The 267,215-nt window shown below is 53.0% G+C and overlaps 4 protein-coding genes and 2 long non-coding RNA genes across 9 annotated transcripts; 4 read left to right on the top strand and 2 right to left on the bottom strand.

Moving 5' to 3' along the window:
* The first annotated feature begins 9,105 nt into the window (after positions 1 to 9,105).
* Positions 9,106 to 30,446, top strand: PNPLA3 (patatin like phospholipase domain containing 3). The gene is made up of 9 exons (XM_070453479.1): positions 9,106 to 9,339; positions 12,519 to 12,751; positions 14,133 to 14,198; positions 15,078 to 15,287; positions 16,840 to 16,900; positions 19,794 to 20,012; positions 21,904 to 22,036; positions 24,233 to 24,337; positions 25,833 to 30,446. The coding sequence occupies exons 1-9, from the start codon at positions 9,153 to 9,155 to the stop codon at positions 25,936 to 25,938; spliced, it is 1,320 nt and encodes a 439-aa protein (XP_070309580.1). The 5' UTR covers positions 9,106 to 9,152; the 3' UTR covers positions 25,939 to 30,446.
* Positions 20,274 to 24,240, bottom strand: LOC139030569 (uncharacterized). Its single transcript, XR_011482950.1, has 2 exons — positions 24,114 to 24,240; positions 20,274 to 20,769 (listed from the first exon to the last, which is right to left on the bottom strand). It is a non-coding gene; the product is annotated as an uncharacterized lncRNA (long non-coding RNA).
* A 5,625-nt stretch (positions 30,447 to 36,071) lies between the features above and the next one.
* On the top strand, positions 36,072 to 67,988 carry SAMM50 (SAMM50 sorting and assembly machinery component). The gene is made up of 15 exons (XM_070453478.1): positions 36,072 to 36,241; positions 41,558 to 41,668; positions 42,919 to 43,020; positions 43,752 to 43,839; positions 46,009 to 46,115; positions 47,384 to 47,514; positions 47,756 to 47,843; positions 49,000 to 49,128; positions 49,620 to 49,691; positions 50,611 to 50,697; positions 54,763 to 54,833; positions 56,053 to 56,120; positions 60,857 to 61,003; positions 62,021 to 62,162; positions 67,783 to 67,988. Exons 1-15 carry the CDS (start codon positions 36,221 to 36,223, stop codon positions 67,826 to 67,828), a joined length of 1,410 nt encoding a protein of 469 aa, XP_070309579.1. The 5' UTR covers positions 36,072 to 36,220; the 3' UTR covers positions 67,829 to 67,988.
* Positions 67,989 to 94,601: 26,613 nt separating this feature from the next.
* PARVB (parvin beta) lies at positions 94,602 to 209,915 on the top strand. 3 transcript variants are annotated; one of them, XM_070453480.1, is made up of 13 exons: positions 94,602 to 94,666; positions 153,374 to 153,463; positions 156,964 to 157,034; positions 170,750 to 170,852; positions 177,127 to 177,267; positions 178,946 to 179,061; positions 182,076 to 182,134; positions 185,288 to 185,307; positions 192,972 to 193,033; positions 196,022 to 196,090; positions 199,455 to 199,556; positions 205,577 to 205,649; positions 206,866 to 209,915. In XM_070453480.1, the coding sequence occupies exons 2-13, from the start codon at positions 153,418 to 153,420 to the stop codon at positions 206,940 to 206,942; spliced, it is 939 nt and encodes a 312-aa protein (XP_070309581.1). In that variant the 5' UTR covers positions 94,602 to 94,666; positions 153,374 to 153,417; the 3' UTR covers positions 206,943 to 209,915. The 3 variants fall into 3 exon arrangements, with proteins under 3 accessions (XP_070309581.1, XP_070309583.1, XP_070309582.1); XM_070453482.1 differs by lacking the exon at positions 94,602 to 94,666 and adding an exon at positions 94,899 to 95,154; XM_070453481.1 differs by lacking the exon at positions 94,602 to 94,666 and adding an exon at positions 150,795 to 150,815.
* Positions 201,142 to 204,661, bottom strand: LOC139030570 (uncharacterized). Its single transcript, XR_011482951.1, has 3 exons — positions 203,894 to 204,661; positions 203,382 to 203,611; positions 201,142 to 203,198 (listed from the first exon to the last, which is right to left on the bottom strand). It is a non-coding gene; the product is annotated as an uncharacterized lncRNA (long non-coding RNA).
* A 7,882-nt stretch (positions 209,916 to 217,797) lies between the features above and the next one.
* PARVG (parvin gamma) lies at positions 217,798 to 245,105 on the top strand. Of its 2 annotated transcripts, XM_020898530.2 has the most exons (13): positions 217,798 to 217,997; positions 219,765 to 219,859; positions 221,419 to 221,483; positions 222,779 to 222,881; positions 223,380 to 223,520; positions 225,761 to 225,876; positions 227,554 to 227,609; positions 230,209 to 230,231; positions 232,612 to 232,670; positions 232,907 to 232,975; positions 235,813 to 235,914; positions 243,017 to 243,089; positions 243,545 to 245,105. In XM_020898530.2, the coding sequence occupies exons 2-13, from the start codon at positions 219,781 to 219,783 to the stop codon at positions 243,652 to 243,654; spliced, it is 996 nt and encodes a 331-aa protein (XP_020754189.2). In that variant the 5' UTR covers positions 217,798 to 217,997; positions 219,765 to 219,780; the 3' UTR covers positions 243,655 to 245,105. The 2 variants fall into 2 exon arrangements, with proteins under 2 accessions (XP_020754189.2, XP_020754188.2); XM_020898529.2 differs by lacking the exons at positions 217,798 to 217,997; positions 219,765 to 219,859 and having other exon boundaries at positions 219,866 to 221,483.
* The last annotated feature ends 22,110 nt before the right edge of the window (positions 245,106 to 267,215 follow it).

Raw genomic sequence — 267,215 nt, forward strand, 5'->3', positions numbered from 1 at the left:
TGCAGGAGACACAAAAGATGTGAGTTCGATTCCTGGGTTGGGAAGATTTTCTGGAGGAGGAAATGGCAACCCATTCCAGTATTTTGTCTGGACAATCCCATGGACAGAGGGCTCCGGAGGGCTACAGTCCATGGGGTCACAAAGAATCAGCATGGACACACCTTAATCTGGGATCTAGGGACAATGTCCACATGTGTGCAGAAGACATCACCCTTACGGCAGGAAGTGAAGAGGAACTGAAGAGCCTCTTGATGAAGGTGAAAGGGGAGAGTAGAAAACCTGGCTTAAAACTCAACATTAAAAAAACTGAGATCATGGCATCTGGTCCCCTCACTTCTGCCAAATAGGTGAGGAAACAATGGAAAGGGTAAGGGACTTTTTATTTTCTTGGGCTCCCAAATCACTGCAGATGGTGACTGCAGCCATAAAATTAAAAGATGCTTTTTCTTTGGAAGAAAAGCTATGACCAGCCTAGACAGCATATTAAAAAGCAGAGACATTATTTTGCCAACAAAGGTCTGTCTTGTCAAAGCTCTGGTTTTTCCAGTAGTCATGTATGGATGTGACAGTTGGACTATAAAGAAAGCTGAGCACGGAAGAATTGATGCTTTTGAACTGTGGTGTTGGAGAAGACTCTTGAGAGTCCCTTGGACTGCAAGGAGATCCAACCAGTCCATCCTAAAGGAAATCAGTCCTAAATATTCATTGGAAGGACTGATGCTGAAGCTGAAGCTCCAATACTTTGGCCATCTGATTCGAAGAACTGACTCATCGTAAAAGACCCTGATGCTGGGAAAGATCGAAGGCAGGAGGAGAAGGGGACGACAGAAGATGAGATGGTTGGATGGCATCACCGATCAATGCACATGAGTTTGAGCAAGCTCTGGGAGTTGGTAGATGGACAGGGAAACCTGGCGTGCTGAAGTCCATGGGGTCGCAAAGAGTTGGACATGACTGAATGACTAAGCACATGCTCATTAAAAAGATAAACTGAAGCATACCAAAAATGTTGAGTTTTTTGAGCAAAAATCAATTTGACCTGGGCAGTGCCAAATGGGAAGTGGTTAGGAGCACGCCACCCGCAGGAGAGAGGGAGGCAAAGCGTCTCCAACAGGAGAGCCCGGGGTGGGCTGCGTCCTGGGTGAGCCTTATGTGGGGAGCCCGGGGTGGGCTGCGTCCTGGGTGAGCCTTATGTGGGGAGCCCGGGGTGGGCTGCGTCCTGGGTGAGCCTTATGTGGGGAGCCCGGGGTGGGCTGCGTCCTGGGTGAGCCTTATGTGGGGAGCCCAGGGTGGGCTGCGTCCTGGGTGAGCCTTATGTGGGGAGCCCAGGGTGGGCTGCGTCCTGGGTGAGCCTTATGTGGGGAGCCCAGGGTGGGCTGCGTCCTGGGTGAGCCTTATGTGGGGAGCCCGGGGGTGGGCTGCTTCCTGGGTGGGCCTTATGTGGGGAGCCCCGGGGTGGGCTGCGTCCTGGGTGGGCCTTATGTGGGGAGCCCCGGGGTGGGCTGTGTCCTGGGTGAGCCTTATGTGGGGAGCCTGGGGTGGGCTGCGTCCTGGGTGAGCCTTATGTGGGGAGCCCCGGGGTGGGCTGCGTCCTGGGTGAGCCTTATGTGGGGAGCCCCGGGTGGGCTGCGTCCCGGGTGAGCCTTATGTGGAGAGTCTGGGGTGGGCTGCGTCCTGGGTGAGCCTTATGTGGGGAGCCCCGGGGTGGGCTGCGTCCCGGGTGAGCCTTATGTGGAGAGTCTGGGGTGGGCTGCGTCCTGGGTGAGCCTTATGTGGGGAGCCCCGGGGTGGGCTGCGTCCCGGGTGAGCCTTATGTGGGGAGCCCCGGGTGGCCTGCGTCCCGCGTGAGCCTTATGTGGGGAGCCCTGGTGTGCTGTGGGGTTGGCTGTCCTCAGACTGCCGTCTCTTCACCTAGAGGTCTTTCCGGCTTAGGTCTGCGTTTAGATGCAGCTGCTAAATCTAATCTAAGTGAACCTGCCGGCTCCCTTTCAACGAGGAGGCGTGGGTCTCCGTGGCTCAGCACGGCCAGACAGAACCTCCACCCCGTGTCTCTCCTCTGCTCTCAGTCCCTGCAACCCACCCCCCTCCTCCTCACACTCATCGGTGACCTGGCTCTTGTCGCTTCCCATGCTGACAACACTCACGCCTGTCCCCACGGTGCCCAACCCCAACACAGAGGTTGAGGGCTTCTCGGCAACTGCCCATTTCAAAGGCAACCGCTCCCTTGGGACCTTCCACCTCCTACCGGGTCCTCTTCTGTAAGCCCTGGCTCCAGCCTCCTGGCAGCTTCTGCGACACCCTCACCTCTCTGCTTGAGCTCCTTGCAGGCAACTCCCTCCCCTACCCACTGCTCTATCTTCCAGTCTGGGGAGATTTGTGCGGACTTGAATTTGCCAGGCTTTCTGATGCAGCTGGACTTCGTCTCCCTCTGGCTCCTTCCCTCCCATTCTATCAAGGCTCATCCTTCTTATCAGACATGTTGTTAACGCACTGATGTTCCAAGAAGTTTCCCCTGGTTACCCCACGACTTCTCCTGATAACGTGTAGTTTATTTATTGTAAGGACAGCTTCTTTTCTGTTTAACTTATTTGATGGAAGTATAGTTGATATACCATGTTGTTTTAATTTCCGCTGTACAGCCAAGTGACTCAGTTATCCATATGTACACACTCCCTTTCATATTCTTTTCCAACTGTGGTTTGTCACAGGACACTGACTCTAGTTCCCCGTGCTATACAGTAGAACCTTGAGGTTTATCTGTTTTATGATAGTTAATATAAGTTTATATAGTTGGAGAAGGAAATGGCAACCCATTTCAGTATTCTAGTCTGGGAAAGCCTATGGACAGAGGAGCCTGGCAGGCTATAATTGATGGGGTCATAAAGAGTCAGACACAACTTAGTGACTGAACAACAAGAATCCCAAACTCTTAATCTAGCCCCTTCACACCCTCTTTCCCCTTTGGAAAATTTGTCTTCTAGGTCTGTGAGTCTGTTTCTGTCTTGTACATAAGTTCATTCATGTGTATCATATTTTAGATTCCATGTATAAGTGACATCGTACAGGTCTCCTTTGTCTTGCTTCACTTAGTATCGTAATCTCTAGGTCCATCAATGTTGCTGCAAATGGCATTGTTTCATTCTTTTTTAATGGCTGAGTAATATTCCATTGCATATATATACACCACATCTGTATCCATTCTTCTGTTGATGGACATTTAGGTTGGTTCCATGTCTTGCATAAGCAAAGTTTCTGTCTGCCTTCCCCCACTAGAGACTAACTATAGGAACATACAATAGCCAGACCATGTATAAAAAGAGAATTCTGACACAGAATCTGTAGGAACTGTTGGCCCAGGAAACCAACCCACCATCTGGACACCCGCCACAAGGTGAGTCAGACTTGTAGGCAGTCAGATCACTGTCTCTAACAACCGGTTCAGAAACCAAACAATAATCCTCACAAGACCAGGATCTGATTGCAGGCAGATTCTTTGCCATCTGTGCCACCAGGGAAGCCCTAATCACTGACAGCTTCTCCAATTTTTGTCTTGTTTCCAATTAGTACCAGAGAAAGTCAAATACACTCAGTTCAATTCAGTTCAGTCGCTCAGTCGCGTCTGACTCTTTATGACCCCATGGACTGACTGCGGCACGCCACGCCTCCCTGTCCATCACCAACTCCCGGAGTTTACTCAAACTCATGTCCATTGAGTCGGTGATGTCATCCAACCATCTCATTCTCTGTTGTCCCCTTCTCCTCCCGCTTTTGATCTTTCCCAGCTTCAGGGTCTTTTCCAATGAGTCAGTTTTTCGAATCAGGGGGCCAAATTATTGGAACTTCAGCTTCAGCATCAGTCCTTCCAATGAATATTCAGGACTGATTTCCTTTAGGATTGACTGGATCTTAAAACTGGTTGAAATAGGAAATTTTACATTCTGCGTATTTTACCATGATTGAAAGAAAAAAAGAAGGACTTCCCTGATAGTCCAGTGGCTAAGACTCTGCCCTCCCAATGCAGGGCGCTGAGGTTCAGGGAACTAGATCCCACAGGCTATAAATACAACTTAGAGTTCAAGTGCCACAGCTCAGGATCCCTCATGCTATGACAAAGACTGAAGATCTCACGTGCTGGAGTGAAGACCCAGCACAGCCAAATAAATAAGTTGGGGAAAAAAAAAATAGAGTGATTTACAGCCAGGCCCGGGAAGCTGGGGGAAGGATGGAGTTGAGGGATGAAGTTGGGGGAGGGACACTGGGTGGTCAGGGTGTTTGAGAAACCTCAGGCCAGGTGGGGGGATGGAAGGGCCACCAAGGGCAGGATGGTGATGGGACCACTGCCTCCAGCAGGCTGACTCCCACAGGCCCACCTTCAGGCTCTGGGATCTGGTGACGGGCGGAGGGAGGCCTGCCTTCAGCCTGCCCAGCGCTGCAGGGAGGGCTGATTGGAGCCAGCAGCCAGAGCCAGCGGGGGTGGGCAGGGCTCTGCGTGTTCAGACCCATGGGGGACGCCAACCCCAGGCTTCGCCACACCTCCCAGGTCCCCTCCCTCATTGCATCAGTTACCTTCAGGAAGTTTGCCAGTTAGTTAGTGAATTCCGAATCGCTGCTCCCAGAGGAAATGCAAGGTGGGGTTTCTGCGAGCCTCTGGTCACAACACGCTCATCAACCTTGGGATTCCCTGGTGGTCCAGTGGCTGGGACTCCAGGCTCCCAACGCGGGGGACCTGGGTCTAATCCCTGGTTGGGGAACTAGATGCCACATGCCTCAACTAAGCGTCCACACACTGCAGCTAACGATCCTTTTGATGCTGCATTGAAGACCAGGTGCTACAAAATGAATAAATAAATATTTAGGAAAAAAACGCAACCGTGTGTGATGGGTGCTTCTGTTTAAAGACACCTTGTGTTATGCACATATGATTCATTAATCTGGAACTGTCACTGGTGCCATTCCTAAGCTCACCTGACACATCCATTGTCTCCATAAGGCCGTCACAGCCTTCTAGAGCTTGGCTGCACCAGATGGCCCTCAGCTCTTCGCTTGGGGACCATATTAAGCTGCAAAATCGCCACCAAAAGGAACCAAAATGTGAAACAAATAAGTAAACTGATGACAGAAAGGACCCTTGTTTACAGCAGGGACTGAGACAAGAAGGCACAGCTGTCCAACCACAGCTGGGAACGGCAGGTGTGGGGCGACGTGAACATTTTGGCTGCTCTGCAGATATCCATGAAAGGCCAAAAAAAGAGCTGTGAGCATTAATCTGGATTTATAAATATGCTCTAGTGAGTTCTAGGTGAGTTCGTGAATACAGAACCATAAACAATGAGGATGGTTGAGTGTTTCTTTCCTTTCTGAGCTGGTCTCTCATTGTCTGTGACTTTCTCACTTGTCTCCCAACCAGTGGTTTGGCTGTTTCCTGCCCAATAAGATGAACAATCCTAGGACTGTTCCTACTGAAGATTTATAGGTCAAGCAGACCTACCTCTGACATTTGCAAGTGGCATGGGTTTGACCCACTATCCCAGTTTGTCTGGGACCGAAAGTTTTCCCAGGATGTAGGACTTCCAAGTGCCTAAACCAGGGAAGTCCCTGGCAAGCTGAGCTGAGTTGGACACTACATAAATATGTGAAAAAAATCTAAAGTTTTTAAATCTAAATTATTTAATGTGGCTGAAAGTTGAAACCTTATTCAATACTTTTATCAAGATAAATCTGTTTGCAACACTACCGTCCCACTCTCAACTAGCTGCCAAGTAAAGAGTAATAGGTTTCATGCCTTACAGTCAGGCCAGTGAACTAACCAGCTTAGTAGCAACAGGAGTTTCTTAATACCACAAACTGTTCCTCAGCCTTTGGGTACAGCTACTGCCAAAAGAGCCCACATTTTATCATGATAGCATGACGTTTAGAACACGAAGTTCAGCAGGGAATGGACACTTGCTATGTCTGGGTAACGCCACTGTGCGCCATGTACCTTAATTGGCCCCAGACTACCAGACAGAGCTCTGACCTGGTCATTCCTAAATGCTTTGGCTGGCAGTCAAATTCTTGTTCTGTGAGTTCTTCTAGCAAGTCCTCGGGAGGGTGGTGGGACCCCGGGGACCCGCTGTGCCACTGGCGTCTGTTGTGGGGCCAGTCTTGTGGACTGAGCCCGTCAGCCATGGGGACCGTGTTAACTCTGGGTAAGCAGGGTCAGAACTGAGCGGAATGTTGGCCACCCAGCTGGTGCTTCTGAGAGTTGTTGAAGTGGTGTTGGAAAAGGTTCAACATGCTTGATGTCAGAAGCTTGGTGGGAAAAACAGCATGAAAGCGTTATTCACTTAGTCGTGTCTGACTCTTTGCAACCCCGTGGAATGTAACCCACCAGGCTCCTCTGACCATGGCATTCTCCAGGCAAGAACACTGGAGTGGGTAGCCATTCCCTTCTCCAGGGGATCTTCCTGATCCAGGGATCAAACGCAGGTTTCCTGCCTCGGCAGGCAGGTTCCTTACGTTCTGAGCCACCAGGAAGGCCATAAAAACAGCCTAACCTCAGGACTTCCCAGAGAGTGTTAACACAGGTTATCCACGCCTCCACTGCAGGGTGCCCGGGTTCAATCCCTGGTTGAGGAACTAATATTTGTCACACCTTGCAGTGTGGCCAAAAAACCCCCAAAACCAAAACTGCCTACTCTCACATGCTTAAGGAAACTAAGCTAAGAGGTAAAAGATGCCTGTACAAATCTACCTCTTCTGAGGAGTGCCGAAGCCTGCTTCTGGCCCGAGTCATCCCTGCTGGCTCAAATGGTAAAGAGTCCGCCTGCAGTGCGGGAGACCTGGGTTCGATCCCTGGGTTGGGAAGATCACCTGGAGAAGGAAATGGCAACCCACTTCAGTATTCTTGCTGGAAATTTCCACGGACGGAGGAGCCGAGCATGCTAGAGTCCATGGGGCCGCAAAGAGTCGGACACGGCTGAAGCGACTAACCCAACAGCACTGATCCCATATCAAAGCTCACAGCCTGCCCTGCAGGAGCACTGGGCAAGGGGCTGAGAGAGCTGGGACCGGGGCCCCTGCTCAGACCTTTCTTCTCTTTGTTTGGGCACAAGGGTGTCCGCTTGCTGTCCATGTGACAAAGAGGTCACTCTCAGCCCTGCTCCTTTCCCACCTTCATCCGGGTCACGCTAGGGAGCACAGATGTCCCTGGCAGCTGCCATGAATGTGCATCCATGCATTGGAAGAGAATGCAAAGGCCAGTGGCTGTTGGCAGGGCCTCTCATCTGGAACCTGCATTCACAGCCTCGAATTTTAGTCCTAAGAGCAGCTACGCAACACAGCAGGGCTGGCGGGGGCAGGAGTGCCCGGTAAGGGGCAGGAGTCGTCGAGAGATTGTGGACCCAGCAGACCCTGCCAACAGCCTCAGTTTTCCCACCCAGAAATTTCATTTCTGTCCCAGCCCTGAGTGTAGGGCAGGTTTGGAGGGAAGTCAGTCGAGGCAGGCCTGTGGGTTCTGCCCCACCCTCACCCTAGCCAAGGCAGCATGGTCCAGGACAGACAGAGAGGCCACCCCTTTCCTCGCGTTGGACCTCCATCAGTGAAGTGTCTGTGTGAGGTCGCTGTTGGTCCAAGTGGTCACTCGGGTCTGCAGCTCCCACATCCCAGGGTCTGGTCCATAGAGGCGAGACAGAATGGCTCACCCTGGGGGTGTGCAGTCCCTGAAGCAGCCCAGCCTCAGCCTCTGCCCAGATCCTGGCACGGCCCTGCCCCATCCCTCCAGGCACAGGCTCTGCTGGACCAGGGGATGTCTCAGACTTGGGAAACTCTGTGGGTGGGGGTCATGCATAACCAATGTGGTCAGGCCACAGGTGACATTTGGAATCCTGGCAGCATCTCCACCAGTGGTTTTACAGATGAGGATTACAGAGAGGGGGAGGCCGATCCCAAGGCCCACACTCTGCACCCCACGTGGGCTTGGTGGAGCAGGGAGCGGCGTTTCTGTCCACAAAACAGGGGGTGGGATGGCCCAGTGACCGGGTTGCTGGCTGTGCAACTCTGGGCAAGAGCCTAACCTGCCTTTGCAGGCTGCTATGGAAATTCTCTGTGCAGTGCCGTCCCAGAGTCCATGGGGATCCCAGGCACTTCCTAAGGGCCCGAGCCTCCGGAACCGCAAACCCTGCACCGCCCACGCTACCCAACCCCAAGAACCTGTTATGTACAATTTTGACTTAGAAGTGAAGTTTTGAAAGGGACCTTCGTGTCATCATCATTCAATGAAAAATCTCCACCATTTGCCATGGAGCAAAGACATCATGCAAAAACTTGCAGGAAGTCAAAGACATGAAATTCTATTTAGATGTTAGTGCCTACTGCAAGCTTGCTTCCTCCTGTAAAAAGGTAAATGAATACTCTGTCAGAAGGATATTAAGAACCTAAGTGGCGGACTCCCTTGGTGGCTCAGTGGATAAGAAACTGCCCCCTAACACAGGCCACAGGAGTTCTATCCCTGGTCCAGGAAGATTCCACCGGCTGCGGAGAAACTAAGCCCCTGGACCCCAACTACTGAAGCCCACGTCCTAAAAGTCCACTCGCTGCAACTCCTGAGCCTAAGTGTGGCAACTGCTGAAGCCGGTGTGCCTGGGGCCTGCGCTCGGCAACAAGAGAAGGCACTGCAAGAAGAACCCATGCACTGCAGGGAAGAGGAGGTCCCCTGGGGCAGCAAAGCAGACACAGGGCTACCGAAAATTATAAAATAAAAAAAAATAAAAATTTAAACAAAGAACGTTAAGTAGGCAGCCGTAAAGTTCTAACTGGTTTAAGGGATGAAAAGGAACCGGCAAAGGACCGCTCCATCTCCACTGTCTAGGCAGCTGCGGGAACCTCCCTCTCCACCCTCACCTGGCTCAGGTCTTCAGCTCTCCTCTCCTCCGCCGGGTCCAGACCCCTCCCAGCCTTCCGCCTCCGTGGAGGGCGGGGTGGCCGCGCTGCCCGCATTGGGCCGCCCGGAGGCTCACTCGCCTGGTCCGAGCGGGGCGGGGCCGGGGCCGGTGACGTCGCGCCGGGAATAACCCGGGCTGCTGCGCCCAGACCCGGCGGAGAGCCAGGGTGGGCGCCAGACGTAGCCTGGGCGCGCTCGGACCCCGGCCCCGCCGCCCCAACCCGTCGCCGCTATGTACGACCCCGAGCGCGGCTGGAGCCTGTCCTTCGCCGGCTGCGGCTTCCTGGCCTTCTACTACGTCGGGGTGACCAGCTGCCTGAGCGAGCGCGCCCCGCACCTCCTTCGCCACGCGCGCAAGTTCTTTGGCGCCTCGGGGGGCGCGCTGTACTGCGCCCTCTACCTCGCCGGGATCCCGCTGGGTAGGTCCCGGGCTCCGCGCCGGGATGGGGCGTGCGCTGGGAGCCGGGGCTGGAAGCGGGCCCTGCGCGTGTAAACGCGGGGTCTCCCCCCAAACAGTTGCGTCCTCCAGTGCATCTTTTTCGCCCAGCGCCTGGGAGCCTTGGAAGCGGGGCCTGGAAACCCGGAGCACATCCTCGCCTCACCACCCTTTTGGTGCACAGTCTTGGAGCTAGTCCCCCACCCCACTCTAGAGCCAGGTGGTCTAAGCGACGGGGAGGAGGGGGCATGAGGGATCCCGGGAGCGGAATTCCCATTTGCCCTAAGTGCGGCCAGGAGGGAGGTTTGGGGCTGTGTCCCAGGCAGGGGTGGGTACCTTCTTCCCTCTGGGGACTCCAGGGGCTTAGACACCCCCTTCCCCACCGCCCCCTGGGGGCCTTTGAACTCCGCCCAACCCTGGGGCTAAGGCGGGCACCTGGGTGCCTCTCAGGTAGAAGGCAGCTAGCTGGTTTGGGGTGAAAGGGTGTTGAGGAGAGATGTTTTGGGGAGAGGAGAGGAATTAGGAAAGTTGTCTCCTCTCCTTTCCTGGTGTTTGAGACCCTTTGGGGGACTGGACATTCCCATCCCATCTTCCCCACCACGTCCCTGCACAATGCCCTGGAAACAGGTCCTGGGTGTTTCAGTCTTGTCCTAGTGAAGGTCTCCGTCCACGTGGAAACCGGAGGGAGGGGAGGACCGAGGCTGGTGGCCAGTGGGCCTGAATTACTAGGGTCTGGCATCCTTGGCCTGCTGTTTTGGCCAGGGAGCAGAGCCTGGAGCGAGTGCGGCTGTTGGCGCCCACACAGGGCGATAGAGCTTCTTTTCACTGGCCCACTGGCCCCTGTTTTTCTGGGCTTCCTCAACCGTTCACTCTTTGCTCTACCCGGGGACGGCTGTGTTGGGCACTGCCAGCAGGGAATGACTGTTCCTGGAGGCCAGGAATCCCTTGCCAATACTCGCAGCCCTGCCATTGGATAGGATCAGTGAGCAGACCCTGGGCTGATTGCGAGGTGGGGATTGGGAGAGGCCATGCTGGCAACCGTCTCCATCGAGAGGGAGAGGGGCAAAGAGCAGGAAATGTGACCTCGGGGGCAACTAGAGTGGACACGCGGGCAGTCCGCACAGCTTGGACTTGAGCTGTGATAAAAGCCAACCCTTGTGTCTCGGCTTGTGACCTGGAGACCTCCAGACGGTCACATGTTTCATTGATTGAAATGCACAGACCCCAGCATAGGAAGTCAGCCGACTCCAGCCTCGAGGGGCTCACAGGTAGAGGACAGGTGCAGCAGGGGGCTGGGCTTGCAGGGGGAGGCTCGGGACCACCAAGTCCCCCGAAAGGGTCTGGAGGTTTTGGCAAGAACTGCTCCCCAGAGTCTAAGAGCCCCGGTTTCCTGCTTTAACTGCCCGTCTGACTTTGGGGAGCTCCGGGGAGCATTCCCAGGGCCTGTGGCTTGGGCAGGGTTCCTGAGCGCACCTCTCAACCAGGGCTGACCTGGAAGGAGAGCCTGGCAGAACCAAGCAGCTCTGTGCAATCATGCGCCTTCTGTCTGGGCTCAAAGGGGCCACATGTGCAGGGAGAGCCCAGTGGAGTCAGAAGTGGGTCAGGGCCTGCTGGCGTGTCCGGGCCCTCTGCATCCCCACATCTGTGGACGACCAGGGCTCGGGCTGGGCCAGGGGTAGCCCTGCCTGCCAGGGTAGTGCAGACCTCCAGAGGGGACCAGGCCAGTGAGTGAGGTCAAAAGGAGCGTGAATGGGCCCTGTGTCCACTAGACGGTTTGGCAATTGTAGCATTAGAGGTTAAAAGTGTCCTTGGTGGCTCAGTAAAGAATCTGCCTGCACTGCAGGACACCCAGGTTCGATCCCTGGGTGGGGAAGATCCCCTGGAGGAGGGCATGACAACCCACTCCAGTATTCTTGCCTGGAGAATCCCCATGGACAGAGGAGCCTGGCGGGCTACGGTCCACAGGACTGAGTGATTCTTTCCCATTCCAGAGGTTAAAAGTTAAGCCTAGGGACTTCCTTGGTGGTCCGGTAGCTAAGACTCCATGCTCCCAATGCAGGGGACCCGGGTTCCATCCCTGGTTGGGGAACTAGATCCCACATGTCACAACAAAGGGTTCTCATGCTGCAACTGGGAATTTGATGCTGCAATGGAAGCGCTAGCCTGCCACAATGAAGATCAAAGATCCTGTGTGCCGCAACTAAGACCTGGTGCAGACAAATAAACAAGAAAACATGTTTTTATGTTATTCTTAAATAAATAAGAAAATATGAGGTGCTTCCTCTGGGTTGACTGGGTACAGATTTTAGTGTACCTAACCTTTTCTTTCTCCAAAATGTAGGTGAGTGTTGTCCCATGTTAAAAACATACTGTCTGAGGCTCAGAAGCAGTGATGTAACGTGTTTAAGTTGCTCACCTAGTAAGTACAGTAGAGACAGGATTGAAACTCAGGTCCCAGCCTGCACTTGCTGTCTGCTCCCTGCAGGATTAGATCCATCCATGCTCAAGCTCTGATGCTGTGGGTTCCTGGCATCTGGCCTTGAGGCAGGGATGAAGACGAAGAGAGGGCTCCCTGGGCCTCTGGAGGCCCGTTCCTCTGGCCTGGGAGGGTCAAGAACGGCTCTGACCAACAGGAATATGTAAATCTTATATTTCCTAGTTGTTGTGGTTCGGTCGCTAAATTGTGTCTGACTCTTTGCGACCCCATGGACTGCAGCAAACCAGGCTTCCCTGTCCTTCAGTATCTCCCAGAATTTTCTCAAATTCATGTCCATTTAATCACATGGAAGAAGTAAAAGACATCAGTGAAATGTGTTTTATTTATCCCGGTATAGCCAAAATATTACCATTTTCACATCTACTCAATACAAAACATCATCTGTGAGAGAGTCAACGTTTTTGTTGTTATTGTCGTTCTAAGCCCTTGCGATCCGGTGTGTCTTTTGCCCATCAGTGTGGACTAACCACATCTCAGGCTCAGGAACCACCGGCTGGATCAGGCAGCCCAGGCTTAGACAAAGGGGAGGGTCCCCAGCTTCCTTGCCATCAGCTTCCTGGTCCCACCACAAAGCAATTCCCACCTCCAGGGTGGTACATTCCTTTGCATATTTCTCTCTCCACCCCCATGCCTCCCTTCTCCCCCGCCTCACCCCGCACCCAGAGCAGAGATTGCGGATCCTCAGGTGGACCTCGTCCGGAGTGCCAGGAGCCGGAACTTCGGGATCCTCCACCCAGCCTTCAGCTTGAGCAAGTACATCCGAGACTGTCTCCACAGACACCTCCCCGACAACATCCACCAGCTTCTCTCTGGAAAGATGGTCATCTCACTTACCAGAGTGTCCGACGGAGAAAACGTGCTGGTGTCGGAGTTTCATTCCAAAGATGAAGTCGTGGACGTAAGCAGTTTGTTTATCTGGGTACTGTCTAGGAAGGGCCATGTCGTTTTGGAAGCAACACAGGGAGGGGCTGTTGTAGACCAATCGGCCCCATTGTTTACTTAAGATGCAAGAGAACCTGGTTGCCCGTGATGCTGGCTGGCGTCACTGTACCAGACTGATGTAAACTGTGTGCCTCTAGCAGTCCGGTCCAGAGCATGTGCAAGCCTGGGGTGTCCCAGAAGGTGTCAGGTTCGGACAGTGTCTTCCCCTCCTTCCCGACTTGGATCATAAGCTCCTGCTCCAGGGACCTTAGGTGTGTGGCCCTCCTCCCAGCGATGCCTGTTCCTTAATCAGGACCTGTCCACTGTAGCCCCACAAGGGTGGGAGCATGTCTTGGTTACCTCTGTCCTCTGGTTCTAGCCCAGAGAAGATCATTGGTGATATCAAAACACCATTTGGTTGGGCTGATGTGTTTTGTGAGAATGCCTTGGGTGTCATTTCACTTAACACGGGTCCGTACGAGCAAGCTGCCTGGCGTATATAACCAGCTGCTGCTCAGCAGCCAGTGTCGTCTTCCGCTTAACCTTGTTTCCAGGAGCATTTTCTAGGCACCCAGCACCTGTGCATTCCCACAGGAGCTCTTTTCTCTCATTGCACCACTGTTACATCATGCTTAATGCATGATGAGACGCAGAGCGTGGTCCCTGGGCGACCAGCGGCAGCAGTGTCTCCTGGGGGGCGTTTCAGAACTGCAGGCTCTCAGGCCCCGCCTCCAACTTGCCTCATCAGAATCTTGGCGGGGGGGGGGGGCCCGAGTCTGTGGTTGGCCAACCTTTCCAGGCGATTCTGATGAATGTCAGTAATTGCAAAGCCCTGGTCTAATCTCCTTCCCAGGCGATCAGCTAGTCAGCAACTACTTGGTCCAGTCTGTGATGGCCCAATGGGACCCTCGTGGGCAGCAGAGAGGAAGTGCAAGTCTGAAGTTACACTTGGACCTTGGGCTTCCCGGGTGGTGCAGTGGTAAAAAAACCTGCCTGTGGTGCAGATAGATGCAGGAGATGCAGGCTCCATCCCTGGGTCAGGAAGATCCCCTGGAGGAGGAAATGGCACCCTGGTCCAGTATTCTTGCCTGGAAAACCCCATAGACAGAGGACCCTGGCGGGCTCCAGTCCACCAGGGTCACAGAGAGTCAGAGGCGACTGGGCAGGCAGGCATGCGGAAATAGTAAGTGTGTGGCCGGGCTCATTTTCATTCAACCATTTAGTAAAGCAGCGACTCTGCCAACAGCGCTTTCAGGCTTATTGCTCTCCTTGCTTGTAGAAGGCTTGTAAAGGCCCAGGGAATAAAAGGCTGCCTGCTCTGGGCTGTGCTGTGGTTTCACTCTCTTTTGTCTTCTCAGGCCTTGTATTGTTCCTCCTACATCCCTGTCGTCTTTGGCTTGATCCCGCCTTCCTTCAGAGGCGTGGTAAGTCCTTTTAAACTGTGTTCCTGGGAATCCCCTAGTGGTCCAGTGGTCAGGACTCTGCACGTTCACTGCCAGGGGCCTGGGTCCATCCCTGGTCCAGGAAATAAGATCCCATAAACATCTTTGAAAAAAAAAAAGGAAGACAAGGCAGTGGGTTCCGGCACCCTGGGCCCCTGAGACCTGTCCCTAAATGAAGAAAGCCTTTTGCCTCTGCAGTCCATGGGGTCGTAAAGAGTTGGACACAACAGAGTGACTGAGCGCTTACCGTGGAATGTAGGAAAATGGATTCTCACAGTTCTTACCCCAAGTGCACCTTACCTGTGGGATAAGATGCCATGTTTTAAGAGCTCAGGTCCCAGGTTCACCACGTCAGTGCTGGCCCTCATTGCCCATGTGTGGACAGAGTCAGCACCACAGGTTAAGTGTCTTGTCCGAGATTGCTCCAGCAGCTGGGGGCCCCTGGAATTGAACCCATGACATCTGTCTCCCTTTCAGCCCGATCTACATCACACTCTGCCCTGAGTGCACACAGCGCCCCTAGTGGATGCAAGTTACATGGACTCGCCTGGGGGCGCTCATGGCTGGGCCCAGCAACGTGGGCCAGATGCCGGCCTCCTGTGCCTCTGGACCTGGCACTGTTCTGGTGCAGTGCGCACACCACACAACAGCATGTGGCAGTCCTGAGTGCCAGCCTGCAGCCTGGCCTGGCACAGAAATGCTCACTAGGGATTTGCTGCGAGTTCTTCCAAACTCCCTGTTCTCTCACTAGGGCTGCCTGCGGCTCTGAGAAGTCTCTGTCCCTAATCTGAAACACACAGAAAACTCCAGCCCAGAGCTTCTGACAGTGTGTGTTTTTTTTTTTTCCTTCTCCCTGAAAAGCGATATGTGGATGGAGGAATAAGTGATAACTTACCCTTCATTGATTCCAAAACAACCATCACTGTGTCCCCCTTCTATGGGGAGAGCGACATCTGCCCCAGAGTCAAGTCCACGTTCTTACTTCACGAAGGCTTCACCAGGCTCAACATGCACTTTTGCACAGAGAACCTCTACCTGATGTTCCAGTCGCTCTTCCCCCCGGACGTCAAGGTGAGGGGGGCTCTGAGTTCTGGGGTGCTGCTCCCCTCTGCATCCCTCTTTGCCAGGGGACCCAGCAGCTCTTCAGGCGTCCCTGCTGGCTTACTGGGTAAAAAATCTGCCTGCAATGCAGCAGACGCGGGAGATGTGGCTTCAGTCCCTGAGTCGGGGGAAGGAAATGGCAAGCCACTCCAGTATTCTTGCCTGAAACATCCCAGGGACAGAGGAGCCTGGCGGGCTCCAGCCCAAAGGATCACAAAGAGTCGGACCGACTGAGCAGAGCAGCAAATGTTCTCCACACAACTAACTAAGTAACTAACTAGTTCTCCACGACTAACTAACCAGTGGCAACAAACCCCGTCCTGGAAAAGGGACTCAGCTCAGTGCTGCCACCTGCCGGTCACCAGAATCCCTCGGGGCCACTGAAACGGAGGGCTGGGGGTCGCCACTGAGATCCCACTTCCTGGGGCTGTGGCTTAAGTATCCACAGCCTGAATCCATCTGCCAGTGCACGAGATGCAAGAGACTCAGGTTGGGTCGCTGGGTTGGGACGATCCCCTGGAGGAGGAAATGGCAACCCACTCCAGTGTTCTTGCCTGGGAAATCCCATGGACAGAAGAGGCTGCGGGCTACAGCTCCATGGGGTGCGCAAAGAGTTGGACACGCCTGGTCACAGCACATCACAGCCTGGGCCGTAGGGTGTCTTTTTTTAAATTATCCCAATGATTCTCTTTTTAAATTAATTAATTAATTAGGCTACACTGGGTCTTAGTTGTGGCACAAGCTCTAGTTCCCTGACCAGAGATTGAAACCCCCTGCCTTGGGAGTGCAGAGCCTGAGCCAGCGGACCGCCAGGTAAGTCCCCCAATGATGATTGGCAGCCACGGTCAAGAATTACACTGCATTTGGTGGCTTAATCTTTTTTCCCCCCCAGCTGTGCCTTGAGACTTGTAGCATCTTAAGGGATTGAACTTGGGTTCTTGGCAGTGAAAGCGTGGAGTCTTAACTGCTGGACCACATGGGAAATTCCCCGTTTAATCTTTTCTTGGTTGTCGCTATAGTGTGGTGGACCTTCCCACCCTCAGAGAGTAAGAAAGTTGGTAGAATCTGCACAGTGACAGCTCTCTGGGGAGAAAGAAGGCCATGCCATACGGCGTACGTGGCGGCGAGCGCTCATGGGTGGAGAGAAGGCTGGGCCACAGCATCGGGTGCCCGTGTGGTTTGAGTGCAGAGGAGGCAGGCCAATGTCCCACGACAAGCAGATCAGGCCCCGCTATTTGTGAGGATGGAGGCTTGTCCAGGGACCAAAGGAGACCAGAGGAACCAGCTCCAGTCATGCTGGGGCGCCAGCCTGGGCTGTGCACGGAGCGGGTGTCGTTCGAGCTGAGTCCTGCCAGGAAGCGGGGCTGCCTTCTCCCGGGAGCGTGGAGCCCTGTCCACACATGGCATCGACTCGGAGCTCAGAGGATTCCCGGCTCTGTGCCTGCCGTCTTCAGGTGATGTAAGGAAAGGAATGGCGCGTGATGACTCCGCCTGCGGTTAACTTCACGTGGTTTGTTCACAGGTGCTTGGAGAGCTGTGCCTTCAAGGATATTTAGACGCGCTCAGGTTCTTGGAGAAGAATGGTGCGTATGGTGGGGGTGACAGCCGTGCCCTTTGAGCCAGCTTTCTATTCACGGTCTTGGTCACGAGGGAAGCCGTGCTGGCTCCACCACCCAACTCTCAGCGCATTCACCTGCCATCTGGCTCGGCCCTGAGAGATAGGAAATCGTTGCCCCCATTTTGCAGATGGGGAGATGGAGGCAGCCATGGCCCGCATTCCGGGGAGCAGAGCTGGGATCAGCCCTGCTGACTCTTGCAGAGGTCACAGCCCCAGGATTCCTCTCCCTCTGAAGTGTCCCTGTCTGCAACTGAAGGCAGCTCCTTTCTTTCTCATTACTGCTTGAACAATTGTGAACCTTTAGTTTGATGAGGAAGGGAGAGAAACGGTTTCTGGGTCCCAGGTGAAGACATCAGGAGAGCTGCCTCCAGCCAGGTGTGGGCCGCGTCCACCGGCCCAGCTGTGTTCTGGGGAAAGGTCCTGGCTAGTCTGGGCTGGGGAACTTGGGTTCTTCAAGTGTTAGTCTGGAACCAACTATTAGTTATGTTTTAAGCTATTTTTCCCCAGTATTAACGGTTGGTACAGTCGTTGATCCTCTGAATTAGTCTCTGTCCTAGACCAAGGAGCTGGTGTGGTTCATGGAATGCACATGTATTTATCTATTCAGAAAGCGCTTCCTGCATACCTTCTGGGTGCTAAGCAATTGACTGTGCGCTTGGGACTCCGCAGCGGATAGACAGATGAGGCCTCTGCCTTCCTGTAGCTCAGTCTTGAGACTGGGGAGGAGGGCAGGTACGTAAACAGAAGGCTGACGGAGAGCTCAGTGCCCTGGCAGGCACGTACAGGCTGCTGTAGATTCAGATGCGGGGTTCAGGTGGGGGGCGGGGGGGTGTTCTGCAAGGAAGGGGAAAGCAGGGCTCCTGGGAGGATGCAAATCTGCAGTGATGCTTTGAGGGTGAACAGGAATGTTTTAGGAATGGGAGTATGTGAGCATGAGGCCTGCAGACAGTCTTGCAGGTGGATACAAGGTGTGTGTCACTGGAGTGCTGGGGGTGGCGGACAGAGGAACAGATTGGGGGAGGCAGGAATGGGGGTGAATGGAAAGAGGGGCAAGGCTGGGCCTTGAGGAGGTGGTGAGGGGCTTGGATCTCACAGCCATGGGGAGCCATGGCGGGCTGCTGACACTGGAGTGGGGGCAGGCAAAGGGAGATTTGCCAGGGCCCCTGGCCACACTACAGAGAGGGAGGGCAACATCCCCAGTCAAGGTGGCCACCATGGGCTCAGCCGGGGTCCCGGCAGAAAGGGAGGCGGAAGGGGCCGAAGGGGACAGGACTGGGAGACAACCAACCAGAGGTTCCCGAGGAGGAGGACTCGGGGATGAAGTTCTGCCCTTGGCTTCTGTGGTCAGGACTGGAGCAGAGGGCGGTGCTCACAGTTTGGGCCCTTGTGAGGGCACGGGTCCTGCAGGAAAGCTTGAGAGCCCCATGTGTGGTGCCCTGGGACAGATTTGGGTGACTGGGCAGGAGGCATTGGGCCTTCCCAGGTGGCGCTCGTGGTGAAGAACCCACTTGCCAATGCGAGAGTTGTGGGAGATGCAGCTTCATTCCCTGGGTCGGGAAGACCCCCTGGAGGAGGGCCTGGCAACCCACTCCAGTATTCTTGCCTGGAGAATCTCCATGGACAGGAGCCTGGCGGGCTACAGTCCATGGGGTCTCAGAGTCGGACACGACTGAAGCAACTTAGCATGCATGCACGCAGGAGGCATAGTGATGTCAGAATTCGAGGTTCTAGACAGCAGGCCTGGACTGGGATTGAAATTTGGGAGCCACCTGGGAATAAAAGACAATGAGGGACCCTGTAGAAGTTGCTAGGTGACTCTGGGCAAGCCACTCCTCTCTCTGGGCCTCGGTTTCCACATCTGTAGCAGAAGGACTTTGGAGTAAATGACGCCAGCTGATGCTTAGTAATTCTGAATCCTGGCGTGGGGCTGGGCACTAGCAGCATTGGTGCTGGGTCTGGGTTTAAGGATCCAAGCAAGGTTCTGCCTCGGTCAGCCTGGCTTCCTTGGGGTTCCCTAGAGGATGCGTGGGGGCAGGGCCGGTGTTCCCTGGAAACAGATTCTCTGAAACATTCCTAAGAGAGAATACGCCTCCAGAGGCTGAGCTGTGTGTCTGTAAGAGGCTGGAAAGATCCAAGGGAGTCGAAGTGGGAGGTGTAGCTTGGGAGTGAGGCGGGGGGCATGCAGGGACAGCCCCTGGCTTTTAACCCCGAGGTTGGAAGCGAGAGGTGAGCCAGGGGAGGCATGGGCCTCCAAGTCTACCCGTCCCACCGTCCCCACCCAGCGTGAGAGCAGGAACCACCCACTGGGATCGGCCCCTGAGCGCTGGCATCCAGGGCAGGGCCAGCACAGTCTCCCCGACCTGTGGCTTCTTTCCGAGGTCGTGTGATGGAAGGGTGCCATCGTTGACGTCAGGCCTGGGTTCGAATCTCGCTCTGACGCGTGTCGGCTGTGTGACTTTAGGCAAATCGCTTCACCTCTCTGGGCTTCTGATTCCTCAGCACTCAGCTGGGAGCAGTTGCGTGGCTGCTGCAGGGTCTGGAACACTGGGCTTCACCAGTGGTTCGGTTGTTATAAATCAGTTATCATCCTTCCCTCTGAACCCACAGGCTGGTGAGTGACCGAGCCAGCTGCCCGCCTCATCCGTCCAGCTTCAGAGGCCCACACTGCGCTTTCCGCGTTAGGAAAAGGGCGGTGGAGCAGGGTGGATCCCAGGCGGATTATTCCCTGGTGGATCCCCGCCTTGGACTAACAACAGGCCTGTTAGCTTCCCTCTAACTGGGTGGGCGGGTTGGCTGGGCGAGTAGTGACCCCGCTGCCCGAAATCGCCTGATGGGTTTAGTTTCCGTGCCCTTCGCAGGCATCCGTGACGGGCCCCATCTGTGCCTGAGCGCATCCCCAGCAGAGTTGGAGCCAGAGGCGGAGCCAGAGGCGGAGCCAGAGAGCCTGGAGCCTTTTCTGGGCGTGGCCTCCTGGGAGGCGTGGCCTGAGCAAGAGGAGCTGCTGGAACGCTTGCGCCTCGGCGCGCTCTCCTGGGACAAGAGCCTCCTGGAGACCCTGTCGCCCAAGCTCACCATGGGTACTGGCTCTGGGGGTGGGGGTGGGGGGCAGCGCAAAGGAGGCGGTGGTCGGAGACCCTTTCAGAGCAGGAAGGGCGGCTTCCCCGTGAGCTGCGGCAGAAGGGCGAAGAAACAGGTGCTTGGGAAGAAACAGGTCAGAGTGGCCAGAGCAGGTTGGCCGGGACCCCCGGCTCCCCGCATGGACCTCCCATCCGCCTGAGTCCTTGCTCTGTCTCCCTTCCCATGCGGTCATGGCCAGAGGAAAACAAGCTCCAGCTGAGTTTGTATTTGACATATTTATTTAACACCAAAAACATTTTATACTGGGGTAGAACCGATTAACAGTGTCGGGAGAGTTTCAGGTGAGCAGTGAAGGAACTCAGCCATACAGGTATCCATTCTCCCCCAAACCCTCCTCCCATCCAGGCTGGCACATAACACTGCAGCTGGGTTGGTTGGTTGGTTTGTTTGTTTAAATTTATTTTCGGTTGCACTGGGTCTTCGTTCCACCTGGTCAAAGCTGTGGGTTTTCCAGCAGTCACGTATGGATGTGAGAGTTGGACTATAAAGAAAGCTGAGCACCGAAGCATTGATGCTTTTGAACTGTGGTGCTGGAGAAGACTCTAGAGAGTCCCTTGGACTGCAAGGAGATCCAACCAGTCCATCCTGAAGGAGATCAGTCCTGAATATTCACTGGAAGGACTGATGCTGAAGCTGAAACTCCAATACTTTGGCCACCTCTTGCGAAGAGCTGACTCATTGGAAAAGACCCTGATCCTGGGAAAGATTGAGGGCAGGAGGAGAAGGGGGCAACAGAGGATGAGATGGTTGGATGGCATCACCGACTCGATGGACATGGGTTTGAGCAACCTCTAGGAGATACTGAATGACAGGGGGGCCTGGCATGCTACTGTCTTCAGACAAGACTGAGCTGCTGAACAGCAGCAAAGATGAAAGGGATGCTGTTTCTTGCCTCAGGCACTAATTCCCTAGGAGTTGCAGTACCCAACAGCTGCTCCCGTTATTGTGATCTGAGGCATCGTGAGGTCATCACAAAGGGAAAATAGAAGGCTAGGGGTTCCGGGTGGAAGAGTGGAATCCAACTGCAGATGCAAAGAAAAGGTCATGAAGCCTGGGCTTGGGGGATTTCAGATGTTTGTGTCTGCCTCCAAAAGTAATTTAAAGTGAAGTGGGATTTCCATTCTGGAAGACTCAATGCAGTGACTAAGACTCAATTCAGGGGGCCCAGTTTGGATCCCTGGCCCAGGAACTGGATACCACATGCCACGACTAAGACTCAGCACAGCCAAGTAAATTTAATAAGTAAATTTAAAAATAAAGTAGTAATGAAAGCTGCTCAGTTGTGTCCAGCTCTTTGCCACACCATGGATTGTAGCCCAGGAGACTCCTCTGTCCATGAAATTCTCCAGGTGAGAGTACTGGAGTGGGCTGCCATTCCCTTCTCCAGGGAGTCAGTTAAAAAGAAACTCTTTAAAAGGGACCCTGTGTCCTGCTGGCGATCCAAGGGCTGTGTAGGCATATCCCACATCTGATCTCATTTGTGATAGCTTCTGATTCCTTCCCTGGTGACTCAGATGGCAAAGGACCCACCTGCGATGTGGGAGACCTGGGTTCGATCCCTGGGTTGGGAAGATCCCCTGGAGAAGGGAACAGCTACCCATTCCAGTATTCCAGCCTGGAGAATCCCATGAACAGAGGAGCCTGGCAGGCTATAGTCCATGGGGTCACAAAGAGTGGGACATGACTGAGAAACTTTCACTTTCACGTTTTCACTTTCTGATGCGTAGCTGCCAGGATTGGTAGGATTTATAGACATTCCAGGCACCAGCGGGGGAAGGTGGTTTGGTTTTTACGCTGGTGGGAAACAGACCTCCGACTTGTGTTTTTCAGCACTGAGGAAGGCAATCAGAAACCGAGATGGGTACATAAACAAGATTTTCAACTTCTTACCAATTAAGATCATGTCCTATGTGATGCTGCCCTGCACGCTGCCCGTGGAGTCTGCCATCGCTGTGGTCCAGAGGTGAATGCTTCCTGTGGCTTTGTGGCTTCCTCTCGGGGCTAGGGGGTAGGGTGAGGATTCAGCCCAGAGCCTGGCTCCTTACCCATCTGGGTGGAGATAACAGTCTGCGTGGAACACCCTGGAAAGGCGCCTGGTTGGCGAGCCCCTGGCCAACCCGCCGCCTAGGTTTGTCACTTCTTGCAGGTCTACGTTTTTGGGAGGGAAGGGGATTTACTCTTGGTGTGTTGGAAGGATCCCGAGGCCTACTCTGTGTGGCTGCTAGGTTCCTGGGCATTTGTTTTCCCTCCGTTTTCTTCACGTTTTCTTTAGTGTTTATTTACTTTTTAGCGAATTAGTCAGCATGTCTTTCAATCTGTCTTTTTAAAAGTCCCAAAGTGAAAGTGATGGTCGCTCAGTCATGCCCGACTCTTTGCGACCCCATGGACTATACAGTCCATGGAATTCCCCAGGCCAAGAATATTGGATTGGGTAGCCTTTGCCTTCTCCAGGGGATCTTCCCAATCTAGGGATCGAACCAGGGTGTCCTGCATTGCAGGCGGATTCTTAACCAGCTGAACCACAGGGGAAGCCCAGGAATCCTGGACTCGTAGCCTGTCTCTTCTCCAGCAGACCTTCCCGACCCAGGAATAGAAGCAGAGTCTCCTGCGTTGCTAACAGGTTATCTCCCAGCTGAGCTATGAGAGAAGCCCTTCAAAGTCCCAGCCGTCCTTAAATGGCAAGCTCGGGGTTTTCTGGCTCTGCTAGACCTCCCAGGCCACGCCCCAGCCCTACCAGTCAGCCACCCGCCTCGCCCTCCTTCCTTTTGTTTAAAAAAGATAGTTTGATAACTTCTCTTATTTATTCATTGTGGCTGTGCTTGGTTTTCAGGCCAAGAAGCGCTCGGGCTTCTCTGGTTGTGGCAAGGGGCTTAGTTGCCCTGTGGCATGTGTGATCTCAGTCCCCTGACCAGGGATCAAACCCTCGGCCCCTGTAATGGGGGGCAGGTTCTTTACCACTGGACCACCAGGGGAGTCCCTTGACATTTCCTTTTTGTATTTTGTATTTTTTTAATTTTTTTTTAACACCAAAAACATTTTGCATTGCGCTATAGTCAATGAACAATGTTGTGAAGTTTCAGGCGAACATTGAAGGAACTCAGCCATACGAATACACGTATCCATTCTCCCCCAAACCCCCGTCCCCACCAGGCTGGCACATAACATTGAGTGTCGCTCCATGTGCTATATAGTAGGTCTTTCTTTCTTCTTTTTAAGTGCAAGAGACCCAGATTTGATCCCTGGTTAGGGGAGATCCCCTGCAGAAGGGAATGGCAACCCACTCCAGTATTCTTGCTTGGAGAACCCCAGGGACAGAGGTTCCAGTCCACGGGGTTGCAAAGAGTCGGACATGACTGAGCAGCTAACACTTTCACAAAATGTTTGTTTATTTCTGGCTGTGCTGAGTCTTCATTGCCGCATGGGCTCTTCTCTAGTTGTGTTGAGTGAGGGCCGCTCTCTAGTTGCAATGCATGGCTTCTCTTTGCAGTGACTTCCCTCCCTGCTGAGCACTGGCTCCAGGCACGTGGCCTTCAGCAGTTGTGGCTCCCGGCCTCCAGAGCACAGGCTCAGCAGCTGCGGTGCGCGGGCTTAGCTGCTCCACGGGCTGTGGGATCTTCCTGGAGCAGGCTCGAACTCACGCCTCCTGCACTGGCAGGCGGGCTCCACCACTGAGCCGCCAGGGCAGTCCTCTGCTGACATTTCTTAAAGCCCGAGACACGGGGTCCTTTTGTGTCTGGGGTGTTGGAGGCCTGGAGGGCAGAGTCAGGCCTCCTTGGCAGCTTCCTCTGTGGGCGCCCATGTGCCTGAGCACCTTCCATGTGGGTGCAGGGGGTGGTGTTTCAACAAGGAGATGCTGTGTGTGTCAGGGTCCACGCTGACCCAGAGGAGCGGGGTCTTGGAAGACCCAGGCCTTTTATCTCCATGTAAGTCCCTTGAGCTTTCCTGAATGCAAAGTGGCCTCATTTTGCTTTAGGGCTTTTAGGTGGGCTTGCCTTGCGGAATTTATCAGCGTGGGGTTAGAAGTGACCCCGGCCGTTTACCTGGATGATGGCACTGTCGTCAGACGTCTGCCTTCGGGTGGGGTTTCTTCTTGTCCTTTCTGTTGTGGCTTGTCTTCACCCGCAGACAAGGCGTGTGTCTCTGCGTTTCCTTCCTGCAGACTGGCGGCGTGGCTTCCAGACATGCCCAGTGACATCCAGTGGCTGTGGCAGGCCACCTCCCACGTGTGGTCTCAGGCCGCGGTGCATCTGCTCCCCGCTTCCAGGTGGGTGATGTGGTTGTGGGCCTGGGGGTCCACCAGGCACCCTCCCATCTGCTCAGGCCTCACGCGCCATCCTAGGAACGTCATCGGGCCCTGGAGAGGTGGCAGGGGTATGTCCCCTGGTGCCAGAGGACCTTACGGGAGGCAGCTGAGCCCATCTGGGGGGCCCAGTGCCCCTGCTGGGAGCTAGTGACCAAGACTCAGCTGCAGAGGGTGTGCTGACGCCTGGGGGGGTGTTTCCGCGGAGCATCATTTTTTAAAAGTGATTTATTTAGCTGGGCCAGATCCTAGTTTCAGCACGTGGGATCTTGAGTTGTGGCATGTGGGGTCTAGTTCCTTGGCCAGGGATCAAAGTCTGGCCCCCTGCACTGGGATCACGGAGTCTTAGCTACTGGACCGCCAGGGAAGTCCCCCACTGAGGCCATCCTGATGGCAGAGAGGAGAGAGCTGGCTGATGGAGCAGGGGCGCGGCCAATGGACAGGTAGCATTGATTTGCCTAAAGGGAGTGGCTCTGGGTACCTGTAGCACTTCGAAGGGGGTGGGGCAGGCAGAATGGGGGGGGGGCAGGGCCCCTCCGTGTGTGTGTGTGTGTGTGTGTGTGTGTGTGTGTTGTCGTTGGGGGCGGGGCAGGGGGGGCTGCTCCCTCTTAATGCAGGTTCCCCTCTGACCTCAGACTCCCTGAATCCCGGCCTCTTGGGTTAGAACCTGACCATCCGCATTGTTAACATGGCCCAGGTACTAATGCTTCCTGAATTCTGAAAACTAATGAGCAAGAAGGGCCTGGTTCCAGTAATGACTCTGGGATTTTGTCCGAAAGTCGTGGACCTTGGCTTTCTCCCCTGTTCCCTGGGGTGATCTTCTTCTCATTAGGTGTCTGTGAGGCTTTGGGGAGCCCCCAGCTCAGTCCTGAAACATGGCAGGTGCTCGGGAGAGAGCCCTCCAGTGTTTCTATTAACAGACATGGAAGGTTTGAAGTAGGGATGGAGGGGTCTGGCTTGTGCTGGGAAAATGACAGCAGTGGCCTTGCGGAGGCCGGATCCCCAGAGACGGCAGCAGAACTCGCCCAGCGAGGGGAAGGGCTTGCTCTCCAGTGAAACTGGAAGCCTGAGCGATGTTCCTAGGCTCCAGGCCAGAAGGAAGATAGCAGTTTTGAGGCCTTGCTGAGCTCCAGGCTGGTCGACAGGCAGGAGCAGGGGGCGGGGTGATGGCAGTGTGGCTGCAGGGAGCCACCCTGGTGGGTGAGCTGGTGTGTGCGTGGGTGACTGATGGGCTCCTCCGGGCCTGTGCATGTCCAGTGGGGGAGGGCCACAGGTTTGGAGGCCTGGGATGGTGTGATGTCAGCGCAGCACAGGTGGGGGGACGCGAAGCGGTGGACTCGGGCTGGGCCACCCTGCAGACCCCAGACCATGTGACAGCGTCCCCCTCCCGCATCCCCAGTGACACCGCACACCAGAGTGGCAGGTCGGTGGCTGAGTCAGAATTCTTCGTTTGTTTCAGATCCCAAATCCCAGCAAGCGGCCAACAGCCTTCCTCCACAAACCGCAACACCATGGGCGCCACCAGGCTCCCTGCTCCTCCGAGGACGCACAGAGGCCAGAGCTGACATCTGTGATGTACGCAGAATGACCTCCGTGCTGAGTTTGTAGTGTCCTGAAACCAAAGGCAATCTTTCTGTCTTACAAAAAGCTAGGAGGCGACTCTTGGTGTGTGCAGTGGGTGAAGAGCTCAAGGATACCCAGGATATGAGTCTCTAAGTATTGTCGGCTTGGTCGGGAAACCGCACAAGGGAGACAGGCGTGGGGGTGTCAGTGGCTGACTTGTCACCCACACAGCTGTCCCACGGAAGGTTCCTAGGACGGCTGGTGTTTGGATCGGGGAACCTTGCGGCGGGGGGCTGGGCTGCCCTTTGTGCAGTCTCGGGGGTTGCGGGGGAGGACGGTGGTCCCATCTCTCCATACAGGAAGCAGTAAGTGGGGGGCGAGGCAGGCTGCCATCCTCCCAAGGACACCCCTGGTTAGGGGGGACATTATGAGGTGGTAACTTACTTGCGCTCTGATACATCTTTCTGACCTATTCTAAATATTTGGTGGAGTTATATTAAACATAACTCTCGGTAGGCACTGAGAGAGGGCATCAGAGGGCAGACACGCTAAAACCATAATCACAGAAAACTAGCCAATCTGATCACAGGACCACAGCCTTGTCTAACTCAATGAAACTAAGCCATGCCGTGTGGGGCCACCCAAGACGGACGGGTCATGGTGGAGGGGTCTGACGGAATGTGGTCAGACCACCTGGAGTAACAGGCAAATTTGGCCTTGGAGTACAGAATGAAGCAGGGCAAAAGCTAAAAGAGTTCTGCCAAGAGAACGCACTGGTCATGCCAATCACCATCTTCAAACGACACAAGACAATACTCTACACATGGACATCACCAGATGGTCGACACCGAAATCAGACTAATCATATTCTTTGCAGCCAAAGATGGAGACGCTGTATACAGTCGGCAAAAACAAGACTGGGAGCTGACTGTGGCCCAGAACATGAACTCCTTATTGCCAAATTCAGACTGAAATTGAAGAAAGTGAAGAAAACCACGAGACCATTCAGGTATGACCTAAATCAAATCCCTTATGACTATACAGTGGAAGTGAGAAATAGATTTAAGGGACTAAATCTGATAGAGTGCCTGATGAACTATGGACGGAGGTTCGTGACATTGTACAGGAGACAGGAATCAAGACCATCCCCAAAAAAAGAAATGTGAAGAAGCAAAATGGCTGTCTGAGGAGGCCTTACAAATAGCTGTGGAAAGAAGAGAAGTGAAAAGCAAAGGAGAAAAGGAAAGATATTTCCATTTGAATGCAGAGTTCCAAAGAATAGCAAGGAGAGATAAGAAAGCCTTCCTCAGTGATCAATGCAAAGAAATAGAGGAAAACAATAGAATGGGAAAGACTAGAGATTTCTTCAAGAAAATTAGAGATACCAAGGGAAGATTTTATGCGAAGATGGGCTCAATAAAGGACAGAAATGGTACGGACCAAACAGAAGCAGAAGGTATTAAGAAGAGGTGGCAAGAATACACAGAAGAACTGTACCACAAAAAGGTCTTCACAGCCCAGATAATCACAATGGTCTGATCACTCCCTTAGAGCCAGACATCCTGGAATGTGAAGTCAAGTGGGCCTCAGAAAGCATCGCTACGAACAAAGCTAGTGGATGTGATGGAATTCCAGTTGAGCTGTTTCAAATCCTGAAAGATGATGCTGTGAAAGTGCTGCACCCAATATGCCAGCAAATTTGGAAGACTCAGCAGTGGCCACAGGACTGGAAAAGGTCAGTTTTCATTCCAATCCCAAAGAAACGCAATGCCAAAGAATGCTCAATCTATCACACAATTGCACTCATATCACACGATAGTAAAGTAATGCTCAAAATTCTCCAAGCCAGGCTTCAGCAATACGTGAACCATGAACTTCCAGATGTTCAAGCTGGTTTTAGAAAAGGCAGAGGAAGCAGAGATCAAATTGCCAACATCCGCTGGATCATCAAAAAGCAAGAGAGTTCCAGAAAAACATCTATTTCTGCTTTATTGACTATACCAAAGCCTTTGACTGTGTGGATCAGAATAAACTGTGGAAAGTTCTGAAAGAGGTGGGGATACCAGACCATCTGACCTGCCTCTTGAGAAACCTGTATGCAGGTCAGGAAGCAACAGTTAGAACTGGACATGGAATAACAGACTGGTTCCAAATAGGAAAAGGAATACGTCAAGGCTGTATATTGTCACCCTACTTATTTAACTTATATGCAGAATACATCATGAGAAATGCTGGGCCGGAGGAAGAACAAGCTGGAATCAAGATTACTGGGAGAAATATCAATAACCTCAGGTATGCAGATGACACCACCCTTATGGCAGAAAGTGAAGAAGAACTAAAAAACCTCTTAATGAAAGTGAAAGAGGAGAGTGAAAAAGTTGGCTTAAAGCTCAACATTCAGAAAACTAAGATCATGGCATCCGGCCCCATCACTTCATGGGAAATAGATGGGGAAACAGTGAAAATAGTGGCTGACTTTATTTTTCTGGGCTCTACAATCACTGCAGATGGTGATTGCAGCCATGAAATTAAAAGATGCTTACTCCTTGGAAGGAAAGTTATAACCAACCTAGACAGCATATTAAAAAGCAGAGACATTACTTTGTCAATAAAGGTCTGTCTTGTCAAGGCTACGGTTTTTCCAGTGGTCATGTAAGGATGTGAAAGTTGGATTATAAAGAAAGCTGAGAATCACAGAATTGATGCTTTTGAACTGTGGTGTTGGAGAAGACTCTTGAGAGTCCCTTGGACTGCAAGGAGATCCAACCAGTCCATCCTAAAGGAGATCAGTCCTGGATGTTCATTGGAAGGACTGATGCTGAACCTGTAATTCCAATACTTTGGCCACGTGGTGTGAAGAGCTGACTCATTGGAAAAGACCCTGATGCTGGGAAAGATTGATGGCAGGAGGAGAAGGGGACGACAGAGGATGAGATAACTGGATGGCATCACTGACTCGATGGCCATGGGTTTGGGTGGACTCTGGGAGTTGATGATGGACAGAGAGGCCAGGTGTGCTGTGGTTCATGGGGTCACAGAGTCGGACACGACTGAGCGATTAAACTGAGCTGAACTGATATTAAATATAAAGGAATCTTAATATCTGTTGAATTATCTATTATGAGAATCAGTAAAATATTCAGAGAAGAAGCCTTGAAAATAAAAATCGAGTGCATAAGACAGTCACCCTGGCATGCCCCCGCCCCCCATAGCCCCGAGGCCGAATGGAGAATACCTGGAGGCAGGTACCCACTGTCTCTCCAGGGTGGCAATCTGTTGGCAGGCACAGATTACATGGGCCCGCTGCCCCATATAATGTGACCCAGGGTGCATGTGTGCGTGTGTTTTCCTTATTTATGCACTTGAGGATACCAAAAAGGAAAGGAACAATAAGCTCAGATCCTACTTGTGGGCATGAAAAGCCGCAGCTCTCACCCACATCGTGTAGGGGTCCTGGAGCCGAAGAACCAGCAGGGCCACACACAGCAGTGCACCCTGAGGGTAGCAGGCAGGGGCTGCCTGAGAAAACAGGGTCGGTTCGCAGTGCGGGAAGGGCCCCGTGGGGGTCCTGGCCAGCCCCTCTCGGGTCCGGGGCCTCCTCTGCTGGTAGCCTTCACGTCCCGAGTGAGGCAGGGCTGAGTGGAGGGCTCTCTGGCCAGCTGGGCCCCGGGACCAACACTGTCCCCTGGCTGAGCTGACCTGGACTCCTGGTGGCGCCCTCTCACACCTTCCCCGAGCCCCGTACTCTGGGTCCCGGTGGCCTTCTCTGCCAGATCCATGGCGCGGGTCTAAGCACATGCAACCCCACCTTGGCAGGATTGTGCAATAACCACGATACTTCCATTTAGGCCAGATTCTCTACACTGGTTCTGCCGTCACTGTAAGGAAAGAGATGTGTTAAGATAGGATGACATGGGACTGACTTTCTATTTGTGATTATTCCACCTTCTTACGATGAACACATGTTTTATTAACTTTTTTCAAATGTGCACTAAGATGAGGAAGTGTATTACTTTTTCTTAGGAATATCCAGGGTTCCACCTCACTGGTGCCTTACATGCGACCCTGTCTCCTCCTCATTGGCTGACCCCAGCTCACCCCCCGACATCCTCACTGCCCCGCCAGGCCCTCACCTCTCCAGCACTGCGGGTTTCTCATCAGAATGTAAAACACCCTCTAGTTTCTCCCACCCTGTCAAATGTTGATGACCCCTTGATATGCTGGGATGCTCCCGCATCAGGAATCAGCAGTGTGCAGCCTGTTCCATGCCAGGGAGCCACCGTCTGTTTGGTAAACAGATAGCAGAACCTGCTGAAAAGTATGAGCTCAGTCTTGCTAAGGAAACAATATGTGTGTGTGTGTACGCCTGTGTGTAAAGTGGAGACTGAAAGGCTGTTTGCCCGGTTACCGAGGGTGGTTACCATGATGCCATTCCCCATAATTACATTTTATATTGAATTTCTGCGTTCATCAGGAAATAATTCATAATACATGTGATTGTTCAACTGCTTCCCCTTGTCTCTGCATCCTTCACGCCGTGCTGCTTTTCTTGCCTCACGGCCAAGCTCCTTTAAACTCCTGCCAACCCCACCCCCATCCCTAAGCGGGTTCACGGGCTCGCTGCCCTAGATGGGCTCGGCCAGGCCAGGTGGCCTCCACGTGCTCTGTCCTGCACTGAGGACCAGACCCTCCTTCCTGGACCCCACCTCCTTCCTCTGGGACTCGAGTTCCCTATTTCATCCTGGGTATCCGGCTCTTCCCCAGGGCCTGGACGTGCCGCTCTGCAGAGAGCATCCGGCCACCCCTGGGGAGGCCTTGCTCACTCTGAGGACTCCCCAGTCTCTGGTCCAGGGGAGGGCCCACCTAACCTCCCTCAACCAGCCCCTGCTTGCCTCCCTCACACCCTCCCCCAGGGCAGAGCTCAGCTCTATCATCGGAGCCAGGACCCGGCAGCGCCTTGAGTCCCCGCCGCCTTCTGCCCCAGCCAGTCCCTGTCCTGCCCGTCCACTTCCATTTCCATTTCAGGCCCCTGGAAGCCAGTCCCTCTTGGCAGCCCGCCCCTGCCCTGGGCTGTGGCAACAACTTCCAGGAAGGGGTTGGTGGCCTGAACTTTGTCTCAGGCCATTCTTGGGCCCAGAATCGGTCAAGTCACCTCCCACCCCGACCTGAGGAAGCTGCCTTCCCTGCCAGGCCCCCCGCCCCGGGCATCCCGCCAGGTCCTCCGCCTCCTGCTGGCACCTGTGTCCTTTCCTCTCAGCCGCTCACCTTCACTCCTCCGGTGGCAGGAGCTGGGGAGACGGGAGGGAGGCAAGGCCCTCACCTCAGGGCACCCCAAACTAAGAGGAGGGGTCACCTCTGCGGGGATCTGTTAAGACCCAGCGTGCCTTCCTCATGGCCTCTGAAACTCGGGGTTTGACTTTCTCAAGGGAACCAGTGTGGTCACCAACTTGTATTTAGGTCAGCCCTTCGTAAACCAAGTTTTCCAGAACGCTGCTGTGCTTGCAGATGGGACTAGGGACTTTTATCAGTTAAGATAAATGGGGTTATGCTCCCAAGTTTCACTTCTCAGGGTGCATGCCCTTTGGCGCCAGGTGGCCCCGTCTGAACCTTTCCCTGCCTCTGGACCCAGGGTCGGGATGGGCGGTGGGGAGGAACACGACGTGTAAAGGTGTCCATCCGGGTGTCACCTTCCCTTCTGCCCACCACTTGTTGACCACAGCAAACCACATGGACAGGGGCATGGAAACGCAAGTCTACCTTTAGCTCCGAAGAGGAAGAGCAGAAATTCTGGTGAACAGGGCCACTGAAAACCTCAAAACCCCCCAGTCTTTATGGCAGAGTAAATAACCCAGGAAATACTGGGTTAAAGAAATCCAAATAGGTGTATGCACTACAGGATGTCTCAGAGTCTTTCAAATGTTAATACCCGGGGAATTCCCTGGCAGTCCAGTGGTTATGATTCCAGGCTTCTACTTCAGGGGCCATAGCAGGGGGCAAGGACTTGATCCCTGGAATAGGAACTAAGGTCCTGCATGCCACATGGCGTGACCAAAAGAAAAAAAAAGTGTACCTCGTGATCGTCAGAGAGGGCAGAGCTGTGACTTTGTGTTCAACATGTCCTCAGCCATCCTGGCCCTTGTACACAATAGGCTCTCAGATTATTTGGCTCAGGACTTGTATTGCAATCTGCAGGTCAAAGTCATGGCTTATCTTTGAGAGGAGGCTTCCGTAAGAGAAGAACAAGGAAATGTAGGAAGAAAGCTTAGTTTATTCAGCGTTCACAGTGAGCCAGGCCCCATGCTCTCCTTAAATCCTCACTGCACCATTATGCTTTAGGAACTGCTATCTTCATTTTGTCCTGGAGAAAACTGAGGTTCAGGCAGCAGGAGGATGAATTTTAAATAAGTGTCCAGCTTGCGTGACTGGTGCTTAAAATTTGCTCCTTCTCCTAGATTATCTTTGGAAATCTGTGTCGAAGTTTTCACACATCACAATCTTCTGTGACTGAGCTGGGGAGCAGTAAGACCCTCAAAGCCTCATTTGGTGGCCAGAGGCAGGTGTCCGGAGCCCCAGGGGTCGGGCCTGTGGGCACTGAGCCTGAGGGCCCTCAAGGTCTTGCCCGGGAACAACCCAGCACAGCCTGTTATATGTGCTCCCCCCAGTTCTTTTATGGGTCAGGAGGCTTCTGAGTCATCTACTTCACCCCTGTCCCGAGACCCTAGGACCTGCGGGCATCATTCAGAGGCGGCGAAGAGCCAGTGGCGGGGCCATGTCATGCTGGGTCCAGCTTGGATATAATGTAAGTTGCTTACTTTTTCTGGGTCTGTTTCATCCTTATAAAAGCTCCCCTTAGGTGACGGTTAACTGTGTGTGTGTGCGGTCACATGCTCTCTCTCTAGGCCTGGTTTCAGGCTGTGTGTGTGTGTGTGTGTGTGCGCGTGTGTGCACGTGCTCTCTCTTAGGCCTGGTTGCAGTCTCTGTGTATGTGTGTGTGCGCATGCATGTGCGCACATGCGCTCTTTCTCTAGGCCTGGTTTCAGGCTGTGTGTGTGCGCGCATGCATGTGCGCACATGCGCTCTTTCTCTAGGCCTGGTTTCAGGCTGTGTGTATGTGCGCGTGTGCACGTGCTCTCTCTTAGGGCCGGTTGCAGTCTCTGTGTATGTGTGTGTGCGGGTGCACGGGCGCACATGCGCTCTTTCTCGAGGCCTGGTTGCAGGGATGTGCTCTCTCTCTAAGCCTGTGTGTTGCAGGCTGTGTGTGTGTGCATGTGCATGTGCTCTCTCTCTAGGCCAGGCACACCTTTACATCTCTTAACTAACCTTATGAGGTGGCTACCATCACCACCCTCACTTCACCAAAGGGGGAACTGACCCAGAGAGGTACAGGCCCTGCCTAAGTCCATACAGCTTAGCAGTGACAGAATCATGGCTGAAACCCAAGCAGCGGGTCTGCCCATAAAGCCAGCTCTCGCAAACATTAAAGGGGAGCTAATCTGGTTGTGATCTCCTGCCAAGGGGTGATCCAAAATGGCCTAAAAAGGTGCAAAAGCCCAGGACCCATTACTTCCCCATGTGAAATATAAAACAATTAAAACAAAATCTTCTGTTTTTGGTCCTTAGCAATCTCATCTCTCTTTTAGAGTGGAGAAAAGTAACCCTTCAAGAGGGTGTGACTTGCCAGGGGGCAACAGCTAACTTATAGCCCAGTTCTTATAGCTCGCCCTCTCTTGAATGCATGCCCAGACCCAGAAGTCTCCGTGCCAGACCTGGCCCTGCACGCCCTTCCCCTTTCCACGGGAGGCCGTCTTGCCTGCCTGTGTCCCGGCCCCGCACCCTCGTCCCGCACCTCTTGCAGATGCTCTGTTGCTGCCACTGCCTGTTTCCTCTCCCCCTTGCTGAGCACCTCTTCCACCCAATTCTGGCCAAGTTCCTGATAAGCAGGTGAGTAGCCCAAGTCTTCAGAGACTTTAGAAATAAGTGATAAAGTCAGACACAGACATAAAGCTTTTTAGAATGTTCCTGTTTAATCACTAAGTCGTGTCCGACTCTTACAACCCCATGGTCTTGCCTGGAGAATCCCAGGGACGGGAGAGCCTGGTGGGCTGCCATCTAAGGGGTCCCACAGAGTCGGACACGACTAAAGTGACTTAGCAGCAGCACCAGCAGCAGGGACTGTAGGCCGCCAGGCTCCTCTGTCCATGGGATTTCCCAAACAAGAACACTGCAGTGGGTTGCCATTTCCTTCTTCAGGGGTCTTCCCCACCCAGGGACTGAACGCGCACTGCAGGCAGATTCTTTACTGTGGGGTTCTTAAACATAATGGGTAAAAGAATTATGTAGCCCACTTTAAAAACTTCAGATCTCCAGGTTCTACTTGGCGGAGGCTGGTTCAGTAGATCAGGGCTGAGGCCCCAGGAATGTGCATTTTTAATAGAAGCAGTGTCTTTCTGTCTGCTGTAGCCTACGGTGGGAGAGCAGTAATTTGGGAAATATTAACTGAGTCCATGCACCACGCCAGACACCATGCAGCCTCTGGCCTCATGGAGCGAAGGACTGGGTCCTGCCTCCAGGCACCAGGCCAGCTCAGGAAACAGATGACTAGGTCAACTGGCAAGGAATGCAGTGCGGGAAGGGGGGCCTGGGAGGGGCAAAAAGGGGAATATGGACTTACTGTTTACCCCAGGAAGGCAACAGAACTAAGGTGCTGCTACTTAAATGGGAAACGGTGTCAGGGTCTCTGGGAAGGGGTGGAAACGTGAGACCACAGGATACTGAAAATCCTTCTCTTGTTCTGGCTTGTTTCTCTCACTGCATTTATCACCATGTGCGATTACTTATTATATGCTGTCATTTGAGACAGGAAGCTGTTTCCACCACCAAAATGAAGCCCCCTGTTGCAGGGTGAAGTCAATTCTGACTCCACCTTGAAACTGTTCCACTTGCTTTCTGCTGCTTTTGTTATTACAATCATACCTAATAGCCTGTCGCAGAGAATTCTGCCCTTCTGCCTGTTAAGCTAAAGTGCCTTTGTGCATAACCCTGTCCACCTGGAGATGGCAGAAAGGAGTTAACCCATTTCCCTGAGACTTGCCATTCTAGAAGATATTTCCAAGATTAACGGCCTTTATTTTACTTTGTCTCCTCACCTTGGATCATCTCGTATTCATAAAAGAACCTGGCATTCAGAACCCTACAAGATGGGTTACTTTGAGACATCAGTCTGCCCTCTTCTCAGTCAGCCAGCTTTCCGAATAAAGTCAGACTCCTGGCCTCATTTCCTCCTCTCCCCAGATTCACTGTCTATCATCCTACCAGGATCAGACTGAGCTTAAGATTCAAAAACACCAGAGCTGTCTTGTTTTCCAATGTGAATAGTCCCCACGTCAGCCCCTGGATAACACTCTTGACATTCACTGCAATTGAAAGAATAGGGGCCATTGACTCGCTGCTCACTCAGCGCCCTGCCCTGTGCCTGGTGGTTTTATACACTGGTGTAAAAGCCTTGTAACCCATCCCTGCCAAGCAGGTAAGACGTCACCTTCACTCTGTCAACGAGGAGCCTGCCTGGGATCTTCAATGACCTGAAGGGTCCCTGTGGCCAGAGGGAGAGATGCAGAGCGCCAATCCGGTTTGTGAGGCTCCGCAGGCAGGTGCGGGGGAGGCCACAGCCGCAGCCAGGCGTGGAGAGCCGCGGCGCATCGCCAGAGTGCGGGGACAAGCGCGGCACCGCGGAGCCAAGGACAGGGACACGTATTTGAGCAAACTCCGAGAAGGTGGCGATGGACAGGGAGGCCTGGCGTGGGGCAGTCCATGGCGTCGCAAAGAGTCTGACACGACTGAGCGGCTTAACTGAACTAAACACGAGGTTTAAGGGAAATACATGAGGTCCCACTCGCTCACCAGCTGGTGTACTGTCTCCCAGGGGCAACTCCGGGGCGCCCACCCCCATAGACCCTCACGGAGACCCGCCATCCACGCGCCGCCAGCTCCTCTGAGCGCTACCAAAAGCGCGGCGAGGGGGCGGTCTCCAGGTCGCAGGGCTTCCGGGAGTCCGCTTGTACATCCGGGTCACGGACGCCTATGAGCCAATGAGCGGAAGCACCGTAAGCCAAGGGGCGGGGCGGGGGCGGGACATCATGGCCGCCCCCAGTCCGCCGCTTCTAGGGGCTTGTGGGTGTTACCCCAACCCGGAGCTCGGTCACCGGAGCCCCGCCCTCTGTCCTCACCCGCCGAGCCTTCGACCGGTCGGGGCTGCTCTGGGAGGCGGCGACCAGAGAGGGAGCCATGGGGACGGTGCACGCCCGGGTAAGAGGCCCAGCGACCCGTGCGGGCTGCGTGACCTCGGGGCGGGCGACGCGGGGAGACGCTCTCGCGGCTGCCCGGGTACAAAGAGGGCGGCGGCGGGGCGCGAAGGCCAGCGGGGAACGGTGCTGGGGTGGGGGTGGGGGGAGCCCCAGCGCTGCGCCGCCGCGGGCCGGGTGGAGGAGGCCGTAAAGATGTCTCCACCGGCTACGCGGCTTCCGAGCTGAAAAACTGATACCCAGAGGAGAGACCTGACTTGACCAAGGTCACTTAGCAGTGGGGCCGGGACAGGGCCAGCGGGCTTTCCGCGATGTCTTGCAGCGGAGGAATAAATTCTTTCTGCCCTCAGCGGCGTCTGAGTTCCTTCAGTTCAGTCGCTCAGTCGTGTCCCCGACTCTTTGCCACTCCATGGACTGCAGCACGCCAAGCCTCCCTGTCCATCACCAACTCCCAAAGTTTGCTCAAGCCCATGTCGATCGAGTCGGTGATGCAGTCCAACCATCTCATCCTCTGTCGTCCCCTTCTCCTCCTGCCTTCAGCCTTTCCCAGCATCGGGATCTTTTCCAATGAGTCGGTTTCTTCTCATCAGGTGGCCAAAGTATTGGAGTTTCAGCTTCAGCATCAGTCCTTCCAATGAATAGTCAGGATTGATGTCCTTTAGGATGGACTGGTTGGATCTCCTCGCAGTCCAAGGGACTCAAGAGTCTTCTCGAAACACCACAGTTCAAAAGTATCAATTCTTCGGTGCTCAGCTTTCTTTATAGTCCAACTCTCATATCCATCTATGACCACTGGAAAAACCAGAGCTTTGACTAGATGGATCTTTGTTGGCAAAGTAACGTCTGTGCTTTTTTGCTTTTTTCCAGTCTCTCTGGCTCAGCTGCTGCTGGGGTCTTGCTAGGCTTTCCTAGAGCAGGAAGCATCTTCTGAAGTCTTCCAACTCAGGCTCAGGAGTCCTCATGTCTCCTGGTTACTGGTCAAAGAGGGAACCAGGCTGAATGGAGGTGGTAATAGTGTCCACTCACTGGGCTGTTGGGAGAATTGAAACACGGTGCATGTAAATGCACTTGCTTGGGCACGGTGTGGTAGGCAGACTGCCTGGCTGCTCTCCTTTATTGCAATCTTAACTGAGGCCCAGAGAAAGAATATCTGTCCAAGGCCTTACCATTCAAGCCTCAGAATGTTCTGAAACAGAATGTTCAGAACCATCTGCATGTTCCTGAGTCCCAGCCCACAGCACAACTTTTTCTGCAGCGTAGATTGTTTCAGTTGTGCTGCTCAGAAGTTTTCGGGAGTTTTCCTGAAAGAATTTAGCACAGATGTCCCAGCATGGTGTCCGGAATTGACCTTAACTTCCCTTTGCCAGATATTTCTTTCAAATAAAACACTATTTGGACTGTGCTGTTGGGCACAGCTTGCCTCTTTCATCACTCGCAATAGCTGACAAAACGGGCCAGTCTTTTAGAAGTGAAGTGAAGGTTCCTCATTCGTGTCTGACTCTTTGTGACCCCATGGACTATACAGTCCATGGAATTCTCTAGGCCAGAATACTAGAGTGGGTAGCCTTTCCCTTCTCCAGGGGATCTTCCTAACCCAGGGATCGAACCCTGGTCGCCTGCATTGCAGGTGGATTCTTTACCAGCTGAGCCACAAAGGAAGCCCATGATTTTTTTAGAACTCAGTTCAAATCATTTTCTACACAAACCTTGTCTCCCCTCTGTTCCTTATTTTGGATGTGCTACCAACCTCCTTGATTGACATTTCTATTCTGGTGCCCTGTTTTAGCTCTGCATTTTTCACTTAACCTTTTAGATTCTTAGTTTCTAGATGACAATAGCAACCACATCTTATTTGCCTTGGATCCCTTGTAGCATCTTGACAAAGTAAGCATTTGTTCGTTTATTCAGCTCATGTTTACTGATGGTCAGCTATGTGCTTCCTGGCACTGTTCTAGGTGCTCGGAGTATAGGAACAAAAAGACTTGGTTTTTATCGAGCTCCTTTGACACTGAAACTGCCACTCCTTGTTGAATACATTGACAAAAAATAATTGCAGTTCTTTAATTTCACTAGCCAGTGTTTGAATTTTTTGGTTAGAATTCACAGTAAGAAAACTTCCTATATTTGCTATCTAGTGAAGTGAAGTGAAGTCACTCAGTCATGTCCGACTCTTTGTGACCCCGTGGACTGGACTGTAGCCTACCAGGCTCCTCTGTCCATGGGATCCTCCAGGCAAAAATACTGGAGTGTGTCGCCATTTCCTTCTCCAGGGGGCCTTCCCTACCCAGGGATCGAACCCGGGTCTCCTGCATTGCGGGCAGATGCTTTAACCTCTGAGCCAATACCCTCATGCATATGTGAAACAAAAGTTTTCTGAATCAGGATTTCCCTGGCAGTCCAGTGGTTGGGACGCTGTTTCCACTGTTGGCGGGGGGAGCTGTGTGTGCAGGAAAAGTTCAGTCCCTGGTTAGGGAGCTAGGATCCCACACATTTCATGGCAAGACAAAAAAACTTAAAAAAAAAAAATTAGAATAAAAAGGTTTTCTGAAACAGTATTTATCCTTGATATCTATTATTTTTTCTGGTATTTTCTGTCTCATTCGAGTCTATATCACTTTAAAGATGGTGTTCATAACTCATTAAATTTATTTCATGTCCTATTTCTTCCGTTAGCACTGCCTCGCCCAGTGCTTGGCATATGGTGTTCAGTAAAGTTTGTCGACTCACAGTAGACATCTGCTTAAAGGTTAGAGGCTAGATCCAAATATTTATTTTAATTCATTTCACTGAACACTTAGCCAGACACTGCAATGTAAATTCTGTGAAGGTGAGACTCTTGCAAGTGCTTGTCACATAGTGGGTGGATGTTGGGTGAATGAATGAATCTCTATTAGTGAAACAGTTAATTTAGGACATCAAGCTTTGGTGCAGTTGGTGAGACTGTAAAGACGCCATCTGTTGAACTTAAAGTCTAAATTTCGGATTTAAGACTACAAATGGGTGTGGCAAGTCTTTGGTGAAGTATGTTCTATGCTTCGAGATTTTAGGAACCATAAGGGAATATTTTTTAGCACAATAGCACATGAACTTAATGTCCAGACAAAGTCTGTTTTTCAAGCATCAGATTAAGAACAATGAATATGTGTGTATGTTCCTAACCATAGTATATACTCTGCATGTAGGATTTGCTGATCTGTAATACACTTTTTAGCACTGTGTAAACTTAAATACAGAAGCATGTTCATGAAAGTTTGAATTACTATTTTAGGGACTCCCCTGGCAGTCCAGTGGTTAAGACTTTTCCTTCCAATGCAGGGGATGCTTGTCTGATCCCTCCCTGGTCAGAGAGCTAAGATCCCGCATGCCTTGTGGCCAAAAAACCAACAAACATAAAACAGAAGCAATATTGTAACAGACTCAGTAAAGACTTTAAAAATGGTCCATGTTAAAAAAAGTTAAAAAGTTAGTATTTTGATTGGTTCACATTTTTGAGAAATACAGTAATGGTCTCCTGTTTTAAATATTACACAACAAAAATGAAAGGATAATTATGTGAAATAAATTCTATTTCTTTGCCCAACATCATCTTCCGTTTGTACTCATGTAAATAATCTACATCAGTCCCTGAGGGAACGACCGAGTCTGTCTTATTCACGGCTGCCTTCCATACTCTTAAGCAGACAGTAGGCACTCAGATATTTATTAAACGTGAGAACAAAAGAAAATCATTCACTCACCCATTCCATAAATGGGTATTTCTGATATACCCGGGCAGGTAGAAATAAAAAGGAGTACCTGTTGAGGTCATAAACTTCCTCCAAGGGGTATCCCTGTGAAGAAGGGACGGATTCTCGCTGAAGAACCAGGGACAGCTCGCAGAGGAGATGACTGCGAGGGCGGTTCTTTTCTGCTCATCCCTGGGGAGGAGGCTGGTTATCCTGGGCGGAGAGGACCAGCTGCGCCCAGACAGGAGCGCGAGGGTTGCATGTGGTCGGGGTCGAGTCTGGAGTAGCAGAAGGGGGCTGCATGGTGGAGCTCCTCGGCGCCCCGCTGAGGAGTCCGGCTGCACTCTGTCCCTGGGGGCGCTTTTATGGACCCGTCCTTGAGGGCCAGGATGGGAAAGCGGCCATGCTCCTGTCAGGTCAGTACCTTTCCAGAGGACCAGTGCCGTGATGGAGGATGTGCCTTCAAGAGGCCGCTGAACATTGCAGGGAAAAGGCGAGAACGGCCCAGAGTGCCCCCTGCTGCACGTCCTGCAGCGGCGGACAGGCCTGCGCATTTCAGAAGTGCTTCTCTATGGAGAGCGGGTGGAGGAAGGGCGCAGCGGGTGACCAGTGCCATAGTCCTCCCCAGAGCTGCCCGTGTGTTCAGCCACCTGGTGCCACTCGAGTCTCTGGGAATCCCCGTGGTTACGCAGTCACTTTGTTCAGTCGCTCAGTCGTGTCTGACTCTTTGTGACCCCATGAAGTGAAGTGAAGTCGCTCAGTCGTGTCCGACTCCGCAACCGCATGGACTGTAGCCCACCAGGCTCCTCCATCCATGGGCTTTTCCAGGCAAGAGTACTGGAGTGGGTTGCCATTCCTTCTCCAGATCTTCCCTACCCAGGGATTGAACCAGGGTCTCCCGCATTGTATTGGCTCCCACTTTACCATGTGACCCTGTGGACTGAAGCAATTATGTTATGTAATAAATACACAATATTATATGCACATTGTTTTGCATACTATTGTATTATCCTGTCTCCATAATTTTTACTGTAGAGTCCTTCCTCAGAAGATGCTTGAACGCTTTTGAGGCAATGTCACTTCAGACTGAAGGACCACTTTCTGGCATATGCTACTCCCCTTAGTGTGTGAGTGAGACTTTCTGAACCAAAACAAATCTATCAGAGCCCAGAGAAGTATCTTCTAGTAATTGGGTTTGTTAATGTAACTATCCTAGATTGTATCTAGTTTTGGTTTTAAAATTAGGATACTTTCTGTAACAGGAAAGCAATTTTTTTTGTCTTCAGTGAGTCTTAGGTGTACAGAACTAAGTTCATGGAACAGTCATTGTAGTTTGTGCCTGACCTTTTGTTGACCAATTTTCACCTTTGTTTTCTGTAATAACAATACTCTGGACCCCAAAGGGTCACTGTCAGTCAAAGGCTTGTAAGTCTACAGCCGCTTCCACTCGCTGGGCTCCCCACCCCATTGCCGCCAGCACTAGAACGAGCTGTGGGCCTCGGTTTCCTGGAGCATCCCCTAAAGACAAAAACGAAAAGATTCTGGCTTTTTAATCTGAGTTCATTTATCTGCGCTTCCCCCCCACTCCCTTTCAGAGTTTGGAGCCTCTTCCTGCCAGTGGACCTGATTTCGGAGCATTAGGAGAAGAAGCTGAATTTGTTGAAGTTGAACCTGAAGCTAAGCAGGAAATTCTTGAGAACAAGGATGTGCGTATCCCATGGAGGGCAAGGGCTCCATACCATTGTTGCCAGAAGCGCTGGCTTCCACAAGCCACTGGGGAAACAGGGATTAACCTTGTTGACACCTTTATCAAAGAGGAGTTTGCAGTCAGCTACATTTTAGAAAGACTGGACACTTAGAGAAGTAGCTTCTGGTTTTAGAGGAATAGTTTTTCCTTGGTGATTCTTTACAGGGGAAGAAACACAAACACATTTTTGTATTTATGTTACAAAAAAAACCCAAAAGTATTTCAAAGAGAAACTCAAGTGGTGCTAAAGTTTAACCTTTGTTCCCTCCTCCCAGAAAAAAAAAAGACTTTGGGTCTTGAATGAAACTTTTTCGCCTTTGAAATTAAATAGGGAAATGTAAGCACATTTTCATTAGTCCTTTTTTCTATTTTAAATTTACTTAGTTTTAATCGGAGGATAATTGCTTTATCCTGTTGTGTTGGTTTCTGCCCATACATCAACCTGAATCAGTCACAGGTGTGCATATGTCGCTTCCCTCTTGAACATCCCTCCCACCTTCCTCCCTTTCATTAGTTCTTTGATTATGATTGTAGTATAGTGTTCTGATCACCTGTAAGTCACACAGGCCCTAACACTCCCCGTTACGCCTGCTTGATTTTTCTGTTACTACCATCTACTGTACTATGCACATTGCTTGTTTCTCACCCCTTTAGAATATAACCTCCATTTTTAAGCTTTACTTGCTGATGTATTCTGTGTTCAGTGTGATACTTGGTTCATAGGTAATCAGTGCACTTTTATGGAATGAATGAATGAAGTAAGTATAGACAGGGTGAGACTCTGAGCTAGTGTTTTATTTTTTTTTTTTGAGCTAGTGTTTATCCTGCTACATTGAAATCCACACAGGATCTCCGGCAGAATACTCAGTTATTAAACCAGGTCACAGTCGGCATCTTCCAGAGGCTGGTGCCCCAGGGAGTATGTGGGGAAGGAGGTCCAGAGGATCTCTGCACCCTGCCTGGCTTTAGGACTGACCTGGCCCTTGGTCATCAGGCTGCAGAGACCTTGTAAGTCTCCTTCGCAGGAAGTACAGACCCAGTCAATTCAAGGGGCCAGTTTTTTGAAAAGGCATGGAATTAAGAAACGTGGATCATTACATTAAAAAAAAAAAGTCTTCGAAGCTAGTTTTAGGTTTGCACTTTTGGCCTGAGGCCTGACCTTTTGCCCCATCTTGTTCTCAACAGTCTGTGTCCCCTTGTCACCTTCAGGTGGTGGTTCAACACGTTCATTTTGATGGCCTTGGAAGGACTAAGGATGACATCATCATGTGTGAAATTAGAGATGTTTTTAAGGCGAAAAACCTTATCGAGGCAAGTGTCCCCCTGTGCGTGGCCTTCCCATCCCCTTCCAAAGACCCCATGGCCCTCTGCCCGTACCACTGGGTACCCTGCCCCCACTGATGAGCTCGCCTCCTACCGGGAAAGGGTCTGAACCCCCTCCGTTAACTGACATGCTTTCATGTCCACCCTGACCCCAGAGAAGAGGTGTTCCCCCATCTTGCCCAGGGCCGCCCCTCCCCCTGTTCCTCATGGCTGTCCTGGCTTTGCCGCAAAGCTGCTGGTGGGGGGTCTTGACCCTCCCTGCACCCCCCCCCCCCCCCCCCAGCCCCCCGTGCTCATCGCACTTTCCCTTCAGGGCCCTGCATGACCCTGGGGGGGTAGGCTGTTCACTGCCACCCACCCCTGACGACTCCTCAGGTCCTTACTTGTTTACGCACCTGCGTCTTTCCTGGGTTGCACCGTCCTCTCCTCTATAGCTTCCTTGTGTCCGTCTGCTCGCGGAACCACACTTAGGTACCTGGCAGAGTCGCCAGCAACTTCCTCGTGACCGCGTCTAACTGCCTCCAGTCCCCGTTTTATGTGATCTCTTAAGCAGTGTTCAGCCATTGCCACTTTAAAAAATATAGTTTTTTCTTTTAAAGATTAATATTCTCAGGGAATCATCAACTTCGCACGAGTGCTAAGCGTCCAGCCTGGTCTCAACGCCACCATGTATGTCTCTGTATCTTGGAGGAATACCGTCTCTGTTTTTCTCTCTACAGGTCATGAGGAAGTCTCATGAAGCCCGTGAAAAGTTGCTGCGTCTAGGAATATTTAGACAAGTGGATGTTTTGATCGATACGTGTCAGGGTACGTATCCTGGTTGCAGTTTCTCTGTGATTCACCTTTTCGTCCGTCCCCCTAGCTCAGACACTATTTACGTGTCCAGGCAGAGAGCACGTGCGTTCTCGAGGAGTTCACGGGCCTTCACGTCAGGCCGAGGGAGCTCAGGCGACTTTGAAGATGCTGCTTGCTGAGCCCTGGGTGGGACCAGGGTTCTGAGAAGGACAGAGCCGGGCTTTTTCAGGATAACCCACCCCAGCAGGGGTCTGAATGAGCTCTTGGCAGATTCCACCTAAATGTGTGTTGAGAAGAGGAGGCAAGTGGGAGTCAGATTTCACTTTTGAGTGTCTGTTCACTTGCTCGATTGCTATGATATTGGGCAAAGTGTCTTACCTTGGTGTTTATTCTTTGGTTAAAGAGTCCCTGCCTTGGGAAGAGAACATGGCAGACGAGACATGATGTCTTTCCGAAGGAGCTTCTGGTCAAGTGGAACAGGGTTGGGGACAGACAGAGAAGTGAGGACAGTTCAGCAGATAGGTTGTGCTGTATGCGGGCGGGGCGCTGCAGGAGGAGACAGTCTCTCAGTCAGCAGAGGCAAAGTGGATCAGAGAAGACTTCCTGGAAGAGGTAACGCAGATGCTGGGACCTAAAAGATGTGAGTGTGTTTGGGCAGCAGGACTGATGAGGAGTGTTCTAGGGAGAGAGAATAGGCCCAGTGGCCAGAGAGAAAGGGTCATTGGGTGGACGCCAGGGTGCCAGAGCCAGAAGGCAATTGTGGGGAATGAGTGATGCAAGATGAGGCAGAAGAAGGATCAGGAGACCAAATCGTGAAGGACTCCGTATGTGGTGGTTCACTCCATTCCGAAGTCCCCTGAAAAATACATATTTGGAATGAATCAGAGAACAAGTGAGCTCTTCAGGACTGAGTGAAAGATAATTTTGAGAAGATGAAAATGAAACAGTATATGAAAGTGCTTGCAAAAATATAAATGCTATGTAAAGAAAAGACATTTCTATTACCTGGAATACAGGTTCATCTGTGACTAACAGAGACCCCCCTGGTCTCTCGCCCCCAGTAGGACAGGTGTCTGACAGTGGCCCTTGCAGTTGCTCTGGAGTGCTTGTTGGTGGCGAGTCCTGCTGGTGACGTTTAGATTTTAGCACTCTCCTGTCTTTTGTGAATGTGATGTGTACGTGGTCAGCTGGTTCACTTCTGTCCGTGGTTCTCCACCCTGACTGCCTTTAGAACTACCCAGGAGCTTTTACGAAAGAATGTGGACATCATGCATTTGTCAGATGTCTAGAATGTGCAGTGCCAACAGTGCTCCTTAGTGCAGGCAACCCTCGAGTTAACAGGAACGTCTCTGTTGGTGCATCAGTTGCAGCAGACATAGCCCACCAGTGCAGTGTGTGAGTGGGGGGGGAGTGTAGCGGGGGCTCCTGGGAACTCTGTGCTTTCTGCTCAGTTTTTCTATAAACCTAAAACTGCTCCTCGAAGCAGTAAAGTCTGTTAATTAAAAAAATGGTGCCAAGACTCCACCCTGGACCAGCTGAATCTGAGAGTTCGGGAGCCCCCGCCCAGGTGTCTGTGGGTCTGACCGCTCCCAGAGGCTGTGGGTGTCCAGCCAGGGTCCCAGGCTCAACCTCGGCCTTTCTGGCGCTCAGGCCCCTGCCCCCCCGGGGCGCTCGGTGGGTGAGGGGCAGCTGCACTGAACTCAGGCCCCACACCACCAGCGTGGGAAGGACAGAGCCATCCACGTCCTACACCCAGGTCGAGCTGTTGCTCCTCCATCAGAGTTACTCGAGCCCCTCTGTCACTCGAATTCCACGCTTTAACGTCCATTGAAATGAGCCACCTGCCACCGCCCCCCCCACCCCGGCATTTTCAAGGAGCTCACTTGTGGGAGAGCAAGCACCGTCAGCAAATAATGCAAATGACGTGTGTTTACGTAATGCTGCTGCCCCTTTCAGCGAAGCCTAACCTCGCTGTCTTCCACCACAGAAACCAAACCCATGTGTCGGGATGTGATGGGGTTTTCATGCACGTTCTTGAGCTTTAAACCAGAGCGTGTGTATTCCAAAGGAGGTTGTAAAATCAGCGGAGGCTTCACTTTGCATGCTGTCACTTATCGCAGTGGGATAGAAAATAAAGCTGCACTCTCAAGCTGTCTTAATTGTTTCATCTTTCTCACTTAGGTGATGATGCACTTCCCAACGGGTTAGACGTTACCTTTGAAGTAACAGAATTAAGGAGGTTAACGGGCAGTTACAACACCATGGTTGGGAACAACGAAGGCAGCATGGTGAGACACGGGCTTTCCCTTCCTCGGCGTGGAGCTTTCTATCGTGAAGTTTTTTGATATTTGTGTATTTGCCTGCTCTGGGTCTTGGCTGTGGTGTGAGGGATCTTTAGTTGCAGCATGTGGGGTCTACTTCCCTGACCAGGGATGGAACCCAGACCCCCTTCAGGGCAAGTGTGGAGTCTCGATCACCAGGGAAGTCCCCAGTTGTGAACTATGCTCTGAAATCTGATGGTGATTCCAAAACTTTTCCATGACCTTTAATCTTTATTTGTAAGCTGTCCTGTGGTTCTCACTAATCTTCTAGACGTGATTATAACACACTTTGTTACAAAGATGCATTGTTTGAGAGTGAGGTGGTGATAACCCATGTTCATATTAATAGTTTCTTGTTCAAATTCTCCTGAACTCCAAGCCCACGGAGTTAGTTTCTCTGAGCTTCACAGTCAGCAGGTTTAGCCTATCCCTCAACTTCATCATGCGTGTGCCCTCAGTAGAGGCAGGCTTTAAAGAAGAAAAGCAATTACAGATGAAAGGCAGACCCTAGTGTACATCTTTATTCTGTTTCTGTGAGAGTCCCTCAGCTCATATAGTCTTTCCTAAGAGTTACCATTCTTTACATCTAAACCCCTGTAATTATTTTTTGTATGATTCTATTTTTTTTTTAATTTGCATTGGGGTGTAGCTGTTAAACAATGTTGTGATAGTTTCAGGTGGATAGCAAAGGGACTTAGCCATAGGTATACACGTATCCATTCTCCAGGTATCCACGTATCCATTCTCCAGGTATCCATGTATCCATTCTCCAGGTATCCATGTATCCATTCTCCAGGTATCCATGTATCCATTCTCCAGGTATACATGTTTCTATTCTCCCCCAAACTCTCCTCCCATCCAGGCTGCTGCAACACATTGAACAGAGTTCCCTGTGCAGGTCCTTGTTGGTTATCCATTTTAAATACAGCCGTGTGTATGTGTCCATCCCAAACTCGCTCACCATCTCTTCCCCCCTCCCTTGCCTGCTAGTAACCATAAGTTCATCCTGTAAGTCCATGAGAGGTACGTGTATATAATAGAATATTCCTCAGCCATTAGAAAGAGTGAAATAATGCCATTTGCAGCAACATGAATGGACCTAGAGATTGGCATGCCGAGTGCATAAAGTCAGAGAAGGGGAATATCATGCAACACCTCTTGTGAGTGGACTCTAAACAGAAATGACATGGATGAACTTACTTATAAAACCTCTGCTGTTTTCCTTTGCCTCCCAGGTTCTTGGCCTTAAACTCCCTAATCTTCTAGGCCGGGCAGAAAAGGTGACTTTCCAGTTTTCCTATGGAACAAAAGAAACTTCATATGGCCTGTCCTTCTTCAAACCACAGCCTGGAAACTTCGAAAGAAAGTAGGAAGCCCAGCAGATTGTTGCGTTCAGTGGCCTGGTTTAGGGGCTAAGATAGGTGGCGTAGTGGAAGTTTCTGAAAAGAAACTTTGCAGAATCGGCCGACACTTCTGTTTCATCATCACATGCGTAGATTTCCCCGTGAAGATGAGCCCCGAAGCGTATTTGTGAATCTGTTGATGTAGGTGTGTACCAGGTATAATCGCCGTCCCAGCATTTAAAGCTCTGTCCCCTTGTCTCCTAGTTTCTCCGTAAACATATACAAAGTCACGGGACAGTTCCCTTGGAGCTCGCTTCGGGAGACGGACCGAGGCGTATCAGTGGAGTACAGCGTGAGTGGCTTTCCTGTCCTTCCCTTTGTGCGCCTAAGTGGGGTCCAAGCGCCTGTCCATTGGTCCCCAGACGCGCCGAGGGGGTGGGGCCAGGTGCGCGGCCACGCCTGGGCTGAAGCATGGAGCCGGGGGGCCCCGTCACTGGGGTCACCCTCTGCTCCCTGTCCTGCTGCCAGCCGCCCCCCAGCCAGGCACCTCCCCGCTCGCCAAGTGCCTGATGCCGGGGCCAGAGAGGGTGGCCAACCTCCGCGGCCGCAGATACTGTGACCCGGTCACATCTCTTCCCTGCCCCGGCTTCCTGGGACACCGTCTGTTTGTCCTTCCTCGTGTACACTCAGATCGATCGCTCCTGACAGCGCAGGTCACGTCAGGTTACCGGACGCTTTCATCATGGGTTTATGGCACCTTTCCTTCTGGCTGGATGCATCGCCTGGAATTACTGTCATTTGACCATTTTCCGGGTTTACGATGAGCCCTGCTCTTTACCTTCCTTTCTAGCTTGTTCCCCTTCCTCCCCTCCTGGTGTAGGCTTTAGTTTAATGAGGAAAGACTTGAGGCACATGCCGTGTAAAAGTAGTTCCCCACGCAGTCTTCAGAGCAGCCGCTTCTGCCTCTCCTGCACTTTCACGGCCCTGCGTGCCCTGCTGGGTGAGCGTCTCCAGAGAGGGACCCAGGAAGCTATTGCGGCAGGCCCCCCCACCCAGCACCTCCACTCATCACTCACTTGTGACCCCGTCTCCCTGCTCTTCTCTGGGAGCTGATGCGGCTCATGTGGGTCACCCTGCCTGGCTTCAGACAGCCAGGTGGGGTCTGTGTCTCGTGGCCTTTCAGGTGGAAAAGAAACCAGGTGGTTATAAAGTTCTCTGCAGCGTCAGACCAGCGACCCCCGTCCCCTGGCTCAGAGGACAGCCCCGCCACTCAAGCAGTTTTCCCCTTTATGGCGACCCTGGCTTTCTTGCCCAGCCCACCCCCGCCTGCCTCCATTCCCTCCTTCCCCAGCTTGCCTTGTCTTCCTCTCTTCCCATCCCACCGTTTCACAGAGTGTCTTAGTTTTTAATCGGTTAATGATCTACTGATGCCTCATCCCACGACCCGGGCTGGGACGACTCCGCGTCCATGCGGCACGAAGGCTGACGGTTTCCGTGTTTGCTCGCAGTTTCCCACCTGGAAGACGAGCCACACAGTCAAGTGGGAGGGCGTCTGGCGGGAGCTGGGCTGCCTCTCCAGGGTCGCGTCCTTCGCCGTCCGGAAAGAGAGCGGGCACTCGCTGAAGTCGTCTCTCTCGGTGAGGGCTTTGCTTCTGCCACCGGCGTGTACCTGCCCTGGTGCAGCCAGGCCGTGTGCATTGGGAGAACGGCCTTTACCTGCATCGGAGGGAACGAGAGGCGTCACTGTTGGGGCGGCTAGAACCGGTCCCTGTGAATATCTGGACGCAGCCTCACATCCTTTTTTCCTAAGTAACATCGGAGGTGATGGAAACGGAGGGAATAAGGGCCCACTGTGGTGTCTTAGCTGGAAGCTGGCTGAGCTGACGTCCGTCGGGGCATCAAGCTCCCAGAGAGAACAGGGCTGGGGATGGGGTCGGAGTCGCCCAGCCGGCGGATGTGACCTGCCTCCCTGACTCTGTCGGGTCCTCACACAGATGTGAGGTTTTCATGAAGGTGAAGCCCCCTAAGGGAACGCTCGGCACAGTGCCTGGCGAGCAGCCAGTGTGCAGGGAGCGCCTGGTGTCCTTCCACACTGAAGCACAGACACCCCTGTCCTCACCTCTTCCAGCACTCGATGGTCATCGACTCGCGGAGCTCCTCCATCTTGCCGAAAAGAGGTGCTTTGCTGAAGGTGAACCAGGTAAGCGCCCCCTCCCCTGTGTCCTGCAGGCTCCTGGGGGACTGGGGCGTCCCTTGGGGCGGTCACGATGTTAATACTTAGAGCTTCTTTTGGCTGTAAAGGTCATTCTGGAATGGCTTGCAAGGGCATCTGTCCCTCTCAGGGTTCCTAGCCCTGGATTTGCTCCCTGCAGCTCAGACTCTGCCTTCATAGAGCTCAAAGTCAGGGTGAGGTTCCGGCCTCTGATGGGTCACTTCACAGGCCAGGAGGCAAGTCGTGACGTGGTAGGACTGGCTTCCTTGGTGGTCCTTGATGAGCACCCAAGCCCGGGGTTGTAACCCTGACAACGGCGGGGCCCAGCCGGTGACCTCGGGGCGAAGGTGGCTGGGGAACGGGGCTCCGGCCCTCTGTCTGCCTGAACCCCGTGTCAGAGGAGCCGCTGGAAATCCAATTTTCATATGCTGCTGCTGCTGCTAAGTCACTTCAGTCGTGTCCGACTCTGTGTGACCCCATAGACGGCAGTCCACCAGGCTCCTCTGTCCCTGGGATTCTCCAGGCAAGAACACTGGAGTGGGTTACCGTTTCCTACTCCAAGGGATTTTCCCGACCCAGGGATTGACCCCACGTCTCCTGCATCGGCAGGTGGGTTCTCTATGACTGAGCCGCCATACTGCCCTTAGCAAGCTCTGTCCTGAACGTCAATGTTGCGAGTGTTTTCCCGGCACACGTAAGGAGCGACCTCCTCTGCGGTTCCTCAGCGTGTCTGGTGACTCTATCTCTGCCAGGCCCCTGGTACCGTCCCGAATGACCAGGAGGCAGCCTCTGGGACACAGAAGCGATCTGTGGCCTTCCTAAAAATACAGAGCAGCAGCCTGTAGTACTGACTGCAGTGACGCTGTGGTCTGTGGGCTCCGTCCCACCTGAGGATCCTCCCCGACAGGAGCTGGCCGGCTACACTGGAGGGGATGTGAGCTTCTTAAAAGAAGATTTTGAGCTTCAGTTGAATAAACAACTCATCCTTGACACAGTGAGTATCTCACCAGGAGCTTGTCACCTGTGTTTTTGGAATCTGATTAGATCCCAGTTCCCGAATATCTAAAGCACGGAAGAGGAAATGAGAACAGTCATGCTTGAAGCTCAAGCGCTTCATCCCTTAAATGTGGCCAGAATTGAGGATGCTCTGGGGAGAAGCGATGATTACGTCCTTTAAAACTCACCTGTCAGTCATTTCACGCGGAAGAGCCCCTTCCCCACTTATCATCATCTCAGGGCCATCAAGAAACATGTCTGGAGGACAAGTGTGCTGCCGTCTTTGCCTCCTGATGTTACGTCCCTAGAAATTCTGCGTCTTCACCTTACTTTGCTAGGTCTTTAGGGGGCTGGGTGTCTGCAGGAGTCTGTGGTAAATGTTTTTAACCCAGTTTGGTTTAGTTCCTCCTGATTCCCTCAGGACCTGAGGAGCGAGTGACCAGGTTCTGCCTGACGCAGTGGAACCCCAGGCCAGGAGACGCTGTGCCTGTTGCCCACCCTTCCTGGTGCCCGGGTGGCTGGGGACAGCTCTCCGCACCCCACTGCTGCCTTAGGCCCCGGGGGCGAGGCGCGGGCTCTGATGGAATGGTACACACGTGACTGCGTGAGCGTGTATCGCTGCTTCCGATCGGTCCTGGACACAGTGCCCAGGGGTTCAGTCCCTGCCTGTGTTTCTCCTCCCCTCCTCCAGAGGCTGCCAGGGGCCGGTTTCTCGTGCAGTTCAGCGAGCTCTTTCCAGTCCCCTCCCGAGCCCACTCCATGGAACTCCATCACGGTCACCTTCTCCTTCCGCCCCTCGTGTCTCCTCCTCAGCCTCCTTCCCCTCCGTCCAGCCCCTGCCTCTCCATCGAGCCATCCTTCTACCTGCCCATCTCCTTCCCCTCCGTCCAGCCCCTGCCTCTCTATCCAGCCTCCGTCTACCTGCCCATCTCCTTCCCCTCCGTCCAGCCCCTGCCTCTCTATCCAGCCTCCGTCTACCTGCCCATCTCCTTCCCCTCCGTCCAGCCCCTGCCTCTCCATCCAGCCATCCGTCTACCTGCCCATCTCCTTCCCCTCCGTCCAGCCCCTGCCTCTCTATCCAGCCTCCGTCTACCTGCCCATCTCCTTCCCCTCCGTCCAGCCCCTGCCTCTCCATCCAGCCATCCGTCTACCTGCCCATCTCCTTCCCCTCCGTCCAGCCCCTGCCTCTCTATCCAGCCTCCGTCTACCTGCCCATCTCCTTCCCCTCCGTCCAGCCCCTGCCTCTCCATCCAGCCTCCGTCTACCTGCCCATCTCCTTTCCCTCCGTCCAGCCCCTGCCTCTCTATCCAGCCTCCGTCTACCTGCCCATCTCCTTCCCCTCCGTCCAGCCCCTGCCTCTCTATCCAGCCTCCGTCTACCTGCCCATCTCCTTCCCCTCCGTCCAGCCCCTGCCTCTCCATCCAGCCTCCGTCTACCTGCCCATCTCCTTCTCCTCCGTCCAGCCCCTGCCTCTCCATCCAGCCTCCGTCTACCTGCCCATCTCCTTCCCTCCGTCCAGCCCCTGCCTCTCCATCCAGCCTCCGTCTACCTGCCCATCTCCTTCCCCTCCGTCCAGCCCCTGCCTCTCTATCCAGCCTCCGTCTACCTGCCCATCTCCTTCCCCTCCGTCCAGCCCCTGCCTCTCTATCCAGCCCTCCGTCTACCTGCCCATCTCCTTCCCCTCCGTCCAGCCCCTGCCTCTCCATCCAGCCTCCGTCTACCTGCCCATCTCCTTCTCCTCCGTCCAGCCCCTGCCTCTCCATCCAGCCTCCGTCTACCTGCCCATCTCCTTCCCCTCCGTCCAGCCCCTGCCTCTCCATCCAGCCTCCGTCTACCTGCCCATCTCCTTCCCCTCCGTCCAGCCCCTGCCTCTCCATCCAGCCTCCGTCTACCTGCCCATCTCCTTCCCCTCCGTCCAGCCCCTGCCTCTCCATCCAGCCTCCGTCTACCTGCCCATCTCCTTCCCCTCCGTCCAGCCCCTGCCTCTCCATCCAGCCTCCGTCTACCTGCCCATCTCCTTCCCCTCCGTCCAGCCCCTGCCTCTCTATCCAGCCCTCCGTCTACCTGCCCATCTCCTTCCCCTCCGTCCAGCCCCTGCCTCTCCATCCAGCCTCCGTCTACCTGCCCATCTCCTTCTCCTCCGTCCAGCCCCTGCCTCTCTATCCAGCCCTCCGTCTACCTGCCCATCTCCTTCCCCTCCGTCCAGCCCCTGCCTCTCCATCCAGCCTCCGTCTACCTGCCCATCTCCTTCTCCTCCGTCCAGCCCCTGCCTCTCCATCCAGCCTCCGTCTACCTGCCCATCTCCTTCCCCTCCGTCCAGCCCCTGCCTCTCCATCCAGCCTCCGTCTACCTGCCCATCTCCTTCCCCTCCGTCCAGCCCCTGCTTCTCCATCCAGCCTCCGTCTACCTGCCCATCTGTCCTCCCACCTGTCCGTCCATCCCTCCCTTCCTTCTCACACAGACCGGCTGGCTGCCAGGCACTGTCTGGACTCCAGGAACACCCCAGTAAATAAAGCAGTTCATCCTCTTACATGCTAGTGAAGGGGGAGTCCCACAAGCAATGCGATGGATGTATAATCCGGCAGGGGGTGATAAGAGACGTGAAGAACAGGACAGCAGAGTGAAGGGGTAGAAGGTGTCCACGGGGCTGTTGCCTCATCGTCGTTGGTCGGGGGGCATCTTTGATGAGCCCTCCACCCTCGGTGGCGTCTGCCCGCCCCACCTGGGGATGGCCACGTGAGGTGCATAAAGCAGCTTGTTTTTAGTAATGGGCCGTGGGATTTCAGGGGGGTGAGCAGGGAGTGGGGTTGGGATGGGATCATGACCACCGGGGGACGGGGGCGGGGAGGACAGTCTACCCGAGCACCTTGTCCAAGGGGCGGCCGCCCCACTGTGCGCTGGGCTCCTGCCCCTCACCCTGCCCTGCAGCAGTCTGTCCCGTTGTTGAGCAGAGACGGATTTTTCAGAATAGAATGTGCGCTTGGCCTGCTCTACCCACTCTGCCCCAGTTTTCGTCTATGATCCTTCCTACAGAAGCTTCTAAAAATGAGTTCTCTGGGCAGCTTTGAAGGATGTGGACTTTGCACATCCAAGAGGACAAGTTGGGCAGAAGCCTGTGGGGGGCGCTCAGGAGATGCAGGGATGCGTGATGATGGCTGAGGTTCAGGAGCCCAGAGGGCCCACTGTGGTCTCAGGCATCACCGGGGCAGTTCTGGGTGGGGATGATGTGGCGTGAAGATCAGATCCCCACATCAGATCATTCACCGCTCCGACCCTGACCTGTCAGACGGAGGCGCTGTCCCCAAGGGCTGGGTTAGACGTGTGTGTCTGCAGTTCTTTTCGTTTATTTGTTCATTATTTATTTTTGGCCGTGCTGGGCCTTCATTGCTCTGCAGGCTTTTCTCCAGTCGGGGTTGCAGAGCACGGGCTGGCTCTAGGGCCTCCGTCATTGCGGCTCCCGGGCCCTAGAGCGCAGACTCAGTAGTTGGGGAGCATGGGCTTAGTTGCTCTGTGGCACCTGGGGTCTTCCCAGATCAGGGATCAAACCTGTGTCTCCGGCATCGGCAGGCGGATTCGTTACCACGGAGCCACCAGGGAAGCCCTGCGTTTCTTACTTGCGGCAGTGCCGTACCTGCTCCCTCCCTCTCCTGAGATGCCAGCCACTCAGAGGCCTGGTGGACGCCGACTCCCTTGTCCGGGGCCTGGTCCCCTCCCCACTCTGGCTGTGGCATGGCCCGCTGGGCTTGGCTTCTCGGAAGGGAGGGGGCTGCCCGGGGTCGGAGCCAGGCCCTGCTGAGGGTTTAGGCTTGTTTTTTTGCTTGTATGTCTTGTGTGTCTTGAGGTTTGAAGTTGCGTGTTCCACAGACATCCTCAGAACGCTTCGAGCTGTGGTTCTTACCCTGCCCGAGCCGAGTGTTCCCTTCTGCAGCCTCCATGCCCCAACCCGAGCTCTGCGCTGGACTCGCGGGCCGCGACCAGACCTCAGTGCTTTTTCTGTCTGCTGATACTCGTTGGAAGGACAGAAATGCTGGAAGAAAACGGTTGTTTGTTTGTATTTCAATAGGTTTTTTCAGCATCTCTCTGGGGTGGAATGTTGGTTCCCATGGGTGATAAACCATCAAGCATTGCTGATAGGTAAGTAATAACAAATTAACGGGTGGCTTGCAAGTGGTTTCCTTTGGATCTTCCTGGTTGGTTTCTTACAAAAGAGGTTTAGCTATTTAAGAGAACACTTATTTCACATTTTAATTTCGTTTTTATGTTTAAGCTACTTTCAAAATAACCGTATACCTTTATGCTAATTTTTAAAAAGCAAGAAGGATGCAGAAATTATGCAAAATACAGTATATCACAAATTTAATACAGTTGTGTACATAAATTTGTATGTATACACTGTCACACAAATACACATACCCAAAAAATCGACTAACAGGAAGTACCTTTGACCCTGAACAAACGTGAGTTTGATCATGGGGGTCCCCCTATAGGTGGGTATTCTTTAGCAGTGAATACTGCAGCACTGCACGGCGTGGCTGTGGAGGAAGCTTGGGCACAGAGGGCTGACTGCAGGTTATATTTGGATTAACCTCTGGGTTGTTCAAGTGAAAGAAAGTGAAAGTCACTCAGTGGTATCTGACTCTCTACAACCCCATGGACTGTAGCCCACCAGCCTCCTCTGTCCATGGGATTTCCCAGGCAAGAGTACTGGAGTGGGTTGCCATTTCCTTCTCCAGGGGATCTTCCCAACCCAGAGACTGAACCTGGGACTCCTGCATTGCAGGAAGATTCTCTACTGTCAGAGCCACCAGGAAGCCCACGGGTGGTTCACGGATTCACTGTAATCCCAGATGTTAACCCTGCTTGTCAATGATGGGATTGTTCTGTTACTTTTTTAAATGTTTCTCTGTGTTTCTGTAACATATATGGGGCTTCCCTGGTGGCTCCGTGGTAAAGAATCTGCCTGCCAATGCAGGAGACGCAGGTTCGATCCCTGGATCGGGATGATCCACTTGAGAAGGAAATGGCAACCCGCTCCAGTCTTCTTGCCTGGGAAATCCGTGGACAGAGGAGCCTGGTGGGCTACAGTCCATGGGGGTCGCAAAGAGTTGGACAGGACTGAGCGACTAAACGATAACCCGTATGAGCTTTTTTCTTTCCTACTCAAACCGAATATACACTTTTTACTATAAAGAAGTGTCTCCCCACCCCCAGAGCTTGGATTTTAAAGGCGTTCTCCACCCTCTCGCGCATCTCCCGGGTCCTGAAGCGTGCCGCGCGCGGCGACGCGGGCCCCCGCCCTCTGCACTTGCAGTGTGTGCCGGCGGCGGCCTCTGACAGCTCTTTCCTCTCCCAGGTTCTACCTCGGCGGACCCACGAGCGTGCGGGGCTTCAGCATGCACAGCGTCGGGCCACAGAGCGAAGGTCTGTCCTTCCCCAAAATGCACCACGTTGAAAAAAATCGAAGCTACATTTAGATCTCATTTTTGAACATGTTTTTGTTTGTTAAATTACCAAGATGATAGATACTCATGTTTCACCAGCAGAACTGACACCTAACATCCATCACCCAGCAGGCTCGGAAAGGTATTTATTTGTTGAGGAAATGATAGAAAATGAAAAAGTATAGCTAAGCGGAAGGTACACAGGAGTGACCTGTGATCCCTTCGCCTCAAGCTCTGAGCATCGTGTGGTTTAAACTCACATGTCCACGTACACGTGTTGTTTTGTTTGCATACTTGTGTTCTCACCTGTTGCTCCTCCCACCCCCTCAATAACAGTATATGAAAAGATGTTCAGAGGAATAAGTACTTTATCATTTTTTTATGGCTGCTTATTTTATCTCATTGACAGACTACAAATTTTTAAAGTAGTGTACTTTATTTAAAATTTTAAAAATGCATATAGTAAAAGTAAACAATAAACATGCGTTTTTATAAAAAGACTTAGAGAAAATATAGCTAAACATTAGTTATGGTTTTATCTGGGTGATGGAACTGATGAATGATACTTTAGTAAGTTTTTTAAAGTGTGTTTCTGCACTTTCCAAAGTTTTCACACGTTTACATTAAGCTTATTTGTTTACTGAGATATAGTCAGTACAATATTACATACATTTCAGTTGTGCAGCATAGTGATTCATAAAATACCGACTCTATACCCTGTGTAATGGACTTTATTTTTGAGAGTAGTTTTAGGTTTAACAGGAAACTTAGGCAGCAGGGGCAGAGCTCACTGTACGTGCCCGTAGGATCCTTTATCGCCAGCATCCTGTGTTGGTGTGGGACGGTTGTCACGGCTGATGAGCCAGCAGTGAGATGCTGCTGCTGCTAAATGGCTCAGCTGGGTCCCGCTCTGTGCGACCCCGTGGCCTGTAGCCCACCAGGCTCCTCTCTCCATGGGATTCTCCAGGCAAGAAGGCTGGAGCGGGTTGCCATTTCCTTCTGCAGGTATGACATGTCACTTCCAACTGAGCCCCGTGGTTCACGCAGGCGTCCCCTGTCTGTGCTGTGAGGTGTCCGGGTCTTGACAGACGGCTGACGGCATGCTTCTGCTGTTAGGGTATCTCACAGCCTGGTCTCACCCCCGAACGCCCCCTGTCCCCCACCTGTTCGTTCCTCCCTCCCTGCCCCCCCTCGGTCCCTGACGACACTCACCTTTGCTCCCTCCCTGCCCCCCCTCGGTTCCTGAGGGCCGTTGACCTGTACTGCCTCCGTGGTTTTGCCTTTTCCACAGTGTCATATAGATGCAGTCATGCAGTATATGTGCTTTTCATACCGACTATTTTGATGAAGCGATACGCATTTCAGGTTCCTCCGTATTTTTTTTTTCTTTTGGTCAATGTATTTATAAGATTTTTGTTTACGTGTGTGTGTGTGTGTGTGTGTGTGTGTACATACATATATATATGTATATATATTAATTGGAGTATAGTTGATTTATAATATTATATTAGTTTCAGATGTCCAATATAGTGATTCAGTCCTCTGTGTCTTTTCATAGCTTAGATTGCTCATACCTTTTTATCACCAAATAATACTCCCCCCACCGCGTGGCTATTCCACAGGGTGTTTTATCCATTTACCTGTTGAAGGACATCTTGCTTGCAGGACATCCAGTTTTTCACAATTACGAGTAAAGCTGATAGAGATATCTGTGTGTAGTTTTTCTGGATGTGAGATTTTTCAGCTCATTTGGGTAGAAACCAAGGAGTGCAGTTGCTGGCTTGTATGGTAAAATTATGTTTAGCTTTGTAAGAAGATGCCAGACTGTCCTCCAAAATAGCGATACCACTTTGCATTCCCAGCTGCAGTGATTCAGAAAGATAAAAGCCTGATCGTTGTTAAGGCTGCATATTTCACCATCTTGCTACACTGCGACCTTTCTAGACCAAATGCCAAGTGTTAGACGTTTAGACTGTTTTCTTTTTTCTTATTTTAAATAACTATGTGTCAGTGAATAACCTAACTCAATCTTTGTGCTTATCTATAAGCTTTACTATATAACAAAATGTTCTAGGTTGGAATTGCTAGATCAGTGGATTTTGAGTATCCCCAAAGGTTTATATTGTGCTCAAGGAAGCTTGTCTGAATCATAGTCTATCTAGCAGAGTGTGAGCATTCCTGTTTCCGGAACTCTCTCCAGTCCTTGACATTTTATTAGAGAATCGCCATGTGTCATGAAAACCATCATTTAGGTAGGACACGTGTTATTACATTACAAAATAGTCTGTCCTGATTTTCCTAACTTTTTTTAAACATCTTTGTTCCTATTTTATATTACTAAAAATAATGATCATCTATGGAATAAATTTTTGTACAAAATATAATTTATTTCTTTTCATTTGCTTTTAGGATGCTGTTATTAGTCTGTCCTTTTCTTTTGGAAAAGTAACAGTTTCTTTTTTCACTTTAGCGAGTGTTATTTAGTGACTAGATAAAAGTTTTGGAGTCTTCCATTTGCCTGGAAATTAGAACACAGTGATGTTTTATTTAATTACCTATTAAAAGGCCATTGATAAGATTCTGTGAGCAAGGGTGTAAATCGCCATAACTTTTCATGAAAGCAGTTTGACAATATTTATCAAGAGCCTAAGACATATACATACAAGAACTAGAAAGGAATGGCAACTCACTGCAGTATTGATCCCATGGACAGAGGATCCCGGCCGGCTACAGTCTGTAGGGCTCACAAAGAGTTGGACATGACTGAGTGACTTACACACATGGATAAGAGTGCCAAACTGAAAACTGGAAACCCAAATGCCCGCCAGCCGTAGGATAGGCAACTAAATAGTGTGTCTCCACACTGTGGTTTATTACATAGCAACGAGGACGAGCAAGTTCGAGCCACTGATGAGGCGGCCTGAACAAACTTAAGAAACATAAGCCTCCCCCACAAAAAAAGCCAGCCCCAGCAGCTGCATGCTCTGTGATTCCATCTGCGAAGTGTGGCGGCCGGGCAGAGAGCTCTGTACTGTCGGGCGACAGGTGATGGTTGCCCTTGGCGTGGGTGGTGGTGAGAAGGGAGAGCGGGGCCTCCCCAGGGCGCTGCATGCATCTGTTTGTGGTCTGGGTGCTCACTGTATCGTGTGTGTTCTGGGCCTGGAAATTCACTGCATTGTACGCTTAGGGTGTGTGTGTTTTTTGTGTGTATATTATACTTCAAGATGGTTTAAAAACGTGTGTGTGCAGGAAAGCCCTTCACAGGTTAACATCCACTCAAGAAATTCAGCTCCAATCGGACAGTAGTCAGGGGGAGGTCATTGCACTGGGCTCCCCTGGTGGCTCAGTCGGTAAAGAACCAGCCTCCGGTGCAGGAGACTGCCTGCAGGAGACCAGTCAGGTTCAAGCTCTGGCCCAGAAGATCCCCTGGAGAAGGAGATGGCAATCCACTCCATTATTCTTGCTTGGGAAATCTCATGGACAAAGGAGCCTGGTGGGCTACAGACTATGGGGTCAAAGACTCAGACATGACTTAGTGACTGAACCACAGGTCATTGCTTTATGGTCCATATCTGTGATTATTCAGGCATCAAAATCACATTTTCAAAGAATAAGAAATATTAGAGGAAAGTGCTGATAGTACAGTAAATAAAAAAAAAATCAGGACTGAAAGATATTTATATATATACTTAGATTTTATTTTCTTATTTAATGTTTGTTTGTAATTCACTAAAAGGAAGGACACCAGGATGTTAGCTGGTTTTCTCTTAATGGTAGAAATCAAAGGAGAATTTCCTTTTTTATTCTCCCATGATGAGAATAAAATAGGTTATTTAAGGAAAGAGAGGAACACTTGCTGGGAAATGAAAAGCAGGCCTGGCTGACCTCCTGCTGTCCGTCCACTGTTTCCTGTAGAACTTCAGTATTGACAGGGCGAGGAGACGCTAGAGTCTCTTAAGTGAACGAGCAGTTCATCCCTCGAGGTTAATCTTGGAGACAACCTGTAGTTTTCTTTGTCATGGTTGGGTCATTTTGTGTTTAAGGAGACAGGCACTTTATGAATAGTATTTGGTAACAAATTCAGAAGGTTTTGTTGTTGTTTTAGTGTTGTGGCTATTTGTAGTTGAAATAGTTGGGACATGTGTAGAAGTAATCTGTATTATTATGCATTATGTAAACAAAGAAAACCCCAAGTGGTCGTGAACCTTTCAGAACATGCCTCTTCTATGAAGACGTTGAGCTGGGACAGCGTCCTGGTATGGGGAGAGCAGGCCGCCTGTACCTTTGGTTTAACAGTGGATCTGACCATTTCCAGAAACTGCAGAGACATTTTCTACATTTTGTCTCTCTGTAGTGCAGTCTCGAAATTTCTGCAGAATAATGCATTTCATTTGCCAGGCAACAATGATCTAGTCATCTGCAGTTGCGGAGAAAGCAATTTCCATTAGTTCACTTGTTTCATTCTAAGCATTTCACAGATATGATCAATTACTGGTTTCATTGTTTCCTAAGTGATGTATTAGCTTTTTTTTTTCCCAGTTAAAGCAAGTTATAAAACAAACAGAGAGAAAAGGAAAGATTATTTAAAAGGAGGTGTGGCCTTGGGCACGGAGTGTGTCCTGATCGCAGCACACCCCTCGCTCTTGTTCATGGTGGGCCTTCGAGGTGGTCTTGAACCTGTGACCTCGTTTTGACCTGTGCTCCTTCCTTGCCTAGGTGACTACCTGGGCGGGGAAGCCTACTGGGCCGGCGGGCTGCACCTCTACACCCCGTTACCCTTCCGGCCCGGCCAGGGCGGCTTTGGCGAGCTCTTCAGGACACACTTCTTCCTCAACGCAGGGAACCTCTGCAACCTTAACTACGGTAAGACGCGGACTCTCTAGCGGCCGGTCGGCACACCTGACCTTACATTTAAAAGCACAGGACTTGAGTAGGTGTCCGTCTCCTTTAGACCGTGGTGCTCAGTTGCCTCTGACTGTTTGGACTGTAGCCCGCCAGGCTCCTCTGTCCAGGGGATTTTCCAGGCAAGAATACTGGAGTGGGTTGCCCCTTCCCTCTCCAGGGGATCTGCCCGACTCAGGGGTCGGTCGAACCCTCGTCCCTTGTGTCTGCTGCACTGGCAGGCGGATTCTTTACTACTGAGCCACCTGGGCAGCCCCTGGTTTAGACTATGTCATCTTTAAATGTACAAGCCGTGTCTTGAAGGAGAAGACGGTAACCCACTCTAGTATTCTTGCCGGGACAGTCCACAGACTGAGGAGCCCGGCTACAGTCCATAGGGTCACAAAGAGCCGGACGCGGCTGAGCATGCACGCACATGCTCGCCTCGGATGCCTACAACATCTGATACAATGCCGAGTAAAGCTATCAGTCAAATGACTGAAACATGGGTGACAAATCATCTGGTGCTCTCTTGCCAAAAAAAAATGTATTTATTCAGCAAACATTTCTCGAGCAGCGACTCTGTGCCAGCTGTTGAGGCTGCAGAGCCGGTCTCTTCCTCTCGGAGCTCAGGGCTGGGCGAGGGGCACAGACGTATCCAGCAGCAGGGGCGTGGGAGGTGTCTGGGAACCAAGGCTTGGAGTCGGGCTTCCTGGGTGCCCAGGGGATAGGGGAAATGCCATCCTGGGCAAGGGGACCAGAACGCGCCAGGCCCAGAACGTCAAGAGGGCCTGCGTCCTCCTGGGGCGGCGAGGCGGGCGGTCCCCAGCCCTGTCTTGGGTGTGGACCTAGTGTCACTTTCCTTCATTCTCCTCGAAGAGAGCGACCTGGCTCTCAAGATGACTGGAGGCCACGTGGAGAGGGAGAGCCGGGGCTGTCCGCAGACAGCGTGTGGGGGGCCACGTGCGGTTGGTCACGCCCCATCCCCTCTCTTTTCAGGCGAGGGCCCCAAAGCCCACATTCGGAAGCTGGCTGAGTGCATCCGCTGGTCCTACGGGGCGGGCATCGTCCTCAGGCTGGGCAACATCGCACGGCTTGAGCTCAACTACTGCGTCCCTATGGGCGTGCAGCGTGGGGACAGGTAGGTGTGGGGGGCCTGTCAACAGGCACGTGGCACTCTCCCGTCACCGTACTCTGCTTTGGACCTGCTTCATCACTGGCGTCACTGAGTCAGTGGACAGGAGTTTGAGCAGACTCGGGGAGGTCATGAAGGACAGGGAAGCCTGGCGTGCTGTAGTCCATGGGGTCGCAGAGTCAGACACGACTCAGCAACGGCAGTCACTTCACCAACAGCCTTTAAGATTCAAGACTTTAGGAGAAATGGAGTAGTTGGCAAAGGAGTAAAAATACAGGGATTTTTCTCCGCGGGTTTTTTCTTTCCATTCGGTTTGGAGGACAGGCTGTGGTGTGTCCTCGTCCCCCCCACCCCCCACGCTGTTTGCACTTGTTGCCAAATAGTGGGAGCTCCCCGCCCAGGCGGCCTGGCTGGAGGCAGCGGCCGGCGCTGCTGGTCCGTGCTGAGGGGTGTGAGGACCTTGCAGGCCGGGAGCCTGAAAGGCTGGGGTGGGTGCAGCTCTGCTCCCGTCACAGAAGACGCATCCTCCAGAGTCTTCTCTGGGCAGCAGGGGAACCGACTGTCTGGCCTTTTCTCCAGCCGTCATTGATTTGTGCTGAAGAGGAAATTGACCCCGTTTCTTAAAGTGTTTGGTGTGCGTTTTAGAAAGTTCAAGAAGCCCAGAGGTATTGTCATGATAGTTTGTAATACCACGGACTGGCAGCTTAGGGAGCAGACGTGGATTCCTCACCGTCTGGGGGCTGGGAAGTCTGGGGTCATGATGCTGGCAGGTTGGGTTCATGGCCCAGGGTGCCCTTCCTTGGCGGCTGGCACCTTCTCACTGTGTCCTCACTGTGGACAGAGCAAGCTGTCTGGTGTCTCTTCTCACAGGGACGCTGAGCCCACCAAGGACCCCGTCTCAGCTAAGCTCCCTCGTCTGTGGTGACTGGATCACCTCCCCAGACCCCATCACGTGGGCCTTGGGTTCGGGCCCTAGCTTGTGTGGGTGGGGAGGCCACGTGTTTCTGTTAACCTCTGAGTATCTTCACACGCACGCTTTTCAGGAGTCTTGACGGCTGTGTGTGTTTCTCCTCGTCACTCTGCCTGTGCTCCGCCGTGATGCTGAGTCATCATCGCCCAGGCATCCAGCGCCGAGCTGTGGTCCGCGATGGTGGAGGGGGCCCCGTGCCGCCTCGGCTCCCTCTGTCTTTTCACGCTGAGTGCTGGGTGACGGTGTTCTGGGAGGAGCCGCGTCAGGGACCTTTTCACAAGGCTGTGCTCATAGCTGCGGGCCCGCATCCATCTCCCGAGTCCCCTGTGGCCGTCGGCCCAGTGCAGTTTGCCCTGCTTGTCTCGCCGGAAGGCTGAGTCGTGCCAGGGCCGCCCGTGCTGTCAAACCCTTCCTCCGCGCGCCCTTGTGGGTCTGCGGCTCTGACCATGGTCAACGCCCCTCCACGCCTTGCCTGTTCTCGGCACGGAGCAGAGCCGAGGAGGGTCTGGGTGTTCGGGCTGGGTGTGCTCTGAGGCCCAGCAGCCCAGGCTCGGAGCTCAGCTCAGCCACTGTGTGGCCCGGGGTGAGTGGCGTAACCGTTCGGGTCTGTTTTCACAGCTAGAGGATGGGCGCTAGTGGTAGTGATCGCCCTGCCGGTTTGGGGGCCGGGTGAGTGAACGCCCGTGCATGTGCAGAGCTGTGTCTGGTGTGTTGTCAGCAGGGCTGGTTGTTGCTCATGCTGCTGTCACTGGTGCACTCGCCTGGCCTGCTGCTCCCGTGGGAAGCTCACCAGGTGCCCCCCGCTCCCTCCCTGTCTGCAGTGTGCCCAGGCCTGCCGCCTGGCTCACTGTGATGGAGACACATAACAGAGATGGGTGATGTGTCCTGATTTCAGGGAGAGTGCAGCGTGGGGGTCAGGCAGTTTGCCTAGAGCCGGGCTTGTGCGCTAGGTGATGTCTTAGCTGCCTGCCACAGACGTGTGGACCCGGGGCTCCCTGGCGTAACACCCAGGTGCTCATTGAATCCTTGCAGGGAAGGGCCAAGGTGCGGTGCTGACCCTGCGCCCGCCCTGGGATGGAGTCACAGAGAACCATCCAAGCCGGCGCTTCTCAAGCCGTATTTGCCTGTGTGGGCAGGACGATGGTGTGTATGTCCGTCAGGGGTGCCAGGGAGCGCCAGCCCACTGAGGCCAGAGTGCGTGCCGTTCCCTGTGCCCCCGATCCCAGCGGAGGAGGCCAGCACCCAGCCACCCGCTCAGAGACCCCTGCGGTGAGGCTGGGCTGCCCCCACACCGCGAGCAGAAAGTGGGCAGAGATGAGAATCCTGTGTCTCTCGCACGTCTCCTCGTTCACAGTTTCATTCGCTACCAGCTTCTCTGCCTCAGAGAGTACCCAGGCTGTTTCCATGATGATTGTTTGCTGGAGATTGACCGTGTTTAATATTAGTCCTGATCACACAAGTGAATAGGTTATAAATGTTTCTTGTTGCAGGGGAGCCTGGACACGCGGGTAGGGTTTTTGCTGTAGCTCTACGGTCTGTTTCACCGTGACTATCAGCCGCGGCGGAGTGGCCGAGGCCCCTCGACTGGCTGCGCTGCGGGTGGGCTGCTGGACCAGTCCCTGCCTGTCCCCTGGACGTGTGACCTGGGCCCGCCCTGCTGGCTCTGGGGAGGCCTCTGGTCCTTCCGACCAAAAGTGTGGTTGCAGTGTCCTCGGGAGCCACTGGGTGTCGCTGTGCTCCCAGAATCCGAGGCTCTGGGGGAGCCCTGCTGGGTCCACTCTCCTTGCAGACTCTGCAAGGAGCGGGCGTGTTCCCCTCTCCCCTCTGCTTGCTCTCTTCAGGTGAAATTTGAAAAATGTAGTTCAGATATTAACGTCAGATGTGCGTTCCCAAAGGAGGGAGCAGGCCACGCACTGGATGTTTAGAGACCAGGATGCAAGGACGCGCTTCACCCCCCGGGCCGCGGCCGGTCCATTTTGGGGTCTCAGTGGTTGCAGCGCTTGCTGTCGTGCATGGCATCCCTGTGCAGGGGGGCTCTCACCAGTGAGCGTGTGGCTCCGTCTGAAGTCTTGTCGTCTGAACTGGAAGTTGTTCGATCTTCGTTTCTAAAATCAGGCAGCTGGCAGGACGGGGAATTGTGTGTGTGCAGATCATCCAGAGAAACCACCCCCCACCCCCGAGTTAATGCAGTCACTCTGTAGTTAGGATCTCAGACCTTTACAGAAATGGAAATGGTTGTGAAACGTTTGGTGCGTTTTGTACCAGAGGTGACGTAGGGCGCCGTTGTCTCTGCGCTCTGATGTGACCACTCCGTGTCCTGCTGATGGTGGTCCCTGGAGACCCGCTAGGGACTAAGGTGTCTCTGCCTGGCGGGGGGCAGCGTGTGGTCAGTAACGGAGGAGGACAGGAGAGGGGTCACGGTGGCTGCTGAGGGCGTGAGAGACTTCTGGAAAGACAGCTGGAGCCAAGGGGTGGATGCAGGAGATGCCTGCGGGTGCCAGCTCACACCCCTTCTGCAGGGGCAGAAGCGAGGCATGGTGCGGCCCTTGATGCTGGGCAGGGCCTGAGTTCGGGCACTCTCGTCCCCTCTCATCTCCTCGGGTCTTTTCCCCTCGGGCACGCTCCAGGGTCTCTGAGTTCTGGCCCTCCTCAGCCTGCCTCCTGCTGACTTGCCCATGCAGATCCAGGCCCGGGGCCTGCAGGAGGAGGATGAGAGCCTGATGCTGGGGGACCCTGCTGGGCCTGAGACCCAGCAGGAGGGGCGACTGAAGACACGGGGGACTTTTCTGAGGCGCCTCCTGAGTTACAAGCTTACAAGTTACAGGGGACACAGAACAGGATAACAGGCGTTTGGTGAGGCCGTCTCCACGCCCCTGGCATCAGAGACACTGTTCTGGCTGTGTGTAGCGGGTATCTTTCCTGAGACACGTTTATACGGTCTCTGAACATGAATGTGCGCTTGTAAAGTTGTGTAATCTGTTTATATAGTGCAAGTAAACGAGCCTTTATTGGAATGCCTGCTTGTTTCTGAGCCGTATAAACCTAGGACTTGACTTATTTTTATCCTGTAGCCTATTTTCAGACCTTTTCCTAAATAGTGAATGTAGGCATTGGGCCCCCTTTTATGGACCCGAAAATATAAAAGGTAAAAAGACACACTGTTCAGATCTCAGCAGAGTTAAGCTGTGCAGACAGTCCCGGCCCTGATTGTGGCTCTTTGCCACTTGAGCACGGCGGTGAGGGTTACTCAGGGTCACGTGGGGGCTAGGCTGTGGCTGTCCCTTCCGGTCAGGTGACCTCTGCTGATGCCGTCGGTCAGTGAGCACCCTGACCCTGCAGGCGGTCAGTGGCAACAGCAGCGGTTCTCTGTCTCGAGTCTCTTAATTCATCAGGTTATTTTGTCCTCCCACTCACGGTCAGGCTGAAAACCACTTTCTGTCAGCTTTCCTGCATCTTAAGTTCTAAGGGCGGGGAAGGAGGAGGGCACAGGTGTTGTGACAGTGAAACATCGGCCTTCCTCTGAATGAGGGAGCTGTTCTCGTCCAGCTTTTCTGGGAACTGTCAGAACTTGCAAAAACACACCGTGTTCCACAAACACATTGTCATCAGCTGCTGGTTGGGGTTCGGAACTCCGCTTTCACTGGAAGCTCCTGCTTCCTGAGGTTGTGACCCCAGGACCGTACATCCCTGGCCCTGCCCCTGAGCCCGGCCAGCAGGTGGGCCATGCGGGAGACCACCCTCCATCCTGGGGGGCAGTTCGTGGCCTGGTGGGCACTGCCATCACTGGGGGGGTCCCAGGAACACACCTCAGCCGGTGATCCTCAGCCTGCGTACTGCGTGCGGCCGGGCAGGGGCCCAGCTGTCATGGACACGGCCACGCCCTCGGGCATGCGTGCGTCTGGGCGTGGAGCTCGACTCCCAGGACCCTGCCATGACCACAGCCACCTCCCCGCTGCTCAGCCCCCTTGCTCATCTGAACTCGGGCCCGGGGGCCTGTCAGCTGGTGATCAACAGCGCACAGAAGGGAACCTGCGGAATTTCAGCGGGTGGCAGATGCTGCAACCCATGTGACCTCCCGCGTCCTTCCTTTCCTGAGAGAGGAGCCGGCTACAACGAGGTGGTCCGGGCAAACCCTGCGGGGCTGTGGATTCTGCTGTTGCCACAGGCCCCTGGGACTCTTCTGGGTTCTGCCCTCCTCCCGGCTCCCTCCCCGACCTCCCTGTGTTGCCCTGATAGCCTTAGAAATAAACAAAGCTTCCCCCACAGCCCGCGCCTCCACCGCCCCCATCAGAGTTTTGTTGTTGGTGACTATTTCTTTCCTAGGTCCTTCTGTTGTCTCCACTTGGGTCAGGACTGGGGAAACAGGAGTAGAGGAGGAAGCAGGGCGTGGGGATTTGAGTCTCCCGTTTCGTTCCCTCGTCCATCCTCCAAAGGCTGGCCCTTAAAACGAGCCGAGGCGGGAGCGGCCAGGGCCAGCGGGCGAGGCTGGGCAGCCAGGAGGAGGAGAGAGGCGAGCAGGAGGGCCCGGGCCTCCTGAGAGGCAGGGCTGCCGGGCCTCGTGTTTGAGACCTGCGCGTCTGCAGCCGATGTGCGGGGCGAGCAGGGCAGACCCGAGCGCTGACTTCCTGCCTTAAGAGAAAGCACTTTGTTTTCCAGGATCTGTGACGGCGTCCAGTTCGGAGCTGGGATCAGGTTCCTGTAGCGGATGCAGAGCGTCCTCCGGCCCCCCCAGCAGCAGCTCCAGGACGCGGGCAGCAGTGAGGTTCTCGGGGCCACATTCTCTCTCTCCAGATAAACATGTTTCATGGATCCTTCGACTGCAGTCCTTGTTGAAACCATGTCAATAAATTTTCAAAGATAAATCCTTGGCCGTGTCGTGGATGAGATTTCCTTTCCGAGGCTCCACGTGCTGCTCCACACCTGAGGGCCAGGTCAGGTGGCCTTGTGTGCGCTCCTTCATGCGGGCCACACGGGTGGGAGGGCCTGGCAGACGTCTCCCGATTCCCCTTTCCTCCCGGACTCTTCGGGTCTCGGTGCTCAGTTCCCACAGGTCAGGTGACATCAGCAGTGGCATGGCTGTTTGCAGACTGTAAAGCGGCATTAGAAAGCGTTATCATCATCATCACCGTGCTTCCCTGCTGGCTCCGTGGTAAAGGATCTGCCTCCAGTGCAGGAGATGCGGTTCCACCCCTGGGTCGGGAAGATCCCCTGGAGGAGGAAATGGCACCCCCTCCAGTATTCTTGCCTGGAGAATCCCATGGACAGAGGAGCCTGGCGGGCTACAGTCCATGGGGTCGCAAAGAGTCAGACAGGACTGAGTGGCTGACAGCTCTCATTTTTATCATTATTTTTTGGCGGATGGACTGGAGTGGTCCATTTGGGCTGTTTATCCCTCAGACTCTCCCGGCGGCGATGGGCCTTCTCCATGAAGCCATCTGCAGAGCTGGCCGCTGGGGGGCGTGCGTGCTCTGACTCGATGCCGGCTAAGAAGGCACCGTGTTGGCAGGGCTGCAGGCTCAGGGTCATCTCAGCCAGCATCAGCGCCCTGCGAGGAAGAACCAGCCTGACAGGGAGGCAGGGAGGGAGGGCGTGTTCTCGGGAGGGAGGCGCGGCCGCCTCGTTAATGCTGACGCGTGAATCCGCTTCCCGCGCTGCTCTAACAAAGCACTGCAGACCTAGAGGCTCAGCGCGGCACAGAGCCGTCCCCCTGCAGTCCGGACGCCGGGAGTCCAAAATGGGTCTCGCTGGCCTGAAACCAGGGTGTCCGCAGGGCCACGTGCCCTGGAGGATCCAGGGGAGGGCCAGTTTCTTGACCTTTCCCAGGTTCCCGAGGCGCCCACGATCCCTGGCTGATGGCCCCTTCCTGTGTCTTCAAAGCCGCGGCTCAGTCTTGCGTCTCCCTCTGACTCTTTGCCTCGTCTCTGGGCCCCTGTGAGTCCTGGGCCCACCTGGACACTCCAGGCTGGTCTGATGTTACCATCAGGTGGTCAGCAGCCCCGGTTCTTCCGCAATCTAATAATGCCCCCGGCCACACTGAGTCAGATCCCTACAGGTTCCAGGAGTTAGAACATGGGCATCTTTGGGGGACCGTTATCCTGCCTAACACACCTCGTGTCTATCTCTCAAAGTAATATTTTAGAGCAGATTTAATTAGCTACATGAGAAGAAAGTTTTAACAATTTAAACCTCCTCTGATTTCTTCTAAAAATGGTGCCCTGTAAAAATGTCCAGGGGTGCAGGTGATGCCCCAGAGGGCCTTAGCCAGAGAGCTTTCCTATTGGAATCCCTCCCCACCCGCACCCCCGGCTGGGGCTCAGTGCCCTTCAGCTTCATCCTCCCGTTACCGGGTTTATATCCCTGCCAAGGGCACCCGAGTCCAGGGACCCACCTGCGCTCAGGCCTCTGAGGCCTGTCTCACCCTCACTGCCCACGTGAACTATGGAGATTTTGCAGAGGATAAGTAAGGAGAAAATTTTACCTCTCTTAATAGTTGGGGACTTGGGAGAATATGCTTCCCCCCCCTCCCCCCGCGTTGCTTTATTGTTTCCAGTTTCACATTGATACATTTGGCAAAATAAACCCACAGTACAGCACTGTTGTGTTCCAGGCTGCAAATTAGGAACAGTAAAAATCCAGGGAACCCAGACTCTCAGACTCCGTGACCTTTGTGAATTCCTCTCCTACTCAGGTGGCGAATCCAAAAAGAAGTCACTTTTGAAACTGTGCCTCTTTAATCACGCAGGGCGGGGTCACCTCAGGTCGCCAGCCCGGTGCTTAGTGAAAGCGCGGCAGGTCAGCTGTCTGCCCGGTCAAGAGCCGGGTTTCAGCGGCAAACACCCTTCTCAGGCTGCTGCATCACGGGGTGGAATGGAAACGGTGGAGACACAGGGTAAGATCAGAATTCTGTCCCTTCGCGGTGGGGTTCAGTGGGCAGACCGGAGTAGGAAGCCAGGAGCCCTTCACAAAGTGCTGTCCGTGGAAGACCAGAGCCCAGGCTGGTTCACCGTGGGCTTAGTGTCATAGCTACTGTTTAGAGCGAAAGGTGTCATAAAAATGAGCGTGGAGAGCACCACCTTGCCTCCTCTGCGAGGCTCTGTGGCTACGCCTCCCACCTTGTGGGATCTTAGTTCCCCGACCAGGGATCGAACCCGCGCCCCCTGCTCGGCAGTGAAAGCACCGAGTTCTAGCCACTGGACCACAAGGGGATTCCCTTTCCATCTTGATTTGACTTCATTTTCCTCTAAATACCTGAGTGTTTGGGATTATACCAGGGTTCAATATTTGTTCAATCAGGCTTTCACGTCACTCTGCAAAGGACTGGGCCAAGACGCGAAGCCTTCCGTGTCTTCATTCTGAAGGGGAACGCTGATGTCCCCCTTGCTGGAAACCTGCTGGGCCAGTCACCTTGGCATGTGTGACAAGCTAGCCTCAGCAAAGATAGTTGTTGCAAAGCCTACACAAGAAAACCTGTCCGTGATGCGTCCTGTCGCCCGTTACCATGACCTTGTGGCGGTCTCTGCCCTCACACTCTGACCTTTTACACAAGTCTCATCAGCCACGTGCTCCCCGAGCTGAGCCACCAGCCTCTCATGTCCTGTCCCCCTCCCCGCCCCCCGTCTGTTTTCCGCAAGGCTTTTACTATCCGAGGAGGAAACAGGCTGAGCTACCAAGGGTCTCAGCCACTGGAGCAAAGGCCAGTCAAGCAGGCCCTGCTGACGAAGATCAGGCCACACTTCCCCTTGGTTTGATTCCAGCGTAGACCCTGCACTTTTGACATCTTCCTCATACCCGCACAGCTCCCGAAGCTAAGAATTCTCTTTAGCTTGTGAATTTGCTTCTTTAAGACCAGATAAACCTACCACCTTTGGGATAATTAGATGTGCTCAAATGCACTGTGTGGTTTAGTCGCTCAGTTGTGTCCAACTCTTTGTGACCCCATGAGCCGCAGCACACCAGGCCTCCCTGTCCATCACCAACTCCCAGAGCTTACTCAAACTTGTGTCCATTGAGTCAGTGATGCCCATCCATCCATATCCTCTGTCGTCCCCTCCTCCTCCTGCCTTCAATCTTTCCCAGCCTCAGGGTCTTTTCCAAGGAGTCAGTTCTTCGCATCAGGTGGCCAAAGTGCTGGAGCTTCAGCTTCAGCATTAGGTTAAAGGTCACCAAAGAGGAGTGGATGCCTTAGTCTAGAACAAAAAGCAGAGAGCTGCATTTGAAGGAAAATGAAATGTTTAAAATCAGGTGCCTGGGGACCTGCTGAGGTGGTGCAGTGGCGAAGACTCTGTGTTCCCAATGCAGGGGGCTGGGGTTTGATTCCTGATCGGGGAACTAGATCCCACGTGGTGCAATTAAGAGCTCACATGTCACAGCTAAAGATCCCACAAGCCACAACAAAGCTTGACCATCCCACATGCTGCAACTGAGACCCGGCACAGCCAAAAATAAAAATAAATTAGGTGGCTGTACCCAAGATTTCCATTTCTAGCTTCTCTAAAGGAGTGGTTCTGGCGACAAGAAGTCTTCCTTGCTGTGAGCAGCAGAGGGCAGGGGCTGGGAGTGGTTCTCCCTCCGCGCCTGGATTGTCTCCACCCCTGGGGGCCTGGGGGCCCCGTGTGGCTGTGTTAGCGCCTATGTGGTTCCTGCTGTGGGCCCATCAGAAGTGGGAGCACCTGAGCATGTCCGGGGAGGAGGCACGGAAGGTGGATAACCACGGGCCCCACGGCATGATGCTGCTCTGGTCCTTCGGGCTCTTCAGCAGACCCACCCCCTGCTTCCCTCTGGCTGCAGCCCTCTCTGTCAAAGGACAGGATTTGGGATTGGTCCCTTCCGGTGCTGGATGCCGGGTCCCAGGGATGCTGCCTGTGGGTTTTCTAGTTCTTTGTGCCCCTGTGTAACTGACAGCTGACGTGTAACACCATCGACTGCTTTGCCTGTGTGTGAACGTTAGATTCAGGGAGAAAGCAGTGGGTACTTTGTGATTCAGACTGGACTCGAACTCCAGCCCTGCCCCCAGCCAGAATCAGCATTTTCTAAACCAAATGATGCTTACCCAGAAATTCTCTCCCAAGCCATCAGTACCGCTTCATGAAATACTTACATAGTCAATGAACTCCACGAACAACCACTTATTGGACTGGTTTTAAAAGCTTGTTTACAGTACCACCATTTAATCTCAGGGACAATAAGTAAATATTGCCTCTGTTATCTTTTTACTGGTCTCTTCTGATGATTGTATACAACAGCATTTCTCAAATTTTTTGGCCCTTGGACTCCTTAGCCCAGCCAAAAATTATGGAGGACCCTCCAAAGAGCTTTTGTTTATGTAGGTGGATATGAATACTTACTGAACTGGAAATTAAAACAAAATTTTGAAAAATATAATTCATTTAAAAATAACAAACCCATTGCTTGCTAACGTACATAACATTTTATGGGGGAAAAAGACTATTTCAAAAAAAATAGAGTGAAAAGAGTGGCATTGTTTTGCAGTTTTGCAAATCTCTTTATTAGGTGTCTTCAAAAACACTTGGATTCTTATATCTGCTTCTGCATCAATCTCTTGCACTTGAAGTGGTTTAAGTATGTAAGAAACTCTAACCTCGTATAGATAGGTATTTGGAAAAGAGGAGAGTATCTTTTTAAAATCTTCATTGTGGGGCATGGACTTAATTGCTTCTCAAGCATGTGGAATCTTCATGCTCCTGCTGGGATCAAACCCCCGTCCCCTGCATTGGAAAGCAGATTCTTAACCTCTGGACCACCAAGGAAGTCCTTAGAGGTGGTTATTTTAATAGTCTTTTCAGATGACTTGACTGAATGTTCTTTGATAATTCACCAAAGCTCAACAAGTGATGGTTTTTCAAAGGTTCATTGCCAGTTGGAATCTGAAATCACATCAGTGACTTCTGACACTGTTACATCAAATCCATGGGTCCATCTGGTGCTGTGACGGGGTCTGCTACCCAGGCACGATTTTGTAGCATCAAACATTGGTCATTTGGGAAATACTGGCCCACAAAGTTGTGCAAATCTTCCAAATACCGACACATGGCATGATTATGCAAAATTAAAAGATCACGTTCATTCATGTCACCACCGAGCTCATCAGAAAAATCTTGTAAGTATTGCGAAGCTGCCAAGCTCACGGTGGTAGATACAAGTTTCACCCAAGTTCCAATTTTCACATGAAAGCTCCCATGCTCTCCGTGGCAGCAAATTCTGTTAATTGCTTCCCTTGAAGCCTACTTCATTCATTTTCAAGGAAACATCTGCCAAGTAACCCGGCTGAATAACCCCAGGTCGTCAGTCATTCCTTAAGTAACAATGATTGACACCCCGTGGGAAGAGTGACTGGATTCCCCCAGCCCAGCCACTTAGCTCTTCCCTGAGACAGATTTGCCTCTGTGCCCCGTGTCAGCACACAGAATGTTAAAGGGATGGAATTTAATGAAATCCAGTGTTTCTGCCACACCAAGGATGTTCTCCAGTGAACCTGGCATTTTTGCTTCAGTCCCCAGGGTGTAAGATACAGTGACCTCGAGTGCGGGCTGGGGCTCAGCCTTCCCCCGGGTCCAGACCCCAGCGCTTGTACCCACTGTCATGCTTGCCTGAGTGCAGATGTCACCCCAGTGAACTGAATCACCAAGTAACAGCTTTCTTGTTGTTCAGTCACTAAGTCGTGTCTGACTCTTTACAACCCCATGAACTGAAGGCACGCAGGGCTTCCCTGTCCTTCACTGTCTCCCAGAGGTTCCTCAAACTCATGTCCATGGAGTCGGTGATGCCATCCAACCATCTCATCCTCTGTTGCCCTCTTCTCCTCTTGCCCTCAATGTTTCCCAGCATCAGGGTCCTTTCCAATTAAGTGGGCTCTTCACATCAGGTGGCCAAAGTATTGGAGCTCCAACTTCAGCATCAGTCCTTCCAGTGAATATTCAAGGTTGATTTCCTTTAGGATTGACTGGTTTGATCTCCTTGCAGTCCAAGGGACTCTCAAGAGTCTTCTCCAACAGTACATTTCAAAGCATCAATTCTTTGGCACTCAGCCTTCTTTATGGTCCAATTCTCATATCTATACACGACTACTGGAAAAACCATACCTTTGACTATATGAATCTTTGTTGACATCTTAGTGGGCTTCCCTTGTGGCTCAGCTGGTAAAGAATCCTCCTGCAATGTGAGAGACCTGGTTTTGATCCTTGGCTTGGGAAGATCCCCTGGAGAAGGGAAAGGCTCCCCACTCCAGTATTCTGGCCTGGAGAATTCCATGGACTGTACAGTCTGGGGTCGTATAGTCCATGGGGTCACATAGTCGGACACGACTGAGCGACTCTCACTCACTCACTATTGTTATTATAAAAATTGCTTTGACCTTGCAAACCCTCTGAAAGTCTCAGGGGCCCCCAGGGTCCCATGGACCACATTGAAAACCCCTTATCTATCATCATCCAAAGCAAGTTATTTCAGGGACTTCCCTGGCGGTTCAGTGGTCAGGACTTCAGGCTTCCACTGCAGGGCAGGGAGCACAGGTTCCAACCCTGGTTAAGGAGCTAAGATCCTGCCAGCCATGAGTTGCGGCCCCCCAGACAAACAAACAAACAAAAACGTCATCTCAGCCGGCAGAGAGCCTCCCCAGAAAGTGATCCATATTTGCACTGGAGCAGTTGTGAAACGACCAGAGTAATTTCTAGAGTACTTGTGAGGGCTCCGTGTGGATCTGAGTAAGAAGGGACTCTGTCTTTGCTGAGGGACAAGCTGGGAATTAAAAACCCTCCCTTTATTACCAGATATGAACCATGTTCCCCTCCGTGCACTCACAATTCTGTGAAATGGGGCTGATGGAACCTCTGTGTTGCAGGAAGTGTATGTGGAGGGCCTGGCACACAGTAGGGGCTGAGACCCGTGATCCCCATTGGGGTGGGTGGGAGTAGGAATGAGGATGGAGTGGGTGGGCTTTAGCTTGGATTGCAAATACCATCCAGAGCGTGCTGTGAGCAGGGGAGAAATTTTGAGTCTTTCCTGAATTATCACCTGGGCATACCGTGAAGAGAAAAGATTGGTTTAAATTTGGAGTAAAATGTAGGCATGTTTTACGTTTACACTCACACATGTGGGTCTGAGAAGTGAACCGTGGGAAGCCATCTCGACTCTGCTTTCCTGGGGTCAAACCAGCCACCGTGAAGCACAGAAGATGCTCTGCCAGAGGGCCTGATGGTCACCTTGATGTCCCCAAGTCTGGTTGTGATTCTACATGGCGTTTTCCTGATGAGTAAATTACTGGATTCCTTTGCCAAATCATTAGATAACTTTAAAGAACAAAGACTGTTAGTGCAAAAGAGGACTCAGCATTATCCTGCTGGGGAAATAAACAGTAATCATTTTTGAGACGAACGTACATTCTATGAATCTGGATCAACTATGAAAATTGCAGCCTCTCTACCCAGTTTTTCCTCCTTTTCCATCAATCCGTTTCTAACAAGGGAAGCATTTTCTACTCTGTCACTAGATAGATGGGCTTGGTCAATTAAAATATTCCGACTTCGTCTGGCTGAGATAATAGCCAGCCTGGCTTCATCCATCATGTGAAATAGAAGGTGACCTCCCTAGACTGAGTCAGCGACCCAAGTACAACGGCTTCAATCTTATTATCATACCCAGAAATTACCGCTCATCTAAACGTGATTTCCCTGAAACACTAAGCAGGCAGAGCCATGGCTGGAAGTATTAGAACACAAAATCAGGAGACCGTGGCGTGAGTTGACATTGAACATGTAGGGGTAAAAGTGGACATGCTGTCCTTAATGGGGGGACGTGCTGAGACCCGACGGGGTGAGACTCCCAGCTGCTGCTCTAGGAAAGATGAGGTCGCATTCGTCCTCAAGCTTGCATGCACAGCCCTCACCTGAGCACCGGCACGAACCAGCTGCAGTGGCCAGGCCAGGACCGAGCCACCTGGACTCTGACCCTTCCCATCCCTGCGGCCTCAGCTCTGCGCTCGGCCTCGCCTCCTGTCTGTCTGAAAACAGCCTCCTCTGGCCCTTCCGGGTGTGGGGAACAGGAAAAGCTCACGCTCAGGAGCCAGGAGCCAGAGGCTTTGAATCCTCACTTCCTCTGTTCTTTGCTCATTCACTCAACACAGTGCTTGGAGCTGGGCTCCGCGTAGGAGTGCAAGGGGCCTCCCCCCAACTGCAACCTGTAATCCATCCACCCGGCCTCCTTATTTATCCCCAAAGACCCCTGGGCCTCTTGTGTCTGCTTATCCCTCATCCCCATCCCAGGTGCCCACTCCCCCCAGTCATTTCCAGTGACCTTTAGCTGCCAGCCGCCGGTCCTCCTTTCTGCAGGGCCTGCCCCTCGCCCTCTCTGAGACTCAGCTCCCCCTCAGTCTTGTGGTCCCACCGACCCCCTGCCCCCACCACCTGGGGGAAGCCCGGGCTGACTCTCCAGTGGGTCTCAGAGATCCAGAAAGGTGCTGGAGGAGTGTGTTGATCCTCTTCTGCGGGGTCTGAAGAGGCTTCTCTGAAGACTGGACATGTCAGCTGAGATGTGAGGAAGGAGAAGTAAGCAGGCGGGGGGGATGTGAAGGGAAGAGCAAGCAGGAAGAGGAACAGCCTATACAAAGGCCTCGGGGAGAGGAGCTGGGGTCTCCAGGAGGTAAACGGGCGCTGGAGAAGGAGCTTGAGAGGTCCTTGGACTGCCAGGACATCAAACCAGTCCGTCCTAAAGGAAATCAACCCTGAATACTCATTGGAAGGACTGATCCTGAAGCTGAAGCTCCAATACTTTGGCCACCTGATGTGAAGAGCTGACTCATTGGAAAAGACCTTGATGCTGGGAAAGATGGAAGGCGGGAGGAGAAGGGGACGACAGAGGATGAGATGGTTGAATGGCATCACTGATTCAGTGGACATGAACTTGAGCAAACTCTGGAAGTTGGTGATGGACAGGGAGGCCTGGCATGCTGCAGTCCCTGGGGTTGCAAAGAGTTGAACATGACTTATTGACTGAACAGACAGGATTCTCCAGAAAAACAGAATCTGTAGGATATATATACATATAAAAAGAGATTTAATACAGGGAATTGGCTCACTCCATTACAGTGGCTGAGAAGTCCCTATCTGCTGTCCACCAGCTAGAGACTCGGGAAGCCTGGTAGCAGAATTCAGTCCAAATCCCGGGGCCTGAGAACCAGCGGAGTCGGGGGTGTAAATCCAGCTGAGGGGCAGGAGAGGAGGAGAGGAGATGTCCCAGTTCAACAGAGAGGCAGGAAACACAGGGCAACTTCCTTCTTCCTCCGACTGCTGTTTTATTCGGATCCTTACTGGGCTCCCTGACGCCCACACTGGGTCTGACTCTGTCTCTCTCTGTTTCCATGGGAGAAGACTACATCTGTCTGCCTGTCTATCCCTCCTGAGACACAGGCATTGATATGTCATCTTCAATTGGTCTGCTTCTCCGGACACTCCCACTGACACACGGTCCTCCCCAGTCATTGGTGTCTGAGACTCTGGAGCTGGAAAAGAGCTAATTTCTCTGCATGTCATTCTCTTGTCAGAGAACATAAGGGAACAAGTCCCACCTCTTCTGGGCTTGAGTAACTTAAAAACAATAAAATGGAACTAAGTGATTGCTGAGGGTAGACATGGGTCACGGAGTGGCTGAGCCAAAGGCAGAGGAAGGGCAAATGCCTTTCGAGACCCGAACGCCGCCTGCCGGCAGCAGGTGCTGGGACAGGTGAGCAGGCCTCAGGTGGGCCGTTGATGTCTTTTCGGAGGGGACCCCGTCTGCGCACCCTGGGTCCCCGCAACTTCCCCTTGGTTCGCTTGCAACCGCTCCTGTCTGCTGACGAAGCTCAGGAGGGTTAACACCTGAAGTCCATTTAAGGGAAATTAAGAACCACGGGTCCAAAAGGATCCTAAAAATATCTAATTGATTTGCAACGGTTTTGGGTGGGGACCGAGGGCGGAGAAGCCTGCTGCCTGCTCATAACAGATTCCCCAGCTGACTTCCTTATGAGCTTTGAAAACTTGGAAAACAGAAACCTTTCCTTTGCAATGACAGTGAAAAGAGTAACCCAGCTCTTTAAAACTCGATGATGATCTTTTTAAAACTGAGCCTTCCGCTTTACAGTTCTATATTTACAGATACATTTTGAAAACGGGGCAGAGTTTCCATACTGCCCTCACCCAGTTTTCCTACCTTAATGAGCCCATTAATCACGTTCATGTTCATTATTAATGAGCAATTTTTGCAATTATTAATGAGCAATTAATTACATTCATCACATTAGTCTGGGTCCGTTTGTTAAAACTAATGAACCCACATGAACACGTTACTATTAACTTGTCTAGTCTCAGATTTTCTTAGTTTTTACCCAATGTACTTTTCTGGTCCAGATCTCACATGACCCCCAGTTGTCCTGTCTCCTTAGCTTCTCTGGTGGTGAGGATCTCTCAGACTTCCCTTTTTTTTGATGACCTTGACAGCTTGGCGGAGGCCTGGGCCAGTTGTGCAGAAGCAACTGGAGTTAGCCTGCTGTTTTGCTCCTGATTAGACTGGAGTTGTGGTCTTGAGGGAGATGACCACAGGAGCAAATTGTCATTTTCATCCCATCACATCAGGGCACACGCTGTCACCGTGGCTGACGGTGGTGACATCGGCCTTGATCACTTGGCTGAAGGTGTTTGTCAGGCAGGTTCTATAAAAAGAAAATATTGCTTTAAAAGAAAAGCTCAGATGAGATAGGTGAGTGTGTGTTATTTAGCGATTTAAGTCGGATCCAATCTTGATGTTTATCCTAAGACGTATACATGAAAACCTATAGCTTGCCTTCTTCAGGAATGAGATGGAAATGCCAAGACAGCCTGGAAAACAAGTGGAATCGATTTGAACTGCACACAGAGCTCAGGAGATTGGAAAAGGCCGGGAAGGAAAGCGGCGCTTTCATCAAGCCTGACTCCACATCTGACAGCTCCCCGCAAGGCTGCGGTGCCTGTCGGGGTCCGGATGGTTCAGGGAGACGCGGTGACGGGAGCCGAAGTTAGTGATTCTCTTGCAAGTTCCTGGCTGCTCCGCGGAGAAATGAATAATAGATCTCTGAAATTAATAAGACTCCACTAGACCCACAGACAAAAGGCTTCCGGATAAAGAATGTCCAAGGTCTATACAAGTTTCAAAGCCAGCAATGAACATAAACCTCGAACAGCACCCACAGTCTCTAAGGCCCCTTGCTCTGGAGTGTCAACGGTGAGGGTTAGTCACTCAGTCGTGTCTGACTCTGTGACCCCAGGCTCCTCTGTCCAAGGGATTCTCCAGGCAAGAATACTGGAGTGGGTTGCCATGCCCTTCTCCCGGGGCTCTTCCTGACCCAGGGATCCAGATCAAGTTTCCTGCATTGTAAGCGGATTCTTTACTGTCTGAACTCCCAGGGAAGTAGTAAACTTCTATTTAAAACACAGTTCTCTCAAATATTCTGGGTTAATATTTCCAAATAATTGGTAGCAGAATTAAAGAAAAATCAAGCATTTAAAAGATGTGTTCATGGGACTTCCTTGGAGGTCCAGTGGTTGACTCTACACTTCCAATGCAAGGGGAGAAGTTTCGCTCCCTGGTTTGGGAACTAAGATCTCGCTTGCTGCATGGTGAAGCCAAAAAAAAAAAAAAAAAAAAAAGAAAGAGAGAGATGTGTTCATTTCTCCAAGGAGCGTGATCATTGTTATACTAAAATCTGCAATAGTGGCAAAGAACCTAATTGTTAAAAGAAAAAAAAAATAAGAAAAAGAGCAAAAAGTTGCCAGGAAACATTCTTTTATTGATACATTTTCACTATCTAAAAACCACCCTTAGCTCTTGGATCTTACAAAACAGGCACAGGCTGGATAGCTGGGCTGGTCGTTCGCTAACCCCTGAGGTTCGTGGATCTGGAGCCCAGGGGCTATAGGACCAAAGAGGGAAGTGTGGGAATTGTTAATGTCAACGTGGTGTTTAAACCCACATAATTTTTTGTTTTGGCCACGTAGCTTGTGGGACCTTATCAAACCTACACCCCAGGCAGGGAAAGCTCAGAGTACTAACCACCGGACCACCAGGGGATTCCCATAAACCCGCATACCTGCCTTTCACTTATGACAACCTTCCATTCAAACTCTGTGTGTGTGTGTGAGCTTTTGTCTCCTAGAATGGAAGCTCTACATGATACCAGCAGGCACTTGATACGTTTGTTGAATGAATGAACGAGCAAATGAATGAATAAGTAAATGTGACAAACACCCATGTCACCCAGTGTGATGACTCAACCAGAAGGGCCTCCAGGGAATGGAGAGACACCAAAAAGGAGGTGAGCAGCTGGGCTTGGAAGGGAGTCAAGTCAGAGAAGCGAGGTGGGGAGAGAGCACACTGCGTGTGTAAATCCTGGGGAGGGGAGAAGGCCTTGTTCAGGGCAGCTGTGTGTCAGACGAAAGGATGGAGAGTCGGGAGGTGGCAAGACCATGGAACACCAAGGAAGGACTGGGGGTCTTGGGAAGACTTTGAAAAATGAAGCCAGGGAGCGCTGTGATCAGATTTGGGATTTCCTGGCTGGGAGACCCTTATCTTGATCCAGGTGAGTGATGCAAAATTATGAGCTCAGGCTTGTGGAGAGGGGGGCTGATAGGAGATTGAAGACAAGAGACCGACAGGTCCAGGAGAAGGAGGAGTCCCCAACGACCACATATCCCAGACGGGGGATGCTGATGTCTCTAAAGCTCAGTCGCTCAGTCATAGCCGGCTCTCCGTGACCCTGGGGACTGTAGCCCGCCAGGCTCCCCTGTCCATGGGATTCTCCAGGCAAGAAAACTGGAGTGGGTTGCCATGCCCTCCTCCAGGGGATCTTCCCAACCCAGGGACTGAACCTGGGTCTCCTGCATAGCAGGCAGATTTTTTTTTTTTAACCATCTGAGCCACGGGGAAGCCAGACTACCCTCCAAATACTTACGGTTCCTTGATTCCATATGCACGTGGTAATCACTCTGCTCCCCTGGGGCTGACTGTGGATGGCAAGTCTGAAATCAAGGTCCAAATCCACAAGGCCTCTCTGAAGCCTCTGGGAGGACCTTCCCACGCCTTCCTCTAGCTTCTGGTGTCCCAGGGGACCCTTGGCGTGTCTTGGCTTGTGAGCTGCCTCCAGCTTCCCGTGTGCTCCGCTGGTCTATGGACGAAGGCCCACCCTAACGACTCATCTTAACTCCATCACATCTGCAAAGACCCTACTTCCAGGCAAGGTCCCAGTCCCAGGATTGGGCTTCAGCACGCTTTGGGGAAACAATTCAACCTGTAATTAGATTGTGGGAAGGACAGTTGGGGATGAAGGCATGAAGGGGGCGGCAGAGAACAGAACGCTCTTTCAGCAGGAGCATCAGGAAGGGAGAGGAGGTGGAAGGTGAGGAAGGGGGTCAGGATAGGAGAGACGCCCCCCAACCCGGCCTGGCCTTTGGAGCCTGTTCTGGTGACAATGGTTCCTTTACTAAAAAGGGGAATCTGGGTTTCAAAGGGAGACCTTCATACTTTGGTGGGGGGACGACTGACCAGAATCACAATGGCCTTTCTGTGCCCTTCCCTTGAGCAGATGGCCCAGACGCCTCCTCTCTGGCAGGGGTCTGCCCCTCCCATCCCTCGGCCCGGCTCCCATCAGATCTCCCTTTCATGAAAAGGGAGAGGACAGGAGAGCTGCATGCATGCAATTTTTTTTAATTTAAATTTTTATTTTGGACTTTTTTTTTCAATTTGTATTTATTTATTTACTTATGGCTGCCCTGGGTCTTTTTGGCTGCACACAGGCTTTCTCGAGTTGCGATGTATGGGCTTCTCATAGCTGTGGCTTCTCTTACTTCAGAGCATGGACTGTTCAGTAGTTGTGGCTCATGGGCTTAGTTGTCCCACGGCATGTCGGGTCTTCCTGGACCAGGGATTGAACCCGTGTCCCCTGCATTGGCTTCTTAACCACCGGACCACCAGGGAAGTCCAACTGGCATGCATTTTTAAAAAGTAATTATTTGAGTAGTTGGAGAATTTAAGAAATACATTGAGAATGCCAGAAACCTCCCAGGCGCAGGCTCGGTCACTGGAGTTCCCACTGTGTACTGTAGGATCAGTGCTGCGCATCATTTTAATACAGTGAACGTGTTAAAGGGGAGTCTTTTAGCATCATACACTTGGAAGTTTCTGAGAAAACAAGTGATATTCCTAGAGGGGGGAGTGATTTTCTTATCCCAGAAGCCCATGGCGAGCCTTTAATACAAGTGTAGTGTATAGCCTTGCCGCTCAGAGGGTGACACGGGAGCCAAAAGGCCAGGGGTGTGAGCTTCACTTGGGGTTGCGTCAGCAACGCAGAGTCTCAGGCCCGGTCCAGCGCTCCTCCTCCAGGTCCTCCGGTTTCCCACGGCCCCAGGCAGCCAGCTGGTGTGAATTAACTGAGAAGCGCCTGGGAGGTTTGGGGTTGACGTGGTTTGATCCTTTCCAGTCCTTCTTTGAACATTAGACCCCACTTTCCCCCAGCACAGGCTTTGTCAGCCCTCCTTTCCTTCCTGAAGAGGCAGCCGGAACGCAAGCGCCAGTAAAGCTTTGCTTCCTAATGTTTCCTTATGTTTCCATGTCACGCCTTCTTCTCTCATTTCCTCATCCCCACATCTGTCACTGGGGCTGAGTGTACGAAGAAGCCGTAAATAATTTGTGTCCATCGATAAAAGCTTTTCTGGGTGGATGCAAACATCACAATTATCCCAAGTGGCAGGAGTAATCTCTTGCATAATTACCACCAGCCTCCTGTCATCCATCATTTGCCCTTCATCCATCCATCCATCCATCCATCCATCCTTCCAACCATCCAGCGAACACTGATTGAGCTCTGAGTGTGGGCAAGGCTCTGTGTGGGGTCCAGAAGCAGAGGGGACACTGCCTGACTGTGGGGGAAGGGCCATGGTGGGGTCAGCGGGGAGCTCTGGAAAGCTGGAGGCTGGAAGCCCAGGATGGGGGGGAGGGAGGGAAGGGCAGGGACCATCTACAGCCCCTTCTTCCGAGAAGCTGGTTACTCTCTCCTGCGCTCGCTCTGCAGTTCAGTGGGGGCCTTCTCACCAGGCCGTGCGCCCCACTCTGCACCAGGATTTATGTGTGATTCTCTGCATCCCCATCATCCCCTCGGGGTTGGGGGTGTAGCAATCCTTCATTCTCTCCTTCTGCAGGGCTGGCCCTCCAGTTAACCCTCTTCTGTCTCTAGGGGACCATCCATTCTCTGTTCTTCCATCTTCAACTGCTTGGTTTATTCATTCATCTCTCTTTCCTGTTACTTCGCCTCCCTGGGAAGGTCTTAGCATTTCCCACGCAGTACTTTTCCATTTGTTACATTACCTTTATTGTTGGGGCCTGATTTATTTGGGGCCTTAGACATGGGCTTAAAAAATGGTGGTAAAATCACTAGCAATTTGCTCTTGTCATTATTTATTACCTTTGAACCTAAGGGTTCTTGCCTATGCCTCTGCAGGTGGGAGTCAGTCCCCTTTGCATGAAAAGGTTTAGATTAAACAGGTTAGTTATTAGAAGACTAAAATACCAGTTGAATATCCATATTTTGGAAATCTATTCACACTGGAGATCTACAGAAATGCCACAGATTATTACCTGAAATCAGAAATTCTAGGAATTGAAGATTCTGAGATAAGATACTGAAGTGTTAATAGCGATGGTGTGCTTGCTTCTCTTTCAGTCAGGCTTTTGGGTTCAGATACGACAGGCTCGGGTTTAAAATAAAGTTTGAACCATTACTGGTGTCAAACCATATTCCGTTAACCTTGCAAGTCAAATACATTCGATTCTTTAATATAAAACAAAAAAGGATAAAATAGAGGGTAGAAGAAAAGGTATTTGTAGAAAGAAGATACAGATGGAATGATGTGGATGTTTAGAGAATAGCCATTTCAATAAAATATACATACACTAAAAAAAAAAAAATGGTGGTAAAAATATACTTAAGATAAAAGCCACCACTTCAACCTTTTAAAATAAACAGCTCAGTGGTATTAAGTTCACTGTTGGACACCGTCACCGCCCTTCACCTCCACACTCGTTTTATCTTGCAAAGCTGGAGCTCTGTCCCTATTAAACCAGCCCCCCACGACCCCCGTTCTACTTTCTGTCTCTGGGAACTTGACTCATCTAGGTGCCCCTTGTGAGGGAGATCGTACGGTATTTGTTCGTTTGTGTCTGGCTTATTTCACTGAGTATCACGTCCCCAGGGTGACCCCCGCTCTTGCGTGGGTAGGCATCGCACACGTTCTGTTTATCCATTCATCTGTGATGGACAGTAGGTTGTTTCCACCTCTAGGGGCAGGCTTTTCTGATTCATGAAATATTTACTGAATATTTCCTGCATGGAAGGTATGATGCATCTAGAAGGAAAAAAAAAGACTCATTTTGCCTTTTTCTTTCAGATAACAAGAAAACTGCAGCATTTCATTGTAGAAAAGTGTTTTTAGTTGCAGTCTGTGGGGCTGACTTTTATAACACTTTGTAGGTTATATTACAGGTAGCTTCATGGTCAGCCACCTGGACGGCAAGGGCCCAGGCTACTGCTGCCAGAGTGTTTCTGGGAAAAGAAAAATCAGTTCCATGTTTTAGTAGCTTTTCATGATAAATTTTTTAAAACATTTAAATTTATATTGGAGTATAGCCAATTAACAATGTTGTGATAGCTTAAGGGACTCAGCCATACATTTACATGTATCCATTCTCCCCCAAACGGCCCTCCCATCCAGGCTGCCACGTAACATTGAGCAGAGTTCCATGTGCTATACAATAGGTCCTTGTTGGTGATCCATTTTAAATATAGCTGTGTGTGCATGTCCATCCCAAACTCCCTAACTGTCCCTCTCCTCCACCCTTGCCCACTGGTAGCCATAATTTCATTCTCAAAGTCTGTGAGTCTCTTTCTGTTGTGTAAGTAATAAATATTTAAATAGCACTGACGATTGAATAGCCTTTTCAAGCCTTGCATTTTCTGATTTCCTTGTGAATTTGAAATTTTGACAGTCTGAGATAATTTATCACACAGAGCTGAGCTTCACGGTTTAATACTCTCCCGATTCCAAAGCATCATTTGCTCACAGCTGCTCAGCCTTCAGATCTCAGTTAGTGATGAACTGCTGTAGGTGTGATAGGTGGATAATCATGGAACATACTTTAAAACATACTTTAATACAGGAGTCGTGACCCTGAACAAATGAAAATTGGTCTCCCTAATGCACGAGATGGTGCGTTTCCCTGGTGATCACGTGCTTTCTGAGTATCCACTTTCTCAATCAAAATGTATTCTGATTAGTCCTGAAATCAGTTCTATTTGCTCTGCATAAATTTTCATTTGTTATTGTTAGTACTGCCAGATAGAAAGGCAGAGTTCAAAATCAACCGTTTCCCATTGACAAAGTGGTTGAGGATTAAAATGTGGATTTCCGTAAAGGTTCACATATGTGTACAATGTACTTATGGATGGTGATTGCAGCCATGAAATTAAAAGACGCTTGCTCCTTGGAAGGAAAGGTATGACCAACCTAGACAACATGTTAAAAAGCAGAGACATTACTTTGCCAACAAAGATCCGTCTAGTCAAGGCTATGGTTTTTCCAGTAGTCATGTATGGATGTGAGAGTTGGACTATAAAGAAAGCTGAGCGCCAAAGAATTGATGCTTTTGAACTGTGGTGTTAGAGAAGTCTCTTGAGAGTCCCTTGGACTGCAAGGAGATCCAACCAGTCCATCCTAAAGGAGATCAGTCCTGAGTGTTCATGGGAAGGACTGAAGTTGAAGCTGAAACACCAATACTTTGGCCACCTGATGTGAAGAGCTGACTCATTGGAAAAGACCCTGATGCTGGGAAAGATTGAGGGCAGGAGGAGAAGGGGACGACAGAGGATGAGATGGCTGGATGGCATCATCGACTCGAAGGACATGGGTTTGGGTGAACTCCGGGAGTTGGTGATGGACAGGGAGGCCTGGCATGCTTTGGTTCATGGGGTCTCAGAGAGTTGGACACGATTGAGCGACTGAACTGAACTGATAACACATATATGTACTTGGGTTATTTTTTTGAAAACTTCCTTTAAAATTTTTTATTTGAAATATAGTTGATGTACAATGTGGTGTTAGTCTTAGATGTTACAGCCAAGTGATTCAGTTATACATCTCTGTATATTCTTTTTTAGATTCTTCCCCACTTTAGGCTACTACAAGATGCTGAGCATAGTCCCCTGTGCTATACAGTAGATCCTTGCTGGTTATAGATTTTATATATGATGGTGCATATATGTCAGTCCCAAACTCCTAGTTTCTCCTTTTCCCTTTGATAGCCATAAGTTTGTTTTTTATGTCTGTGAGTCTATTTCTGTTTTATAAATAAGTATATTTCATCATTTTTTTTAGATTCCACATATAAGCAATATCATGATATCTGTCTTTCTCTTGTACATAGGTTTTCAAAGTCACTAACTTTATTCCTCTGCCATGAGAATGTCAGCTCTGCCAGGCAGGCCTTCTTGCGTTTGTGCATGGTATGTCCCAAGGCCTGGAGTCATGCCCAGCACCTACCTTGACACCCAGGGTGTGTGACGTCAATGTGTGTGAAATCCACATAAGTGTGGAAAGTGGAAGCACAACTATTTTCTATTTAACCCCACCTCGTGGATGGCGTCACACATGTCGGACAGCCCTGCCCTGCTGCGTCGTATGGTGTCCCGGACTCTGCTTCAACTTATGTGTTCAGTGATGTGTGTTGAAGTGGTTCCTGTTTTCCAGAAAGACAATCCATCCCAGCAGTAATGCACCCGTTTGTTAATGCAGGAGATGAGGGTTTGACTCCTGGGTGGGGAAGATCCCCTGGAGGAGGAAATGGCAACCCATTCCAGTATTCTTGCCTGGGAAATCCTGTGGATAGAGGAGCCTGGTAGGCTACAGTCCATGGGGTCGAAAAAGAGCTGATACGCCTTAGAGAATAAACAACAACAACTGCAACGGGCTCCTACCTCTGTATAACGGTGTGGAGAGTCTTCTAGAATAAACGTCTCATAGAGTAAGTAAGACATAAGAAGCACAATTGTTGCTGACTCGCTTTGGAAAAGGTATGCTAACAATGAATTTCCAATGCACGGGAAGCTTTTGTGTACTGCTTTGGAGTTAAAAACAACAGACTCTGAGTCACTGGCACCTCTAGGCATTGATTTTTAGTGGCACCATCATTATTACCACTATTAGGGCTTTCTGGCAAAAACATGCAGATAAGAAGTAAAAAAAGAAATTAAAAAAAAAATGCAGTTAGATGAAATGCAGTTTGGGTACAATCTACTTCCAAATCCAGCCTGTTTTTTGTATCACCTGTGAGCTAAGAATGGGTTCATGTTTTAACTGTGTTGATAAAAACATCAAAAGAATGTTTTGTGACACATGAAAATAATACGAACTCCAAAGTTCTGAGTGCAGAATGACCTTGTATTGGAACAGAGCCACGCATTTGCTTATGTATTGTCTATGACTGTTTTCAGATTATGAGAGCGAAACTGAGGAGCTGCAAAGGCTGTCTGGCCCAAAAAGTGGAAAATATTTCCTGTCTGACTCCTTATAGATCCCTGCCCTGGCCCCTGTCTTCCCCAGCCCCAGTGATGTTCTCATGATGCGCTAGATAGCTAATTCCCCTGCTCCATCTGGCAGCAAGCTCATTGCCCTAGAGTACCCTTACCATTCACCATTTTCCCCTCCATACAAAGCACAGCTCTCAGGACTTACCTGGTGGTCCAGTGGTTAAGAATCTGCCTTCCAATGCAGGGGACATGGGTTTGATTGCTGGTCTGGGAACTAAGATCCCATATGCTGTGGGACAATTAACCCTGCAGGTCACAACTACTGAGCTAAGTCAGTTAGTTACTGTTAAGTCACTTCAGTCGTGTCCGACTCTGTGCGACCCCATAGATGGCAGCCCACCAGGCTCCCCTGTCCCTGGGATTCTCCAGGCAAGAACACTGGAGTGGGTTGCCATTTCCTTCTCCAATGCCTTTGTGCTACGTCTACTGCAATTAAGACCTGATACAGCCAAATAAGTTAAAAAAAAAACAAACAGAAAAAGCACAGCTTTTATTCCCTTACTGTGCCCAGTGAGACAGGAGGAGGAAAGTAAAGCCTTTTATTTTCTAGGCACGTGATAATACATTATGATAAATGAATAGTGAAAGAAATTTAGACTAAAGTGTGACTGTCTAATAGACTGGGTCTTTGTTCTCCCACCTGCACAAGAGGTATTGGCATTTTTCAAGGAACTTGCTCTCTGAAAGCTAGGGGTCAGTCTTTTTTGAAGGGGCCATAATCTTTTAGGGGACTTTCCCAATCTCTCCCCCATACAAGATGAGAAATTAATAACTTGGTGCCGATCTCTCATGCATTCCTCATCTCTAAAATATTTACAGGAACAAAGCGTGTGTGTAGTTTAATCTGCCTACTAGGCAAAAAGAAGACTCAGAGGAGTTGCCAATAAATGAAAATCCAACTTCCCTTGTCTCAAAGTGTGCTGATGTTTCCAAAATCGCTTGAGTGAAAAGCTGTTGATCACTGCAGTCAGGGATTTGTGTTTCTCTCACACATGGTTTGGGAAAAAGTGTTACCACCACAGTTTTAAGATTCCAGGCAAGTGTGGTCATCTTTTTATGCTTCTAGCATTTAAAGCGAAAATCACAGGTTCCTCCCTTGCCAGATCACTAAATTAGCAAACTGATTAAATCACGCCGTTCAGAAGACTGCTTTGGATGTAATGATTACAGTATGCTTGAAAATACGGCTCCAAAGGGCAGGAAGACTGCACTGGAGTGTAACCTGGGGGAAATAAGGCATTTTCTCCATCACTGAATCAATTAAGTATTTCCATTACTTGCCTACACACTTCTAAGTCTCCTGAAATTGCTAGGCTTGAAAATGAACAGCACGAGGGAATATTTCACAGTCTCATTCCTCCTTCGAACGAGCTCTTTCCTCTCCCCAAGAGCTAAAGGCTGTTTTTTGTGTTTTGAAAGATATCTCTTCTGTTCCGGAAGGGAAATGTGAGAAGGCGTGCAGCTTTTAAAGCTCCCTTTAAGGGCTTCCTGAGCTGCCGTATTATCACAGGAGATGTGTTGAGAAGGAATGAAACCCAAACGCAGGTAAGGAAGAGAACTAAAATTATCTTGCCTTGGTGTGTCATTCATTTGTTTCCTCTCCCCCAGGCCTCAGTGGAGGTGTAACTGATACATAGTGAAATGCATGATTCTCCAGTGTATGTGTGATGGATTTGTACTTAGGAAACAATCTGTGTGAGCCCCAGCCCCTCATCCCGCCCCAGCCAGCCCAAGATATGGCCCGTGTGCATCACTCAGAACTCTGACCACTCTCAGAAGAGGAAAGAGGCCGAACTTCAAATAAGTGGATCCCCCAGTGTGGGCCTCTGCGCTGGCTTTTGCTGCTGAATGCATTTTTTCTCTTTTTCTAACTTGGCTACACCCCATGGCCTGTGGGATACTAGTTCCCCGACCTCGGGTCGAACACGCTCCTCCTGCACTGGGAGCTCGGGGTCTTAACCTCTGGACCACCAGGGACGGCCCTGAACATGTTTTTGAGATACGTTGACTGCTGCTCTTCTGATTGCTTGCTAGAATTCCACTATATGAATATACCCATAGGTGTATCCATTCTCTTGTCTGGTTACTTTCAAGGCGGCTTGTTTGGTTTGCTGCAACTGAAGTGTTATGACAAATGACATCCCCCTGTATCGCCCAGAGCCTGTCCATCTGCAAGGAAGACGGACAGAACGGCCGGAGAACCTGGAGGTTGCCTGAGAGCACATGGTGTGGGGCCTCCCCCAGTGCCTGGATCTGGCCTGTGCTCCGGGAATGTTTGTCTCTTATTCTTATATCCATCCATCATGTGCTCAGTCGTGTCTGACTCTTTGCGACCCCATGGACCATAGCCCACCAGGCTCCTCTGTCCATGGGATTCTCCAGGCAAGAATACTGGATTGGGTTGCCATTTCCTCCTCCAGGGGATCTTCCTGACCCAGGGATCGGGCCCATGTCTCCTGCAATGGCAGGAGGATTCTTTACCACTGAACCATTTGGATAAAGAGGTGGAACCCTTGGAAGCCACAGTTCAAAAGCAAATCAAGGGGTTTCCCTGGTGGTCCAGTGGTTAAGAATCTGCCTTGCAATACAAGGGACACGGGTTCAATCACTCATCCGGGAAGATCCCATATGCCAAGAAGCAAGTAAGCCCATGCACCACAACTAAGGGGCCTGAGCTCTGGAGCCCTTGCGCTGCAGCTACCGAAGCTACAAGAGAAGCCACCACAATGAGAAGCCTGGAGCGTCACAACTAGAGAGTAGGTCCCACTCGCTACAACTGGAGAAAGCCTGCACACAGCAACAGAGACCCAGCACAGCCAAAATAAATTAATAAATCTTTTTTTTTAAAGCAGATCAAATGGTTTTCTATCATGGGAGTGGCTGCATGTAACCTGATTTTCATAATGATTTCCCAAATGTAAAATGCATGCTGAGCTGTGGCACGGGGATACGCATGTGGCATGCTCAGAAGTGGAGCAAAGCTATGAACAAAGCTAGTGGAGGTGATGGAATTCCAGTTGAACTCTTTCAAATCCTAAAAGATGATGCTGTGAAAGTGCTGCACTCAATAGGTCAGCAAATTTGGAAAACTCAGCAGTGGCCACAGGACTGGAAAAGGTCAGTTTTCATTCCAGTCCCAAAGAAAGGCAATGCCAAAGAATGCTCAAACTCCCACACAATTGTACTCATCTCACATGCTAGCAAAGTAATGCTCAAAATCCTCCAAGCCAGGCTTCAACAGTATGTGAACCATGAACTTCCAGATGTTCAAGCTGGATTTAGAAAAGGCAGAGGAACCAGAGATAAATTGCCAACATCTGCTGGATCATAGAAAATGCAAGAGAGTTCCAGAAAAACATCTAATTCTGCTTTATTGACTACACCAAAGCCTTTGACTGTGTGGATCACAACAAACTGGAAAATTCTTAGAGATGGGAATACCAGACCACCTGATCTGTCTCCTGAGAAATCTGTATGCAGGTCAAGAAGCAACAGTTAGAACTGGACATGGAACAACAGACTGGTTCCAAATTGAGAAAGGAGTACATCAAGGCTGTATATTGTCACCCTGCTTATTTAACTTATATGCAGAGTACATCATGAGAAACGCTGGGCTGGATGAAGCACAGGCTGGAATCAAGATTTCAGGGAGAAATATCAATAACCTCAGATATGCAGATGACACCACCCTTATGGCAGAAACTGAAGAACCAAAGAGCCTCCTGATGAAAGTGAAAGAGGAGAGTGAAAAAGTTGGCTTAAAACTCAACATTCAGAAAACTAAGATCATGCCATCCAATCCCATCACTTCATGGCGAATAGATGGGGAAACAATGGAAACAGTGATAGACTGTATTTCTTTTGGCTCCAAAATCACTGCAGATGGTGACTGCAGCCATGAAATTAAAAGACATTTGCTCCTTGGGAGAAAAAATATGACCAACCTAGACAGCATATTAAAAAGCAGAGACATTACTTTGCCAACAAAGGTCCATCTAGTCAAGACTATGGTTTTTCCAGTAGTCATGTACGGATGTGACAGTTGGACTATAAAGAAAGCTGAGCACTGAAGAATTGATGCTTTTGAACTGTGGTGTTGGAGAAGACTCTTGAGAGTCTCTTGGACTGCAAGGAGATCCAACCAGTCCATCCTAAAGGAAATGAATCCTGAATATTCATTGGAAGGACTGATGCTAAAGCTGAAGCTCTAAAACTTTGGCTACCTGATGCAAAGAACCAACTCCTTGGAAAAGACCCTGAGGCTGGGAAAGATTGAAGGTGGGAGGAGAAGGGGACAACAGAGGATGAGATGGTTTTATGGCATCACCAACTCAATGGACACGAGTTTGAGTAAACTCCAGGAGTTGGTGATAGATAGGGAAGCCTGGCGTGCTCCAGTCCATGGGGTCACAGAGTCGGACACGACTGAGTGACTCAACTGAACTGAACTGAAGAAGTGGAAGGTCGAGTAGGTGGGGACAGGAACTAAGACCATTTCGCAAGCTCTCCTCCTGGGTTCTGTGACTATGCCGAGGGTGGTGGGAGGGTGGGCTGACTGTGGGCGTCCGTAGACAGTGTGCAGCATCTTGTGTGTGTGTTTCCTTAGAGCAGACATCTGTACCTCGCACCAGATTCTCAAAGGGGCCAGAAACCCCTGCCCCAGACTGCAGTCTCCCTCAGCATTCAGAGCAATCTAGCCTTGACTGTGCCATGATGCCATCGGGATTTCAATAACCACATTCACCATCTTTGTGTGTTTTCCCCAGCGTGGTTAGTGACATCCCAAATCAGGCCATGCAGGTAAAAAGCCTCAGAGCCCCCTGACCCTTCCCTGCCCCTAAACCAATCATCCAAGGATTCCCCACGGGTTGTGGTTTGCAGCCTTGAAAGTTTATTCTTATCTGTCCCTTCCCCCGCCACTACCACGGGCAACTCTGGCCTCGCTCCTTACAGTAGCTTCTGAATTGGTCTCTGGCTTGGGTTTGGCTTCAACCCATCCTCAGGGTTTCTAGTGCGGGATCACTGACCTCCTTACCTCATCCGCTCACTCAGTCACACCGGGCAGCCTGCATCCCTGGCTCACCTCCCCTCTCCCAGGTACCTGGGTCTTCCCTCGAGTTCTCGCCATCCTGCCTGCCTCTAATGAGCGGATGAGGACATCCACATCCCTTCTCTTCTTCCTGAGACAGGCCTGGGACCCGGACGCTTTGCCGCAATGCCTGCACCTGGACACACTTCTCCTTCAGCAACAAAATACCAAGAAACAATAAAGGATTAAAAATAACTGCATGCATGGGCAGTTAGGGCAAAAGACACAGAGAGACCAAAAAGACCCCACTGCCACTTTTGAAGAACCAGGAGCAAAAGCAAGGCACTGCCCCTGTCCCGTGTACTCAACATAACCTCAGTTCAGTTCAGTTAAGTCGCTATTGTGTCCGACTCTGTGACCCCATGGACTGCAGCATGCCAGGCTTCCCTGTCCATCACCAACTCCCGAAGTTTGCTCAAACTCATGTCCATCGAGTTGGTGATGCCATCCAACCATCTCATCCTCTGTCGTCCCCTTCTCCTCCTGCCTTCAATCTTTCCCAGCATCAGGGTCTTTTCCCGTGAGTCAGTTCTTCACATCAGGTGGTCACAGTATTGGAGTTTCAGCTTCTGCATCAGTCCTTCCAGTGAATATTCAGGACTGATTTCCTTTAGGATGGACTGGCCGGATCTCCTTGCAGATCAACTAAGGGTGACAAACCACCTAAGCCACCCCTCCCACCCGACCCTGGACACGCCCCCTACTCACCCCATACAAAGAACCAGCTTGCCCACCCCCCAGGAAGTGAGGAAGGGGGCCTGTGGTTCATTCTCGCCCCCCCTGGCTGCATCAGGGCCCCCAGTACAGCCCTGCCTGGGAGCCTTGTCTGGCCTCTGATCAGTTTCTGGTGATTACGCAGGGCAAGCCCCCTGGTCCATAACACTCCGGCTGCCCTCCCCCGGCTGGGTTCCTAACTGCGGGGCGTGCGTGTCCCCCTAGATCACCAGCTCTGGGAGGGCGAGGCTCTGCCCCTGTGTCAGCGCAATCTCCGTGGGAGGGCAGGGCCTGGCACCAATTGGCAGGCTAAAAGAAACCTCCGCTCCCGGATCCGCAGGAGGTAGAGCGTGCTGTGGAGCACTGGGCCAGCCCTCAGGGAGACGAAAAACAATGTTGCCCACACCAGGACCTGGCCGGCCCCTGCTCCTCCCCAGTCGGGCCTCCTCTGATAGTCTCTATCTGCTGGGGAAGGCCCCCGCCCGCTGGCCTGGGCCCAGCAGGAAACAGGCTTAACCCTTCCCACCCCTTCCAGCCTGGGGCGCCTTCCACCTTTGAGCTTCTCCATAAACCTGTTCACGGCTCTCCTGAGTCACCGAGGCCTGGGACCTGGGCCCCGGGCTCACTCGTTCCCCACGTGCCTGTCACACCTCACCCACAGTCAACTCTGCAGGACCCAAGTCCTGCACTTCACCTCCACCATAAACCTCTTCCTCGTCTTATTCTCTCCTCCTGGGAGCCCTTACTCTGTCCCCTCTGGTTCTCCTGCCCCGCCCTCCTCCTGAACACCCACCCCTGATTCCACACTAGGGCTCATTCCTCTGTCGGAATCACCGGAGTTCCCCTGGGACAGGGCGAGGTGTGCAGGAGGGTACTCATGTAGCCGCACTGCCCATCATGCCAAGCTTCTAGAGGGCGGGCACAGGTCACAAGGGCTCCCCCTGGCCCCTGGCCTGGTTGTGGGAAAACCTCAGCAAATGAAACGACCCATTTGTGTTCTTATATGATGTGCCACGGCTGTGCAAAGGTGGTGGCCCTGGCTGCCTCGCTGCCCGCACCCCTCCACCCCCAACCCCGGCGCCCAGGTAAGGACACCAGAGTCCAGGGCTCAAACGTGCAGAACAAAAGGGGGCAGAGGGCCCGCGGTCTGTCCCATTGGCGGCATTTAGGAGCGGAACCACCTCTGCGCTTGGAGAGTGAGTGTGACGCGGCGCGTGGGAACTGCCGACGGCTCTCGCGGGCTGGACGTGGTGACCCAGAGCCAGACCTCGGGCGGCGGATGCCGCTGGGGCCAGGGGCGGGCGGGGGGCGGGGGCCGGCGCCGGGGCCGCGCCCTCACGGCCACTCCCCGGGGCGAGCGGGTGGCGGCGGCGGCGGCGGCGGCGGCGGCGGCGGCGACCAGGGCGGCTCCCAGACGCGCTGCTCCCGGCCCGGCCACCAGGGTCCCCGCGCGCCCCCATGTCCTCCGCGCCGCTGCGCTCGCCCGCCCTGCGGCCCCACAGAATGAAGAAGGACGAGTCGTTCCTGGGCAAGCTGGGCGGCACTCTGGCGAGGAAGAAGAAGGCCAAGGACGGTGAGTGCGCCCGCCGCCGGCCTCCAGCCGCGCCCGCGCCGCGCTCCGCCCCGCGGGACCCAGGCGGGCGGCCGACCCGCCCCGCGCGCCCGCGCGCGCGCAGCGCCGAGCCCTGCCTGGACCCAGTGGAGCGCAGCGGGCACCACGCGGCCCGAGTCCCCGCCGGACCCGATTGAGCGGCTGCGGGCACCACGCTGCCTCTCCTCTCCGGGCCCCGCGCGCACGGTTCCCTAAGCCCGCCCGGCCCGCGCAGCGCGCCGCCGTGACCTTCAGGACAGCCCTTGACCCCCTTTAAACGCCGCCGGGCCGGGAACCAGCCGCCAGCCTGGCGGCGCCCCCTCTCCCGGCGGCTCATGGAGCCCCCTTTGGGCTCCTGGCGTCATCGAAACGCGCATCGCTGGCTCCTGCTGAGGACAGGACGCTGAGCAGCCGTGGGGACGAGCCCCCCCCCCGGCCCGCTGGAGACTGCCCTGCGCCCACCGCGGCCCGGGTCACCAGCCGTTTCTTTAGCCTCCTCTCCCGCCCGCGGGCTCTCGCGTTCAGCCCTGCCTGGAGGCCGCTCGAGGAGCATTTATTGGGCACCACTCTGGGGCGACCCTACTGCTGGGGGCCCGCTGGTTTTCGGGGTGCGGTGCACTGCCCGGATTGCGCCCCCAGCGTGGGCGAGAGGGGAGGAGGAAAGGGGTGCCCGAGGCCGCGAGGCCCGCCCGCACGGAGTGCAGAGGCTCCCCAGTGTTTGCCTCCACGTGTCCCCGAAAATTATCCTAAAAAACTTCCTGCCACCTCTTACAAGTTTTTTTTTAAGAGTTGTGGGGGATGTGACTTCAGGCCTCTTGTTGGTGTTCTTTAAACACGGCTGTTCCCAGGGCCTCTCCCAGGACTGCATTCCTGATTTTTCCCTTTGTTCTGGCCAGGGGAGTCTTGCCCCTGGCCCAGATTCCCTGTGGGTGAGGGTGGGTTACGCTGGGGTGGCTGTGAGCCAGGCTGCTGGGAGCTGCCGGTAGTCTGGACCTTGGGAGAGAGAGAATCCCCAGTCAGGGGTGTGCAGTGAGTTCCTAAACCACCCGGATCCTGACTGTGCTTTAGAAAGTCTTCTCGTACCTGCCAGGCGAGTGTACCCCCAAGGATGTGTGTACCCCAAGGACAGGCTTGCAGGCTCACGTGGCCCCATGTTAATTTCTCTTTGACGTGTGTATTCCTGGGGATGTCTGTGACCTTTTACCTTGGGGGCTGAGCAGATGTACAGACAGTGACCCACCTTCCGCCCAGGGGTGTGTGTGTGTGTGTGTGTCCGTGTGTGTGTGTGTCCGTGTGTGTCCGTGTGTGTGAGCAGATGTACAGACAGTGACCCGCCTTCCGCCCAGGGGTGTGTGTGTGTGTGTGTGTGTGTGTGTGTGTCCGTGTGTGTGTCCGTGTGTGTGTCCTTGTGTGTCCATGCATTTCCCACCAGGGACAGTTTTACCACATTAGATGGTTCCCCCTGAGGGCAGGGCCTTTCACCTTTACTTTATCAATGAAAAAAGTGTCGCCTGCCATATCAGTAAGGGAAAGGATGTGGCATTGCGCCCGGAGGAGGAGATTCAGGATGGAGACAAATCCTGCTGAGCAGCCCCTCCCCCCATGATTCACCCCAGGAAGCAAAGGGACGCTGGCTCCAGGAGCTGAGGGGCGAATCCCAGGGGTGATCGCAGCGATCCTAGACCTGGGCCGCTTCCCGTGCACTGTTGTCGTTAGTCGCTCAGTCGTGTCTGACTCTCTGTGACCCCATGGACAGCAGCATGCTAGGCTTCCCTGTCCATCGTCAACTCCTGCAGTTTGCTCAAGCTCATGTCCATCGAGTCGGTGATGCCATCCAACTATCTCATCCTCTGTTGTCCCCTTCTCTTCCCGCCTTCAATCTTTCCCAGCATCAGGGTCTTTTTCAATGAGTCCGCCAAAGCATTGGCTCTTCAGCTTTAGCATCAGTCCTTCCAACGAATATTCAGGGTTGATTTCCTTTATGATTGACTGGTTTGATCTCCTTGCTGTCCAAGGAACTCTCAAGAGTCTTCTCCAGCACCACAGTTCATAAGCATCAATTCTTCGGTGCTCAACCTTCTTCATGGCCCAGCTCTCACATCCGTACATAGAAAAGTACTAAATGTTTTAACTTGAAATATCTGGTTTTCTTTAATTAACAGTGATCTTTTGATGTTCAGACTCCCCAGTCTTTGTTGCAAAAACTGCTGCATATCCTGGCTCCTCCCTTGCATCTTCTGGAGCCCTCTCTCAGAGCTAGCCGTGTCCCAGGCTTATGTCCTCAGTTTTGTCCACCGAGTAAAACATAACTCTCAACTTTGAGGCTGTGCTTTTTATTCAGTTGACACGTTGTACCAAGCAGATGAGTCACTCCTTTCCTAAGCCTGACATTTAGGATCCAGACTGTCTTTCGTTACTTGTATCAAGTCACACCTCCTAAAAGAGATGATAAATGGCCTTCTCCCACCCTAGATCATTCCCGCTACATCTCTGATCTGCACTTCAGAAGGGCAGTGGGAATGATCTGTCATGCTCAACAAAATCATTTCAGGGATTATGCCTCCTTATGCCTTGCAGCAATTATAAACACAAATGTCATACACTCTCCAATTCACTCATTGCCTGCCATGGGACCCTAGGAAGAAAAGATGGACAAGTCTCTTCTTTTGTGGACCAGGGACTCAGTCATAATAAATAAAACAGATCTATAATAATATCTGCTAGGAAGAAGGTGTAAAAGTGCAATCAGACAGGTGCCTGGGGAAGGCCTCAGAGCAGGTGATGTTTGGGTTGAGACCCGAAGGAACCAGGAAAGCTATCTCTCACAGAATAGTGAGTCAGTGGAATGTTGTGGACAATGACAGCTTTTGATAGGTGACATTTACTCCCTTGGAATATGAAGAGCAAATGCCTGAACTCATGGACTAGCCCCAAGTTCCAAAGCAAAGTGTTTGTCTTTGCCTTTGTGAACTAGCATGCGTCTAGAAAATCAAGGGCGAATCAGGTTTAATTTGAATATACCAAGAGTAGTCGGCATCATCCAGTGATGAACAAAATAGTCATGAAACAGCAGAAGGAAAGAGATATTTCTGTAGTATAGCTGTTTTTGTTTTTTTTTCTATTTGTTTTGTTTTGGCCACACCACATGGTTTGTGGGATCTTAGTTCCCTGACCAGGGATTGAACCCAGGCCTTTGACAGTGAAAACGCTGAGTCCTAACCACTGGGCCGCCAGGGAACTCCAGCTGCTTTTGCTTTGCTGTGTGAGTTAGCTGGGTCCCCTGCCTCATTTCTCAAGATTGGGGTGCCTGGCAACGCCCCCCCCCCATGCAAACAGAAGGTCACAAACGCTAATCAAGCTTGGATGTAGGAATTCCAAGAGGACTGACCTTGGAAGGGCGCAGTGGCTTCTGTCTGTCTTGTGGGAAGAGCGGAAGGAGTGGGGAGTGGGAGGGAGGCCGAGGTGCGAAGGTTGGAGAATGAGGTCCTGAATGATTGATGGAGAGTTGCTGGTCTCCCTCTAGGCCTGTTGCCTTGGCAACCTGCCTTGGCAACCTGCCCTCCCTGCCACTCATGTGATTCACTTGTAGCAGGTCCTGGCCCCTCCCAGGCTCCCCATGGGAAGGTGTTCATTTGCCTGCCAGGGACTGGCGGGAAGACAGTGATTCGAGGTGTGCTGGGCGCTGCCAGATGCGCGGTGGGTTTCATTTCCTTTTTGTTAGAAAGTCCACAATGAGTTCAGGAGCGTGGGTGGAGGTGAGGGGGAGGACGCTGGGACAAGGACCGGGCTGCTGGGAAGTTAGAGATTCCGTGGGGCATTTGAGACTGCAGAGCTTGGGGCTGTGACAAGCACTGAAGCACGTATTGGGGGTGAGCATCTTGTCACTTTGCCAGGGGAGGTCATGTTCAGAAATGTGTTCTGAGGTTTGCAGGAAGTGCCCTGGGTGAATTCATAGCATGATTAAGGCTGTGATAGTCTATGGGAGGGAAGCAAGTCGCATCATGTGGTGGCCTGGCTTAGAAAACGGAACTGTGATGAACAGTGGGGCGTTGGGAAAAGTGGAAAGGAACACTTAAAAAACCCCAAAACTCCCCGTAGAAAGCCCAGGGACTGTGAAGGGCCACTCGCTAAAGTGGTTCGGTTTAACGAGCTGAATGGAGCAGGCACAGAGGAAGACTCCCCGCGAGGGGTCCCCTGGTGACCACGGGTGACACCCAGAAGGCCCGCAGGCCAGGACGGGGTGAGGGGGCGCCCCTGGACAGATGCCCTTGCAGCTGTGTAAAGTCCTTAGAGGCAGGGGTCCAGCTCTGGGGCGGGGAGACCCTGGATGGAAGGTGGGGACGGGCTCCCCTTCACCCATTTACCTGAGAGGTTCCCACCTGCCTTGACCTCCGCCCTCTGCCCAGACCCCAGGACCAGCGCCAGGCTGTGAGAGCCGAACCCACCATGGCTGAGCCGGAGGCTCTGTCCCTTCTGCTTTTCCGGGGAAAGCAAGTGTTTAGGAAGTTGCTGTTCCCTGACTGCTTTTCTTTTTGTAATTATATTTTTTAGAGAAGTTTTAGGTTCTCATTGTCTAATGACATGATGTGGCGCTTCTCTTTCTAGGCGCGTGTGTCATCTGTACATCTTTGGCAAAGTGTCTGCTCAGATCTTTGGCCCATTTTTTTTTTTTAATGTATCCTTTATTTTATTTTTTTTTGGCCATGCCTTGTGGCCTGTGGGATCTTAGTTCCCTGACCAGGGATCGAACCCATGCCCCTGCCTTAGCAACTCAGAGTCTTAACCACTGGACCTGCCTGGGAAGTCCCGTATTCTTTAAATCAAGTGGTTTGATTTCTTGTAGTTGAGTTTTAGGACTTCTTGGTGTATTTTAGATACACACCCTTTATCAGATGCGTCTTTGGTGAACACTTTCTCTGGCCCTGTGACTTGTTTTCTGACTTTCTTCAACCTGGTCGTCTTCTGAGCCCTTGATGCACACATAGAGATAAGTGAGCAGGATATTGACTGAAACCTCAGGAACTAGATCTAAAGAGACACCAGGTGGCTGCGACTTTGCCCTGAGGGTTGAAAGTATTGAGTTGCTTTTCTGGGTTTTAAATAACTTCCAGGAGAGACCGTCGGTCGAAACCAGCCCTGCTGACCGCAATGTGTCTCCTTCGGTACACCCTGTTCTTTACTGAGTGACCAGCGGCGTGGACTCTGTGCTGTCCCCAAACACCGTCCCACCTCAACCCTCCTCTGTAAGAAGAGCACCTGGACAGAGGTGCTGTGTAATTTAGCCTGGCAAGGGTAGGACTTTTCACCTGCCCACAAGTTACTTGCAAGACGGGACTTCTGCCCTCACTTTATGGTTGAGGAAACACAACCTTACCTGGCAGCTGCAGTTTAAACCAGTGGTTCTCGTCTTGGGCTTCCCTGGAGGCTCAGATGGTAAAGAGTCTGCCTGCCATCTGGGAGACCCGGGTTTGATCCCTGGATGGGGAAGATCTCCTGGAGAAGGAAATGGCAACCTGCTCCAGTATCCTTGCCTGGAAAATCCCATGGACGGAGGAGCCTAGTGGGCTACAGTCCATGGGGTCGCAAAGAGTGGGACACGCCTGCGCGACTTCTCTTTCTTTCAGACTCTCAGCTAGGGGAGGCCCTGCCCCGGGGGCCATGGGCACAGTGTCACAGCTGGAGTGGCATCCCCAAATGCACTCACAGCCCCGTGCAATGTCGGCTGACAGCGCTGAGCTGGGGAACCTGGTGTTTCTTTCCTGAGGTGTCTGCGGAACCCAGAGCAGGTTGACTAGCCCCAGGGGTGGCGCAGCTCCTCGGCGGCCCTCAACCAGCCGCCAGGGCCTGGAACTGCCCCGCGGGGACCCCACCCTCCACCCAACCCCCCGGGGCTCGCAGCTCAGTTTCCTAAGGGGGAGAATCCGGACCGCCCTCGGGGGCTGGCTACCCATGCTGGGCCAGCTGGTTCCAAGCAGGTGTGGCCCAAACACAGAGTCACCTGGGGTTCTGGAGATAGATGGGGTGTCCCTGGCAGACCCCCTCCTCTCTGGACGGAGAGTGAGGAGACACGGAAGACTTCCGTGAAGGTTCAGTGGAAATTGCAATTGAGTCCTCCATAATTGCTGTGGCTGGGAGATGGATGGGAGGTGGGGGTGGGGAGGTGAAGGCCCGCTCGCGGGAAGGAGGCTCCTGGAGCTCGCAGGACCCGAGGACACAGGGGAGAGGATCTTGAGCTGGAAGCTGGGAGCTGGTGGCCTGCGGGGACCTGACCCAGGCCTGTCCTCAGGAGTCTGGGCACTGTGGGGCCGGGGGCAGGTGTGGTGATGGATACCTGGGGGGACACCCAGTCTGAATCGGAGGGGCCGTGAAGGAGGCCCCCGCTAATCCTGCTGGGGAAGTGCAGGCCGTTCAGAGCGGCCAGACTGTGGTGTGGTGTGTGGGCTGTGGTCAGCCTCAGGGCAGGCTGGAGTGGTTACCGGACCCTGTCATCTTTGGTGAATAGTGGGTGCCAGTGTCTAATCTGTATCCCTGCTACTTTGGAGAGTCTGGTGTGGAGTGAACTGGATTGGGGTACTGGTAAGGAAACACCTGGAGTGTAGGTGCAGGCAGGGTGGGCTTCCTGGAGGCAGTGTGCGGGGCTGGGAGCAGCAGGATTCCTGAGACGTGAGGAAACCACAGCTGCAGGGCTTGAGGTAGAGGCAGCTACCCAGCGGCTGCTCTGAGATGGAAGGAACTTTGCATAGAAACAGATTAGACGAGGCCCGCGGTTCTCCAGGGCCCCTGACCCTGCTTCCAGTTACTCCCCGGGCTGAGGCACCTGGGGAGGTGTGGAGTTCACAGCTTTTCGGGGTGTTTGCATAAAGAGCTTACTGGGGGCAGATGGCGACTTCGAAGTGATTTCCACATCCTCTTTTAGGCAGATCTCAGCACACTGTCCCACGTACCTTTGAAAATAAAAATGGAATAGTGTCTTTCTTTGCCGCAAGACGAAGGGAAGGGATTTATACTGAGTGTGGCCTCCTTTGTGCAGGGAGGTGGGAGGTACCTGGGGCTTTTTACTGACATGATGACCTTGATGAGGTGCAAGATGCTTAGGAAGAGATCACTACAGATCACAGGGAAGGTGGATTGGACCTCCTGACATACAAGGAAGGAAAGAGGGTGGCTGGTAAGAAGGGGAGGGAGGTGAGTGGTTGAGGGACTGGGGCCATGTGCCCAGTGGGCCCTAGAATGTTCGGTGGGAAGAGAAGTCAGTGTAGGTCCTGTTTGAATCCCGTGGGCTGTGAGCTTTTCAACAGACCCCGCCGTGCTTCTTGCTCCAAACCCTCTCGCGTCCTCTCTGAGCAGGGCTGCCTCTGCCCATGGGAGCTGCTCTTGGTCTGAGAGGAGTCAGTCTGTCGGCCCCTGCAGTGTACACACTCCTTGGGGAGTCACTGGAAATCACTCTTCTGTTTTCCTCTCTCTCTGTGGCTGAGAGGAAGTGGCTTTCGGTGGGGCTTGCTATGGCTTTGTCAGGTTTCCTTTGCTTATTATTCTGTTTATAATCTTCAGATCCAACATTTCTCTTTGTTTGTTCCACCGTTGTCCAGATGCACCCGGGGCATTTCAGAGAGAAGCACGTAGGCACGTCAGCATGTCCCACGCTGGGCTTTTTTTTTTTTCCTGGCCATCTGCTGAAATCTCTCGGAAACTTTGCTTCGGTAGAGATGCTGGGCCCGGAGTGATGACTTTGTGTTCATTACCTTTCAGCTCACTCTCGGTGGTCCTCCTCGCATCTTGGTTATACCTGAGTGGTCCCTGGAGAGTCAGGTCGCCTTGGCAACCCCACACTCATCAGAGGAGCTCAGCTTTGAATTCCTGTCCCCAGTCTGTGGAATTAATATTTATCGTATATCCCGAAGTTGCTTACCCTCGCGTTCCCTGTCCAGTCGTCAGAATAATTAAAGGATGGTTAGCGGATGTAAGTGGGTAAGTGCCAGCTGTGAGCGGATTTTAAGTGCTCTGTGTGATGGATTTCGCCCCTGCTGTGGTCAGCAGAGGGCAGGTACTTTTACCCAGCTATTTTCTTGTTTTCAAATGTGCGGTTCCATCACAGCAAAGATGTACCTGAAGAAAGCATGTTTTCTCCTTGTATTAGCCATATGCTTGACCTTTTCGGTTTCAGATGAAAAATGGCTTTACTTTCTAAGGAGTATATTTATTATTTACCATATTATGTGGTGACTGAAGAGACATTTAGTAAGTCTGTACAGTGCTTAGTTGCTTAGCCGTGTCTGACTCTTTGCGACCCCATGGACTGTAGCCCACCAGGCTCCTCTGTCTATGGGGATTCTCCAGGCAAGAATACTGGCGTGGGTTGCCATGCCCTCCTGCAGGGGATCTTCCCAACCCAGGATAGAATCCAGGTTTCCTGCATTGCAGGTGGCTTCTTTACTAGCTGAGCTACCAGGGAAGCTGATGAATACTGGAGTGGGTAGCCTATCCCTTCTCCAGGGGATCTTCCTGATCTGGGGATCTTCCTGTCCCAGGAATCGAACCAGGGTCTCCTGCATTGCAGGTGGATTCTTTACCAACTGAGCTACCAGGGAAGCCCTATTAGTAAGTCTAGGAGTGCCTTATAGACATTTATTGATGCAGTGGTGTTAATCTGCTGGCCTGAACTCAGTGCTATTGGGGTGAGAGAATATAAATGTGAACTGCAGTCAATTCTAGGAGCTTTTGGTGGCTTCTGACTCATTGAAATGTTGCTTTGTTTTTTTAAAGTATAGTTGATTGATGATGTCGTCTTAGTTTTTGGTGTATAGCAAAGTGATTCAGTTGTACATACACAAGAGAAGAAGGGGATGACAGAGGATGAGATGGTTGGATGGCATCATTGACTCAATGGGCATGAGTTTGAGCAACCTCCGGGAAATAGTGAAGGACAGGGAAGCCTGGCTTGCTGCAGTCCCTGGGGTCGCAAGGAGTTGGACATGATTGAGTGACTGAACAACAACATATATGTATGCCTGTGTGTGTGCTAAGTCACTTCAGTCATGTCCAACTCTTTTTGACCCTGGAGACTATAGTCTGCCAGGCTCCTCTGTCCATGGGATTCTCCAGGCAAGAATACTGGAATGGGTTGCCATTCCCTTCTCCAGGGGATCTTCCCGACCCAGGGATCGAACCCGGGTTTCCTACATTGCAGGCAGATTCTGTACTGTCTGAGGCACCAGGGAAGCAGGTGTTACTTACTGATAATGTTGACAGGTACAATATTGACACAGAGCTGGTTCTTGGTAGGGCCAGGCTGGCAGGCTGTTTCCTCCTGACAGTTCAAGTGGTAATGACTGTCTGCCTGTGTGTTATGAAGGATTCTGAGGCTGCATCTGGGCTGGGGAAAGGATGCTGGGACTAAATTAGTGAAGTGTGTATATTGTGTGTGTATGGGCGGGTTCACTGCTGAGTGAGTGTCCTCCCTGGAATAGGAGCCTCTTCTCACTGTGGTCCTGCATCGAGTCAGCAGCTCTGGGCTGCTTGCCTCACGGCGTGTCCCATGAAGGTGCTAGTGGGCGGTTGGTGTCAGAGAGACACAGATGCTTTAAGTCGTTTGCCTTTTGGGGAGTGTTGGAGTCCTACCCCTTGTCCTGCCCAAGTGTGACCCAGAAGCAGCATGCATCTTGAGGTGTGTGCTGCCAAGAAATGGAAATCCCCATGTCTGCACGGCAGCAGGTGTTTCTGAGCTGGGGTTCAGTGGTCCCGGGGGTGAGACCAGCTCAGCAGCCATCCTCGTCCACCCTGGCCCCTGATGGTGCTTCCTTGCCAGCAGCCTAAGAAAGCAATACGTTAGGTGAATCTGAGTAGATTCTTATGTTTGCAGGTTAGTAGTTGGAATGCTTGCTTGTCAAGCATTGTCCTTGGTCTGGGTCTTTGAAGCTTTACTTGCTCGTCAAGCAGAGTGGGTTAGGGATGTTGGTTTCCCCAAATAACACCATCTTAATAGTTGATGCCTGTTGTTTTCATAAGTTAGTTATTTTCATACTTTCATCTGAAAAGTTACAGTTCCAAAGAATCTAGCTTTTAGTTTGAAAAGTGAAGAAAGTGTTAGTCGCGCAGTCGTGTCTGACTCTGTGACCTCATGGACTGTAGTCTGCCAGGCTCCTCTGTCCATGGGATTTTTCAGGCAAGAATACTGGAGTGGATTGCTATTTCCTACTGCAGGGGATCTTCTCAACTAAAGCTTAAACTAAGCTTTTAGCTTAATATTGAGTTACTAACAAGGTGAAGACGGATTGAAGGTCTCCTGAGTCTCAGGGCTTGCTTGAATCCAGCAGTCCCGGAAGCAGGTCTGGTTTGATGGTGCCAAGGCCACTCTTGGTGTTTGCTGCTTCTCCTATCACCATGGAGTCTGCTCGAAGCATCCAGGTGCTGCTTTAAGTATGTGGGCAGAGTGTCCTTTGAGCAGGCTGGGGAAGAGGACCCCAGGCTTGTGGTGGTCAGAATTCATTGTTGGTATAAATAGACTTGGAAGGACAGCTTTCCCAAAGCCTCGAAGTGTCTTCATCCTCTGTTTTTGTTTTAAAAATGAATATTATCTTTCAAAGTAAGACCTGAGTGAAGTTAAGTCTTAACTTTGAAAGACATACCGTACTTTCAGAGTAAGACCTTGATATATACAAGCTTAAAGGGCATTCATCTGAGAAGTGAGAGAAAGATTAAAAAATAAAACAAAAACCCAGAACAGAGCCGACTCAGGTCGGGGCTCACAGCTGAGGCTTGTTGGCACCTGGGGCATTCTAGGCACCGTGCTAGCCACTGCACGCATGACTCAGCTAATCCTCACGCGCAGCCGGCGAGCGGGTGCTTCTTAGTGATTCCCATTTTCCAGATGAGCAAACGGGGGCCCAGAGAAGTGAAGTCCTCTGCAGGAGGTTACGCTGCTGGGCCCGTGCGATTAAAACCTTGGCGGCCTTGGCTCTTAATCTCCACCAACCTTGTCAACTGGAAGAGCCTTTCAGATGCCAGCTACCTTTCCAGCTGGTCTGCAGCAAAGTCCTTGTCATTCCTGGCGTGAGGTCCACTCAGCCCCGCTGGTAGAAAGATGCTCTGGAGGAGACAAAAGAGATCCACTGTGTGCTGAGTGGACTTGCTGGCATTTGCAGAAAGCAGACAGAACCCCAGCGGCTTCGGGCTGCTCCAGGACCCAGGCCAGGCCCCTGCCGCCCCCCGCTGCCTCCTGGCGCTCGGCCCGTCTCCCCATCCTCCTTGGCTCAGGACCCTCACGTGTGCTCTTTCTTCTGCCCCATTGGCTTGCAGGTGGAGCCCCGTGCTGCCCACTTGCCCACCATGTCCCGTGCCTTCCTCCCAGAGGCTATGGACTCTGTGGCCAGCTACCGGCTAACCTGGGTCCCCCGGCCTGGCGTGTCACCATCCCCTCTCCAGAGATGCTAAGAAATGCTGTCCGCCACTTACCATGGTCTTTGTGTATTTGTTGCATGAGCAAGAGGCAGTCTGCGTAGTGGTTAAGGCCGCTGACCTAGGGACTTACCTTTGAGGCCTGCGACTCGTCCTGCTGCTCTCGGGGGCCCGGACCTGGGCAAGGTGCTTCCCTACCCTGGGCCTCAGTTTCCTCTTCTATAAAGAGTCCTTAACTCAAAGGATGTTTGGGGGAATTGGGTTATTCATTGAAATGATGTGAGTTCAACTCGGTCTGATCAAGTGATCGCGTGGAAGGAAATATTCCTACGACTTGGGTACCAATTCCACTTCTGAGCCCCAGCTGTGATTTTGACGCCCATTCCAATGTGTGTGGGTTTTTATTATCCACATCAAGCAATTCTCCAGTGCTTGGCGGTTGCCCAACAATTCAATCCAATCCTCTCTGTATAAAGTACATAACAAACAAGGACCTACAGTATAGCACGGGGAACTCTACTCACTATTTTGTAATAACTTATAAGGAAAAAGAATCTGAACAAAACAGATATGTGTGTTCGTATAACTGAATTACTTTGCTGTATGAAGTGAAGTGAGTGTTAGTTGCTTCATTCATCTCCGACTCTTTCCGACCCCGTGGACTGTAATCCACCAGGCTTCTCTGTCCATGGAATTCTCCAGGCAGGAATACTAGAGTGGGTTGCCGTCCCTTCTCCAGGGGATCTTCCTGATCCAGGGATCGAACCCAGGTCTCCTGCACTGCAGGCAGATTCTTTACCATCTGAGACATCAGGGAAGCCCTACTTTGTCGAATGCTTGAAAAGTAACGTAACATTGTAAATCCCTCAAGTGAAAAAAAATTCAGTTCAGACACTATCCAGAGATGGCGTCAGATTCCACAAGTTAAGGGCTCGGTCCCACGAGACTGCCTCCGACTTTGGTTACCGATCACAAGTTCAAGTCGTTACCTGTGCTTCTGACCGACTAGGTATAAACCTGAGGTTTCCACACCCCCCTCCTTGGGTTTGATCACTTTGCTAGAGTGGCTCACTGACGGCAGAGGAACATTTTACTCAGTAGGTTGCTGCTTTGTCATAAAATTATGTAACTCGGGGACAGTCAGATGGAAGAGATGCACAGGGTGAGGTATGTGGGAAGGGGTGCCCCCCCCAGTACCTACTTTGTTCACAGCCTGGGGCCTCTCTGGACCCAGTCCTTCTGGGCTTTTATAAAGGCTCCATTACGTAGGCACGGGTGATTAACTCCCTGACCATTGGAGACTGGGCAGGTCCATCCCTAGCCCTTCTCTCCTCCCCGGAAATTTGGCGGAGTGCCTGCAAGTACCAACTCTTTGATCACATGGTTGGTTCCCCTGGCCTCCACCCCCCATCCTTAGAGTACCTAGGGGCTTTGCACAAATTGCCGCATTCACGTAAGCGGCCTTTATTGCTCTCATCGCTTAGGAAATTCCTAGGGTTTAGGATCTAGGGCCAGGAATTTGGATGAAGATCAGATATATGTATTTCTTATTACAAATCACCATGATCACAATTTCCAAAACACATGTCTGATAAAGGACTGGTGTCCAGGATATGGAAAGAACTCCTTCAACTGATAATAGAAAGACAACCCAGTAAAAGATAAAGGTTTGAACAGATGCTGCATCCCGAGACGATGTGCAGATGACCAGCATGCGTCTGGAAAAGACCTCAGCTCAGCATCGTTAGCCACCCGGGAAACGAACCACAGATTAGAAGCAGAGAGACACATGCCACACCTGCCCGCACGGCTGCAATGATCCCACCGCAGTTCAGGCAGAAAGTGGGGCAGACAGAAGGCTCATACACGCTGGAGGTGGGGTTTACAGTGGAGCCGAGGCTTAGGGCTTCAGTTTGGTAGTTTCTTGAAAAACTAAACCTCTCTCCTCCCTGTGACCCAGCCGTTCCGAGATGAGATGCTCAAAGACATAGAAATCTGTGTCCTTAAGAAGCCTTGTAGCAGAATGTTTGTAACAGCTTTATTCACGATAACCTAACCATGGAGACAGCTTGGCCACCCGTCAACAGGAAGATGGAGAGGTGGACCAGGCTCCCGGGAGTGAGGGGGAACAGGTGACCAGTGTGCACAGCCCCGTGACTCTCAAAACTGCTGTGCTGAGCAGAAGAAGCCAGGCCAAGGAGTGCTCACCGTGACCTCGTTTCTCAGGAGGAGGAGGTCTAAATGGACACAGCTAATCTCTGCTGGTTGCCTCGGGGGTGGGTTGGAACCTGGCTCGGGAGGGGCAGATGGCATCCTCTGTTACTGTGAGGATGTCCTCTATCTTGATGGGGATGTCCTCTATCTTGATGTGCATTTCAATGTATGCACATTTCAACTCGGAAAAAAAAGAATTATAAATAAATACAGTGCCCTAGATAGAGATGTGTAAGTTTAGGGGCAGAGTATCTCTGTCTGCAGTTTACTCTGAAATGATGGTGTGGCAGGCTGATCACAGAGATGTCCCCAGAGATGTCCACTTCCCGTTACGCAGAGTCTTAACTCCATCACCTGACATGGTCAAAAGGACTTAGGAGATGTGATTGAGTTGAGGGGCTTGGGTGGGTGATGATCCTGGATTATCAGGGCGGGCACAGGGTCCTTATAGGAGGAAGGCAGGAGGTCTGTGTAAGGGAAAGAGATGTGTCAGTGGAAACAAGTTGGAGTGATGCAGGACCACAAGCCAGGGAACGTGGGCACCTGTAGAAGCTGGAAAAACCAAGAAACAGTTTCTCCTACACCTGCCAGAGGGAACACAGCCCTCTTGACACCACGGTGTTAGCCTGTGAAATTTAGGTCCTTGTTGGTTATGTATTTTATACAGAGAGAGCCAAATTTTGTTAGGCAGCAGGCCAGCACTCGAGAATTGCTTGATGTGGACAAAAACCCCATACACATTGGAATTGGTGTTAGAATCACAGCTGGTGCTCAGAAGTGGAATTGGTACCCAAGTCAATTGGACTTCTGACCCTCTAGAACTCTAAGATAATAAATACATATTGTTTTAAGCCACTGCATTTGTTGTAATTTGTTAAGGCAGCCACAGGCAACTAATACAGATAGATTGCTAGATAGTTAGAGTGATGGATCAATGGATACATAGTGAAATAACTACAGAAAAATGTTAGACTCCAGGCAGTGGTGTACAGATGTTCATGATCAAGTTCTATATATGTTTCTGCACACTTGAAAATTATAATCGTGAAAATTGAGGAGAACGCCTGGGCTCGCACATCATGAGCTCTACCTAGATGTCAACCATCGGTCTCATCAAATTTACCGTTGTGGCCACTCCCCACTGTATCCATCAAATACAGAACAGGTGCAGAAAGTGAAGGCTGCAGGCGGCAGTAACTGAACAGAAAGAATAAAATATAAGGAGACTGTCATGGCCTATTAATATTTGGATAGTTCCTTGCATTTATTTAAGAAAACTTGAGAGAAGAACTCAAGTGAAGGGACTTCCCTGGTGGTCCAGTGGCTGAGACTCCTCGCTTCTGATACAGGGCGCCCGGGTTCCATCCCCGGTCAGGAACTAGATCCTGCAACTAGGGATCCCTCATGCCGCAAGGAAGGTCAAAGATGCTGTGTGCCGAAACTAAGACCCGGTGCAGCCAAATAAATAAAATAAATACTTAAAAAGAACCTAAGTGAAGGGAGGAGAGCTCAGAAGGTAGAGCACAGTTGATGTGTTGGGTTAGCCAAAAAGTTCATTCAGATTTTTCCATTATATCTCATGGAAAAACCTCAGTGAACATTTTGGCCAGCACAGTAACGTCTGCCAGTCGTCCGATCGGGTCCAGGCAGCAAATCTGCCTGGAAGTGCAGAGATGGGCCAGGAGACCAGGTGTCCCGGGGGGTTGCACTTCCTCCTCAAACTCCCCGCGCTGCGACTGTTTCTGGGAACGTCTCCACTTTGTTAGGGGAAGAGGGTGTTTTAGTTAAGTCGATCTAGAAAACATATTATTAGTATAATGAGATTTTAATGATTTGAAATTTTGTTGGAGACGCACACAGCATTTCAATCTTATTGTGTGCAGCTGGGCTTGGTTGTATTTTATTTTTCGCTCGGGCCCCGTCACTAGGACACATTTCTACAATTATTATTTAGATTTTCTTTCTGAGAGCCCCGCTTGTAGGCTGCTCTTAATTTTCTTGTTTAGAAAAATCCCTTGGAAGAAAAGAATATCCTTTCTGTAAACACTTAGCTGGCTTGATCAGAGGCAGAGTGTGAGTGCTGTCACTGAAGAGATTGATGTTTGTTTAAGGGTTGTGCCAGGTCTTTGCTCCTTGTTCGAGATTGCCTCGAAGTGGAGACAGCCCAGACGTCCATCACCAGCTGAATGGAAACACAGTGTGGCCTCTCCGTATGGCGGAATGTGGTGATGGTTTTTTAGTCACTGAGCTGTGTCTGATCCTATGAATTGTAGCCTGCCAGGCTCCTCTGTCCCTGGGATTCTCCAGGCAAGTGGGTTGCCATGTCTTCCTCCAGGGGATCTTCCTGACCCCGGGATCAAACCCCAATCTCATGCATCGCAAGCCCGTTCTTTACCGCTGAGCCACCAGGAAGCCCCATATGGTGGATCCTATTTGTCAGTAAAAAGGAGCAATGTGCTGACACAGGCTGCACTGTGGATCAGCCTTGAAATCCTGATGCTCAGTGAAAGAAGCCAGACGCAAAAGGCCACATGTTGTACAATTCCTTTTGAATGGCGTGTCCAGAATAGGCAAATCCGCAGAGACAGGAACTAGGCTAGTGATTGACAGGGGCCGTGGGCAGGAGAGACAGGAGTGACTGCTGTCAGGGCCCAGGGCTTCTCCATGGGGTAACGGGAATGTTATTAAACTGATTGCGGTGGTGTTTCTAAAATTCTGTGCATATACCCCAAATCATTGAATTCACCCCAAAGGGTGAATTGCATGGAATGTGAATTCTATCTCAATCAAGCTGTCAAAAAAAAAAAAAAGTGTGGGCTGAGAGCAGAATCTCAGAACTTGTCCCGCTTCCTCCCACGGAGATCAGCGCCCCTGCCTGTTTCTGAGGCGGGATCCTTAGCCCGGAGGGGAGGACGGGATCCTCCATGAAGCATGTGGACTTTTCCTATATGATTCTGCTTCATGTCATTGGAGAAATGTGCCGATCATAAGCTTACAGAACTGATTTGATGACCCCCGGGGTCAAGACGATGATTTTGAAATGATGCTCTGAGAGATTCAGGGAGGGGGAATGAGCCCATATGTGTTAGGGGCCTGAGTACTTCTGAGGGGTCTTATTGTTGGCACAGGTGTCTCGTGGGGCTTCCCAGGCTGCTGAGGAGCCTGCCTGCCCATAGAGGAGATATAAGAGATGCGGGTTCCATCCCTGGGTGGGGAAGATCCCCTGGAGGAGGGCATGGCAACCCCCTCCAGTATTCTTGCCTGGAGAATCCCCATGGACAGAGGAGCCTGGCGGGCTGCTTTCCATGGGGTTGCAGAGAGTCAGACAGGACTGAACGACTAACAATTTCAGTTTCACTGGTGTCCAGTGCCCGTCTTCTCATCTCTTGTTTGTTCATTGCGATTCGTTAATCTTTGAGCCTTCCAGGCACACTGTCATTCATCAGCGCATTCACTTAGCTCCCTCGAGACCAGCTACCACGGTGGGATGGGTGACCAGTGGAGTGACCTTGAGCTCTTGTGGTGTTGATTCTCCCTTCGCTCTTACTGTCCACTTTTTGAAAAAGGGAAAGTGAAAGCCGCTCAGTCGTGTCCAACTCTTTGAGACCCCCTGGACTGTAGCCCACCAGGCTCCTCTGTCCTTGGAATTCTCCAGGCAAGAATACTGGAGTATTGTGGCCTGCATACTGGCCATTTCCTTCTTCAGGGGATCTTCCTGACCCAGGGATTGTACCTGGGTCTCCCATGTTGCAACCAGATGCCTTACCGTCTCAGTCACCAGGGAAGCCCACTCTTTCCTCCCCATTGAGTGAACACTAGTTCACTGTTGGCTGAGGGTGTATTTTGGGATCTGTGTGTCTAGGCTGTGTGCCAGCATCACACTGTATGTAGCTTCGTAGTAAATTTCCTCCACTTTGTTCTTGCTTTTTCAAGACTGTTTTGGCTCTTCAGGGTCCTTTGAGAGTCTGTATGAATTTTAGGGTGGATGTTGTATTTCTGTAAGAATTGCTGTTGGGATTTTGGTAGGGATTGCGTTGAATTTCACAATTGGGTAGGATTGTCATCCTAACAATACTAAGTCTTCCAGTCCAGGAACACAGGATGTCTTTCTGTTTATTTAGGTCTTTCTTCCTTAGTGTCCTTCTGCAGGGATATGTAGTTCTCAGCGTGCAAGTTTGCCTCCTTGGTTAGATTTGTCCCCGGTGGTCCGTCTCTGGGTGCTGTTGTAAGTGGAACTGTTTTGTGTGCCGGGTGTTGACTGGTTCCTGTGCTTCAGGGCCCCCCTCTCTTGCTCACTTGACTGGTTCTTACCATTTGCTGAAGTCTTGCTCTTGAGAGTCCCTTGGACTGCAAGGAGATCCAACCAGTCCATTCTAAAGGAGATCAGTCCTGGGTGTTCACTGGAAGGACTGATGCTGAAGCTGAAACTCCAGTACTTTGGCCACCTGATGTGAAGAGCTGACTCATTGGAAACGACCCTGATGCTGGGAGGGATTGGGGGCAGGAAGAGAAGGGGACGACAGAGGATGAGATGGCTGGATGGCATCGTCGACTCGATGGGCATGAGCTTGAGTAAACTCCGGGAGTTGGTGATGGACAGGGAGGCCTGGCGTGCTGCGGTTCATGGGGTCGCAGAGAGTCAGACATGACTGAGAGACTGAACTGAACTGAACTGCCTTTGTGGATGGATATCCCTGACAACCAGGGGAGGTTGTTCAGCTGGCAGGGCTTGGCTAATGGGGGTTGGGGGCCCGGCAGGGAGCTGACTGCAGGAGGGGATAAGCCCATCGCCCTGGAGGTGGACCAAGTCAGCTCTCAAGTGGCCACCTGGCAAGTCTGATAGAGGCTGGGGTCGGGGCACAGAGGATGGTGCAGCTGACAGTCATAAAGCCAAGGCAGGCTGTCTCGGTGATACCTTATCTCCTTGTGCAGCCCCTGGATGCACCTGATTAAAAGAGGGGCACTTACTGCCCTGGCAACATCAGCCAGACTGGGTGCTAGCCAAGGATTTTTGTTGTTCCGTCGTTAAGATGCATCCAACTCTTTGCCACCCCATGGGCTGCAGCACGCCTGGCTTCCCTGCCCCTCACCATCTCCTGCAGTTTGCTCAAACTCATATCCATGGAGTCAGTGGTGCCATCCAACCATCTCACCCTCTGCTGCCCCTTTTCCTCCTGCCCTCAGTCTTTCCCAGCATCAGGGTGTTTTTTTTCCAGTGAGTCAGCTCTTCACATCAGGTGGCCAAAGTACTGAAGCTTCAGCTTCAGCATCAGTCCTTCCAATGAATATTCAGGGTTGATTTCCTTCAAGATTGACTTGTTTGATATCCTTGCAGTCCAAGGGACTCTCAACAAACAGTCTTCTCCAGCACCACAGTTCGAAAGCATCAATTCTTTGGTGCTCAGCCTTCTTTATGGTCCAACTCACACCTGTACGCGACTACCGGAAAAACCATAGCTTTGACTATTGGGACCTTTATCGGCAAAGTGATGTCTCTGCTTTTAATATGCTGTCTAGGTTTGTCATAGCTTTTCTTCCGAGGAGCAAGTGTCTCATTTCATGTCTGCAGTCATCATCCGCTGTGATTTTGGAGCCCAAGATCCCAGTAGGGTCAGCCAGAGTGGGAGCTAGACAAGGATGGTTCTGCAGAATCCCGGGTGAGACCGCAGGGTGCTCTCATGGGCTCATTTCCTCCACTGGTTCAGGACAGAGTAGAGGGCGCGGCTGGGGACTTGGAGGCTGAGGCTGAGGCTCCTGGGCACAGAAGCCTTTTTGCGCACCGCCCCCCTCCCCCGCCCATTTCTTGTAGGCAAGACTGGAGGCTCCATGACCTTCCCTGAGTTCCAAAGGGCAGATTCTAACAGCTGCTAATCAAGGGAGGAGCTGCCAAGAAACCACCTGAGGCAGGATGGAAAGGGCCAGCAGGGTTTCCGTGCTGAGTCTGCTGACCGAGCCTCAGGGCCCTCGCTGATGGTGACGCCGGGGGAGCGGCAGCCTCGTCTCCGCTGGCCTGGAGGATAAGCGAGGTCCTGCACGCAAGGATGGCGGGAGCTGTGGTTTGCCTTCCTTCTCGTTTTTGATGCCTCCTCCGAGCCAGCACCCTTCCCAGCCCTGCGCACTATCTGCTCCTCTGTCCTCGCAGCAGCCCCAGGGCATGTTATGATCCCATTTCACAGATGGGGGGCGAGGGCGGAGAGGAGCGGCCCCAGGGCTCGTGGGAGAGGAGCTGGGCTGCACGGGGAACCTCTGCCCACTCCTCGGTCTGGACCACACCCAGGAAGCTCAGTGACCACATCCCGGTCATTCCAGGGCGTGGTTTTAGTGACATTTGGGAGAGTGGCTGCGAGAGGATGGGGCAGACTTGTGGTTCCTCTTGTTCATTTGCTCAGTCGTGTCTGACTCTTTGTGACCCCATGGACCTCAGACTCCCTGTCTTTCACTGTCTCCTGGAGTTTGCTCCTACTCATGTACATTGAGTCGATGGTGCCATCCAACCATCTCATCCTCTGTTGCCCCCATCTCCTCCTGCCTTCAATCCTTCCCGGCATCAGAGGCTTTTCCAGCAAGTCGGCTCTTTGCATCGGGTGGCCAAAGTACTGGACCTTCAGCTTCAGCATCAGTCCTTGCAATCAATATTCAAGGTTGATTTCTTTTAGGATTGTTTGGTTTGATGTCTTTGCAGTCCAAGGGACTCTCAAGAGTCTTCTCTGACACCACAGTTCAAAAGCATCAGTTCTTTGGTGCTCAGCCTTTACTGTCAACTTTCACATTGATCCATGACCGCTGGAAAAACCATAGCTTTGACTATAGGGACCTTTGTTGGCAAAGGCTCCTTTGCTGCCTTCTTTAGGGAAAATGCAGTGAGGCACTGGCTTGTTCATTCACACCTTCGATGAGCAGCCTTGGGAACAGAGTCTATACAGTGCTGGCACAGTCCCTCCCATGGTGTCCAGAACAGACAGAGCAGACCCTGACGCTTCCCAGGGACCAGGGGGCCTTAGCACATGTGTTGGTCCAGCCCTGGCCTGGGTCAGGGAGGCCGGCACTCCTGCAGAGGTATACTTGAGCTCTGAGCTGGGGAATGTGTTGGATCTAGCAGGAAGTGAGGACACCTGAAGGGAATAGCACGTGGGAGGGCCAAGAGACGGGGGTGGGGGTGGCGGATGGGCAGGGAGAAAGAAGGTCGTGAGTTGTAGCCTTCCCAGTTCGGGTGTTAAAGTCCTAACCCCTGGTCCCTTGGTGTGACCTTGCTTGGAGGGAGGGTTTTTACAGAGGTAATTAAGTCAGCGTTAGGGTGGACCGTGGGCTCTCATCCAATGTGAATTGGGTCCTTGTTTTAGGGGAACTCAGGGCACAGGGCTTCCCCGGTGGTGCTAGTGGTAAAGGTGCTAATGCAGGAGACGTAAGAAAAGCAGCTTCAATCCCTGGGTGGGGAAGATCCCCTGGAGGAGGAAATGGCAGCCCACTCCAGTATCCTTGCCTGGAGAATCCCATGGACAGATGAGTCTGGCGGGCTGGAGTCCCCCGGGTCACAAAGAGGTGGACACGACTGAAGCGACTTGAGCACGCACAGGACAGACTCACAAAGGGAAGCAGTGAAGGTGCGGGGAGCAGGCGGCCGTCCTCAAGTCCAGCAGGGAGCCCTCAGGAGAAACTGCCCTGGATGGCGGACCTCAGCCTCCAGCACTGCGAGACCGGGCCCTTCTGTGGTTTAAGCTGGCCCGGCCTGTGTGCTTCCTCGGGGCAGCCCCTGGACGGGAAGACAGTGTCTGGTTGGCTCACGGAGTGGGGCGGGGAGTGTGACCGGTGATGCATGAACCGCACAGAGGACCACGAGGAGGCCGGTTTCTGGCCTTGACCATCGTTGGCAGAAGCAGCACTGTCCACTCAGATTGAGGACCAGCGCCAAGCCAGTCACACGCCGTGGGGAGGCCTGCCCCTTCCTGGGCCGCCTCCTTCAAGGTGTGTTTATTTTTAGAGAAGAGCACTGGCAAAGATGCTGCGTCATGGAGCGTTGCTGCAGCGGTACCGGAGGGAGGCCGGGCTGTGAACCTGGGGGTGTGAGCTTAGACCCTGCATGCAGGCCCTGAGCATGGTCACCCGTCTCCCCACGGCTCCAGTGCCGGAGACCCGGGTTCGATCCCTTGGTTGGGAAGAGCCCCTGGAGAAGGAAGTGGTAACCCACTCCGGGACTCTTGCCTGGACAATCCCATGGACGGAGGATCCTGGTGGGCTGCATACAGTCCACGGGGTCACAAACAGTCGGACACGACTGAGTGACTTCACCTTCACTTTTAACAGAGAGAAACAAAAACCACCCCAGCCCAAGATAAGCTGGATTGAGGGCCTTGCCTTTGAATGGGGTGAGACTTAAATCCTTTTTGCTTCCTTATGGATCGAGAGTCAGCTTTGAGCCAGAGAGGCGCTGGTCAAGATCCTTTAGGTGGTAAGCGACGGTGATGCAGCTGTAATTGTTTCAAGCAGAAAGGTTTGGCTTAGATAAACGAGCCTGAGAAGAGACCGAAGGGGCTGGTCTGGGGAGGACCTGCCCAGAGGTTGGGGGCTGGTGCTGAAAGGGAACAGGACCTATGGTCCCTGTCCCCATGTCCTCTTCCTGCCTTTTGTCTGCGGAAAAACTTTAGCCAAAGAAGAGCTTTTATCACAGATGTGAGAAGACGCAAAAACAAAGGGAAGCAGTCAAAGGAAACCAAATAATAATAGTTTAGTCATTAAGCATGGACCTTTAGTTCCTTCTCAAGGGCTGTAGATAGCATTCTGAGCCATATCCTGTGAGCTGTCTTGCAGATTCTGAAGCCCTCACCGGGTGGTGAAGGACCACCTAAGGACCAGACTCTCGCCATGACGTAAGTGGCTGCAGTTCTGAGAGCTGGCCTCACGGAAAAGGGAACAAACTGACCCTGGTACGGAAGATTAACTGCACTTAAAACAATCAAGATAAGGCCGGTCAGACCACTGATGACCAATTTCAGGATGACTGTAGGAGCTGACTGCTATTTCTGCATAAAGCCTCCTCCCTCCGCCAATAAAAACTCTAGCTCACTGAGGTGACTGTGCTTGGGGAGTCTGCCTTTGGACAGGCGTCCAACCCCTATCCCCACCCCCTGGTTGTGCAGGCCGAGCGTGCAAGCTCAGTTGTGTCCGACTCTGTGCAACCCCATGGACTGTAGCCCACCAGACTTCTCTGTCCATGGGATTCTCCAGGCAAGAATACTGGAGTGGGTTGCCATTTTCTCCTCCAGGGGATCCTCCCGACCCAGAGATTGAACCCGCGTCTCCAGTGTCTCCTGCATTGGCAGGCAGATTCTTTACCCCTGAGCCACCTGGGAAGCCCCCAGTTGCCAACATCTGAAATAAAGCAAACTTTCCTTTCCACCAACCTTGCCTCTATTGGCTTTTGAGGGATGAGAGCAGCCAGATCCCACTTTCAGCTTCAGTGAGACCCTGCCCTGCCTGCATATATGGGTCACCTCCCCGCCTGCATCACTTGCCCTGCCTCCCCTCCCCGTCCCTCCAGTCAGGTCACCTGAGCATCCTCAGCCCATCCTGTCCTGGATCCTGTGTGTCCCATCCTGTCTCTGCGGTGGCCGGTGGGCTCTGCTTCAGATTGTCTGACTCTAGCCCCGAGGTCTCGGGCTGCAAGCTCTGCTCTTTGGCTCCAAGGTGAGCCTCCTTCCAAAAGACATCAAGTGAGCATTGAGTCTCATGTGCAGATGAGGCAGCTGAGGCCCCAGGATGGGGTAGGGATCCAGGGCTCTGGTTGGGTTATCTTCTCCCTGTAGGTCCTACATGATCTCAGAGTTCGCGAGTGTCATCAGGAAGGGCACCGACCATGATTGTGATTGGCGAGCGGCATCAAAGGGACTCCTTTTCTCCCTGCCTTGTCCTCTTTTCGGGCCCTGCCTGAGATTGGAAGGTCCATTTCTCCAGGTTAGCCTGATCTGATTCAATTTGGATGTTGTTCCACACTTTGAACCGGCTTAAAAATATCCACCTGGTGAAAATGTGAGCAGAGGCTGATTCGATTTCTCCAGCGGTAAAAGGCCCTGTGAGGCTGCGTCCCCACGGCTGGGGTGGCTCTGCTGATGACTTTTATTGTTCTCAGTGTTGGAGTGATCCAATTTGGAGCACGATTTCTGAGCGCATTGTAAGGAACTTTAGGGACTGCGGTAGCCCTGGAGGTTCAGGCTGGAAATCAAACTCAAACTGATGCTTCATTCCTATTAAAGGCAGCCGATTTCCGCCCAGAGCACGGGCTCAGCCATCTGGAACACAGAGCCAGTGGAGTTTAGTGGCTAGGCAGTTGGTGCCTGACTCAGCCCTAGCTTGTCTCCGTCGGGGATTGGGTCTGGATGCTCCCACGGTGAACGAGCCTGGCACAGAGCTTCACGTTTGCTGTCCTGGGCGCACAAGGTCCTGGGTGTGCGCCTGGGGCTGGACTTGCCCAAATTTCTTCCTCTGTCCCCCAGCCATTATCTACAGAAGGGTCTGCAAACCATTACTGTAAAGGGCCAGACAGCAAATGTTTCAGTCTTGTGGCAGTTACTCTACTCTGCCCTTATAGCCAGCAAGCGGCCATAGAAAATACGCAATCGACGCGCCTATGTTCCAATAAAGGTTGTTTACTGAATTCAGCCAGGGACCAAAACTGGGCCCCAGGCCATCGTTGACTGACTCCTGCGGTGTGTGTGCCCTGTCGCTTCAGTCATGTCCAGCTCTTTGCGATCCTGTGGACTGTAGCCCACCAGGTTCTTCTGCCTGTGGAGTCCTCCAGGCAAGAATACTGGAGTGGGTTGCCATGCCCTCCTCCAAGGGGTCTTTCTGACCCAGGGATGGAACCCGTGTCTCCTACATCTCCTGCGTCGCAAGTGGATTCTTAACCCTGTGAGCCACCTGGTAAGCCCGACTCCTGGTCTATGGCGTAGATTCTACTCTCTGGGTTTGGAGTGTGTTTTGAGTCCTTTCTGACTTCTTAAATTTATGTAAAGAGAAATCTCCTACCCACCCCTTCTCCCCTACAGTGATGTTCAGCACCCTTTAAGACTCCGTGTGCAGATCAGTGGTGAGTGGGAGACAAGACCTGGGTCACTGGTCCCCTCTGAGCTCGGTGACCCTGAGCAGGGCTCAGCCCTGTGCCCTCTCTGAACAGGGATGGCAGTGTCTCCCTCATCCATCTCCAGGATTGCTTTAAGAGTCGCACTCGATAAGCTGCGAGGAGGCCCTTGTGAACCGTCGCGGGTCATCTGAGCGTGCACACACGTGTCACTAAGTGCTCGTGGAGCAGTGCTTTGGGCAGAAGAGTGAAGCCAGAAGCTGAGACCAGGGAAGGGGGATTTGTTTCTGCCTGCGCCACGCTCGCGCCCCTGGTGTCCGGCTTTGGCTGTCTGATCTGCGGGATCGAATCCCCGGCGGCCTGGGGCTGTTCCTGGAGCAGCTGGCTTCCAGGCTCCATCTGGGCTGAGGAGCAGCTACGAAGGGAGAGGCATAGATCTCCTGTGACACTTCAAGCCATAAAAGTTCTCCTGCCGGTGAGTGGAAAAGGTCTCCTTTGACAGGTGCTGTGTAATCAAAGACATGGGCTCTGTAGCCGCAAATTCTCTGCTGCAAAGTAGACATAATTCTTCTGAAGCGAGAGAGAGGGCCCGGAAGAGCTGGTCCACCACTTGGGCTGTTTATAGGCACCGGGGGGCAGGTTATGACAAAGAGGATAGTGTTCTGCTGGCCTGGCTGGAGCCGGATATAGCCTGTGACTCTGTCCCTGGGCGTATGGCCACGGGCTTGCCCTGTGCCGGGCTCATGACAAGTGGGGGTGGCCCCAGCGGGGAAGGGGGACAGGCGGCTACCCGTGACCCCTCTCCCCTCTCAGTGGCAGGAGTCTGTGGATAATTGACTCTGCACTTAACACATTATTGACCGGAGATGTCTTAACATGTTTTTAGAGGATGATACAGTTAATATCTCTGGGCGAAGTTGTCAGAGCTTAAAATTTATCAAGGGCTCATTAGACAACCTATGATTGCCGTTATCAGTCACATTTTTGCTTCATTAGGTTTTTGTTTCAACCTTGTGAATGTTATAAAGGTAAAACTTTCGAAAATGACATATTGCAAAATTTTGATCGAAGAAGAATTTTTTTGGTGAATTTTATGCAGCTCCTGTATCTGATTGTCCGAGTGATTTATATTCCAGTGTCTCAGAAGATGGTAATTCTTCAGCATATAGTTCTATTTTAGATGATGTGAGTATTAAGACCAAGAAAAAGACAAAAACCCTAGTGATTGATTCTGATACAGAGAGTGAAAATGAAACTCATGGTGCTGGAGAATATGCCTCTGCTTCTTTCTACGGAAGAGTGGATTGAAGATAACATTTCCCGAAAATTAGGAGGCTTTACGGGTGTGTCAGGTGTAACTATTGAATGTAATAACCCGCAAAGTGTTAGTGAAATAACAGAGATAATTTTTGGCTGGCCAAAATAAAAATCACTGGTCGCAGGTGTTAGTTGCTGCAAAAATCCCCTGGTCAGTAATTAGAAAATGACGCTCAGGGCAGAAATGCTTTGCTTCTGTGAATGTCATCGGCAGACCAGAAGAGACTGGAGAGGAGCAAGGGTGATGATCTCTGTTTTGGGGTGGGACTGTGTCCTCTGAAGAGCTGTTCAAATCCTCGTCCCAGGACCTGTGACTGTGGCCGTTCAGGGTGACAGGGTCTTTGCAGATGTGACTAAGATGTACGTAAAGGGGATCCCCTGGTGGTCCAATGGCTAGGACTCTGTGCTGTTGCTGCAGAGGGTGTAGGTTCAGTCCCGACTCCGGGAACTGAGATCCTAGCAGCTGTACACGTGGCCTGCCCCTCCCCCCAAAGATGTGAGTGAGGATGAGGTCGTGCTGGGGTGGGATGGGCTCTATCCGTGTGACTGGGGCCCTCAGATGAGGAGGGGGAGAAAGACAGTCATGCGAGGGGAGGAGGCTGTGTGAGTTCAGAGCAGGGGACGAGGGATGCGGCCGCAAGCCCAGGACTGAGGGCCACCGGCGGACACTAGGAGGAGGCAGGAAGGGTCCTCTCGGGGCCTCTGGGTGTGTGTGGGGGTTACCGTCCGGCCTACACCCTGGTCCCCAGACTTCTGGCCTCTAGACTGTGAGTGAGTGAATGTCTGTTGCTTTCAGCCACCCAGTCTGTGGGCGTTGGTCGCAGCCACCCTAGGACACGCATACGGCCTCAGCTGGCCTCTGACCTGCTGCTTGCCTGGTTCTCCAGCCAGTTGAGGTCGTGAGTGAAATCTGAAGGCCGCAGGGAGAAGTCAGGTTAAACTGGAGGCCTTGGCCGAGAGGTGGTGTGGACGGGGACAGACAGGCAGGTCGTGCTGGACTTGCTGAGATGCTGCTGGCTAGACCTGGGGCAGGGGGAGGTCTTCAGCCTCCTCTCCTCCCCTGGTTCTAAGAACTGAAGAAAGAATTCCCATTCCTACCGTCACCCCAGCCCTAGCTCCTCCACGCCATGGCAGTATTAAAAGATGGTGTGATTTCTGTTAATCATTGAAAAGCCGGCAATCTTCGTCTGTAAAGGTCCAAAGAACAAGCGCTTGAGACTTTGTGAGCTCAAAGCTCCGCCCTTGATAGTGTGAAAGCCGCCATAGATGACACATAAACATACAGGTGTGGGCGCGTGCCTTCCCTGGTGGCGGGGACTTCCCTGGTGGTCCGGTGGACGAGAGTCTGCCTGCCAGTGCAGGGGACATGGGTTCAATCCCTGGTCCGGGAGGATGCCACATGCCTCAGAGCAGCTAAGCCTGGGAGCCACAACTACTAAGTCCACATGCTGCAAGTACTGAAGCCCGAGTGCCTCGAGCCGGGCCTCGCCAACAAGAGAGGCCGCCACAGTGGCGATCCCTGCACTGCAGTGAAGAGCAGTCCCCACTTGCTGCAACTGGAGAAGGCCTGTGCGAGGCATCAAAGACCAGCACAGCCAAAAATAAATGCATTAAAAAAAATACAATAAAAGAACTGCATTAGAGAAAAAAGTGGGCAGTGGGCTGGATTTGGCCCACTGACTGCACTTTGCCAATCCCTGGTTTAAACCAATGATGAAAAAAGCCCCGTTTGCACAACCTGTTCTACTTTCTGGAATGTTTTCAGATGACCCTTTAAGGTATTGCATTATTGCTACCTCTGCCTTTTCCTGGAGCATCTGAGTGGCTATCAGAGCACTCTGTGGGCACCGTGGGCCAGCAACCCCGGTTCCTTTCCGTGTGAGAGGACGCAGGGCCTGTGACCAGGAAGGACTTGGTGTGTCTTTCCCCAAACCCTCTCCTTCTTGGGAAGCTGGCCGTTAAAAAATAGATCATGACACAAACTTGACTAGCAACAGCCCCAAAGTGAAAATAGCTCGTGAGTCCACGGATGGAAGAAATTAAGCAGATGTGGCTTATCCATACAAGGGAATATGACTCAGCCTTAAAAAAGGAAACCCTGACACCAGGCTGCAACACTGATGAACCTCGAGGATGTTATGCTCAGTGAAACGAGCCAGTCACAAAAGGACACATACTGCGTGACTCCACTCACACGAGGCCCCGAGGAGAGTCAAGTTCACGGTGACCGACAGTAGCGTGGTGGTTGCCAGAGGCTGGGGAGGGGGCGGGGGACACTGTTGTTTAACGGGGACGGAGCTGGGAAGAGGCAGCGTTCTGCGGGTGACGATGGCCGGACAGCAGTGTAAATACACTTGCTGCCACTCAGCTGTCCCCTTAGAAATGCTGAAACTGGTAAATGTCATGTTACTTATATTTTACCACAGTTTTTAAATTTAATTTTGTTTTGGTTTGAAATTTTTGGCTGCTGCCCGTGGCATGTGGGATCTTAGTTCCCTGACCGGGGAATCACACTTGTGCCTCCTGCGCTGGAAGGCAGGGTCTTGACCACTGGACCGCTGCCGAAGTCCCTACTTTATTTTTTAGATTTTGTTTTTATTTATTTATTTTCTTGACCGTGCAGGATCTTAGCTCCCTGACCAGCGAGTGGACCCATGCCCCCTACAGTGGACGTGCTGAGTCCTAACCATTGGACCTCCTGGGAAGTCCCTACCACAATTTTCTTAAAAAGTGAAAAACTATTATGAGATGTATTGCACTTGTGCACGTGGGTACAGTGTAAGGAATAATAGAGAAATCCCCACTGTCCTGCCACTGGGCTTAGGCTACGCTGTCTGCACCCCTCCCTCTTGGGGCCTCCCTTCCAGCGGATGGGACCCACCGCCCCTTGAACGTGGCGTGCCCTTAGCATGTTTTGTTTCCCTGTGGTGTGGCCACACACACACACACACACACGCGCGCTCTTCTATGTCCATGGGCTTTGCCTGACTTTGAACTTGATGTGTCTGTGCGTCCCCGTGACTCTCGAGGTCACCCAGGGCTCTGCCCAGCCCCTCCCGCTGGGCAGCCAGGCCGCCCACCTTGGCCCCTGGTGCCACATTGCTCGCCAGGCCCACTGTCACTCTGGAGCTCAGGAGAGGGTGACGTGGCTGCCTGTGGGTTTCCTGTGGACCAGTTCTCATCCGAGGCAGGAGGGAAGCTGGGGACAGGAGCTGACCCTGAGATCCGAGGCAGGAAGGAAGCTGGGGACAGAAGCTGACCCTGATGCTGGCTCTCCTCCTGGGAGCTACTCCGCCTCTCTGTGCATCACCAGCTTTCCAAAGCAGGTGATAAGACAGCCTAAGGGTGTGAGGGTGACCACCTAAGATGCCCAGAGGGCAGCAGGGTGAATGCAAGGGGCAGAATTCTTGTTGGATGGGCCTTGATGCCGGCAGCTTCTCCTTTTTTCTGTCACTCCACAAGGCATGCAGAACCGTACTTCACCGACCAGGGATTGAACCCACGCCCCTGCAGTGGAAGTGCCGAGTCTTAACCTTTGGACCTCCAGGGAAGTCCCCTCTTCTCACTTTTTTGCTTCTTATCTCAACCTGGCAAAAATGCTTGACTTGTAATCTCCTCGTTCCATTTGTGGGAAAATTAAACACATTTAAGAGCAAATTTAATTAGGGGATTTGTGATCGTTAGCTAAGTTAATTATTTTTGGAAAAATGTAATGTACCAAGCCCAATATAGCACACGGTGGCATGCTCAATAAATATTTGTTGGAACGAAGGGTAATTTTACAAGCCAATCAAGTCATATATAATGGGGTTATTTGGCTCTAAAATTAATGAAGTGACAGGGGAGCAGTAATGGCTGCTAAAAATAATCTGTGTGCTTGTAGGACATCCAGAGAGCCGTCAAGAGGCTTGTGCTGGGTCTCAGCCTGGAGCCAGGCACAGAGCGAGCTGGCGCGCCGTGTCCTGGGAGGTGTGCAGGGGGCATCTATGACCAGAGTCCAAAGCCTGAGCTTTTCAGCACTCTGAGCAGGCCTGCCTGGGGGCCGCACCTGCCTTAGCCACGCTCAGGAGCCAGTGGACACAGCCAGGGAGCCCACTTGGTGGTTAATGTGTGTCTCAAGTTCAGCTGGGGTCCTGGGGGTGGGGTGCCGGGGATGGGGACCCCTCCTTGCCTTTTCCTACTTCCTGGTGGCTCTGGAGGTTGTCCGTGTCCTTGGCTTGTAGGCACATCGCTCCAATCTCTGCCTCTGTCATCACTACGCCTTCTTCCCTCTGTGTGTGTTCAGATTTCCCACTTGTAAGCACACCACCAATCCCGCTTGTAGGGCCCACCCCAATCCTGCAGGCCCCATCTGGCTTTGATTTACCTCGGCAGAGGCCTCGTCTCCAGATAAGGTCACATTCACGGGTTCGAGGTGGCCACGAAACTTTGGGGGACCCTATTCCACCTATTCTGGGCTTCCCAAGTGGCTTAGAGGTAAAGAATCCGCCTGCCAAGCAGGGGACATGGGTTGGATCCCTGGGTCGGGAAGATCCCCCAGGGGAGGAAATGCAACCTGCTCCAGTATGCTTGCCTGGGTAATCCCATGGATAGAGGAGCCTGGCAGGCTACAGTCCATGGCGTGGCAAAGCGTCAGACACGACTTAGCGACTCAAGAACAACGAACGAGTTCTACCCACAGGCCCTGCACTTCGCGTCTAACACCTGGTTGTCATTGTTACTACTATTGTTTTCTTAGAAGAGAGAGCCGTGGGGATAATTTGTACACACACAGTGGGTCGTGTTTCATCCTGACTCTGCCCACTCCGAGGTTCTTCTGGAAAAGTGTGCTTGGTTTAGAAAGAGCAGAAGGATTCGTCTCTCTGTTTTCCTTTGAAAAAGACTGTGTGAGGCTTGCGTTTTCGCAGTGCCCACAGCTTACAAACTGACAAGTGCTTTTAGATTAACTTCGCCTTTATTATTTCATTCTGTATACTTTTCCAGCCATCAGACCAACAGCCATTTTCTCGGACATACACTCCACCCACGGACACCTCGGGACCTTCCGTGATCGGACATCGTGTCCCATCCCTGTTCTTAGGGGAGGGGAGACGGCCACCGTCACACTATGTGGGTGTTGGGCATAAACCCAGGGTATCCTGCCCTTGGTGTGGGTTGTGTTGGCTGAAGAGGAGATGCTGTAGGTCTCTTCCTTTTAAGACTCTTGCTTCGCTTGTTTGACAGGTAAGGAGGACGCACTATTCGGCAGACGCTCAGGCAGCTGTCATTTGGATTTAAATAGCACTTGTCACTCTCCTTGGGGCGCGTGGCTGAGCACAATGGCAGGAGATGAGGATGCTGTCCCAGGCTGCATTGTCCCACCGTGATGCCTTCTCTACTTGGCATGGGCGGAGACCTTCTTGCTTATGTTCTGAGAAGGTGGAAAGGACATTCAGAAATGGCAGGTGGCTTTTCGCGTGAGAATTCTGTGGCTGGTTGTTGCGGGAGCATCTTTAGCTGCAGTGTCTGGGACCAGAGGAACTGCCTTTAGTAAGGAACTTGTAAACATTTGGAGCAGGAGAAGCTTGGGCTGAGCCAGAGGTGAAAGAGACCAGTGGGGAGAAAGGTGGGAAAGGTGGAGAAAGGCAGGAGTTTCAGCGTCCATTCTTGGGGTTTTGGGTGTGACCTTGAGTTACATCCAGTGGGACTTCTGAATGAATGTCATCTGGTGACACAGCTATATTGGACATCCGTGTGTGTGTGCGCACGCGCTTAGTCGCTCAACTGTGTCCCATTCTTTGAGACCCCATGGACTCTAGCCCACCAGGCTCCTCTGTCCATGGGATTCTCCAGGCAAGAATACTGGAGTGGGTAGCCATTCCCTTCTCCAGGGGATCTCCCCAACCCAGGGACTGAATCCAGATCTCCTGCATTGCAGGCGGATTCTTTACCATCTGAGACACCCGGAAAGCCCCTGAATAGGTAGCCTATCCCTTCTGCAGCGGATCTTCCTGACCCAGGAATTGACTGGAGTCTCCTGCATTGCAGGTGGATTGTTTACCAGCTGAGCTACCAGGGCATCCCCAATTGAAATTGATGTAACCGGCCTGTAAACAGGAGGAAACAGTTAACCTGTGTTGAAAATAAACTTATGGTTACCAGGGCTAAGGGGTGGGGGTAAGCTGGGAGATTAGGATTGACACATAGACACACTAATAGGTAAATAATAAGGACCTACTCAGTGCTGTGCAATGACCAATATGGGAAAATAACTTAAAGAGTGGCTGTATGTATTTGTATAATTGATTCATTTTGCTGTACACCTTCCCTGGTAGCTCAGCTGGTAAAGAATCCACCTGCAATGCAGGAGACCCTGGTTTGATTCCTGGGTCGGGAAGATCCCCTGCAGAAGGGATTGGCTACCTATTCATGGACTTTCCTGGTGGCTCAGCTGGTAAGGAATTTGCCTACAAGGCGGGAGACCGTGGTTTCATTCTTGGGTTGGGAAGATCCCCTGGAGAAAGGAACGGCTACCCACTCCAGTCTTCGGGCCTGGAGAATTCCACAGACTGTATAGTCCATGGGGTCGCAAAAATCGGACACAACTGAGCGACTTTCACTTTTTACTTTGAAACTAACACAATGTTATAATTAATGACACCCTAATTAAAAAACAAAAAACAAAACCCAAACAGTTAGCCTGCAGTTGGTTTAGTGTGAGTTATCTTAGTAAGGTGTGGCTTCCACCCCCTTGCCTGTCTCCGTCGCACGGTGCCTCCTCTGAAATACCGTATTTGCTTGTTGATTGACTTTCTCCCAAGTTGAAGCCGAGGCCCTTGTCCTGTCACTGCTGTGCTGAGGCTTCAGGGACACCGGCGCACAGTAGGTGCGCAACGCACTCGAGCAGCCCGGAGCACCACCCCCTGCCTCAGTTTTGTGATCCGTTAAGTGGGGATGGTGATGAGAACTCTTTCTGGCTGCCTTAGGGAGCGTAATGAGGGTCCAATGAAAGAATGGATATAGCCCCTATTTTATTCTAAAGTTGGCACATGAGGAGCGGGCTTCACCGGCCTGGCCCAGCGTCAGGGACCCCCAGCGCCTGGCAGGCAGGAGGCCCTGGAAGCACAGACGGTGAACAAATGAAAGGCGAGCTGCCCTTCGATTTGAATTGTCTAAATCTGACCCTTTGAGATGACACCGTGGGGCCCCTGAGTCTTCTGTAATTTTTCAAGCGCACAGCTGTTTGCTGTTAAAACCTGGGCCGTTCTCCTTCCGTGACTGGTGCTCTGCTATTCTTGCCCTCCAAGAGCTGAGCACCAGCTCCTGGCATCTGCATGGCAGAGCTGGCAGACCCGGAGGTGCTGAGACGCGCCCCCTCCTGCCCTGGCGTCCTTTGGGTGCAGGCCTCCAGGGGGCGCTGGCGCCCTCGGCCGTGGCCCTTCCGTTCTCCGGCGGACCAGGGCCTTCCTTTCTGAGCGCCCGCGGGAGGCCTGGGTCCTGCTCCAGCTGGAGAGGTGTGCCCTCGGGCACCCACAGCAGAGGGCCGCCGCCTGGGCAGCTCCATCTGCAGATGCCTGTCGGCTCACAGCTCTGGTGGCGGCTGTGCCGGCAGGACCGCTTTCTCTCCTTGGCTTCAGGCTGGTGTCCACCCTTATCCTCACGTGCTCAGCCTGTGTGTGCCTGTGTCCCCATCGCCTCTCCTTCCCAGGCCACCAGTTGCAGGGCTTTAGGGCCCAACCACATGACCCCGTGTAACCTCGAGCTCTTCTTTAAAGGCCCTTTCTCCAAATTCGGTCGTCTTCTGAGGTCCTGCGGGTTAGGACTCCGGCAAATGGGTTTTGGGGGAAACGCAATTCACCCCTGACAGGCTCCTTCATCAGGGACCCCAAATAGAAGAACCGTTAGACCATGACCAGCTGTGTGACTGTATCAGCCTTGGGTTCCTCGCTGTCTGGGGACCCAGGTCTTGACTCTGGATGACCCTTGGTTTGCACCAAGTCTGGGGGATCCTCTGCTGCTGCTGGCTCAGCCTGGGCTGGGGTGGGTCCCCCAGGCGGCCCTGTCCTGTGATTGCCACCACCCCAAAGCCCCTGCCGGCAGAGTGCCCACCCCAGGCACCAGTGTCCCTGTTGGGCTTACACACTCCCCGCTTGAGCAAACCTGGGAATTGGGGGGTCAGTCAGGCCGCCTGTAATAGCAAGCCTGCGTTTCCTTTCGGAGTTGGGGGATTACTTTCTTGTCCAGTTGCTCAGTCATGTCCGACTCTTATGTGACCTCATGGACTGCAGCACGCCCTTCCCTGTCCATCACCAACTCCCAGAGTTTACTCAAACTCATGTCCATTGAGTTGGTGATGCTGTTTAACCATCTCACCCTCTCTCGCCCCCTTCTCTTCCTGCCTTCAATCTTACCCAGCATCAGAGTCTTTTCCAGTGAGTCAGCTCTTCCCATCAGGTGGCCAAAGTATTGGAGCATCAGCTTCAGTATCAGTCCTTCCAATGAATATTCAGGGTTGATTTCCTTTAAGACTGACTGGTTTGATCTCCTTGCCGTCCAAGGGACTCTCAAGAGTCTTCTCCAACATCATGGTTCGAAAGCCTCAATTCTTCAGCATTCAGCCTTCTTCACAGTCCAACTCTCACATCCATACATGACCACTGGAAAAACCATAGCTTTGACTAGACAGACCTTTGTCGGCAAAGTAGTGTCTTTGCTTTTTAATACGCTGTCTAGGTTTGTCATAGCTGTTCTTCCAAGGAGCAAGTGTCTTTTAATTTCATGGCTGCAGTCACCATCTGCAGTGATTTTGGAGCCCAAGGAAATAAAATCTGTCACTGTTTCCTCATCTGTTTGACATGAAGTAATTCAACTGGATGCCATGATCTTAGTTCTTTGAATGTTGAGTTTTAAGCCCTCTTTTTCACTCTCCTCTTTCACCCTAATCAAGAGGCTCTTTAGTTCCTCTTCACTTTCTGCCATTAGAGTTGTATCATCTGCATATCTGAGGTTGTTGGTATTTCTCCCAGCAATCTTGATTCCAGTTTTGACTTATCCAGTCTGGCATTTGGCATGATGTACTCTGCATAGAAGTTAAATAAGCATAGTGACAATATACAGCCTTGATGTACTTCATGTACTTGATGAATGGCGGGATTTCCCTGGTGGTTCAGTGGTTGAGACTCTGCACTTCCAATGTAGCGGATGTGGGTTAGATCCCTGGTTGGGGAACTAAGATCCCACATCTTGTGCAACCAAAAAAATTTTTTTTCTAAATAGAATAAATAAAAAAGAGTGAGTAGCACTTCCTACCAGAAACTATATAAATTTATTTATTCTGCCACAACCCTGTGTGGTTGGTCATTGTTATCAGTCCCATTTTATGGATGAAGGAACCAGGCGCAGACAGGTGACCCGCCATGGTCACCCAGCTGGTAGGTGACTGGTCCAGGTTTGAGGCTGGGCGGTGTGTCCCGTGGCTAAATCGAGGAGGAGTTTGGGGCAAAGGCAGGCGTGGTTCTGCTTCTGCACACCATCCCCCGCCAACGCTAGCACCTTCCTCAGTCCCCCACCCTGAGAAGCCCATGCCACAGGAAGCAATCTGCCAGTTTGAGCGGCCTCAGCTCCTGCTCCAGCTTTGTTTCTGGTATTTGATTTCTGTTGTCGTGGAAACAGGGTGACAAGTGTTCTCATTAGCGCCGGCCCTCCTGAGGCAGTCAGCGTCCAGGAGAGGCGCCCTGGGGCCCGTGGGCCTGTGTTCTGCGTTCTGCTTGGCGTTGGGACAGGCACCCGGGCTGAGCCCCCTCGTGGACCCTCCCGTCCACCTGCCCAGCAGCCAGGCCGAGATCGAAGGCGTATCGGAGGCCAGAGTCTATTGTTGAGCTTTTTGCTGAGCCAAACACGTCTTAAGTCACACACAGGAATGGATACTCCCTTCCTTCCTTCTTCTTGTGGGTTTTTTTTTCCCCCCCTGGGGAGTAGTTTGCCTGCCCATGAAGCCGTTGGCAGCAGAGATAGAAATAAGACTTTGTGGTTAGCAGAGTCCTATCGTGTGAAAACGACTCCATCCACCCGGCAGCTTGGTCGCCCGGGCTTTCCTCAAAGTCGCCCAAAAAGGGCCTTTCCCTGGAGTTGCAAGTCATGTCAGCATCCTTGTTGGGGCCCCGGAGTGACCGCACTGTGTGTCTTGCCTGTCTCCCCGCCGAGTCCCCGCCAGCCTCACGCTCACCCGCACCTCTCACCCCTCCTCCGATCGCGCCTGCTCTGCCAGTGAGTGCTCCCTGTTTCCCTTTTTTCCCTTTAAATACTTTTTATTCACTTATTTGGCTGCACCAGGTCTTCATTCGTGCACGGGGGATCTTTGACCTTCCTTGTGGCATGTGGGATCTAGTTTCCCGAGCAGGGATCGAACCCGGGCCCCCTGCATTGGGAGCATGGAGTCTTAGCCACTGGACCCCTAGGGAAGTCCTGCTTTCTGTTTTCTTTCTCATCATTTTCAGCAGAAGCTATGCCCAGGCCAGCCTTCATTCCTTCTCTGCTTTATGGTGGAGGGTCATTTATCCCAGAGTGGACCCTGGGCTGGTTCTTCGACTTTCCCCAGGAAGGTGGTAAGGATGTGGTGTGAGGTTGGTGGGAACAGGGGCCTCCCGTATCCCCCTTAGCCCAGATGGGCCAGTGCCTGATTTGCGGAATGAAACCTGTTAGGAAGTTTTCATAGCTCCAGTGGGCCGTGTGGGTCTTTGGGTCTTGATAGGAGGGGTGGTGTTGGGAGCGTTGTCGGGGACAAGTTGCAGTTAAGAATTTTTAGGGCTCTTGAAGGTGATGGAGTTCTCTTTAATGATATGATGGATTTTCTCTTTCTCTTTTGATTCTGTCTTCTCTTTAAACTGGCGGTTTTGGGCCAGTATCTGGCTTCTTTTGTCACCACTGGATGAGAGGTTCGGTCTGCCTTTTCTTCAGAGGCAGCATCAGTGGAAGGGGCAGTCTGGGGGTGAGTCCAGCTCTGGCCTGATTAGCACTGATCGCTGCAGTTGAAATGGGGGACATCGGTATAGCTGATGTGTGCCGAGATCTTTGGGGCCCGGGAGCTATCCCTGTCTCTTAATGTGCTTCATCTCGTGCAGTCTGCAGAGCAGTTTCATTTTACAGCATAACTGAAGCCCAGAAAGGCTGACTAACCCACGCAAGGTCACACAGCAAATGGGAACAGGAGTCGGAAGTTTGGTTGGAGCTCTTAACCTTAGCTCGAGGCTTGAAGGCCGTCTCCCCGGGACCTTTTAGGGGACAGAGCGAGATGACGGTTATTCACATACTCCTGGGCCACAGACACCAAGACGGTTCCCGCACGTGCTCCCTCCCTGCTGATGGAATAAAGAACTCATGTCTTCCCTGGCCTCTGCCTGGAGGGTTCTTAAAGAAGTCATTGATGTGCAGCTCTGCAGGTGACCAAGATACCCCTTCCCTCAAGGAGGTTGCAGATCAGTTTTAACATTCAATCAATTTATTTTTGGCTCTACTGGGTCTTCATTGCTGCGTGCGGGCTTTCTCTGGTTGCAGCGCGTGGGGCCTGCTCTCTAGTTCCAGGGTGCGGGCTTCTCATCGCAGTGGCTTCTCTTGCTATGGGGCACGGGCCGGGAGTTCTAGAGCTCAGGCTCAGCAGCTGTGGTCTGTGGGTTTGGTTGCCCCACAGCATGTAGGACCTTCTCAGATCAGGGATCCAACCTGTGTCCTTTGTGTTGACAGCTGTCTTGGGGTCAGAGGCCCAGGAGCATTTGAATAACTACCTTCTCACTGGACCACGAGAGAAGCCTGCAGACCGATTTTTGCCTCGACCATTCACATAGGTGTGTTAGGATGATTCTAGGGGGGAGACCAGCCTTTGAGGGAGGGGTTTAAGGAAGCTGAATGGAGGGAGGGTCCTGGTTCACTCTCTGAAGCCGTTCTTCCAGGACAATAGTGAAAGTCACTCAGTCGTGTCTGACTCTTTGCAACCCCATGGACTATACAGTCCATGGAATTCTCCAGGCCAGAATACTGGAGTGGGTAGCCATTCCCTTCTCCAGGGGATCTTCCCGACCCCAGGATCAAACCAAGGTCTCCCACATTGCAGGCAGATTCCTTAACAGCTAAGCCATCAGGGAAGTCCAGGAATACTGGAGTCGGTAGCCTGTCCCTTCTGCCCAACCCAGGCGTTGAACCGGCGTCTCCCGCATTGCAGGCGGATTCTTCAGCAGCTGAGCCACCAGAAGAGCTCTCACTTTACTTGGACTTGATAATAAAAGGCAGAGCGTGACTGAGCCAGGCCAGGCGGCCCTTCCCAGGTGGGGCTGGGAGGGGACGGTTGTGAGGGGAGCAGACCCTGTCCGCCCTCCCGGGGCTGTGATGGACTTTGTGTTTCTTGCCTTTTCTTCCTGCGGGGGTGGATTACTGAGTTCTGCACCCTCCCTCCAGGGGAATCACAAGGTACACAGGCACAGTCAAGGCTCTGAGAAGTCCTGCAGAAAAAAAAAAAGACTCCTGTTTAGCTCTGCTTCACCCAGTATTTCCTCCTCTTCCTTGACCCTAAATTCATACAAGACCTGTGAGCGTCCTTGTCTGTGGAACTCACCTGGGGAAATAATGATGGGGATCAGATAAACAGCGATCTTGCTTAGTAAATGCTGTTGGTTTCCAGTTTTTCTCAGGTTCTGTTGGACTTCAAAAAGCTGAAAGTGGTGCTGGAAATTTCTGTCTGTCTGAAAAAGTAACAATGGCTGATGCAAGGAGGAGGAGGTGGTCTGTTAAGTTTTCTGTTGGAAAAGGGGTCCCCAGGCTCTGAAAGCTCAGGGACCTGGGCCGAGAGCCCCCCTTGGTTGTGGCTCTGTGTCCCCACAGCCTGCTGATCAGCAGCCCCGCTCGGTCTTTGCACTCGGAGGATTTTTATGGAATAGCTCTCATCGCCGGTGTGTTGTCCTCTCCTTTCTGCTGATGAGGCTGACTACAAGGACACAGAGGTTATGCTGGCTCAAGTCAGCGAATGTGTATCTGTTCTGGCTGCTCAGCCGGTGGGACTGGCGGCCCAGATCCCAGCTCTGTTTCCTACTACCCGTAGGACCTCGGCTTTATCTTCCCCGTCGGCAAAGTGACAGTGACCGAGGCAGCCCACTTGCTCCGTCGAGGAGCCCTGCGGCCACTCCGCCTGCCCAGAGCAAGACCCGGGGGAGCCAGGCAGCTGCTGGCTCTTCTGTATCACTGCCGACCTCTGCTTGGCCTCCTGCCTCTCCTCCCAGCTAAGTGCCTGCCTGCGGGATCCAAGATTGTTACGACCTTCCTAAGATGTGTCTGCCACTTCCCGATGGCTGTTCCTTTGTGCTGAGGATGTTGTAACTCCTCCTTGGCTGGGTCACCTGCTTGCTGGGCTTCCGTTCTCTGGTCTGTAGTGGCCCCCCACCCCCCGGGCTGACTGTCCCCCTGGAAGCCTGCGTGAGCTCATATATGAGGGTGTGGGGCAGACAGGCCCTCCTCGATAGAGTCAGACTTCCTTCCTCCTGGGTGCGGGCCATAGTCTCCATCCCCACCCTGCAGGCCTTTCTGGGCTGGGGGGACTTCAAGGTAGGCATGGGATAGGACAAGAGAAGGGAACTCGAGGGTGAAGAGCTGGCAGTTTGCTGAGCGGGATGTCAGAAGCATTGCCTTTCTTCCTGGCTTGTTAGCCAGCCTCCTGCTATAGGATGACCCAGAGCTAAAGAACACACTTCCCCTGCCTCCTGGGAACTTGGGGATGGAGACTGGCACCCTCTCTCTCTGCCCCATGGGCTGGGCTTCTTTAAGATTAGACTCCAAAGGCTGCCTCCTCCAGGAAGCCTGCCTGGACTGCCCTTGTTCCCTCCTGGGTCCCCAGCATCTTCACAGACCTCCATTATTTATGTCTTGGACGCTGAGACCCTCTGCCTCTGGGCAGGTCCTCTGTCTGAGTCCTTGCCCAGCCCTCCTGGTGCCAGGCCTTCAGGGCACGTCCATGAAGTGGTTGTCGGATGAGTGAATGAGCAGGTGCATACAGAGCCCAATTCCATCGTGGTTACACTGGCAAATGTGCATAAAAATCCAGACTTCTTTCATTAAGGGGAGGAAATCTGCATTTAAAGGCAAGTTAATATTGTTGTTGCTATCATCGATTATTTTCCATTACCTGTTTTAGAACTCCTTTTTAATGGAATCAAGCAGTACAAGAAAAGTGAATTCATCTAGCCACCCCTGCTTTCCCCAGCCCCTGACTATCTGAGGTCCCAGACACCAACGACACATAAAGGGGAACAAGAGATGAAGTGTGTCCCTCCCAGTAGAAGTTGGTGTGCAGCTGGGGAAGTGGGACACGCCTTTAAACTCGGGGTACACTTGGGAACAGAAGCGTTCATCCCCCTCGAAGGCCTGGGAGTGGAGGGAACACCCCTCTGAGAGGGAGGAAGCAGGTAGACCCCAGCAAGCTGTGCCCTGGGACAGGCTCAGGGCCCACTTCCCTTTCCTTCAGCCGTGCCCATGACTGTCCTGCATGTACTAGGTCATCAAAACTCTCACAGCGTACTTTTTTTAAAAGTTTACCATCGTAACCATTTTTATTTATTGATTTATTTTCGGCTCTTTGTTGGGTGTGCATGGGTTTTCTCTGTTTGTGGTGAGCAGGGGCTATTCTTTGCTGGGAAGTGCAGTCTCTAGGGCTCATGGGCCCAGTCGTTGCGGCTCGCAGACTCTGGAGGGCAGGCTCAACAGACGTGACCCACGGGCTTGGTTGCCCCACGACACGTTCTTCTCGGACCGTGGGTCGAACCCATGACTCCTGCACTGGCAGGCGGGTTCTTAACCACTGAGCCACCCGGGAAGTCCCCTCACCACGCACCAGCTGACCGTCAGCTGAGCGTTTTACACGTTTCCTCAAGAGTCCGCAACCCTGAGAGAGAGGAGGCGTGGTTAGGACACGTGTTTTACTCAGGATCCAGAGGGCTTCTGTTGAAGGCCTCCTGTGTGCCAGACCCCGAGCTGGGCTTCCAGAGTACAGGCAGACGACCCCGGACTCGGGGACTGTCTGTTCAAACTGGAGAGAGACAATTTGTTCTTTATGTTTAAAAATTTATTTCATCGAAGTTGTTGATAGTTGATTGACGACGTGTTAATGTCTGCCGGGCAGCAAAGAGATTCAGCTATACATACACATAAAAGTTTGCGTCTACCCTGCAAAAGTCATGGTCCACCCTCCCCAACCTCCCCTCCTCCTTGACAGCCACAATCTGTTCCCTATGTCTCTGAGCCTGTTTCTGTTTTGTAGACAGGTTCGCTTGTGTTGTGCTTTAGACTCCACGCATGCGTGACGTCATGTGGTATTTGTCTGTCTCTGTCTGACTTACTTCACTTGGTAGGATACTCTCTGGGTCCATCCGTGTTGCTGCAGATGGCATTGTTTCATTCATTTCCATGGCTGAGTAGTATTCTGTCGTACGCATGTGCCAAACCTTTATCTGCTCATCTGTGGATGGACAGTCAGGGTGTTCCCGTGTCTTGGCTCCTGTGAACTTTGGGGTGTGTGTGTCCTTTTGAATTACAGTTTTGTCTGGATATATTTGCCCAGGAGACTGGATCATGGGGAAACTCTGTTTCTGGTTTTTTGAGGAATCTCCACACTGTTCTTCATAGTGGCCTTCATAGTGGCTCCGATTTACATTCCCACCAGCCGTGTAGGAGGGATCCTGAGGCAGACCGTTTACTGAAACATTAACAACAGTGTGATGGCTTCGAGTCAGGACTGAAGTGGGCTGCAGTGCCAGTCACTCCGGGGGCTCTGGAGTGGGCGTCCAGGGAGGGCTTCCAGAAGTCTAAGAAGGGGCCGGTCATCTAGAGCTGGGGCCAGGCTTCCGGCAGATGAGCTGAAGGAAGCCTGGCCGCCTTAGGACAGGCTCTAGTTTGGAGCTCCACGGTCCGTTCTGTGGACCTGGCGGAGCCAGACCGGCAGAAGAAGGTCCCTTAGCGCTGTGACTCTGGGCTCCGGCCAGCGGAGCCTCTGGGCATCAGCTGTCCAGGCCGTTCAGGATGTTGGCTCACACTTGGCCAGTCCGCCTGTCCTTGCCTGCCCCCAGCTGTCCAGAGCGCTCACCCTGCCAGAGCCCGTGGCTTCCTTGGGGAGGGAGGGTGCCCGGTTGCCAGGGCAACCAGAGTTGGGAGGCCAGGGCCTCGGGCAAGTAGCCGGCTGAGCTGCCTGCAGCCCCAGGGAGCAAGGAGCAGGGCAGGCAGATCCTGGCCTATGGCGCAGAGCGGTGAGGACCCCGCTAGCTCCTTGCCCCTTAGCAAGGAAGGGGGTGTGGGATGGGGGAGCATCCCTCACTGCCCGGTCCCCCTGCCTCCCAGCTGCCCACTCTGACCCCCGGCCGGGCTACTAAGGGTGTTTGGGGGCTCCCTGGGGGCTGGAGGGTCTGGGGTCCGGGACCCTGCCCAGCCTTGGTCCTGAGGCTGAAGGATGCCTACGCTTGTCCTTAGATGCTGACTCCCTGTGGGTGCCGCGCGGCCGTGCAGTGCCCGGCCCCCTGGCCTGTCCAGCCTCTGTGTTCCCGAGTCAGCTTCAGCAGGGTTTCCCTGCTTCAGCACCCCGCACGTTTTGCCCTGGATGACCCCTCATGGGGATGGGGGTGTCCCGGGCACGGCCAGTGTCCAGTAGTATCCTTGGCCCCTAAGCACCAGATGCCAGCATGACCTCCTGTCTCCACGTGTCACAGCCTCAAGTGTGTCCAGGCAGGGTGCCTGAAAGCCGGGGGCCATCGTGCAGAGAGCCGCATGGCGGGAGCACTGGATTGGAGTCCCAGGCTCCGACTCTGGGTCCCGGCCCCACGCCCTACAAGCCTTGTTTGCATCCTCACTTCAGGGGTGACACTGTGTCAAAGAAACTTGGCCGGGGGTCTCTCCCTCCTTCCAGAGAAACCCTCACTTAAAGTCGTGTCCCCATTTCCCCGGATGGGAAAACTGACACCTTGGAGAAGTTAACTTGCTCAAGGTCACACACCCAGATGGGTAGTTCGCCCGGATCCTCACACCTGATTGAGTCCTTGGCCTCTTCCTCCCTACCCATCCCCACCTGCTGCCTCTTTCTCTGGCCTGTTCTCATGCTGGGAGAAGCAAGGGAGGTACCCGGATGCAGCAGAGGGCAGTTGACTTCCTGCAACGAGCATCCTTTTCTCCATTGGCTTGCGAATGTGCTCTGGATGCAGGTGTACCGAAGATGGTTCAGGAGACATAAGAGACTCGGGTTTGATCCCTGGGTTGGGAAGATCCTCTGGGCCTGGGTCCAGAGGCCTGGCGATGACTCTGACATCTGGGCTGCTGTTTGCTCTTTTCAGTGATGTGAAAGATGACCTGAAGAAAGAGCTAGCGCACTCTGCCAGTGTCTGAAAATGGCCTGAGGGCCTGGTGGACCCGATTCCTGGAAGGATGGAGGCAGGAGGGAGAAGCCGGGTGCTCTGGGAGGACAGAGAAGATACACAAAGGTCTGGAACCGGGAGGGGTTCTGGGGCACAGCTGAGGCCGAAAAGTTCGAGCAATTAGCACATCCCTGGCTGCTCCAGGCAGGAGGAGGAGAGCGGTGGGCGGTCTGACCCGCCCCCCTCCCACCACCGCTCGGCCTTTGCCCAAGGCTGCCGGGCTGAGAAGGCTCTGGTGGGGAAGCGACTTCGGATCTTGCTGGTGGTGAGTCACTCCTGCTCTTCTTGCACCTGAGTGAGTACGCACTAGTGCGTTCGCCATCAAGCAGCCAGCCTCCTCCGCCTCACTGTCACGTGAGCCACACGTGGGGGACAGCTGTGGTTTCGTCCGCAGCGTTGACCAGATGCCGTCTTTGTGCTTCTGTTTGTTCTGTTCCGGTGGCCGGGGTTGTGACCCATTAAAGTAACTGTTGTGTCTTTGGAGCTTGGCCAGGTGCCTCTCACAGAGCAGATGCTCAGTAAGGCAGGTGCAGCCGGAGGGTGTCCTGGGCCCTTTTGCAGTGACTTGGAGTGGCTGGATCTCCTCAGGTCTGTATGAGTGTCCCATGGTTGCTGTGATGAATCGCCACAGATCGGGTGGCTTAAGGCAGCACAGACTTAATATCTGAGAGCTCTGGGGGTCGTAAGTCCTAAGGTCAGGGTGCCTGCTGGGCTGAATCCCTTCTGGAGGCTCCAGGGGAGAATCCTTTTCCAGCTTCCAGAGGCGCTCATGGTCCTTGGCTCATGGCCCCTTCCTCCATCTCCAAAGCCAGCAGCCCTGCATCTTCCAGTCTCTCTCTGCGTTGTCACATTGCCTTTTTCTCGCTCGGCTCCACCTCTGTTTCTCTTATAAGGACCTTTGTGATGACATTGAGCTCACCCAGATAATCTGGGATCATCTCCCACCGCAAGATCTTTCACTTGATAACACAGACAAAGTCACTTTTGTTGGTAAGGTCGCCGTTTCCAGGGATTAGGACATGGACCTCTTTGAGGGGGAAGGAGACCTTATTCATCCTACCATGCTTGTTGATGTTCAGTCTCTAGGTCGTGTCCGGCTCCTTGCAACCCCATGGATTGCAGCACGCCAGGCTTCCTTGTCCTTCCCTGTCTCCCAGGGTTTGCTCAAACTCCTGTGACATTGACTGAGTGATGCTGTCCAACCATCTCATCCACTGTTGCCCCCTTCTCCTGCCCTCAGTCTTGCGCAGAAAATAGCTCCTATGAGTTCCAAAAAGAAACCGGAAAAGGAGGCTGGAGTCCTGAAACCTTCGTTCATTCATGAATTCACCATTCACTCACCAAGTGTAACTGATGCTTCCTCTGGGCTGGGCCCCGTGCAGGGAGCTGGGAGACCCACAGACCTTCCGTCTGCCCTGAAGGACACGGACCCAGTAGCACAGACGCACGTGTGCTTTGAGTGTGTTAACACTGGAAAGGAAAGGAAGGGAACAGATCAGGGTGGTGGGGTCGGGGTTAGGGACCTGGCTTGGTCCGGGCTGGTAGGGTGGGCATCTCCACATGCCTGTAGCGCCCTGCTTTGCTCCTCTGGGGCTTTCCCTCCGAAGGCCTGACCTGGGAACCCCAGTGGGTCCTCAAGGCCCTTGTATTTTGTCACCTTCAGAGTGGCATCCATTCCAGGTGGGGCCGCTAGCCGCAGAGGTGCGTGGCTTTGAGCACCCCCAGAGCTGGCCACCTTTGGAAGGCGTGCCTCTGCCCAGCGGCGGGTTCTCAGCGGGGCCGGGCTGCAGGCTGCAGGCGGACGCGAGCCGCCAGAGGGCGCCGTGCTCCCTGTGTTTGCCGCCCGCGGGTCCCAAGCTCGCTTCTCCCAGGAGCGTTGGCTCCAGCTGCAGGTGCGCAGAGTCCGTTCTTTTTCTTAAAATGACTTAATGGTTTAATCTTATTTTCTCAGCAGAGCACACTTTAGTCTTGCCTGGGTACAATGGGACATTAACGATCTGACTAATTAATATGAGTTCCGAGGCTCAGGGACCAGCCCAACTTGCTTCACCAGTTTTATTTTCCCCGCCATCTCTCTTTTTCTCTTACGAAGCACATTTCTCTCTGAGTGTGTTAACCTCATCGGGCTGGTCCCACTGAGGTTTCATGGCATCTCCGAGTGGGTGGGACACATCTCCAAGGGGCCGAGACTGTGGCCAATAAACGCAAGGGGAGATGGCTGTGAGACATTTTTTCTTTTTTTAATTGAAATATAGTTGATTTGGGCTTCCCAGGTGGCGTTAGTAGTAAAGAACCTGCCTGCCAATGCCAGAGACATAAGAGACTTGGGTTTGATCCCTGGGTTGGGAAAATCCCCTGGAGGAGGGCATGGCAACACACTCCAGTATTCTTGCCTGGAGAATCCCGTGAACAGAGGAGCCTGGCGGGCTACGGTTCACGGGGTCTCAAAGAGTCAGACACGACTGAAGCGACTCAACATGCATGCACATAGTTGATTCACAATATGATGTTACTTTCAGGCCATTTGCACCAACATGGACGGACTAGAGATTATCATACTAAGTGAAGCAAGTCAGAGACAAATATCATAGGATATCACTTCTATGTGAAGTCTGAAACAATGAGACAAATGAGCTTATCTACAAAACAGACTCACAGACATGGAAAACAAACTCATGGTTACCAAAGCGGGTGGGAAGGGATAAACTGGGAGTTTGGGATTAGCAGATGCATACCACTACATATAAAACATGTGCCTTTTTTGGGTAACTGAGTTTTTCTGGGGTTTCACCCCTTTACTTCCTCCTTCTGCTTCTTCTAGACTCTCTCTCCTTTATCGTTAATTAATGACAGATTTTCATGACTGGTGATTGATAATCACTTTCCACTACTCACTTAGAACCAGCGCAGCTGATTGGTGGAAAGGTGACAGATGGGCCGTCCCCAGATTAAGAGAACAGAGCGTGCATTTGCCGGGATTTGCCATCAGGTTAAGACGAACGTGACCAGGATGCCGTGACTGTCAGGGACTTGAGCCAAGGGGGCTGAGAAAACAGGAGGCAAAGAGGGATGGCCCCCTTGGCGGTCGGGGCAGGCTGGCTTCAGGAGTGTGGTCCAGGTGTTTGTCAGAGGGCTGGGGCGATGCACACGATTCCCCGGGGGCTCCAGGAGAGCCTGCTACCTGATGGTCGCCCTCGGGGTTCGCGGGGAGACTGGCGCCCTCTGCATCCCCAGACAGGCATGTCACCTGACCAGGCCCGCTCGGTCCCCCCGCCTCTGGCACACGACTGCGTTTTTATGTTACTCCCAGTCAGATAAGCAATACTTTCGAGCCTCCTGGGGGCTCTGAGCGTCCTGCTCTGTGTCACGTGTTGATCACTGGTCACGGGTCCTCTGGGTGGCGTCTGGCCCCGGCTCTGTGCTGGCTGACTTCGGGAGGCTCTTCACATTTCGCACTTTTCAGAACTGGCGTGGGGGGCTCGGGTCAGGCTGAAGTGGCTGGCCCCGTCCAGCTGCCACCCTGATGTTTTCTGTAGAGTTGCAGTTTTGTTCTAATTTAGTCTAATTAGTGTCTGCTTGAAATGCTCAGCGACCTGAGAGACGGTGGTGGTGATGCCTGAGCGGGGTGTGCAGGATCTTCGAGGTGAGACGTGCCTGGCATGTGGTGAGGGGGATGGGTCGACGTCTGGGTTCTTTAAGAGCTGGTGACCCGTGGGTATGTGGCCCCTTGTCATCCTGAATGCTAATTAAAGAGACTGTTTCACACCTCAACGCTGGCAGATAACTCGGGCTTTACGAGGTCTGCTTTGATTCTGCTCCTTTGGGGGTCTCCTCTGTGTGTGGGCCCCCCTCTGGGGGCACAGGGATGGTTGGACTTGACCCTGACTTCTGGGAGCTCATAATTGAACGGTGGGACATCGGCATGTCCACTCGATTGGTAAACTTGGGAGCTCGGGGCTGCGTGACCTTGAGCTGGTGTGTGCCTGGTGCACCCTCAGACTTGTTGAGCAGGTGACTCTGTAGGATGCTCAGCGCTCCTGGCTACCTAGCACAGGTGCAGGTAAGGGGACGAGGATGGGAAAGACCCAGCATTTACCATGTGGCTGCTGCTGGATGCACCGCCTCGTTAAATTAGTGGTCATGACAGTAGGTCTGGTTCTAACCCCTCTGCAGAGGAGAGACGGTGAAAGGCGGAAGGACTTAAACCCAAGGTCATGGGATGTTGTGTGATGTTTCTCCAAATTCTCCCCTTTCTGCTATTCTGTCTGCACCAGCACGACTCCCTGGGCTAGGGTTTGGAGGAGGAATGGGTGCCTCTGAGCAGGGCCATGGAAGAAGGGGTGTTTGCAGTGGGCTTTGCAGCCGGGCTCAGCCACTGGACACAGTGCTCCTGTGGGGGGGGGCGGGGTGCTGCCTGGCAAAGGCTGGGAGGGGTGACCACACCTGACCCTGAGCTCTGCAGGGGTAGGGGGGGGTGCCGTGGCCAGGGGTTTGGGTTTTGTGTTGGGAGCGGTGGAGGACCAGGGCAGTCTGTGGGCAGAGGAGTGACTCCGTGGGCCTGCATCTGAGGCCGACATCTGGAGGCACGGGCGGGGGTGGTGGGTGGACTGGAGCAGGGAGAGACCAGGAGCAGACATCCGCAGACTCGTCCCCTGGCCGGCCGGCCGCGGGGACGGCAGACCAAGCCCATCTCAGGTTCCTGGGGGATTCTACAGTAAATTGATACTTTCGGAGAGGTGCCTTGAATCAGTTGACCCACTTGCTTTCGGTCTGAAAAACAATCAATCATCACTGGTCCCTAAAGGATCAGCCATCCTTTTATGAGCAGGAAGCCCGGGTCTCCGCCCGTGTCCTGGTTTCTGCTCGCCGGGTGGTTAATACGGTGAACCTTATGTTGAAGGCTCACCTAGAAGTCTTTCTTCCTGTTCTCCTCACAGACAATTCATTTTTTTCTGTGGTTTTCACAGTTTTTTGATCACGCAGGGCTCAGGGGAGGAAAAGGACTGCTTTTGGGCGGAGGGAGTCATCTGTGAGAGCTCCAGCCTTTTCTGTGTTTGTACCTGAGCAGCCTTTGGTGTTGAGAAAACCTGAGGTCTCGGAACTGGGGGGAGCGCTTCCTTCCTGGTGGCCCCGCTTGGGATGTGAAAGCAGGTGGCCAGTGGGAGTGCGCTTTAGCGGCTGAGGTCTGGGAGTGTTGCCCCAGAGGCGGCCTGTCCAAGTCAGTCCCTAATTGCAGAGCAAATTCCTTCCTCTTGGTCCTCACCCTCCACACGGCCGCATCACAGTAATTGGGTTCTTGGTGACCCACGACTGCCGGGCTAATGTAAGCCTTAATGGAAATGCTCTTTTTCCACCCAATTAAGTGGCTGAAGGTGGAATGCTTCGCAAGAACAGCCAGTTCCCAGTTCTTCTGACTTTGTGTCTCTTACCTACATTCTCTATCTGGCTCCATTTTGCCTGTGTAAATGCATTTATAGTCATTATTTATTCTGTGAATGTTTATCAGATGCTTGTCATGTGCTGGCTTTTGAACAGTGCCTGGCCAGTCCTCTGTGGGGCAGGGTGATGGACATGCCACGATTTCCTGTCAGGGGTAAGGCTTGGAAGCTGTTACGTGCGCTGAGAGCTGAGGCAACCCAGAGGAGGCACCCTAACTCTGCCCACGGGGTGTGGGGTATGGAGAATGCCTCCCTGAAGAATCTGGGGGCCCAGGTGGAGTTGGCTGGGCATTTCGGGTGTTGAGACAGCTGGGGCAAAGGAATGACCTCATTGGGAGGTGAAGAAACATGGGAACTGCATCTGCCCGTCGACGGGGGTTGGGGTTCATTCATCAGGAGTCTTTGGGTACCACTCTCAGGGGTTTGGGTTTTACATGGAGCTGTTGGGAGCTCTGGGCTGCCCTTCATCAGGGGGTGACAGCCAGACAGTCTACAAACGACAGAGAACTCAACTCAAAGCGGATTAAGAATAAATGGAACTCACTTGTGCTTTTGATAGAAAGGGCTTGAGGTCGCCAGCCTCAGGTAAGCCCTGATCCAGCAGACAGATGGCATGGCTCAACTCTGGTCCCTTAGCTCTGCGGGCCCAGTGCCTTCATTGCCAGTTTCTGAGTGGTGGTAAGATGAGGGGGGCAGCTTCCACCTACATCCTCTCTAGGTCAAGGCCAAGGTGAAAGAGTGCCCATTACTCTGCATTCCTAGGGAAGCCTCCTTGCAGCTGTTGGCTCTCACTGGGCCAGTCCCCTCCCTGACTGTGCTCTGGGGAGTGTAGCCTGCCCCCGGGCTGAGGTCTAGAATGCCCAAGTCCTGTTCGACCAGAAGACAGGTGCATGGATGCTGGAGAGAAGAAAAAGTGGAGTGCGGACGGTCACCTGCAGAACGGGAGAGGCTGCCCTGGGGCGGGAAGAGGCCAGGAGACGGTCTGTGGGAGGCTGACCGGCCATCCTGGTGAGGGGTCCCCGGTTGCCCCAAAGGCAGGACCCGAGATGCTGCCTGCTGCAGAGGCTGGTTCTGGGTCCACGCCTTGGCCGCCGCTTCTTTCTTCTTTGCTCTCGCCCACACGCTGGGGCCTTTCGCGTGCAGTCTTGGTCCTAGAATCAGCTCCACGGGCAGCCTCACCTCCTCTGGTAGGCCTCTGGTCTCCTTCTCTGTAGAACTTCTGTCACCTCCTTTGAGTCCCTGCTATAGAGCATCTGTTTGCTGTCCCTTCTTTTAGCTTTAATTTTGGCAAGTACCACGTGAACCCCATCATGGCAGAGCCTCTCTAGCCTCCTCTTGTCCTTCTGTCACGGCGCTCTCGTCGGGGATGCTGTTCTTGTCATGTTGGTGCACACCCTTTCGTTCCTTTTTCTATGAATTAATTGTGTACAATAGAAATATATAGCTTTGAGTTTTCTTTTTGACAAAAGAATTTTGGGGGTTTTTTTCTTTTTTTCCTTTTTTTAGCTGTGCCGTGGAGCATGCAGGATCTTGGTTTCCCCAACCAAGGATGGAACCTGTGTCCCCTGCAGTGGAAGCCCGGAGTCCTAACCACTGGACCGCCAGGGAATTCTGTTTTGAGTTTTCTGATTCTGTATTTTGCATAAATATCACACTGTCGTATTTTGGAACCTGCTTTTTAAAAGTCAGCATCATCACAGTACTTCCCTCGTGGTTCAGCAGTTAAGACTTCACATTCCACTGCAGGAGGCAGGGGGCATGGGTTCAATCCCTGATCGGGGAGCGAAGATCCCACATGCCTTGTGGCCAAAAAAACAAAACATAAAACAGAAGCAGTATTACAGCAAATTTAATGAAGACTTTAAAAAATGGTCCACATTAAAAAAAATAAAAGCCAAACTCAACACCATCATATGCATTGCACTTAATCGTCCATTTGTTCCTCGAGAGTCTTCTCTGTGCCAGCGGCTGAGCCAGGCTGTCGGGCGGAAGCGGCCAGGACACACCCTCCCACGTGTTTGCGCCCGCACCAGCCTCCCCCCAGGACCAGGGCCGGCCCCGTTGGCCCCGAGCGGTCGTTAGCTCGGCCACTGTAAAACCAGAGGCTGGCTGAACAGGACCACTCTTCAGCTGCGGGCTCCTGCTGTGGGATCAGCTATGCCTGTTGACCTCCTCTGGGCTTTGCCTTATTGAAACGCTCACATATTTCTTTTCGCCTCTCAACTTATTTCATCTCGAGAAATGACATGGAATCTTGTACCGCAGCAGAGAAAACCCCATCGATCAGACTGTTCAGGCTGAGTAATCCTCACGGTTCGGGCAGCAGTCACGGCGCTTTCTTCTTCCCATGGTCTTGTCAGACGCTCATCCTGCGCTGAGGAATTATGGCGGGTTAAACGTACATAAATACTCCGAGCTCATTACGTCGGGCTGGCATCGCCGAGACGGGGGCCAGCATGTCTTCCTCAGTAAAAACAAACCAGATCTGCCACTTGAAAGGTTAAGAGGCTCTTCCTTTTACGTTTGGCTGTGTGGATGGCTGAAAGCCTCTTTCCCTATGTCTGGGTTGGGAAAGGCAGCGGCTGTCCCTGGGGCTGTTAGCGCTCCCCACCTTTTACCCTGGACAGCATGCAGGCATCCATCTGTTGCAATCCCGAGAAGCCTGGAGCTGGAGTCTGGAGTCTTGACTTCCTGGGAAGGGTGGGGCCTCCCAAATCAAGGCCTTAACGAGGATGCTACACCGGAAGTAGCTCATCCACTTGAATTATGACCATCCGGCCGTTTGATCACCTTGTCTTTGGCGATCAGGCAGGGCTGTTGAGTTTCTGTTCCCCTGCCAGCAGTCGAGTCTGTGGGCGTCATCATGCTTGTTGAGGTCTTATTTGGGCCCTGTGGTCTCTCCACTGAGCTGTGAGCTCTTCACGTGAAATACAACTTCATTTATTTTTAGAAGAGCTACTCTGTTAGGAAGACCTTCATGGCTGATGAATTTAGTTATTCTGATAAATTGTATAACTTCTGTGAAGAAGCGGCCCCTCTGAGCGCAGAGAGGTGGTGGAGTCATAGAAAGCTCTCGCTTGCCTGGGGAAGCATGTGTGGGTGCTAAGTCACACACATCAGTCATGCCTGACTCTTTTGCGACCCTGTGGACAGAGAGCTTTATTTAACAGAGATTTTATTGGGTCCTTCTAACACATACAGAGTTAACCCTGACTCTCCCTCCCAGCCTAGTGGGGTGGTGTGGGAGGACAGGGGTCTGGGTGGGGTGGGGTGGCAAGGGCAGGGGTCTGGGGGGGGGTGGAGGGGTCTGGGGTGGGGTGGGGTGGGAGGGACAGGGGTCTGGGGGGTGGAGTGGCAGGAGCAGAGATCTGGGGTCCATGGACTCACGTGGGAACATTCCCTCCTTTATCCTTCTTTGTCTTTCCTGGCAACTCTGAGGACTACTCCGTTTCCTCGAGTAGGATCCATCGTAACTGCAAGTGGCACGTCTTGAAATGGGCTGGTTAAGTGCCCCAAATTGAGACAGCTTTCCTACCATTTCCAAGTTCTCCTTTTAGCTGGAGGTGGGCACGCGGCTGCTTTGGTTGGAGTTTTCTCTTTGATCTTGGTTCAGACGGCCCGCTGGAAACTCTCCGTCTGTCCTTTTGTTCTCCGGGAAAACCAGGACATGGGTATATATGGTGTAAAAGCCCTCACCGGTGGCAGACGTGTCTGCTGTGTTGAAATGACGCACTTAGAGAAACGTTCCAGAGTAGAGTTGTCATCACTTCAGTCTCGGGCTGCGGCTCACCCACCGTGGGGTCTTTGCATCTTCACTGAACCCCCAGCAGGTCAGCCCCCGGGGAGAGTCCTGCACCCTGTCTTTACAGGGGGTGAGTCGTGCTCCCCACTCCCTCCCCAGTGCCCCTCATGGAGCAAGAAGCCTTTTTGTCTTCAGATCTGTGTTTTCCCTTGAGGGTAACCTTGCTCTTTAAAAGCAGCCTGCTTTCAAACTTGTGTTTTCTTAATATTGTCAAAAGGGGAAAGGAAAAAAAAAAACCTGCCTAAAAGCCTTTTTTGGAGGGGAAAGAGCCTGGGCATAAATAAATATATAAGTGGAAACCCGTAGGAAGAAAATTTAAAAAAAAATCAAGGATGGAACCTTTGCACTCAGCCTGGGATGTAAGTGGCAGGCCCTTTGTGAGACGTTTGAGGTTTTAGTTTTTGATTCTCTTTCCTCCTTTTCATGCATTTGTCATTCCAATCAGGAGAGGTGGTGTGTTTCTTAAACCTTGCCTGGTCTCTGGGTAGAGTGATCGAAGGAGAACAGGGTTTGGAAACACGTGTGCCTCCCTCTCTTTGGCAGAAGCTGGAAGCTAGCGCTTACTGAGCGCTTGCCGCGCGACATTGTTCTGCGTGGTCATCATCTTCTCCATCTCTCTTTGGGGGTGTATCAGGCCCCTTTTCACAGATGGAAACTGAGGCATGGAGCAGTTACGCAGCTTCTTAGTGGCTGAGCTGGGATCTGAAAGAACAGACTGGCTCCCAGGTTCTAAGACCCTCATTGCGCAGCTTCTCAAATATAAAGACCTACTATGTGCAGGAGCTGCGCTATCACTGGTGTGGGCAGACGGTCCAGGAAACAGGTGGCTACAGGGCTGGTTATGGGATGCGAGCTGGGCAGAGGGGAGCCTGGAATGGGCAAGGAACACCCAGGAGGGCTTCCTGGAAGAGGCAGCCAGCAAGCTGAGGCCTGAAGGTGGATAGGACGTAGCTGGGCAGAGTGAGTGAAGACCAGGTAGAAATGAGTTCAGTCCTGCCTGCAGGGCTCATGGTTGGTGTATATCAGATGCCTTCATATCTGACAGACACTGGCCCAGTGAGGACCAAGCCAGGGCCAGCCACTCCCTCACAGACATATTAGGAGATTAGATGAGTGGAAGGCATGGAAGGTGCCCGGTACACAGTAGGTGCTCAGAAAATGCTGGTGGCCCTCCCCCATTGACAGGCAGGAGTGTGGGCTGGACATTTACTGCGAACTGGGATTGCAAATCGGTGGCCCCTATCTGGGCCACCGAGTTTGAATTACTTGCTTGCATTTATAAATTGGGAGATTCTACCCCAAACCCTCAATTTCCAGCTTTATTTTGAAAGCTCCTGGGTTTTGGCGACGGTGGTCTGCGTAGCCCGCTCTGCACCCCCGGGCTGGGGGAGGTGTGGCTGTCCCCACAGGGGCACCGGAGCGATCAGGGCCGCTCCCAGCCTCCGGCCCTCCTGGCTCTTCCCCAGCCCTCTGTCGCCCGTGGTGAACCTTGGCGAATTGGGAATGCGCTGCCTGTTGGGTTTAGGGTGGATAAGAGCAGACCCTTAGCACAACAGTGAGTCTGGCCCTGGGACTTTGGACCCCAGGCCCTTTGAACGCCCACACCCTACGTGCACACCACAGGCCAGCGGATCTATCTCCGTGACGCAAGATCACGCAAGATTCCCAGTCTTTGAAGTGTTTGACATTCTGGCAAATGGACCAGTGCTTTCAAAGCCAACACATTCCTGAGATTAGCGGAAAGCCACTGACCTGGCATTGATGCTTTTAAACTGTGGTGTTGGAGAAGACTCTTGAGAGTCCCTTGGACTTCAAGGAGACCTAAACAGTCCATCCTAAAGGAGATCAGTCCTGAATATTCATTGGAAGGACTGACACCGAAGCTGAAACTCCCATACTTTGGCCACCTGATGCAAAGAACTGACTCCTTGGAAAAGATCCTGATGCTGGGAAAGATTGAAGGCAGGAGGAGAAGGGGACGACAGAGGATGAAATGGTTGGATGGCACCACTGACTCAATGGACATGAATCTGAGTAAATTCCGAGAGTTGGTGATGGACAGGGAGGCCTGGCGTGCTGCAGTCCATGGGGTCGCAAAGAGTCAGACACGACTGAGTGACTGAACTGAATTGAACTGGACTGACCTCGCAGAGTGGGGCCCTTGGGGAAAAGCCGTGGTTCAAGGGGCTCCTCCCCTCTTTCCAGACACCAGACTGACCCTCAGAAGACAGTCATCAGATTTGGACTGAAGCTTTCTCGGTGAAGGGGCTGTATCCCCCAGGGTTCCCGGGCCATGAACACTAGCAGAGTCCCGAAGAACCCTACTGTGTTTCAGCATGGATGTGGCCTCCACATAGGGCTTCCAGAATCCCTTCTCTGATCTGTCTTCCATGGGCTTTGCATGGAGTACCAAAGTCCCCTTTGGAGGTTCTTGCCATCTTTCAAGGCCACGTTCAGATACTGCTTCCTCCAGGAAGCCTTCCCTGGTTCTCCTTGGGATGAACTCTTTCCTCAGAAGTCCCTGTGAGGTAGATACCTCTGCCACCCCGTGTTCCAGACGGGGAAACCGAGGCTGGGCAAGGTGAAGGGGCTTGTTGGCGGCCACACGCCCTCAGAGGGCACGGTGAGATCTGACCCAGGGCTCCGTGGTCACAGGCCGTACTTGCGTTCCTCGGGGCTTTATGCTTCACAGGCCTGTGGAATGTGCTGTTGGCCCTGAGTTCTGGGCGGGTCTGTGTGAGCATTTCTCATCCATTAAAGCCGCCAGATCCCGAGCCCTGTTTAGTGTTATCTTTGATGTTCAAGGGCGGTGTGAAAATTTCTGTTTTCATGTGACCCAGTTTCTCTGCTTTGAAAATGCCATTCCCGCGCCCTCCCCCCTCCACGCCTCCTTGTTTCTGAGATCAGGCAGCAGGACTTCTGCAAGCATCTCTTTATCTCTGCACCCCCCTACCCCCACCGCCCACCGGTTGCTCTGGCCCAGGTCCAGCGTCCAGGTGAGTGGATGACCTGAGAGGCAGCTCTGGGCTTCTGGGAAGAGCTGCGGGCTCATTGTAAGGACTCAGCTGCGTGGCTCACCTGTGACTTGAAGCCCACCTGTGCAGCCCTCTGCTCGCATGACACCACTGTCTTCTGTTCTTCCTCCTCGGAGAACAGAACCATCGCAGACGGACTTGACCGGGCGGGACCTCTCTGGCCTCTCTGTTCTCTTTGGTGACGTCGGCCCAGGAGACAGGAGTACGGGGCCCCGGCCACTGCCCACGTGCCCTTGCCCACCTCTTGTGTATGCGAGGACTTTTGTGAAAAACCTCCTTTTCCACCTTCCCTTTTCTGCCTTGGAAAGCTCTTTGCTGGTTCGAAAACTCTGTAATTTGTTCTGCAGGGAACGTAACTGCTGAAACTTGGTCTGTTTTCTCAGCGGGTCTGAGTGACCAGTTGGGGATCTTTGGAGTGGGGAGCCGGGCGGGCGTGTGTGTGTCTCAAAACTCGTGTTTTGCTTGTGAAGGTGTTTCCCATGTGTCTGCTTCTCGCACAGAGTTCGGCCGAGGATGCGGGGATAAAAAGATGGCTGTCGGCTCCTAGGATGTGGGGCGGGGGCAGAGGAGAGACTGTGATGCCTCCAGCTGCAGGGCGTTGGCCTTCCGGATTAGACTGTTGTTGGGAGGGGCCCACTTTTTCTTCTCTCTCCTTTTAAATTGTGGTAACTTACACATAACATGCAATTTACCCTTTTAACCCTTTTTAAGCGTAGAGTTCAATGGGATTGGGAACGTCCGCATTGCTGTGTAGCTGTCACCGCATCCACCTCCAGGCCTCTTCTATCTGCGCAAAGTGAAGCCTTGTCCCCCTAGCCCCCTGACTGCCCATAACTGCCCTCTGTCCCAGCCCTGGATGCCCAGCATTCTACTCCCCGTCACTCTGGATCTGTCTCTCAGGACCTCGTGTCTGTGCAATCATACAGGACTTGCCATCTCGTGTCTGGATTATTTTACCTGGTACAATGTCTTCATGGTTCCGTGGTAGCGTATGCCTGAATTCCTTTCCTTTTTGTGGGTGGATAATGTGCGTTTGTGTGTTTGGACCACATTGGTGTGTCTGTTCATCTGTCGGTGGACACGTGGGCTGTCTCCACCTTTTGGCTGTGAACCGCTGTGTAAACCGTTCCTGCTGTAGACTGTGGGTGTGCGGGAGAGCCTCCCCCCGCCCCGTGGCTTTTCAGTTTTGTATCAGGGTCTTCCTGACACTGCAAGCCGGCGTCCTGGGCCCCACTGCCATCGTCCTCCTGCGGGGCAGAGGCGGCTTTGTCCCCAGACCTGGGTCTGTGGCTGAGTCCCGGGAGCCCACTGCGTGTCGGCTCTGCCCTCAGGATCTGACGTTCATCATTGCATTCAGTCCTCGCGGGGGTCCTGACGTTTGAGAAGACAGGCAGAGAGGTTCCCAGACATGCCTGCCTCACCCGAGGCCATCATGCCTGTCGCCTGGCTTCTCTGTCCCCCTGCCCCTTCAGGTCCCAGAATTGGAGATGTTCAGGGTGACCTCAATATTGAACAAGGAAGTAGGTTTCCACCTCTAAGGCCGTTTCATTACAGAGGAAAAGGCCTTGAAACTAATGCAATATTGTATATCAGTGACTATTAAAAAGAAATACATAAAACAGAGGAGAAAGCCTGGGCCCTTGTCCTTGGAGATCACCGAGGGAGAGGCTGGTTGTGTGCTCCATGGTCGGGGACTGTTGCCCAGCGGTTCTCAGCCAAGGGCTGGAAAGGGGGCAGATCCCAGGCCCCCTGCACCCACTGAATCGGGCCTGAGGGCTGGAGCCTGGCGTCGGACACAGTTGGGGCCGGTGGAAGAAATGCAGTGTTGAAGGGTGAGGCTGTGAGCCTCCTGGTGTTGGGGCGGCAAGGGATCTTCTCTGCTCTGTGGATGGAGGCCGCCCCACTCACTGCGTAGCCAGCCCTGTGGTTCCTGCGAAGGTTCGGGAGACGCCAGGCCTCTGGATCCAGTTCGTTAGACTCTGCCGCGTGTTCCACTGCTCCTGACCCTGGGTATCGCCGGGCATCAGGCTGGCAGGATTCTGTCCCGTGAACTTGGCCACGGACAGCAGGCACCGCCTCTGACTCTGGGCTTGCCTGTGTACCTGCCGGGAGGGTCTTCACACCCGGAGTCCATGACTGTCCGAGTCGGGGGAGGGACCCTGCCTTCTCAGACCCTGTCACTGCGATCCAAACTGTGTCCACCCCAGCAGGCTTGGGCAAGATCTAGAAGCATCCAGAAGCTTCCGTGACTTAGTCATGTGTTCCGAAGAGTGGTGAGAACAGCCTGGCAGGGCTTGGCCGGGAACTGGGCACTCTCTGGCGTTGGCGAGGAGTTGTAGAATGTATTCTTGGTTCGGGGCATTTTTCCTCGGACTCTTTCTGGGCAACCAGCCATTTAGGAATGTTTGTTAAATGCCTTAAAAACACGAGTTGATTTCTCTTTGTTTTCACTGCCAATGTGTGAGACCACGTAGTCCGTCCATACTCACCGATTTTGCCCTTTCTCTTTCTCTTGACAGTGAGTGACCTCCAGGAAGAAGGGAAGAATGCCATCAACTTGCCCATGTGCCCCGCCCCAGTGGAGGTCCACCCCGAAGACTCCCTGCTCGGTACTGTTGCTTCCTCCAGCTCCTTGTCCTGGGCGAGCTGAACGTCCCTGAGGGTGCGGTCGGTCTGGGAGGGGCCAAAGAGGAGCCTCGTGATCAGACCTCACAGCGGGCTCTCAGCTCAAGGTCGTGTTTAGAAAAAAGTCTGCAGGAACAAAGCGAGCTTTCCCTTGTAGATTTTGGCCTCTCTGGTTGCAAATGTCAGCCTTATTAGTATTTAAGTATGATGGGGCCAAGAGATCGGGGAGCCGACTCTCCTTGAAAAGACGGTTTGTGGCACTCACGGTTCCCCAGGTGCCGGGGGAGCAGCAGTGTCAGGGCAGGAGTGAGCAGACGCCTTTATGGTGGTTTTCTCAGGACGGAGTGGGCGAGGCAGGGTTCATGAACAGGTTTGATCAGCTGGTTCGGGTAGTTTCAGGGGCTTCTGGGACACAGAAACTGCCCTGAGGCGTCTGTACTTGGTCTCAGGAGACCAGGGCAGGGGCTGTTGGCTGGGTGTGCAGCAGCCACGTGGGAGCTGAGTTAGAGAGCTGGCTGGGGCGGGGGGTGGGCTTTGGGTTGGTTGTCTGCATTGAAAGGCATTCACAGGGGACACGTTTGCTGTCTTGGGCGTCAGCTAGCTCTGAGCAGGGAGTCCCCGTAAGTCCCTAAGGCCCCAGCATGTCGAAGAATCTGAAAATACAGAAAAGGGACTTCCCTGGTGGTTCAGTGGATAAGAATCCACTGGCCAATGCAGGGGACGCAGGTTCGATCTCTGGTCCGGGAGGATTCCACTTGCTGTGGAGCAGCTAAGCCCGAGAACTGCAACTCCTGAGACTTGATGCTGCGACTGCTGCAGCCTGCACGCCCTGGAGCCTGTAACAAGGGCGTTAGGAGGGAACACGAGGAGCGAGAGAAGCCGTCGCAGTGAGAGGCCCGTGCACCACAACTTGAGAGAAGCCCACATGCGGGAATAAAGACTCCGTGCAGCCAAAAAGAAAGAGAAAGAAAGCAGTGCATGCATGTCAAAAAAACCTTACAGTTTAAGAAAGAAAAATACAGAGAATCAGAAAAACTATTAATACCTGCCCTGTCTCTACGCAAGCTGGAGGGGCCTCCCGACGCCAGGGGCTTGCTGGGTGGGACCTGCTGAGTGGTGCCGGCCCTGCGCCCACCTCCCTGGGACCGCGTCCCCGCCGACACTGATGAGGTGACGGCCTGGACATGTTTTTCCTTAGAGCGTGCTTTGGGGTCTGATGGATCTGGAAGGCTGGCTTGGAACATTCCGCTTCTTTCCAATCCCTGGTCCAAAGGGAAGTCCCGGTGGATGCCTCTGTTGTGGTTCCCAGCACAAGGCCAGGCCCGCGGGAGCTGGTGGGAAAGAAAGGCCAAGGCCGTCCAGACAGCCGACCTGTGGCCAAGGGCTGGGCGGGCTCGGAGACGCTGGGTCCCCGGGGCGTCTCCTCGCCTCTCAGAAGACCTCTTGTGCTGCAGCCTCAGTCTGGCTGTAGCCGCTGCCCAGGCAGGTGACTCTCCCCCGGGGGAACCGACGAGCGCTGTCTGGAAATCACCCAGATTCAGAGCAAGGTTTCTCTCCCCTCCCCTGGCCCCCAGTACTATGGACATTTGGCCCAGAATAATTCTTTAATGTCGGGGAGACTCCCCAGGTGGCTCAGTGGTAAAGAATCCACCTGCCAATGCCGAAGATGCGGGCTCGATCCCTGGGTTGGGAAGATGAAGGAAAAGGCAACCCACTCCAGTTTTCTTGCCTGGGGAATCCCTTGGACAGAGGAGCCTGGTGGGCTACAGTCTGTGGGGCCGCAAAGAGTCGGACATGACTCAGCGGCTGAGCACACAGCTCTTTGATGGGGGGCTGTCCTGTGTGTCGCAGGGTTTTGTTCAGCATCCCTGGTCTCCACCCACTAGATTCCTGTAGCTTATACCCCACCCCACCACGCCACACCACCGTTGAAGACAACCAAACCTGTCTCCAGACGTTGCTGCAGTCCCTTGGGGGCCTCAGGGACACAGTTGCTCCTGGCTGAGAACCCGCTTTAGGCCAGCAGGAGCGCTTAGAAAACAGATTTACTGTAAACGAGGGCAGGTTACTGTTTGTCACGATGCCTTGAACCTGCGTTGTCCTAACTCTCCTGTCTTACCGTTTTCCTAAACCGCTGCTCCTGGGCTGGGAGTCAGCGTTCTTCAGTTCACTCTGTTAAGGTCCTGCTGGCCCTTGAAGCTCTTGTGACTTTGATAAGAACCAGCCTAGTCAGCACTAGAAGCTGAGAGCTGGGCGATCGGGGGGGTGAATTTGGGGAGAGAGGGTGTTGGACACAAAGTAGGATGTGCCAAGGCCCTGTGGTCGGTGGTAGCGAGAGGCTTGCTGAAGGGCAAGCAAAGTCTGGAGGGATTGGGTGGGAGGGTGCCGGGGAGAGCTGGGGATAGAGGCTACAGAGGGCCTGGAGGACTGCATGGAGGATGCTGGCCTTGACCCCGGGAGTGGTGGGAGGCTGCTAGGGCCTCATCGGGGACCCCCCGTGTGCCCCGCTGCAGCTTACTTGGAGCATCCCTCTCAAGCATCAAGTCTGCGCGACTCCAAGAATAGTGCTTCCACTTTGTCAGGTTTTAAACTTTGCTGTTGTGACGCCTCTGTCACTCAAAGCCATTCATTCCCACCAACATGGACAGGGTCCCAGCTGTGGGGGCCTGTATGGGCCCAGGGACCCTGGTCGTCTTACCTGCACGTCCCAGGGGCAGAGGCCATGCCTCTTGTCTTCCCTTTTAATGCTCAGGGCCAGTGTTGTTCTCTGTAGTGTCTGGTGTCTGCCGCCCACTTACTAGGCCCCCCTGCTGGCTCAGTGGTGAAGACTCAACCTGCGACGCAGAAGATGCAAGTTCGATCCCTGGGTCGGAGAGATCCCCTGGAGGAGGGCGTGGCCGCCCGCTCCAGTATCCTTGCCTGGGAAATCCCATGGACAGAGGAGCCTGCTGAGCTACAGTCCATGGGGTTGCAAAGAGTCGGACAGGACTGAGCGACTGAGCGCGCACACGTGTCCGCTTATTACCACGTGTCCCTCTCTGTCCAAGCTCGCGGCTGCCCACGGTCCATGGTCAAGGCCAAACACGGAGGGAAAAACAAAACAGAAACAGAATATGGATAAACACGCTTTGCTGTGAAATGTCCTTTTTTTTTTAGCGCTCCCCCCAAATGTTTTTGTCCATACCATCGTATGTAGAAGCAAGCTTTCTTGGTGAAGGACAACTCTTTCTCAGGTTTATTTATAGTGACTTTTCTCCAGATCTGAATCAGCGCCCCACCACCACCCCATTGCTTCTCCTGAAATACCAGAGTAGGTGCCTCGTGGCTTTCCAGAAGGCAGGCCCGCCTGCCTGGGCCATGTGCCTGGCTGCAGGGCTGCTCCGTAAGAAGACCTTGGGGGTCTCTGCTCTCGATCCCCCCCGTCTGTGTGAGGGAAGCCAGCTGCCCCCACCAATGCTAACCCGCCTGTCCTTTGTCCCCACAGAGGAGAACGAGGAACGCACGGTGATCGACCCCACCTCCAGGGACGACCCCAGATTCAAGGAGCTGGTCAAGGTGAGGATGAGCCTCCTGGCTGGGGTGTCCAGTGAGGGCAAGACTTTGGGTTCAGGCTCTTCTGGGTCAAGGGAGCAAACCCGGGGGGCTGACCAAGGGGCCTCGATGCTGCGTTCGGTGGAACGTGGGGAGACTGGATGGCTTGAGCGTCTCCCCGGGGGGGCCGGCCCCAGGGGCTCTCAGACGGCCCGCTTACCCTGCTGTGCCGTACCCAGGTACACGGGGACCCTTTTCTTAAGATTTGGAACGAGCAGCTGCAGTGAATGCTTGCAGCACTTTGCAGACGAGATCAAGGCATTCAGACTCTGTCTGGAGCAAGAGGGGAGCTCAGACGAGGCTCTGAAAAGTGGGCCCGTGGGTCTTTCTGGACACTTTTGCAGGTCCTCATCGGATGGTGTCGCCCCTGCTCCGGGCGGTGGGCAGATTCAGCCGCGTCTGGATGCTCGGAGACAGGCGAGGCCAGAGGACAGCCACCTGGTTCCTGAAAGTCAGGGAAGCAAGGGTGGGGGGACGGGCGCTGGCTCTGGGCTCCCTTGGGGCCGCTGCAGCCACGCGTCTCTCCCCAGGGCTCTCTCGAGCCCAGCCTCGCGGTGAGGGTTCATTGGTGGTGTTAGTCCGGCTCCAAGCGCAGATTGAACTTTGACTGCCCTGATCTCAACCCCAGCAGGGCTTCAGAGGTAATCCCCCGGCTGGCAAGGGCTCTGTCAGCATCCTCACCCTGTGAGCCCCGACCCAGCAGACTCGGGCTGGGCAGACACCAGTCAGGATAGTGCCACACGCACATCCCATGAAAGGGGGCTTTTCAAAAGTTTCTCCTCCTTAGCCACTGCGGTTGGGGCACAACTGCCTTTTCACGAGGGCTTCTTCAGGATAAACAGAAGCCTTGCAAGTTGTAGCCGTTTAAAACATCGACATGGAGAATGTTCCAGTGCGTGCGTGTGTGTTCAGTTGCTAAGTCATGTCCCACTCTTTGCGACCCCGTGGACCGTGGCCCACAAGGCTCCTCGGTCCATGGGGTTTTTCTAGGCAAGAACACTGGAGTGGGTTGCCGTTTCCTTCTCTAGTCTGTTTTAGGGCCCATCCCAACATGTTGATGCTGAACAACTTAAATTGCCTAGTTTAGATTCCTCCCCCCGCCAAATACCACTTTGTTTTTTTTCTGAACTGAAGAATGTTGGTGAGGAAAAATGACCCTGCATTTCAGCCACCACGGTGTCCTCCACGGGCGATGTGTATAAAATGTTAGTTCTTTGTTTATCTGGCTCTGTCGGATCTCAGTTAGAACCCGTGGGCTTCTCTGGTTGCAGCACGCGGGCTCAGCAGTTGGGATGTGCGAGTTTAGTGGCCTCACGGCACGTGGGATTTCAGTTCCTCAGCCGGGGATGGAGCCCCGTCTCCTGCACGGGAAGGCGGATTCTCAACCACTGGACCAGCGTGGGTGGCATTTAAGTAGGAGAAGGGGATGTTCTGTGCTTGTTAGGTTCCCCAGAGGAACCGAACCCGTGGGAGGTGGCCCAGCCTCTCTACCTCTCCCTGTCTCCATTTACCTGTCTTATCTCTCTGTCTGCCTGTGTTTCTATCTATATCTCTGTCTCTCTATAGAGATTTATTGTAAGGAACGTGATGCTGGAGACTGAGAAGGCCCTTGGTATGCCCTCTGCCAACAGGGGCCCAGGAAAACGAATCCAAGGGTCTGAGAGGTCAGGCCGTGGATGCCCCAGGCACACAGAGGGCAGAGCTCAACCTCCCATCACCTCTTTGTCCAGTTCAGGCCCTCCCTGGATTGCGTGCCACCCTCGCATGCTGGGGAGGGTCCCTCTGCTTTACTCAGGCCACCGAGTCAAACGCTGATCTCTTCCCAGAGACCCCAGCACAGACACACCCAGAACAAATGTTTCATCAGCTGCCTTGGCATCCATCCCAGCCAAGCTGATACTTAAAATGAACCATCACATGCCCGCTCTGATTTTTTCCTTCCTCGACATTTGAGCAGCCCGTGAGCATCAACTCCTTGAAACAAGTCCCAGGGAGCCTGGTGCCACCCTTACATCCACACAGGGACTCAGAGAGAAGTAACTCGCTGCCCATGCCCCAGGTGATCCTGTGAACCGATGTGAAGCGTCCTATCTTGAATGAGGCTATCCGTTTGAGGCCTCATTTCCTGAGCCCTGGCTGGGAGTCAGGAGTTGTGCTGAACCCCAGGGATGCAAGACAAACAAACCACCTCCCTGCTCTACGCGATCCAGAGCCGCTTCCTGCTCCTTCCGGGTTCACTCAGCCCCACCCACCTCTGCTTTGCCTCCTAAGACTGCAGGCAGTTTGGGCCTCTTTGGGGTGAGCTCTGGGCAGCTCCACGTCCTTGCTCAGCCCACACGGAGTGACCACAGCATCTCTGCATCCAGGGCCAGCCTGATGGGGTCCCGAGGAGGCTCCGGCAGCTCCATGTCCCCCAGATTCCCAGTTCGGGTGCAGGCCCACGTCTGGGGTGTAGAGTGTGCTGACTGAAGAGGGTGGGAGTGTGGGGCGCTGATACCTTGGGGGACAAAGGCTGACTAAGGACCGGAGGGAGTGGGGAATGTCCTCTTCTCCCTCTCTTACCTGGTGGGCAGTTCTGAGAGCCCACTCTTCCCAGACACTGGTCCTCTCCTGCACGCCAAGGTCCCCATGTAAACCAGGATGCTTTGTCAGGCAGGACATTCCAGGAGTTTGGAGGTGACCTCCCAGGGCCCAAGGCAGAGCCTGGCGGCTCTCAGGGCCCCGCAGCGTGCCTGGCCTCTGCACCCGCAGCCCCTTGCCTGGACCGCTGTTTTTCAGCCTTCGGTTTTCTCTTGAATTTCCCTCCGCAGGGATGGGTTCTCTGGCTCCCTCTCTGCCTGTGCTGTCCCACCCTTCACGTTCTTGCCCTCATCCCCTCAAGTTTCTGCTGCCTGGAACCCTTGCCTGTTTATTTGTTTGGTTTTGATCTTTCTCCTCCCTCTAGAACGTGACCCCCGGCCATCAGGGACTGTCCGTGTTTTGCTTCCCGCTGAATCCCGGTGCCCTGAGGTCACCGCGCACCGTGGTGCTGACTGGGGAGCTGGGCTGGTGGCAGTGTTGTGAGGATCTGCATCAGGACCACCCTGGGGAGGGTCTGCGTCAGGACCACCCTGGGGAGGGTCTGCATCAGGACCACCCTGGGGAGGGTCTGCGTCAGGACCACCCTGGGGAGGGTCTGCGTCAGGACCACCCTGGGGAGGGTCTGCGTCAGGGGAGGGTCTGCATCAGGACCACCCTGGGGAGGGTCTGCGTCAGGATCGCGGGGGTGGGGGGTGGGGGGTCTGCGTCAGGACCACCCGGGGGAGGGTCTGCGTCAGGACCCAGCCCATGGGCAGGACAGGCCTTTTGCCTCGGTCCAGACCTCCAGGATCCGAATCTTGAGAAGGCAAGCTCTGGGATGAGGGGGCAAGGCAAGGCTGGGGGGACCTATGGATACTGATGCAGGTGGTTCGCCAGACGCCCTGGGGAGCCGGAGGTGAGGGGGCGGATGGCCAGGCCTTGTGGTTCAGACAGACCTCCGTCCACTTTGCCTGTGTGATCCTTACTGCTTTTCAGAATGCCCGTCTCGCATTGTGTGTGCACGCTAAGTTGCTTCAGTTGCGTCTGAAGACCCCATGGACTGTAGCCCGCCAGGCCCCTCTGTCCATGGGATGCTCCAGGCAAGAACACTGGAGTGGGTTGCCATGCCTCCTCCAGGGGATCTTCCTGACCCAGGGATCGAACCCACCTCTCTTACGTCTCCTGCATTGGCAGGGGGGTTCTTTACCACTAACGCCACCTGGGAAGCCCTAGACTCTGATTATTCAGGCTTCCGGTTGATGAAATCTCAGTAGGTCCCAGCACAGGCTGCCTCCTAGGGACCTCTGTTGAGGTTCGGCCCAGAAGCGTTGTTTTCGGTGCAGGGCTTGGACCACGTGCAGGCCCGAGCAGGTCAGGGTGAGATCTGGCTGACCTCCTGACAGCTGGCCACATCCCAGTCTTGGGACCAGCGGGACCTTTCAGAGGAAGCACAGTCTCCTTGCTTTTTCTCCGTTCTCCACCACCTGCACTTTTTAGCCTCTTATCTTGGCCCCTGTCCTGTCTCTCTCTGTAGACTTAGCCTCACTGAACCCCCCTCCTCTGTCACTGTTTAAACATAGTGAGCTGCTCTCTGCTTTCAGTAAAACAAACCAACCAACAAGCACAGCTGCTCTGGCTAAGCCGGGCGTCAAGAGTGAGGCGGTTCACTGAAGCACTGTCTGAGCATCTACTGTGTGTGACGCAGTGTGAAGGGGTGGGCATGGTGGGCTCTGGAGCCGGCTTCCTGGATTCAAATCCCAGTTCGGATTGGAGTAGGAGAACCGTTGTGCCCGTCCACACGCATGCGGGTGACTTCAGATGCTATGTGCTTGCTGTCTGGCGGGTGCTGTGTTGGGCGCTGGCACGTGGGTGTGAACAGGGCCGAGCAGGGAGGGAGGCATGCGGGCGCGTCTGTGGTTCACATTTAGAAGTGAGTGTCCTGTGGGTTCAGGAAAGACTTCTGTCTCCTCTCTGCAGGGGTTTCGTCCTGCGGTCCTGGGAGCTGGCATCCTCCAGGAGCGCCCTGACTCTCTTACAGGGTGAAGAGCTGGTGCTGCCTGAGGAGGAAAGCAATTTCCAGATGAGATCCTTTGTATTTTTAATGATCCTTGAAAGAAGCAATGGCAGTTCTCATGCTTTCCAGAGTAAATCGCCAGAGAGGGGCCTCCACCCTGCTGGCTGCATTGGTCCAAGGCTGGCAGGCTGTGTTGTCCCTGGGGTTGGCATTTCTCCCCAGGAGCAGATCTCCCGTCTCATCTCCTAGTCTATTGGACAAGACTCTTCTGGGTTATTAAGTTCTGTTTGCTCCCTCCTTTCATCCCTAAGAAGAAAGTCAGAAAGACAAGGATGGTCTTCTGGGCAGAAGATGATGCCATCCTCGCTGGGCAGAGATGCCTGGTGATGTGTCTGCAGGTTGCAATAAGCCTGCATCCTCAGTGTGTTAAGCCATGACAAGCGTATTTGCAAGTGATTAAAACGTAACTGTCATAGCTTTGGGGGAGATAGGCTGTAGGTCCTGATTATCATTCAGATGGAACTCAGGGAAGTCATTTTTTATTCTAGTTTAAGCAAGCTTGTGGAAGGTCCATGCAAAGAGCCCTGTGCCAAGGGCATCATTAATATCACGTCCTAGACACGCGCCTGTGGGAGTTGGGGTTTGCAAATAAGCACGTCTCGAAACGTAAGGATGGCTGCCGTCTTTAAAAAGTCTTTTGTGAAACAGAGGATTGAGATGGGTGACCTGGATGGTACATGGATAGAGGGGTTGGTGGCGGCCGGGTCACTGCACCTCTGAGGGGGCTGCAGGGAAGTTGGGGCAGCTGGTTGCTTTTGCTTCTCAGACCTGACCTCTGTGGCTTGTTGGCTGAAATCTGACTTTCATCCCTCTTCTGTGTCATTTTCGTATTTGACTTGGACCAGGTCAGAGATCCAGGTGGGGATTTTTGAAGTTTTAGTCTCTTCATAGCAGAGATATCTCTTGTGTGTTTTCCAACAGGTCGTGTCCTGGGTGAGGCAAAGGTCTGCATGCCTGAGAGACCTTTCTAGGTCTGGAGGCAGCTCTGCAGTTGGTTTGAGCACCTTCCGAGGTTCTGTTCCTAGTCTTGCCCCTGGGGCGATGGCTTAGAACAGGCTGGCAGTCCAGCTGGAGAGACGGACGTGTTGGGGGATGAATGAATGTGTGACCTGGTGGTGTGAACACTTGGGAGGAAACTGAAGCAAGAAGCGGGGTGGTTTCCTCTCCCTTCTGTTTTCTTCCTCCCTTCTGTTTTCGGTGGGGTGGTTGAGGGTGGTCATTTGAGCGGGAGACCTGCTTCTTGGTACCTAGGGTGGCAGCAAGCACAGAGACCCCACTGGAAGCACGTGATGGCAGATATGAGGCCGAACGAGGGAGGCAGCGTGGCTGGAGCTTCAATAGCAAGGACGAGGGTGGTCAGAGGTGGGATCAGAGAGGTGGCAGAAGGTGAATCAGGGTCTCTCAGTGGGTGGGGGTGTGGTGGGGCAGGAACCAGCTCCCTCTAGTGGCTGTGAGAGGACCAGCGAGCATCTGCAATCCACGTGAGACAGAGACTAGGTCACGTTCCTTTGTAGCTCCAACACCTAGGATGGTGTCTACATGGACTAGGTGCTGCTGGCTATGCTGAGTATATCAGAAAGGGGCTTCTGACATGCAGAGTTCCAGGGCGGTGACAGTAACACTGGTGGAATCACTGAGGTTTATGACCCTGCAGAGGTAGATGCTAACACCTGCTTTCTAGAGATTAGCTTCTTAATAAGAGGTGTATTGAGATAGAATTCCCATACTGCACAATTCACTGGTGTTAAGTGTACTCCCAGAGTTGTTCGACCATCACCTCTATCAATCAAGGACTTTTCATCACCCCCAGAAAGAATCCCCACATCCATCAGCACTCAGTCCTGAATCCCCCTTCTTGGCCAACGGCAACCACTTTGTCGCTATAGAATTCTTCCATCTCTGTAATTTTCATATTCTGGGTATTTCATTTAAGGGGAATCATACAATATGTGGCTTTTGTGTCTGGCCTTTTTGATCCGGCGTGGTGTTTTTTAAGATGTATCCGTTGCATGAGACAAGTGCTCGGGCCTGGTGCACTGGGAAGACCCAGAGGGAGCGGGTAGAGAGGGAGGTGGGAGGGGGGATTGGGATGGGGAATACATGTAAATCCATGGCTGATTCATGTCAATGTATGACAAAAACCACTACAATATTGTAAAGTAATTAGCCTCCAACTAATATAAATAAATGAAAAAAAATTTCAATTCACAATAAAAAAAAAGAGGCGTCTGTGTTGTAGCTTGTGTCCAAACTCCATTCCTTTTTCGTGGCTGAATAATATTCCATTGTATGGATGTATCATGGGCTTCCCTGGTGGCTCAGATGGTAAAGAATCTGCCTGCAATGCAGGAGACCTGGTTTCAGTCCCTTTGTAGGGAAGATCCCCTGGAGAAGGGCATGGCAACCCACTCCAGTATTCTTGCCTGGAGAATCCCATGGACAGAGGAGCCTGGTGGGCTATGGTCCATAGAGTCGCAAAGAGTTGGACATCCATTTTGAGTTGATTTCTGCATGTGGTATAAAGGAAGGGTGCAGTTTCATTCTTTCACATGTGGATATCCTGTTGTCCCGGCACCATCTGTTAAAAAGACCGTTCTCTCCCCATTGAATTGTCTTAGCCCCCTCATGGATATCAGTTGACTGTAATGTGAAGTTTATTTCTGGCTCCCATTTCTGTTTCACTGACCTCTGTGTCACGTTTTGGTATTCTAGCTTTGTAGGAAGATTTGAAATCAGGAAGTGTGAGTTCTCCAATTTTGTTCTTCTTTCTGAAGATTGTTTTGGCTTTTTGGGGTCTCTTGACTTTCCATTTGCATTTTAGGATTTGCTTGTCAGTTTCGGCACAGAAGCCATCTGGATAGTGATTAATTTTTATAAATGGCATCTATTATTATTCTTTCTAATTACCGAATAATATATACTGCTGAAAACCTGGGAGATGTAAAAATCAAACAGAAGGCAGTGGCAATTGTTTAATTTGCATCCCTCCAGGCTTTTTTCTCTTGTGGATTTGGCTTTTTCTGCACAAAATTTGGAATCGCTTCTGAGCTAGAAAATGTCTAGGAGCACGTTTGGACTGGCGCCTTGGGAGAAACTTCTGGAAAGGAAATTGCTGGGTCACATGGCACACATGGGGATAGGAACTGATTTGTCTTCTTTTTAATGAAGACTCTGGGGACCCAGAGAGGTTAAGAGACTGGCTCCAGGTCACACAGCAAAAATCCTAGTGGGAGCTGGGTCTCAAGTGCAGACCCCAGATGTCAGCAGTGCACTGTTTTTATAGGGTCTACTGTTGTTGGTATATGAGGCTCGTGCTTGGATTCGCGATAGTGGAATGCAGTTTGTATTAGTTTTCTATTGCTGGGTAAATTAACTTTTACCAGTTCAGTGCCCTAAAGCAACATTTATTGAGTTAGCTCATAGTTCTGGGGCCCGGGGGTTAGTGTGGTTGGCCCGGGCCCTCTGCTCAGAGTCTCCTGAGGCTGAAATCAGGCTATCAGCTGCACTGAGCGCCTTACTGGAGGCTCTGGGGCGGCGGAAATCGGCTCTGCTCCTGGAGACACCCAGCTCACTCTCTACTGTTATGGCCGCGGGCCCCTTCCTGGATCCCCCTGTGGCTTCTGGATCTCTGACCTTTGGATTCAAAGTCAGAGGGCTCCCCTGATGAGGTCAGGCCCTTGGACAATCTCTGTTTCTTGAGGTCAGCTGTCCTGTAACAGCCTGATCACAGGGTACAGGCCCATCATTGCACTGTCCAAGGGATCCTATGGGCCTGACCACTGAGGTCTTAGGGGGCATTTAAAAATTCTGCCTACAAAACCATTTAAATTGTTAGCCAAAGGTGATCAACCACCTTGGGAGCCTCGTTACCTGTCCCTGCTTACCTGGGCTTCCCAGGTGGCACAGTGGTAAAGAATCCACCTGCTCTTACAGGAGACCCAAGAGATGTGGGTTCGATCCCTGGGTTGGGAAGATCCCCTGGAGGAGGAAATGGCAACCCACTCCAGTATTCCTCTGCCTGGAAAATCCCATGGACTGTAGCCTGGTTGGCCACAGTCCACGGGGTCGCAAAAGAGTCAGACACAACTGAGTGACTGAGCAGGCACACACACACAGCTGGTATTTATAGCATCTGTCGGGCTTTGCTGGGTGCTGTGGGGGGCAGGGGTGTGAGACAGCAGATGGGGGTCCCTGGCCCCAGGGGGCTCCCAGTCTCTCTGAGGGTCAAGGGCCAGCCCCTCGTGGCAGCTGTAAGGGCCCCAGGAAGGGCAGGGTGGTCAGGAGGAAGGGACAGCTGCTCAAGCAGAGGGTTGGCAGGTGGGAAGGTGGGAGAGCTGAGGGAGCTGGGGGAACCTCTGGGGGGAGTCCTGACCGGAGTGAAGCCGGAAGGGGGGCTTCGAAGACCAAAACGGGGGTTAGGATCCCTAGGCCTGCACTTACTTTTATGCCTTAAATTTAAATCATATACTTTGCAAAGAAAATTACAAACCAATGAAATCTCATTAAGTGGCCAGAAAAGGCCCCGTGGATGCATAGACGTAACAGTCTTGGGTCCGTGGTGGGGGGAGTCGGGTTTGGGGGTCTGGACGCTGGGTATTCAGCCTCTGAGAGCCACTGCCAGTGACCTGCCAGGTCTCGGGGTCTTGGGGTGAAAAGCGTGGTGTTTGGAATTGTGCCCCTGGTCCGCGGCAGCGTGGCCAAGCTGTGGTTGTCTGGGACTCCGGCCCAGCGTGGAGGATGTTTGGCGGCCTCTCCGAGGGCTCCAGCCCCTCCTGACTTCCCTGCTGGGTCCACGCTGCGACAGAGGATTGCTCCTCTGTGGCTGGGATCTCGCCACCCCCCATACCAGGCCTGCCTGCTCCTGCCCCCCACCCCGGGTGCCCACTTTCTGTGCAGCCATCTCCTATCCCGCCCGTGAATGCTGCTGCCTCCGATCCTGGGGCCCTGTGACCCCTCAGGTCAGACTTCTTCATGATGCCCACTCTTCGTCTCTCTCTGTCCCCCGGCTGGACCTGCACTCCCGGAGCGAGGAGGGGGCAAGTTGAGCCTCCCTTGCCCCCACGGCCTGGCACAGAAAGGTCCTCAGTGTCGGCCCTTGAGCTTGTCTAATGTGACTGCTTGGCTCTGATGCTGCTCTTGTTCAGCCGCAGAGTCGTGTCCGACTCTCTGCGACCGCATGGACTGCCGCACGCCCGGCTCCCTGTCCTTCGTCTCTCGGTGTTTGCTCACACTCACGTCCACTGAGTCGGCGATGCCACTGTCTGCCCTCTCTAGCCCCAAACTCTGCCTGATTTTTTCAACAGACAAATTTTTAGAACCGCTTTCAATTTATAGAAAAATAGCAAAGATGGTGCAAGAGTCCCCGTATTTCCACACCCAGTTTACCCCCGTTATTAACATCTTACATCAACATGGTACATTTGTTATATTAATGAACCAGCATGAATACATTAGTAACTAATGCCCACCGTTTATTCCAGTTTCCTTAGGGTTTAGCAGATGTACTTTTTCTGGTCCTATCTAGGATCCCACATGCCGTTAGTCATTCTGTCTCCTTAGCTCCTCTGGGAGTGACAGTTTCTTAGACTTGCGTTGTTTTGGATGACCGTGTTGGTTTTGAGGAGGGCTGGGCAGGGGTTTTGGAGGGTGTCTTCCTATTAGGTTTAGTCTGATGTTTTTCTCAGAGTCATGGGTTTGGGGCGGGAGACCACAGAGGTGAAGTTCCCTCATCTCATCCCACCAGGACATGTGTGACAACATGACTGATCCTGTAATGTTGAGCTTGGTCACCTGGCCGAGCTGTGCCTGTTAGGCTTCTCCACTGTATCCTGACTTGTGTGTGTGCGTACCTCCAACCCTTCGCAAGCCCATGGGCTGTAGCCTTGCCAGCTCCTCTGTCCATGGAATTCTCTAGGCAAGAGTATTGGGGTGGGTTGCCATTTCCTGACCCAGGAATCGAACGTGTCTCGAGTCTCCTACGTTGGCAGGTAGACTCTTTACCTCTGTGCCACCCATGCTTCCCTGGTGGGTTAGAGGGTAAAGAATCTGCCCCCAGTGTGGGAGATCTGGGTTCGATCCCTGGGTCGGGAAGATCCCCTGGAGAAGGAAATAGCAACCCACTCCAGTATTTTTGCCTGGAGAAGTTCATGGACAGAGGAGCCGGGCAGGCTACAGTCTGTGGGGTCGCAAAGACTCACTCACAACTGAATGACTAGCACACTGTTCTGACTTAATTTTCTCCATAGCATCAATCATAACTCGACATGTGCATTTGTTTGTCTTTTAATGTCTGATTGGAAGGTAAGATCCTCAAGGATAAAGTCCTCACCTTATTCACTCCCAGAGCCCGGCACACCGTAGGTGCTCAGTAAGTTAACCAGTGAACTCAATGCCAGGTGGTGAGCTCTGGGTGCTGGAGGCAGAGCCACACACGAGAGGTCACAGTTTCTGCCCTCACGGAGCTTCAAGTCCAGCAGGCAGGTAGTCACAAATGAAGTTGTGTTCTCACTGCAGACGTGAACAGGTTTGGGGAAAGGCCCTTGAGTGCAGCGAGAGCCTTGTTGGGGAATGTGGCCTGGGTGGGGTGTGGGGGGAAGCTCAGAGGATGATAACGGAGCTTGAGACCTGATGGATGAGTGAGAGTGGCCAGACAGTGATGGAGGCGGGAGGAGGTGTGTTCAGGCTGCCAGGATTAGCACGTGCAAAAGCCCGGGGCAGAGAGGAGCTTGGGGGTCTGAAGAGCACCAGCGAGGAGGCAGCGTGCTTGGCCGGCGGGGCTGTGGCAATGGCCCGGGGAGGTGGTTTGATGAGGGCAGTGGAAGAGGAGATGATGGGAAGTGGATGCAGTCAGGAAGTGGGATGAAGGGATGAAAGGGTGGAATCCAGGCTCCTGAAGCTGGAGGACGGTATCCTGTTTGCTTCTCAGATAAGGAGGAGATTTGGGAGTCGGTGGGGATGGGCAGCACGTTCAGACAGAGATGCTTATGAAACACGCTAGCAGGAGGATGGGGCAGAGATGGGGCTGGACCGTTAGGGGGTTACTGGGACCAGGAGAGAGGCATTGGACTTCACGGAATGGCATGAACCGGCCTCGGAGGAGAGTGGAGAGGAGATGTCCAGGGCGATTTCCTTTGAAGGTGTCATGGGGACCCCCCCAAACACACACACACACACACATATACGCAAGGACACTGAGAAGGTGGTCAAAGAGGAGGTGGGAGCTGCCTGATGGGAGAAGGATGCTGGAGGCTGGGAGAGAAGGCCGCTGGGCGGGGATGTCCAGCTCCCAGGCTGATGCTCCCTCCCTGAAGAAGACGGACAGAGGAGGGCTGCAGCGTGGGGCCACCTGCCTCCCACCCACCCTGCTGGGGTGGCTTCGGCAGAACCAGGATGCCGCGGGCCTGCTCACCTCTTTCTTCCTCCAGTCCTCCCTTTAATTTACACTTACTTCTATTCATGGGATTGTGTGTCTGATTTAATATTTCCGAGTTAGAGGGAAAATAGAACATACTCCACAGAAATTTGCTTTGTGGCCGGTTTTGCAGGTGGCATGGTATCAGAGGGTGACAGAGGACAGTCTAGGCTGGATTTGTGTCCTTTTCGTTTATCTCCGAGAGGACCAATCAGTGCCCATCTCCAGGAGGTCATTGGGACCAATTAGACAGTTTTATTGGTTTTGCTCCACAGGGAAGCTGCGGTTTACATACATTTTTGATCAAATCTGTTCAGGGCATTGCTTTCATTTTGAGAAGCGCCTTAAGCAGCGTCGGCCAAATGAGATTCTGTTCAGTGAGAATCCTGTGTCTCCATAGATATCTTCACAATTGAAACTGTCTTCTTTTATGATATATTAAACTTGCTGAATTGAAGGCAAACTTGTTGAGAAAAGGCTGGTCTAGAGAAATGAACACGTGTGTCCACGTAAAGCTTGCACGCCCGTGTTCATTGTAGCTCAGCTGACACCAGGCCCAAAGGGGCAACAACCCGAATCTCCATCACCTGGTGAATGAATCCGGAAAGTGTGTCTCTCTGTGCAACGGACTGTGACTCAGCCGTAAGAAGGAGCGAGCGCCTGGCATGTGCCACAACGCGGGTGAACCTTGAAAACATCGTGCTAAGGGAAAGAAGGAAATGGCAACCCACTCCAGTGTTCTTGCCTGGAGAAGCCCAGGGACGGAGGAGCCTGGTGGGCTGCTGTCCATGGGGTCGTACAGAGTCAGACACGACTGAAGCGACTTAGCAGCAGCAACAGCGAGGGAGAGAAGCCCGACATGAAAGATCACATGTGATGCGGTTCCCATTCACATGAAGCATCCAGAACAGGCAAAACCCTTGAGAGAACAGTTTTGTGGTTGGCAGGAGCAGGTCGGGGTGTGCAGAATGAGGAATGAGTGCTGATGGTACGAGGTTTCCTTTGGATGAAACTGTCCTTCTGAGGGTGATGTGACCGTTGTACAACTTTGTGAGTCTCCTGACAACCGCCGAATCGCACGTTTAGAAGGGTGCGTTGTGTGGAGCATGGATTCCATCTCCGTAAAGCCTTAGAAAAGTAGTGTGGCCCTGGGAGCCAGTTCTCAGAGCCGTAAGTAGCGGCCACTCGGGATCCCCTTCTCTGTGTAGCTTTAGGTTCTCGTTTGATGCGGATGTTAAGGGCAGAACGGGTGTGGACATTTTACTGCTCACTGTCCTGCCTTGTGCCATGGCGGGGGGTGGAGGGGGCTGTGTTACTGATGTTTCCTCATTTGCTCCCCTCGCCTCCCATGTTGTGGTGAACACCATCATCTCCTCTGGCTGAGTTTTCGCACGCACTGAAGTCCCCCTCCAGGAGGCAGGCAGTTTCCCCCGGGTGCCCCGCTCCGCCCGGCCCCTGTGAATCCCACAAGACCCCCGGCAGTCCGGGGGGCGGAGGTGCAGAGAGCAGCTTGCCTCTCCCCTGGGACTCGCCCGGCCCCTGCCCTGGGGGCGTCGCCCCCTCTGCACGCGCTCTGGTCACCGCCTGGTTCTCCAGGCACCGGCGAGCGAGGCCGTAATGCCTGTTCTCCCACAGGTCCTCATCGACTGGATCAACGACGTGCTGGTGGAGGAGAGGATCATCGTGAAGCAGCTGGAGGAGGACCTGTACGACGGGCAGGTGCTGCAGAAGCTGCTGGGTGAGTCCCCAGGGGGGGCGGCCCCGGAGCTGGGCCATGCCACGCTCTATGTGGCGACATCGGGGCCTGAGCCCTCGGCTCCCAGTGGCGAACCCCTGGGCCTCAGCTTCGATTGGGCTCCAGGTCCCCTCTCTCGGGTCCCCGTGAGGGTGGCCTGGAGGACTCCGTGTCCCCTTGCCCGTTGGGGTAACTCGTCTCCTGGCGGCCCCTCCCGGCCCTGGAGGGTGCAGACCTGCTCACACTCTGCTCACACTCCTTGCCCTTTAGTGACCCACAGACACGTGCCGTCCTGCGCAGGGGTCTCCCCGCAGACCCGCTGAAGGGGCCCTCTTTCCAGGGGGGCCAGCACTGGGGTGGGGGTCGCGTTTTGCTCCGCAGGCATGTGCTGGGGGCGGGGGTGGGGTCTGAGTCCAGCACCTGGGATTTAGGGGGTGCCTTTGGTGGGAGAGATGCGGAGGGACAGCAGACCGATGGGGAGGGGCTGACCCCGGACCCGCAGGACGCAGCCTCTGCAGCTGCCCCGGTTGTGGGCTCGGCTCAGCCTCTGCGTCCTTCCTCGAGCCCGGTCCCCGCGGGCTGGTTTGCGCACTCGGCACGGCAGTACTTACAGACGGTGTGATCTCGGGGGGAGCCCGGGAGGGGGAGGGACTGTGTCACGTCCCCGGCTCTGAGGATGTGACGTTGTCCTTGTTCGGTTAGTCCTTGGGAAGCACGTGAGGAAGGAGAAGCTGTGTTTTTTCTGGTCGTTCCTTCGTTTGCTGAATGAACACCCTTTCACCCACAGGGTGGCGGGTGTGGAGACTCAGTGGTGATGAGAGAGGAAGGTCCCCATGCCCCACCACCGATGCCCGTTCTGCCAGAGGGAAGAGAGAGAACTGTTGTGAGGTGGTTCAACCTAAAACACAAATTCTCTAGGAGGACGCCTGGGACGTCCCTGGAAGTTCACTCATTAGGGCTCCGTGTTTCCGATGCAGGGCGTGTGGGTCCCATCCCTGGTCTGGGAACTAAGATCCCGGGCCGCACAGTGTGGCCACAGCAGAGAGAGAGGGGGAGAGAGAGAGAGAGAGAGAGCCCAGTGCTGTGGAGAGAATTGGGGAGTTTTACAGGGGGCAGAGCTGGCTGGGCTGGAGGGACTGGGCGGTCAGGGGCAGCCCCCAGGGGGGCTGACATCCCAGCCGACTTCTGCACCAGTTGGCAAGGAAAGAAACTTCCAGGCCGCGACTCTGAAGAGAGGAGGAGTTTGTAGTGTTTAAAGAGCAGCGGAAGGAGGCTGCAGGAGGCGGCAGTGGACAGACCACGTGCCCTGGGGAACAGAGGCTTTTATCACACATGGCAGGAAGCCGCCGGAGGATGTGAGCAGGGCCGTGATGAGATCGGAGTTTGTGCTTTAAAAGGTCGCTTGGGCTTCTGGGTGCAGAACAGCAGGGAGCAGGGTCAGGAGGGGGAGATGGGGGGCGTCAGTCGGAGCGCCGTCACAGCTCCCTGGGCATTGGATGGGGTGGCTCGGTGTGGGATGAAAGCGGAGGATATTTTGGAGGTTAAAGCTGCCAGAGGCAAGAAGCTGATGGCCAGGATTGTGGCCTGAGCAACCAGTGAATGAGAAGGGCCTCCGGAGTAGTGAAGGGAGCGGGGATAGGGAGGCCAGTGTGCCCTCTGCCCTGGCTGAGATGCCCATCCTGCCCAGGCCAGCTGTGGGGAGAGGCTGGAGGTGGGCAGGGCAGAGATGGTTGATATTGTGGGACCGGGTGGCCCCACCCACAGGGAGTGTCCAAATTCAGTGTTTGGCTGAACACCCCGCACCAAGAATTTAACCTCTGTTTGGCTAAGCAGAGAGCCTACATCTTAGAATGAACTTCTTTGGTGTAAGAGCACATCTGAAATGTTGTCAAGATTGTTTAGTCAGTGTCACACTTTGATTATTAGAAATGTTGGTTGGAGCTTTGTTGTTTCATATTGTATCGTCGGTACAGCGGTTCTCGGGGCTGTCGGGTTCTAGATTGCTCTCCAGGCTGTTGAAATGGACACTTGTGATGATAGACGGTTACTTTCAGCAGAGAAGGACGGAGGAGGGCGTGGGTCTTGGGCTGACTGCACAAGGATCGTACTGGTGGTGAAGCTGCCCGGGGTCATCAGCTTCCTTCTTCCCTTCTCTATGTAAAGCCCTAGCTTCCCCCCGACTCCTGGACTTGAAGACTTGGCTGCTGCTTTATTGGTGGAAGACTTGGTGATGCTGCTGCTTTATTGAAATAGTTCTTTGAACCGCTGCTTTATTCACTGCCAAAAGGAGATACTTTCTAATCTTTTCAGAAGCAAACATAAAAGTGTGGTGCTTACTCACTCTTTTATTTCTGATTCTTTTTGCATGCAGCCATGGCTTCACTCACCCAGCCACTTGAAAAAATTGTGTCCCTAAGCCTTAGATCTAGTGATGTGATCCTGGGAGTCTGGCTCTCAAGGTGCCTCTGCATCTCAGCCGTAGATGCCGGTAAAGGATGCCAGCACCCTCCCTGGAGTAGGGCCACAGCTGCATCTGAGAGCAGGTAACCTGTAAGAAGTCCTCATCTGCTCAAGGCACACCCCTTGGGTCCCCTCTGCAGTTGGTCTCAGCAAATGCAGGACTTGCTCCAAAGTGGCTGTGGTTGTCCGTGAGTCCTGCTACGTCCATTTTGTCATCTGTAATGTATGACAAGAGGTCGGCATTGGCTCCGGCAGCCTTTTTATTCCGAAGTAGCTGCAGTTCCATCCTGTCTGACTGTCTTGCATAAGTACTCCTTGATAAGGTAGTTCTAAAATCTCTTATGTGTCAAGTGGTTTGACATCCCACTTTGTTTGAAGAAGAGAACAATGGAGGAGACTATCCAGATACTAACGGAACTTCACAAGGTCTTGCCGGGTCGTGTTAATGATGCTGTCGCACTGATGAGGTTCTGTAGTAACCAACGAGCTCACATGACCCTGGGGCCCCGGGCTGCCAGCAGCGACACTGATGGAGGTACTGAGCTCCTTGCTTTCCAAAGACAGAAAGCTGAAACTTGACATGGGCTGAATGTCAAGGCCAAAACCTGATTTCTGGGCTTGGTAAAGAAGCCGCCTGCAATGTGAGAGACCTGGGTTCGATCCCTGGCTTGGGAAGATCCCCTGGAGAAGGGAAAGGCTACCCACTCCTGTATTCTGACCTGGAGAATTCCATGGACTGTATAACCCATGGGGTCACAAAGAGTGGGAGACGATTGAGCGACTTTCACTCACTCTGTAGAGAGAAGAGGTCTGGGGACAGGGCCTCGGTGGGGCATGGTCAGGGGTCAGAGGAGGGCCCAGGACAGGATTCTGAAGGCTCCAGCCAGGAGGGAGGAGGAACCAGGGGGAGGGATAGAGGAGGAGGAGGGGGCTGAGGACAGAGAGCAGACCGTGGGTTTGACCAGCTGCGGTCACCACTCGGCCCGACGCGTCCCTCTCCCCAAGAGTGGATCCCGGGAGCAGCTGCCAGACCGTCTGCCAGGGCAGGTTCCCGGGGTGTGGCATTCCTGATGGGCAGTGTTGTCCGGGGACCACCTGTGGGCAGGGAGGGGGGCCCCCGGGCTGGCTGCCGTCCTGCTCGGACTCAGGCTCTCCCTTCTCCTGGAGAAAAGGCAGGCGCCTCCTCCTGTAATAAGTATTCAGAGCCACATATTCACCATGTTTTCCTGCCCCCTGGAGGGTCCGCCCCGTCTTCCTCTGCCTCTTCCCAGGCTCGGGAGAGAGGGGTCCTGGCTGTGCCAAAGCCTGAGCCTCTCCTGCAAGCCCCATCAGTGGGCAGATGGATGCGGGTGATATGGGCAGCCACGGACCTCTTCTCTCCCACCTGGGGGCGTTTCCTGAGACATGGCTGCAGGCAGCATCAGGCTCGACTGATCGCCTTGTTTTCTGTTATCGACTGAGCTGTGTCCCCCGTGAAGTCATAAGACCTCAGAATGGGACTGTATTTGGAGACAGCATCTTTGTAGTTAAAATGAGGTCACTGGGGTGGGCCCTAAACCCTTCAGACTGGTGTCCTTTTAAGAAGAGGAGATGAGGATGCAGACACGCACAGAGGGAAGGCCACGTGAGGATGTCGGCAAGCCGAGATCCTTGAGAAGCCTCAGAGGAGTCTGACTCTGCTGACACCTCGATCTTGGACTTCTAGCCTCCGGGACGGCGTGGAAGTAATTTCCATGTTTAAGACACTCATCCCGCAGTGCCTTGTGACGGCAGCTCTAGCAGGCTCCTGCCCTTCCCTCCCCTTGTCCTTCAATGGCCTCTCCTCCCCCGGGACGTTCCTTCTGCAGGTTTGGCTGGAAGGGACCTCAGGGACGTGCCTGGCTCCCCGTCTCTCCCCAGTGGGCGAGGGTCTCTGACCACCTGGCTCTCTACAGCCCTGCTTCCTTCCCCAGGGGCCTCTGTTCCGTCCTGTCCCTGGCTGTTGAGCACCTGGGGACATTCTTTGTATTTTCAGCGGGGCTGGGGGGCTCATATGAACAGCTTGGAGGAGGAAACGGCAACCCACTCCAGTATTCTTGCTGGGAAAATCCCGTGGACAGAAGACCCTGGCGGGCTACAGCCTGGCGGAGTCCATGGGGGTCACAGAGAGTCGGACACGACAGAGCAAGTGAGCACGCATGTGGACAGACAGCTGTGGGTTATTCAGCTCAGACCTATTAGATAGAGATGGGGGGGGGAAGAAAACGCGTAAACGGGAATCACCTCCGTCCTCTGTTGAGCTGCCTTGTTTTGCCTCTGTCACAGCCTACCCTACACGAGCCGATGCCCTTCAGGTGTGGCTGACCGCCCCGTGACCCGCCCCCCCCCCCCCCCCATTAGAGTCCTCTCTGGTCTGTGCTGCCTCCGGCCCTAGGACGGCGCCTGGACGTCAGTTACGGTGCTCAGTAACTGTTCTATAAGTGAATGAATGAATGAAGGTGTGTCCTTCATTCCTGCAGGTATTGCTGTGTCATCATAGGGTCCCCCCTAAAAGGGGGCTTTTAAACTGCTTCTTCTTGTGCTGGTTGAGAGAGGGGAGGATGTGGGGAGACCGTGTTGAAGTAGCAGGGGCCTCTGGAGAAGACGCCTTAAACGATCCTTGCTGGGGACCGCTCGCCAAACAGAAGGCCTGCCTGTGCCTGGCCTGGACGCGACGGCCTTTGCACCTCCCTCCCATCAGGGCCACCGCCTCCGGCACCTCCGTGCCTGAGGCTCGCAGCACGTCCGGCTCTCTGCCCAGCACTTTCTCATCACTGTCCGCGTTCCTGATCTCATTATGTCCTGTGACGTCCTGTCTGTTGCTTTGCAGAGGAGACCTATCGGGGAACCCCCGAGTCTGGGAATGAGTGAACAGGCAGGAAGCCTGGGGAGCCCTCCTAGCCTGCCCCTCAACAAGAGTGCAATGAGGGGTCCCTCTGGCCCTGCCTGGGAAGGGAATGAAGGCTCGAAGGCTGAGGCTTAGTGAAAGTGAAAGTCGCTCAGTCGTGTCCGACTCTTTGTGACCCCATGGACTATACATTCCATGGAATTCTCCAGGCCAGAATACTGGAGTGGGGAGCCTTTCCCTTCTCCAGGGGATCTTCCCAACGCAGGCATCGAACCCAGGTCTCCTGCATTGCGGGCAGATTCTTAACCAGCTGAGCCACCGGGGAAGCCCAAGGCTTAGTCTCCGTAAATGAGTCTGGAGCAGACGTGACCAGGCTGGCCGGCTCCTCCTGATGCTTCCTGCTCCCTCTTGGTGAGAAAAGAGTCTCAGGGAACTGAATGTCACATAACCCTTCTCGCCGTGGGGTCCAAGCGCTAGAGAAAGAAGAAGGGGGGTGTGCAAGGTGCAAGGAGGCAGGGGCCACATCTGAGGCCTTCCTGTTTTCTCATCTAAGTCCTCCTCCCCCTGGGAGCCCGCTGGCCCAGCCTCCTCACCTCCAGTCCCGTCCCCTCCTCACCTCCCCAGCCGCACCCTGAATCATCCTGTCAATTCTCTGGGCGTAAAATGTTCCCAGGTGGGACACCCACACTTGAATCCTTGACCTCCGCACCCCTCCTTTTCCTGCTGGTGTGGTTTTCTAAGGAACAGGGGTGACTTGCAAGTTCAGAGTTCCACGGCACAGCAAGTTCCATGCTGTTCCACGGCACAGCATCCTGGCGGGCCCCAAGGCTGGGGGTGATCCGATCCACTCGACCATGCCGGGGGTGGGGAGACCTCATCGCAGCCGGTTGACCAGGTGGCCCTGAGTCCCTCCAGCTTTTCCTGACACTGTCCTCATCCTTCTCGTTGCAGAAAAGCTGGCAGACTGCAAGCTGAACGTGGCCGAGGTGACGCAGTCGGAGGTCGGACAGAAGCAGAAGCTGCAGACAGTGCTAGAGGCGGTGCAGGAGCTGCTGCGGCCCCACAGCCGGCCGCCCCAGTGGAGTGTGGACTGTAAGCGGCTGGCGGGTCCAGGGGGGAGCTGGGGGCCTGGCCGTCGAGCTGCCTGCCTAGTCATTCATCTGCGGGTCTGGCCGGGTCACCGTACGGGTCTGAGAGAGGCGGCCAGGAGTGGAGCAAGGCGATGGTCCCGGGGGCCCATCGGTAAGGGGTGAAGTCACACCTGCTGATGTCCCCGGGCTTTAGAGTGGAGAGGGGTTGTTTCTGGTTGGTCAAGGGAGACTTCCAGAGCCAGGGCGGGGGTTTGGGTTATAAGACAGAAGAAGCTCTGAGAGGTTCTTCCACCCCACATACTGGGGGCGCCAACACCCAGTGAGCTGTGTTACTGGTGACTCGCCGGGGCAAGACCTCGAGATGGGGTTCAGTCTGGTCCCCAGAGTATGTCACTGAGCGTGTTGGCTTTAAGAATACATACATCATAGTATTTCGGGCTGGAACATAAACCCGGAGAAATGGAGCATTGACCATGAGAGGCTGGAAAGGGCTCGACCCAGCTGCCCACTGCCCAGCCTCACCCCCAGGGTGGGGTGGCCAGGGCGCCCTGGGGTCCCTGCGCTTGGGTGAGACCAAGACTGCCGTCCGATTCCCCTGGCTTCTTGGCATGGAGACCCAGGACAGACCCGCCTCCTGGGTTGTGAGGCTGGGGAGAGGGAATCAGAGAAGCCTGGCACAGGGCAGGTGATAACCATGCCTTGGCCCACATCCTGCACAAGAGCTGGTGGGGCTGGGTTGGCAGCCAGGGCCCCAGGCAGGGCGGGAGTCAACGTCCGACACCCCCAAGCTACGTTTGCGGTGCTTGGTGTTCCCTGTTGGAGACGCTCGGTGGCATAGAGGAAGGACCGTTAAGTGCCCAGATAAGAATGCGCGTGGCTGTGGGTGGGTCAGCGGCCAGGTGACCTGCTTTTCCGGAACCTCTCCCGTCTCCTGTGCCCGCTGTAAGTTCCTGCTCATGCGCTCTCCTTCCCCACCACCGGTTCGCTCCTTCTACGAACAGCACGCCTTTGAACGCAGTTGTGTAAGTCACCTGAGGCCAACAGGGAAGAAAAAATGAGAAGCCAGAACTGCACGGACCAAATTCACACAGGATGCTTCTCAGCTCTCTCCATGTTTCCGTGGCCTGTGGTTCCGCCCGTGGTTTTCCTGAGCTCTCATTTGCATTCAGCATCTTCATTGCCTTCTCTCCCCTTTTCCTTTTTAAAAATTGAAGTATAGTTGATTTCCAGTGTTGCGTTAGTTTCAGGTGTTCGGCAGAGTGATTCAGTTACACGTACACGTTTTTTCAGATTCGTTTTTCTTATTGGGCTCAGATACTTTAGTCGTGTGCGACTCTTTGCCTCCCCGTGAACTGTAGCCCCCTCTCCAGGCCCCTCTGTCCATGGGATTCTCCAGGCAAGAATAGTGGAGTGGGTTGCCATACCGCCCTCCAGGGGATCTTCCCGACCCAGGAATCGGACTCTCGTCCCTTGAGTCTCCTGCTTTGCAAGCGGATTCTTTACCCACTGAGCCATCTGGGAAGCCTCCTTTTTTCCTTAGAGGTTATTGCAAAATATTGAGTATAGTTCCCTGTGCTTTGCAGCAGGCCCTTCGGGGTTGGTTTCACTGCCTTTGGGACGTGGGCTTGGGGTTCCTGTCTTACGATCTAAAACAGTTCACTTCTTGCCTCCCCGGCCAGCGATCCACGGGAAGAATCTAGTGGCTATCCTCCACCTCCTCGTGGCCTTGGCCATGCACTTCCGGGCCCCGATTCACCTCCCGGAACATGTCTCCGTGCAAGTGGTGGTCGTGCGGGTGAGTATTGTCAGCCTGGCAGTCCGCTTGCCCGCAGCTCCTTCTCGGAGGCTCCGAGACTCACTCCTTCTCATTCCTCTCTGGTTTGCCTGCTTTTTGTTCTTTTTCCCTTAAGAGGCTACCTTCTATTTTTTTTTCCCTCTTGACAAAATGCATGGCTTGCCCTGGCTTCAAGGTAAATGATGGAGCAGGAACAATGGCATTGATTTCAAGAGAGGCTGATTCAAAGGCTTGAGTGCGTGGAGGTTTAATTTCCACATTTTTGAAAAGAGCATTCATTTCTGTGCAAAGCCAAGTAGCTGGAATTCAGGCCTCTTGAATGAGCTTATTACTCAGTGGAGAGGGCTGAGACCAGAGGAATGAAATAGATACTCTGGTACCCCAATCAAAGCCTCTTGCGTTCGCTGCCAATTACATCCATCATCCCCCGTCTTCTCTTTTTGAGGGTCATTTCGCTTGCTTCATTTGAAAAAATGTAACAGGGCGCCAGGGTGCGCCTGATTGGAGTTGGACCTTCCATGTCGGTTTCCTCTGAATTCAAGGGCATAGACCCTGCCTTGGCTTTGCGTGTGCAGTCTCGTCCAGCAAACATGTATTAAGCACATGTGTCCTGGGCCGTCGCCCTGATGTGGGGGACACTGGAGGAGGAGAGCAGGCTAGGGTCGACAAGGGTCGGCTGCTTCTGCCAGCGCACTGAGGTTACGCTTGGGACCTGATGTCTCTCATGGAGATGTCCAGCGCCACACTCCCTTCTGGTTTTTAAAACCTATCAGTCCCACGGTCTTTGCGGTCTGCGAGGCTCTGGCTGATCCTATGTTTTTCGAAGCCATCTGACCCCTCCACCACCCCCACAGCCCGGCCCAGACCTGATGGGCAAGCATGCCCCCTGGGGCCCCAGGCGGGGCTTACCTGCTGTTCTGCCGCATCTGCTTCCAAAGGGGAACGTTTGCGGCCAGAGGTGGTGATGGACAGGGACTGTGCCTGTTCCCCTCATCCTGGATGCTCTCCTGGGGCGGTCAGCTGGGAAAGGCTTCCCAAGGACACATGAGAACGTCGTTCCCAAGCCCATGTACGTCAGACTCCGGGCTCCATGAACTCTCTGCAGCTCAGTAACCAGGATATTTCCTTTCAGGCCCACGCTTCGGTCCAAGAAAATCTTTGGGGTTTGCAGAATGTTTTACTGGCCCAGGCAGGCACTCACTGGCACTTTCTTCCTTGACCAAGGTCACAGGAGGATTCTCTGGGCCACGGCCAGAGAGAAATGAAGCAGGAGGGGAGGCCCTGGGGACTGGCCAGCCTCAGGCCTTAGAGCTGCCCCTGGCCTGTTCCCTGCGTGTCCGATTATCCAGTCCATATGGGGAGATGCGAGAAGCGTGGCAGTTCATGGCGGGAAGGAGTGAGGGAAGGCTGTGTTTGCACCTGGCAACGTGGCCTTGGAAGGTCACTTGGTTTTCCTGAGCTGCAGCGCTTTCCCCATAAAATTGAGATTCTACTGTGTTGTTATTGTTTAGTTGCTGAGTCCTGTCCAACTCTTCCCAACCCCATAGACTGCAGCACGCCATGCTTCCCTTCACTATATCCTGGAGGTTGCTCGAACTTTCATCCATCGAGTCGGTGATGCCATCCAATCTTCTCATCCTCTGTTGTCCCCTTCTCCCGCCTTCAGTCTTTTCCAGCATCAGACTCTTTTCCAATGAGTCAGCTCTTCGCATCAGGTGGCCAAAGTATTGGAGCTTCAGCTTCAGCACCAGTCCATCAGAATAGTCAGGACTGATTTCCTTTAGGATTGACTGGTTGGATCTCCTTGTAGTCCAAGGGATTCTCAAGAGTCTTTACCATAGACTTCAAAACATTCAGTCTGTCTGACTTATACCCAGCTCTGGGTCCAGAGTCTGATGGGAGCCTGATGCACCTTTGATGTGTGAGTAAGTGGATAACATGTCTCTGAGTCACACACCCCCACCCCCAGCCCCCATGGGCGCTCCTGAGAATCAGCCAGGGTGAAGCCTTGGGAAAGCTGACAGCTGTCCAATGCTGGTTACTCTCCATTCACTAGATCCAGTGGTGAGAGTTCCCTGGAGGCTGAGCTCAGGAAAGCCCGTGGAGCTTGGATCTCGAGAAGTGTCTAGCAGGAGGCGAGCTCCCTGTCCATGGAGGGGTTCAAGTAGGGCCTCACTGTGGGGTTGGGTTAGACTTCTGAGCTCTCCCCTAAGGAGGGGATGCACAGGCTCCCCCTCCACCACCATCGTCGCCTCTCTGCACCTGCCAGGCTCCAGGACAGGTGTATCACACACCATGCTCTTGTCTTGGGGCTGCTGGCACAAAATCCCTCCAAGCAGTGGCTGAAAAAAGCAGACATTTGTTCTCTCACATAACAGAGTCCCGAAGTCCAGATCGGGGCGTCGACTGGGTCCCTCTGAAGGAGGGTCCCTTCCTTCCCTTTTCCAGCACCTGCCGGCGCCCTTGGCTTTCCTTGGGGTGTGGACATGCACCTCCGGTCTCTGCCTCTGCCTCACGTGGCCCCTTCCCCCTGTGTCTCTCTCTTCTCTTCTCATAAGGACTCCAGTCTTCAGCCAGGACTCACCCTAGTCCGTCATGGTCTCATCTTAACTCATTACATCTGCGGAGACCCTGTTTCCAAATGAGGGGACGCTTGGAGGCTCTGAATGGACACGGCTCCTGGGCGACCCTGTTCAGCCCAGTGCACGTCTGTTATTTAATCTGGTGCCTCCCTCATGTCATGCATATTCCTTCATGCTGCCTGTCTCCCCAGCTGCAGGGCGTCCTTTGGGAGCTGGGGTGACTCTCCTGAGACCCCCCCGCAGCTGCGTTAAGAACAGTGTGGAGAGCAGAGGGTTTGGGGAGGGTAATGGGGAGCAGGTTCCAGCCACCAAAGGGCCACCCCTGTGGCCGCCTGCGGTCCACCCCCAGGCGTGGCTGCCCCGCAGGTGATGTCCTCCTGCTCTGCCTGCCTGCCCGCGTGTTGATCTGCTTGTCCATTTTGGGGTTTTCAGAAACGGGAAGGCCTGCTGCACTCCAGCCACGTCACTGAGGAGCTGACGACGACCACCGAGTAAGTGGACCCCGCCCCCAGGCCCTGCTCCAGCTGGGGACCCTCAGACATGTAGGGGCCATTTTCCTCTATGTGACCCTTGACCCTGGGATGGACTTTTCTCCAAGTGTCCACCCTAGCTTTCCATCTTCCATGCACTTTCTTCGATGTTTTTGGTTTTGATTTTTGTTGTTTTCTTTTTTGTTTGTTTGTTTGTCTTGCTGAAGAAGGGCGACACAGCAGTTTGGCTTGGTGTTTAAATGAGAAATCCCATATCTTTTGTTTTCTCCCTAAATAGAAAAATGAGTCAATACCTGTGGCATATGAATTAAAACTTCTTTACACTGCTGGAAATCTTTTCTGGAATGAGACAGGGAATAATAAAGAAAAACATAATTGATCACATTCAAAATCTCTTGTAAAAATGAGGGGAAATTTATAACAGTGAACTTCCTTGCAGTTAGGCATGCTAATGACATCCAAATTTTTAATGTTTTGAAGTAAGTTATTCTCCAAAGATGTGGACTGTTACTCCTTATTTTGGAGGGTGAACTTTAAGAATGTTGAGAGAGGGAATGGGGCAGAGGTGTTTAGACTGGTCCAGGGACCCGTGGTCCTAATTGATTCATCCATCTGTCTTAGCTCCATTGGAGGGAGGGAGTCACGCATCTAAACTAGAACTTCCTTTGAGAAAGTCTTGAGCCATCTCTGGCCTTTTCGAGAAGGCTGGAGGGCAGTTTTTAAGAAGTCTGAAAAGCTTCAAATCTATTGAAAATAGCAAATCAAATGGATCTATTTTGCGTGTGGTTTGTAAGAGGCCTTAGGACACCCTCCGAAGATCCTTTAAAATGCACTGCCTCTGTGCCTCCCTACTAAAGCTGTTTCCGATGAAACAGGACATTAAAAATTGATCGTCTCAGCTCACCCACCTGCTCAGTTCAGGGAGTGATTAATTACTGTGTCATGAATTCATGGATGGTCTTTCAGAAATCAGGCCGACACAGGAAGCCACTCCCGGCGTGGGAGCCGTCAGGTGGACGGGAGAGACGGGTGTTTCCTGACGTGTGTGCACAGCTGTTCATGGCCCCCGGGAGGGGAGGGGGGACGGGGACGCGGTGCTGAGCCTGGCCTGGGGAGGGGTGTCACGCAGCCAGCTTGGCCCCTTCGGGAGCAGAAGAAGGGCAGCTTGGGGGTGGGTAGTCAGGAGCCGGCTAGCGTCTTGGTTATCCATCATTGTGTAAATAACCTCCCCAAACCTCGGGGCTTAAATCAACTGTCACTTTGTTTGCTGACAGTTTGGTGGTTGGCGCTGGCCGGTGGAGTCCTCTGTCCCTCCCCGTGTCTTTCACTTTCATGGAGCTGGCTTCCTCCCGGGTGTCCTCAGGGTCCCCGGGGCATGACAGAGCAACTGCAGGCCTCTGGCCCCCTGCATGCTGTGTCCCTGTCTTCTGTGGGTCACAGCGAGTCCCGGGTCCCCCTGGATGGGAGGGCAGGAGGCAGATGGCCCATTGAAGGGGCCGGGAGCAGCCAGGCCTATTGATGGCGGGGGGCGCCCTCCCTCTGACGGAGCTAAGATAGATGGATGAATCAGTGAGGACCACAGGTGCTCCCGATCAGTCTAAACACATCTCCCCCATTTCCTCTTTCAAAATCCTTAACTTTTACTTGCCTGCAGTGATGGGAAGACGCTGTGTCCGTCTTCCCTGGTCTCGAAGCGGGCGAGGGATCCCTGAAAGGGCAGCAGGGGGCAGTGGGAGCTTTGTCTCCAGAGCCGGCCCCTGGGGGAGTGGCCCCAACGATTGACACCGGTCACCAGCACCCACAGGGCCTGCGGTGGTGCCCAGAGGCTAAGGGGATGCGCTTTCCCTCCTCCATGGGTGGCGGTCTAGCTGGCAAGAAAGATCGTGTCTGTAGAAATGTGAAATCCAGCCCAGGGGCCTTGTGGGAAGTACAGTGTGGCCCTCAGGGAATTTCAGGCAGTGTGGTGGGGGGGGAGGGGTGCCCCGAAGTCAAGGTAGAGAGAGGCTTCCAGCAGAGGCTGCCCAGCCTCCTGCCTGGTCTCCCAGACTCCAGGTTTTCTCTGTCCTGTGGGTTGCCTCCTCCAGGAAGCCCTCCCTGTTTGCCAAGCAGGAGTGGCTAGCTTCCTTTTGCTTCCCGTAGCATCTCCTGTATGTCTCATTTCTGGTGTGTGTGGGCTGTGTAGAAATGTGGGCTTAGGAGTCTCTCTCACCATCAGGGGTCCTGCGGCAGGGCCACGGGGTGTTTATTTCCATATCTCTATGGCCTGTGCATAGTAGGTGCTCTAGAGACTACTTGTTAAATAAGGTGGAAAGGACTTGAGTCTAGAGGGGTTTGGGGGTGAAGCCGAGGTCTCGCTGCCTCTCAGGAAGCTGGTGCACAGAAAGCACCTGTGCGTTTGTGCTCTCAGATCCTCCTGGAGGACCCAGCCACCCGTCCTTCATGGCTTCAGCTCTCACCCTGAGTCAGGGCCCAGCCTGTGTTTCTCCAGGACCCTTTAGTTTCCTGCTTCCCCGGAAATGTGTTGTCCTCACTCCCCAGAATGTGACCTCAGGGTAGTCTGCACCCTTGTGTTTTAAAGATTAAACTCAAGGCTTCCCTGATGGTTCAAGTGGTAAATAATCTGCCTGCAGTGCAGGAGACGTGGGTTTGATCCCACGGTCGGGAAGAGCCCCTGGAGAAGGAAATGGCAACCCACTCCAGCACTCTTGCCTGGAGAATCCCAGGGACGGAGGAGCCTGGTGGGCTGCCGGCCACGGGGTCACAGAGTCGGACACGACCAAGCACCTGATGGACTGTAATCGTTTTATTTTAAAGTTTAAGCTCAAGGTGCCAGAAGACCCGTTTTCTGTTGAATTGTTCTCCGTGTTAACTACTCCCTCGATTAAATGCCCGTTCCCCACCACCCGCCCAAATGGCATTAAAAGGATGGCTTAGAGATGTCTATTTGCTGCCCGTCCTGTGCAAACATTTAGAATCCACATAAGCACCTCCTGTTTGTAATTAGAGCGGGAGAGAACTTATCCAAGTGGGACTTACATTTTTATAACTCCGACTGGCCAGCTGGGGGCCTGCGGGGCACCCGCGCCACCTTCCGCCACGCTGCTCACTCAACTCTGAGGACCCTCTGACGCGTCTCTCTGCTCTTGTTTGCAGGATGATGATGGGCCGCTTTGGTAAGTAACTTGGGGGGGAGCGGTTGGGGAGGGCATGGGGCGTCTGAGGTCGCCGGGCACTGTGGGGCCACCCCGGGAACCCCCAGGGTTCACATGGTCTCTCAGAGGCCGCAGGGCCCAGGGTGGGTTTTGGCGTGTGGTTTGCTTCTCAGCTGGTTGGGCGGGGGATTAGAGAAGTGTGGTGGGTGGGGGTGAACCAGGAGAAGGGGGAGGGCGGATGTCCCTGTGAATACAGAGCATCATTAGCTAGCCAGAGGTTCAGAGGTTCCTTATGGGATGTACGTTTTACCGAATGGATCATTTATTTAATTTATTGGGCTGCACCGGATCTCAGTTGCGGCCCGCGGAATCTTTAGTTGCGGCATTTGAGCTCTTAGTTGCAGCATGTAGGACCTAGGTCTCTGACCAGGGATGGAATCGGAGACCCCTGTGTTGGGAGCGCAGAGTCTTAGCCACTGGACCACCAGGGAAGTCCTGGGATGTACTTTCATACATAGCTTTCCACCTTAAAATCTCCGGCTTAGCAGACCTTAGAGTCAGGCAGCCTTGACTCTGGTCCCGTGACCTTTGGCCTCCTCCTTCACCTCGCTGCTCCCCATCTGTGAAATGGGTCCTCGGGATTGCTGGTGGATTTTGTGAGATAACAGACGTTCACTCTGCTTGGCCCAGGGCTCTTTCTCTGTTGATTTTCAGTGGCTGTTGCCACAGAGCTGTCCTCTGCCCCCTGAGAGCCCCACCATCCCGTCTTCATCTCGGGGAAGGGTGGCAGGTGCAAGGGCAGCTCATGGCAGCATTTCGGCCCTCCAGGAGGGGAAGCCCCCAGCTCTTAGTCACAGCCAGAGGCATCTGGAGCCAGGCTCCCCGCTTTGGTGATATTTCAAATCAAGAAATCCTCAGCACTCCCCAAATGCCGTGTTCTCCAGAGAGCAGAGAGGGGAGCGTAGATGTTAGGAGGAAAATAGAGACCAAACAGAAGTTTCCCGCATGCCTTGTGAGCTGGCCACCGGAGCTGGTCCCTAGCCGCGGGTGGGGGCCTCAGGGTGAGGGGTGCACCTTGGGGGCACCCCGAGCTTGGCCTCTGTGGCCTCACGGTGATTATGGGGACCAGAGTCACCCCTGCCACTCGGGCACAGAGAGGACGAGCGGCTCTTCAGTTCCCAGAGGTCTTGAACCAGAGAAAATGCAGCGATTGTATGTCCTTAAGTGTCCTTAAGTGGTCCCGGAGCTGTGCTGGGGAAATGCAGTCTTCACTTTTTTTTAAGTAGCAGTGGAGTTCTTTTTAATGTCTTTATTATTAAAAAACATTAAATAAAAAGGGAGTGAAAAGGAATCCTCCTGTGCTCAGTTGCTGAGGCTGCAGAATAGGCTGGGACGTGCAGCTCCAGAGCCGGTGTGGGGGCGCCTGGCCCTGCCCCGGGAGTGCAGAGAGGTGGGCGCAGGGCACCCTGCTGTCCCCTCCCTGTCCCTTCGGCAGGAGGGGATCAGAGCCGGTGGGCTTGTCGAGGACAGAGGTGACCCAGGTGGGGCCCTCCGAGCATCTTTAAGCATTGCCTTGGCTTCCTGTGTGTTTTCACCTCTGTGTGGGGACAGGACTAGTGGGACTGGACTAGCTGGGGGGCTTCAGGGGGAATCAGTTCCGCTGGGGTCTGTGTGCAGCCTCCCACGCTAGAAGGGGCTAGACGCTCAGCCAGAAAGGCCCTGGCAGCCCTGATGAGGGGCGCTTGGGGGTCTGGTGGACTGGATGGCGGCTGAGAGTCCCCGCGGATGGCTGAGCGTGGTGGGGGGTGGGCACCCAAGAGGCTGAAGAGCCTGGAGTCATCGCCCTCGTTACGTCTGGGGCCGCCCATGCTCCTGAAATACAAACAGGCCATTAGTGGGTGACAGGCGACTCGCCCGCCCCCAGCTCTGCTCCTGCTGACGCAGGTCCCTGGGTCTCCTGGTTACCCTGACGCGTGGCAGCTTCTGCCAGCCTGTCTCCTGCGGGAGCCCTCGGACCCCGTGGCCCCAAGACCCCATCACCTCCCCCCACTGGCCCCTCGAGTTGGCTCCTCTGGACGCCTTAACCCCTCCCTCTGCTCACCCCCAGCTTGCCAAAAGCTAAAGCCTTGCAGGGGCTTCCCAGGCCCCATTGGATCCCCCTTTGGACACCCCCTCTTCTCCGCTCTGGCCTCCTGGCCCCCCTGTGCACCTTCAGTAGCCCCCCACCCCACACTCCCCTTCCAGCTCTTATACGCACAGTACCCTCGGCCTGAAATGCTCCCCCTCTAGATTACCCGGTGGCTCACCTCCTCCAGGGAGGCCCTCCTTGACACCCCTGCCCAAATCACCGCCTGTTCTCTGGCCCCCTCGCCCCTCCATTATCTCTTTACTCATCTCTTTGCTGGGAACACTTTGCTCCGTGCCTGACAGGCATGGGGGGAACCTGGACAGTCAGGGACCCCCGCTTGGCCCTGCCCTCTTGCCTTTGGCACATGGCTCCTTGAGTCATGGACTTCCTGGTTGGCCCAGTGGTAAAGGATCCGCCTGCTGATGTTGGAGATGCAGGTTCGATCCCTGGGTCAGGAGGCTCCCCTGGGAGAGGAAATGGCAACCCACTCCAGGATTCTGGCCTGGAGAATCGCATGGACAGAGGAGCCTGGCAGGCTCCGGTCCATGGGGGTCACACACCCCCATGAGTGTGTGTGAGCACACACACGTGCCTTGCGCTGTAAGCCTCCTGTGGGCTGGGGCGTGTGTCCCCCACGTGCATCCCCAGCCCTGGACCACATGCGTTCCAGGAGCACCGCAACACCAGGCAGACCCTCCTTGGCTCATGTCTGCCCTGGGGCGGGGCGCGGGGGTGGTGCAGGCTTCACAGGGAGCCCAGTTCTCAGCCTCAGTTTCTCACCTTGGCACTCTGAGTGAGGTGGGGGGTGGGAGGGCGCTCTGCACCTCCCCTGGGACCACCCCCCCACCCGCCTCCTTCGGGCTCTGCTGTCCTGCCTGGGGTGGATGGGAGGCCCTTCTCTCCCCGGGGGAGCTGGGGAGCTGCAGCCTGATCTCCATGGTAACGGGCTTGCTGGCTGCCTCTCCTCCGCAGGCGCCCCGCCCCCTCCCAGGCTTCAGGAAGTTGGAGAGAAGGATGGAGAAGCTGTCTTCCTTTTCTTCCAGGTCTCCTTGCAGGCCCTGGTCTCTCCCCTTCACATCTCCCTTTGCTCCCGATGCTGCAGCTGGATCACACCATTCCTGGTCTCCACCCTCCACCACTCCTTTCACCCCCAAGGGACCCAGCCCTCTTAGCCTCCCCACCCCCACCCAGGCCACACCATCTGGAACCCACTCTTGGCTTTCTGTTCCCTCTGCCCAGAACACCCTCCTCTTCTTGTCCCAGTGAGCCCTGGCTCAAACATCGGGGCTCCTCTGACCCCAGGCCTGTGTCCACATCCCCAAGCTGGGGGTCCCCAGGGACCAGGCGGGTCACACGAAAGAGGGAAGTGTCGAGAATACTGAATGATGAAGGGCTGCCTCCGCCCCAGTGCTGGTGAGTGCTGGTGCCTGGGGGCGAACGGGGGAGTCTGTGCCCCCACTTCCATGGGCGCCTTGTCGATGCTGGGAGTCGGAGAGGGCGAATGGAGGTTCACTGTTTCCTTGGCTCCTGCTTCTTCAAGAGAAGCCAGAAATTCTGGACTTTTGGACAGACCTTCCGATTTCAAAAATGCAGACTTAGAGCCTACTTCGTCTGGAGTAAGCTGAGCATCTTCAGAAGTTGAACCTGGGTGGACACTGGGGCCCTGGCTGATGCGGCCGCTTCCTGCATCTTTCTGGCTTTATTGGTACCCATTCTTGGACTGCCTGTGCCCTTCCCGGGGGCGGGGCTGCCCCCTGTTCATTCATCCCTGTGACTGTCCCCAGAGCCTAGAGGGAGGCCAGGGTGGGGTCAGGACGAGAGGACACATCAGGGACACATTTGCTTCTCCCTTTATAACCTGCGCGTGAAAGTGAAAGTGAAGTAGCTCAGTCGTGTCCGACTCTTTGCGACCCCAAGGACCGTAGACTACCAGGCTCCTCCATCCGTGGGATCTTCCAGGCAAGAATCCTGGAGTGGGTTGCCATTTCCTTCTCCAGGAGATCTTCCCTACCCAGGGACTGAACCCGGGTCTCCCGCACTGTGGGCAGACGCTTTACCGTCTGAGCCACCAGGGGAGTACGTTTCCCTGCGTGTGCTGGGTGCTAAGTCGCTGCAGTCATGTCCGTCTCTGTGACTCTATGCACTATAGCCCCCGCCAGGGTCCTCAGTCCATGGGGTTCTCCAAGCGAGAACACTGGAGTGGGCTGCCTTGCCCTCCTCCAGGGGCTCTTCCCAACCCAGGGATCGAACCTGTGTCTCTAATGTCTCATATGCACATGCATTCGCGTACTTTACCATTAGTGCCACTTGGGAAGCCCTTGATTCTTTACCTCGCTTAATCCTTCACACTGGTGGTGAGCTGGGGTCTGTTTTCACCCCCACCTTATGGAGGGAGACGCTTTGCCTAAGTCATGGGCCCCAGGCTCTCGGCCAGATTAGTTGTCATTCCCCAGGCCTCGGCCGTGATGCCATCCGCACCCCCACCCCCAGGTGCAGGTGAGTGGGCGTGGGGGCTCCAACCTTCAGGCCCCGCGATGGCCCCCCTGCCGTCCTGCCTCTGCCGGCCCAGCGGTGGCTCGGCTAAATATACCCGGCTGACGTCAAGGCTGTTCTGCTCCTGGGGGTTTTCTTAAAAGCTGCATTTAAAGTTTGTGTTTTGCTTTGTGAAGATTTAGCTTTTTTTTTTCCCTCCCTCTTAGCAGACTGCCTTGTTGAGTATAATCGGACTTAGATGATTATAAAAATAATTTACAGCTGCTGCGGTAGAAAAGCTGGGGGGAGGGAAACCTGCGGGGTCGGGCCTTTGGGTTGCTGTTGGCCTTTAGGTGAATAAAGCGGGGTGCCCCTCTGCAGACACACGCCCCACCCCTGTGCACACGTGTGTGTACGCACCACACACACACACACTGTGCATACACACCTTCCTCTTTGCCTCTCACCTTCCTTCCTGCCGCCTGCCCCCAAGGCCAGTGGGGAGGCTACCTGGGCTGGGCCAGCTGCCTTCAGGGGCCCTGGCTGGTGGGTGCTGAGCGCCTGCCTTTGGGGGGCCGCCCCGGGGGAGTAGCTGGGACGCTTCCCCCAGGAGAGGCGCAGGCTCTGGCTCCTCGGTCATGACCTGCCTTCTTCTCGTTTCTCCCCTCTCTGTTGTTGCGGTCCTGGAGCAGGCGCTGGGTCATCTCTAGCTCTGGATCCCAGTCCCCTCCAGACAGGCGGAGGGGCTCTTCCTACCCCAGCCCTCCCCCAGACTCCACGCCGGGGGTTTGAGTTCCAGCCCCAGCTTGGATAGAGACCCAGAAACAGGGCCTCTCTGCTGGTTGAGGTTCTCTGAGCACTGACCACCCCCAGGCACCTTGCGGGGCTGGGGATCCTTGAGGACAGAAGGGGGGCCCCATGGCCTCCAGATGCCCTCCTCCCCACCTGCTCCATCCTGGCAGCGACTCCCCCACAGCCCTGGGTCCCACCCTGAGACCTCCGCCCCCCAGCCTGGGCTCCAGGCGGCCCAGGGGCTCTGCCTGGCCCTGTGTGACCCGCCACGGCAGCCTCAGGCTAGAAGCAGGCCCCGGCCCCAGACAGCCCTGCTCCTGTCTGGTCCACTGATGGCCACATCGCCCTGGCCTCTGGTGGCCTCGCAACTGAAAAAGAAGGGGCTGATTCTGTGTTAATTTGGAAGGCATGGCTGGGCCCACGAGTGGCAGGCAGGTAGAGTGGGCTGGGGTCCCTGGGACGTGGCGGGACGGGCCCCTTCTGGCCCTGTGGGTCTTCCCACAGAGGCGGACACCCCGGGGAAGAGCCGCTCGCGAGGCGTTCTGAGCAGGATTTCCTGGCTCTTTCCTTTGTTCTGAGCACCGGCTGCGGGCCCTTCACGGTTCTGGAGCCAGTGATGGTGCAGCGAAGAAGTGAGCCAGCAGTCCTGGGCTGCAAGGAGCGGACAGCCCAGTGGAGAAGTGAAAACAACGTGCTTGCAGAGAGATGGTGGTGGGTTGGTCGCTCAGCTGTGTCCGAGTCTTGCGACCCCGTGGACTATATAGCCCGCCAGGCTCCTCTGTCCATGGGATTCTGCAGGCAAGAATACTGGAGTGGGTTGCCATCTCCTCCTCCAGGGGATCTTCCCGACCCAGGGATCGCACCTGGGTCTCTTGCCTTGCAGGCAGATTCTTTACTGACAGCCGTGAGTAATTGCTATGAAAGTTGCACCAGGGTAAGGGGACAGAGAGCGGAAGTGGGGTGCTCTTTTAGAGACAGGTGATCATAGAAGGCCCCCCAGACGACCTCAAGGAGGTGAGGCTGATGAGGAACAGGTGCAGAGGCCCAGTGGTGGGCGTGTGACGGAGGGAGGTGCTGGTGGGTGGATGAGGTTTCCGGGGGGCGTGTTGAGAGGTGATGCTGAACTCGTGGACCCTATGGGCCCATGGGAGAGAGGGATTTTATTCTAAGAGTGATGAGAGAGTGATGGGGGGTTTTAGTCCCCGCAGGTGTGGGGTTCAGTTCAGTTCAGTTGCTCAGTTGTGTCTGGCTCTTTGTGACCCCATGGACTGCAGCACGCCATCCATCTCTGTCCATCACCAACTCCTGGAGTTTACTCAAACTCATGTCCATTGAGTTGGTGATGCCATCCAACTATCTCATCCTCTGTCATCCTCTTCTCCTTCTGCCTTCAATCTTTCCCAGCATCGGTCTTTTCAAATGAGTCAACTCTTTGCATCAGGTGGGCAAAGTATTGGAGCTTCAGCTTCAGCATCAGTCCTTCCAATGAACACCCAGGACTGATCTCTTTTAGGATGGACTGGTTGGATCTCCTTGCAGTCCAAGGGGACTGTCAAGAGTCTTCTCCAACACCACAGTTCAAAAATGTAAATCCATGGCTAATTCATTTCAATGTATGACAAAAACCAAAAAAAAAAACCAAAAAACAAAAGCATCAATTCTTTGGCACTCCTCTTTCTTTATAGAAAGAAAGCAGGGGTGGGGAGGGGGGAGAAATGATCCAGTTTACACTTTAAAGTGGGAAGCCTGGCGTGCTGCAGCCCATGGAGTCCTAAAGAGTTGGACACAGCTTAGCGATTGAACAGCAAAACGTTAAAGGACTCACTGGGCCTTCGAGGGAGAATGGATCGGAGGGGTTGGGAGTGCAGGAGTGGGATCCATTCAACAGGAAGTTGTTGCCACCATCCCCAGGTGAGGGCTTGTTTGAGGGGGCAGCCACGACTAGCGGAGCAGGTGGTCAGGTTTATCCATCAGATGTATCGAACAAGATAAGGCATGTGGGGAAAATAGAGAGAGATTAGAATGTGATGGATGGGCGCTAGGATGTGATGTCTGAGTGCTTCCCCTGTATTCTGTGCTAAGAGGCAGAAACTCAGTTAAAGGGACCCTTCAAAGCATCTTTCCCTTGATTTTGCTCCTCGTCAGCACCTGCCTCTCGGCTCTGGCAGGAATGCAAAGGATCCCAGGCAGGTGGAACATGCCGGGGGATTAGACGCTGCTTGGTTCCGGGGATGTGCAGGGATGATCAGAGCAGCAGCCGAGTCTCCTTAAACCCTTCTCCGTGTCTCTGCAGAGCGGGACGCCTTCGACACGCTCTTCGACCACGCCCCCGACAAGCTCAGTGTCGTGAAGAAGGTGAGTTCTCGGTCATGGTGTTTCCCTCCATCTCTGGGTGTTTTTTTTTTTTTTTACAGCATGAACTCCGTGCTGGGAAAGAGGTGGGAAAATGTTTGAAATCTCTGAAATGTTTGCCACATGGATTGAAGTGTAATTATAGTCAAAAGAGTAACTGCGGTGCATAAAATTAGCACCTTTTTAACTCAGCATCTCTGCTCCTGGGTATCTTCCTGGCCACCCGCCCCGCCACTGCTGTGGAGTGAATTACCCCGCCAGCGTTGGGGGGCGGTTCATTCCGAATCAAGGCTTTTTTTCAATGTGGAAATGTTTTTCAGCGTGTAAGCCTGCTGGCTCGTGCTGGCCTCGTTACCGCAATGCTGCATCCACGATGTGCCTGGTAAACAAGCAGGCACTGTTGGCAGAGTTGTTCTGAGCTCCATTTGGCCTGTCTCCCCAGCTGGGAGCACAAAGGGGAGACAGCCTGCTGGTCGGTCTTCGATGGAAGAAGCCGCGTGAACAAGGCTCTGGAGTCGGGGGCTGGGGAATGGCCAGCTTCCAGGCTGATGGCTTTCTCTTCCCCAAGAGGAATCAAGACTCAGTACACATCAAGTTATTTGAGTGCCTACAGAATGCTCAGGAAGGCAGCGGTGGGATGGATCTCAGCTTGTAAAGTCTGAGCCCTCGACCCTGCGGAGACAGCTCTCGATCTTGGATAGTTTTCTCATACAGGTTGCTTCATGTAGGACTTCTCAGAGTCTGTAATGTGCTGACATTCTCCAAGAGGGGGCTTGGGCTTCCCTGTGGCTCAGCTGGGAAGAATCTGCCTGCAATGCAGGAGACCTGGGTTTGATCCCTGGGTTGGGAAGATCTCCTGGAGAATGGAAAGGCTACCCACTCCAGTATTCTGGCCTGGAGAATTCCATGAACTGGATAGTTCATGGGGTCTCAAAGAGTTGGACATGACTGAGCGACGTTCACTTCACTAAGAGTGGGGCTTGGTGGGGTGCATTTTTCCAAGCTTGTTTGTCTGTAGTGAGATCTGTTGATTTAAGTATACTGGGATAGAACACATTAAATTCCCATGGAACTCACATTTGGAAAATGTTGGTCCAGGCTGGGATGATGAGATTGTTGGTTCTTGAAGTGCTTTGCAGAAGTGGGCCTTCTGGGGCCGAGCCTACTTAATGTCCTTGGATAATAAGCCACACACTCTGGGCCTCAGAGCAGTACTGCCGACCCAACCCCGGCCACATCCGGCCCCTGGAACCCGTTCCCAAGAATGGATTCACAACCCATTCACATCCATGCACAAGTTGTCGTTCCACTAGTTCAGTCATGTCTGACTCTTTGCGACCCCGTGGCCTGCAGCAGGCCGTGGGGTTTTCCTGTCCATGAGATTTTCCAGGCAAGAATACTGGAGTGGGTTACCATTTCCTTCTCCAGGGGATCTTCCCGACCCAGGGATCAAACCACCCTCTCCTGCCCTGGCGGGTGGATTCTTGACCGCTGAGCCACCACGGAAGCCCTGACTTGCAGTAGATCTGATTCATTCTTCGAGAAGGCGTGTTGCGGGGATCCCAGCAATGACCAAGAAAGAATCCTTTGGTTTCCCTGACACCTTCCTGCTTCCAGCCTGGCCCTTCCCCTCCCCCACACTGGGAGTTGGGTTAGTGTCTCCTGAATCCCAGAAAAAAAGCAGGCGGGCCCTGTCCAGCTCTCCAGGTCCCTCCGAGGTCACGCCCGACTCCCCTCTCCCATCCCACCCACCTCCAGCCCCCGCTGGAAGGTGCTGGAGGGCTCCCACAGGTGGACACGGCCTGGGTGGCTGCTCCGCCCACTCCACCCACTCCTACCCCCAGCCCAGGTCCTCCCCTGCCCCCTCGTCTTCCAGGGATCCACGTGCTTCTCATTGACACCCTCCCACCCGGCTGTGACATTTACATTTCATCAGCTTTGCTGTATCTCTGGATTCCCTGTTGCCTCCACTGGGTGTGTGTATGGAAAATCGTGTCCCAGACATCAGGGTAGGGCTCTGTCTTACTTACTGTCTTGCGTCCCCAGCACCGAGCAGAGTGCTGGGCACACAGTATAGTTGGGTTAGATGAATAGGAAATGACATCATGTCCGGGGTAGGGAGAGATGGGGTTGATACTGAGATTCCATTAAAGTGGGGCTTGATTACTGAGAAAAGTTGCAAGTGACAAATTTTAAACTTTTGCCAGAGAGGAGAAGCCAGTGACCCTGTGTAGGTATATACCAGGACTCAGCAAATCTCGGCGGAGAAGGCAATGGCAACCCACTCCAGTACTCTTGGTTGGAAAATCCCATGGACGGAGGAGCCTGGTGGGCTGCAGTCCATGGGGTCGCGAAGAGTCAGGACACAACTGAGTGACTTTACTTTCACTTTTCACTTTCATGCACTGGAGAAGGAAATGGCAACCCACTCCAGTGTCCTTGCCTGGAGAATCCCAGGGACGGGGGAGCCTGGTGGGCTGCCATCTATGGGGTCGCACAGAGTCAGACATGACTGAAGCGACTTAGCAGCAGCAGCAAATCTCTGAGGTCTCTTCATTTACTGAAACTCTGACGGAGGTGGCCCCAGGCAGCCTGTCTGTCTCAGTCTTTTGTAGTTCAAGGCTACATCTAGCCTACGTTAAAGCATTTAATTATCTCCCCCTGAGTGGGAGTCGTCACATCCATCTTGAGGGCGCAGATGACTCTCCTGCAGGGATGTTAAATATGGTACGTGTGCACACCACACGTTCACATGGGCTGGTGGACACAGTTGTGTGTTTCTTTACCTGCTGGGATAGATTTAGGTTTTATCTCATCAAAACCAAAGGGGATTGTAAGAACATTTCGTTTTCGACTCGGGCCTTTCATTCCAGCTAACAGGGGAGATCACGGAAGCATCTCACGAAGCCAGAGATGGCACCTGTCGCGCCCGTCCCGTGATGTGGGAGCCGAATCTCGCGCTCACGTTTCCCGTGTCTCTTTGCCTTGCAGTCTCTCATCACGTTTGTGAACAAGCACCTGAACAAGCTGAATCTGGAGGTGACGGAACTAGAGACCCAGGTGAGCCGTGTTCTGGGCTGAAGGATCCTTTGTCTCGTGTGGTTTTCAGCCAGCTCTGTGACCCTCAGTGGGCCTTGTGAACAAAGCAGATAGCATTGTGTTCGTCAAACAGAGAATGTCCATCATGCAGTCGAAATAGTCCCAGCCCCAGCCCCCTGGACCTTCTCCCACACCCTCTATCTTAATTCCTGGGGCTCCTGGAACAAAACCCCTTAACTAACACATATAACCTAATAGTTCTGGAAGCCAGAAATCCCAGATCAGGGTGTCTGCTGGGCTGTTCCTTCTGAGCCTCTGGGGGTGGGGTGGGGAGGGGGGCAGGGAGGTGGTCAGGGCCAGGCCCCTCCCCCAGCTTCTGGTGGCTTGCTGGTAACTTTGGGCATTTCTTGAGTCATCAGATGTATCATCTCCATCTTGGCTTTCACATGGACCTGTATCAAATTTCCCCCCATTTTTGGTAAAAACACAGTCGTGTGGGATTAAGGCCCACCCTAATGACCTTACTTCTGCCAAGACCCTATTTCCAAGTAAGTTTACACACAGGTTCTAGTGGGGGGAGGTCAGGATTCCAACACATCTTTTCTGGTCATTGTTGTTCCGTTGCTCTGTCGTGTCCGACTCTCTGCGACCCCATGGCCTGTAGCGCGCCAGGCTTCCCTGTCCATCACCAGCTCCTGGCGCTTGCTCAAACACGTGTCCATTGAGTCGGTGATGCCCTCCAACCATCTCATCCTCTGCTGCCCGCTTCACCTCCTGCCCTCCATCTTTCCCAGCATCAGGGACTTCTTTGGGGCAGGGATGCAATTCAACACAGCACCCTCCAAGGTGCCGGCACCCCCACCGAAGAGCTTCTGCGTGTGTGGGTCCCTCAGGCTAGGAAGTGTAGCTGCCTCTGCTTATGCTTCTTTTTTTTTTTTAATTTTAAAAATTTTTGGCTGCGCAGCATGTGGAATCTATTTCCCCGACCAGGGATCGAACTCGAGCCCCCTGCAGTGGGAGTGAGGAGTCTTACTTAACCTCTGGACCACCAGGACGTCCCTGGCGCCCTCTGCTTCTGCTGTCCGTGGCCGTCTACCCTGAGTGCTTAGCCAGCAAATGCTGGCTGGCGTCCCTCTAGTGAATACACACCACATATTTCTCCTGCCGCAAGTGTAGAAAGTATACCTCCCCACCCCCACTCAGAGAGAAAGCTGCAGCGTGAAAATATGTTTTGAGCACTCGACAAGCATTAAAGGCAAAATATAATTTCCCCAGGATTAGCTGGGTGCTTGTTTGACGTCTTTCCCGTTCTCAGTGCCCGTCTCTCTAATGTGCAACTGATCCTTCTTAAACCCCTGGGTGATTGTGTTCATTCCTTCCTCTTTCTTTAACTTTTCTCATTTGCTTTTCTAATTAAAAAAGTAATTCAGGTTCATTGTAGAAATGTCTGAAAATGCAGATAACCAAAACAAATAAAAATCACCCGTAATCCCCTCACCCGGAGATAACGGCGCTAGGGGTTTACTACAGATCGTTTCTCTACACGGATGGCTCCAAGCGGGCAGCTCGCTCTATGTTTGAAAGCTGAATGGTCCATTTTTTAACGTATATATTTATTTGTGTTTTGTTTGCAAGAACACTTTTTTTTTTAGCATTTACTAATATTGCACATTTAGCCTCTGATTATTTGCGGCTTGATGTGTTAACAGTCCAGAAGTGTACTCATTTGAAGAGGAACCATCCTTTTAGTCTGCCCCTGCCCCAACTCCCTCACCATTCTCTCCAGAGGTAACCAACTGCAGTTAACGGTTGGGTGTGCATTTTTCTAGATGGTTTGTATGCATGAGTGTGTTTTTTGAAATGGCTGTGGGTCATTTTTTTTTTTTTTTGTAAAACAGCTGTTTTGCAAAGTGTTACTTAATAGTGTGGGCATCTTTTTGTGTGACTGAGTGGGTTTCTGTCGCATCCCTTTTGTGTTGTCTGGCCTGTCTGTGTTCTTCACTTTAGTAGCTGCCTCCTATTCTGCGTGTCATTAAATCCAGTCCTTGTGATGGGACGTTTCCTGATCTGGTAAAAAGCGGTACAACCAGTATCTTTGCACACAGCCGTTTATGCCTTTATCTGCTTCCTCAGGATAAACTCCTACAAACGGGGTTGTTAGAGCAAAGGTTGGGAGTTACACGGAGGGCCCGGAAGCTTGGCCCACCTGAAACTCTCATTGGCGGGGGTGAGAACCCACATCCTCGCCAGCTGTCCGTAATGGTCACTGCCCAGCTGGCCCTGCCTGCCGCTAGCAACAGCCACACATCTGAGGCTGAATCCTGAACTTAAATTTGCATTGATGTCTGTTTGCTCTGTATGACATCATTTGTTCCTGTCACTGCACGGTGTGAAGTCACGGGGCTTCCAAAGCAGCGCTAGTGGTAAAGAACGCTCCTGCCAGGGTAGGAGACGTACGAGAGCCAGGTTCGATCCCTGGGTCAGGAAGATCCCCTGGAAGAGGGCATGGCAACCCACTCCAGTAAGTCTTGCCTGGAGAATCCCATGGACAGAGAAGCCTGGTGGGCTACAGTCTTAAGGGGTCGCAAAGAGTCAGACACAACTGAAGCGACTTGACAAACACACATGAAGTAATATCCTAAAAATAGTTTGAGCCAGTGATCCACCAAAAGAGATACCCAGCCCTCGAAATGCAGATCTTTCTTTTTGTTGTTGCAAAGGACTGTATTTTCATAAGTATGTTCGTTGTTAAACTTCTGATGTCCTGCAAGTCAATGAGAACTGGGCTCCAGTTCTTGCCCTGGGTGTGTGTTTGTGTGTGTTTTCTCCTTTTTAAAAGCACTTTCAGATTGTGGGGCAGCTTCTGAGCTTCTGTGACACTGAGCCAGTTCCTCAACCTCTCTGAGCTTCTCCCCACTTGTTTAAACTGGAAATAAGTCAGTCTCATTTAAAAGCCTGTGACGAATGTCAGCAGGCACGTGTAGCCAGTGGAAACTGTATTGGACCACACGGTTTTAGAATCTGGAGGCTGGGTTTGTCACAAGTCCTTGATCTGCAGTAGATGTCCTCTGGGAAGGCTGGTGGGCAGGTCCTGCCTCCCCTCTCCGCACCCAGGGTCCCCACGGCCACCCTGAGAGATGGGACCAGCGTTATCCCCTAGGTCAGTGGTCTGGTCCTCCCCACTCAGCCGCACTTCATGTCATCATGTACAGTCTCAAGTGCCCACTTTGCACCCTGGTCCTTCACCTGACTGCAGGCTCAAGTTCCTCAACAAGAGGTGGATTCTTTTTTTTCAACTCTAAAACACTTTTCCTCCGTTTGAGTGGCGGCAGAGCCTTTGCTGACTCCGTGTACGGCCCAGAACATCACGCGTGTTCCTCTGTAGTTTGCAGACGGCGTGTACCTGGTGCTGCTCATGGGGCTCCTGGAAGATTACTTCGTACCTCTGCACAACTTCTACCTGACCCCTGACAGCTTTGACCAGAAGGTATGTGTGTGCACGGTCTCCATCCTGGGAGTGGCCCGGGACACGCCCATCCAAGTGAGCAGCGTAGAATCCCCAGGCTGCTCTTTATGAAGTCCAGCCTGCCAAGAAAATGGTGTGGTGATGACATGTGACCCTCGGGAAAGGAAGGAGCCCCGTGGGCAGTGCCTAATGCATCCAGGGGTTGTGTGCCACGTTCTCATTGGACTCTTTCCCTGGGACGATGCTGGTCTTAATAATTGTGGCCGAATGTCAGTAGAGTTGCAAATCCTTCCCCTGGTTGTGCCACGTAGTCTGCCTTCAGCTTCATGAGCTTCCTAGACACCATCTTCAGTGTCTGCACAAAGTCCATGGAGAGGCTGTGATGCCAGTCTCCCTGTTTTCCACTTTGGGGCGATCCGTTTGTTTCTTTTTGGCTATTAAAACAATAAGGTATCATGTGAATATATTGTTGTTCAGTAGCTAAGTCGTGTCCGAATCTTTGACCCCCATGGACTACAGCATGCCAGGCTTCCCTGTCCTGCACTAACTCCCAGAGCTTGCCGAAGCTCACATTCATTGAGTCGGTGATGCCATCCAACCCTCTCATCCTCCGTCACCCCCTTCTCCTCCTGCCTTCACTCTTTCCCAGCATCAGGGTCTTTTCCAATGAGTCGGCTCTTCGAATCAGGTGGCCAAAGTATTGGAGCTTCAGCTTCAGCATCAGCATTAGTCCTTCCAATGAATAGTCAGGGTTGATTTCCTTTAGGATTGACTGGTTTGATCTTGCTGTCCAAGGGACTCTCAAGAGTTTTCTCCAACACCTCAGTTCAAAAGCATCAATTCTTTGGCACTCAGCTTTCCTTGGAGAAGGAAATGGCAACCCACTCCAGTATTCTTTTTTTTTTTTTTTTTTTGATATTTTTCTAAGAATTTTTTATTTCAAATTTATAGGCAGCAGCAGAAAAAGTTGAGACAGAGAAATCCAACATTCTTTAAAATCTTGATAAGAATAGTCAATGAAAACTGTTCAGTAAATTAAAGGATTAAAAGAAACATGTAAATATGATAAATTGTCTTTCAGAAACCTATTTAGAAGATTTATTATCTAGGGATTTGTCTTTCATTAGGCAAATTAATCTAGAAGAAAAGAATAACTAAAAGATTGATAATTTTTAAGTGAATGTTATCCAGTTATATAAAGATATAATGGGGACAAGCCCTGAGCTGTGTAACCAACATTTTGATTTTTAGTTTTCTGTTTTTGGTTTTTCCTATGAAAGCACCTCTAGGAATTGAAACTATCAATTGCAATATTAATAGTAAGAATGATTCCATGATGGAATGGCATAATTTCCCTCCTCAGTTCCATCAATTCTGGCATTTTTAAATCAATGTCACCTAAAATCAATGCCAACACCCCACCAAGCAGCTGCTGCCAAGTCACTTCAGTCGTGTCCAGCTCCGTGCGACCCCATGGACAACAGCCCACCAGGCTCCTCTGTCCACGGGATTCTCCAGGCAAGAATACTGGAGCCCACTCCAGTGTTCTTGCCTGGAGAATCCCAGGGACGGAGGAGCCTGGTGGGCTGCCGTCTGTGGGGTCGCACAGAGTCGGACACGACTGAAGTGACTTAGCAGCAGCAGCAGCGGTCTTCCTCATGGTCCAGCTCTCACACCCATACATGGAAAAACCATAGCTTTGACTATATGGACCTTTGATGTCTCTGCTTTTTAATATGCTGTCTAGGTTGGTGATAGCTTTCTTTCCAAGGAGCAAGCGTCTTTTAATTTCATGGCTGTGCAGTCACCATCCGCAGTGACTTTGGAGCCCAGGAAAATATAATCTGTTATTGTTTCCACTTTTTCCCCATCTATTTGCCATGAAGTGATGGGACTAGATGCCATGATCATGAATATGTAAATATAAATGTATATATGTTTTCATTCCTGTGGATTGTTTTCTAGGAAAATCCTCAAAGAGGATTGTTTGGGTCAAAGGGCATGGCCTTCACATTTGGGACACTCTTGTGACCAGGTGTTTACCTCCTGCCAACAGCTTCCACAGGTCCAGCTGTCCCAGCAGTGTTTAGTTCCTCGCCGTCAGAAACCTGGCTCGTGGACTGACGGTATTGCTTGAACTCGAGAGCATCTGTCATTTTATTTTCCCGAAGTGCTAGACCCATGAGTGAGGGAGGCAGCCAGAGACGCATCCGGAAGTCGGGCCAGTGTTTACCAATCAGCCTGCTTCTGGCATCTCGAGGGCGGCTTGCTCGCGGCCAAATGTCGCTGCCGTCTGGCCCGCTGAGATGGATCAGAGCAGATCAGCGAGGTTCTGGCACGTTCCCCTCCTTGGAGTGCAGAGGGGGCGAGGGTAGGGGGGAGTGCTCGGGGCTAGTCAGGAGGCAAGAAGACAGACAGCTTGATCACGCAGCTCATCTTGCATTTCTTGCCCATGTAGCTGGCTGCGGAAGGATTTCTGTTTGTTTGTTTTTTAACCTGGACCATTTCTAAAGTCTTTATGGATGTGTTACAATATTGCTTCTGTTTGATGTGTTGGTTTTTTTGGCTGCAAGGCATGTGGGATCTTTTGATCCCATATCCCCTGCACTGGTAGGCAAAGTCTTAACCACTGAACCGCCAGGGAGGTTTCCAGAAGTCTTAGCCACTGAACCGCCAGGGAAGTTCCCAGAAGCATTGTTCTGGAGAGATCTTTTCTTTGTTCAAATGAGCACGAAGGCTGCTGAGAAGGGTGAAGTCAGCCAAGCCAACTGGAGCTGGGCTTCTTTCTGGGACAGGCTCTGTGCAGTAGCAGGGGCGGCCCCTCCCAGCCCTGGCCTCCTTTCCTCTGAGACGGGACAAGTCTCTGTCCATCACCCTCTGGCCTGGGAGGCTCAAAGCCTGTTTGGTCCCCTTCACCTCTGAGCGGGAGACGGGTGGCTGCTGTAGGGGACAGCATCCCGTGTGGTGTGAGACCGTCAACGCTTGGAGGGTCCGGTGGTGGCCCGAGGGCCTCCAGAGCTCTCCTGGCTGGAAGCTGGCATTCTGGAGGGTTCTTCTCCAGCCGTGTTAGCCCCCAGCCCCACCCCTGGATTTGTTCCCTTCCTCCCAATGAGTGATGGTCTCCTGGTACCACCAGGAGCTTCCTCATTAGCCATGGGGCTTACTAACCTCCAGGTCCTCCAACCACCTCGCAGATGATGGCCTTTTCCTGCTGCACAGATCTGAACCCCCTTCCGGTCAGGGCCAGACACCTCGTCCCAATGTGGCCGGGCAGTGGTGACACGTGCCGAGGGACCCTCTCGAAGCATCCCCGGGACCCCAGACTCTGCCAGGCACTGAGAATCCTTGTAGCAGTGACAGGAGACTGAGATCAGTGAGCAAATCCTAGATGTATCATGGGCATGTGCTTTTAAACGATCGCACTGGAGTTTAAAAAGATGAGATGGGACGTCTCTGACCCTGAGATTCCTGCAAACAACTGAACGGCCCCATTGAACCATCTCAGAGGCATGGGTACTACCCACGCTTCTTGTTTGAGGCCCACCGTTGAGCCTTGCTCTGTGCAGGTCACTTTGCTGGGTACCTTGGGTCTGTGGTCATCTTCTGGAAGATTCTGCAGTGTCCCTCTCTCTCTGGGAGTGGCCTGTGTTCTGGAGGTTATTCCTGGAAGCAAGTCCCAGAAAGGGCTTTGCAATTTCAGGGTGCTTTCCAATTTGTTCCATCATCAGAGTCCCTGTCCCCGGGAGAGGAAAGGGGTCCTCAGGGTGGAGATGGATCACAGTCAGCGGGGGCGGAGTCAGGAGATCCCATTCCTTTCTGGGACCCTCTACCCTTCTCTCTCCTCACCTGGTTTTTTGAAGCTCCTTTGCATCACAGAGAGAAAGCACTTTGGGGCTTCTGCTGTGGACTGGCTCCTGGTAGCAGTGTGGGGCTTTGGGGTTCAGAGTGTGGCCTGGGTGGGGGTGGGGTCTCACTGGGTGGGGGATCACAGTCAAGGAGATGGCCCCACGTCCTGTCAGGAGGTATTTGCTCTTCTTTGTGCTGGGTCCATGGAGCCGGGCCCCGAGGGCGCTTCTCTGCAGGGGCAGAGAGGTTGTGGGGTTGAGGCTTGGCTCAGAGAGAACAAAGGAGAAAGGGGCAGTCTCCTGTCTGGTGGGTTCCTTGGACAGAGAAGAAAGCAGAGGGAAGTCTTGCTCCAAACCTATCACTGGTTGGGCTGAGCAGCTACAGAGAGGTGGGCCTCCAAAGGGTGCTCCCCCGACCTCTGCACCTCTCCGCCTCCCACACCACCATCCCCCGGCCAGCCAGTCTTTCCTTAGGGCAGGGAGGGGCCTCGTGGACTTGACCATGCTCCACACCTGTGATGGGGGTGCATCCTGCCAGCCTGGGGCCACGGAAGACGTCTGTTCCCACGTTGGGCTGACGGTCTAACCCGACACATTGCCCTGTCTCTCCCTCTTGGCCGTCCTGGCTCCATCTCGACTCCAAACCTGTTGTGTGTATGAATCAGGGATCCGGATCTCAGCTGATGGTGGAAGAGGCAGGATGCTCCCGGAGACAGGGCGCAGATTCCCATCCAGACTTGGGTGGGCTGAAGCCCGGCCCCGTCTCTCAGAGCCCGGGGACTTTCTTGGCACAGATGATGGATGTCCTCACCCGTCTCACCCAGGACCTCCTTTCGGAAGTGAGAGATTAAGACCCTCTGGTCATCTCCCATGCGTGTCCCTCCTCCAAGGCCCAGCCGGGTTCAGCCCTCTCTCCAAGGCCCAGCCGGGTTCAGCCCTCTCTCCAGGCTGGCTCCAGGCCCTGCAGGTGGGACTCTGACAGCCTGCGTCCTGTCTTCCCTCAGCGTGGCCCACGAACCTCAGATCATTTGCAGCTCACCCAGGTCTGGGTGTGAGTGGCCTGCACCCACTCTGGGGCATGTCCCGTGTGCCAGGGCCGGGGGCCTGTTTGATACTCAGCGGACGGTGGCCTCCTCTACATCTCTGAGCGCTACCCACCCAGTGCCCCTGTGGCCTGGAAGCTTCTCTGCTGTGCCCTGAGCTCTCGTGGTCTTGACGAACGGAGGAGTATTTTGCCAAGTGTCTCTTTCCTGGTTAATCATTAAACCACTTTGCAGGCAAACTTATTGTGTTTCTGATTCATTGGCAGGGAAATCATGAAAATGTTACTGTTTAAAGGTTGTTTGATTACAGGAGAGCCCTGAAGTCCTTTCCAGCTCTGACATCTGTGACTTATTTTGTTTTTTGGTTTCCCCACCCGCCTGTCTTCCCCCACCTCCCACTTCGCTCGAAGCAGACTTCTGGTTGGCTGTGCTTGGGTTGATCGCCAGTGTCTTCATGGCGGCTCTGTGCCTAACCTCTGCGGCAGAAATGTGCAAACTTTGAGCCTCCTTGGGGGCCGAGCGCAGATGTGTCCCCCTTTCCAGGGCATCGTGCAGGTTGAGGGCCATGCAACAGCCACCAGGGGCCTGACTTCAGTTCCAGCAGCGTCCACGGCCCCTGCTCTGGGTCAGGGCTACTGATATACCCCTGCTGAGGGCACGCCGTCACTCGGCTGGCTTGAGGCCCTTCTGACAGACAGCAGGGGACTGCTGTGTGCTGGGGACAGGGCCCGGGGCCAGGTGCCTTCGGGAGGTGACTTGCCCTCTCTGAGCCTCAGGTCCTCAGCTGTAAAAGGAAGCTGCCGTTACTTGTCTTCACGTGGGCGTGTCGGGGCCTGGAGACCCCCAACCCCCCAGGGCAGCTTCTTGCCCTCCTCTCCTTCCTGCGTCTCCCGGCCATGCCCTCATCTCTGGGAAGGGGAGTGAGGACCACTCAGCGGATGTGTGTTGCCCTCAGCAGACTCCCTCCCCCTCCCTCTGCCCACCCTGGGTCCTGCCCTGGGCACCCCTGGTCCTTGTGAGCCGAGTTGTTCCAAAGGCTCCCCCTGTCCACACTTGCTTCCAGCCCCTTGGAAGAAAATCGGTGGAGGTGGGGGGCAGTGGGCAGGCCTGGGACCAGTTGCGGCCCCGGCGCTAACTCTGGCTTCCTTGGCAGGTCCACAACGTGTCGTTTGCCTTTGAGCTGATGCTGGACGGAGGCCTTAAGAAGCCCAAGGCTCGCCCTGAAGGTAAAACCCTTACCCGGGTCTTCGAGGGGCTAGGGGACCGGCCGGGTCTCTCCCATCAGGCCCCGAGCGTGTGGCTCAAAGGCCAGGCTCTGCCGACCCCAGCTCCCTGTTTCCCTCGGGGCTTCGGGGACCGAGAGTCCTGTTCTGGCGAAGCCAGCAAGGCCAGTTCTTCAGTCAGCATTGACTTGGAGGCCGTGGCCTCTGCCCCACGGCCTCAGGGCTCCACTGCCCACCAGGTGCCCGTGCTCAGACCAGAGACGCTGCCTCACGTCTTGAGAGGATGCTTAGGGCTGGCTGCAGTTCATCGCCTGTCGGTCGCTGTCCTGGTGGCCCGGTGGTGCTCATGAGCCGGGCCGTGGCTCGGTCATGGCCTGTGAGGTCTGCACGGCCGTGGAGGCCAGCGGAGCCCCAGCGAGAGGCCCCCTCACTGCCGCACTGACTCCTGTGTTACATGCCCTCCACCAGGAATCGGGCGGGCAACTGAAGCCCTGGGGTGGGGGTGGTGGGGAGGGGTGCTTCTCAAAGCATCTTCCAATCCAGGGGCTGTGGCGTGGGCCCTCTAAGTCCCGATTATAACAAGTGTGCAGGTGACCCCAGTGCTTCTGGATCCCCGCCCGACAGTGACAACTTGAATCCTGGGTGGGGCATCCTCGTTAGCCTCCACCCACACCCCCTGGGAGGCCTAGCAGTCACTGTAGAATACCCATCCGGGACAGGATTTCTGTCCCGTGACCCGTGAACTGCAGCCCTCCCCAAGCCCTTGTCACAGCTCAGAGAGCAAGTGAGGAGAAGAACCAGGTGCCCGACCCCCAGGGGGACAGGGCCCCTTCCCACCAAACAAGGTGCTTGGACTTCCTGGGCCACACCTTGGTCCTGACCTCGAGCGGGTAGGACCGCGGCTGCCGCCTGCCCTGCCCCAGGAGGCCCGCAGGATGGCCCGCGGTCCCCAGTACGTGTCCTTGGCTGTCCGAGACCCTGTACCACGCAGACTTGTCTGGGCGCATCCTGGAAGGGATGAAGGAGAATCCTCGCCATCCCAGGGCTCATCCCGCGGGGCGGTAGCCTTGGGGCTCGGGCAGCGGCCTGTGAGTGGCGGGGACAGCGAGAGTGCTCTGCGGGGGACATGAATGGTATCCCCCACGTCTCCCAGGTGTTGGCACCAGGACTTGGGGCGCCTTCTCTCACCCGCCGTGGCTTCTCTGTTTTCCTTCTGCAGATGTGGTGAACCTGGACCTCAAATCCACCCTGCGGGTTCTTTACAACCTGTTCACCAAGTACAAGCACCTGGAGTGACAGCGAGGGGCAGCAGAGACCTCAGCGCGGACCACTCTTCGGGAGGTGCCCTGGCCTCCCCTCCCAGCCCGCGGTTGCTCCCCACCCCACCCCACTTTTTGTTTCTGGTAGATGCTCTTCACCTCCTTCCCCTGTAATTCCACAGCGGGCAGCATCCTTAGAAATGCAGGTTCCAAACACCAATGCTTTGTGAGTTTGCAGCCTCACCTCACCTGGGGTGCCACAGGGGGCCAAGTCTCTTGTTTATCAAAAGATGGAAAAGAAAAAAAAAACCCGGAACCCTGACCCTCAGCCCCTGGGAGGCGGCAGAGGGGTGCCTGGCATTCCAGCTGACAGCTGCCAGCGATCACATGTCGTCAGAAACGCACGGCAGCGTTGCAGCAGGGGCGATGGCTTGACTGTCCTGGTGGCATCTCCTGGGCGGGACTCTCCCGGGCAGCCAGGCCTTTTTACAAAAAATGCATTTTGCTGTTTGAAAAAAATTCCCTCTGAGCTCCCGGAAGCCTCAGCTGCGACCGGAGTGTCCACTCGCAGCCTTGTTCCTTGGCCGCTCCGAGCAGTTTGCATTTCGCTTTTGTGCAGATGTCTGGGACCCAGCGGACCCAGTGGCCACGGTCCGTGGGAGGAAGTGTTTCTGAGGCGTTTCTTCATCTCTTGCTGCGGCTGAGTGGGCTGTGTCGGAGCTGGCTCTAAAAGGCAGCTGGAGACAGCTCCGCTGGGAAGTCTCCAATCCCAAAGGCTCTGTTTGAGGATGGATGCCTTTCCAAAAACCTTTGGAAAGCAGGGTGTTTCAGTTTGCTGGGGCTGCCGTAACAGAGTGCCTGGGTTGGGGGGTGGGTTAGAGCCTGGACATTTATTGTCTCAGTTCTAGAGGCTGGAGGTCGAGATGGTGGTGTCAGCAGAGCAGGTGCCTTTGGATCCTCCTGGGCTTGTAGACGGACGCCGTCTTCCCTCGCTTCCTACGCCTCTCCCCACTGTGTGTCTCATCTCTTACAAGGACACCAGGCAGACCGGATTGGGGTGGACCCTAATGGCCTCATGGTACCTTAATTACCTCTGTGAAGACCCCTGTCCCCAAATACCGTCACCTTCTGAGGTCTTGGGGGTTAGGACTTCAATATGTGGGTTCTGGGGTGGGGGGGGTCACAGCTCAGCCTGTGAGAGGGGAGGTGCAGTGTTCACCTCTGTCCTCCGCCAGTCCCAGCTTTCTGCAGCCTGTGGCATCCTTGGGACGCCCTGTTGAAGGAAATGCGATCCCTCATTTGCGTGCCCTTCACCCCTCGCCTGCCTTGTCTCAGGAGAGAAAGGGGCACCCCTCGGCTGGGTCTCGGGCAGGTCCTCCACCGGGTCACCCCCACCTCCCTGTGGAGCCGGGGTTCTTGGGCTGGCTGGACCCCCTGGGTTTGCTCAGCACCCTGGCAACATGGGCCTTTCTCTTCTGTGATATTCGCCTTCCCGCTGCAGGTCAGAGCTGTTGAGCACGTCGTTACTCTTACATTGCGTACCAGTGCTCAGGACTTAAAGAACAGCTGCCTCTTCCGCCTGGGCTCGGGCGGCTGCCAGCCTGGGGCCGGGTTCAGAATAGCCAATTTGATGGAGGAGGTTACCCAGCAGGGGAAAGAAATAATTAAAACGGCATTATGGCGTCTCCTGCGGGAGGCGGTGACATTAAAGATCCACATTGACAAAATAGCTGAGGCTGGAACGTTCTGTGCCGCCTTCATTACACGCGCGGATCCATGGTGCCAGGGAGGCGGAGGCCCCTCCATCTGGCGGGGCGATGCCAATTCCTGGGGGCCTGCGGGGGTGGGGGTGGGGGTGAAGGAGGGGAGGCCGGCGTTTGGAAAGAAGCCTGGGGTCTTCAGCCCAGGTGGGCAGCACCCCCCCCCCCCCACCGGCCTGTTTCCACACCCTGAAGGTCAGGGTGAGGGGCATTGGTTCTTCTGGGGAGGGAGGTGGTGATGGGGTTCAACTCCCAAGGCAGTGAGCCCACTTCAAGCCCTCTTGTGTTTTAGGCAGGAGAGTAACAGGAAGGATAAATATGTGAGAAACCTATAGACAGGCACTTTTATCTCGTAATGCTGACTCTTTAAAGCCCTGCTCCAGCAAAGCATGTCGTCTGGTCTCCAAATTACTTTTTCTCAAAACCGGCGGGAAGGCATGGGCGTGCCTTCCGCCCACCTGTGCAGGCCCCCTGGGGCCGTCCGCTTCATTCTCCCCATCCGCTGTCTGGACTGAACCCGAATTGAAAGCGTCTGTGGGGTGAGGGCTGGGAAGCAGTTCTGAGGCTGAAGCCAGGGTGACCTCTGAAGTGGCTAGATTCCTCCTCTTGGGATCCACCCGTTGTCCCTGGTGGCCTGGGGACAACAGCTGTCAGGACGTGAGTGTCAGGGCCTGGGACATCCCCGCTGCGAGGCCCACACACTGCAGCATCTTCTGGGGAAACTGCAGCAACAGAAACTACTTTCTTTTGACACTTGCTGGGAGTTCCTTGGACGGCAAAAGCTTCCCTCTTAGTCCTTAAATGAGGAAAGTTCTAGAAACCTTCCTCCTGCACTGATTCCCATTTGTAGTGAATGGCCTCCCCCACTTTGCCCCAAAGAGGGACCTTCATCCACAGGAGCTAAGTGAAAACAAGTTCATCGGTGCCCATGCCGTGATGGGTAAAGGTCCTGAAATCCCTCCTCTTATTGTTCTCCAGATGGCCTGTCTTTTGAATGCCCTCCCCTCCACTGGTTTTGGGGCGCCTGCTTGCAGCTCTGGTTCCCCCTCAAACACGATATCATGAAGCGCTGAGCCCAGAGCCCCACGTGCCCTGAGGTCCTAACTGGATGTGACACAAGAGCTGTGTTGTTTTAAAGCAGCCAAATCCTCTTGCCCAATTTGTGTGCCAGTATCCTCGTGTCCTTGATTTGTTTTAAGCGGTGTTTACTTTGGATTTCTGGGTATTAAATAAAAGCCACTGAAACCCTGGCTGTGTTGTCAACCTACCCTGCGGGCTGGCGGCGGGAGCCGGCTTTCCGGATGGCGTGTGGTGGTTTACCCCAATAAAGGCCGCTGCCTCTGTCTGGGTGCCTGGCTTTCTTTTGAGCCTTTAGCCGTCACGCTGGACCCATGACACCAGCACAGCCCCACTTCCCCGACGGACGAGGGGGGAGCCAGCTTGCGTCCTGGGCGGGAAGGGTCCCCGGGGCGGGGGAGCTGCACCAAGGGTTTCCTGGGCAGGAGTAGAGGCTGGCGGCTCACAGTGGCTGAGTCACAGTGATGAACAGAGCAGGCGAGTCTGCCCAGGCGCCTGGTTCCAAACCCGAGCGAGAGATGCCAGTGGCCAGTGGCACGAGCTGCTACAGGGCTCTGGTGCCCTCCCTACCCTTCGGGGCCAGGGACCCTGAGGTGACCCCCAGCGGGGCCAGATCACCGGGGTTTCATGCTGGTCCTGCTGTCAACCCTCCCCGCAGCAGTCATGGGATACTTCAGGTGCATCGAACTTTTCTCCTCGTCAGAATGAAAATGGTGACTGAACGTGCGGCTAGCCTGGGGAGGGAGGCAGCAACACTTTAAACATGCTGAAAGTGATAAGCTGTTGCTGCAAAGATCCTGGGCTTTTGGAGAAAGACCTGAGTTCACGTTTGGCTTTGTTCCCACGTGACTGCTGGCGACGTCACGAACCCAGAGTTTTCCAGAGGGCAAGTGTGCTCAATTGCTCAGACGTGTCCAACCCTTCGTGACTGCGTGGACTAGCACCCCGCCAGGCTCTTCTGTCCATGGGATTTTCCCGAAAAGAATACTGGAGTGGGCTGCCATTTCCTCCTCCAGGGGAATCTTCCCAACTCAGGGATCAAACCCACGTCTTCTGCATTGGCAGGCGGATTCTTTACCACGGAAGCAAGCCCCTGACTGTCACCATATTTATTGCTCCCTTCCTTAAAATACTGATGAAGGTGGTTGTTCTCCACCACCCCCAGCCCTCATATTTGGCAACATCAGAACACAGTTTGGGTTGTGGAACAGGAGGAGGTGGGGAGGCGCAGGTGGTGGGTGTGGTCCCAGGGGGCTGGTAAGCATTCCAGGACACGCAGGAAGGCTCCCCCAGCTCAAAAGGTCTACTGGTGCTGAGCGTGAGAAACCCACTGTGAATCGCCAGCTCCTCGAGTCTGTCTTCCCAGTGGTTTACTTGGATGGGATTATCTATTAGTACTGATGAGGCTAAAGCTTCGTCCTGCAGCAGTTCTTCAGGCCAGCAACAGTGCCCTGTGTCCCAGGGGAGTCTTCTGGTTGGTCTTGTTTTGGGAAACGTTCCTCGAGGGCTTGTCAAAGTAGCCAGGGACAGCAGCCATGGAGAGAGAGACAAGCGTGTGGATCATTCCCAGGGAGAAGCACAATGACGGAGGGGCCCGGGGTGTGGCTGGGCAAGGTGAAATGCTGTCTGGGGCGAGGCAGTGAGCACTCCTGGAAAAGGATGGAGTGCCTCAGGTCCACCCGGATTGGGGGTGGGCTATCTCTAGTTGGCGTCTTTTCTGAGTTCTGTCCCCCTTCTTTCTGGCTGACCCAGTGGAAAGCCTCTGCATCCAGCCATCCCTACCCGGGGTCTGTTACTGGGTGTTGGCGGGGAGGACCACTGTTCCCATGAGGGTCTCTGCCTTGTGGTCAGTCTTTGGGGGAACCATGACATTGCATGGCCAGCTGACCTCAGCAGAATGTGTAGACCCTGAGAACTCAGAGCAGGAAGGGACCTTCTGAGGTCGTCTCGTTTAAGCCTTTCCCAGGCAGGAGCCAGCTCGGGGCTGACAGCTCAGGTCATGCACGCTGCAGGGGCGGGGACGGCTCCTTCTGCAAGGACAGCATCTTGTGCTTGGGAAGCTCAGATTCTGTGTGGTTTCGTTTCAAGTGGAAATCTGCTCCTGTGGGTATAATTTGATTCAATAAATCCTTGTTTCCCTCACTAGCGACCAGGGTTAGCCCTTACCCTGGGGTGGGATGTGGGGCCCTCCACGGGCTCAGCACAATAGGAACTTGAACTGTATTTGTGTGAGTGTGGGTGCATGCTGTCGCTTCAGTCATGTCCAACTCTGTGACCCTCTAGGCTGTATCCCCCCAGGCTCCTCTGTCCACGCGATTCTCCAGGCAAGAATACTCCTCCAGGGGATCTTCCCAACCCAGGGATCGAACCCATGTCTCCTGCATTGGCAGGTAGGTCCTTTAGCACTGGCGCCACCTAAATAAGCCTGAACCTTATTTAGTCAGTACTTATTGAGGGCCTACTGTGTGCCAAGCTGAGCCCTGAGGATGCAGCAGGGAGCAGGGTAGACAACAGCTCCTGCCTCGGGAGCTGAAGTGTGGCAGGGTGGGCAGCTAGGGTGGAGTGGGCAAAGTCAGTGCAGGCAGGGCAAGCTCTGGGTGGGAAATAAGGCCGTGATGTACTAGAAAGATGCAGGTGGTATGGGAGACTGAAGACAGAGGGATTTGGCCCATGGATCACATATCCCCCCCCCCCCCCCCCGCCCCCCTGCCCCTGTGGACCTGGGAGGGCCCTGGGGCTCGGCCCAGCAATGGGCTGAGGACAACCAGATATGGTCTCGTAAAGTGAAACTTTGAAGTCACATTGTGGATTTAAGCCCACAGCTCCCTTGCTGACACGGGCGTGCCTTCACTAACACGTGCAGGATTCTGATTTTCTGCATATGTAGAATATAGTTCACGATTTCCTCCAAGGTCACATTTCCTCCCACAGCTGCACACCCTTCCACACTTCAGCTCCTAAGGCAGGAGCTTGTGTCTACCCTGCTCCCTACTGCATCCTCAGGACTCAGCTCAGCACACAGTAGGCCCTCAATAAGTACTAACTTCAAGGTTGTTTAAATGCATTGGCATTGCACCAGATGGCCAGAAAGAACACGCCAAGAACAATGGAACATTTCACGGGACCTAGGAGTTGTCTTACAGCCTGTCCATACTGTGGACAGTTGAGCATCAGAAAGTATCAGTTCACTTCAGTTCAGTCACTCAGTCGTGTCTGACTCTTTGCGACCCAATGGACTGCAGCACACCAGGCCTCCCTGTCCATCACCAACTCCCAGAGTTTACTCAAACTTATGTCCATCCAGTCAGTGATGCCATCCAACCATCTCATCCTCTGTCATCCCCATTTCCTCCTGCCTTCAATCTTTCCCAGCATCAGGGTCTTTTCCAATGAGTCAGTTCTTTGCATCAGGTGGCCAAAGTATTGGAGCTTCAGCATCAGTCCTTCCAATGAATATTCAGGACTGATTTCCTTTAGGATGGACTGGTTGGATCTCCTTGCAGTCCAAGGGATTCTCAAGAGTCTTCTCCGACACCACAGTTCAAAAGCATCAATTCTTTTGCACTCAGCTTTCTTTATAGTCCAGTTCTCACATCCATACATGACTACTGGAAAAACCATAGCCTTGACTAGACAGACCTTTGTTGGCAAAGTAATGTCTCTGCTTTTTAATATACTGTCTAGGTTTGTCATAACTTTTCTTCCAAGGAGTAAACGCCTTTTAATTTCATGGCTTCAGTCACCATCTGCAGTGATTTTGGAGCCCCCCAAATTAATGTCTGCCACTGTTTCCCCAGCTTGCCATGTGGCCTTGCCATGTGGGATGCAGGATCTTAAGTTCTCTGACCAGGGATGGAACCCATGCTGTCTGCAAGGGGAGAACAGAGTCAACCACTGGGCCACCAGGGAAGTCCCTCATTTAACATTTTTGCTTACATAATTTCAGAGAGTCCCTTGGACTGCAAGGAGACCCAACCAGTCCATCCTAAAGGAAATCAGTCCTGAATATTCATTGGAAAGACTGATGCTGAAACAGAAACTCCAATCCTTTGACCACCTGATGCAAAGAACTGACTCATTGGAAAAGACCCTGATGCTGGGAAAGATTGAAGGCGGGAGGAGAAGGGGACGACAGAGGATGAGATGGTTGGATGGCATCACCCACTCAATGGACATGAGTTTGAGCAAACTCCAGGAGTTGGTGATGGACAGGGAGGCCTGGCATGCTGCAGTCCACGGGGTCACAAGGGGTCAGACACGACTGAGCGACTGAACTGAACTGAACTGTTTCAGACTTAGAGTAAATTTGCTGCAATGGTATAAGGAATTCTTATATTTACCCTGATCCCCATAAACATGAACATTTTACCATATTTGCTATATCCTTTCTACCTTCTCAATATAGATATAAATGCAGATATTTAGATGTAGGTCGATCATACAGATAGAGATATAGCATCTGTCTATCTGTCTGGATAATTATCTCTTTCCTGAATCCTTGAGAATAAGTCGCATACATTATGCCCTTCTATTTTTAAGTATTTTGTTTCCTAAAAACAAAAATATTCACTTCCATAATTTCAGTACAGGTGTCATTACCAGGAAATGACACTGATACAATAGCATTATCTAACCTACCGGCCTTAACTCTATTTCCCCAGTTGTCCCAGTAATGTCCTTTTACCCAAAGAAATGCACTGACATATTGTCACGTCTCTGCAGCCTCCTTTAATCTGGAGCAGTTCTTCAGTCTCTCTTTACTCGTCGTGATGTTGATGGAGAAGAACACAGTTATTGCCTAGGGTGTCTCTCGTTGCCTTTGTCTGATGCTTCCCTCACGACGGGATTCGGGTCGTGCATTTTTGGCAGGAGCCAGGTATTATTCTCAGTGAGTCTTATCAGGAGACATAATGTGTGGATCTCTCCTATTTCTCAGGATATTTATTTGTTTTAATATTTAGTTAAACTGATGTCGATCATGTTTGTCCACTGAAAATGTACCTCTTCTTTCTAAGTAAGTATCTCATGGGAGAAGGATTTCTATGTCTAGAGTTACCTCTCCAGCAGAAATAACTGGAAAACTGGGCAAAATGTAGGAAACAACTACTTTAGACATTAGAATAGAGGCAAGGCAGGTCTGTGAACCTTAATAAAAGGGAGACAAATGAGGTAAACCCTACCATCGCCTAGGCTCGCTGCCTGGGCTTGAGTCCTGGACTGGGGAGCAGCTTAAATAGAGCCCAGTGGTCCCACCGAACTGAGGAGACAGAGCTCAGAGTTTGAGGAGGTCAAGGTTAAAAGCAAGAAAAAGTATCAGAGTAATTCACAATTAACTGCCTGCAAGAAAACTTCTTTCAAACCATAGGGAAGACTCTTGAGAGTCCCTTGGACAGCAAGATCAAACAAGTCAATCCTAAAGGAAATCAACACTGAATATTCATTGGAAGGACTGATGCTGAAGCTGAAACTCCAATCCTTTGGCCACCTGATGCAAAGAGCTGACTCATTGACAAAGACCCTGATGCTGAGAAAGAAGAGGGCAGGAGAAGGAGGTGAGAGGATGAGATGGTTGGATGGTGTCACCTACTCAACAGACATGAGTTTGAGCAAGCTCTGGGAGATACTGAAGGACAGGAAAGTCCAGTGAGCTGCAGTCCATTGAGTCACAAAGAATAGGACATGACTCAGCGACTGAACAACAACAAAAGAAAGATGCCAATGCTCTTTAAAGGAATGCAACAAAATTTGCCCAATAACATAAAATCCTTGATACCTAGCATTCAGTTAAAAAAAAAAAAAAAACTACTAGAAATACAGGGCAGAAGGATGTGACCCATAACTAGGAGAAGGATCAGTCAGTAGAAGCAGACCAGAGAATGACAGAGATGGTGAAATTAGCATTCTACAGGACAACCGACCTAGGTGCTTTAAAAATATTCATGTTATAGATGACTGTTCCAGATTAAAAGCCTGATAAGACATGGCAGCCGACTGCCACCAAGAGAAACCTATGATTTCTAGTGGAACTTGGAGTAAAAATAATACAAACAAAACCCCTGTAAACAACACAATAATATTTGGGGAAATTTGAGTGTGAATGACAATATTACTATTTCAGTGTTAATTTTCTAGAGTGTCCTATAGAAGAATATATTTGTTTCTAGGAGATAAATTCTGAAATATTTGGAGATGACATGTCACAATCCCTCCTTGGAATTTATTTTTAAATGGTTCAGAAAAAAAGTGAAAGAAAAAGCAAATGTAGTAAGATGTCAAAAAAAAAAAAATAACAAGCAAACCTTCTTGAGATTCAGCAATGTAATTCACATCCTTTACATAGTTCATCGTCACTGTTCAGTGCTGAGTCCTGTCCGACTCTCACGACACCGTGGACTGTGGCCTGCCAGCTCTTCTGTCCATGGGGTTTTCCAGGCAAGAATACTGGAACGGGTTGCTATGCTGTCTTCCAGGGGATCGTCCCAACCCAGGGATCAAACCTGCCTCTCTTGTATTGCAGGTGGATTCTTTCCCTGTTGAGACACCAGGGATGCCCAAGCTATGACAGATAAATCTAATATAGTTATATAAAACAATTATATAGTTTTCTACATGAAGTTCAAATTTTAAAAATTGTGTTGAGTGATAGCCTCTTTCTTACTGCACGTTGTCACAAACTCCAGTCCCATACAGGTGGGACAGAGCGGCAGACGAGACCATGCATCTCTGTGTCTTCCTCTGTAATGTATGGATGTAAGAGCATCTGCCTCCCAAGCTGGGTCCTAGTGAAGTTAAAGCCGTGACAGTTATGCTTGCTTCATCATCAGTCACTCAACACATGCAATAGCATCAGTAATACCTTTGGTCATTTTCATGACCTTTCACGAACAGCCTCACTTTCCTGCTCGCACGATTCCCACTTGCTCTGCCCCCTTCTCTGCAGCATCTGTCAGCAGAGAAAGGGTGGTTAGTCTCTGGTCACCCAGCACTGTCACCTGTTGCTATGGAAACTCTCAATTTCAGCCTGGCTCGTAAAGACTCAAGCTCAAGAGACCAGTTTGAGTCTGCCCCACTGTCCTGGGATCTCGTCTCCTTGTGTTCCTCTAGTCCTTTGCACAGGCTGTTCCCTCCACCTGGAACATTCTTACCCATCTTTCTTCAACTGGCAAACTCTTATTCATCCATCAAAGCCCATGTCTCTTTGGAAAAAACTTCCTGATCCCCTTAGACAACAATAGCCATCAGTGTTTATCCATTGAGCCCACTTTGTGCCAGTCATTGCTCTAGGCAGTAGGACAAAGGAACCTTAAGAGCCTGTGGTATGGGATCATGAAAGGATCTGCTTCTTAGATAAGGCAGTTAGGGAAGGCTTCCTGAAGGAGGAGGCACTTAAGCTGATGATAATGATGTGGACTCAGCCATTTTAAAAGCTAGGTAGAAGGCATAGTACGTGTGACCACACTAAAGCAGGAAGGTAGGTGGCGCTTTCAGGGAACAGAAGGGTTGTCCATGTGGCTGGGAGGGTGTGAGGATGAGAGAGGTTAGGAGATGAGAATGGAGACAAAGCCGGCAGGTCCCATGAGGACCTAGGGCTGGGCCGGGCAGACTGGATTTCATTTTAATGATACCGGATACCGCTAGCAGGTTTTAAGTGAGTTGAGATGTGAAGTGGGTCCTCTGATCACTTGTGGAGAACAACTCAGGGGTAGGAGGTGGGGTTTGAGCGAGCAGTGTGTTCCCAGCTAGGAGGTTCCTGTGTGGTCCAGGCGAGAGGACAAGGTGGGTCCTGGCCAGGCCGGGGACAAGAAGCAAGAGGGACAGCCTGGAGGCAGCACTGACAGCTTGCTGATGGTGGGGCTGGCGCCTCGGGGGAAGCTGACTCCCAGCCTCTGGCCTCAGGAACTGGCTTGGTCTGCATATCAGGGAGGCGAGAGGGACAGAGAGAAGAAGTGTAAGCTCTGAGCTGCCTGCAAGGTGTCTGGGGAGCGTGGAGGTGTGGCTGGGCCCGTAGGCAGGGGCAGAGCTTTCCGGAGGGGCTTGTGGTGGCATCGCTTTCAGAGCATCTGGTTCTACCGCCCTGCTGGGAGGAAGCACCCTGCAGACGTAGCCTGGACGTCTTTGCAGAAGCCACAGGCCCTGGAGGAAGTGAGCCGCTTGCCCCTGCCTCCTGGGCGGCCCCTGCCGATTTGCTCTGGAACCTGGGACCACCAGCGCTTGAGCCCGTGGCCTTCGTTTCCCTGCGTGGAGGAAGCAGCCAGGTGAGTCCTCGGTTCTGGGCCTTTCTGCCCAGCCAGCCGTAGTGCCTGAGCTCAAACATACAGAGAGGAAAGCTCTGAGAGGCCTTGTGGAAACAGGGCCCGGAGCTCGTCTTAGCCGAGGTCCCAGGGGAAGGTGCTGGGTGGAGCTCACCCTGCGCCCAGCTGGTCCCCCTGCCTCTTAGACTTAGAGGCAGCCGCTCCCGCAGCCCAGAGGCCTGGGCAGGCAGAAGAGCGCCCTCCCAGCTCTCACGTAGCCCGGGAAAGTTTCCTTTTCCAGCCTGTCATCTCCCCTAACCTTCAGCCATGGAGACAGGCCACCCCAAGTCTTCCGATGAAGAAACTGAGGTCTGGGAGTGGAGGGCCCCCATGGCTGCTGATGGCTGGAGGCAGCTCCCAGCCCTGTGGACGCTCGCAGCCTTTGGCGCCCGTCAGGTTCAGCCCCTCCCGGTAAAGGAGCGTGGGGAACAGAGAGGGGAGGTTGTTTGCCCAAAGTCACACAGCCAGAATGAGGAGGAGCCCGCCTGGAACCCAATCTCCTAACCACCCCCCCCCACCCCCAGGCCTAGTTCCCGCCTCTGTTCTGGTCCTTTGAACAGAACCCCATCCGAAAGGAGGCTTGGGAACTCGGGGGGATGGAGTCGGCCCAGGGGCTCTGTTCTCCACGCCCCCATGATATAGGGCACGACGGAGCCACGGACAGTGCTCCGGAGTCCCCAGGCTGGCTGCCCGTGTCACAGCGTGACTACAGTCTTGTGAGTGCCTCCATCTCACGGCAGCTCTGGGCCCTGCTGCTCCAGCCAGGCCTCCCTGGGGGCTGCAGCTGACCGCCAGCTTTGGTTGCAGGAGGCCCCCCCCCCAGCCCCACATGTCTTGTTTGGGGCTGAAAGTGCTGCGGGAGGCCCAGGGGCCAGAGCGGAAGTGGGGGGGGGGGCCGTACCCAGCAAGAGAGGAAGTGAGTCCAGGGGAGCAGGGAGGAGGCTCTGAATCTGCCTGTCACCCTTCCCCCCAGCGAGGATGAGGAGGGCGGGCTCTGAAAGCTCCGGTGAGCGGAGAGACCCCTGAGCTCCCTTGACAGGCCAGAATGATAAGCCCCGCTGTGGAGAAGCTCGCTCAGAACTGGAGCCAGGCAGGACCAGCCCACACCCCCGAGAGCCCAGCCTGCACCCCAGTCCCATGTCCACTCACTCAGAGGCTGGGGGGCTGCTCTGTGCCCCCTGACTCAGGCTCAGGACCCAGAGAGGACAGGCCTGTCCCCCACCCCTGCCCCGGTTTAGGAGCTCCTGGTCTGCAGACATCACTTGTCAATGTGATCACTGCCATACCGCTGCCCTCTCCCCTTCAGCAGATCTCCCCCCTGAGGTTAGCCAGAGGGTTTTCTGGATCCAAGAAGCTCTGAGCAGTGGGTCGCCCCCTTGGTCCTACTGCCCGGGGTGAGGGTGGGTGGGCGAAGATTCTGGTGTCCTGCGGGACGGGCTGTGGGCTGGCTGCTCCTGGCTGCACCTGACCGAGGAGGAGCCCCCTCCCCGCCAAGCCTTTGCACAGGCTCTGACCTCAGCCACAGTGTGTTTCCGCAGGGCATCCTGCGAGGACTGGCTCCAGCGACCCTCTCAGCAGGCACCCTGTCCCCTTGCTCGGGCAGCGCGGTGACTTGTCCACCCCCAGCCAGCGCCCACCCTCTCCCCGCGCCTCCTGGACTCTGGAGGAAACGGCACACCTCGAGTTTAGGGTGACTCGGATGGTGACGTCCTCGGTTCCCTGCCTCCTCAGGGCCAGCAAGGCAGCGATGGAGCCGGAGTCCCTCTACAACCTGCTGCAGACCCCCGGGAAGGTGGACCCACCGGCGGAGGAAGAGCTCTCACAAGGTTCAGGCCGGGTGGGGCGGAGGGGCAGGGCCAGCATCCTGAGAACCCCCACGAGCTGTATCAGGCCCTGCATTGGCTTCCAGGTGGTCAGCTGAACACCCAGTTCTGTCCAGCCCTCGCCTCTGCCTTCTGCTTTATACTTGACCCCCCTGCTTCTGGAACCTTCCACTGAGTTCCCCAGATTCCCGCATACCCGCACTTCTCCAGGTTAACGGGGACAGTGGTGAGGATGCTGACTGCTGTGTGGTCCCCTCTGGGCGGGGGCTGAGCTGAGCGTGTCTTGTACATGGCATCTCACCTGCTACTCTGAGGAGTATAGTCACGGGCCCTCTCGCCTCCTTTTACAGACGAGGAAGCAGGCACAGAGGGTGACATTGCAAAGCCGCAAGCCCGGCGCCGCGGGGCTGACTTCATTAACTGGGGTTCTCGGTTTATAAGTGGTTTCAGGTTGGAAAGCATCAGGAGGAAAATTGCTGTTAGGGTGGCAGGGCTTAGTGATTTGGAAAAGTGTTTATTTTTGGTTTTATAGTTGGTCTGGAGATAAAGTTCTGGCAGGCGGAGCTGGAACATGGCATGATTCTGAGTGGCAGGAACGACGCCCCAGCAAGGGGCCACAGCCATTCAGGCACTGCCACCCCCACCCACCCCTGCCACCAAGTGTTTGTCAGGAGCCTGTTCTCCTCTTGCCAGGAACACACGGGGCCGAGTGGTACTCAACGGTCTGCAGTGTCTGGAAGATCCCCGCTGGGCTACATGAACACAGAGGCGATACATCTTGCGGATCTGGGCAAAGCCAGCCCCGGGGGGGGAGTGGATCTCAGTTTCTCCCACATTCACTGGGATTCGGTGATCTCAGGGGTCCGCCTCGGCCCTACCCTTTGTGGGTTCCATGGTTCTTCAACTTAGGGGAGATGCTGACCCAGGTCTTGGAGCTCAGTGGACAAGCCAGGTGCCCTCAATGCCCTGCCCACACCAGGGAGCCTGACAGTCATGGATGAACTCTGCCTCGACCCCTTGGAGCCCGGGGACCTGGGCTTAACTGGGCTGTGACCCCTTCTTATGTACGTGGAAAGAGGGTCAGATAAAATGCAGGATGTCCAGTTAAATGTGAATTTCATGTAGACAAAAAATAGTTTTCGAGTTTAAGTATGTTCCCCAAATGTAAATACTGTGTGTCTGAAGATGGGCTGGTGTTCATGAGAGAAGTGAGGGGGAAGAGTGTGAGGGGGAGGCAGGAACCCCATGGACGAAGGAAGTGGGTGCAGAGGACGAGGCATGTCTGGGAAACCCAGGTCTCTGGGGATGTTTGGTGGTCAGGGCGTGTGTGTGTGTGTGTGTGATGGCACGTGTGCATGTGTGTGAATGTGTATCTATGTGTGTGTGTGAATGCACTTGTGTGCATGTGTGTTTGTGTGTTTGATTGCCCTTATGCACATGTGTCTGTATGTGTGTATGTGCATGTGAAGCTGTAGGACCAATCTCCCCTCGTGGTCGAGATGCTGGCTCCAGGGCCGACCTGCAGGCCGCCACCCACGTGTCATGCTCCCCTCTGTTTCCAGGAGAGAAGAGGAAGTTCCTGCCCCCCACTTCCCGGAATAACCCCAAATTTGAAGAATTGCAAAAGGTGCGGCAACCTTCTCTGACCATCTTTCTCTGGAGGAGTCTTTATCTTCTTGGCGTGGGGACCGTGGGCCATCCCCTCCCCAGCCTCAAGCTGGTGGGCGGCAGTCCCTCAGACTCCTGGGAGACCTGCTGAGTGGAAGGATATTTACCTGCACGAAAGGATATTTATTGAGCGCTGACTGTGTGCCTTTCTGTACGGGATCCCAGCAAGGCTCATGGCAGTTGAAAGAGCTGTGCTGTCACCTGCATCCCAGGGAGCAGACAGCAAGGCTTGGAGGAGTGACCTGACCCATGGGGAACACACGGTGGCCAGTGACAGAGCTAGGGTTGGACCCAGATCATGGACCCCAAATCTTGTGCTCCTTCTCTGGCTCAACTTGCCTGGGACAATGGACAGCTGACCGAGTGGGTGGGAACATGTGCACCACCCAGTTCTTCTTGACTGTAAGCTGTGCAGAGGCCTGGGGTCTCCATGTTTCTCTGCAGTATTTCTCTAGTCTCCGTGGGGCCTTTCTGTCACCTCCTCCAAGGAGACCTCCTGGACTCCACCACCTCTGACCGCCCACCCAGAGGATTTCTGGCCCATTTTCCATCCCTTTCTTCCTCCCTCCCATTCTCTCGATCCCTCCCTCCACGTTCCCCTCTCTCAGGCAGAGGGAAACTGGTGGGGTGCCGATGTGTCATCTTAGTTTTGGTCCCTCCAGAAGCTGATCCTGAACTAAGGATTCAAGTGAAAATAGTGAGTTGGGAGGTCATCCCAGGAGACAAGGCAGGGGAGAGGAGAAATAAGATGGGTAAGAAGGAGCCACCCAAGGTGAATGATGGAGCTTGAGCCTGCTGGGTGCTACTGGGGGCCCCTGTGGAGGAGCGGGTACCTTGCAGGCTTCCTGCTGGGACAGAGGAAGTGAGGTGTTTATCCACCAAGTCCTGGGTAGCTCAGGTTGGTCTCTTAAAGGGACAGGGGCGCTGCTTCTCTGCACTTCCGACCTCCAGGGACAGCCTTTGTGCTTTGCTGTAGTTTGAAGGAGGAGGCAGGACAGCAGTGCCCCGGTATTATCAAAACCTTATGCAGGACAAAAAAAAAAAAAAAAAAAAGCCCGCAGTGCTCAGGTCCACCAGAGCCCAGAGCAGGCCCCTAATAGCCTGGGAGATCAGAGCAGGCTTCCCAGAGGAGGTGATGTTTGACCTGGCCTTGAAGGATGAGTCAGAGTTGACTGGTGGGAGGAGGGCAGAGCTGAACCCGGCGAGAGGCCGGGTGGGGAGTGGCCCCCCGTCAGCTGCGTCTCGGGGCGGCAGGTGCTGATGGACTGGATCAATGCCGAGCTCCTCCCGGAGCACATCGTGGTCCGCAGCCTGGAGGAGGACATTTTCGACGGGCTCATCCTGCACCACCTTTTCCGTAAGTTGCTGCTTCCAGCCCTGGGAAGTCCTGGGAGAGGGGTAGGGTGGGCCAGCCTGGGGCTCACTTGGCCCCCTCTGCAGAGCTCTTGGCAGACGGCTGCAGGACAGGCCTACCAGTCACGGCTTCCTGAGCTCTTGCCACAGAGCAGATGCTGTTAATCCTCAGCACAGCCGCTCTGTGATCATCCCCATTTTACAGATGAGGAAACTGAGTTTAACCACTAGACCTCACTGCCCTGCAGGGATGAGGACCGCGGGTCACTGTGTGGGAAGCTAAGGGGGTGGGGCACAGGGTCTCGGTCAGGGTGGGGTGGGCCGGGGGGGGGGGCGGTCTCTGGAGGGTGGGGCTTGCCCAGCCCCGCAGCCACCATGCCCCGTGACTGCCTGGAGGAAGAGGACTGGCTGTGGGTCCCCCGGCAAGAGCCACATCTGTCTGCCATCCCCCAGTCCTTCCCACCCATCCCCTCCATCCCACTCCTCTTTCTCTGGTCCTCAGAGAAGCTGAGCGGACTCAAGCTTGACGTGGAGGAGATCGCCTTGACCGCAGCCAGCCAGAGGCGCAAGCTCACAGCGGTCCTGGAGTCTGTGGACCAGAGCCTGCAGGTGGAGGAGCTGCAGGCCAAGTGGAGCGTGGAGAGTGCGTGGGGCTGGTGTGGAGAGGCCTGGGAGCGGGCAGGCAAGGAGACAGAATTACAGCGCCCTTACCCGGGGTGGGTGGGGCTGCCTTGGAGCCCACCGCAAGGGTGATAAAGGCAGCCTTGTCCTTAAGGCTGCCACAGCTCCCCAAGTCCCAAGCACCACACACGAGCTCAACTGCCTTGTTGCATGGGTGCTAACTACCCGCTTCATTAACTTATCTAAGTTGCAGCTGTAGTACCTGCTTATAAGAAATGAGTGTGCAAAGTCCCACCCAGTTAGCCACTTGGTAGGATTTCCTGCCATTCCAACCTCTACATCCTGCCCTTTTTCCAGATGAGAAAACTGAGACTGGAAGGAATTGAAAGAGCCTCTCCAAGGTTGGGTGGTGAGGTGGTCAGTTCAGTTCAGTCACTGAGTCATGTCCGACTCTTTGCCACCCCATGGACTGCAGCACGCCCGGCCTCCCTGTCCATCACCAACTCCCAGAGTTTACTCAAACTCATGTCCATCGAGTCAGTGATGCCATACAACCATCTCATCCTCTGTTGTCCCCTTCTCTTCCTGCCCCCAATCCCTCCCAGCATCAGGGTCTTTTCCAGTGAGTCAGTTCTTTGCATCAGGTGGTCAAAGTATTGGAGTTTCAGCTTCAGCATCAGTCCTTCCATTGAATATTCAGGACTGATTTCCTTTAGGATGGACTGGTTGGATCTCCTTGCTGTCCAAGGGACTCTCAAGAGTCTTCTCTGACACCACAGTTCAAAAGCATCAATACTTCGGCGCTCAGCTTTCTTTATGGTCCAACTCTTACATCCATACATGACTACTGGAAAAACCATAGCCTTGACAAGATGGCCCTTTGTTGGCAACGTAATGTCTCTGCTTTTTAATATGCTGTCTAGGTTAGTCATAACTTTTCTTCCAAGGAGCAAGCATCTTTTAATTTCATGACTGAAGTCACCATCTGTAGTGATTTTGAAGCCCCCAAAAATAAAGTCTGTCACTATTTCCACTGTTTCCCCATCTATTTGCCATGAAGTGATGGGACCAGATGCCATGATCTTAGTTTTGAGTTGAGTTTTAAGCCAACTTTTCACTCTCCTCTTTCACTTTTGTCAAGAGGTTCTTTAGTTCTTTGCTTTCTGCCATAAAGGTGGTGTCATCTGTGGTTATTGATATTTCTCCCAGCAATCTGATTCCAGCTCGTGCTTCATCCAGCCCAATGTTCCTCATGATGTACTCGGCATATAAGTTAAATAAGCAGGGTGACAATATACAGCCTTGATGTACTCTTTTCCCAATTTTAAACTAGTCTGTTGTTCCATGTCCTAACTGTTGCAGGTCAGGTGGTCCGGTATTCCCATCTCTTTAAGAATTTCCCACAGTTTGTTGTAATCCACACAGTCAGAGGCTTTGGCGTAGTCGATAAAGCAGAAGTAGATGTATGAAACAGTATGAAAAGGTGAGGTGGTAACAGTTTTCAACCCCCCCTTTTTTTTCTTTTTTTTTAAAGTATGGTTGGTTATAACATTGTGTTAATTTCTGCTGTACAGGAAAGTCATTCAGTTATACATATGTGTGTATTCTTTTTAAATATTCTTTTCCATCATCACAGGACGTTGAATATAGTTTCGTGTCAGACAGTTTTTGTTAGGCCTCTGTCATTATTCTCGCCACTGCGTTTCAAGTCTCACATTCAATAATTGATGCGGGTAATATTGGCCCCAAATCAGGTCGTCAGGCCCACCAGGTCCCTCTGTTCATGGAATTCTCCAGGAAAGAATACCGACGTGAGTTGCCATTCCCTTCTCCAGGGGATCTTCCTGACTCAGGGATCAAACCCAGGTTTCCTGAATGACAGGTGGATTCTTTACCGTCTGAGTTGCCAGGAAAGCCCCTAAATCAGGTCACATTCAGCTCAGATCTAACAATTTGTTCAACCAGGGCCCTGCCGTAGGACATTTAGTTGTTTAAACAGCGCCACAGTGAACATTTGTGTGTGAAAGTCCCATCCGCACATGGCTCGTGCCCTTGGGCTGTATTTGCAGAAAGGATGACTGGAGCAAAGTGAGACTATTTTTAGGTTCTGAATGTATATTTCCAGACCTCTGCTCCCCTGATGACTGGACACCGCCGAGCTCCTTGGGCTACAGAGGGTGGTTGTGACAATCAGGAGCCCACCACGTAGCCCCAGGTTTGGGTATCCCGGGAGCTCTGACCTCATGCCCCCTTCCCTCCCAGGTGTCTTCAGCAAGGACCTGCTGGCCACCCTGCATCTCCTCGTGGCCCTGGCCAAGCGCTTCCAGCCCGACCTGCCCCTCCCGACCAACGTGCAGGTGGAGGTGATCACCATGGAGGTAAGGGGTGGGCCCCGGAGGATGCCCGCCTGCAGGTCGAGCGTGTTGGGGCCATGTCGCCATACTCTGGACCAGGGGGTGGGTGCTACACAGGGCGGGGGCTGAACCAGGGTGACCAGGGAGCCGGGAGAAATACCAGATCCCACCAGGATGGCCGGGGAAGCTGGGCCGGAGCTGTGGGCAGGAGATGCAGAGTCCGGGGGGGCCACGAGGAGGTCTGTGGACTGGCCAGCCCCACTTACGCAGCAGATGACACCTGCCTGGGGTGTCCTGAAGGTCCTGGCTGATGGCAACCACATGCGCCGTAAGTGACCGTCTGTTCACGGCCCTTCTGGAGCCTTCACACCCCTGGCCACCGCCACTGCCCTCCCACTGTGACGGTCTCGTCTCCCAGTGCATGGGTGTGAGAGGGGCCCCAGCGGCCTTTTCGGTTCCAGCACCTACTGAGTGCTCCCCCTCCAGCACGCGTGGACTTGCTCTGTAGCCGGTGGCCCAGGAGTCTGTGCCTTCTCTCTCAGACAGACCCTAAGTGCCACCAACAGGGCCCCCTGTGCGTGCCCCCCACGCTTCCCTCCCCCACCTCCTGGGCACCTGGGGAGCAGCCAGCTTCCCTTATCCCAGGAGGCAGAATACACCGAGTCCAGCCAAACTCGGGAGGATTCATCCCGACTTTTTCAAAATGACTGACGAATTCTGTGGCTATATGTAAATCAGAGGTGACTTCATTCCTTCATGCATTCACCTATTCATTCATTCACCTCCCCATTCATCCACCCATCCATTCCTCCACCCACCCACTCATCCATTCATTCATCTACCCACTCAACCATTTATTCACCTACCCACTCATCCATTCATTTATCCACTCACCCACCCATTCCTCCACCCACCCACTCATCCATTCATTCATCTACCCACTCATCCATTCATTCATCTACCCACTCAACCATTTATTCACCTACCCACTCATCCATTCATTTATCCACTCACCCACCCATTCCTCCACCCACCCACTCATCCATTCATTCATCTACCCACTCATCCATTCATTCATCTACCCACTCAACCATTTATTCACCTACCCACTCATCCATTCATTTATCCACTCACCCACCCATTCCTCCACCCACTCACTCATCCATTTATTTACCCACCCACTCATTCATTCATTCATCCACTTACCCACTCACTCATCCATTCATTCATCTACCCACTCATCCATTCATCCATCCACCTACTCATCCATTCATTTAGCCACTCAACCACCCACTCATTCATTCACTCACCTCCCCCCCCACACTCATTCATTAACCTTCCCATTCACCCATTCATTCACCCACCCACTCATTTATTCATCCACCCAGTCACTTATTTGTTATCAGGTAAACACATGTCCGTTGACGCCCTGTGAGCCAGGCACTGAGTGGACTTTGGGGATACCTGGGCACTGAAGCAGACACTCTCCACCTCTGTGGGGCTCAGGGCCCATGGGAAGAAGGACAATTAACCTGGTCCCACAAGGGCTGCCCAGGAGGGAGGCTTCCTTGAGGAGTGGATGAGGCAGGGTGAACTGGGTCCCTTGGGGCAGCTTTGGGCCCTCCGGTCTCCTCTAGAAGCAGTCATGGGCCCTAGGATTTTCTGTGGATACTCCATCCCGTCCCCCGTTCTCTCTCCTAGCGCACCAAGAGCGGCCTGAAGTCGGAGAAGTCGGTGGAGCAACTGACTGAGTGCGGGTGAGGCAGGCGGGGGCGCTGGGCTTTCTCAGGAATGGGCAGTGGGCCCTGGGGCAGGGGCAGACCTCTGACCTTCTTGGGCAGGCCCTCACTCTGCCGGCCCTACTAAGCGCTGCCCGGCCCGTGGAGTCCTGGCCGGCAGAGCTGCCTACACCCACCTGCACTGCACATGCTTCATGCCAGGGTTGGAAACACATCAGGGTCAGGGCCATGCACCTGGGCTCTGCAGGGTCTGGGGTCCGGGGAGAAGAGGGGCTGCTGTTAGGCGTCTCTGAGCTGCAGGCTGGGTGAGCCTTTAGAGGGATCTCAGGGGCGCGGGGCCAGCTGGCCTGTGGCCAAAACTCCCAACAGCCTGGGTGGTAAAGGAAGCCATGCATATACCATGAGCCTCTCCCCCCCAGGCCCTCCAACACCTCCCAGTTGCGTCTCTCTCCAGGGAGACCTGGCTATTTTGCATTCCTGGACTCCCCTGTGGTGGAGATTGTAAATGACCTCAGCCAAAGGTCCCCTGCCACCCGTGGGCTCACACTTGGGGACCCCCGCCCAGGTTCGAGGGGTGGGAGGGGTTGGGGGCGGCCCTGCAGCAGGCCCCTAAGTTTGAGCTGCAGGTTCTGTTCCGTGAATTGTAGAATCTTCGCCTGGTCCAGGCAGAATGTTTCTCATCCTCGCAAAGCTGCCAGAGCTGCAGAGGGGCCCGGCTCCACCTGCAGGCCTGTGTTTCCCCAGACCCTGCCGCATGCTGCCTGGCGTCCCCATTTCACCGCCCACCCTATCTGGTCCAAAGGTCTTTCTGGGTTGGCCTGAGAGTAGGTTCCTTGCAGGAAAGCTGTGGATTCTCCTTTCTTGTCTAACCCTTCCTGAAGGCCTACTGTGTGCAGGGCACTGGGCTGTTTCAGCTCCCTTGACCCATTTAACTCTCAGAGGCCCAGCTGGGCAAGTTCAGTTCTCTCCTGTTCACAGACTGCCCTGTCTGGGCTGAGATCCCAGCTCAGCCTGGTATGAGCTGTGTGTCCTTGGGCAAGTCACTCCCCCTCTCTGAGCTTCTTCATGCCTTTGATAAAGGGGGACCCTACTTTTCCTACTTGTTGGGGCTGTTGTGAGGGTCACAGATGATGTACATAAGGGGACCTTCCCCTCTTTTGTGCCCCCAGCCCTGAGGTCCTGCCGGGTCTACGTCTCCTGGGTGTTCACTGGGACCAGGCTAGGGGGATGGGCTAGCTGATGGCAGGTAATATCTTGGTGGAGGCGTGTGGGCAAAGGATGCCCAGGGTGGAGGGAGCAGACGTCTGTTGGCCCCTCCTGCCAGTGGGGCCCGATGTATCGGCCTTCCCAGTGACACCCCAGGAAGAAGGCCTGTTCCCCTGCCACTCGGTGAGGCTAGATGCCCTCCCCATCATCCATCTTGACCCTTGTATGCCGAAGCTTTAGGCTCTGAGAACGACTTTGGGGAACTTGAGAGAGGGCGCAGTTAGCAGTGCTCATGGTGGCCACGCCCCTCCTCCCTTTGCAGCCCTAAAACAGCCCTTCTCAGCCTCCGCGAGCTCGGAGGCTTCGGTGAGGGCCCGCCCCTGGCCCTGGGCTTGTGTCCCAGGCGGCACAGGGCCGTGTGCCCCTCCTGGCAGCTGACTCCGTGTGGAGCTCTGGGCCTTCGTCTCAGGCTGCTTCCTCCATCCCACTCAGCCCAGCTTCCTGCCAGGGTCATGGGCGGTCGGAGGGACCACCTGGCTCTCCTGGGAGAGCCCAACCTACCTGGGAGGCGAGCAGAACCGAGCTTTCAGGGCGTTGCGGGGGGGACACTTAACAACAAAGTCCAGGCAAAACCGCTCAATGACAATAAAAAGGCAGTGAAAGAAGCCGGACATGAGGGAGTGCGTACGATTTCATTTCAAACACAAACAGACCAAATGAAGACAGCCAGGCACCTCTGAGCAGTAGTGACCTTTATGGGGTGTGATGGGGAGGGGGGAACAGCTCGGGGTGCTAGAAGGTTCTGCCGTGTTGGGGGTGGTGACACAGGGATGTGCGTCGGTAAACACGTACCGGCTCTCAAGTGAGGATTTGAGCATGTTTATCGTGTTGTGTAAATACGCCCCCACCACAGCTAAAACAGCTTCCCAGGTGGCGCTAGTGGTAAAGAACAAGACTGCCAATGCAGGAGACTCAGGTTCGATCCCTGGGTAGCGAAGATCCCCTGGGGAAGGGCATGGCAACCCACTCCAGGATTCTTGCCTGGAGAATCCCATGGACAGAGGAGCCTGGAGGGCTACAGTCCACGGGGTGGCAAAGAGTCGGACACGACTGAAGCGACTTAGCAATCATAGCATAGCTAAAACAGCAACCACAAAAATGACACAATCCAGGCATTTCTAGGTGTGGGAGCCTCAGGGGGAGGTTTGGACCTCTGCCATTTGCTTCCCACGAGGGCCCTGCCTGCTTATGGAACTGCCAGGAAAAGGGAGCTCGCAAGTTTCTCTGTCAGCCTTGCCTCTGCCAGGTCTTGTCACATGAAGACACTACATCTCTGAAGTTGTTTTTTTTTTTTTTTTTAACCGTGTGTTTGCTTTCTCTCCACCCCCACCCCCTACATTTTCCTCTTTAGCACAGACAAGGACCAACCATCAAGTGAGTACCTTCCTAATTTAGGGAAATCTTTTTCTGCTGGGTATGTGCTGAGATAGACATGGCATTTTGACTGGTTGATGATTGGGTGTGCTCGCAGTTCCTTTGTGGTCCACGACGTAAGAGATGCAGGTTCAATCTCTGGGTCAGGAAGATCCCCTGGAGGAGGGCGTGGCAACTCACTTCAGTTTTCAGCCTGAAGAATCCCATGGACAGAGGAGCCTGTGGGCTACAGTCCATCAGGTCACAAAGAGTTGGACACGACGGAAGCGACTTAGCACGTGTGCATGTGTATTTTGAGCCCTCTTATCTTTTTGTCCTCCCTTCTGTCTGTCTGCCCGTGGATTTGGCTGTTCCTTCTCACAATACTGCTCATATGGGTAGAGAGATTTTTAATTCCCATCGGTGGTGGCAGCTGTGGAGTTGTTCAGTGTGTGGGCTCTGGGGCCAGGCAACCTGGGTTCAAACGCCAATTCCCCCATTTATTAGCCACGTGAACTTGGGTGAATGACTGAACTTGTCTGTATCTCAGTTTCCTCATCTATAAAATGGGGTTAATAATGGTACCCACCTCTTAGGCTGGTGGCTGGGGTTAAAAGGTTCTTTGTGAACGTGCTTAGCACAGAGAAAGTGCTTAATAGTGATTGTTCACTACTTTGGCCTCTGTTTTTGAGACAGAATTCTTCACCAGTTGACTGATTGACCCAGCCATTCCTTCTTTCATTCATTCATTCCTTAATCAGTCTGCCTGGCCAGTTGGCAATTGGTCATCCATCTATGCATCCATCCATCTATGCATCCATCTATCCATCTATTCATCCAAACATCCATTCACTCATCTATTCACCCATTCATTCATCTATCCACCAACCCATCCATTCATCATCCATCCATCCATCTATGCATCCATCCATCCATCCACCATCCATCTATGCATCCATCCACTCATCCATCCATCCATCCATCCAACCATCCATTCACTCATCTATTCACCCATCCATTCATCTATCCATCCATCCATCTTAATGTGATTTTTCCTCCCCGAACCTTCCCCGCTTGGAACAGAGCTGTATAGGCAGGGGGTTCTCACCTGCAGAGGAGGCACTATGACCTGTGAGGGGCTTCTGAGAGCAAGGACTGAGAAAGGTTGAGTGGGAGAAGGGAGGTGCCAGGAAGGCCGGTCCGGAGAGATGTCTGTGTGTGGGCATGTGGAGGGGCAGCCTGAGGACCTGGGGTCTCCCAGGGAGCAGTGTTTGTTAGAGGGCTGCATGAGGCTGGGTCACCCATTGAGGGGCAGGGACACGGAACAGGGCTTCCTAACACCGTGTCTAGCATGTCCGTGGTGTTCTGGCCTGGGTCATTGGAGTGGCTCCTTCAGGGACACAGTGTCACTGACCATAGGCCAAGTGCTCTGGGAGGGACCTGTGGTATTTCCACCCTGTTTGTCGGTTTATGGGGCATGTTAACCTGCAGAGTGCGGTCTGGTGCCACTTCCCTCCCTTCACTAATGAGGGAACCGAGGCGGGGAGAGGTGAAGTGACTTGTTCAGAGTCACACAATGGCTGGCTGCAGAATCAAGAGGTAAATTCTATTCAGTGTGGGTATTCAGTGCCTTGAGGACCGGTCTCCCCAGGGGAGGCGTGTTAGCTGCAAAGAGCAGGAACGCAGTTGGTGGGAAAATGACCTTAGTCTGAGGACTTGGCGCCTCTGAGTCTGGACGAGGGGCCTGAGTTGCTAAGATGCTCCCATGGGCCTGACTCAGCTGCTGAGGGTGCTGGCCTTCTGTGCCCCGCGGGGAGTTCAGCCTCTCTGCAAGGGCTGGATGTCCTAATTCTGCCAATCCACACATGCTGGGGAGGAGACCTCGGGGCCAGGAGTCAGTCCGGGGCCGGCCCCCCTTCAGCCACCTATGGCAGCTCCTATGGACTGCTGGGCGGAGCAGGGAACTGCGGGGAGGCAGGGTGAGTTCCCAGGGGCTGGAGTGGTGTCCACTCTAGAAACAATGACTGTTATTTAAGTCCTATTGTGTGCCCAGCTGGGCTTCCCAAGTGGCGCTACTGCTAAAGAACCCGCCTGCCAATGCAGGAGACATAAGAGACACAGGTGTGATCCCTGGGTTGGAAGATCCCCTGGAGGAGGGCATGGCAACCCACTCCAGTATTCATGCCTGGAGAATCCCATGGACAGAGGAGCCTGGCGGGCTACAGTCCATGGGGTCGCAGAGTCAGACATGACTGAGCAACTAACACTTACTCATTTACTTGGGATAAAACTACATCTCTCTCTGGACTGATTCTTCTGAGAAACTTTGGTGGAAAAGAAGTCCCTGTTTGGCACAAAGATAATAGCATCCTAATGAGGTGTTTATTGGATCTGTCTGCAGAGGACGTCTTTGATGAATTATTTAAGCTGGCTCCAGAGAAGGTGAACGCTGTCAAAGAGGTAGAGAGATCAAAGTTCCAAGAGTGCCTCCTGCCGCCCGCCCACCCGCTGCCCACCTGCCCTGGGTCTGGGGGAGAGGGTAGGGCAAAGGGGGAGGAATACGGCCCCCTGGCCCTCACTCTGCAGCTGCTGTGCCGGTTGCCATGCAGTGGTGGTGGGGGGGCTTTCTGTGACCCCGAGTAGGAAGGTCGCGAACCTGAGCTGGGGGCCTGGGGCCTCGGTTCTTCCCTGAACAGGCCATCGTGAAGTTCGTCAACCAGGAGCTGGACCGCCTGGGCCTGTCCGTGCAGAATCTAGACACTCAGGTAGGGACGCGGCTGCGGGGTCCGGGGTCGGGAAGGGCCACGGGGAGAGGGTTCTGCAGGGCCCACCTGGGAGCCTGGCCCACCTTGTGTGACCCAGGGTGTGTCGCCTCCCAGACACCTGGGGTCCTCCTCTCCAATGGGGGTGTTGCATGGAGGCAGCATCCAGTCAGGGGCAGGACAATGGTCCTGTGAAGTGAGGACCTCGGGGTTTGTCTGTGCTGTTAATCACTTTCATTGTAAAACAACCGCCTTGCAGCTCGTTTTCCCCAAAACTATCTTGGATGATCTGATGCTATGACTCAAAACACATGAGCGTTCCCTGTCTAACTGCATTGGCTTCCCTGGTGGCGCTAGTGGTTAAGAACCTGCCAGCAAGTGCAGGAGATGTAGGAGATCCGGGTTCAATCCCTGCCTTGGGAAGATCCCCTGCAGGAGGGCATGGCAACCCACTCCAGTACTCTTGCCTGGAAAATTCCATGGACAGAGGAGCCTGGCCGGCTTCAGTCTATGGAATCCCAAAGAGTCGGACATGACTGGAGACTTAGCATGCACACACGTGTGTCTGGTGGGGTTGTAGGTGTTGACACAGCCCTGTATCTGAGGGCTCCCCGAGTCTCCTGGTCCCCGGTGCTGACGACGCTGAACTGTCCCGGGGCAGGAATAGAGTCTTGAGCTGTCAGCCTCCTGTGGTGGACCATGGCCTCCCACCAGAACGCTACGCCCCTGATTTCCCTTAATGCAGTGGGGGGCAGAGAAGCCGATGGCCAGCCCAGGCCCTCAGGGCAGCAGTGGAGCCTTCTGGGCCCCGGGGGCATTAACTGGACGTGCTGGGGCAGGATTCGGGCCCCCTGGTTTCTGTTTACACAACATGGTCTGGGGGGACCGGTGGCGAGGTCACCAAGTGGCTTACGGTGAGCTTAGCCAGTGCTGCTGATGTCTTAGACACGGCCTGTGGTTAGCCTGTGGGGAACAGGGTTGATATCGTCCTGTGCCTGGAGCTAAATCCGATGAAGCCCTTACCCTGTGCCCAGCTCTGAGCAAAGCCCTTTGCATACGTCAGCTCACTGACTCCTCTCAACAACCTCCTTAGGTGGGAACTGCTACTATCCCATTTTACAGATAAGCACATTAAGCTCAGAGAGGTTAATGAACTTGCCCAAGGTCACACAGTGATTAAGTGGTGCCTGTCACTCAGTCGTGTCCGACTCTATGTGATCCCGTGGACTGTAGTCCGCCAGGCTCCTTGGTCCATGGGATTCTCCAGGCAAGAGTACTGGAGTGGGTTGCCATTGCCTTCTCCAAGGGATCTTCCCGACCCAGGATCGAACCCGTCTCATGTCTCCTGCCTTGGCAGGTGGGTCGTTTACCCCTAGCGCCACCTGGGGAGCCCGACTAAGTGGTAGACCTGGGACGTGAACCCCGGCTGCTGAGGCCAGGGTTTGTGCGCCATCACCCCCTTGCACGGTGGCCTCGTGAAGCCTGTGTGTGACGTGGCCTGGCGACACAGCAGGATGGAGGTGGCAGACTCTGAAGCCAGGCGGGCACACGTTGCCCCCGGGCTCAAGAATACCTCCTCTCTCTTAGCTGTGTGACCTTGGACCCGGACTTATCTGAACCTCACGCTCCTCTTCTTTCAAAATGGGTACAAGGATCCCTATCTCACAGAACCATGAGTAATAAGTGAGATGGTGAACATCGGGCATTTTGTGTATTACCTGGCATTTGGTAAAGAATCCACCTGCAAGGCGGGAGACCTGGGTTCCATCACTGGGTCAGGAAGATCTGCTGGAGAAGGGTTAGGCTACCCACTCCAGCATTCTTGGGCTTCCCTTGTGGCTCAGCTGGTAAAGAATCTGCCTGCAATGCGGGAGACCTGGGTTCGATCCTTGGGTTGGGAAGATCCCCTGGAGAAGGGAAAGGCTCCCCAGTCCAGTATCCTGGCCTGGAGAATTCCATGGACTGTACAGTCCATGGGGTCACAAAGAGTCAGATACGACTGAGCGACTTTCACTTCACTGACACACTGCAGACACACAATGAAATGTTGTGGTTTTATTGTATTTTATGTGGGTATGAATAGGATGATGCCTTGGGTTTACATTCTACCTGTTTCATCTTTATGTCTCACTCGGTAAAATAAAGGTGTTTGAAGAATAAATGGCACATGTGAGAATGGTATTTAGAGACTGTTGCATAAAGGGGGATATTAAAGTCCCTGGTATTTCGGTGGTATTACCGGGAACATCAGTAGGCAAGATTTGGGGTCAAAATAACAGCATGGAAACAGACCTATTACGAGGCAATTTCATTAAGGACTTCTAGCGGTGACTTACTTCCAATATTCAATCTTGTGTTTTGTGTCTTTGAAGAGATTGAATAGGATTATATTAGCATATGATGCACTGATGCCGGGGTGATGGCTTTATCTCTGAACATACAGACAGAACAGACAAATACGAACGTAACAGCCAGCAAAATGAGCCCGGTGTGCTGTTCTCTGCCTTCTCCTGATGGAATAATTTTATACTTAACTCTGTTTTCTCCTGAGCCTCTGTAGCTCATGGAACAGTATGTGGTTTAAAAAATGATTTGAGGCTCTTTCACAGAAAAGGTAAAAATGGCTCGTTTTATCAAGCATGTGCTCTGTGTTAGACAGCCAATAACTGCTTTATACCTGTGGCTGTTTACAACAACACTGCAAGGTCAAGGATGTCATCTCTATTTCTCAAGAAGGAACCCGAGGCTCAGAGAGGTTGTGTGACCTTTATCGTCATACAGCCTGTAACAGGCAGAGTGGGATCCTCTAGGTGATCTGTCTTCAGTTCCCTACTTTGCAGTTTGCAGATGGCGTCATCTTACTCTTGCTGATTGGACAGCTGGAAGGCTTCTTCCTGCACTTGAAGGAATTCTATCTCACTCCCAGCTCTCCTGCGGAAATGGTAAGATTTTGCAAAGATTTCTCCTTTCCAGTTCTACCTCTGAGTACACAGATCTAGGAAACTGGCATGATCAGTCTTCATTCATTCACTTACAGGTGTAATAAAGGCTGAAGGAAACTTTGGTTGTCCATATGTCTGCCCATTCACCCACCAATCTCACATACAGACTCTTACACCTATCCATTGACTTGCTGATTCACTTGTCCACACAGTTCATCTATCCATCCATACATTCATCTATCTATCCATCCATCCACCATCCATCCACCCACCCACTCATCCATCCACCTACCCATTCATCTATCATCCATCCATACATCATCCATTCACCCATCCATCCAGCCAGCCACTCATCCATCCATCCATCCACCCATCCATCTATCATCCATCCACACATCATCCATCCGCCCATCCATCCACCTGCCCATTCATCTATCCAACATCCTTCCATCCATCCATCATCCATCCACACATCATCCATCCACACATCATCCATCTACACATCATCCATCCACCCATCCATCCATTCATCCACTCATCCATCCATCTACCATCATCCATCCACCCGCCCACCCATCATCATCCATCCACCCACCCACTCATCCATCCATCCACCATCCATCCACCTACCCACCCATCCATCCACCTGCCCATTCATCTATCCATCCTTCCATCCATCCATCATCCATCCACCCGTCCACCCATCATCACCCATCTACCCATCCATCTATCATCCATCCACACACCATCCATCCATCCATCTATCATCCATCCACACACCATCCATCCATCCATCTATCATCCATCCACACACCATCCATCCATCCATCTATCATCCATCCACACACCATCCATCCATCCACCTATCATCCATCCACACACCATCCATCCATCCATCTATTCATTCATTCATCCATCAATCACTCAGCCATCCACATATCATCCAACCACCCATCCATCGATCCATCCATCCATCTATTCATCCACTCATCCATCCATCTACCATCATCTATCCACCCGCCCACCCATCCATCATGCATCCACCCATCCCTCCACACATCATCCATCCATCCATCCATCCACTCATCCATCCATCCATCATCCATTCATCTACCCGTCCACCCACCCACTCACCTGTGCACCTGATCCCTCATTTTCTGAGGTCCTGCTTGTTGTCAGGCCCTATGGGCCATAAAGATGATCCAGCACAGCTCCTGCTTTCGAGGACCCCTCGGTCTATAAACACTGTGATCTTAGTGATATATGGTCTTCTGGGGTTGCAGTGAAATGTGTTGGCTCATGGTGGGTGAGCTGGTGGGGAACCTTAGTGCAAGAAAATGTAGTTAGTACGATCTGCAGGAATCAGGAGAGGCCTTGCATGAGAGGTGGCCCCTGAAGTTGACTGAAGGGCTTGGTTTGCAGAGTTAAATTAGGGAGGGAAGCCCCAGGGGAGGGAATGGCATCATCAAAGGTTCAGAGGTGGCAGGGGTTCTGGCCTCGTGGGAGTCAGAAGTTCCCACGTGGACCCTGGAGTCTGGGGGCTGGTTGGGAGATGGCTGCATTAGTCCAGGCAGGGTTGGGAGGGGGTGTCTATGCCTGGGTTGGGGAAGGACAATGGTGAGACTGATGCTGGTGGAAGGGACAGGGCATCAGTCTGACTGCTCCCAGCATCTGGGCCTTCGTGGGGCTCCTCCCTCCCCCACCCCCCAGGCCTGTCACGTGGAGCCTCTGCAGTTCCTTGAGCTCCTCAAGCTCTCCCATCTCTGGGCTTTTGCAGAGTCTGTTCCCCTGCCGGGAATGTCCTTTCTATGCAGGACATCTGCTAGCGAAGGGAAGGGATGCTCACGAGTCTCCACAGGAGGAAACTGAGGCCCCCAGAGCAGAGTTCACTCCAGTCCTGGGCTCTGTGTCCCGGCGGACTTGGCAGAGGAAGGAAAAGCGTCCGCTCTGGTCCTCAATCCACCACCAGCTCACTGCCGGCACCTCAGGCTCCTTTTGGCTAAAGTGGGCTCGGTCCCTGCCCTGCTGGCCTTTGTGCTCAGTCGCTAAGATGTGTCCGACTCTTTGCGACCCCATGGACTACAACAGCCTGCCAGGCTCCTCGGTCCATGGGATTCCCCAGGCAGGAACACTGGGGTGGGTTGCTGCCCCTCAGACCACACAAGTAACAGAAGAGTTTGGAGCATCATGAAGGTGGAAGCATCCAGGGGTATGTGGTCCCTTGTCCCCTCATCCCGCCCAGGACCCCAGATGGCCCTGTCTGAACTCTGTCCACACCAGGGTCCCTCTGGCTGGTTGGGTGGCAGGCAGCCCAGCGCAGGAGGCCACCCCATCCTCCCTCTGTAGAGAGGGGACACCAGGCAGGGCTGGGTGCTAGTTCCCAGTACCAGCCTTGGGGCGTTTCTGGGAAAAGGAATGATTTCCCTCCCCTTTGATGTCCCCGTGGCCCTGAGGATGGCTCAGATCTCAAAGCCTTCCCTGGGGGGGTTGTGGAAGGGGGGCCCTGGGCCCGGACCCAGTTCCAAGCTGGTTTCTGTCTGGCTCCCACGTATCAGCAACCCTGTCTGTCCCTGCTTCTGGCTGCTAGCCTGCCCCTTTCCCCCACCAGGGTCCCTGTCGAATGTTCCAGGCCTGCCTCCCCAGCCCGCCTGCCTCCTGGCCACAGCCTCACTGCCCACCTGTGGTCCGCATGCCACCTGGGCCTCTGCCATCTCCAGTGTACCCCCAGCCCCCGCTTCCTCCTGCTCTGCTCCAGCTCCCTTAGCTGGGTGTTGGTTCTGACCAGCTTCTCATCCCCTCTGAGCTCCTGGGCTCATCCCCTCTAGGCCCCTGACCCACAGCTCCTCTCGTGTTCGCGGGGAGTTCCTACCTGAGTCTGGCCTCACCAGGCCCCTTACCCCAGCTTCTCTCTCACTCCACGTTCCTGGGGGGTGGGGTGCAGGGCAGGCTTGTATTTCCATTCTACAGAAGGGAAAACTGAGACCCCGGAGGCTGTGGGACATGCCCAGGGCTGCTCAGCTGGAACTGGGGCTGACATCTTGACCCTCAGTCCATGTTCTTCCTTTGGCCATCTTTGTGGGAGCCGTCCCCACCCTCTCAGGAGGCAGGGGTGCTCTTGACTGGAAGAGTGATTTGGGGCTCAGATTCCCCAGAGCTGGGATATTGACTGAAGAGCAAGCAGGCTGGAGCAGTGCAGTGTTTGAAGCTGTGGTAGAAACAGTGCTTGGCACTTACTGGATTCTTACCCTTCACTGGGCACTGTATTAGTCAGCTATTGCTATGAAAATGCTGTGTAACAAACAACCCAAATACTCAGTGCAAACTGCAATCCTTCCTTCTGGTGGGTCTGCAGGTCGTCTGAGTTTGGCTGCTCCAGGCTTGGCCAGGCTCCATCATGGGCTGGGTGTCAGGCCGTCTAGGCGGGGGTCACTGGGGCTGTCTAGGTCTATGTCTCCTCCTGGGACCAGCGGTGAGCATGGCATGGTTTTCTCACGGCAATGGCAGGGGACCCAGAGATGCAACAGGACACATGTGGTGCAGGCTCAGACCTGGCGTGTTATCACTTCCTTCTCACCCTCTTGGCCAGAGAAGGCCCTGTGGCCTCCGTGCGGAGGCGCCTGCATGCACGGGGCCGAGAGGACACGAGACAGGAGCCAGGCAGGTGCTTGCCCACGGGCAGCATGGATGACCTTGCCGATTCCTCCCTGCGTCGGGCCTCTGAATAGGAACTATTCCCATTCCTGTTTCTCTCCAAGGAAACTGACTTCAGACAGGGCAAGTAAGCCAGATAGCGTTGAGGTTAGAATGGCGACCAGGCTCATCTGTCTACAAAAGTGGGAACTACAGCCTCATATCCTTCCTGGGGAGCCAGGGTGAGCCCCGTGGGAGACGGAGGCAGGGTGAGCCCTTTAAAGACCAAGAACGAGGCTCACCCCGAGTCGCAGGGTCAGAGCAAGGGCTTAGGTGGGTCAGAGCGAGGTTGAGACCGTGGTGCTGACTTTTATCCAGAAGTCAGGATGCCCATGTGTGATCAGTGAGGGAAGGTTAAGAGGATGGAGCCGGTGGGGTGGGTCACATGCAGGTCCCCATGGGACCAGGGGCTCAGAACCGGGACCCAAAAGAGCACAGGGGTCCCCTCTTTGTCACTCGGGGGTCGGTGCCTCACCAGATATCAAGGCCAGCAGTATTTTGCTCACCTCCTAATCCCCAGTTACAAGCGGGGGACAAATGTCCTGCCTTCCAAGGCCCCCACGTGTAGCCAGCCTGCCGACTCCACTGATTTCAGAACCAAGTTTTGAAGATGAGCCACATTCTTTGGAGGGGAAAAAAGCAGCCTCTCAGCTCAGGCCCAAGAATGCAATTTTATGGGCTATTGTAAGAAACCTCAGCTGCAGGAATGGGTAACAAAATTGCAGACGAGGTCATTAACTGGAAAGGGCGGAACAACGGCCCTTTCCGGAGGTGGGACACCCGAGGAATTGTGGCTTCTGGAAATTGAATTTCTCGTTATCAGACCTTCTCTGCCAGTGGTGTCGATGTGAGGTTGCCGTTTGGTGCTGGAAGTGGAGTAGGGTTGGAGGAGTGAGGCGATCGTTGGCTTTGCAGAAATGAAAACACCGCGGCCAGGATCCTTCGGCTCCCTCCCACGTGAAATTACTTCTCTCTCGAACGATTTGAATGCTTCTTTCTGGGTTGTGACCTTCTCTCAGCTCTGTGGAACATGGTCGTTTTCCTTTCGTCATCTCACACTGTGCGTGCAAAAAACTAATGCTTTGGGTAGAGCCTGGTGGGGTGGGGCTGGGGCCTGAGGCTACTCCTGGTTGGCCCGTAGAAGCTTGAGCGATCATTGTTCCAGGGTCGACAGCGGTGATACTCAGCATGAATTCCACAAGGGCAGGCAGCGGGTCTGGGATTTGCCCCAGTCGCATGGCCAGCACATAGCAGACGATCGATAAATATTTTAGGGACTTCCCTGGTGGATCGGTGGCCAAGACTGCTCCCAGTGTAGAGGTCCTGGGTTTGATCTCTCGTCAGGGAGCTAAGACCTCACATGCCACAACTAAGAGTTTGCCTGCCGCAACTAAAGGTCATACAGGCTGCAACTGAAAGAACCCGCATTCCGCAACAAAGATCTAGGATCCCACGAGCTGCAACTAAGACAAATAAACAAATGACAATAAATATTTAAAGTAAGTGAATGAAGTGTTTCTGAGAAACTGGTCCCATGAGCTGCTCCCTGACAAATGGATCCTGTGGTGAAATCACTTGGGGAAACATGCATAGTCCCAAAAGCTCAGGATACATTGTAACACATTCAGGGCTCTGAGAAGTCCTGCAGTGGAGGATTTCCATACATCTTTATGGAAGCCAACATTTCCTGAAGCCATTTGGTCACAGACCCCTTTTCCCTTCTTGGACCACGCTGTGGAGACACAGGCTTGGAGGTGAGCACATCAAAGGCTGGGCTGAGAGGCGGGAGAGCCCAGCCCTGTGTCCTGCCATCACTCTGATATTTACCTTCCGTGCATCTTCTGAATGGTGCTCCTGATGAGAATGAAAAGACTAGCAACAGTAGCAACCCACATTTTCCAGAATTCTCCAGTCTGGGGGAAGACCTGGGGCCAGGGGCCAGGATGGCCCCGGAGGCTGATTCACTCACTCTGAGGTTTGCTTCCTCTGGTCTGCACATCCCCAGAGGTGTGACCTACCTGTTGGGGAACATCGGCACCCGCGACAGCCTTGGTCTCTTCTCCTTGATGGGCTCTAGAGGGGCCCTGCTGGGCCGGTGACCCAGCTACCACCACCCTCTCCGTTGCATCTTGGACCCAGCTCTGCTACTCTGTCCATTTTTAAAAAATAATTTATTTGTGTAGGTTGTGACAGGTCTTAGCTGCAGCATGCAGAATCTTTAGTTGCAGCATGCAAACTCTTAGTTGCGGCATGTGGGGTCTAGTTCCCTGATCAGGGATTGAACCCCTGCCCCCTGAACTGGGAGCATGGGGTCTTAGCCAGTGCCATCAGGGAAGTCCTGGCTCTGTCCATCTGATGCTCCTTCAACTCTCCCCTGTGGAGAAGGACCTTGCTCACTCTGCTCCCAGATCCCTGTGGTCCCCACACAGCCTCCGGGGAGCCAGACGCCACGGAGGACTGTGCCCCTTGCCTGGGATGCAGTGGGAGTCCCTGGAGAGGGCTGAAGATGCTCCCCCGGCCCCTGCCCTGCGTCCTTGGACCAGGACTGTGGCCTGCCCCTCTCCCTCTCTGAGAGAGTCTTTATCAGGGGCTCCTGGCCTCCCACACAGCCCACTACCCAGCCCTTGTAGGAGCCGGTGCAGCGGAAACATGCAGGGAGGCCCCAGCTCTGCCTTCTTTATTCCACCTTCACATCTTGCCTCGAGGTCCCAGTTCTGGGTCCACCATCACAGTGGTCCACATGGCCACTTGAAGTGCCCACTGGGAGATGGGCTATTCCCCTTGTATGGATGAGGGGACAAGGCCCAGGCAGGACACGTGCCTTGTCCAACCTGTGACCTGTGACCTGTGACCTGGTGGGGGCTGGTGCACAGATGTCCAACCCAGATCTACCCAGACCCACCAGGAGGGGACTGGGAGCAGGCTAGGCAGGGCAGCACCCTCGGGTGGGCATTGCTTACCGACCCCTGGCTAGGTTGCCATGGGAACCGCCCGGCTTGGTTGGAGCGGTCTTTGGGACTGGGAAGGGCTCCTCCAGCCGCAGATGCTTTGCAGGCGTCAGAGGGAGACAGACCTGACTCCAGCACTTTCTGTCTTGTGAGTTCACATGGGCCTGTGGCCACTCTGAGCCTTGGTCTCCTCACCGACGCTTTACCCACAGAACTAAGCTCTTTACGAGGGAGTCTCGATTGCTCACAGGTTCCAGGGCTGCATCAGGAAAGATGGGATGCTTCCTCCCCTGGCTAAGTCCCCTCACCAGGCAGGACTCACTCCCAGGTGTCACCTCCACCAGGAAGCCTTCCCTGATGCCTTGCCAGGTGCCTTCCTTGGGGACTGCCTTTCCCCCTAGAGGCGGCCTCCTGGCTGCATGATGGATCATCTTGCCGACACTGATGGGGTCTTGTCATTTTAGCTGCACAATGTCACCCTGGCCCTGGAGCTGCTGAAGGAAGAAGGCCTCCTCAGCTACCCCGTCAACCCCGAAGGTGAGTGCAGGGCTCTCGTGGGCAGGCAGCCTCGGGCCGGGGCCCCCGAGCGGGGCGGCATGTGGGTGCAGCCTCTTGCCTGGTGTTTGCCGAGTGTTCCTATGAGGGGGCACCGTGCCCACGGCTCCCACCCACCCTGGTGGAGGACGGTCCTAGGGAGAGGAGATGGGGGACCAAGGTCCCTGGGGATGGACTGTCCAGAGAGCCAAGGCCTGGAGAAGGTGCTGTGTTGCGGGCCCCCCAAGAGGGTGCCGGGGAGGAGGCATTGGCAGTGCCCTGTGATGGGTCCTGGAACTCAGGGCTTGCTTGACCAACTGTCCTGCTTTGCCAGGAGTTCTGCCAGGTTTTGCCCTGAGGGTTGGTGTCCCAGGAAAGCTCTCGGTCCAGGGCAAACTTGGACGGTTGGTCTCCTCCTCCTGGGTCTGACCACTGCCCTGCTCTCCCCCGACCCTCAGACATCGTGAACAAGGATGCCAAGAGCACGCTGCGGATCCTCTACAGCCTGTTTCGCAAGCACAAGCTGAAGGACAAGTTGGACGGGGGGCCCCAGAGGTCCCCAAAATAATCATCACAGCCCCCCACAGCTGATCCTCAGCTGGAGGGCCCTGGGCCGCAGAGGGGCTCCTTGTGGTCCAGCCAGCCCTGGGCCTCCCAATCTTGTTCTGTGAGTCTGTGGCATGCCCGCCCCGCCTCTGTCTCCTGTTTCCATCCTTCTGAATATCTTTGAACCCAATTAGGCGTGGTTTCTTGCTGAGCTAACCTCTGATCTCGCTTGGTTTATTTTAACAAATGGATCTCTGGGAGGGATGTGGGGAGCCTGCCGGTGTCCTGGGAAGGTCCCCCTTAAATATGCATGGATACAAGCTGAGCCCCAACGCAGGCTCCCTCCCCACGGGGCAGGCGGGGGAGGGGTTCAGGAGGTGGTCTCCGGGGGCCACCGCCGAGGCAGCTGCAAGGGGCCCGGAAGTGCTGACCTTCGGGGGGCTGAGGGGCTGACCCTGGAGTAGGGGGGCCCTCAGCCGTCAGTGCTGACCAGACGGCAGGGACCCGCCTGCCACACTCAGCTACTGCTGTCCACCTGCCTCTCACGTGGGGGTGACGGGCCCAGGATCACCCTCCAGAGGCCGGAGCCCCACGTGGCTCCAAAACCTGGCCCTCGGGAAAGTCAGTTCAGTTACTTGCCGGAGGAGCGGAGGCCCAGGCCCACCCCACAGCCACGATGGTGAGTTTCACCCGAAAGTCACAGAGAAGAGGCGAGGTCGTGGCTGGTTAGCAGGTCAGATGGACTCCCTGTCTGTCCCCAGGGAGCTGCCCCGTCGCTCTCTCCAGGGAGACTCGGCACTTGTTGCCTGTGTTTCTCGAAGCAGAAGTCCCTGTAGCAGGATGGAACAGGGGTTCCTGGAGCTGACAGCGGATGGGAACAAACCTGGAGGAGGCTCTGCGGGTGGGAGTGAGGGTCGGGGGGCAGGGCTGGGGGGCTGGATCCGGCTGGCCCTGGGCTCCTCCCCTGCCCTCCCAGCTCCGAGTCTCTGTAAAGGACGGAGCCCACTCGGTCTGAAGCTGTCACCGTTTGACAGCCTTGGATCTGGGGAGGGGCTGGCTTTGGGGCAGGGGGCGGGCATGGGCCAGGCCCTCTTTGCCCGACCATCGACCATCGAGTGGAGCTTGGAGGATGTGCTCTGTATGGGGAGTGACTGACACCACAAGCCCTTGGAGCTGGTGTCTGAGTGTGAGATGGTCTCAGGGTAGTCTTACCTCCACCCCACCCCCATCCACCCGCTCCCCTCCCCTCCCAACTCACAGGTAATTAGGATGAGGGTGGGGCCGTGTGAAGGGATTAGCATCCTTAGAAGAGAGATCAAACCAGTCTCTGCCCTATGAGGACGCAACAAGAAGGTGGCCGTCTGCAAACCAGGAAGAGGGGCCCTCACCAGGTACCGAATCAGCGGGGACCTCCATCCTGGACTTCCCAGGTGTCAGAACTGTGATAAATAAAAGTCTGCGTTTTGGTTTTTCTTTTTTAGTAAGTTTATTTATTTGGTTAGTTATTTTGGCTGTTCTGGGTCTTTGTTGCCGTGCGTGGGCTTGCTCTCGTTGCAGCAAGCAGGGGCTACGCTCTCCTTGCGGCGTGCAGGCTTCTCGATACACTGACTTCTCTCGTTGTGGAGCGTGGGTTCTGGGACATACAGGCGTCGGCAGCTGCTGCACGCAGGCTCAGCAGCTCTGGTTCCCGGGCTCAGAAGCTGTGGTGCGGTACACGGGTTTAGTTGCTCTGTGGCATGTGGGATTCTCCCGGACCGGGGATTGAACCCGTGTCTCCTGCACTGGCAGGCAGATTCTTATCCCCTGCACCACCAGGGAAGTCCTAACTGTCTGTTTTTAAAAGCTGGCCAGTCTATGATATTTTATCATAGCAGCCAGAGCTGACTAACAGATTCTCAGTACCGTTACTCGTTAGAGAAATAAAACCACGAGATTCCACTACACGCTACATTGAAAACACTGACAATAGCAAGTGTTGACAAGGATGTAGTGCAATTAGCGTTCTCATATGTTGCTGGTGGGATGCAAAGTGGTACGTTTACTTGAGAGAACAGTTTGGCAGTTTCTTATAAAGTAACACATACACTCACCATACGACCTAGCCATTTCACTGCTAGGTATTTATCCAAGAAAAATGAGAACATATGTCTACACAAAGACTTAGACATGAATAGCAATACTATTCATAAAAACCAAAGACTGGGAAGAACCCGAATGTCCATCGCCAGCAAAGGCATAAAGGAATTCAAGTGTCTCCATACAATGGGCTTCTGCTTAGCGACACAGAGGGAAGGGTGTTGATACAAAAACAGCCTGGATGCCGTCAAGAGCGTTAGGCTAAGGGAATGAAATGGGACGTAAGAGGCTACATATTTATAAGAAATTCTAGAAAAGGTGTAGCCCTAGCGATAGAAAAGAGATCAGTGCTTTCCAGGCTGGCAGGAGAGGAATTTGGGGTGATGGGAATGCTCTATGGGTTCATTGTGCTCACGTGACTGTCCACATTTTTCAAACTCATCAAATCACACACTTAAACTTGGGAAAAGTTACTTGTTGTACGTTGTTGCTGTTCAGTCGCTAAGTCGTGTCCCATTCTTTGCCACCCCATAGACTGCAGCCAGACTTCCCTGTCCTTCACCCATCTCCTGAAGTTGGCTCAAACTCATGTCCAATGTGTGGACAGTATTCCTCAATAAAGCTACAAAAATAAAATTTTTTTCTAACTTGTTTTCAAGCTGAGAAATAGTGAGGATGGACGAGGCGGCAGGGAAGCCTGCGGAAGCCAGGGAGCAAAGACCCTGAGGATTTGCGGTAGGAGGGGGGTTGATTTCATGCTTTCTCTCCGTGGAGCCTGGTGAGAAGCCAGCCAGTAACCTGGGGCCTCGGGGGATGTGACTGCTTGTGAGTGGGGAGGACTGAGCCTGTGTAAATGCCCACGGGAAGGCTCTGGATGAGAAGAGATTAAACATGACAGGGAGCATCTTACTGGAGGGAGGCACCTGGGCAGGTGGGCAGGAGCTGGGGTCCAGGTACAAGGAGGGGTGCCTGGGATAGGAGGCTGGTGGGAAGGTGGGTATGGAAGAGAGAGAGAGAGAGAGAGAGAGAGAGAGACCCCCTAGTGCCAACCTGCCTACTGCTCTTCGGCGATTGTCATAGCCTTTTGATGTCCTCTTAATCCTTTATAATATCTCTCTTGCTCTGAAATCCGCTTTGATTTTAATACAGCTCCTTATAAGCTTCCTTTCAGTGTTAGCAGGGAATCTTTTCTATTCTTCTCCTTGTAAAGGATCTGTGTCTTTATTTTTAAAGAGAGTTTTTAAAGAAAATGTTTCTGCCCACACTGAGAGGCATCTTAGTTCCCTGACCAGGGATCAAACCCGCACCCTCTGCTTTGGAAGCATGGAGTTTTAACCACCGGACCACCAGGAAAGTCCCCTAAAGAGGCTTTCCTATAGACCCAAATAGTTGTGTGTTTTTATCTGATCTGAATGTTTCTGCATTTTAATGGGAGGGTTGCAGCCATTAAAATTTTTTTATTGCGGTAAAATACACATAATGAAATTTTCCATTTTAGGCATTGTAACGTTTGTGGTTCAGTGGCATTAAGTACCCTGTGTGGCACCATCACCACCATTTCCAGAATGCTATTCATTTTGCAAAACTGAAACTCAATACCTGTTAGACCGAAACTCTTTATCCCCACCCTCCAGCCCCTGGCAACCACCAGGCTCCTTCCTGCCTGACCAGACCCACATTTTGAGCTGCCCAGGGCACAGTGCCCCTTGGGGTTCCTACCCCAAACTCACCAGATTGAAGTCAGAACTTGCCCCTTCCGCTGTCCTGCCTCCTGACTCCCCAGCCCCTTAATGCAGGAGCAGACACAGGAACCCTGGGTTTGATCTCTGGGTCGGGAAGATCCCCTGGAGGAGGGCATGGCCACTCACTGCAGTGTTCTTGCCTGGGAAATCCCGTGGACAGAGGAGGCTGGCGGGCTACAGGCCATGGGGTCGCAGAGAGTCGGACACAACTGAAACGACTGAACGCGCACACCAGCCTCTGGGTTCCCAAGCCTGAGACCTGTGGCTCAGTCTGGACCCCCCATACCCACCCCCCCACCGTCCCTAACCCGGGCACCGCGTCCTTTCTGCCTTTTCCTCGCCTCTCAGACCCAGGCCCTCCTCCCCTCCCTCCTGCCCCTGGAAGTCCAGGCGCTCGCCATCCATGGGGTTCGGTATGGTGACTCTCCAGGCGGGCTCTCTGCCTCTCTCCCCTCTGACCCCAATTCCATAGCGGAGGTTGGCGTTTTCCTGTCCTGGGAGCCCGAGCCCATTGCTGTCCTGCTGAAAAGCTCCCTGCTCCCGGACGCTCTGGGTCCTCCCGGCGCTGCAGGCTTTGTGTCTACTCACTGACTGTGTTCTATCTCCTACCCACCCCATCCTCTCCAAGCTGTCTTCAGGTCCTTCCCTGAGAGGCCCACGATCTTCCCAGGCCCTTTGGATGTTGTCATTTCCTGCTGAGACCCCCCACCCCCCACCCTCGGGATCAGAGCGGTGGGGGCATCTCTGGGGAGAGAATGGAGGAGGGCTGAGCGATGGGGCGGGACGGGCACCCTGGGCTGGCGGGTGGAGGGGCTGAGTCCTACAAAGGAGTCTGAGAAGGGGGACTGCAGAGCCCACTGCCCTCGCCTCCCTCTCTCCTCCGTCCCAAGAAATCTGACCCCGCTTGGCGTTGTTGCAGCCAGAGCTGGAAGCAGGACAATTACCGTGGGCTGAACTGGAACCCATCCAGGGCTGGGGAAGGAGCTGGCAGTCTTGGGCTGGTGTGCAAGCAGCTCCGGAGTGACGGAGTGACGGGAAATGCCTCGAAGGCCGGGGCGCCTCAGCGCTGAGCGGCTTCCCAAAATAACCCAAGGGGCAGCTGTCTCAGATTCTGAAACTGGGTCTGGCTGCCCGAGCCCCAGGGAGCCCCAGGCCCCACACCAGCCTCTCTCTGGAAGCAGATGGCACTGGGAAATTTTTTTTTCTTTCTTTCTTTCACCAAATTCAGCTGGTAAGCGAACAGCTTGTCTGCAGGGAAGCATCCCTTCCCTCTCTCTTTCCGCAACAGATCAAGCTGTCACCTCCCCTCCCCCAGCCCCTGCCCACCCCTCCTCCCCAATCCTTCCTCCTGAGACCCGGGCAGCCGAGTCCAAGGGTCATCACAGGTCTTCTCGCCTCGGAGCTGGAAGGGTCCTCACCCACTGGCTCATGGAGCAGCCCGGATCCCTGAGTCTCTGGGGGCCTGGGTGGGGCTGGGACAGCAGATTCTGGGTGGCCCGACTGGTTGGAAAGCAGACAATGGGATGTCCCAGAAATGATGCTTTCAGGAAGAGTCAGCCAAGGGACCTGTGTTGGCCAACAACTGTATGCTTTTATTCACGAATCTACGACGGTTTCAAATCCATTGATATGCTTACTGCATGCAAAGGGAATGGATCAATGCACAGAGCAGGTTTTACATCTGCAGAAATCACTGTGCACAGGCCACACTGAGAGGCCTTCCTGAGCACCGACCGTGTGCAGTCCCCGGTCTCAGAGCCGGGGACGCAGGGAGAGCTCAGAGACAGGCTCTGTCCAGGTGCTCACAGCTTGTGGTGGACAAGGCGGGGTGGTGCAGTGGTTAGAGCACAATGCTTGCGTCAGACTCCGAGGCGTGACTATCAGGTCCATCAGCTACTTGCTCTGTGACGTTGAGTGAATCACTTACCTCCCTGAGTCTCAGTTTCCTTCTTGATCAAATCAAAGCAATCAGGAATCTACTCTCTGAAGGGTTATTATGAAAGTTAAAGAAGAGAATCCAGCTAAAGAGCTTGAAACATGGCTGGACACATAGCACTGAATAATGTCAGGTGATGTCACCATCACCATCATCACCACCACCATCACCACCATGTCACCACCATCACTGCCATCACCACCATGTCACCACCATCACCACCATGTCACCACCATCACCACTGTCACCACCATCACCACCATGTCACCACCATCACTGCCATCACCACCATGTCACCACCATCACCACTATGTCACCACCATCACCACCGTCACCACCATCACCACCATGTCACCATCATCACTGCCATCACCACCATGTCACCACCATCACCACTATGTCACCACCATCACCACCGTCACCACCATCACCACCATGTCACCATCATCACTGCCATCACCACCATGTCACCACCATCACCACCATGTCACCACCATCACCACCATGTCACCACCATCACCACCGTCACCGCCATCACCACCATGTCACCACCATCACTGCCATCACCACCATGTCACCACCATCACCACCATGTCACCACCATCACCACCGTCACCACCATCACCACCATGTCACCACCATCACCACCATTGTCACCACCACCAACATCACCATCATCACCACCAACATCACCATCATCACATCACCACCATCATCACCACCATCACCGCCATCGTCACCACCATCACCACCGTCACCACCATCACCATCATGTCACCACCATCACCACCATCGTCACCACCATCACCACCATGTCACCACCATCACTGCCATCGTCACCACCATCACCGCCATCACCACCATCACCACCATCGTCACCACCATCACCACTGTCACCACCATCACCGCCATCACCACCATCACCACCATCGTCACCACCATCACCACCATCACCACCATGTCACCACCATCACCGCCATCGTCACCACCATCACCACCATGTCACCATCATCACCACCATCACCACCATGTCACCACCATCACTGCCATCATCACCACCATCACCACGGTCACCACCGTCACCACCGTCACCACCATGTCACCACCATCACCACCATCACCACCATGTCACCACCATCACCACCATCGTCACCACCATCACCACCATGTCACCACCATCACCGCCATTGTCACCACCATCACCACCGTCACCGCCATCGTCACCACCGTCACCACCATCACCACCACCATCACCACCATCACCACCATCACCACCACCATCACCACCATGTCACCACCATCACTGCCATCATCACCACCATCACCACGGTCACCACCGTCACCACCGTCACCACCGTCACCACCATCACCACCATCACCACCACCATCACCACCATCACCACCACCACCACCACCATCACCACCATCACCACCACCATCACCACCATCACCACCATCACCACCACCACCAGCATCACCACCACCATCACCACCATGTCACCACCATCACTGCCATCATCACCACCATCACCACGGTCACCACCGTCACCACCGTCACCACCATGTCACCACCATCACCACCATCACCACCATGTCACCACCATCACCACCATCGTCACCACCATCACCACCATCACCGCCATCGTCACCACCATCACCACCATGTCACCACCATCACCGCCATTGTCACCACCATCACCACCGTCACCGCCATCGTCACCACCGTCACCACCATCACCACCACCATCACCACCATCACCACCACCACCACCATCACCACCATCACCACCACCACCACCACCACCATCACCACCACCATCACCACCACCACCACCACCACCATCACCACCATCACCACCACCACCATCACCACCATCACCACCACCACCATCACCACCATCACCACCACCATCACCACCATCACCACCACCACCATCACCACCATCACCACCACCACCATCACCACCATCACCACCACCATCACCACCACCATCACCACCACCACCATCACCACCATCACCACCACCATCACCACCACCATCACCACCACCATCACCACCACCAGGCTCCTCTGTCCATGGGATTCTCCAGGCAAGAATACTGGAGTGGGTTGCCTGTAACTATTCCAGCGAATCTTCCCAAGCCAGGGATCGAACCCATGTCTCCTGCTTGGCAGGTGGATTCTTTACCACTGAGCCACCTGGGAAGCCGTCCTTTCTACTTAATCACTGGTAATGCTTCGAGGCTTACATTGAAAACGGGAACCTCCAGAGATAATTCACGTCTGCTTCAGCAGGATTCCGAGGGTCACTCTGAGTTGCCTCCCACTAAATTGAAGTCTTAGGGATTTGTGGTCCGCAGAGCCAGTGTAAAGCCTGCATTGGGGCTGGCTGGTGGTTATGGCTTCAGGGAGATTCTTTTTTCTCACGGGGCCAAGCTTGATGTAGGCTACTGTCCTTGTTTCTTCCATCTTCAGGCTTTTTCCTAGTAACTTATTCCAGCAGTGAAAGCAAGGCCCTCGGGGGAGTCCAGCTGTCCGTGGGGTTCCCTCTCTAACTCATGCTGGGCGGCCCAGGCGTTCCTCCGCCCCAGAGCCAAGTGTGGTCATGGACAAGGATGATCAGGTGTCCGACCTTGGCAAATGTCCTTGGGGCAGAGCCAGCCTCGGCAACTGCTCACCTCTAGGGACTTCCAGTCTCACTCCTGGTTCTCTGGCCTGGGAGGCTGCTCCTTGTTCTTGCTTGTCCGGTGTGATGCATTTGAATACATATATTATATATGTATATATGCATGCCTATAAAAGCGTGTTCATATACGTAGACCCATATAATATTTTCATTGTTTTGCTGTTGGACTATTGATCAGTGATTAGTCTTCTATACTGTGGAAAATGCAGGCTGCTCTCTGCTTGCACAGTGCAGATTTTTAATAAGCAGTGAAGTATCTTTAAAATTCCCTCTCCATCTCTGCCCTCTCCAAGTCCCCATGTGGAGGTAGGTCTCTGCTCCCCCCACCCATTCTCTTCCATTTCCTCCTTCTTTCCACGGCCCTTCCCCCACCCTAGTCCCATCTCCCCACCTGCATCCTGATCCAGCCAGATGAGGGGGGCGCGATCAGCGTTCACCCATAGATAAACTTCCCCATCATATCAGCACATTGTTCCAGACAGTATATTAAAAAGCAGGGACATTACTGTGCCGACAAAGGTCTGTCTAGTCAAAGCTATGGTTTTCCAGTGGTCATGTGTGGATGTGAGAGTTGGACCATATAGAAAGCTGAGCACCGAAGAATTGATGCTTTTGAACTGTGGTGTTGGAGAAGACTCTTGAGAGTCCCTTGGACTGCAAGGAGATCAAACCAGTCAATCCTAAAGGAGATCAGTCCTGAATATTCATTGGAAGGACTGATGCTGAAGCTGAAGCTTCAATACGTTGGCCACCTGATGTGAAGAATTGACTCATTGGAAAAGACCCTGATGCTGGGGAAGAATGAAGGTAGGAGGAGAAGGGGATGACAGAGGATGAGATGGTTGGATGGCATCACTGACTCAATGGACATGAGTTTGAGCAAGCTCCGGGAGCTGGTGATGGACAGGGAGGCCTGGCGTGTCCTGCAGTCCATGGGGTCACGAAGAGTCAGACACGACTGAGCAACTGAACTGAACTGACATTGCTCTTGCTGTTTGAATCTTACGTGCACATAACTCACTTGGGTGTCAGTGCAGACTGTGCACTGCTGACGAGCTCCAGGTGATCCCCTTGGACTCGGCCTGGTCCCGGGTCCCCCGTGTAGACATTCTGAATCCCTGGTCCAGATATAGTGTAGACACCGGGAAGTCTAGAGCCTGCCCAGGTGACAATAACATGCAGCCAGATTTCAGAAGAGTGGCTCTAGGCCACAAAGAAAAGGGGCTTCCCTGGTGCTCAGACAGTAAATAATCCACCTGCAATGCGGGAGACCTGGGTTCGATCCCTGGGTTGGGAGGATCCCCTGGAAGAGGGCGTGGCCACCCACTCCAGTATCCTTGCCTAGAGAAGCCCCGTGGACAGAGGAGCCTGGCGGGCTGTGGTCCACGGGGCCGCAAAGAGTCAGACACGACTCAGCGAGTAAGCACAGCACAGACCACAGAGAAGTGGGAACTCTGTCCTCCTTGCTCATCCTGTTTCCAGGCAGAGATGGGTTTGAGGAAACATCCATCTTCTCTTTAAAAAAACAAAAATGCACTCGTGGTGCTAGGCAGTGACTGGCCGGCCCGGGATAGGAGGTGTCGGGTCACAGAAAGGGGCCCCCCTAGACCGGGGATGGCCACTGCCGGGCAGGATGGGAAGAAGCGGACGGCCTCATTTCTGGTCAGATTCACTTCCTCACTGCACATTCCAGGCTTCCCCGATTCCTCCCTCTCTTGTCCTGCCATCTCTGGGTCACGGCCGTCACTTCTTGTTGCAGCCTTGAACTCACGCTGCATGTGACCCCTGGGCTTTGACCCCCTCTGTTGCAGCCCGAGTCCCCACTCTATGAGCCCCGCCTACACAGATGGGTCTCCCTCCGGCACAGGTGGGGGCAGGAAGGGGTCAGTGAGCCAGCAAGTAACAGGGACCCCGCAGAACAGGTCACGATGGGGGCGTGCTGGTCGCCTTGATCCTCAGTCACCACGGCTGTTCTAGCTAACTGAGGGAAGCGAGTGTGTTTCTGAGTGTGGATAGGTGTGCCCACCTGCTCACCTGGTCCTGTGTCTCTGTACACAGGTTGCAAGAGGAAAATATTTTTGTGTTCCTTTTGTTAAATGTCCTCAGGCTTTGTCCTCAAGTTTTGGGCCCCGTGATAGCAGGACCCAGTGCTGCTAAGATGGGGCTACCCTGGACCTGCTGATCCTTGGGAGCCCCCACCCCGTCCCCACCCCCTAGGGTTAGAACACTGGCAACTTCCCCTCAGTGGAGCCCCACGACTCCCTCTTCTGCTCAGGCCCCTTTGCTGCCTTTCCATCGCCTGGGAGATCCCACCTCAAACTGCCCTCTAACAAAGCAGGAACTGGACATGCAAACCCTGCCTCTGCCCTCTATTTGCCCATGACCTTGGGGGAGGGACCAGAGCTTGCTGAGTCAGTGTTTCCTCTTGTAACAGGGGATCTTATTAACAACAACTTCCTCCCATCCAGTTTCTGCGGCTGCCTGGGTAACCTCCCATTTCTTTCGCTCCTGGCCTCTGTGGGCGAGGAATTCGGCTCAGTTCTGCTCCCAGAGTCGAGATCTCAGAGAGAGGCTCGGGAGGCTCTGGAGGCTGGAATCACACAGAGGTGTCTCACTCACCCATCTGGTCCAGGCTTGGCTGGCACTGCTGATGGACTAAATCCCGGGGCCACCCTGTGCACCTCGGGCTTTATTCCTCTGGCAGGAGAGCAGGGCTCTGAGTGTCCCAGGAGGAAGCTGACAGCCTTTGGTGACCCGGACTGGGAGTTGCATGCAGGACTCGGTGGCTGACACAGTCACACGCTGCTTGTGAACTCAGCCAGACAGAGTCTGAGATGCGTGTGAAGCAGGTGTTTATTCAAGATCAGAGCTGGGACCCCCGAGGGGGTGTAGACTCAAATAGAGCACGTGGGGCTTTTGGAAGGTTCTGGCTCAAGATGAACCCAGCCAGTGAGCCTGGCAGGAGAAGGAGCCTCAGGCAGGACCTGCGGGCAGCTGGGCTGTGGCAGACTGCTTCCTGGCGGGTGGACAACCCAGGTCCTCTCTTGGGTGAAGATAGAAAATATTTTAAACACATCTTTCCTCCAAGGCATGGCTTCTCCTGGGCCAGCTCGGTACATGCAGGGATGCTGGGAGGAACGTGGCCAGATGCTGGCTCCGAGGCCTCTGAGCTATTCATCCTCCAGATGCAGACAGACAGCCCTGGTCGTGGCAGGCATGAAGGGGCAGGGCGTGGGGCTGGATCCGGCCGGACGTGGTGGCAGTGACCGGTCCCACCAGCCCCAAGCTGGGATGTGTGGTCTGACAAAGGATATTCCCCTTGATTTGTGGATGTGTTTTTAGGAAAAATCTTCAACAAACGTAAAATCCTTTAAACACACTTAACTATGCATTCTGCAGGCTGCCTCTGTTGATAAGAATGAAATTACATATAAGAAGCATCATTTTCAGGCAGAAATACCCTCCAATCGGCACATGTCATCTTGGTCACTTGCTGTTGAGACTGCAGATGCATTGAAAGGTTTGTACTTAGTGGCTGCTCCCTGAGCACCTACTGTGTGCCAGCTCCTATCACCATGACTTACAAGTATTGTTTTGAATCCTCATGATAACGTGAAGTGGGAGCTGGCACGCACTCATTTGGCAGCAGCCCAGAGAGGGTGATAACTTGCTCAGGGCCATATAGCCACCACATGACTGAGCCAGGAGACAAATGTGACAGCCTTGGGTGGCCCAGGCTGGGACTCCGGGGCTGGGACCTCTCTCTCTCACTGCTCCGGGGTCTTTGCATTTGTCACTAGCTTGCACCAGCCCATATTCCCTGCATTGCTCAGCACAAGCTGGTGCCTCCTCCCTCCCTTCCTTTTGCCGTCTGTGAGGGTTCCTGTTTATCTCTCCACTGAGGGCAGGCACTCTGTGGGTCTTATTTATGCAACATGTGGCTAGAACTCAGCACATTATAGGAATTCAAAAGAGAAGTGTTAATTACAAGGGAAAAACCTAACATTCTGTACCATTGAACAGTGGAACAGACCACTTTGTGGTAGTGAGCTCCCCGTCGCTGGTGGCATTCAAGCAGTCATTGGATGAGTACCTGTCAGGGTGTTAGAGAGACAAAAGCAGGAGGTAAAACTCAAGTGTAAGCAGTAATAGCTTCTGTCCAAGGGGCTCAGACCTTCCAGGGCTTCCCTCCCTGTCCTGCTATCATCCTGCTGCAAGATGCTGGTGGACACCCTTCCTGCCTCTGGCCCTAGTCTCTCCACAGTACTAGAAAACCAGGGGTGGCAGCATCTATTTGGTTGAACCACCCAGATGGAAAAGGAGGCAGAAGGAAAGACCAATATTTATTCATTATCATATCCAGAGATTAGACGGGGAGCCACAAACAGACGTTTCTAACGAGCACCCGTCTGGCCCTGCCTCTTGGGTTCCCACTACAGATCCTTCTTCATGTCACATCTTGCCTCCCACACTGGGGTTTGGCTCAAATATTTGCCAGACGCTCAGTTACTTTCTGAAGCGATCAACGGGGAGGCAGGGGGCATCGGACAGCCAGCAGGATGGTCTTTTAAAAGGACACGCACCGTTCCTGACAAGAACCCATCTGAGTGTGGTTTAGAAGCTCTGGGAGTGGGTGGCAGGGCGGGGAAGAGCCAGCGTGAGCATGATGAGGGTGGGGTGCCATCCAGCTGGAAAGACCCGCCAAAGCGGAGAGTCTGCACGGGACGGGCCGTGTCCGTTTCAGCCCCGTCGTGCTCTTGGCCCTGGTCCACCAGTGCCGCTGGGCTCAGGAACCGTGCTCGGCCAGAGCCTCCCCGTCAGCTCGCAGCCTCAGCATCGCATAGCCAGCTATTTCTCCCCTCTTCCAAAAAGCCTTCCTCTCCCACTTATTCTAGCCTCCTCTGCTGCCTCCTTCCTTCCCCCTCTTGATCGCAGAGCTTCTTCAAAGAGCAAACCTCCTCCCCGTCTTTCTGCAAACCGCCCCCCAGCCCTCTCTAAGCAGGCTTTTCCTGCCACGGATTCCCTGAAACTGCTCTAAATGATGAAGTCAGCAGTGCCCACCCCACCCCATCCCACCACCATCCTGAAAGCCGAAATCCGGTGTCAGCTGTCAGACCCCGGCTTCCTGAGCCGTCCGCTGCCTCTGATTGCTGGTCAGTCGCTTTCTCCTACTGGATGCCCTCTGATCGCCTGGCTCCCAGGACCTGCATGCCCCCTTGCCAGGGCCTCCTCAGTCTGTGGCCACTTCTCCCAGTCTCCTTGACCTGGAATACGTTCAGGGTTCAGTCCTTGGACCTTGTCTCCTTTCATTAACCGCTTGCTGCCTCAGTGATCCTGTCTGGGGGCTTGAAAACCGTCGAGATGACACTGCCTTCCACTTCATACCTCCAGCCACCTCTGGTCTCTAACAGCCCTTCTGACTGCCTCTGTGACGGTTCCAGTTGGGTATCAAAGCCACCTCTTCACAAACCCAACACGACGGCCACTGAATGCCTCCTTGTCGGCTGGCGGTGGCCCCTTCCCTCAGCTGCTCAGGCCAAGAGCCTCACGTTCATCCATGCTGCCCCTCCCTTTCCCTCACACCCCACATCCAATCTGTCAGGAAATTATATTGGCTGTATCTCCAAACCCATCCAGAGCCTGACCACTTCTCACCACCCCCACAGCTTCCATCCTGGCACAAGCCACTTGCATCCTTGGCCCCCTGCGGTCCGTTCTCAGCACAGCAATCAGGAGAGTCCTTTAGAAACATTAAGCCAGAGCAACACTCAAAATCTGCAAAGGCTCCCACGTGCACCTAAAACGCTGGGCGGGACGCAAAGTTCGTTCGAGCTTTCCTCGTGATAGAATGGAAAGAACCCAAATGGGCATTTGGGGCCAACTCAGTACAAACCCAAACCCAAGGCAACCAGATCCCTCACAGGGATCTACCAGGTCTGATATAATCTGACCTCCTACACCATTCCCTGGGCTTCCGCATTGGCTCAGCAGATAAAGAATCCCCCTTGCAAAATGCAGGAGAGGCAGGAGACACGGGATCGATCCCTGGGTCAGGAAGATCCGCTGGAGGAGGAAGGGGCAACCCACACCAGGATTCTTGCCTAAAAAAGTCCCACGGACAGAGGAGCTACAGTCCTATGGGGTCGCAAAGAGTCAGACTCAGCTGAGCAAACGAGCGTGCACATCCACCCATCCCTTCTCTACCATCACCTCCTCTGCTCACTGCGTGCCGCCTAGCACCCTGTCACCATGCCATGAGGAAGCCCAAGCAGCTTTGTGGAAGGGTCCAGGTGGAGGAGATCAGAAGTCCACGCCTGGTATAACCAGCAGAACTGCCACCCTGGAGCCAGCGTCACCTGCCAGCCACACCAGCCAGGCCAGCGTGCCAGCCAGGCGTGACAAACCTCCAGCCATCCCAGTGCCCCAAGCCGTCACCACCCAAAGCAGGAGATCCGCACGCTCTGCCCACAGAATTGCCGTAGTAAACAATTATCGGCATTTCAAGTTACTACCTTTTGGGGTGGTTTGTTAAACAACAGTAAACAATCTAAACAACTGTCCATCGGAGGACTAGATTTAAAAATATATTTCATGACGTGAGCACATACATGCATACATTATCCACAAATGCGGAAATGTGTTAACATATGCGCGGTTTGTTTCACTGGCAGGCTTTGTGTTCTGTTTTCCTATTTTGCTTGGCTCCCGTCTCTCCTTCCCACACTTCCCACCCTATGTCCCCAGATCCTGTTGCCTGCTTCTCCGTAAACACTCGTGCAATCTTTTATTAGTCTATACAGACACCCCTGGAGAGGTTTCTCTGATGGGCGGAGGGCCTTCTGTTACCCAAACGAGATCAATATTATATTCTCTTGCCTATATTTTGCTTTTCTTCTTGGAGAGTTCTTTGTAAAAACCCCTCCAAAACACTTGTGGAACTCCAGTTCACTCTTTTAAGTAATTGCATAAAATTCTCCCATCCTGTGGCCGTTGCACACCAGTCAGCCATTCCCGGAGGTGTGAGCTGGAGCCAGCTCATCCCAGTTAGTGAAAGCCTGTCGTTAACACTTCAGGAGTTTTGTGAGCCAGTTATTAAAATGTTCAGTTCAGTTCAGTTCAGTTCAGTTGCTCAGCCATGTCCGACTCTTTGTGACCCCATTGACTTCAGCAAGACAGGCCTCCCTGCCCATCACCAGCTCCCAGAGTTTTTTCAAACTCATGTCCATCGAGTCAGTGATGCCATCCAACCATCTCATCCTCTGTCGTCCCCTTCTCCTCCTGCCTTCAATCTTTCCCAGCAACAGAGTCTTTTCCAATGAGTCAGCTCTTCAAATCAGATGGCCAAAGTATTGGAGTTTCAGCTTCAACATCAGTCCTTCCAATGAATATTCAGGACTGATCTCCTTTAGGATGGACTGGTTGGATCTCCTTGCAGTCCAAGGGAGTCTCAAGAGTCTTCTCCAACACCACAGTTCAAAAGCATCAATTCTGCACTCAGCTTTCTTTATAGTCCAACTCTCACATCCATACATGACTACTGGAAAAACCATAGCTTTGACTAGATGAACCTTTGTTGGCAAAGTAATGTCTCTGTTTTTTAATATGCTCTCTAGGTTGGTCATAGCTTTTCTTCCAAGGAGCAAGTGCCTTTTAATTTCATGGCTGCAGTCACCATCTGCAGTGATTTTTGGAGCCCCCCCCCAAATAGTCTTTCACTGTTTCCATTGTTTCCCCATCTATTTGCCACAAAGTGATAAGACCGGATGCCATGATCTTAGTTTTCTGAATGTTGAGAATTGACTATATTACAATGTAGCCAATAAAAAAATTAAATTCTATAAATGTGTAATTAAATACATACATTATACTAGGAACAAAGGTAATACTCCAAATGAATCACTTTCTAATTATTTTATTATTACTGGATGCTTCAGATTATTAACATCCATTATAAAATACCACACAATGGTGTGCTTCTGGGCACCTCTTCATAAGTCTGTCATCAGATGTGTCCTGTAGCTGGTTTAAAGCTGGCCGTGGTGAGAGCATGCACACCACAGCAAGTGGCACACATGACGAGTCAGCACTTGATTGACCGTTTTCTTGGTTGTCTGACTTAAGAAATATGCAATATTAATAATGCAGGTTTGTGTCTGCAGACATTACACTGTGACTAGCCGGGAAAATGTAAGGAACTGTTCTCTCAGGATTTGGAAACTGTTATTAAAGTCAGTAAAGATGGTGAATGAGTGAGTTTCAACACATGTCTTCTTTGCTTCCCTGACAGCTTGATCTCTTTTTAAAAAAATATTTATTTATTTGGCTATGCCTGGTCTTTGTTGCGGTTCTTCCGTTGCAGCGTGTGGAATCTAGTTCCCTGACCAGGGATCGAACCCATGCTTCCTGCCTTGGGAACAACCAGTCTTAGCCTCTGGACCACCAGGAAGTCCCTATCACCTCCCTGTTTGACAAAAATGCGCATTCATATTGAGCCGACATTTATTCCTGGGTTCCAGCTGTAGGTTGTCTCCATGTTCAAGAGTTCGGCAAAGATCAACAAAAACATTCTGTGGAGATCAGTTGACTACATCACGTTTATAACAAAAGGTGTTATACATTTTATTGTTATTCGTAAATGTTATGCCACACATCCTTTTTTCATTAACATATTTTATAATAAATACAGGTATGTACACAGATGTCTGCATACTTTTTCCTGGAGGGTGGGTTGTTTCTCGGGCTTCCTAGGTGGTGCTAGTGGTAAAGAAGCTTCCTGTGGATTCAGGAGACAAGCCACATGGGTTAAATCCCTGGGTCGGGAAAATCCCCTGGAGAAAGGCATGGCAACCCACTCCAGTATTCTTGCCTGGATAATCCCACGGACAGAGGAGCCTGATGGGCTATATTCCATGGTGTCTGAAAGAGGTGAACACAACTGAAGCAACTTAGCATGCACGCACGGGTTGTTTTTCATTTGGCAGCACATTACTGATTCTGCTCCCCTGCCAATAAGCATTATTTGGTTTCCATTCCAAGAAGTTCCATTCCATCCATGCTAGGTTAAAGGGTGTATGTAATGTTCATAGATATTTTAAGGTTTCTTTCAACAACTGGTATAATAAATCTCATTTCTAGCATCAGAGCATGAGTGCCTTTTTCCCATTCAGCTGCTCACCACGGATGTATATTTGCCAGTCTGATGTAAAGTGGTACACTTATCTCACTTTGCTCCCCTCTCTCACGCTGGTGAATATGAAGGTTTTTCATAGGTTTGTTGCCATTTGGATTCATTTTGTGAATTGCTTCTTGGTGTTCCGCCTTTTTTTTTTTTTTTTCCTATTGGGTTGTTTAATTCCTTTCTACCAATTTCTGCACACTCTCCATAAATCAGATGTAAGCCTTATATGTGTTCTCTCTGCTTAAATTGCCTGTCCACATAGTGACATGACATAGTGTCCACATAGTGTCATAGAAAAAATAATTTTTGTGTTACTGTTTATTATTCCTTCTATAGCTACTGGGTATCTGGTCTTGGTAATGTTCATACAACTCTTTAGCATTTCTGGCTGCATTTTTATTGTCTTTAATACGAAGTTTATTTTCACATATGGCTAAAATAGGAATCCAATTTTATTTTTTTCTGATGGGTAGCTAGTCATGCCAGTATCATTTGGAAATATTTGTGATTTAGTGAAACAATCATAATAGATATATATTACTTAATGATTCCCCATTGTATTGAAATATTACTTTTGTTATCAAATACTGGGCTTCCCCGGTGGCTCAGTCAGTAAAGAATCGGCCTGCAATGCAGGAGATGTGGGTTCAATCCCTGGGTGGGGAAGATCCCCTGGAGAAGGGAATGGCTACCCATTCCAATATTCATGCCTGGGAAATTCTATGGACAGAGGGGCTTGGAGGGCTATAGTCCATGGGGTCGCAAATATACTCACATATATTTCTGTATTCTAATCCATCTATTCTCAAGCCAACAGCATATTGATTTGATCCTAGTGTCTTTATAGTTGGTTTCCATTTGGGAGATTTTAGGAAGACAATATATACAAGTTTCTGGGATGAAGTCTTTAAGAGTGCCTCTTTGTCTTGCTCTGTCGCTTTCAGGGCATTTACCACCGGGACTGTGTTGAGACACAACATGAAAGCCGCTGGATCCCTGAGTCACTTTATGGAAGAGGGTTTCTCTGCAGTGTTGCCTGTCTGCATCATCTTTGCCTGAGGGATAAATAGCCCTTTGTTTTGAACTCAGCACAGCCTGTCCTATAGGACTAATAATTAACGTCGCTGCATGTAAAAGCTAAAATACACAGCACTGGCTTACTGGCTGGTGTCAGTGCCAAGGAAACTGATACCGGGGCTGGCGATCCAGGTTATAAATGCCAACACATTTACTTCAATCAGTTTGCACTAATTTATAGGCAATTGAGAGTAATGAAAAGTGATAGTCACTCAGTCGTGTCCGACTCTTTGTGACCCTGTAGCCCGCCAGGCTCCTCTGTCAATGGAATTCTCCAGGCAAGAATACTAGAGTGGGTTGCCATTTGCTTCTCCAGGGGATCTTCCTGACCCCGGGATCGAACCCTGGTCTCCTGCATTGTGGGCAGTTTCTTTACCATCTCAGTCACCAGGGAAGCCAATTGAACACTAAAACGAGAGTTAAGAAAGCAGGATACTATAAGTGTGTCTTGGCTGTTGACTACCCTCAAATAGATTTTTTTGTGAATTCAGGAAGGAAGTGGTTAGTTTGTGATCAGAAATAAAGAGAACAGAGAAATTCCAGAAATTAAGGGCTTAGCAAAATTGGAAAGCCAAAAATAACTTTATACAGGATGGAGAAAGTCATTGAACAACAAAGGCTCAAACTACCTCAGGGCAAAAAGCACGTTAAAAAAAGGGCCCAGTAGACTCAAGGTAGCTGATGTTAAATGGTGAGTGAGTGAGACTTCAGGGCAAAAATGAAGATAAGCAAAACTGAGATCAATATCGCAAACAGAACTTTTGGGTGGAGGTGTGGAGCGTGGAACTAACTGGAAACAAATAAATTCAAAGCTTATTAGGTTTTTAAGGAAATCATGTTGTGAAAGGAACCCAAGACTTGGATTAAAATAAGGCTTTGATTGTTCTTGACTTAAAACAAGCCTTGGGAGCAAAATTGTGCCATTTGCAGAGACGTGTATAGACCTAGAGACTGTTATACAGAGTGATGTAAGTCAGAAAGAGAAAAACACATATTGCATATTAATGCATATATGTGGAATTGAAGAAAACAGTACAGATGACCCTATTTGCAAAGCAGAAATAGAGATGCAGACATAGAGAACAGACATATGGACACCAAAGGGGGAAAGGGGTGGGCGGGATGAGTTGGGAGGTTGTGATTGTCATACATACACTACTATTTATAAAACAGATGACTAATAAGGACCTACTGTATAGAACACAGAACTCTGCTCAATGCTCTGTGGTGACCTAGATGGGAAGGAAACCCAAAAAAGAGGGGATATATGTATACGTATGGCTGATTCATTTTTCTGTATAGCAGATACTAAAATATCATTGTAAAGCAACTATAGGCCGATAGAAATTTTAAAAGACACCCAAAACAAAACAAAAAAACCCCCAACGAACCTTGGGTTCCCAGTTGTCTATAGGCAGACAGCATCACAGCCCCCAAGGACGGCCTGGCCTCCCACGTCCACTATAGATGTGTCCAAGGAGGTGATGGGGCAACACAGTCAAGGACTAAGGCGAATAACCAAGAAGGGGCTTCCCCCAGAGGAGCTTGATGAAGGAATCTTGGCGATGTCCACCCAGCAGGGTTTCTGAATTGTTATAGAGCCATGACCCTACCTCCATCCTTCCCATTTCCACATGCAAGTTGTCCTGACCTGCCCCATCAGTGGACCTTGAGTCTGTAGAGGAGGCAGATAATGTCTTTTTCAGTTTGTAGGTTGTCGATTGAAAAAAAAATGCACAACCTAATAGTTGAGAGTTATGTTTTATTCAGCAGACATTTGAAGGACTTTAAGCCTGGGGCACAGCATCTCAGATAACGCTGAGAAATTGTTCCGAAGAGGCAAGTGGGGAGCCAGGATATATAGGGATTTTTGCAACAAAAGACCAGGTAGTTGGAATATCAAAGGATTACTGTTAATAAAAGAAAATGAGATAAGTTAAGGAATTTAGTGCTTTTCTATGTATGGGAAGATGCATGAGTTTGGGCTCCCTGAAATCATTCCTTTTTTTGAAAAATATTTTGAATTTAATTTTTACTTTGTATTGAAATATAGTTGACTTACAATGTTATGTTACTTTCAGGTATACAATGAAGTGATTCAGTTATATATATATATATCCATTCTTTTTCAGATTCTTTTCCCATATAGGTTATTACAGAATACTGAGTTCCTTGTGCAATACAGTAAATCCTTGTTGATCATCTATTTTATATACAGTCATGTGTATATGCTAATCCCAAACTCCTAATTTATCCCCCCACCCCGCCTTGCCCTGTTCCCCCTTTGATAACTGTGAATTTGTTTTTGAAGTCTGTGAGTCTGTTTCTGTTTGTAAATAAGTTCATTTGTATCATTATTTTTTTAGATTTTGTGTATAAGCAATATCACATTTGTCTTTGTCCGACTTACTTCACTTAGGTTGATCATCTCTAGGTCCGTTCATGTTTTTGCAAATGGCATCATTTCATTCTTTTTTATGGCTGGGTAATATTCCTTTGTATATTCATACCACATCTTCTTTGAAATCATTCCTTTGATATGCACTTCAGCTACTGGGGCCAGCATCCTGTGCTTTCTCATGCTGAGTGCCCTCAGGGCTCACTATCAGGGCAGCTGTACTGTGATGGTTTGATGGTTGCCTCATCCTTGGTTTACTGATGTGGCAGGTGGTATTTTAGTTCACAAGATTTCCACATCAAGAGGAAATGGGTACAGAGACCCTCGAGAGCACTGTGCAGGCCACTCACTCAAAGATCCATGATTTTAACCTAGATTCAGGGACCCACGGCAGCTGGAGAAGGTGTGAGGGTGACTTGACTATTTGGGGACCACGGACAATATTACTTGTCAGTTCCCAGGTAGTTGGGTGGGGCCATGTGACTGGTTCCAACCAATGGAATGTGAGTGGAAATGACATTTGTTATTTCAGAACCAAAGCATGGAAGGACTGAGGCGCATACTTTCCATCTGTCCTTGCCTTGGCGACCCTGGAGACCGTGAGATGAAATGCTGGTAGACAAGAGGGTGCCTAGATCCCTGAGTGGTGTATGGCAAAATAGGTCTAATCAACCCATATTAGATTTTGCTCGAATGAGATACGCATCTTTTATGTTTGTGCGTGTGTGCTGAGTCATGTCTGATGCTCTGTGACCTTGTGGACTACAGCCCACCAGGCTCCCCTGTCCGTGGGATTTTCCAGGCAAGAATACTGGAGTGGGTTGCCATTCCCTTCTCCAGGGATCTTCCTGACCCAGGGATTGAGCCTGCTTCTCTTGCACTGGCAGGCAGGTTCTTCACCACTCAGCCACCTGGAAAGTTTTTACCTTTAGCCACTGGATTTAATTTAAATTAGATTAGTCTGATTGTCCCTATGCAATCATATCATCTTGCAAGCCAACACTTTAATCTCCTCCTTTCCCATCTTTCCACCTTTTATACCTTTGCCTCACAATGCTGCCAGGGTTCATAGTCAACATTGGATTGAGATGATAATAGCTGGTATTGTGGGCTTGTTCGTGATCTGAAAGGAAAGCTTTCAATATTTAAAGCATTAAGACCTATAAGATGTTTTCTGTAAGTTTTCCATGAGTGTCTGCTGTCTGTTTCAAGAAAGCTCCCTTGTACTCCCAGCTTGTTTAGCATTTTCAAACAGGTGTTGAATGTTATATTTTTTCTGTGTTTATTGAAGCGATCATATATTTTCTCTTCTGATATCCTAATGCATGATAAATATAATGCAGATTATTTTTATTGCTTTTGGATGTTAATCCTACCTGAGACTCCTGGGATACCCCTGATTAAGTAGTGCTACATTTCCTTTGCCATCTTTTGATTCAGATTTTTGCATCTGTGTTGATGACTGAGGTTCACTTGGTCAGGTTTTGGTATCAGGGTAAATTCAGCTTCATAAAATGAGTTGAGTCCATTTTATACTCTTTTATATTCATTTTATATATATATTTTCTATTCTCTAGAGAAGATCTTATAAGATTCTATTCTCTAGAGAAGACCTAGCATTATTTCTTCTTTAAATGTTTGGTTGAATTTGCAGGGCCTGCATTTTTCTTGGTGGGAAAAATTTATTTATTAATTACAGGGTTTTACAGTGTTCTATTTCTCTAGTAACAGTTTTGGGAAATTATAATTTTCAAAATAAAATCATTCATTTTTTTTCAATCTTCAGATGTTTTGGATGCAACTTTTTGTAATAGTCTCTTATCTTTTTTATATTTTCCTGATGTATTGTGGTATCTTGTTTTTAGTAATAATTTCTGATGTTGGGAATTTCTGTCTTCTTTTTATATTGATGAGGTTTGCTAAGAAGTTATCAGTTTTTTTTTTTCAAGGAACCAGCACTTGACCTTGCTGATATTCTGTTATGTTTATTTTCTTTTTCATTAGTTCCGTATTTATCTTCATTGTTCTTTTCCTCTTCCTTTGGCTTATTTGGCTACACTATTTTTGATTTGTGAGAAGTGTGGCTAAATCATTAGTTTTCATGCAGTTAGTAAAACTTCTATATTGAAAAGCAAAGACATCACTTTGCAGACAAAGGTTCGTATTGTCAAAACTATGATTTTTCCAGTAGTCATGTATGGATGTGAGAGTTGGACCATAAAGAAAGCTGAAGAATTGATGCTTTTGAACTGTGGTGTTGGAGAAGACTCTTGAGAATCCCTTGGATTGCAAGGAGAGCAAACCAGTCAATCCTAAAGAAAATCAACCTTGAATATTCACTGGAAGGACTGATGGTGAAGTTGAAGCTCCAGTACTTTCGCCACCTGATGTGAAGAGCCGACTCATTGGAAAAGACTCCAACACTGGGAAAGATTGAGGGCAGGAGGAGAAGAGGTTGACAAAGGATGAGATGGTTAGATAGCGTCACC

The sequence above is a fragment of the Odocoileus virginianus genome, chromosome 23 (assembly GCF_023699985.2).
Source record: "Odocoileus virginianus isolate 20LAN1187 ecotype Illinois chromosome 23, Ovbor_1.2, whole genome shotgun sequence".
Classification (NCBI taxonomy): Eukaryota; Metazoa; Chordata; class Mammalia; order Artiodactyla; family Cervidae; genus Odocoileus; species Odocoileus virginianus.

Bases quoted from the DNA above. Each gene is read 5' to 3' on its own strand.
- PARVG (XM_020898529.2), top strand. From the start codon at position 221,304: ATGTGTGTATGTGCATGTGAAGCTGTAGGACCAATCTCCCCTCGTGGT. The intron at 232,671-232,906 runs GTAGAGAGATCA...TTCCCTGAACAG, and splicing joins AGGTGAACGCTGTCAAAGAG to GCCATCGTGAAGTTCGTCAA. The intron at 235,915-243,016 runs GTAAGATTTTGC...TTGTCATTTTAG, and splicing joins CCAGCTCTCCTGCGGAAATG to CTGCACAATGTCACCCTGGC.
- SAMM50 (XM_070453478.1), top strand. From the start codon at position 36,221: ATGGGGACGGTGCACGCCCGG. The intron at 43,840-46,008 runs GTACGTATCCTG...TTTCTCACTTAG, and splicing joins TTTGATCGATACGTGTCAGG to GTGATGATGCACTTCCCAAC. The intron at 47,515-47,755 runs GTAGGAAGCCCA...CTTGTCTCCTAG, and splicing joins CCTGGAAACTTCGAAAGAAA to TTTCTCCGTAAACATATACA.
- PNPLA3 (XM_070453479.1), top strand. From the start codon at position 9,153: ATGTACGACCCCGAGCGCGGCTGGAGCCTGTCCTTCGCCGGCTGCGGC. The intron at 12,752-14,132 runs GTAAGCAGTTTG...TTGTCTTCTCAG, and splicing joins CCAAAGATGAAGTCGTGGAC to GCCTTGTATTGTTCCTCCTA. The intron at 22,037-24,232 runs GTGAATGCTTCC...TCCTTCCTGCAG, and splicing joins GCCATCGCTGTGGTCCAGAG to ACTGGCGGCGTGGCTTCCAG.
- PARVB (XM_070453482.1), top strand. From the start codon at position 95,040: ATGTCCTCCGCGCCGCTGCGCTCGCCCGCCCTGCGGCCCCACAGAATG. The intron at 153,464-156,963 runs GTACTGTTGCTT...TTGTCCCCACAG, and splicing joins CCCCGAAGACTCCCTGCTCG to AGGAGAACGAGGAACGCACG. The intron at 170,853-177,126 runs GTGAGTCCCCAG...TTCTCGTTGCAG, and splicing joins GGTGCTGCAGAAGCTGCTGG to AAAAGCTGGCAGACTGCAAG.